Consider the following 268,713-nt stretch of genomic DNA (forward strand, 5'->3'; position numbering starts at 1 on the left):
GCAAAGCCCAGAAGGGGATGGGGGGAAGCAGCACTGAAGGAAATGGCTCTGGGGTGGGTCCCATAGGGCCACAGCTGTGTCCCTCACCATCTTCCTTCCCTCCCTCCCCTGGTGGGGCAGGAGGGGTCAGGGCTCAGAACAGCAATGTCCCTTGCCCCCAGCACTCCTCTCTGCTCTGACCTTGGAGGCAGTGGGATGTCAGTGCCTGGATCCCTCAAGGGTGGCCTCCACCCTTGTGCTCTTACGGGTCGCGTGGAGAGCAGGACTGCTGCAGGGAGAATATGGTCCCTGCTGCTGGATCTCTCCCCTGCCTCGTTGCAGAAGCCCCAGCCTTCTCCTGTCCCTGGAGGCATCCCACCCGCACAGCATCCCCAATGCCCAACACGGCGAGCAGGGTGGGTGAGTGTGGCATTTGTGTTTCAGGAGGTGATGATGATGCCCAGAGTGGCACTGGGACAGCAGAGGATTGGTGATGGAGGGGCAGACATGGAGGGAAGGGTCTCAGCTGTCACCACATCTGCCATTCACCCTGGCCCAACCTGAGGTGCCCAGAGATGTGCCATGCATGGAATCCCATGTGTCCCCTGTCTGTTGACACCTGTACATTAGGGTCATGAGTAGGGACTGGAGAGATCTGTGGCAAAGCCTCAGGGGTCTTGAAGGGGCTGTATGGCTGTGGTTTTATTTTCAGGACATGGGGACCCTACAGAGCTGGTGCTTTGGGGAAGCAGATCTGGATTTATCCCATTTATCCTGACTGTTACTTGCTGGTTGTTCACTTGCATTTTACAACTCCACTTCCATGGGGTCATCTTGCACCGTGAGCATCCTCTGGCCATACCCTCATAGTCAGTTCCCCTTGTGCAAAGAGCAGCTCCCAGCTTCAGACTGGGACTTGTTCTTCCCACTAAAGCCCAGCCAGTCCTCACGCCCATTTCTGCCCTCCAGCCTCCTGAGCACGAGCCTCCTCTCCCAGCCACCCTGCCCTGATCCACACACCCCAGCACCTCTCCTCACCCTCTCCAAACAGCAGTGTAGCCCCAAAGTCACCTGAGCCCAGGCACGCGCTGAACTAGCACCCAAAACGCAGATGCTGCCCCCGCAGTCTCACTCCCCCAGGATTGCCTACCGCACCACGGCCTCGTCTCGCTGGGCCTCTGTCACCTTTGGGTCCAGCGCTCAGAAAGGGCTGGTCTTGCTCCCGCTGACACGACTGGGAGCTCAGGACGTCCTGCAGGGTTTTGGAAATTAGCCCATCTCCTTCGCTGCCTAAACATCGCTCATGGGCTTGAAGGTGAAGCAGCTGCCTCGGGATTCAGCAGACTCTGTTAAAACCGGCCGATCAGCTCCCGGCAGGCGTGAGAAAGACTATGCAATTAGCCTGAGCATCCCGCAGAGCCGGCTGCGGGGGGTGCGAACAGCCCAGTTACGGCACGGTATCGGGGGGGGGGGCTCCGCGTCACGTGCCCGCTGGCCTGGGGACAGCCAGGACCCGGGAGCTGAGTGAAGCACCTCTGCAGATTGCTTTTCCCGGAGAACAACGTCTCCCTACTCCAGCTTCCTCCGTGTGAGCGCATTCCCAAGGACAGCCCCGTCACTCTGTGCCGTGGTGTGCAAACGTCTGCCACACGCAGCCCGTGCTGGCGGGGCTGCGGGGAGCGCAGAGCCCGCAGAGCAGCGCTGCATGCAAGCCCGGACCCTCGGGCATCCCGCTGGGATGGAGCTGATCCTGGGGAGGGAGAGCCAGAGGAAGCAGACGTGTGACCTTCCTCCCCGTTGCCAGTGACGGTCTGCACAGAGTTTGCTCCTGCTGCTGCCCGGCTCTGGCTGGCAGCAGTTAAGCAATTGCTGTTTCATTTTTTCAATGCATCCACCGCTGATCTTGCCAGTCCCTGCACTCCTGCCCTCTATTCAAGGAGAACCAAAAGGATGGTTTATCACCTGGATTTCTTGCTTAACTGTTGGGTTTTTTTCTTCTTTGAATGACTGCTGACTAGGACCACTTTTCGTTTCTGGAATTAGATATTCTCCCACATGCCCTGCAAACAAGCTGAGCTTTCCTCCAACTTTGCAAACAGAAAGACAGAGGCAAAGCAGGTGAACCACCAGGCCCATTGGTGTGGGGCTAGAAACGATGCAGAGTTGGTGCTGCTGTGGATTACAGAGGGGTGCGATGGCAGAGGAACAGCTCCCCTGGGAAAGGTGTTCTCCTAGCGTGAAGGTGCTTTACATCAGCATGGTTTATTCCTCTCCTCATGTGGGATCAAGCTCTCCACGTTCATTTTAGCTTCATGCATGGAGGATTGCTCCTAAGTCGAGTGGTGAGAGTAGAGGGGATCTAAGCCAGCATGTGGGGCCAAGGTGCAGAGACTTTGACTCTCTGTCCAAAAAATGCCAGAGGAGAAGTCACAGAGGCACAGCAAGAGCCATGGGGCTACTTGGTCACCCAGGACACACTGCTGCACCTCAAGGGGACACAGCCCCAGCACCAGCGGCAGGATCTTGCACATCCACGTGTCACTTGGGCTTGTCCTGCACTTCTCCGGCTGCCTCAAGAGAGCTGTGCTTTTAGAAAGGCTGCCTGAAAACCTTTGCGTGCCTCAGTTTCCCCAGGGAGTTAGTTGTCTGCCTTGCACAGAAAGTCTGGCAGGGTGGCAGCAAACAGTGGCTTGCCCCAGGCCAAGAGACACACACGTCTTCTCAGGAGGCTCTAGACCACAGCGCTTGCTTGCAAAACACTGCGAGGTGTGTGGGCTAGAAGGCGGCTACCAGGAACAAGAAACCCCCCAGCTACTCTCCATCCCCAGAGCATACAGGACAAAGCAGCTCCCTATGAAAAAGGCACAAAAAGGGCTGAAAATCCTGAAGACTCATCATGTTGTTCATATCCTGGGTCCCTTTGGCACACTGCATCCTGTAGCAGCAGGGACCTCCGACTCAGTTGCATGGACTGAGCCTTGCTGCCTGCCCCAGCAAAGCTCAGTTGGGTTTGCTTTGCACAGCCCTGCTGTCTGCAGCCCCCAGGCTGTTTTCTCGTGGGGACACCAAGCGCGGTGACCTCTCGCTGGGTGCAGGGGCCGTTATCAATAACAGGAAACGAACTTGTCAGGAGGGGCAGGAGGGAGAGAGAGACCCAGAAAGAAAGGAAGCGGTTAGAAAGTAGTCACTTCCATTTTTGCTGCGAGAGAGCCTGCGCCCACGCGCTGCTGGGCTCCAGGGTAGCGGTGCTGGCTTTCTGCAGGTTTATCTGGTCTGGGATCGGCACTGAGTTTTTCGTGAAGAGCACACAGATCCTCTCCTAGCCCGTGATAACAGCAAGAAAGAAGATAGTAAACCAGGGATGGTTAAAAATAGCCTGCTCTCAGCCAACGTCCGGTGCAGAAATAGGTGCAGCAAGTCAAACAGATGCTGAGTTTGTCACTCCACGGGGGCTAAGTTTCTTAACCTCGCTAAAAAAAGCCCATGCATGTGATGTTGACTGTACCATCTGGACCCAGCCCAGGCTGGACCTGTGGATGCAGCTACCTGGGGCCAAAGGGTCTTGCTGCTGCATGGCGCAGGCCAGGGAGGATGTGCCAGCAGCTTCTACGTGGAGTCTTGGAGGTGGGGATGAGCTGGGTTGTCTGAAAGACCAGTGGTACAGGGTGAAGCCAGCCCAAGAGCTTGGCTCCTCCAGTTCTCAGCTGCTGGCATGTCGGCTGCTGCTGCTGGACAGGAGGCATCTTTTCTCCATGCAGATACTTGCATAACTCACCCCAGTGGCCTCTTCCTCTTTTCTTGGGCAAACTGTAGAGCTGAGACCTGTCAGTTCTTTTACTGAGAGCTGTGTTTTCCAGAGCTTTCCATGCTGTTTTCCTGCATTCTATTGAAGTATCTTTTTAAGGTGGGAGAGCCCACAGAAAAGCCTTGCTACCCCCAGCAAATGTGAATCCACTGCTATTATACAGCACCCTGCAAGATCCCCCTTGAGCACAGAGAGAGATTCAGCTTCCTCACCCTGAATCCCACTGAGACAATCCTGTCTTAGCACAGGAGGGCATGTCCTACAAACAGGACATGCACCCAGGCAGCCAGGATCATGTGAGATACGTTGCATGTGCAAATGAGACAAATTCTCTAAATTCAAGTCCTCTATCCTGTAGTTTGGCACTAGGCTAGCCAAGCCTGGCTGATGCTGCACTAAAACACGTTGATCTGCTCCCAAAGGGAGGTTCTTGAGTTGCGGTGCACCTTGCAAGAGCCAGAGCCCTGTGGCAACAGCGGTAGGTCCCATCTCTCCAGCCATAGATGGGCCAAGGCAGCCAGAGGGCAGCAATGCAGAGACAACGGGGAACTGCACAGTGCGGCTCCTCCAGCATGCAGCCAGCCGCCCACCAGGCAGGGCCATGCGTGCGTGCGAGTACGTGGGCCTGTCTGCTCTTGAAAGCTGTTTTGGACGTGCTTTCTGGCCTCAGAAAATCAGGAAGCTGCCACGTTGGGCTGTGCACAGCTCCTGCTGAACGAGGCCTCCTGAGTCCCCTTAGTCTTGCTGCAGCTGTGCGACTGTAGATCTGAGCTGCAGGAGCTCACAGCACACAGGGTCTGTTTTATCCCGGCTCCAGGTATCAGAAATATTCCTGTTGGCTCCTTGTAGGGAAGCCGTGGTGCTGGCAGCCACAAATGTCCCATATCTGGAGGAAAAGCTAAGAAGCTGCAGGCTTGTTAGGTTTTTTTCTTCTGCTGTTGGGGCCAAGGGGTGTCCCCAGCTGTTCTGGGCGGGGGACACCTTTCCTGCCAGCAAGTGCAGGTAGCAGAGGATGGAGCCATGGGGCTTTCAGCACTGGAGGATAAATCAAGGCAGCAGCTGGTGGCACCAGAGCCCCTGATACAGCACAGGCATTGGGCTTTTTGCCTGTGAAAGCCTCGCCTTACCAGTGCCTGGATCAGCTGCAGCAGCAGACAGCAGACCTCTCCATCACCCAGGGCTGCCAAACACCCTTCCCCTGCTCCTGCCTGGCTTGGGCACAGGGGTCAAGCCACAGAGCTGGCATCAGGGCAGTGTTTGCAGTAACCCTGAATAAGTCACTGGGTCTGCCACCCCGTGGGAGAGCAGCACGTCACGGCTGTGGTGCCCGGTGGGCAGGTCACTGTGCAGTGGTCCAGCTTCTCCCCCATACCTCACCTCTGGTTTATGGGGGACATTGCGCCCTATTTACAAGGGCTGCTGGACTGCGTGTGCGTTTTGGGAAAGGGTGGGCCCCTCTATAATGCAGAGCCTGCATGTAGTGCTGGGGCCCAGGTCTGTTATATCAGGATAGGGCAGCAGGGACCTGTGCTGCTGGCGAGTGGGGGAGAGGATGGGGAAGCACTGGCTGAGCACCCATGGGGCTGTGGAGAGGGGTGCAAAGCCAGTGAGCTCTGCTTTCAGCTGGGGCAGGCCACCCCTGCCCTGCCATGCCACCAGCCAGCCTGGCACCATGACACCGCAGCAGATGATGTTCCGCTTGGTGAGCACCACCCCTGCCATCACCCCCTGCATCTCCACCTCTTCTCACAGCCCCCCAAGCAGCTCTGCCTGTCCCTCTTCTGTGGCTTTCCTGAGCTTCTCCCCAGATGTTAGAGTCATCAGCAAGGCCACCTCAGCTGGGCTTTGGGGTCACTCTACTTTGGGGAGCTGGAGTCCAGCCAGGGGGGAGCCTGCAGCGCTCAGATGCAGCAGCCTGCAGGCATGTGCTGGGCAGGGGCCCTGTTGCCTGCTCCTGCCAGGGAGGAGATGCTATGTGTTGGGCCACATCCTGCAGCGCTGGCTGGGTCTAGTCCCACGGGTGCTGACAGGAGCCCCCTGTGTCTGCCTGTCTCTCCACTCCTGCAGGGGCCTGGTTTATGTTTCTGTCACGGTCAGGGATGGCTGAGTGCGTAAGGATCCAGGATGGACCCTGCGGAGGTCCAGATGGATCCTGCCTTCCACAAGGAGCCAGCACTGATTCAAGCAGTGACAGCCACCCTGTGTGTCAGCATCCTCTCTGCCTGCCTCTTCTCCATGGGTCAGACAGTCCCCAGGGGCTGACACTTACAGGCTGGCTTTCAGGGCAGACTCTCTGCCAACAGCCTGTTTTTAGCAACGTTCAGCAAAGGAGGGGAAAGATGATGTTTGTCAACTGAGAAAATATCTGTGTGTTTCCCTGGAGACCTGGTGGGATGGTCCCACCACCCCTGCTTCTGGGACTGTCCAAGACAGAGAGGAGGTCAGTGACAGGCAGAGGAGGAAGCTGGGCAGGGGGCTCTGGGCTGGAGCAGAGGAGCGGCGATGGGTGGGCAGCACTGCCAGGCAGGGTGACCTTACCTGTGTGTGCAGCTGCAGACAGGATTTGGGGAAGAAAGGATGGACCCAAGGCTGGAACGGCACCAAAATTGTACAGGCCTCTGCTCAGGACCCCAATGCACAGTTGGGGAGCAGGGCCTGTCCTGGGAGGAGCAGGGGTGATGGAAATGGAGACATTTGCTCCACACTCCTGGGAAATATAGCAGTGGTGTGCCACAAGGCGTCCTGCCCTTGGTCCCTGCCTTCACCAGCATCCCACATGAACCACAGCACCAAGCCATTACTGCTCACAGCACAGCCCGTCAGAGCACCGCTGAGCCCAGGAGCTCTTGAGTGGGTGGCCATGCATGTGATGAGTTTGTCAGGTCATGGAAAGCTGACCATAAGAAGTACCAGCAAGTCTGTGTAAACAAGCGCTGTCCAGCCTGTTTTGACCTAGGTAAGACCACGCATTCATGGATGCTTTCAGCCCAGAGGGGAAGAGAACAATGCTGCCTCCTGCTGCAGGTCTCCAGTAAAGGTCGCAGCTGATCCTAGAGCCAATATTTCATGACCTCTTTCTCTGCCAGATGTCAAGCAGCAGGAACTTGACTCCCCAGTGAGGGTCTGCTGTGGGACCAGGCTCTGTGCAGACAAGTCCTCTGCCCCAGTGGTGCTGGAAGAGCTGCTTAGAAAACAGGAAACCACTTGACCAGGAAAGAGCAGTGAAACGTTCCCTTATTCTGCAATGTTTGTTTTTTTAGGCTCTCCCAGCCAAGCAGCTTAAGCTGAATGGCAGCCCAGCTGATCCCCCCGAGCCTTGGGGCAGTCCCTCCCGGACCCTGCAGCCAGCCCAACCCAGCCGCACCACCCATGGGAGAAGCAGGACAGCGTGGCTTCACAGCCCAGATGCCAAACTCACTGCTAATGACAGCCTAGGGAGGGATGAGGAGGGTCAGAAAAGCTTGATGCCGTTACCAGCCTGCTGCCTGCTCTCCCTCCCTTCCCTCCAGCAGCAGAGCACCTCTGCTTCCCAGTGTGCGGATGGTAAACTGAGGCAGGGCAGGTGTGTCCCAGCGCAGAGGTGAAAATAGCTTCTGCCAGTGCTTTGGGTAGGGACCAGCTCTCCAAGTGTGGCATCTGGGAAGGTCTCCAAGCCCCACAGACCCTCCATGTTCCTAAAACCTCAAACCAGGATGTTCAACTCCATGGACACACCATCGCAGACCCCCAGACAGGCAAGGCTGAGCTCTGTGTCACTCTATGAGACCCAATGAATGGTCACCCCATCCCAAGTCAAGAAGCAGAGTCTGTGGCTGAAGGGAAAGATGCTTCATGGGAATCTGGAGCAAAACTGTCAGCAAGCAACGGTGGAGGGTGCTGATCCTGCATCGCTATTCAACTGCCTCATCTCTGCTCAAGAATTGCAGCACCCGCCTGGTGAGGCCAAGCTTGTGCCAGCAAAGCCTTTAGCAATCCCCAGCCGCGAGACCCGCGCCCATGGCCGAGATGTGTCCCAAGAAGCAGCTTCGGCTGCAATGGGTGAATGCCACCTATGGCAGCACCCCAGAATGCAGCCAGGCTGCAGCTGTGCCAGCCCCAAACATGCATCAGCCTGGGGAGGGTGGTCTTGGGGTGGGCCTGCAGTTGAGCTGGCGGAATAGAGCTGGGGTGGGGGTCCCTCAGCTGCTCCTGTGAAGAAGCAGAGCTGCCTTCTTTTGGGGGCTGGACCCAGAAAGCAGCAGGCACAGCTGACAGCCAAAGAGACGGGCTTGTGTTGTGTTTGGCTCCGGGTGCTGCGGGAGATGCCAGGGAGAAGCCGAGGAGCTGCAGAAGCAGGCGCTGCCAAGGTTCAGCCATGCTGCGGGGAGGGGAGCACCCTTGGGTGCCATGCTGCAGCTCCCCAGCACCGCCGCTCTGCAAGGAGACCCAGAGGCAGAGGTTGATCCCTCTGCTGAAGGACCAGCTCTGCCCTTGCACAGCCCCATCCTGCACCTGTCCCCACGCCCGGGGACCCTCCAAAGCATCACAGCTACGGGGACACATGCGAAAAGCCTCAGCTGGCACAGCCTCCAGGGTCCCGTGCTTGCAGGGCAAGCTGGTTGGCAGCTCAGTACGGGGACGTTGGTGTAGCTGCAGGCAGCGGTCTGCTCGCAGGGGATGTGTGAGAGGGAAAGCAGCCAGGCAGCAAGATGGGACAATGCCCTGCCTTCGCCCTGAGCTGCCAGGCAGGCCTCCCGCCCAGGGGCATGGAGGATGGGCAGGCCTTGTGTTTACTCCTCCAAAAAAGAGACCTTCCTCCGGAAAACAAAACCTTTTGTGTGCAAATGCAGTTGTCTGGCAGGTTTGTTTTTATACAGGAAACTTTGAACCAGGGGCTGGGGCTGGTTTCATTTTGAGGTGAGTTTTTCAGTTCATGGTGGTATTTGGAAACTGAGCCACTTTCCAAATTTGGAGGCTGTGTTTTCACATAGCTGCTGAGCATGGCAGCAGTGCCCAGGGCTTTCTCCTCTCCCCGCCACGCAGACAGGCTGGTTTGGACTGAGCCAGCACCTCCTTCCCTCTCCCTTTTCTCTGCAGAGAGCTTTGCCCAGCCAAGGGCGGGGGGCAGGCAGGGGGGAGCCGCCAGCAGGGACGGGTGCCTGTAGTGGGAAGGCTAAACTCCCTGAGTGGCAGCTGAAATGTGTGTGACCCTCGTGGGACTGGAAAGGGTCAGATGTAGAAGTCCCCCCTCCATGTGCCGCACAGCGGATGCAGGAACCCGCTGCTCCCATGTGGGGCTAAGCCGGGCTAATCCTGCCAGCCTCTTGCGAGGGGACCAGAAACATGAGCTCCAGGCCTTGTTTTCAGCTAGGACTGCAGAAGACAGGAGTCCTCGCGCTCACTGCCGTTGCTCTTGCACCTCTTCTTGCCGCATCCATCAAGAAGGGAGAGTGGGTGCCTTGGGACGTGCTCCCATGGTCCCAGCTTTCCTCTGAACCCACTGGCAAGACCCTTCTCCTTGCCCCCAGGGACCAGCTAGCCACCTGCTCACCAGGGTGAGAAGTGCCATCCTGGACAAGCTCTTGGGATGCTCTGCACCTTCTGAGCCAACTCAATGGCTCCTCTCCATCTCCCCCTTGATGTGGGACTGAGAGGGACCAGGATGCTCTTACTCCGGGTTGGTGGCTGGTCTGATGGGGCTCAGAGCAGCAAAGCCTTTAGCAATCACAGCCCACAGACACCTTCAGGGCTGGAGTGTGAGTCTGGGTGTCTGCACTGGCTCCATCACAGCCTTGGGGCTCTCCCCATCTCCTTTGCAACAGCAGCATGAAGGGATGCTCGCCATCTCCACGGATCCCATCACAGGGTGCCCCCAGCACCCAGGCTGGCCTTGCAGCACGTGGTGCAAACCCAGGTGAGGTGCAGGGAGGCGTGAGCTGTGCCCAGCCTGCGGCACAGCACGCGCCTCCCGCCCTCCCTGGTGTGCAGACCCCTGCTGTCACAGGGCTGCAGGAGACATCTCCATCCAGTCGATCCCTCCTCCCTGGCATCCTGCAGCTGAGACGCTGGGCGAGCCCAGGCGGGCCTTCCCACAGGACCAGCCCAGACTTGAGCGTCAGGGCTGTACACAAGCAGGAGTAAACGGCAAGCAAGCGTGAGTGCGCCAAGTTGACACTGCATGCACCAGGCTCACGGGGACGGGCTGTGGACCACGCCGGGAATATCCACCAGGAGAGGTACCGGTCCCACTCCTTGCCCCACTTTCTCTTCCCAGTGGTGCGGGCGAAGCCGGGATGCATGTGGTGGGGAAAGGAGCGCGGACCCTCCTGTGCTCTGGCATGGTGCGGGCAAACTCCATCCCACAGCCCCGGGGCAGGCAGCAGGGGATGGGCAGCCTCCATGCCTGGCTGTGCCAGAAGCAGAGCTTGGCATTACGCAGCTGTGCCTGTGCAGGGGGGATCTCGTGCCCAGGCTCCGCAGCATGGTGAGGCATGGGTGGGCACCAGGAGATGCTTCATGGCTACTTCTTGGCTCCATGAACGTGGCATCCTGGCGGCACAGGGCACCTTTGCCCAGGGTGGGAGCAGAGCCCCGCAGGGCTCCGCGGGCTGTTGGCGATGGGGTGGGTGGTTTGGGGGCCATCCGGGTGCTGCCCTAGCGCTGCTTGCAGTAGCTGTGGGGCAGGCACTCTCCAGGCTGCTATCAGCCCTCCTTGCCTGGTGCCTCTTGCCCCAGCCAGAGGAAGGGGACTCCTGAGCCTGCTCAGCCCCAGGGACGGCACCCACACCCCGGAGGGGGGCAGAGCAGGTCTGCCCGGCTCTGCCGGCTTTGGGCGTGCTCTGAGTCACCCACAGCCCTGCTCTTCCCAGGTCTGCAGGTGCCTGGTTTGCACCCGCAGGCACCCTGGGCTTTGCTGCCAGGTTTCCAGCAGCAAGCGGGGGGAGCACAGAGCATCACCCAAGCACAGGCGTCACTCCTGCGACTCCTGGCCATCCTACAGCTTGGCCAGCACGGCTGTGCCTGCCCTGGGCACAGCTCTGCCCCGCAGAAGGGGTGAGATCCCTCACTGCCTGCCTGCCCTCCCCTCTGTGCAAAATGGGAAGAGCTCCAAGGTTTGAAAGCACAGGGCAGGAGGCAGGCAGCAGTGCTGGCAGGGCTCCATGTGGAAATGATTAAACACTTGCAAGGGGTTGAAGGAAGAGCATCCCAGTGCTCTAGGGTTTAGGGTTGGAGAACAGTGGCGTGTGAACCTTGTAAAGAGAGAGGTCCCAGAGGCACCTGCATCCTCTGCAGGCTCTGCCCCAGGAACAGCCTGTTCCCCTTGTTCCTCCCTCACAGCCCCAGGCAGCACTCAGCACCTCAGAGGTGGCAGAGGGGAGAAACCACGGCCTGGAGCAGTTCACAGTACTGGTGGGCACAAGGAGAGACAGGACTGGGGGGACAGGGACCAGAGGGATGTTGCTGCTGGGCCGAGGCAGGACAGGAGCCCCAGAGCTGCTCCCAGCCCAATCCCAGTGGCACCAGTGCCCCATATCATGGAGCCCCTGGACAACACATTGTCGCAGGATGTCAGGTTGGATGCAAGGGGTCCTGCCCAGGGAGGGGAGGCAGAGCTCCCACGGACACAGCAGGGCTGCATGTCCCGACATGGGTACAGGCTCCTCCGTGCAGTGACAGCATTGCTCGTGGCATAGTGCTGGGCCATGGCTGTGCCCTCTCTGGGTAGCAGGCTGAGTACCTCAGGGAGAGGCAGTGTCCTTACCCGCATGCTGTCCCCTTGCAGCAGTGTGCAGGGACCCTGCTGGGCTCTGCCCGTGCCCAGCCTTGGGAACATTGCCCACTGGCTGTCACCACGCACAGACCCTGTGACACTGGGGATGCTTGGGTGCTGCAGGCACGTACTCTGCTGCCCACTCTGCTCACCCTCACCCCAGTTGGTGCTTCCAGGGAGGTCCCCTACTTCCCTCCAGTGTGGAGGACCACGCTCAGGTCTGGGATATACCTCAGTGGGGACAAGCCCTGTGCCACCAGCTCCGTGCCCAGGGTACCTGGCGTAAGGGCCAGTGCATGTCGTACAAAGGCAAACTAGGGGTGGACTCTGCTCTGGTCTGAGGTTGGCACTGTCTAGGAGGACTGCCTGGAGCCTTTGCCAGACAGGGCCTTTGCCACTGCACTGTGGCTACTGTCCCTCAGCATAAGCAAGACCTGACACCACAATGATGGGCATGCTGTCAGAGGTCCACTTTCCCATCTCTGCTCCAGACTGGATGATCCCACTGGGGCCTGGGGCAAGAGCAATCTCCCAGCCTGAGGCTCTCCCCTTGCAGGAGGCAGTGGCTTGGCTTCACAGACCCTTTGGTCCCACCCCAGCTCTGGCCAGCATAACTTTCGAGTGTTCATGATCGGCAGGGCATCCCCCATCCCCCTGCTCCTTGTGGTAGCCTTTGCTGCTTCACGGAAAATGTGATGACTCGGCAGCCCCTGAGTTTCCAGGCCTGGTTCCAGCTGCTGGGTGGAGAAACCTTCTGCAGTTGTTTTTGGGTCTGGCACAACCAAAGGCTTCACTGTCGGGGGGACCAGAGGGGAGATCTGGCATCCCCAGCTGAAGGCAGGCTCTTTCTCTGTCCTTGCCTGTGGTGGCACAGTGTCAGTGGGGTGGCTGCGGGGAGGGCAGTGCTGGCATGTAATGAGCAGCTTCTTCTGTCCAGTATGGGAGGCTGCTGAGCCCTGCGGCGCCAGGGACAGGGCCTGGGTTTGGCTCCCACCAGCGCTTTGGGCTGTTTCCACTGCAGGCACAGCCCAAACTCCCTGTGCTGAGGCAGCACAACTGCCGGGTCCCCAGGTTTAAATCAGTGGGGCTGGTATGGACATGTCCTCATGGCCAGTGGGGTGCCAGCTCTGCATGCCCTGTGACAGGCCACCAGCAGCATGCAGAGGCTGGGAAAGCTGCTGGGACATCTCTGGGTGCATGCCCAGAGGTCAGTCCCATCCTGGTGGGCAGCAAGGCCTGGTGCTGAGGCTTCTCCCACAGCCCGTCCTCATGCTGGGTGGGGGGTCACCTCTCCTCCTGGATGGGGAGGTGCAGGGCAGTGGCACAGCATGGCAGGGGGCTCTGGGAGGTCAGAGGCACTGTGCTCCTGGAGTCCCTGCTAGGCTTCCCAGCCCAGAGACCAGGGAGGGCAGGACAGACCCTTTGGTCCCGGGGCAAGCCAATGCCTGGAGAAACTTCCTTGGTGGTGGAGTTGTACCCCCACGCAGGGCCGTGGCAGCAGAAGTTGTTTTCCAAGAAGCTCTTGAGATCCCACATCCCACCTGCCTCCCTTGCAACTCCATCCCCCTGAGGCGGGGTAACTGGAGATGGAGATGACCAGCTTTGCAGAGAGGCTGGTGGCAGGAGTGTTGGGGATGCAGGCAGGCAGGTGTAGCAAGTACGTGTGGGCTCAGCTGTTCCCCAGATGGGTAGGGCAGACTCAGCCCAGCTGGAGTTTCCCAGGACTCCAGTGAGTGGGTTTGTCCTCTTGCTGGCCTGGAGCTGCTCTTTGGTGTGCTTTGAAGCTGCAGGAGCCCCACCTTGACTCTGTAGCCTGGGAAAATCTCCTGTCTATCCCACTGCAGAGGACACTGCCTCCTGTCACCTGCCTCAGACACTGGGGGATGCAAAATCTCTTCCCAGGGATTTCTTTGTTAATCAAGGGTCCCTCCTGCCCCATCCCCCCAGATCACAATTCCCAGCCCACCAAGGCCCTCCATCCTAACCTCCTACCCCTGCTTCACCAGCCAGGGGCTCTTCCAGTTCAGCTCTGCCATCATCTGCCATGCTCCGGGGATCCCACATGGTCCCATCTGCCCTGGCCTCCCCTGCCTGCTCTGTCCCTGCCCCAGCCATCCTGACCCTCCAGGCTGCTCATGGCAGTGAACAGCCCCATACTCCCCATCCAACGTGGGGTCACGTCTCCCTGCGCTGCCATGGCAGGCCGCATTGCCTGACAGCCTGCACCCTGCCACGGACCCCCATGGGGACATCCACCAAAAGCCTCTTTGCAAATGCATTTGTGGACCAGCCAGCTGTAACCCCCCAGGTAAACCTGACAAGCCCTCACTGCAGCGGGGAGCTCCAGCCTCCTCCCAGCTAGCTGCAGCCACCCAGGTCTGGAAAGGGGCCTTTTAAAACAGTCCCCAGCCCACTGGAGATGGCAGCAGCCAGCCCCAAACCTTCCTCAGCCTCAGCTCGCGGAGGGGGTCTCCCTCCCCAGTTATCTGTGTCTGGAGGATGTCACCTCCAGTATCCATGAGCACCCACCTTTCACTCAGCTCCTGGGGGGACGGCCAGCCCCCGGTCATGCTGACATCTGGCAGCAGGGATGGGTGTCCTCAGCTGTCTGTGGCACTGGTTGAAGGGCCATCCCCATCACCCCAGGTGCTGGTGGACCTCAGTCGCAAGTGCTTATCAGGGGATCCCTAAAAGCCAGAGCTTTTACCCTGGGTCTCCATCACTTAGGCAGATACACCACTTGCATTTTTGACTTTCAGCCCGCCCTGGAGCTGCCAGTATTAAGGATTAAAAAGCTTGCCTGCACTGGAGCCAAGGCATTGCCTTCTGCTCCCACCCTGATCTCCATGTCCAGGGTGCAGGGGGAGGGCAGGTCTGGGGACAGAGTGACGTGAAGGGCCTCTGGTTGTTGAGCTCTGTCTCTGTGTTGGGGGCATGTCTAAGTCCGTAACAGAGGAGACGAAGGTGACAAATAAGCCTTCACTGCTGGGCTGAGCAGCAGAGCCAGGGCTCCTTTACCCTCAGCTCGCTCCAGGCAGAGGACTGGACCTCTGCAGAGACGTGACTGTGACCACGGACCAGGACTCCTGGCACCAGTCCCATTTGGCCAGGACCTGGGGAATTAACTGTCCCCCATGCAAAGGGAAGGGGACTCATGTGCTCCGTCCCCTTTCCCAGCTGGCCCCATCAGCCTGGGGGCTGTCAGGAGGTTTGGGGGACGGACCTGGAGTTGGAGATGGGTCCTAGACTAGGGCCCTTGTGTCCTCCTCTCTTCTCAATTACGTGCAGGGGCTAGGGCTTTCCCATGTCTTTGCCCAGGCACCGGGGGCTGATCTGTCTGTCACAGGTCCCACCTGACAAACCTGTGAGTTTTTGGGGGAGGGAATCTGTTGTCCTGGGGCCAGCTGGGAGATGTGTCCCACTGACAGCTCGGTAGCTCACAGCAATAAGCAGAGCTCAAATAGCCCCCCTTGGTGGCCATGCTGGCTACTGGGACAGACTCCCACGGCCACACAGGCTGCGCTGGCTTCCGGGATAGATGCATCACTGAACCTCTTCCAGCACTGTCCCAGATCTCCAGCACTGATGTGAAGCTAATGGCATCTCCGCTCTGAATCAGAGCTGGCATCCTGCCACGCATTGCACAGACACAGCACAGCACCACACAACGCATGGCCCTGCACACAGCTCAGGGGGTACAGCGTGCTCCCCATGGCAGCACCACAGAGTACAACTCCTACAACCCATAAGCAGACAGGGCACAGCTCAGACCCAGCCAACCCCTCAAATGGGCAAAGCACTGTCCAGGCATCTTTGCGCCTGTAGGATGCAGTGCACAGGAACCTCTCACAATATGTGCACTCACCCCCCAGCTCCGACCTGCCTGCCCCTGTGCCGTGGGCATCGCACAGGGGCACACATCTCCCTCCTCGCCCAGCGTGACCAAACCTCCCATTCCCCATCAGCACCCCGTGCAGAAATGCATTCATACAGAGCTAAAGGGTGCACGAACGTGCCGGGCACAAAGACAGCCGCAAGGTGCACAGCACCCCGGGTCCACACGCGTGCCAAGGCTTCCTCCCGCATCCAAGCCCAGCTGCCGGAGCCTGCGGTCCGCCCTTCCTCCCCTTGCTGGGGGCTGGTTTCGGCACTCCCTTCCAGCTCAGAGCCGCCATCTGTCCTGTCCTGTCTCCTCCCCTCTCCTCCCCTCTCGGCACCAACTCCCACAACTCTGCAGAACTCCTTCTGATGGCCAGACCGGGCTCCAGCCGTGCAGAGACCCAGCCACAGCGAGAGCCCCCCCTCCAAGCCCCCCGGCAAGCAGCTCTCTGGCCGCAGCACGCACACACAAGGACAGCTGCAGAGTCACCGCAGAGGGACACAGATCCGCGGGAACAATAGCAAATGCACACAGCGAGAGGCACACAAACACACTGGACTTCTCCCAGCCCGGAGGCGCGCTCTGCTCCTGCCCAAGTACAGCTGGCAGGGCTGATGTGCAACGCACTGGCATGCAACGCCGGTCCCCACTGATGTCATCCTGTCACCAGCGCCTGGAAAGCATGTGGGGACACAGCCCTTCGCTGCCATGGGAGAAGGGGCTGGCTGGGGACAGCCACTGCTAAGGAGCTACCCCCCCCCAACTTGTCATCCCTCTAATCTGCAGCCACCCTGGTCCCAATGAGACCACCGCTGCTGCTGCTGCTGCTGCTTGTCCTGTGGGTGCCGCGGCTCCTGGGAACCCTGGCAGAGGTAAGCCCTTGTCTCTTCAACCCCCCCGTTTGTCGATGCAGGCTCTTGGCTGCTGGCTCGCTGGCAGCAAGGGGCTTTGCATAGTCCTACCCCGCTGAGGAATGACGGCATATTTCTGGGCTGCCTCTCCAGCCATGCAGCTGCACCAAATTAGCGACGTTTGCAATTACAAGCTGGCTCTTTCCTCCACTTTCCCCCCCACCCCCCGCCATGTCCTCCCACCCCAGCGACTGGGATCAGAGCGTGTTACTGCTGCCATGGCTGCACAGCTCCTCGCCCCAGGAATCGGCTGGCTGCTCCTTCCAGGGGTCCGGAGCCCCTTTGCTCCCCTCCACGCATGCACTCCCTAAAGCACCGCAGTCGGTGGGGGAGCCAGCAATGAGTCAGCCAGCAGAGCCGAGGGGGAAATAACTAAAGAAAGATGATTGCTCCTCTGAGGCTTGTTGCGGGACAGGGAGTGGGCAGAGATATTTCCTTTAATGTGGAGGGAACTAGCCTCAACCTAAAGGAGGGCACACCCTGCTCGCGAGCAGACTGTGGGGAGACGGGTGTCCCACGAGCGTGCTCAGCACTCGCTGTGGTGTGGAGGGTGCTGGATGCTCTGGAGCTCTCAGGCCAAGCCTTCTCTTTGCAGCCTGTGGGGGATGGCAGCTGGACTGAGGTCTGGGGTCCCTCCATCCTCCCCCCATCATCGCGGGAAAGGCAGTGCCTGTAGAGGGAATGAGATTGCTAGGGCCTATCCAGAGCTTCCTCCCTCCCCAAATCTTCCCCTTGTGCCCTGGCTGTTTTGGTAGGATGTCTTCCCCTGTGGGCATGGCCCCATGTTGGTTTGCAGTCCCAGCAGCCATGCGAAAGGCCAGGGCAGCCCACAAGCTACGTCTGCTGAGTCTGTCTCCCTGCCTTGGCTAAGGAAGGGCGACATAAGCAGTGACGTGGGCTCTCCTGGGAAAAGGGGTCACAGTCCCCAGAGGGTCGCAGCCCCCAGATGCCATGGTGGGGTGGGACCTGTGCCTGGCCAGCCTGACCCCTGGCCTGGCACAGGACACCTCTCCCAGGTGTTGGTCTTAGCTCAGACCACTTCATCTTGCCCCTCTCTTACTTGACACCTTCAATCCCCCAGGGTGAGGGGTGCAACCGGACAGCACGGGCAGGGTTGGAGGGACAGGATGCACGCAGTGATACAGGTAAGTCAAAGCAGAGAGTTTCTCAGGCTGCAGAGGGTGGTCTTGATGCCCAGGAGCAGAGAGATGAGCAGATGTGCTGGGCCAGAACTCTTGGAGTTAAGAGTAGCTTTGTAAATACTCCACTTTAGACTTACTGCAGGCCGCAGATCATGGCCAGGGAAGGGGAGGGAGTCAGCCCCATCTCGTCCAGCAACCAGCCTTATGGGGGCAGTGTGAGAGACAGACAAGGCTCCAAGCTCTCTCCTTCCCACGAAGCATCAAGTGGGCTCAGCAGCAGCACAGCCATAGGTGCCCTGCACAGAGCCCCTGCAGGTGGCTGGGCAGGATCGTACTCCATGGGGCAGCCCCATGGCTGTGCTGAGCTGAATGGGGAGCAGCACAGCTGCATTCACGCTGCAGCCAGCAAGTGCTGCTGTGTGCTTGAAGCCAGTGCGGTGCCCGCATGGCGCTGGCCCATGCCAGTGAAAACTCTCCCAGATGATCTGCCGGCACCAGTCAGGACATGGGGTGTACCTGGATGTGGCTAGCTGTGATGTGGTTTGCGGAGCTTATCTATGGGTATGTCAGCAGTGTTGTGATCATGGGCCTCAGGGCTGGAGGATGCCTCTGGCCCATTTTAGATATTAGTACATTTGTACTGCAGAGGTGAAGATGATGATTGTCAAGTGACAGATGGAGGCAAGTGATGCAGTCTGTTGGAAACCTGAGAGAGGCAGACAAACATGGGTGGAGAACTCGTACCTTCATGAGATAAGAAAGAGCCCGCGGTGAAGAAACCATCCCTGTTTGAACTCCACGCAGGGCACAAGCCCGCTGGCTGTCTTCAGGAGGGGATTAGCCATACCCTGTGCTCCACGAGCTGCTGCCACTGGGTCTTTGCTGGGACAGCAAGAGGAGCCCAGGACAGCTGGCCCAGGGGTAGACACCTGACCCATGGGCACCCAACTACATTTGGATAACCCTTCCTGAGCAGTCTGTTCCTAAATCTGCTCTTGATGGCACTGAGAAGGCCTTTCCCAGATGTACTACCTGCTCCTCTTTTGTGTCCATTTAGCTTCCCCAATTCCCTTTGCGCTCATCTGCTGAGTGAAGCTCTTAGCATGACAGCAGGCTCCAAACAACAGCATTGCATGAAACAGAAGTTGCATGTAGTTCTGAAACTGTCCGGCTTTGTGGGAAGGCCGCACACAACACTTGAGCAGTCCAAAAGCTGCCCCTGCCCCTGGGGCTCACCTCACACTGCTTCCCTTTTGCTGTGCAGAGGCAGCCCCTGGGCAGACCTCTGGGGCAATAGCTGTGCTTGTTTAAAGCTTTCTTGCCATGCCAGATCACATGTAAGCCTGTTACAACATGTTGCACGTCATAAATTTTAAGTGCTAATTATTACACAAATGTCTTATTAGCACTAGAGCAGTTTTGGTGTTTCCCAAAGGCTGAAAGCAATAGAGAGCTCATGGTTCACAGCAAGGCTGGGGATGGCGAGTGCGTGACCATCTGCTGGTGGAGGCATGGGGAGGCAGAGAGAGAGCCTGCAAGGGTCACGTTGCCAGCTTGGTCCCAACAGACAGGCTCTGTCTGGCTCCTGTTTGTGTAGGTGGTTCCTGAGCAACTCTAAGGGCAGGGATTCAATAGCAGTTTTGGCCACTGACCCACCAATTAGGCCAAGCCCCGTATGCCACTTCCTTGTCCCCAGACACTCTTCATCTGGATGCCACAGCACCGGCCCTGCAGCCACAGCGTGCTGACCTGGCTGCTGCAGCAAGGCCAAGGCAGAGGCACACCTCAGCAGGGGGTTGTGCAAATCTGGCCCCACGTTTTCTCCACGTACGCAGTGTCCTGCTCTTCCCATGTCATCTCTGCACTGGGCAGGACAGTGGGGAATCAGTGCCTGGATCCCTCCAAAGCAGCCTTTACCCTCTCCTCTGTCAGAGCCCACACAGAGACAGAGACTATCGCAGGGAGCATAATGGCCCCACTGCCATATCCATCCTGCTCCCTCACTAGCCATTGTCTTCATCCTGCAAGGTGGACGCAGAGCCCTTCAACATCTTATTGGGGGCTCAAACCAACCAAGGTGGTGAGCAATGGATTATACCCAGCCAGGGCAACTTTTCTGCCATAAACCAAGGCTGGCTGGACAAAGCATGTGATGGCCTGAAGCCTCTGGTCTTTCTCCAATGGAGGAGATGCTTCATGCTTAGGAGCATCTCTTTCATGTGGTGCCTTTGACCCCAGTCCATGGGTGTTTCTGAACCTTCTTGTGTTTTCCAAAGGCTGTTCAGAGCCCTTGGGGTTGAGGGGGGTGACCAAAGTGGGGCAGTGCCCATGGTGGTGGTCTGTGCCAAAGTGTGCAGTGAGGGTGGGTGGGCTTGGGAGCCTGGCCCTGCAGACTGGCCACCCAGCAGCACCACAGCTCTCTGTTCAGGGTTTTGGCTTTGCCTCTGCAGGGACCCTCCTGAACCTCAGCGTGAGTGACCATGGCCGGTCAGACTCCCTCCTTCTGTCCTGGGATGAGCCAGAGGGGGGTGCTGAGGGATATTCGCTCGCCCTCTCCTCCCTGGGGTCAGGCACACCGCTGCAGAATGGATCTGCTGGACCCAACATCACCAGCTTCTGGTTCCACGGGCTGACCCCTGGCATGCGCTATGAGATTGAGGTGACAGCCACGCTTGCCTGCACGGAGACCACCAGCCAGACAGTCACAGCACAGACAAGTAAGGGGTTCCCCAGGGACTGCAGAGTCAAAGGGTCTCAGTGCTCCTACCAGTGGTCATCACACTGCTTTGGAGGGTGTGAAGTACAGGTCTGTGTGGAGTCCCATGAGTTCATGGGGAGGTCGGGCCTTTCCTCACTTCCACAGGTATTAGGATCCTTCCCTGGTCCCCAGACGTCATTCCCTCATCCATATGGAGGGAGGGTCCTGTACCTGCACCTTACATGGGCAGGGTTCACGTTGTACCTTCTCCTGGAATAATATAGCTAATGAAGGTCCAACCTATGATGTGGACTGCAGAGAGCCAAGGAGTGGAAAATGTCATGCCTGGAGGTCTAGAAAGAGCTACAAGGAAGTAGCATCTACTCCATGGTTTTGGTGCATCTCTCAATCACTGGTTCACCCACCCAGCCTTGCTCTATCCCATCCCTGGCTGATGCCTAGGATGGGGGAAGGGGGCAGGGCTGGTGAGCCCACAGCTCAGGTGAGGATGGAAGCCCTTGCCTGCATGTCTCCAGAAGATCCTTGAGTAAATCAGTGCAGGTGAAGGTGGAAAACCTAGAAAAGGAGAGTAGAGCTAGAGGGAGGGGTTTGGCCAGCAAAAGGGATGGTGTCAGACAATAGCGGTGCCTGCAGGGAGCAGGGGCTGGCACTCACAGAAAGGCAGGTGGCAGGACCCAGAGTCAGCAGGAACAGAGGACCTGGCAGCAGCTAAGCTCACAGCTAAGTGCTGATGGATTCACCTTTCTCAGCGTGCACATGGTGTGTTGTCCCTGACTGAACCTCCCTGCCCAGTTCAGAGTGACTGTGCAGAGACTGATCCAAAGGGGATGGTGCAGCCCACACAACCTGTGGGAGACTGGTGAGCTGGCAGGGAGGTGATGGCGCTGTGCTTGGGGGATTGGGTCCTGTGAGCTGGCTGGCAGGACCTCACCAGGTGAGGGCACTGTCCCACCAGCCCTTGAACAACCTGGCAGGTCAGGCATCCCCAGGCAACCAGCCAACACCATCTGTGCTATGTCCAATGCAGGTCCTTCACCCGTCCGCAACCTGAGCCTGAGCAGCAGCGGGAGCTCTGCCATGCTGCATGCCTCCTGGGCGCACGCCCACGGCCAGCGAGAGGGCTACCACCTTGCCCTCTACCACAGCGACTCCCAGACGCTAGTGAGAAATGCGTCCATCCTGCCAAACGCCTCCACGTTCCTGTTTGACGGGTTGCTGGCTGGCAGCGAGTACGCCTTGAAGGTCAGCACGCTGGCTGGATCCAGCCGGGCAAGCACAAGTATCCACCAGTGGACAGGTAGGGAGTGATGGGTATGCCTGGCCAAGAGGGAAGGGGTGGGAGAAAGGGTTTGGCAGGAGGGGTGCAGCACATATGCCGGCTGGGCTAGCAGATACAGGGAGGAGGTCTCCAGGCTCGGGATGGGGACTTTGTGTAGGATGGGGAACAGCTGCGAGTTTTTCACATCCCTGCTGTGAGCCCAGTGTGCTGGGCCAAGGGGAAAACCTCGCACCTCAGACCTGCTTTGCAGGACCCACAGCTTGGGTTTGTGTGCTCCGTGTCCCCATGGGAGAAGGGCAAGCTGGGGATCCTGGCAAAAGATCTTGGCTGGTGGGAGCTGCAGAAATGTTGCATTACCCAGGCTGCCACCCCCTCTGCCCTGGAGCCTGAAAGAGCGTGACAGTATGGAGGGACCTCAAGAGCCCCTCAGCCTGCGTGGGAAGGGACATGGGAGAGACATCCCTCAGCAGACCCCTGCCAGACCTTCACCCCCCCATGCCAGCACAGAGAGGAGCTGTGGGCATAGGAGACCCTGGGGAGAGAGGAGGGTCCAGGGACCCCCAGCCCCAGTGATGAACCTTGCTGCCTCCTGCTTTTCCCCTCAGCTCCCACCATCCCCACCCAGCTGAGGCTCAGCCCGGGCTCCAGCACCAGCCTCATTGCCTCCTGGATGGGTGCTGCGGGGGCTGCCTGGCTGCACCTTGCACTCCACAACCTCCTCACCCAGACGGTGACCACGACCCTGTCAGCCAGGAGGGGCCTCACCAGCTACACCTTCCAGCATCTCCACCCCGGCACCCAGTACTGGCTGGGGCTCAGCGCCACAGCTGGGCCCTACACCGTGGCTGGGCCCAATGCCACTGCTTGGACATGTGAGTATGATTGCCAGGGATGGGGGAGGACCTCGGTGGCCCTGGCTTTATCCCTGCCTCTGGTCCACCCTCTGAATCCAAAGGTCTCCTGCCAGAGCCCCGGGTGCAGAGGGCAATTATTCTGCTTGGACCTGGCCGAAAGCTGCTCTAGGACCCAGCTCTGGGGCACTGCGATAGTGGGGCCAGTGAGTCCCCTGGGCAGGTGAATTCCCAGTGCCAGCCTCATTCTCCCTGGGATGCACTGGGATCAGCCAGTGGCCTCTCCCTGAGGAGGAGATGGAAGGGCAGCAGTTCCCACTGGTGTTCATGCAGCTGGGGCCAGGCTCTCATGTGCCTCAGGGCTGTCCAAGGGCAGCAGAGAAAACAGGGGGCAAGGCGATAGCAGTTTAGCTGGTTTGAACTGGAGGTTTCTGTAGGGAAATGGATCTTTGGTCCTCTTTGATTGCTGTCAAGGCTATATTTTCATAGCTCCTGAGAACCTCATCCTGGTGGATGTCCCTAATATGCCAGGTGCTGTGCAAACACAGCCAAGGAAACCAGTCTCTGGCAGGTCAAGAAATTGAGGATAGGCCTCCCAGACCCCAGCTAGTTGCACCATTCAACCCAGCTGCCTCCACCTTCTGGCCTCAGGCTGACAAGGGCCATGAGAGAGGGTGACTTCCACCACCACGGTCGGGGTTTGCTGCCGACACTGCAAACAGTTCTGGCCCCGGACTTGCTCTCCCAGATGTTCCCAGGAAAACCAGGGGGAAATGGAGAGGGCAAGCCTAGCCTGGACAGAACGAGACTCATGCCGAATGCCAAGAAGGCGTTGGCCCTCTCTAGTGAGGAGCAACAAATTATGGAGGTGCCAAGCTGCAAAATCAGAGCTATTGTGGCTAGTGACTCATCCTGGCCTTGGGCAGAGACACTGGTCAGGTCTACGCTGCAAGGACCTGGGTGCCACCAGGTGACAAGTCTCCAGCTCTTTCCTGCTCTGCCTGCCAGTCTGGGAAGCTGGAGCCTGCTCACTGCTGACTCTGCAGCTGGGATTTTGGAAGACCTCCACACCCCCAGCTGGTTTGTTTCTGCTATGAAGTGAGTCTGACTCAATCTCTGCTGTTGCTGTCTGCGGCTCTGACCTACCCGACTGAACAGAAGTCCCCAGTGCCAGATGCACAAGCCAGGAGCGTCCAGCCAGGAGTTCGGTCCAGGCCAGTTCCTGGGAATATCAGCAAGCTCATGACAGCTCATGAATGGAGAGGAGGGGGACTTTTAGGAATTTCCCAGCAGGGCTGCCAGCTTTGTCTGGGCTCTGCTAGACCATGAATGGTTGTGCTAGGGAGTGGAGACAGCATGCTCCAAAAGGATGTCTAAGGCTGGATGTAACCCTGCAGATAAGGAAGCAGGGAATGAGGCTCAGGGGTGTATGGGGTACAGAACACCCCATAATCCTGACACACACAATCCTGTTCCCTTCCCTTCCAGACCCCCTGAGCCCTGGCAATGTGACCCTGAGCAGTGCAGAGGAGCAGAGCTCCTTGCAGGCTCGCTGGAGCGCCCCAGCGGGAGAGAGAGACTTCTACCTGGTGACACTGCAGGAGGGAGAGCATGGTGCTCCAACAAGGAACATTTCCGTCAGCGGAGACAACGGTCATGTCACCTTCCATGGGTTGAGCCCCGGGAAGCAATACTCTGTCCAGGTGACGGCGGTGGCTGGGCCTTACCAGGCATCAGCCCGCAGCACAGCAGCCTGGACACGTAAGCAGAAAGCCCGAGCATGTCCTTTTGAGGCCATTTCTGCTGCCTGATGGAGGGGCTGATGCCCAGAGGGAAGCTGGTGGGATGGTGAGGGGGTTTGCAGCAGGGGCAGAGATGGGTTTGTGCAGTGCAGTGGCAGCTGGTCTCAAGAGCAGGCTGTGGGTCAGAGCAGCAAAATCTGCTGCCCCACAGTTCCTCCTGAGGGTGAACTTGGAGGTCCTTGGCAGACTTGTGTCAGGTAGTGTCAGACACAAATCAAGACCAGATCCTACTCGGTAACCTTCAGACTCAGTGTTCAGCAGACTTCAGGACAGCTTCCCCTCCCTCTGCTCACAGCAGCTGGTTTGGTGGGTAGTGAAGCACCACCAGTCCCCCCCCCAGCACAGCATCTCCCTGTGCCCAGTCCCTCCTGAGTGACTTGCAGAGCCACAGTTGGTGCTGTCCCAGAGCTGCCACCCTGGAAAGGAAGGACAGGAGCCTTAAACAGTGGGCAGGCACTCACCCAGCCCATGGGTGCCCAGCAGTAAAAGACTCTCCCTGCATCCCTGACTGCCCATGTTTCGGGGGGGACCACTGCAGAGTGTTGTGGGAGCAATCTGGCTGATACACTGCCTTCCGCAGTAACATGTACAATTCCATCCTTGTCCCTTGCAGAGCCGCTAGCACCATCTGGTGTGAGTCTGTCCAGCCAGGGGAGCCCCTACAGCCTACTAGCCAGCTGGGAGGAGGCAATGGGAGAGGGCTATGTGCTGGGCCTCAGCCCCATGGAGCACCCCATGAAGAACAGCTCGTTGCTCAAAGGTGTCACCAACTTCACCTACGAGGGCCTCCGCCCTGGGACCCTTTACACCTTTGAGGTCAGCACTGTGGCTGGCCCCTACACATCCTCACCCCGGCGCATCACCAACTGGACATGTGAGTGCCACAGCCCTCACCGCAGCCACCCCTGGGGTTCCCACTGGATCTTGCCCATCCCCAAGATGTCATGCCTCAGAGCATGTGATAACATGGGTCTTCTGCAGCTTCATGCAATAAAAGGGCAAAAGGCTCGGGAGGAAAGCAGAGGCACTGCTGGATGTGTCTGACCCTGGTCTGTATCCCAATCACCCGACACAAGGGTCAGCAGAGCCCAGTGCCCTCCTCTTCCTCCCTCAGGCCACCCTCCTGTGGCACTGCTCGGGCTGCATCTGCCTTGAACCACCTCTCCACTGCTCTGGTCCAGACCATCCCACCCACCACATCCTCCAGCACCAGAGCAGTCCTCTCTTACCATGCCAGTTTGAACACTGGCTGGCCCAGTCTCTGCCAAACTGGTGTGTGAGTGTCAGCAGGGGTGACGGTGGCGTGCTCAGACCCTGTGGGTGGCCAGAGCACCTGGATGTGGGTTTTCCCAGGGAAGGGCCTCCAGCCCCAGCACATTTGGCACTGCACTTCTCCCAGGTGATCCCAGTCCAGGTGCAGCTGTGAATCTAGACCTTTCCTTTCCTAGATCCTTTGCCCCCGGAGCAGCTGACCCTCAGCAATCAGGGCCACAGCACCTCTCTGCAAGCCTCCTGGAGAGCAGCTCCCGCTGGCAGTACTGGCTACACAGGCACCCTCTGGGAAACCAAGTCCCAGGAGCGGGTCAGGAACATGACTGTGGGGACCAACTGGACGAATGTCACCTTTGAGGACCTGGTCCCCGGGCGACAGTATACACTGGAGATGGCTGCTATGGCTGGACCTTACAGATCCCCTGTGCGATCAGCCACAGACTGGACGTGTGAGTGTGATACCCCTACCTCAACTCAACTGCAGATTGCAACCGTGGCCTGCCAACAAGAGCAAAAAGCTCACGGCATGGAAACAAGGCAGAGTGTGGACCATGTATGGAGAGGTGGAGGAACTAGGGGCAGGGATGCATAGACAGACAAAGAGTGGAAGGCCAACCAGAGCCACATTCAGCCAGGTTGGAAGTAAAAGGGTCTTCAGTGCAGGAGAAACCCATCACTGAACAGAAAACATTTCTAAATGTCACCCAGCAGGAAAGGTGGGGACCCACCCTCATGTTTGTTGCGGAGCAGAAGCTCAGGCTGTTCCGGGGTTTGATATACCAGGGCTCATTTCTCACCTGAGCCCACCAGAGACAGGCAGTGGAGGGTCCCCAGGACAAGTGTGTGCAGGCACCCACTCCACGCTGTGGCAGGTCCACCACAACTGCCTCTCACTGCCTGGATGTCTCTTCTCTCTCAGACCCCCTGGCTCCAGCCGGCGTGACCCTGACCAACACCCGACGCCCGCTGGGACTCTCTGCCTTCTGGGACAAGGCTGCTGGTGATGTGGACCAGTTCCACCTCCAGCTCTACAGCAAGAGCCATCCAGCGCAGAGGAACATCTCAGTGGGGCCAAACACCCACAACTTTACGTTCCTGGGGCTGTCCCCTGGCATTCAGTACTTCCTGAAGGTGACCGTCCTTGCTGGCCCATACAGATCCTCATCACACTTTGCCACCGAGTGGACATGTGAGTGAGAAGTGTCCCCAGCCTCCTGCAGGGTTGGGGCATCCTGGCACTGCCTGCAAGACTGGCAGTGAAGTGGACATATCTGGGCAGAGGGAGGGCTCTGGTGAGACCTGCATGCTCCTTGCCTCTGGGAATTGGAGCACGTGTCATGAGTTAGGTGCTGTGTGCTGGCTTCTGGGCCCCAGAAGACCTTTTTCCCCAGCTCAGGCTTTCCACAGTCAAGCTGAACCTTCCACCTAGACCACTTGTGATCTCAAGGCCAGCCTGGGACTGGTGGGAGAGGGATGTGCAAGAGGAAGCACGGAGCCCATATGGGCTTGCTGCTTCCTGTCCATGGAGCAGAGCAGCCCACTGGGGAGCTGAGTGCTCTCTTCTCAGTACAGCACCTGCCTGCTAGCAGTGTCCTGGGGACACACACAGGCAACTTACATGTCCCTCAGGACAACAGGAGAGCTAGCAGTCAGCTGACACCACTTCTCCTTTAGTCCTGTGCAGGCTTAGAGGTGCAGGCTGTGTCCTGGCTTCTGCAGTTGCTTTCCTCCACCATCTCATGGATCTCCATGCTGTGTTTTCCCCTAGATCCACTGTCTCTGGCTAACGTGACTGTACAGCCTGGCCGGAGACCCCAGGAGCTACATGTGAGCTGGGTGGAGTCAGGCGGTGGCAGAGACCACTTGGTACAGCTCTCGGTGGCTGAGTCCCTGTCCATCATCAGGAATGTGTCCGTCCCCCGTGGAGTCACCCAGCTTGACCTGGAGGGGCTGGTGCCAGGGTCCCGATACCGTGTGGAGATAATTTCTCAGGCTGGGCCTCATCGCACCTCCTCTCAGACTGCCATTGGCTACACTGGTAGGAACGCAGCCTCTCTGCACCCATCCCCATCCCTGGTACCCAGCCTGGCTTTGACCTGGTGAGGGGCTGGGGACCAAGACGGAGGGGTCCTAGGGCTGTTCTGCAGGAGAGCTCTGATACCATGTCCCTGCAACCCCACTGGTGCCTGTCTCCTACTCAAGATGCTGGCTTTCTTTTTGGGACCCTCACTCATCCTGAGCCCAGCAGCTCAATGGGGCATGCTGTGAGCCTGCCCCAGCACTTTGGGACAAGGGGGGGTCTCAGGTCATGGTGATGATGCACCGTTATGACCTGACACACAGAGAGCAACTTTGATCTGGGAGCAACCCACTGCTCTCAGCAGTCTTTAGACAGCATGTTAGATGCTTACAGTCCTACAGCTCCCAGCTTCATTCCCAAACTAGAGTCAGTCCTGAGCATCCCAGGTTTGTCCCCTGTAACGCTGTTTCTCTCCTGCAGTCCCACTACCTCCTCTTTCCCTGTCGGCAAGCCCTGTCAGTACTGCCTGGGCTTTGACTGTGCACTGGGAGACTCCTCCTGGGCAGAGGGATAGGTACCTGCTCAGTGTGAACGAGGAGGGCTCTTCTGCACCAAAAAGGAACCTGGAAGCAGGGAAGGACAGCACCAATGTCACCCTGGCACAGCTGGAACCAGGAACTTGCTACCTTGTTGGAATCTGGGCAGTAGCCGGACCCTATCACTCTCTCCCCAAGAACATCACTGGCTGCACAGGTGAGCATCCATACCACCCACAGGTGATTTGGGTGGGACCACTGCAAGGAGATCCAGAATGGGATGGGGATCAATGTTGGCACCCAGGGAGAGGAGAGGAGGGCACCCTGGCCTGGTTTCTGGTGATGCTAGCCTGCAGTCATCTCTGGCCTCTTGCGGCCTTCTTGTATCACAAGGGCACAGAGTGCTTGCTGGCCAGTTGCTGCTGGCTGCCTGGGGAAAGCAAGACTCTTCCCCGGACATGGCTGCATGTTCAGAACTGGATCTTTTTCTCTCTGACTCATGTCTGTCTTTCCTCGCAGTTCCTGCTGCACCGACAAACCTGATCCTTACTAACCCAGGCAGCTCCTCAGAGCTTTTCATGTGCTGGAACAAGCCCCCCGGCAGGAGGGACCACTACCGCGTTATTCTGTATAGCCTCAGCAACCAGGGCAGGGATCGGGTCCAGACCTTGAGTCCAGATGCCCAGAACACCACCTGGACTCACTTGGAGGCAGGCACCAGGTTTGCTGTGCAGGTCACTGCTGTGAAAGGTTCATTTGAAGCCTCCTCCACCAATGTCACCCAATGGACATGTGAGTCTGGGCTCGGTTGGACATAGCACTGCACTGTGCCCCAGAGCCTCCATCTGAGCCTTGCAGAGCACCCACCGCTACCTTCCCCTTCCCAAACCATCCCCACTGTGCTCCTAGCTTCTACGTGGTTGTCCCACCTTTCTGTTCACTGTCCTCATTCCTTCCCTGACAGAGATCCAATCCTCCCTACCCACCTCAAAGGCTCTGGGTATCATCCCTGCCATGTGCAGCTGCAAACCCTTGGGATATTGCGCTTAGAGCCACGTGCACTGTCTGCCCATTTGTCCCCATCCTTCTCTCTGGGAGGATCTCTGGTGGCCAGCCTGCCCACCACCCAGTGGGAGCTGGAGGCTGGAGTCCAGTACTGCCAGAGCACGAGGGACCACTGGGCAGAGCAGCCGGCTCATGGCATTGAGCAGCAAGCAGTGGCACACAGGGGCTGACTGTCTCCCTGTTGCTTTCCAGATCCCTTGGCCCCTGCCAACCTCACCCTGAGCAGCCCCTCTGCATCTGCGCTGCAGGCCTCCTGGGCAGCAGTGGGGCAAGGAGCAGAAGGCTACGTAGTGGATGTGTATGACACAGCCTCCAGCAGTCGTGTTGGGCACACGGTACTGGGTGGGGATGCCAGGAGCCACATCTTCAGGAACCTGAACCCTGGCACCCGCTACAGTGTGGCAGTGAGGGCCACAGCTGGGCCCTTCCACACCAGTACCCCCAACCTCACCCACTGCACACGTGAGTATGATGCTCTCCTTGCAGCCCTGTGTCCCCCGCCAGATCTCCCCCTTCCGGGTTCAAATCAGAGGCTATACTGGTGCAGCCAGATCCTGTCTTCCTCTCCCACCCATGCAAGCGCCCAGTGCTCATGCCCTGCTGGATGCAGCATGGGGAGTCTGTGCATGACCCTGTGGCCTGGCCACCCATGTCCCCGGTAGCCATCCGCAGGCATGCACAGGCTCAGGCAGCACCAGGGAGGAGGCAGCTGCCACAGAGTCAAGGGCAAAGCCAGCCCTCAGGACCTTGCAGGGCTGACCCACCTCCTGCAGCACAGGCTTGATACAGATATGGAGCATCTCCTTTCCCTCAGTCCAGATGTGGCTCCTGGCAGTGACTTGTGTTTCCTCCCCAGGCCCGCTGCCCCCGGCTGCTGTGCACTGGCTGAGCATGGGGCATCCTGACAGGCTGAGCACATCCTGGGGAGCCGCAGCTGGGCAGCGAGATGGCTACACGCTGACGCTGTACCATGCACAGCTGGGCACCATAGCAGCTACAGCCTCACTCAGGAGAGACACCCACAACTTCACCTTCATGGGCCTGACCCCAGGATATGAGTACTCCCTGGAGGCCAGTGCCACAGCTGGACCATACCAGGCAGCAGCACCCAACATCAGTGGCTGGACACGTGAGTGCCTGGAGGAGTGTCCCCTGCAGAGGGGTGGGAGATGTTGCCCCACTGGGCGGTTCTGAGGAGGGCTGGGAGGTTTACAGGGGACCTGGTGCCTTTGGAGATATGCACACACACATTCACGGGTGCAACATGCAGCAGTTAGTGCAGGGGCACACTGTCACCCTCATGCACATGGATGTTCAATTGTAGACTTGCACAAGTACATGCTGATGACATGCAGGGTTGCCCAGCTGTGCCCATGTGGGGACATCCCCCTGCCCCTTCAGCCTGTGTACAGAAGCACTCCAGCCCTCACTGAGTCTCCTCCAGCGGTTAGAAAACACATTACCATAAAGGTTCATGAAATGAATCAGTATAGTACAAAACGCTAGTCCATAGTCCTCCCGGGAGAAGAGGTCTTTGCTCTGGAGATGGACTAGTCCAGCACTTCTCCCCACCCAGAAGGGTTTTAGGGCTGGACACAGTATTGATGCTGTGCCAGCTCTGCCCAAGCAGCTGCAGGCCAGCTGGGTGCTGGAGGACATGTGTTCATGCAGCAGTGGCAAAGGCACTCCAGTTGGGCTATGGGGATGAGGGTGACCTGGATGAAGAAGGGTTGTCATGTGGGGGACCACAAAGGGTGAGCAGTATTAAAGGTGAGGAGGGATGGGGACAGAAAAGAGAAAAGTGAGGAGGAGGAGTGTGCCAGAGGGGGTCTACGAGTCCCAGCCCTTAGGGAGCATCTGTCCTGCTGTAAAATGTCCCCTCAAGTGTCTGTTTCCTTCTGCATGGTCTCCAGTCCCTAACATTAGGTCTGGTAACTCCCCAGGCCCACTGCCCCCAGCTGCCGTGCGCTTGCTGAGCACGGGGCACCCTGACAGGCTGAGTGCGTCCTGGGGAGCAGCAGCCGGGGGCCGAGACGGCTATGCACTGACCCTGTACCACGCGCAGCTGGGCACTGTGGCAGCTACGACCTCACTTGGGAGAGACACCCACAACTTCACCTTTATGGGACTGGCCCCAGGAAGCAAGTATGTGCTAGAGGTGGTGTCCACGGCTGGGCCCTACCAGACACCTGCAGGGAATGTCAGCAACTGGACGTGTGAGTACCCTGTTTTGAAGATGATGCATGCCTTGCTGGGCAGTCACGAAAGCTCATGGCAAAGGACATGGCCCCAAGGACCTTCATGGCAGACCCCGAGCCCTGCCTGAACCGAAGGGCTTGTCAGTGCCATGGCACTGAGCAGAGCTCTGTCCATCCTCACCTTCAGCTCCACTAGCCTGGATTAGTTCAGCTGAAGCTCTGGGGGCTGTGCTTCAGAGGAGAGGCACGGAGGAGGGAGCAGGGGACAGGGGCATTCACTTCCCCCCCGCCGCCTCTAGCTGGCTGGGTGGTCCCTCCTCACCCATCTCGGTGTCTTGCTCCAGCTGGGACAGGGCTGTCTGCTCAGACAGGCACCACTTGAAGCTTGCAGAAGCCGCTTTTAGCTGCCTTTAGGCTGGTGGATGCAGCCATCCAGCCAAGACAAAGTGCTCTGTCCTGTATGGTGCATCCCTTCTGATGACACTGCCAAGATACCCAGGCAATGTCCTCAGACCCTTCACTGACATGTCTCCCATCCTGTCTCACCAGACCCCCTGGCACCCCGGAATGTGTACATGACAAACCAGGGGTATCCCAACAGGCTGAGCACATCCTGGAGAGCTGAACCCCAAGGACAAGACAGTTACAGGCTCCTCCTGTATCATTGGGGATCAGGTATTGTGGCAGCCAATGTATCTGTTGGGAAAGGCACCCGCAAATTCACCTTTTCTGGCCTGGCTCCAGGACACAAATACCTGCTGGAAGTGGTGTCCATGGCAGGGCCCTACGCAGCCTCCGCGGGGAACATCAGCGACTGGACAAGTAAGTGACAAGAGCTAGAGGTCCTTGCATCATGCATGAGGCTGAGGCTCAGCCTCACCCAGATGGGTAGGCTCAGCACCTGCGGTGATAAGGGGCAGGGACATGGCTAGAACTGCTGCCTGGAAGCTGTAGGTACCACCATAGCAATGAGAATATGGACTGTGCAACCCCCCCTGTGGAGGGGAGAGCAGGGCAAAACTGCTGTCCATTGGACAGTCTGGCAGCCATGGTTGCTGTTTCAGGAGGCAGACCTCCAGCTCGTGGCCCTGCTGTTCACACAAGCTGGCTCCTCCAGGCATGGGTGACTGCACAAGAGCAAGGGACCCCATGGCAGTAGTGTTGCTCTAGTAGAGGACACCCACTGCCTGGGAGACCACGAGGTCTTACAGCCAGGGGGGGACACCCCACCATCCCTGCTGCCTTTCTCCCAGGCACTCAGAAAATTCCTCGCATGGGGGATAAGGGGAGGCTGGGCTTTTTTTTTTTTTTAAAAAAGGAATGTGAAAATTGCAGATAAGCACAATAAGCCTTTTCATGTGCTTGTCCCCACAGTCCCTGCACTTTGCTTGGGGAATCCAGAGGTCTCTGCTCCCACACTCAGCCAGCCCCTGGCAGGGTGCTGGGAGTCATGTGCAGAGCCCTTCAGGCAGGTCTCTAATGAAACTTGCTAATTAGCAGATGGAAGAACCCATCTCCTCGTGCTCCTCACTCTGCATGTCCTCCAATTGCCATTTAAAGGTCATTTCTGGTAGTGGCAGTGAGCAGCTGCAGAAACGTTATCACTGAACGTATGAAGCTTCCTTGCATATTACCCATCTTCTACTTGTATGGAAGAGAGTACATGCATGCCAGTAACTCTCCCCTGGTGTGGTTTTCATTGTAGCCCCCTCAGTTCCCAAAAATCTCTCTGTGGTGGCTGAAGGGAACAACACGATGCTCATCTCCTGGGGCAGCGTCTCTGAAGAGCAGGACGAATGCCAGCTGTGGCTGCGGGATCCCAGGAACAGCACGCTGCCGTGGCGGCAGGCCCTTGGCAGAGGGCAAGTTCAGCACCTCCTCCAGGGGCTGATCCCAGGGAGGAACTACTCTGTCTCCTTGAGCTGCGTGGCTGGGCCCTACTGGAGCAGCACCAAACCCTTGGCAGTGCCAATGGGTGGGTACATGCTGCCGTAGGGATGGGGGGAGTGCAGGCTGGAAGGGGGAGAAACGCCTGGGTGGCCTCAAGACTGGATCAGCCCTTGGGTGTCAACAGAAGCATGGGAAGTCTTCATGATGGGATATAAGGAAAGCTAACAAGGTGACCCTCTGGTAGGCATCAGGTTCCTAAGCTAGCCCCATCACAGAGATTTCCCATCACCTTGTGGCCTGGTTACCTGTGAAGCAAAGTGGACTCTGCAGAGATCTCCATTGGTCTGCTTCTCCTGTAAGACATCTGCTCAGGCCCTGACCCATTAGCCTTGTCCTGTGGCCCTTCACACAGAAGTCTCCCAGATCACAGATGCCCAGCTCTGCTCCTCTCTCATTGACCTAGGGGCAGGCAGTAGAGGACCACAGTGGCTCTGGGCTGACGCATGGGCTGAGGCTGGGATTTCTCTGATCCAGTAAGTTCAGAGCCTGCCATATCTCCTTCGCAGAGCCAAACCCAGTGGAGGATGTGCAATGCCTACCAGAGTCAAGGAGCCTTTACTTGAACTGGACCAGCTCTCCTGGAGATGTGGAGGCTTATGAGGTGGTGGCAGAGAGACTCTCTGATGGACCTTCCACCTCCAAGTATGTCATGAGCATCCCTATGAGCGAGGCCAGTCTGGAGGGGCTGGGGCCAAACTCATCCTACCGAATCTTTGTGAGCACAGTGGGCATGAACACAATGAGGAGCCAGGCTGTGACTCTGCTCTGCAACACAACAGTGGAGGGTGAGCCCCTTTCTTTCCCACTACCTTGCCACAGACCCCAGGAGAAGACACCCAGTGTTGCTAATTACACCTGGGGACTCTTTCAGCTGCCTATGAGCCCCATGTGGTCCTGCACTGAACTGCAGTGGGTCAGGGCTCTGGGCCATGATGCTGGGACCAGTCACAGGCTGAGCAATGTGTGGTGGGTCTGTGGGAGCAGGGACACGCTAACAGGCTGTGCTTGCTGGTTCCTCTTCCAGCCCTGCCTCCACCCCTGCGAGCAGACATCTTCCAGGTGGAGGCCAGCTCCACGGTTATCATTTCATCTGACCTGTTCAGCGAGGAGAATGGCCAGATCGAGTATTACGGTGTCATTGCTACCACTAATGATTCATGTAAGTGCCCCTGCATATCTGATCTGCAGTGGCTGCCTGGAGGGCAGCAGGCCCCCTGGATGTCACTTTGGGACTACCACTGTCACCTTGTACATTCCCCTTCAGTGCTGAGGCCCACCCAGGAAATCATGTCCAGCACATGGTATGACCACTATTATGGGAAAGAGGACTCCTACCTGGCTGTGCTAATCCCCAATCCCTTCCATCCGAGCCCCAGGAGCTCCCCTGAAACCTGGCGAGTGTCAGTGGGAACAGAGGAGTGCGGCCAGTCCAGGGCAACATGCAACGGGAAGCTGAAAGCCAACGAACAGTACAGGTGAGAGATGTCCACAACCCTCCTGAGGGGAAGGCGCTGGAGGAGAAAAGGGACTGCACATGTCCCTGCAAGGTGCCAGCAGCTCCCTGGATATCACCTCACCCTCGTACTCCCCAGACCCCCAGCAGTGGACCCAACGGGTTGCTCCACCAAGCAGCGTTTGAGGGGTGCAAGAGCTGGCATACCAGAGAATATTAGACAGTGTAGGTGGGCAGGGAGAGGGAGAGCAGAAGTGAAAGCTGAGACTGACAAGGGCTGTATGTGTTGCCTTGGGAGCTAGGCAGTTGTCCACCTCCAGGGTAAGAACTAAAATGGATGCTGTTAATTGTAGGACTTTTGCATGTGACTCAGAGCCACATGCAGACTTAGTGCAAAAATTAAACTGATTTGGAAACTAGTTCAAGTGGTGCCTACACAAATGGGGGCTCAAAGGTTGAGGGTAGCGAACGCACAGGATGAGGTCCAAGTTCCCCATGAGACACACACACACACACCACTATATTCATAGATTTAGAGTCTTATTTGACAGTAGGTAGAATCCAGGAACATGAATGTACAAGCATACATATTTTGTTATAGGTTACCTTTAAAATAGTTGATGGTAAAACAGGTTTTCTACTGCAGACAAAGAATCATATCTTTAGTCAGTCCTCTGTTAATTTAGCAGCTCACAATTTCATCAAACAGGGACTGTATCCCCAGGCATTTCTCTGACAAAGGGATCCCCCAGAATCTGGAAGGTTGTCCCATTTCAGTTTAAAGGAACTTACAGCAAGGGTGGCTGACTAGTGATAGAAGTTGCTGAGAGTGTTGGGAAAAGAGAAAGAAAGACCGTGAGAGAGTGCGTGCATGAGAGAACTTCACTTTTCCCTATGAGTAAAGTGAGAATTATGTCTGCCCTTAAGTCTTGTGATGAGTAAAGTCAAGGTCCTTGATGTTGGGTTTGGACCTGCTGGCTCTCCTTCCTTTCTTCCTTACTGCTTCGCTCACTCTACTTTTGCTATGTGCAGACTCCATGCTTACATGAAGAACTTACATTGATTCTTGTAAAGTTGTTTTAGATTTACACGTTGCCAAACAGGGGCTCTTAAGCCGCTGTTTGGGGCAGCACTGGCAGAGAATAGAGATTGGTGCTAATGCTGGGCTGCATCAGGGGAGTGGGAAATGGCTGCTTGTCTTGGGGAAAAAAAGGGAATTTCTAGAAAGCCATTCCCTTGGAAATCCCACCCAGAGTAGGATCTTCAGAGGAAACAGCTCTTTGGGCTTTCCCTAGGTACTGTATTATCATGCCTGGCAGGAGAACTGCATTATGATCTGGCACGGGAGAGCCTCCAATTGATTCAGAAGGTTTGAGACTGCCCATCAAGCCCATCTATTCTTTATTGCTAATGGCTCCTGCCCAACTCGCCTTCAGGCATGGCAGGGCAAGCCTTACTGCTTAACCCTAGCAGCCTCAGATCTGGCCGCCTGCTCCAGCCAGGACAGCCTGGGCACAAGCTGGGTCTGCGTTAGCATTGGCTCAGCCCAAGGTCTGCCAACAGTCTTGAGTGGAGTTTAACAACAGCAGAAACACACCAGGATACCCCTCTACCCCCCAAATACTGTCCACCCAGTCTGAGGGCGTATTTGTGCCCACCCTGCTTCCCAGCTGCCATTTTCATTCCAACATTGACCTCCCACAGGGTAGCAGCTAATTCAGAGCCATCAGGCTGTCATTAGTCCACCTACCATGGTTCAATAACATGTACTTAACTGTCCAGTTACTCAGGACTAGAAAATCCTTTTGCACCTCTTCACAGCTTGGTTTAATTTTGGCTGCCCTAAACAACCTGTATCGTCAGTACACTGTGCTGCTTTCCTAGTTAGTCATTAGTAGTGTGGTGAAAAGCAGATACTGCTGACAGCCCATCTCCACTCTGAAAGCCAGCCCTTGTTTCCTATCTTTCAGTGAGTTATTTATCCACAAGCCCTTATCTCTCATGCCATGGTATCTGCAGGCTCAGTTTACAAAGAGGTTTTTGGTCTGGCAGCCAGGTCCAGGGTGCTGCCAGAGGGGACTCACGTGAGGCTCCACAACTTTGGCTGCTAAAATCCGAAGCTACGTTTGAAAGCCTTAGCTTGTATTTAGGGCAGAAGAAGACCTACCCTTCCAAGTTACCTGCTTAGAAGGAAGTCAGCTCTGCAGGGATCTGTGAGGCTTGGTGTGCACACTGCCAGGAGGAAGATGTAGGGCAGATCTCCACAGGGAGGAGGATGCACCAGCCACTTCTGTGTGCATAAGGAAGGGTCTGGGTCGCGGCTCAGCCCTCCCAGCTCAGGTGCCCCTGTTTCAAAAGTTACCTGGACTCAGCTCTTTCAAGTCAACCCAATTAATGGATTGACATGAACTAAGAGGGTGACTCAACCCAACTTGATTTTCCCTACTTACTGTTGTCTTTCCCTATTTGTGTTCTATAAGAGCAGAAACTTAACTTGTCTCTGCAAATAACTCTTCGGAGGACAGCTGTTTCCCATTTGTGCTTTCTGAACATTTTCTCATGTTTTCCCAAGGGCAACAAATTTGTGCAAGAGGCAGAAAAGGGAGGAAAGACCATTTTCACACATTCCCTAAACCCCTGCCAGAAAACCAACTTCTTCCAACACAGCATTTTAAAACAGAGGCAGCTGTCCTGTTCCCTTGGGTCTTCCTGCTGCTGGCTGCATGGGTGCTGTGCTCAGTTCAGATTGCCCCTGACGGCAGGACTCTGCTTTGCCCTAGGTTCAGCATCGCTGCCTTCACCAAATATGACCCAGTAGCCCCTGCAGTGACATTCACCATGTTCTCAGGTAAGATAGAGAATGCCATCTTCCCCACCTGGCTGCGTAGGTTAGAGATAATTAACAACCTGACAATGGCAAGCCAGAGGGAGATCATAGGCTGTAGCAAATATAATAAATACAGTAAATGCAACCATTTACTGACTTTTCTGTCCGTTCTATCTCTTTTTTATTTGAGCTGCTGGATCCGGTGCAGACACAACTCCACTATCAATGCCAATAATCACTGGAATCATTGTGGGATTTCTCTTGACACTTGCAGCTATTTTTGTTTTGGTCTACTGGAAACAGCTCAGAGCAAAGAGGTGAGGATGAGCCATCTTTTACCCAGGGGGTGCAGGCTGAGAAGCCCAACCTTCAGTGCCAAGCCAGGAGAAAGAGCAGTGGGAGGGTATAAAGAGAGATTTAGGCAAACTAGGACACCCACTAGTGGAGTTGTGCCTGGCAAGCACAGAAGCAAAAGGCAGAGGGGAGCTGCCCGTGTGCAATTAATTCACAGAACCCTACACATGTGCAAGACAGTGTGCCTGATGTGAGCTGTCTGCTCACAAGTACTCCATGAGCCAGCAGTACACAATATGCTCACAGCATCTGTCCCTGCACTGCAGGGAAGAGTAACATCTCCCATGCTTTGATTCTAGAACCAAGAAGAGCAGCCTGCCCCAGGAAATGGTGACCTACAGCTTGAGGTGAGTGCTGGATTCTTCCCTCTCTGCGTGTCCCCACTGCAGGTCCCAGAGTCTTTCACCTACTTCCTTTCTCTTGCTTTGACTCAGGGAAAATCCAACTCTGTCTCCTCTCCTTCAGTTATTTTTTAAATCTTAGGCTTTCCCATGTTCTGTATTTATTGCCCAGCTCCATTCCAAGTCAATGCATTGTCCACACCTCCTCTGTCCTCCTCCTGACTGGCCTGCCAGACCTCCCAATAACTAAGGCAAGTTTTCCTCTGGACTTCATTTCATGCAGGAACGTATGTCGGCCAATTCCCATACAGAACTTCAAGCAGTACTATGAGATGAAGACAGCAAGTGGTAACCATGCTTTTTTCCAGGAGTTTGAGGTGAGATGAGAGTCCTGCTAGAGATGAGACTTAATTTCCCCTCTAAGTAGCTCATGCCCCAGCTATTGGGTGGCTGGTATAGACTCCTCATCTCCAGGGACAGTAACCCATGTCTCTAGGAATCCAACCACCCTACTAAGCAATCTTGGAGGCCAAAGATTGGATGGACCAAGTGATCAGGCAATTCCTTTGCTCAAAACCTGTTTTGTTCAAGTTCTGGTAGAAACACATGTTGTCTGTGGTGTGAGGTGAACTAGCACTGTCCATAGCTGCTGGTGGACAAAGCTAAGGGCCCCAGGCCTGGACTGGAGGCGAAGATACTGAGTGGTGTTGCAATGAGATCCACCTTGACAGTGTTAAAAAAGAGCCTGCAGCCAAAAGGAAGGTCAAGGAGTAATCTCAGAGCTATAGGGCCAGGCTGTGAAATTCACCTCAGGCTACCTTCACTGGCTCCCACTGCCAACATCTGCAGGCTCTGAATCGTTCTGCTGCCAGCACCTTTGAAAGTCCCATAAGCAATTTCAAACCCTCCTCAGATCACCCTTCTCTGGCCCTCTGAGTGAGGACAGAGGCAGAAGCAGTGCAAGATATTTCTGTTTTCTCAGCACAAAATGCTCTGAGCTTCTTGGTAGATTTCTGATTTCTGAGAAGATTTTGTTCCCCAATACTTGTTCTTGGGCTTGTTTTCTTTTAAATACAAACAGTGCTGTTGGAAAAGGCACTGGGAAAAGACACCTACGGCTCAGAGTTCACAGGCCATGCTGAGGGAGGAGTAGAGCAGTTCCCTATGCATGGGTGACCCTCTTGAACCACCAGACAGAGCCGTTGGCCATGAGCAGGGAGCTGGGTTGGCCAGGAGCTCTCCAGAGAGACATTTGTGCTTATCTTCTCCCCTGTCCTACAGGAGCTGAAGGAAGTTGGGAAGGAGCAGCCGAAGGTGGAGGCTGAGCTACCAGCAAATGTCTCCAAGAACAGATATCCCCATGTGCTGCCCTGTAAGTGCTGTCTCCTCTCTCCTCCTTCCAGCATCCAGGGTGGGAGTTCACACTGCAATGCACAGGAACAGGCTCACCTTGCATCGCTGCAGGGTTCACAGTGCCTGGCTGCTCTCCTGGGAGAAGAAGGAGTCTTGAAATAGGCCTCAGTTTCCATTTTCATGCTGGACACTCAAGGCTTATGAGTTGAGCCAGGGCTGAGCCACCATCCTCCTCAGCTCCTCCAGGAGATTGCTGGGCAGGTGCTGGGTGAGCCCAGCTCAGGGGTGGGTCCCAGCTGGAGACCAAAGGGGGACCATGAGTGCCCCATGGCTTCTTTGATGAGCCTCATGATACCAGCTCTGCTTTCTTACCCCTCTGCTAACCCAGCTGGCTGGCAATGCTCACCTCTCCAGGGAGAAGGTGCCTGGCCAAGCACAGGGCCTCACTGCTAGCTGCATACATGGAGCTGCTGCGGCTTCTCCCAGTGAAGAGGACATGACTGTCTTGGTGAAGGGCTGCCTTGGGGGGTCATGTGTGTATGCTGTCTTTCAGATGATCACTCTCGGGTCAAGCTGAGGCAACTCGGGGAGGATCCACACTCAGACTATATCAATGCCAACTTCATGCCTGTGAGTGCCCACTTGCCTTCCCCACAGAGACATGGCCATGGGGCACCATCAGAGAAACTCTGCCTGGATTGAGATTTTGAGGGCTGGTGCCACTGCCACTGAAGCCACAGCTGGCACAGACTGGCAAGCAGTTGGGGGTCAGGCAGAGATGCATAGTTACCTTTAGCAGGGGTCGATGGAGATCGTCAGATGGCAAGTGCTGTGAATGCGGGGGTGTGAATGTGGGGAGACTGGCAAGGCTTTCTGCTTTCTTCTTGAGGACTATCCTCTTCCCATCATCTCCCAGCTTACTGCCCTGTCTGTCTGCCTGCTCTTTCTCCTTCTGGTCTGTGCAGCTGCATTTGAACAACCCTGGAGCTGTGCCCACATACCCCATCCGGGAGATTTTCCCAGGTAACAGGCACGGCACACAGCATGCACGCACGGGTGTGTGGATCCGCGGGGCATGTGTGTGTCAAAGGGGCAAAGGCAAAGAAGCAGCCTGAGACCTTGCATGATCACCCTACCTTCAGCAATGACTGGGGAGCACAAGAAAGACCCAGATCTGTCTTTCCCTGGTTAGGCTGAATGAGGAGCTGCTTGGAGGGAAATGGGGGGTGACATCTTTATTCCAAATATGTAGAGAGCACATGCTGGGCAGCACATGCTTCCTGTGAAATCAGCTGCTTCTGAGATCAGCTGCCTGGGAACTGTGCCCCCATGGGCTAAGGGCAACAGGCATTTCTACCTCTACCAAAAAAGCAGACCAGGCACTGAATCTGTCACAGGGCAGGATCCACCTGCCTCAGCAACTTGCCAACTCTTCCTGTCTGCCTCTTGCTCAGGGCTATACATCCCAGCAGGAGTTCATTGCCACCCAGGGGCCCCTGAAGAAAACAATAGAGGACTTCTGGAGGCTGGTGTGGGAGCAGAACGTCTGCAACATCATCATGCTGACAGTGTGCATGGAGAATGGGCGGGTAGGTTGGCACCACCAGGCTTCCATGTGCCAGGCTCAGCCAAGACTAGATCTGTCATGTGAGGTGAGCCTAGGGCTGGGTTTGTGCCCTCCACCAACCCCTGCTTGGATGTGGCTCCAGGGTGAGCACAGGCCACACAGCTTCCCCAACAGGCAGTGTGGGGGGAACAGAGGCTGATGTGTGCAGCTCAGCGTAAGCTTGGGGTAGGAAGGGACAGAAGTGGAGCTTAGCTGGAACCATGCCCATCACACTCAGATATTTCTGCAGCATCTGAAATTACACTTGCCTCTGGATGAGACACCTCACATGGACTGTTTCTCCAGTCTCCAGGGATGATGAGACCCACACAGGTCCTTTTCTCTGGAGGAGGCTGAGATCCAAACGAAGGGGAGGTGGAGGAGAGCCATGCAGAGCTCCCGGTGGGAAGGGGAAGCACCCCTGCCTGCTCCCCAAGACCTGCCCTGGCTCCCCGCACAGCTGCTGCTCTCCAGATGCTCCCAGGGAGCCGGGAGGTCACCCAGTGGGACCTGGGGCCTCACAGCCCTCACTGGGACCCTGTCCTGCCTGTGCTCTAGGTCCTCTGTGATCATTACTGGCCATCCGAATCTGCCCCAGTCTCCTACGGGCAGGTCCGGGTCCACCTGCTAACACAGAGCAGCTCCGAGGAGTGGACCATGCGCGAGTTCAAACTGTGGCATGTGAGTAAGGACCCAAGAGGACTCAGGGACCTGTCAAGGGCTGGGGGTTTGCATGGGATTCAGTGGCTTTTCCCCTTGGTGGTGGTGGCATAATTTCCTTTCCCTGCCATTAGTGGGGTTTAAAAAAGGCCCAGTCCCCTGAGGAGCAGTCTGTCACTTCAGACTTGGTAACACAGAAGTGTCCAACATGTATCACCCCTGCTGTCCACCCTTGCTCCCTCCTGTCCACGTCCCTGCACTGGGACACAGCCTGCAGCTTCAAGAGCATGTTCCCCAGCAGTCAAAGGCAGCTCTCCTCCCTACCACCTCCACGCGCCTCACTGTGGCAGGGGACTGTGGGGGAGGACAGAGGAGCAGGAGCCACCAGGCAGTGCAGCAGACCTGGCATTGGCTGTTCCCTGGAGATGAGCTGGGTGTCCCCAGGTCCCCAGGTGCTCCCAGGGCTGCGGGGTGCAAGCATGCCCCTGTCCTGGCGGGCTGAACACCCACCACCAACATCCCCCGGCAGGAGGGTCTCCGGGCAGAGCGGCATGTGGCCCACCTGCACTACACAGCGTGGCCTGACCACGGGATCCCTGAGTCCACTACTTCCATTATGACCTTCAGAGAGCTGGTCCGGGAGCACATCCAGAGCACCAAGGATGCAGGGCCGACCCTTGTGCACTGCAGGCAAGGCTCTGCTCTGGGGGATGGGAGGAGGGGATGATGGCAGAGGGTATGGGGGACAAGGGTCCTAGTCGTACACAGACTGGGAGGGGAAGCAGTGCCTGGGAAACACAGCAGGTCTGTAGAGAGTCTCCGGCTTGGGCATTGGGGATTACAGGTCTGCTTGTAGCCTGCCTGCCAGTCCCTGGGGATGGAGCAGCTGGAGGTGGTCAGCACCAACCCAGGGCAGTCTGAATGGCTCCTCAGCCCCATGCTGTGCTGGGACCAGTGCCCCAGCATTCAGCATCTGGGAGCCATGTCTAGCAGCAGGATGGGAGCCCATGGCTGTGGGATCAGGCAATGCTTAACCCTTGCTCTCTGTGCTCTCAGCACCGGGGTGGGCCGCACTGGCACCTTCATTGCCCTGGACCGGCTGCTGCAGCAGATGAAGCAGGAGAAAGTGGTAGACACATTTGGTGTTGTTTATGCCTTGCGGATGAACCGTTACCAGATGATTCAGACGCTGGTAAGACATCTACTCCCTCTTCCCCCAGGCCCCTTGCTCCATGGTGTAAAAGCTAGCAGGGCTGGGAGACAGATGAGCTGACTGGCCAGCCCCAGTACCCCCAGGCTGGTCCCCAACCTGACACTGTGTCATGGTGCCTCTCAAAGCAGCAGCTCAACTAGAGTGGAAATTGCTTGGCTGTGGGGGTCTCCAGCGGCTTCATGCCCTGCTAGACCCACAGCAGCAACATACAGTCTCAGAGCCCTCCCAGGAGGCTCAGAAACACCCCAGAGCACCTAGGAACAGGATCAGGCCCTTTTTGGGCATTTCTTAACCCACACCATGTCATTGGCCTGTGATGCTCCACAGCCCATCTAATATTTCCAGTACTCAGGGTTGGGACAAGGTGTCAGGACTACCCTTCAGGACAGACAGGCAGACCCAGTGCAGGGATCCAGGGGCCCTGAGTTTGAAGTAGCCAGGGCCTTTTGGGCATGAATGTAGGACACCCTCTGCCCACTAGGCAGTGTCTTACCCACCCTTCCGTGCTGTCTGCCTTTGCCTTCCAGTCCCAGTATATTTTCCTGCACAGCTGTATACTGGACAAGATCTTGGAGGAACCACTCCTGGGTTTATCAGGGACGGAGAGGTAAGGGCCTGCTATGTTTTGCCTGCCACTCTACCCACCCTGATCCACAGCCCCTTCAGGCGGCAAGCTGGGATCCTGACCCCAGCTTAGGCCTTGGCTCCAGGACAGAAGGACAGGGAAGCCCATCCAGCCGTCCCACCCAGTGTTTTGAGGGGGGCAGCTGAGGGCTGGTTGTTCCCTGCAGCATGGGGAGCCCAGCCCAGAGCTAGGTGTGAGTCACTGGGCACACTAGGAGGGCTTGGGGGACCACATCCTACTTTCCTCCAGTGCCAGTTTCCTGGGCTACGCCAATGCCAAAGAGCTGCAGAGCTGTCCTGGGGAAGGCATTTCACTCAGCCCCTGGCTTTCCAACCCACAGCGATACCCTAGAGATCGGTTCAAACTGGAGGGGCTCATGGCAGCTAGGTGGCCTTGGGATGTCCCTTCCAATGGAGTCCAAGGGGAGGAAGCAGGGTCAGGCTGGGCAAGGCTTTGCCCACCTACCTCCTTGTCTCTGAGGCTACATCTGGAGGTCATATATCTATCTTTATGGTCAAATTGTCTCCTCCTTCACGCAGAACAGGATGCCTTTGTCCATGCTGTATCTTAGGAAAGGGCCCTGGACTGTGCCGCACCTGAGACCTGCCTTTGTCTAGGAGAGAGCAGGTTGACACAGGCCAGAGCTGGGCTGGGGACCTGCAAGGGCCCCAGGATATGAAGGGTGAAGGTCTGCTCACAACCCTGTCTACCTGCTGCAGACACAGCCTGGATGCTTCTGAGTTTTCTCAACCTCATCCTTACCCCTGGCTTCTCTCCCCAGGTCCTGTCCCATCCCGCTGAAAAGCTTTGCTCAGCACTATGCCCAGAAGGCGGCCAAGTCCCATGTGGGCTTCCTGAGAGAGTACGAGGTGAGAGCTGTCCTGGGCAGGGCGCAGGGACTGCTGCCATGGCCATATGTGCTGGGGGGACCTGGGGAGTGATTGCACCTGGTCAGGCTGGGGGACACCCAATAAATGCCTCCTGAGTGGGTCCCATGCCCCAGTTTCCATGTGCCTGGCTGTCCTGGCAGTGTCCACTCTCCATGGCATTGCGTCCCCAGGCACATAGCTCCCTCATGCATCCTGCACTGATCAGGGTCAGTCCACGACCCACTCCTTCCCAGACCCCATGCAGGGTAGGGACCCACCTGAATACCATTCTCCTACAGAGAGATGCAGCCATCTCCTGACAGCACGGAGCAGACCTGGCAGCCCACCCACCCCCAGAGGTGGTCCCATAGAACCCCTGCTAAGGCTTTTGCATGTGCAGCTGTAACCTCCCCTCTGCTGAGGCCAGGTGTCCCCAGGAGTCCCCAGTTCCTCCTGCTCCTCCTGACCCTTCCCCACTCACTGGTTCTTCCACTCTTTCACTCTGGCAGACCCTCCTAGAGGTTGTCAAGGAGGAAGCCAGCTCTGCAACACCATCTTCAGGCAACCAGCAGACACAGCCCTCTTCTGGCATCCTCCCGTGTAAGTTCTGTGATGCCTTGCATCCTTTTCCTTCCTGTACCTGCGTGGAGCTAGGCTGGACCAGGGCTGGTGCTCCACAGTACAAGAATATATTTTGACACACTGCAGTGAGTCCACCAGAAGGCTACCAAGGTGTTTCGGGGGTGGAGCACATGATGTATGGGACTGAGATAGGTGGGTTTGTTCAGCCTGGAGGAGAGAAGGTGAAGGGGAGATCTTACTGCTATCTTCAACTACCTGCTGCGATGGCACAGAGAAAATGTAGAGTCTTCTCAGAGGTGCACCATGGAAGGGCAAGAGACAATGGGTATGATTTGGAAGGGTAATCCAACTCAGTGTAAGGAAAAATGCATTCCCATGAAGGTGGCCAAACACCGGAACAGGGGCCCAGAGCATCTGCAGGCTCTCCATCCTTGGAGATATGCAGCTCTCCATTGGCTAAGACACTGAGCAACCTGCACTACACGTATCTGCTTTGAGCAGGAGGTTGGGATAGAGACCTGTCTTTTGGGGACCAACATCCATGAGCTGCAGAAGAGCACTGCAGAGGGGAGCACCTTTGCAGACAAATGGTGAATGGGGGGTTGGATTTGTGTGGCTGTGCGGAGTCTGGCAGGTGGTCTGCAGGAGCTGTGTGAGCACAAGGCTGCCCTGGATCCCTCCACCTCCCACGTATTTTGCAGATGATCGCTCCAGAGTGAAATTTTCCCTGCTGGAACAGGGCCCTTTCTCAGGTCTCCTACAGGTGTGGCGTGTCCCGGTGAGTCATAACCCCAGCAGTAATGCCCACCCCTGTGCCAGGGTCCCACAGGCAGCAGGTGATGCTCCCCCTTCCTCACTGTGCCCCTGCTCCCTGCTGCCTGGTTCCTGCACTGCTCCACTGGTCACTGCTGCTGTGATCCTGTGTGGACAAGAGGGGACTGTGAAGACTGAGGATGCATCTTCCCTCACCTGCTCAGTTTGGGCTGTCCTCACTTCCCTTCTGCAGTGCTTTCTCTTCTCTCATTGCCTCCTGACCTGCTGAGCTTCCCTTCTTTTCTTGGCTTCTCCCGCAGCCACCTGGGCTGATGGGGTACCGGTGCCACCCTCTGCAGCAGAAGAGTGACATTCTCATTCCCCACACAGGGCTGCAGCTCCAGTAGGGAGTATCTGGCTGTCCAGGGGCCTGACAAGTTGACCATGGAGGACTTCTGGACCCTGGTGTGGGAACAGGACATTCACACCATCCTAACACTTCTCCCATGGCAGGAGAAGGGGGAGGTGAGGTGCCGTGCCTGCCTGTGCCATGGCAAAGCAGGGATCTGTTTAATGGAGTTGGAAGCTAGCATAGCTCTGAAACTTGAACTCTTTTCACTGCGTCCTGAAGCCTGGGTGCAGATCCAGCTTAGCTAAAGCTGAACCTTCCCTGTGTCAAAGTGCTCCCACAGCTTGTCGCAGGAGACAGGTTCTGTCTGCCCACCATGCAGTCCATGGCTCTGGACTCAGCTGGTACTCTTCAAGCTACATCTCCATGGCACCCAAGGACAGCAGTTCCTGCCTCTGACCAGCCGAGGTGGAGGGCATTTGCTGAGCAGATTCCCACTGCCAAGCAGCTGTGTTAACAGGGAAGCTGGCTGCAATCTGCTGTTGTTTCCAAAACTCCCCCAGGGTTTAGCTAGTGGAGGAACTGACATGGAGTGATGTTGGGCGTGCTCTCGGTCCAGCCCCATCACAGATCCCTAAGATGGTGACTGATCTGAAAGATGGCAACCATCAACATGAAGCCAAACTTGCTGTTGTGCACAGGTCCCAAGTGAGGCGTGCTGGCCCCTGGAAGGAGACTCTCTCTGCACAAAGATGCTGACCATCCAGTGTGGCACAGAGAAGCTTGTCTCTGGATGGAGGTGTATCCAGCTCAAAATGAAACACGTATGTGTTGATGGGGCTGGCCTGTCTCCCACTGCCTGGGATGTTCTTCACTGCTAGCTAACAGGTCTGTAGGGGCAAGGGCTGAAAGGTCCATGGAGATTTGTCTGAGCTGCAAGAGGAGAGCGTCAGCAGTCCACAAATGCAGGAGGGAATCTAGATTGCAACATCCAGAACATCTGCTGAGTGGACATAGGAGAGGCACAGGAGAGGCCTTGGAGGCTTCCCCCACCACTTGCTGATAGGTCTTTCTGACCTTTGAAAAAGCCCACACAGTTCTCAGTCTCCCTCTCAAGGGGCAGGTTGGGGTGCTGTGGGGAAGGAGAGCAGGTTGCCAGAGGCACCATACCCACTGTGTGGGTGATGGGCAATGCCCCAGCAGAGACTGCCTGGACAGCTTTACAGAAGCTAGCAGTTAGCTCAGGAAAGCACCTGACAACCTAAGGATTGGAGAGCTGGGACCTCTCTGCATCCAAACTCACCCATCCCTCCCCAACATGCATGTCAACTCTTTGTGTCTCACCAGGAGAAGAAAGCAAAGGAGAGGCAGGTACAACGGTTCCTATACACGCTCTGGAGCAGCAAGAAGCAGCCAGATGTCCAGAGCCTGGTGGAGCTCCTCACCGCTGTCAGACGGTGCCTGCCCCACCGGAAGAGAGCCAGTCCTCTCCTGCTGCACTGCAGGTACATCACATTACTGCTCCATACCTGGGCAGCCTCCCAGAGCTAGTACCCACCAGGCTGCACAGCGCCTTGGCATGGCCACCAGCCCTGTGCCCTCTCCACCAAGGACCGCAAGGTTTTGGGGCATGTTGAGAGTAGGTCCATGGGAGCCAGAGAGTCTCTGAGCTTGGGGGTCAGATGAAGCAGTGCTCTGCCAAGCATATGGGAGAAGGGAAGGCAAACAGGGCTGGGCCAGGGGCAAACATGGATGGAGCAGGCATTCCTGGGCTGAGGTGCCCAGGCTATCTTTGGGCTGACTGCTAGGATCCTGGGAGCAGCCCTGACGTCCTCATCTGCTTGCAGCCAGGGAGAGCTCACAGTCCCACAGGACCCAACGCAGCCGGCACATCAGCAGAGCTAGCTTGGGGGAGGGATGCACAGCTCAGCAGGGCAGAGTAGGCTGGATCTCCAGTCTCCTTCAATGGGCATTTTGGGGTCCCATCCTCCTGGTCAGCACAGGCCTCCTTGCCACCTCGACCAGTGCTCACGGTCCTCTGTCCCCACTGTACTCAGTTGCTGCATGTTTTCTCATGGTGCTTCTGACTTCTTGGGCTGGTGCCCACTTCCAAAGAGGTTCAGCTCAGCCTGGCCTGGCATCAATGACCCTTCCTTGTCCCTTGCAGTGGTGGTGTGAGCCAAATGGGGACGCTGATCTCCCTGGATTGCCTGTTGCACCAGATGAAAGCTGAGAGAATCGTGGATGTCTACGGGGTGACCCTCCAGATGACAAGAAGCTGCTGTCTCATGACCCCAACTCTGGTAGGTGGTAAGGAGGAAGGGTGGTGGGCCAGGTAGAACAGAACATTCAGGTTGAGCTGCCTGGAGCTGGCATCATGCTGCCCACTCCCCAGGTGCTATCTGCCACCTGGGAGCCCGTGCAGCCTATGGAGGGATTAATTCCGTGCTTCCTCCCCACCCTGCAGCTCTGCCAGCCACCGAGAGCTAAGGGCATTATCTTTTCCCAAGGAAGAGCTTTCTATCTCCTCAGTTCTGGAGTTCAAATAGGTTAAATTGCATGTGAGCTTATGATAAATGCAAGGCACTCTTCCCATTCTGCCCTGGAAAGCACGAAGCACTGATTTCATCCTACATGAGAAACCTGCCTTCTCACCAGCCTCTGGACATACCTGTCAGCCTGGGTACTCAGAATCTGCTGGATTTCCCCTTGCCTGGTGCCTTTCCCTGCCACATCGCCCACACCCAGAGCCTGCTCCCAGCCCCTGCCTGCTGCCAGAGCTGGGGCCGCCTGCAAGGGGGTCCGTGGGGGACACTGCCACGTTTGCAGCTGCCATGCAGCTGTGTGGGCAGTGGCACTGTCTGATGATGCCACAGCCATGCCCTGCCATGCTGTGCCAGCCCAGCTCACAGGCCTCCGACATGCCACTCCTGATGGGTGCTGGTGGCACAGATGCCCTCTGGACAGCACTTTCATTTGCTACAACCACTGAACGAGCTGATGCGGCATCCCTGGAAACCCTCCCCAGAGGGGACAGCAAATTGGGGCAGATCTCTCCAGGGCTTCCCAGCTGCAGAGCCGCCTGCAAGCAGCTAATCGCATTCTTAATTAATGTGAACCATACACATGGTGGGAGCCGGAGGAGGGCAAGGCATCCGCTGCCCCTGCTTCAGAGCTTCTTTGTATTTCAGCAGCGTTCTTGCCGAGCAGAGACACAATGTGCCCATAAAGGCACAGCAAGCACCGATCAAAAGCTGCTGCTGCGCTGAGGGGGGGCAGCAGAGGCAGCTGCCTCCCCACCTTGCCGCGAGCAGTGGTTGCTGTGATCCCAGCACAGCCAGTGAAGGACAGGCAGAGCTGCCCTCCAGCCCCACGCCATTGCCATGTGGCTGCCAGCCTCCTCCATCACTGGCTTGCCAAGGACCCCTTTATCTCTGGCAGGGGCATGCTGCTGTCATGCTGGGGGCATCAGCTGATTTGGGGGGGGGGTAGTAGCCAAACAAGGGGGAAGATGAACCTTTGAGGGATTGTCCATGGATAACCACAGGGTATTTAAGCACCCCCAGCTCCAGCACAGCACTTGTCTCTGGGGACGTGCTCTTGCATTTGGCCAGGCATTGAGTGTGCCTGGTCTGAAGTCTGTCCTGGGCTGTCACTCCAGATTTCACAATCAGGCCAGGCTCATTGAAAACATGCTCTGGTGACCTGAAACTGCAGCCATTGTGTGATCTGTGGCTTTCCCAGCCCTTCAGTGGGGCTAAACCCACCGCCGGCAGGGGAGGAGGCTCCTCGTGACTTGCAGCTTAGCCAGCGCATTAGTGAGCTGTTCAGAGGCCCCTCTGTCGAGTCCCTAATCCCCCCTTCCCGGCTACCATGGGATTTCGACCCACATCATTTGCAGGCTGGCCCTGCCCTCCAGCCTTGTGCATTGAGTACAACCTAATTTACCTTTCCAACATCTTGCCTTTCCTGGAGCCCTACCGTGGCGGTGGTCAGTCCTGGGTATTTTGTAGCCTAGCATCATTTTGGAGCAGCCTGGCATTTGAGCAGAACCTCATATCAAATTCACAGTGGACTTGAGACCTCTGGACCCACATTTGGTAATGATGGATCATTTTGGTGATCTTAAAAATAGAGAAATGATGCAACCGGACTAAAACCACCCAGATCTTTTTGTCTACCTCTTAGAGCTTGCAGAGATCTACCCTGATCCACTGTCAGCACTTGACTCAGGTACACTGAGACTACCACCAAGGGAAACTCCTGCTCCAGAAGTCTTCCCTCCTGGCCTCAGGTCACTGCCAGATCCTGTGCACTCCAGCAGGGCAGAGCTCTCACAGCTCGTTGCCCTGCAGCATCACTGGAGTTGCTCTTCGGTCTTGTTTTGAATGCAAACATCATGGCATGTCCTAAAGCCACTGGGGCACTTTGAGGAAGTTAGATGACATCTCAGATGGGGTTGTTCCTCTCATCCCCATCACGGGGATGGTGAAGCAGGAGGAAACAAATGTGGTGTAACTACAGCTCCAGGCCTGATTCTTCCTTTCTGGGCAACTCTGGTGACACAGGACAAACATGGACCACTTGGGACAGCAAATACTGCTCTGCCAGCAGACACAGTTAATTAGGACCTTTAAAAGCAAATTGCAGGGTTAGTCCTGCAACCAGGAGGTGTCTGTCAGAAACCTGACTCCAGACCCCCCTTGCTCTCTTGCAGGACCAGTACATGTTCCTGTACACCTGTATCCGGGACATCATCGCTCAGAAACAGCCCTAACACCACTCAGCACTTCCTGGCACTATCCTGACCTCCACCTCTGCAGGGTCCTGTCCCGAGCCAGGAGCTGGGGTGAGAGCACCATGGGGCTTCTGGCACAGAGTGAGCCCTGCAGCGAGAGGGGACTTACCCCGGCACTGTCACCAACGCGTCTCACACGGTGTTAGCAGTGACGTGGGTCTCCTGAACAGGTGGGCAGTGCTGTCCTGCCATGCACTGCTGTAGCCCCTGGGTGCAGACATGGCAAGGGGCTGGGCAGGATGCTCCCCTGCTTTGGCCATCTCCTGGGATTCCTGGTGCCTGGAAGGCTTGTTAACCCCATGGTGGTACGCAGCTCCAGCTGTGGGGACTCTGCGGTGCCCTTGCCCCTCAGCACAGAAGGGACAGCCCTGGGCTTGCTCCCGGACAGCCCTGGTGCCTGCAGGCTGCTGAGGTCTGACACGAGCACTGGGCACCGTGGTCTCCATGTGCCCATGGGCACTGGGCATGTTGAGGTCTCAGTCACCGCTCTGGGCAGAGCATGGTGGGAGATGGCTTGTATTGGCTGGTGGATCAGTCTTAGGTACAAACAATAAACAGCCCTAGGAAAGAGTGCTTGTAAGGGTGGGTTGGCTTTTGTGGGGTCTCAGCGATGCCGAGGCCTCCCCCTGCTGCAGCACAGCAGCTGTTCCTGAAAGGGCAACTGTGTCCCTAGCCATGGGCAGTGGATGGGGTGCCCTTGGGCACTGCAGATACTGCAGCCCATGGCACAGAGCAGCTTCTGCTCACTCTTATCTGCTTCTATTACTGAGGCAACACTTCTGCAGTAAGCCTCCAACCCACCCGCGGCTTACAAGGAAAAGACACATTTTTTGATGAAGTCTGGGCTTGAAGTTATGAACCTGCTGGCTCCCAAGAGCCAAGGACCAGGGCAAAGCCATGCGGTCCAGCTGACATGCTGGCTAGCAGCTGGCAGCCCTGTGGCTCACTGCAGAGCACTGGCTGCTGCTCTGGGAATTGGGTTGTCCATGCAGCCACATGTAGAGACACCGCTGCTCTGCAAGCAGGAATGGCCATGCACAAGCTGAAATTGCAAGTAGCAACTTGGTTCATTAAGCTCTAAGTGCAGGTCAGAAGGAAGAGTTTAAAAAAAGCAGATGATTGAATGAACATATTCCTGGGGTAGAAAAAACTGTATCTGGGAACCCGCTTACCCTCCTTCACGCCTTTAGGCAGCATGGGGTTATGGTACAGTCTCAAAGCAGCACCCCTGTCCCACTCTGGGCCCACACTCCTACCCACAATACCGTGTCCTACAGGACCTGCCTTGGAGGTGGGTGAGGAGACACAACAGCTATGATGAGGAGGTTCCAAAACCTACTGCAAGGAGTAGACAGCCCCAGGTGGGGGACTGAGTTGGCCACTCATCCTACTGCCCCTGTGTTTCCACTAACAGCTTCTCCCTCTTCCAAAACAAGGATCCTGCTGTCTGCACCCCAGAGTGGGACACCCAAGCATGGGCAACCATCAGCCATCCCAGCACTGGGATGATGCCTTAGTTGCAACTGGGTTTGATGCCCAGCATCTTTTCCCCCTTTCCCCAGATAATGTTTTCGTCTTCGGCAGTTGCTGTGCCCACCCACTGCCATCCCCACCACCCACCAGTGCAGTGCAGCTGCCAGCAATGTGTTCAGGCAGGGGTGGGAACCTGCCTGTTGTCCTTTGCCCTCACTGCCCATGCGTAGACACAGATAGTGGGCAGCTAGGTAGGAGCAGTCTCTCCACGCACACAATGTATCTTCCATACTGCAGGCAGGGCTTCTCTGCTGCTCAGTCCCCTCTGCCATCCTCTCCTTCCCTGCATTCCCTGCTCTGCTCCCAGCTCCAAGCTGCAGCACTCATGGGCTAAAGGAGACCAAGATGGTGCAGAGCTTTAGCCCTATAGAGGGCTGGTTTTCCCCCCACTGTTTCCCCCCACCCTGGGCACCCCGTGTGTGTGGTGCTGTCTTCACCACAGGTCAGAGTATCCTGAGTTGCCCATGACCACCCTCATCCACCCTGACCTGGATTGTCATGGATCCAGCTGCTGTTTGAAAATGTTTCCATGTGACTACATCTTTGTCCCAGGGTCACCCACCAGCACGATGTGACAGGTCACTCACTGCTCAGCCTGCACAAGTGACCACCGCACTGACTTGTAGTGTTTCTGCTTCTGGTTGGATGCCAACATACCAAGAGCTCTCCAGGAGGATGTGTGAATACTCTCAACATGGAAAAGGCCTGCAAAACTCAGTGGATATTCTTATGTGCACAAAAGGATTTATGATGTTGTCTTGGGAGGAGTCTGACACTTGCCCATATGCTCACAGGAAGCCTGGTGGCTTTATGACTTTCATGTAACCAGTAACTCCTAAACTATGCTTGTGCTGCAGGATAAGCGTCACAGCAAGGAAATGTTTGCTCCCAGTGACCCCCAGCCCAGTAGGCAGGATTGGTGGGTTCAAGCTGTTTGCTGCTTATGAGGTGTGTGCAGTTTGTAGCAGCAGCCACCTGCCATGTTCTTCTGGGGAACCACAGGAGAACACACCAGTGCATGCTGGAGGCCTGACAAGCAAGCTGCAAAATCAAATCTGGTCCAAAGAATGACGTGCCCGTTGTCTGTCCAGAGTTTTGAGCTGATAGGCTGGTGAGGTTTAGACCTGCCCAGCAGCACAGAATCTCACCAGTGTTGTGGGTTCTATCCCAAGAGCCCCCAAGAAGGAGCAGTCTCAAAGATCATGTGGCCTGCTGCCACATGCACACAGGCCCATCCTTCTTAGATCTCCACCAAAAACAACCCTGATGTCCAGCTTTCACCCTCCAGGTCCAGTCAGCCTTAAAAAGAGTTCCTGGGCTACAAGACAGTAGCCTTTCTGCAAGGACCTGCAAGTCCACTCTAACAAAGCCCTACAAGGACAGTGAAAGTGCTGATACTTCCACACCGGAGGCTGAATCCCATCCCCTTGTCAGGTCCACAGCTGACCTGCAAAGCACATGAAGGCAGAGGTCCCTGCACAGGAATGAGAGAGGGAGCTGCTGATGTAGGAAAAAGACTGGTGCTCATTCCCTCAAACAGGGGGGAGGTGAACCAGACGTGGATCCAACTCCAGCATCTCCTTGCTGGTGCTGTGGACATAGCCTGTGGCTCTCATTTGCTATGCATGGCCCTGAAACGCCAGATGCTGAGCACGGTTACAACTCTAAGGTGTGTGTAGATGTGAGCTTTAGCCTGGTGCCCAACAGGCTCTTGTTCAAAGTTTGCAGTCTCCACTGAACACCGACAAGCGTTCGTACCTGTATGTCCCAGCATGGTTTATAATGTGTAAAACACCTAATGCTTTTAGTCTCAGAGGATTTCAAGAACATCTGTGGAGCACCCTGACCTACAAAGTGGGGCCAATCACAGCGACAGTGAAGATGTGAAGGAGGAGCCATTGCCATGAGGTAGCAGGAGCCTTGTGAGGGGCACAGAAGCAGGATTACCAGAGGTTTTGCTTTCTAGAGCCTGGCAGCCAGTGTGTGGGGCTCGTACTTCTGGCTCCCTACCCTGGATGGGTGGTCACTGCCCCTTTGGCTGTGCATCACCCCACAGTAGCCTCGGGTTCTGCAGAGACAAGCCCTCCCTTGCTCTGCCAAGTGCAGCTACCCGGGTCTCCCAACAGCCTGGCCAGGACTGCATCCTCAGAAAGGGGCAGCTGCCAAGGATAAGGAGGGGAAGGAACCCCCAAACCTCTCTTTTCTATTTTTCTGCAATCAGATCTACCCTGTGGTTTTCAGAGTCATTATGCTTGGGGCTTTGCTCAAAGCCATATTCCCGATGGAGAGGGTCTGGGTCTGGCTGTACAGCTTATGGCACAGGAAAGAGGCCTCAGAATGGGACAGCATTCCCAGGGACTGCTTGTGGGCGCTTGCCTTTCGTGGAGAAGAGCAGGACAACATCCACATGAGACAACTTGGCCACCCCCCAGTTCACCCTTAGCTGATGGCAGCGACTGAGCAAGATGGGGAGTGAGTTCTGCTGGCACCTGCCCCACACCACCTCTTGTCCCAACTGGGCTCATCACTGTTCAGCACATCACTGTCCATCTGCCTTGCCAGGTGGGCTGCTGCACCAGATCTTTCTACAGCCTCTTGGGAAAGTGCTTATGGGTCTCCTGTGTGTCCATGCACAGAGATGGCAGTCCCAGCATGGGGCACAGCTACACACAGCCAGAGAGGTCTGATGCATGGACCCAGGGCTTGTGGCACAGAGTTGCAAGGGGTGCTGGCTCCGAGTCGTAAGGAAGCAAGCGAAAGCCATGGTGGGGGAGGCATGTTGCTGTCTGCAGAGCTTCCAGAAGTCCAGGAGCAAGTGATCCCACAGCCCTCACATCTGGCTAGCACAACACAACAGTGTTTCCAGCAGAGCCAGCAGGCAAGGTGAACCTGCAGACATCTGCAGCTAAAGCACAGCTGCTCTGGCAGGTATGACAGAACCTTCTCATCAATTGGACAGGCATGGGACAGGGATATGTCACACAAACTGGCTGATGGGTTTCACCCAGTGAGTTCAGTATGGCTGCGTCTGTGGCACAGCCCGCTGCTCCACATTTCACGTCCTGTCTAACAGGAGGCTGACTTGGTGATGATGATGAATTTACAACCTCCCACCCACTGCTGCAGTGGAGTCTGGAGCCACAGATGCTTACAGAGGGTGTCGTGGGAGCTGCGGTTTGGATGAATAATTTTCCAGCCCTGCAGCTCAGAGCCACGAAACCCAGAGGGGGAGAGAGAGACAACAAAACAGTAAAACAAAACAAACCTCCAGCTTGGGCCGCCCGGCGAGTTCTAGAGTTGTTGCCATGTTGTTCTTCATATTTAGCCTGCTCCAGTCTGGCAGCATCCAGCCACCACCCTCCTCCATCAGTCCCCATGCAGAGGTCAAGACCCTGGAGATGAGCAGGACCATGTCCATTTGGACCCCATTTCCCACCCCCCCTACCCCCACTTCTGTGGCTGCCAGAGCAGGGGCAGACTGGGTTAGCATTGCCAAGTGACAAGAGAGCAGGTATACCCAACCCTCGGATCTTCTGGGGACCCACAGCCATGGGAGCCTGCTGGTGACTGCCAGAGCAGCACAGCTCCTTGATTCCACAGCTGCTCCATTCACCGGTGCTGAACCTCTGCCCTAGGCTCTCCCCTCTCCCCTGCTCCCTCCAGGGCACAGAGAGTCTAGCAGATGCCACATCTTTGCACAACACAGTAACAGGGCATTGCTCCCACCACAGGGAGCCCATGGCACCCTGCCACATCCCAAGCTGGACACCTCTGTGATATTAGGTGCCTGGCACCAGGCTGTGGCTGCCCCAGCTGTAGCCATTGTGTGGGGATGCCCATTGCTCACTGCCTCTTCCACCTGAGCTGTACCAGCACCACGAGCAGCAGGATTGCAGCCTATTCCTCCCCAGGATCTCCAGCATCGTCTCTCATCAGCTACTGCTGTCAGCCACCTCCTGGTGAGCAGAAGTGCTGGGGCCAGACAGACTCAAGGTAGGTCTGAACTAGAAGGGGAATTCCTCCTGGGACAGCCAAGCAGGACCAGAGCCGAAGTTCCCTCTTCAGCACCCTGCTCTTGCATGTGCTAGGCTTGCCATGGCTTTGGGTCCCTGACGCATTTGATGCAGGCACTCCAGAAAGGAAGGCCTTCAAGCATGTAGGACACTGAACCAGGGTTCTGGTCCACCTAACAGGTCTTCTACCTAGCTCTGCACATCTGTCCCTCCTCTGCAGGGCATGGAGCCACCAGGCTGCCCCATGGCTTTTTGCAAGCAGCACCTCCCAGAGCAAGGAGTTGAAGTGCATCTGAGGCTTGTGCTGTTCTGTGCCCTGGGCATCAGGGAGGAACTATCCTTCTCTGTGTGACTTCATTGGCATCAGCCCTTCCTGCTCTTAGGGAGCATGGACATCTCCAGTCCCCGTCCTTCCCCTGCCCCAGTCAGGCAGCTGGAGCAGCATGCTGGGCACTGGGACTTTCTGCTTGTTTGCAAGTGTTTGCATTTACATTTTGGAAAGCCTCTGGGAGCCCTTGCTGGGCCCAGACTCACCCACAGCCTGACTGTGGTATTTCAGCCTTTGGATGGCCCCGATGGGAGCAGGGGCACTGGGAACATTCCTCTGGCCTTTGCCCCTGCACCCGACCTCGAATGGCTCCCCGGGGTATGCCCCGGGCTTACAGACACATGTGAAGCACCAGACTCTTGGCTCCTGCTGCATTCAGCCCACCCCTACTGGTTTGGGCCGCATCCTGCTCTCCCCAGAACCTGAAGGACTAGCTTCAGGAGGAGCCAGGGATGGTAAGAAAGTCTGGAGGGCTTATCTTATGGAGAGATCATGTCCCAGGAGTGAGTGTCACCTCCACAGAGGTGTCATAGATGAGGTGGATGAGTGCATGCCCTGGCAGACACAGGCCAGTCCTAGTGTTGCCTATTTTTCTCTGGTGTCCCTGTGTTTTGTGAGACTGCCTGGGGGTCTCTGCATCTCCTCCTTCCCCTGCAAGCCCTTCTGGAGGGACTGCCTCTCTGTTGTCCTCTCCAGTGTGCAGCACAGTGGGGTCTCGGTTCCTGCCGTGACCTTGGCAGTGAAAAACAGACAGAGTCCTCCTGGTCTGCAGTAGGGACTGGTTGTCCTTGGAGATCAACAGCCAAACTGGGATTCTACCGTGGTGATCCTGAACCATCTAAAATCTGGAAGGGAATAAAAAGAGGGCACAAACAGTTGCCCCATGGGCGCAGGGCAGAAGACTCGTGGGTTTGTTCCAGGGCCCCAGGTCTGGCATGTGCTGAGGACAGAAATAAACAGCCTCCAGCCCTTTGACTCGGCTAGCACAACCTGTCTTCCAGCTTGGGAAGGTCCCTGGCTGGATGTCCAGGGCATTGGCAGCACCCTGGGAGGAGAGCCAGCACCACATTGCCCATCACCTCCCTCCGCTTTTCAGGAAGAGCATTGCTGAGTGACGAGGTCAAAGCCCAGCAAGTTGTCCTGTCTGGGCCCACAGAGTCATTTTGGCTCTGTGAGAGAGGACATCAGTACCTGTTGTGTTTAGCTGCATCTCTGCCCCAGATATACCTCCACAACAACTTTGTTAGCTTTTAAACTCCAACAGCCCTAAAAAGCCTTGCCAGCCACAGTCCACAGCCCAAAGCTTGTTTGGCATTTAATTTCTGGTCCACAGAGAGGATCTGGCCAGCACTGGTACCTGGAGTCCCAGCTCTTCTCAGGTCCAAGCCTGAGATCCAGAGCCAGACCACCTCAAGCATGTTGTGCTGGCATGAGTAATGCAGCCCTTTCCCACCACCCCTGCCTCTTCTGTGCCCCTGATGAGCAGAGGCAGTAACTGTGCTTGCAGTTGCTCACACAAGCTGGACCTTGTTCCCCACTTACTTAGACTGTACTCTAAATTTTCCCAAGTTTTTTTTTTTTTTTCCTGCTTTTAGCAAGCTGTAGGAAGACCTGTTAGCCATGCAGTGTGGAGGCAGCAGGAGAAATATCACCTAGGATGTCACCTGCCGCCCAGATGTACCACATGCTAAGGCATCACGCTCAGCCACAAACCCCCGGTGTTTGACCCCAGAATCTCAGCTCCATCCTTTAAAAGCAGGGCTCTGTGAACAGGGGATGCAGCAGAGCATGTCGAGGGGCCTGGCTGGTGCAGCTGCAGCAGGTGAGCAGCTCAGGTGAGCAGGTAGTGCTGCTCAGCTTGCTGTGGAGCAGTGCTCTTCTCATCGCCCCAAACCGCAGCCTGCCACTAGAGGACAACACACAAACACGTGTGAGCCTTGCAGGAAAACATCCCCTGGCCTTAACAGGAATGAGCTGGATCTGGAGCTCCCAGTGCCTTTAATAAGGGCACAGTGCAGCCCGCACTACTCACAGCAAACTGCAATTTCAGTGAGAGCTGGCTGAAAAGTGACACTTCCACCCCAGAGGGACTTATGCAGAAATTCCAGGTTTACCATAGAAACATCAAAGCTCTCTGGTCCAAACTACTTGATGTCCAGACTCTTGGTTTTGCCAGGAGCCGGCGACATCCTGGAATAAGTGAACACCCTGAATATTAACATTTATTATCAGGTCTCAAAGAAATGAGACATGGAAATAAAACACCACGGCCAAGCTGGAATAAAAAGCAAACAGAAAAGTCAAAGCAAACAGAAAAGTCAAAGCAAAGTGAGGCACACAGAGCACAGCCCTCCAACTTCAGGCTGTGTTGCTCCAAAAACAATGTGAAAAATATCATTGCAGTCAATGTCTTCCTGAGGAAATGGCTCTATTTCAGCAGAATAGCAGTTTTCAATAGGAATCTCTTCAGTGTGATTTTTTTTTAAGAGCTCTATTAATAGTGTGCTCAGCCAGAGCTCTGGATCCTCAAGGAGAATTCACTGAGCAAGAAATTGTCAGGAGCTTACAATGCGGTCGGTGTCTGGCTGCTTAGGCTGGAGAGAGAGGGACGGGGAAATCGTAGATAAAAGCTGCTGTTGCAGCCAGGAGCAGAGTGATAGGCCTGACACTTTCTCCAGATTCACACCAAATTCCTGGCTGCTGTTGGAGCAAATCCAGCCATTTCAGGACATGCTAAAGCCCCATGTCAGAGCTGGAGGTGAATTTTGTCAAGGATCAACCCTCTCTCCAAGGAGGGCTTCCTGTGTCCCCACCAAGCAGTGTTTTACATTTGGAGCTGTCAAAACACATTGCAAACATTTAATTAATGACATCTCCAGAATTGTTCATGATGGAAGGAGCTTAATTCCAGTTAAATCAGTTCCTGCTCCTAGACCAAAATCCTTGTTCCTCTGCACTCGGTGACAAAGTTTCCAGACTTCGGGGTTTCAGTCCTGAAACTGCAGGATCTGAATGGACTTTGCAAATGAAATAGTTTCAGATCCTGCATCACCCGGGCCAGGAGCCCTCAGCCATAGTCTGTGCATCCGTCCTGAACTCTGAGCTCAAACTTGAGACATTTTTTTGGAGGAGATAGGAGAGTTTTTTCGCTCTGACTCAAAGGCCTCAAGGCACCCCAGCCTGGCGTTAGCTGGAGCTTTTTAAGTCTCCCACTTTGCAGGCTCACCTTCCTGACCCCAGATAACTCTCCTACCTCTTTTGACCTGAGATAACAGGGGTATCAATTAGGAAACTCTTTTGCCAGAAGGAAAAGCACATTCAGAGGAAATGGGACTGTGAAAACCATCTCCCAGTCTGTGCTTCAGCCATGCAGCATCTTACCATGGTATGGCCACAGACAGAAGGGTGACTTCGTGGGTGCACTTTGCAGCCACCCAAACCTGGGCCCTTCTTTCTCTGCCCCATTCATTTCCTCCAGCCATGGCTGAAGGGGAGGCAGAGGGACGAACACACTGGATCTGATGGGAGTCCAGATCCAGCTAAAGTCAAGTGGTCAGCTGTCATTCTTCAGTGTGAGAGACCTGTGTTCAGCTGCCGTCCCCGTTACAGACAAGGTGCATTGCGCTGTAGAGAGAGAAGCAGCATGGTTCAAGCTGTGGGGCCAGAATCAGCCCCTATCACTGAACCCACTGCCATGGGAGGACAGCCATCACCCCAGCCAGGGGCATCACAGTGATCCTGAACAGCCAGTGGCTGCAATCAGGAGGAAGGGGCAGAGAGGCCACACAGAGCTGGCCTTTGCAGCCTTCTCCCACTGCAGATCCAGCACCCTTTTTGAAGCAGGTGCATCTGCTGCCCCAGAATGCAGTAGCTCCTTGACACCCAAGCAGCAAGAAATCCTATTCTGATGTACATCCCACATGTTTCAGGACACCCCGAGGCCCTCAGCTGGGCTGGTACAGGCAGTACCCCCCTGCTAAGCCAGATCTGTTCCCTTCTGCATGATGGAGCTCCAGGTGACGTGGCTTCAAACCCTCACTCAGCAGACGATTCCTCTACTTTGACCTCTGACCACTTTACCCAAGGTTAGAAAGAGCTCTTGGAGCAAACCAGCCACCTGCTCCTGGCATCAATGCCATGCAGATCCTGCAAATGCAGCTCACACATGCACCCGACCTTGATCTGGGCAAAACTATAGCAAGCAGCGCAGCTGCAAGAGCACCATGTCCCACTGTCTTGGAGAGCTCTCTGGAGAGGTCCCCCACCAAGCTCAGCACCATGACACTGCTGTTCTATGCCCCTGCATCTCCCACCCAGCCCCTGCCCCATGCATGGGGATAGTAACAGGACTGCTCATGAGTGGGGTCGGACCACAGGACAGACAGACCTACAGCCCTGGGCATGGTCGCTCCCAGCAAACAGCTCATTGTGAGCTCCTCACTCCCTTCTCCCCAGCTGCACCCTGACTTTCCAGTTGCAGCTAGGTTTAGCAGCCAGCACAGACACACAGAGTCCTTTATCTGGGGTTATATTTCAGCGTCCCAAAGTCTGGAGCCCTTGAAGTGCTGGTTGGGTACTCCTGCCTCCCTACTTATACTCCTCTGCCCTGCCAGAGCCAGCTTTGCCTTCCCCTGCCCTGCTACCTCACAAAAACATTGTTACAAAACAAGCACAGGTCCCGGAGCTATGAACAGGTCTTTATTTGTTGAGGTTTCTTTTTTTTTTTTTTTTTCCCCTTTCTTCCCTTTGAATGAAATTCCTGCCAGCTCTAAGAGAGAGAGAAAGGGAAAGAGTAGAAAGTTTAACTCCTCCCATTGGAGTGTCTCACGCCCCTGCCCAGCCCTTGAAACCCAATAACCAAGATCATTCAACAATGCCTTCCCTTCCCTGGCTGCATCCTTACGACACTCCGACCTGCAGGAGATACCCTGCCCGCTGCGTGCAAGGCGGCGGGATCGCTCCCCTCCATCCAGCTGAGCCCTGGGGTCGGAGCAAGCCGGCAGCCCCTCGCACAGTCCCTGCGGCTGCAGCCACCGTGAGGATGGACAAGCTCTTCTTCTGGGGCATTCTTCTGGCCTCCTCTGCCCGGTTCCAGGTGGTGCCTGCGGAGCAAGGTGCTGCGCCCTCATGCCCTCCCCAGTGCCACTGCGAAGAGGATGGCATCATGCTCTCAGTGGATTGCTCTGAGCTGGGGCTTTCGGAGGTCCCTGCCAACCTGAGCCCCCTAACAGCTTACCTGTAAGTACAGCCCTTGTGGTTTCTTTTGTAACACTTTCTCTGGACCCCTTCGTCAGCTTCAGCTTTCCTCCAGCTTGGAAGTTTGTGCCACATTTTCCTGAAATTAAATTTCATCTGGAAATTAGAAACAAACCAAAACAACAACAGAAAAGGCAGCTATTACTCCAGGACCTGCCAAGCTAAGCCAGCTCCCCCTCCTCCCTGCGCCCCTCTGCAAACGCTGTTTATATTGCGATGTTATGCATGCTTTGCTTCTTGATTACAGTGGATCAGAGGAGCTGATTTGCTGGGTAGATTCTGATTGTCTGAGAACATAATGGAGTATTTATACTGAGCAATTAGTGCAAACTGCTCTGGGATCCTTCTGTCAAACATTTCAATAGCTGTGATAAGTCATGGCTTTTGGGTTGAGCTGGCCACCAGCAGTGTCCAAGCAGTCTCTTTAAAATGAATATTGAAGTCTTTTAAGAGGTGGGGGGGGGGGGGTTAGTAGGTTGTTTTTTCTTTTTTTTTATTTTATTTTATTTTAAAATTCTTAATTACCTGAATGTTTCCCATCCTTTCTGGTATTAATACCCCAAAGGGTTAAACTACCACAGGGACTGGTGGGTTCATTCCTAGCCCCAGAGATGGTCTCAGTGGTGCCATCTGACTAGTGATGACTGAGGATGCCCCAAGGGTGAGCAAGGGACTCTATGGAAGGATCTCAGGGTTTGACCAGGAGAGGAAACACCTCTCTCAGGGAGACAAGCTGGCCCTGGCATGCTCTGGGGAAGATGCTTGGTCTGTTTATTCACAGAAAGTGCTGCAGCCACCAACTTCAGCTGTGCAGCAGAGAGGCTGGTTAAGGACCTTAGCTTTCCCAGCTAGGGATGCAGCTAAGGTGCTGCCTAGGGAAGCCATGTGTACCACAATCGTTGAGGACAACTGGTAGCCCCCAGGCAGTGCTGGGGACGTTCTTTTTGTGCTCATCATGCTGAGAGGAGGCTTGTGTCCGGGGGTGGCATACAGACTGTGCTGCTGGTTTTCTGGTGTTCTGGATGGTCCTGAGATGCAGTTACTCAACTGTTAAAGCTAAGCACCCTAACCCATTCAGGAAGGACTTTGCAAAGCCAGGTTGAAGCTGCCACAGCTGGATAAGAGCTTCTCTGCTCATCCTGCTTGCCTGAGGAGCACATTGCTTTGGCTTGTGCCAACCACTGAATGGCCAGAGCTGTATTGGGTTAGCTGAGAAAGAATTATGACAGGAAAGGACAATTTTCACTGGAAGGTGTGAAAGATGAGAGAAATGTGTAACGCAAGCTGTACTTCCCTGGAGAGGGAACCACAGAGTACTTGTCACACAAGGTGTGTCCTGTATAGAGCTATCTCCTCTGTACGTACCCTGGCATTCAGTTTGGAGCCAGCTGCCTATGAGTGAAGAGTCACTACAGCCCTTGAGCATGTCTTGATGGAGGTGGTTAAAAACACATGGGCTGCAAGCATGGGAGGCTGTAGAGCTTTGCAGCACTGATGCTATTGCAAGGACTCGTGGCAGCCCTGTCAGGCACCCACTCCACCTTTGCAGTCATCACAAGACGGGGCACCTGTGGCTCCAGATCTGCAGAGAACATGCTGCCCCTCATCGCTACAGAGATGTCCCTTGGGCTGGGAGATGCAGAGAGCTCCACTGCGTGAACCAAGGGATATCTCGATATTAAACGGTTCTCATTGCCACATTTACCCTGTCCATGATGGTCGGAGCAGGGACACGGAGCCCTGGGCTACAGATCCCTTGTGCGTGGACCCCAGTGGGCGGGTGCTTAAGGATGCTGTCAGCCTGCTGCGGCAGGCGACTCCGCAGCTGCTTCTGGCAGAGGTCTGGCTTTCACTGGCGCTAGGTCTTCGGGACAGCCCTGCAGTAGCCACCGCTTTGGGAGCGTGTCCAGTCCTTTGGCCACGGCTCCGTTCTCTCCCGTGGGCCGCTACACCGGCCGGCTTCACTCACACGGTGGCGCCAATGGCAGCCCTTTGCCGGAGAGGCACCGGCAGTGCCACCTCCCCAGCCCATCACCGTGCGGGAAAAGCCAGGCTGGAGGGACCCTTCGGGTGGAAATCCGCGGGGTCGAGCCAGGGGGGTGTTGGAGGGTCCAGAGTTTTCCTCCTCCCCTTAGGGCTGGACCTATTTGGGGAAAGACAGCACATTTGCTGCCTATCCGTTAAACAGTACTGGTGAATTAACAAATAAGATGTAACGGAGGTAGGAAGGCAGGATGAACTGGGAATTATTGGAGGAGGACTGGAGAGCTGGGTTTTCTCCCTGTTTCTGTCACTACCTTCTTGGGCTACCTTCAGCAAGTCAAGTAAGGTTAGTTTCTCAGTTATATAGCTATACATGCAGTCACGGCTGTTTTTTCAAAGCGAATCAGCACAAATTTTGTAGAAAGTATGGACATTCAAGAGAGATCTAAGCTCTTCATGTAAATTCAGGCTTTAAATCCACATTGAGGTATGTAAAGAAATGCCTAGATTTTTTTTTTTGAGCTGCAAGTACTGAGAAGCAAACCCTGTAATGGCAATGAGGAGCATGGAGCTGAAGGGCAGCTGCTCCCAAAATTTTCCAGCTCCTTTGCTCCATGCCCTGTCTTCTAAGCAAATTACTGGTATCCTTTCTGTAAAGAGCAGGACTCCCTCAGGTGCAAAATAAAGGATCCTCGTAATAACCTCTGATTAGACACTGCCTCACCACTAATGAGCTCGCATTCATGCCCCATCCTGACAATGCTGTGCCTCTGCCATGCCTGTCTCTCTCCAAGAACCCTGTCCTTGCTCACTCTCGCACCTCCATTAACTTGAACCTGATCCCACCCATCCAAAACCTAGCTTTTCCAATGGAGGCATCACTGGTGAGCTTGCAGCTGTGGTCAGGGAGATGGAAGAGAAGCAAGTCACCTCTTCCCAGGGGCACCTCTCCAGTAGGCACTTAGACACGCTGGTGTCTCGTTGGCAGCCCTGCAGAGAAGCCAGGCAGCCAGCTCAGCTGGGGGTTGTCCATGTTAGGTGACAGGTCCCTGCTGTCTGCATTGCTCCTGCAGGCAGCCAGAACTTGATCAGGGCTCATGCTGGCTCTAACAGCCCATTTCTCTGGAGCAGCACAGACCATCCTGCCTGGCTTATCACACGGGGGCTGGCAAAGAACTTCTTAGTGCGTGACATATTTGGGGGGGGGGGTGAACTGTCTCTTAGCCTGGCCTTAGAGTCCAGCCATGAAATACTAAAGGTCAGCACACCCTCTCCTATTCAGCTACATCCAGAGACCCTAGGGCCTGTATCAACCCGAAAGAGTTGAGCTGTTCAGAGAGCAGATTCAACCTCTGGCTGATATGCCAGTAAGTCCTGACAGCAGTGTGTCAAATATCATGTCTCTGTCTTCCATGGCCAGCATCATAGGTATGTGAGTTGCTTTTGGGGCTGGCAACAGAGATGGGCTGGAGCTGATGGGGGCTCTCTAGAGAGGACAGCAGCAAGCTGAGAGTGCAAAAGGAGACTGGAGCTGCAAAGGGGAAGGTTCCTGTGCAGCAGAGAGGAGACTGCACAAAGGGGCATGGAGAAGAACGGGAAAATGGGAAGAGCTGCTTGGTACTCAGAGTATTAGCTTAGCTTCGATCCCTGGCACCACTGCAAACCCTGAGTGTGACCTGGTTGAGCAACCCCAGCTCAGATTTCCTGGGCTATGGAAGTGCCACATTATATGGGCTGGGTGAGTTCAGTCCCTGGCTGTCCCCATGCTTGTCACCCGCTGCCTGAGCACTGGGAACAGGGCTGTGGTTGGGTGCAGGTGCTCAGTGCAGCCCTCTGCCCCAGGACGGCATCCTGACCCCCATCTGCACCCCTGCATCTGGCTACCAGCCCCTGGCAAGGGGGACTGGGGGCGAAAGGATACTCTCAATTTGCTGAGGCTGCTCCTGTTTCACCAAAAAAAAAATGACACCATGTTGCTGGTGCCTGCCAGGTCCCTCCTAGCGACATGCTGGCCTGTCCAACCATAGCTAGCAGGAAATAGGGGTCAAAGAAGACTCAGCATAGGACACCCTCAGTAGTACCCACAGATGGAAAGGTGACAGCAGTAACATCATGGTCATGCATTCAGGTCAGCTGTGCAGACAGCACACACACCCCCTGGCCAACCTGCACACGTATAGGTTGGAAATTATACAACTCACAGTGCCTTATCCCCAGTCTGGACTTAGGGGACATGGGGAGGATCTGGAAGGATTGCCCAGAATCATAAAATATCTTAGGCAGGAAGACACCTCTGGAGGTCTCTGATCTACACCCCTGCTCAAAACAGGTCCAGCTTGTGAAGTTGGTCAGGACCTTGTCCAGTAGGGTTTTGAGTATCTCTAAGATTCCCTCACCCTTTTCCCATTTTTTACCATCCTCATAGGAATTGTTTTTCTTAATATCTGATTGCAATTTCCCCTATTCCAGTTTGTGCCCATTACCTCTCATCCTTCCCCTGCACAACTCCAAGAAGAGTTTGGTTCTGTCTTCTCTACACCCTCCCAGTCAGTAGTTAAAGACAGCAATAACATTCCTCCATTTCTCCTTCTCTTGTGAAGACTGATCAAACCTACTTGTATGAGCAGTGCATAGGGCACGGGTGGAGTGGAGAGTATTGCGATGTGAGAGAGGGGAGCACGCAGGGTAATGGGAATACTGCAGTGGAAGCCCCATGCACACCGTGCAGTGAAGCCAGGCAGCCACTGCACAGCTCACTGCATGCAATGCTGTTGCTCTGGCCCGGAAAGCCAGAAAAGACCCGGGGCACAAGACAGGTGGTGAGGTTGTCAGGCTGTTGCTGTGACAGCAGGATTTGGGGGAAGAAAAAGCAGCAGAGAGTCTGGCTGCTCCCAGATATCACCAGGCCTCTCAGGAGGCTGCCCAGACACAAAGCTTCTCATTCCCCACACCGTTTCCATTGAGGTGAATGGGATCAGGAGCTCTCAGGGCTGTTCTCACCTTGCAGAGACATTTTGAGCCATTGCCTGGAATTTAGCATCCCACTGGGAGTCTGGGGGCCCCACATCACCCATGTTGTCCTCTGAGCTACCTTCTGGGTTCAGGTGCCACACAGACCCGTGACAGGGATCCGCAGGAGGCAGGAATACTCTGACATGAAGCTGGGCAGACACTTCCCTGGTCACACAATGCTGCATCCAGTGCAGGGAAAGAGGGAGTGGCAGATGCCTCTTTCTTGATATTTGCATTTTCTAAGCACTCACAAGACTCTGGGTAGGTGAGGCAGCAGGGTTTGAAGGCTGATTACAGACCCGCAGCTGACACCTGAAGCAAGACAAGCAGCAAAAGGCAGCTCCCCTCAGCCCAAACCCCTTCCTAATTGTCTGCCCCCGAGGCTTGCCCCTCTGCAGCCCCCACCTTGGGAAAAAGGAGGACAGGCCCCACCACAGCCCCCCTAAGATGGGAAGCACCCCAAGACCTGCCAGAGGAGATGGGGCACTAGTAGAGGGACAGGACTGGTGGCTGACCTGTAGGAGCCTGAGCAGACATTGCAGCTGTGGGGAGGGGTGCTGGGGTTGAAGGGATGGCAGGGCTTGCAGGGAGCTGACAAGGAGACGGGATGTCCTGCAGGGATGACAGGGACCTCTGTGTCCCTTTGGGTATTAGGTGACAGTCACACAACCTGGGGCGACAGAGGGAGCAGCCAAAAATGCAGAGAGCACAAAATCCCAATGCAAGATGTAAATTAAGTCCTTCTTGGGGGCATCCCTGCTCTCCTGCCCCAGGTAATTTTGCAAAGATTAGTGAGTCACCATCCTGTGGCTGATGCTTGCCCAGTGCCAGGGCCCATCCACAGACTCTTCCTCATGCCATGGTCACCACAGGAGCCCCGACATTGCACCAGGACCCATCCAAACACACCACCAAAGTGCAGACTCACCCCAAAGAATTCCTAGACCCTTCCACTTCTCAAGTCACGATAGAGCACAGGATTTCCAAAGCCCCCCCCAGGTCCTGGTGGCCAGACTGGTGCACTAAGGGATGGCTCTCTGCTTGATCTTCTTCCCTGCTGGAAGACTAATGGGAAATGCCACTCCTGCCCTGTACAGCCAGAAGTCCACTGTCTCCTCCTTGGAAATGCCCAGCATGCCTGGGAGAATGGCAGCCGTAACAGGACCAAGGGGAAATGTTTATGAGCTTGGGGTCCCAGATGTGGGAGATAAGGCTGGTGAGAGGCATTAGAAGAGCTGGGTTCTGACACACACTCTGCAGTGGGTTCATGGGTTTATGTTCACCATTTAACAGCTTTGAGGCACTTTTTTTTTTTTCACCCCTAAAACATCAGAGATAACAAGAGTTTCCCACCTTCAGGGATTTGGTTTCCTCCAAAGGGGTCCTCTACAAAAATCACCCGCAGAGCCTGCTGACTCCGTACAGGCACTCCTCGAGGACATAGGCATGTTCTGCATCCTTATAGCATCCTTGCCAGCAGGACTTCAAGGGGACTTTAAGGTCAGGCTGCCTGGGTTCAACTCCAATTACCCAGCAGCCCAATTACCACCTCAGGGTCTCCTGTGGCTGACAGTGGCTTTTTGCTGGCATGTTGCAATGAAGATCCCATGGGGGAGTGTCTCCAAGCATTAATGATTGCTGACACTTTGGGATACCCAAGTAGGCTGGGCCAAACCAAGATCTGCCAGAGTTCCAGGTATCAGGGAGAGCTGCTGGTAATGAGTCTGACACTGATTCTGGCTGGTGTTTCCCTTCTGGAGAAGGCAAATGAAAGCTAATCAGAAGCAGTATAATTCCTGCCCCTGTGCTCCCCAGCCTATAAAGAGGAGAAAACCAAACTGAGCAGATTTGGGATCAGGCACAGCTTGGGAGTGGGTTGTGAGAGAAACTGAAAAGCAACCTGGAAAAGCCACAGCTACTAAGCATGTGCTTACAAATGGCCTTTTGTATCCCCTAGGCATTGTGTAACTCTCAACCCAGCCAACAGCTGAAATTTCCCAGTCCCTTGGCCCACAGCACTGCTCAGAGTGCTGCTGGTTTAGCAGTCAGAGAGCAGAGGACCTTCATCCCTGCATTACTGTCATGAGACTGATGCTGCAGATGCTGCATGGTGGTGTGCCTGGGCTTGAGGCTCAGGGCAGAGCAGCGGGAACACGCTGAATCCCCCAGGTAGCAGACAAAGTAGCAGTGAGGGAGCCAGTGTCCTGGGTGGATTGGTGGTGTACAGAGCAAAGCCAGAATTGCAGGACTATTAATAGTGAGGTCAGTCCTAGAGCTGCCTGAAGAGCTCATTTGGTGGGATGATTTTCCAAGCAATACCTCATTTCATTGAACAGGAAAAGCTTAATGATAATGTATCAGTGTTCATGGGACTGTGAATGAGAGAAATGTAGTAAGAAGTTGAATCAAGAGAGATTATTTCAATGTTTTCACTTCATAGTGGCTTTTTAAAAAAAAGTTTTCATTTACATATTTTCACCTGCTGGTGTTACGTTTACCTGTAGGCAATTTAATATTCACATTGCAGGACTCCTAAACTATCAAAGCAAAGCATCTTGATATTTCTAAAGGAAAATATATTGATTTTTTTTTGTTCTATACTAAATATTAACATGTTGGCTCTTTGTTCTGTGTTCAAGGGAAAGGAAATGTTGAAGTTGCTGAATTTGCAATGAGGTGAAACTTTCAGGTTCATGACAGCTCTTCCTATCTCCTCCTGCCTCATCATGTCCCAGCCCCTTCTCTGCCATGAGCTCTGCTCCCCTTTACCTCTGTATATCATGAGCTAGAAATGCTTTGGGTCCAGCAGTGTTTTGCTTTACTTGGCTGCTGCTATCCCAGTGTGAGTACTGTTGGGATTCACGGGATGCTGTGCTCCCTGGAGAGCGGCTTGTCCACAAAAAAGGGTTGCAGCCCCCAAGTGTTTCCAGCTATGACAGGCAGTGCTGAGGGTGATGAGGCAGAGGGCTGTGGCTTTAGTACCACAGGTCATGGCTGAGACCTTCCCAAGATTTCCATTCACAAGGGAAGAGGCATCCTTTGCAGGGCTGTTCAGAAGTGGCAGCAGGGTGTTTGGGGCACTGGATGTGAGCAGATGTCCACTTCTTGGTGGGGCACTGTCTGAGTAGGGCTGCAGGATCTGCCCCATCCCAAAGCCAACAACTGGTGCCCAGGTCTTTCTGCAGGAGAGGGAGCAGCCAGACCTTTACTGCACTTGCTTCACAGCTGGCAGCGAGCGCTGCGTTCCCTGGCAAGAAGGAAGCAGGTGTACAGACAAGGAGCGTGGTGGGGAAGGCAGCGCAGCAGAGTGGTTAGAGCAAATGTGCACGGGATGGGGCTGTGCTCCGGGGTGGATAGCCACAGGTGACTGCCAGCAAGCCTCCTCCTTCCTTCACTCTGCAAACTGCAACCAGGGCAGCTTGGCTGGGACTGGAGGAGATCAGTCCCTCCTGCTCATGCTTTGAGGGATGCCCCACTCCTTGTCCCATCTGTCAGAGTGAGCGAGGCTGGGTGGCAACAGGCACACCATGTCCGCATGCTCCCTTCCAGCTGGCACCACCATGCAGGGAGCCTCCGTGGGAGGGAGGTGCTGCTCACCCACCACATGCTCTGGACTTCAGCCACAGCAGGCTGGTCCTCGCTCACATCCAACCTTGCCGTGCCTCTCCACCATGCCTGACAGCACCGGCCGCAGCACAGCCCGGCTTTCTGCAACATCGTGCACTTCCACTGCAAACACCTTCCTCCATCCTCCCCCCTCTCCTCCCTGCCCACCCCCCAGGCTAAGTAATATGCCACAGCCTCCCCTCTCTCCCTCCCTTCCTTGAAAAATAAGCTCATAAATCTGCCTAGGGCAATGAAAACACTGAGCTCATGGCCCTTAGATCTGTGCGGGAAGAGCTCTAGCTGGCGATTAAAGGAGTTTAGGGTTTTCTTTGAAAAGCTCTTTGATTCTGGCAGAGGGTCTGGTGCCAAAAGGCAGCAATGGAGCTGCAAATGCCTCTCCCGCTCTGCACCTGCCTGGGTCAGGGAGCAGCAAGACGGTGGAGGAGGGAAAGGGAAGCGCTGCGCTTCCCAGCTCTCTGCAATGGGGATTGAGGGACCTCCATCACCCCCTTTCAGGGGTGGGGAGCACCCTCCGCCAACAGCAGGGCAGTGGGTGCTGCTGCCTTTGAGCCCAGACACTTCAGCTGGGGTGCCAAAATGCCTCCACTGCTGTGGAACAAGCTGCTCCCCCAGGTCCTTCTTTGGAGGAGCTGGGCTGGGTCTCAGCGAGCCAGCCACCCATGGGACAGACGGACACTCCTCCTCTTGGCTGCTCTGAGACAGCTCAGAAGGCATCTGACATGGGCCAGGCTCCTTGGGGACCCTGAAATGGGAACATGAGCCACCTCCATGCACCACAGGGAAATAGCTCTGGTTAGGGAAAGGGACACCAAGGGCAGCCCGATGCTGAGCTCCCTGCAGGCAGCACAGGGTCCTGCCTGGGTGCCAGGGAGCCAGGGGAGGCTGTGGGGAGCCAGAGAGGAGCGGGGGCCAGGCCAGGGATCACCACAGCAGTGCTCTGAAAAGCAGTGGGAAGGGATAGGGGAGGACTGTCAGGGCTGGGAGGAGCCTGAGGTCTTGGAGAAGGACTTGAGTTTGATAGGAGCTGAAGAGATGTCAGAAATAGTCTTTACAAAGAAGAGCAGGAGCAAGCACAAACATCTCGTGTTGCAGCCAAGACAAAACAGAGCCAGGCTCCAACCCAAGTGGAGGCAGGAGCTGTGCCAATGGTGGGGAGCAAGGGGAGGACACAGTGAAGTTCAGGTAGTGCCTCTAGTCTTGCAGAGATATGTCAAGGATTGAAGAAGGGGCAATGGAAAACCACACCCAGATCCACCAGCAGAGGCTTTGCTGACAGTGATGAAGGAGGGCAGCTCTCCAGTCTCCTCCCCTCCATGGGATGACAGAGTCTCCCAAGGTATCAGCAGCCCTCCATCTCCCTTTGCTTTGTTTGCAGTCCTTCCTGTAGCTGTTTAAACCTCTTTGAAGGATTTGGAAATGAAAAGCAGCCCCCATGGGAGTGGAGCAAGTCAGACACACCTGTAAGGGTAGGACCCGCTCAAGGGACCTGCTGTCTCTTCTTGTGAGCAGCCACAGGTCCTACTACAAAGCGACCCCAGGGAGACAGGATAGTTTCCAGCACTGAACATCCCCATGGGGCTCCAATTAGTAATATTCCCCTTCATTCAAAGGGAACGTGAAGCCTGAGCACCGTGCGTCATCCCATCAGGGCTGTGTGTGCTACGGTGGGAACTGCAGGGGTGGAAGGGGAGCAGAAACATGGTCTCCTCTGCAGGTAGGGGGTGGGATGGCAGGGGGTGCATGCATGAAGGGCTGTTGGGAGGATGCCCCACACACGTGTTGAAAGGTTTTGTGACATGACACTGAGCCCTGCAGACCACCAGCCTTTGGGACATTCCCCATGCCCGGTGCCACCTACTAGAACCGGCAATGCCTTGTGCATGGAGCAATGAGTTGAGCCAAGTCCACAGTGGCTGCTGGCAGTGTGACAGTGTGGCCAAGCACCAGGGATCTCAGGGACTTGCAGGATTTGAAGGCACAAGTCACCTTCCCAAGAAGGTTATCTGGTGTAGGGATGACTCTGGGTGTAATTGCATCCTGCAACGTCAAGAGAATACCCAATTCTGGGCATTTCTTAACCTTAGTAAAGCAAATTTTCATCTTGGCATGCATGAAATGGGCAGGAAAGGCATTTGCACTTTTAAACAGAAATTCATCTTCTATCTTTCCCAGAGAACACAAGAAGAAATTCTGGTTGCAGGGAACAATATCTGCAGTTTTGCTTCTCCCCTGTTTCTGCAGCTGCACACCTGGCAGTGTCCCCAGCGGTTTCCCAGTACCTGGGAGCTGAGAAAGGCAATAGCTGTGTGAACATTTTGTTGACTTCCCAGGCAGCACTCTGAGTTAGTCTGACTACGGACATGAAAACAGTGCTTCTGCTGCTGCTCAGTCAGCATGTCCCAAGGGAAGAATGAGGTGCTGTGGTGGGTTGACCCTGGCTGGATGCCGGGTGCCCACCAAAGCTGCTCTATCACTCCCCCTCCTCAGCTGGACAGGAGAGAGAAAATATAACAAAAGGCTTGTGGGTCGAGATAAGGACAGGGAGAGATCATTCAACAATTACCGTCACAGGCAAAACAGACTCAACTTGGGGAAATTAGTTCAATTTATTACCAATCAAATCAGAGTAGGATAATGAGAAATAAAACCTAAATCTTAAAACACCTTCCCCCCACCCTTCCCTTCTATCCTGGGCTTAACTTTACTCCTGATTTCTCTACCTTCTTCCATGCAGTGGCACAGGGGGACGGGGAATGGGTGTTGTGGTCAGTTCATCACATGTTGTCTCTGCCGCTCCTTCCTCTTCAGGGGCAGGACTCCTCACACTCTTCCCCTGCTCCCCTGTGTGGTCCCTCCCATGGGAGACAGTTCTCCACGAGCTGCTCCAGAGTGGGTCCCTTCCATAGGCTGCAGTCTTTCAGGAGCACACTGCTCCAGCGTGGGTCCCCATGGGGTCACAAGTCCTGCCAGAAAACCTGCTCCAGCGTGGGCTCCTCTCTCCACGGGGCCGCAGGTCCTGCCAGGAGCCTGCTCCAGCACGGGCTTCCCATGGGGTCACAGCCGCCTTCGGGCATCTACCTGCTCCAGCGTGGGGTCCTCCACGGGCTGCAGGTGGATATCTGCTCCACTGTGGACCTCCCTGGGCTGCAGCAGGACAGCCTGCCTCACCATGGTCTTCACCACGGGCTGCAGGGGAATCTCTGCTCTGGTGCCTGGAGCACCTCCTCCCCCTTCTTCTGCACTGACCTGGGTGTCTGTGGAGTTGTTTCTCTCACATATTCTCACTCCTTTCTTCGGCTGCAAGTGTGTAAGATTCCCCCCCCCCCCCCGCCAAAGCCACCCCTGTAACCCTCCTCACTACCAAAACCTTGCCACACAAACCAAATACAGGTGCAGAGTCACATAGCTGCACTGTAAGGCTTTCTTCTCCCTGTACATAGGGGCATGGGAGTTGTCATATTATCCCAAGCTGTTGTCCCAAGCTCTTGTCCCAGATATTGTCCCGAGGCTCTGTCCCAAGAATGGAGGTCGCCTGCCTGAGCAGCATGTGCCCCAGGTACCAAAGGACAGAGACATACCTTTAGGGTCAGGTGTGTTCTATTTGCAGAACCAAAGGTATCACAACCAAGACACGACCTTGATTATAGGTGCAGGTAAGACTTCTATTGTTGCACTAATTTTCTGTGGCAATGAGTTCCACAGATTAACGAGGTGCCTGTTGCACAGAGCAGTTTTACATGTGCTCTGGCAATAGCATGCGGGGCTTTACTCAGCACAGGGGCAGTCTTGCTATATATGCTGACCTTAACATCTCTTCAGCTCAGGGCCAAAACAGCAGGTTCTTGTGCTGCAGGTTGTGTTTGCAGCTGCAGCCCTGCACAGGGAAGTGCCTGTTGGTTAAGGTATTGTTGCGCTTTCATGTGGTGTAAGACAGCGCAAGATTTATTAGTGACAAAAGCACAAATGTTAGAAGCCTTGATTTATTGCAGAAAGGGGAAAGGAAACATGTTGCAGCCCATGCTGGTTAGCGTGATGTGTCTGAGATGAGGTAGCACATGCTGTGAAAACTGCCCTGCTCCTCCATGAGGTGCTCTGGCTCATCTCGTGATACCATGAGGTAGACCCACTCCTTTTCCAGAGGATGACTTTCCACTGACCATCTTGCAGATGCTTTGAGGAAAGGGCTTCTCCTAGATGGAGGGACACAAAGACTCAGACTTTTGGGAACAGACAGGTGCCCCATGAGCTTTTGGCTCCCTTGTATTGTACAGAAGACTGGAGCGTAGCACAAGAAACCTAGACTGTTTTCTAGGTCTGTCCCAGCCTTATGGTTTACCCCAAGCAAGTCGTCTCCTCTTCCTGTGCCTCAGTCTCCCCACCTTTAAAGCACTACTAAAAACCCCTTCTCTAATGCGCTTTGAGATCAGCTGATTAAAACAGTGCTATAGAAGAGTTGTTGGGCACTGTCAGCACTTTTCAGTCACATGCCTGGACCTCTTGAGCTAAAATACCTTTTAAAAGTTTATTAAAAAATTCTTGAGCTTTACATTTGTTCAGCCACAACATGAAAAAAAAGCAATACTAAACACTCAGATTTGTAGCCTGCCTTTCATGTCCACTGACCTCATCACTCCTTGCTTACGGATGCAGCCACAAGTCAGTGCAGCTACTGAAATACTCCCCTGAAGTCACATCCAGCAGCTGTTTAAAAGCTCGTGGGCAGCACTGGTGAACTCCGTAGAGGAAATGAACCCATCTGGTAAACTGCAGCTTGGCCAGAGATTCTGTAAACCCCAATTCTTTAATTTAATCTGTTTTCTATAGGAAGCTACCTTGCTTTTAGCATATTTCTTCTTCAGTGTATAGGGGTAAATAACAGCTATTTCAGCTCTTTGGCTAAACCGAAAAAAGGAGGGGAAAGATTGGCTTGGGTTAAACAAATAGATTTTTTTTTCAGGTTTCCCATGCAATTAAAACTAAACCAAACCAAAACAAACCATGTTTGCTCTGGGTATCCCTGAAACATTTTGCTTTGACCCAAAAAAGAATACTCTGTTTCATTTTCTAGTTATATGAAAATCTTTAAACCCTTTAAAAAAAAATCTTACAATGAAATGTTCCACTATCTCCCCCCTTCTTTTTTCAGTGGAGCATAATTTTTCTGTGAATTTACTTTTGACCTAAATGCTGTGGGTTCTGCCTGACCTGGAAAGTCACCCAGCTGAGCTTGTGCCATCACTTGTTTTTCCTTTCAACACCATTTCCATCTTTTCACCTCCCACTGTACAGACTCATGGGAGTCTGTACCCTGGACTCAGGGTCTCATGGGAGCATCATCCTCATCCCAGGGCTGCGCTGACTTTCCAGGGAGACTAGAAAGTGGCTGGGAGAGGGGAGGAAAGAATCCATGAAGGTTCCTTTTGGCTTCAGCGAGCTCCTCTGGCTCTTCTAACAATCTCTGGCTACTGCCAAGACACCTTCGAAACATCTTTGAAACATCTCCATCATGTTGGGCACTGTGACTGGGCTGGAGGGGAAATCCACATTCCCTTTGAAGTCTGGATACTTGAGCAGTCTTAGAATTATAGGGCTGTAATATACAGGAATGTGTGGGGCTGTAATTGTGACTTAGATCCTTGGATGAAAGGTGCTATGTACATACAAAAGGTATTATTATTATTATTGCTATTATTATTGCTATTATTATTACTATTATTATTATTATAGGGCTGCAATATGTGGATTGGAGATGAAAGTAGCACCAAAAGATCCTGAAATATGAGATGTGTCTTAAGGAAATTTCAGCTTGGAATTAGGTTTTGTCTAGATGGGGAAGCAGAGCTGGCTGGCTCCCCTGTGCTGACAGCTCTGGGGCTTTTATGGAAGAAGTCCTGTATACAGGCATGAATCCCAAATACAAGTTGCTCTGACTCTCAGAAGGGTGTCTCCAGGAGGAGATATTCCAGAGCAGTTTTTGCAGAAAAAATGACATCAGACATCAGACATTTTCACCATTCTTTCTGAGACACTCTGATTGCTGCTAGGCAGACTGTAGCCGTCACAAAATAAGTCCCTGGCACTTGAGCCATCCAGTATGAGAAGTACAGGAACTGGTGACTCTTAGCCGGGCTTAGAGGCTGGGGTGGAAACTGGAGCAAACTCCTAGTGTTGCTGAGCAGCAGAGAGCTCATGTGCACATTGATCCTCCTGCACTCCAGCAGAGATGGGGCCAGATCCAGCATCCTGAGCTCATCGTCCTCTTTCCAACCATCAATCACATCTCTCCCCGAGCAGCCTGGAAGCAGAGCACAAAGGAAGACAGGGATCAGCTTTGATCCTTCATAGGGTCTGTGGCTCTGCACAGCCTTTGCCATCAGCCTCAAGTTGTTTCTCCTGCCCTATTCTGCACTCACATCTCATTAACAACGGGGAACTTAAGTGAAGCCAGGCACTGAAGTGGGGCTCCCCACAACAGCATCCATGGTGATTTTCTCCTGTGTCACAGGCTCTGCAAAGCATCAGGATTCACCCTAGCATGCAGCTCCAGCTGCCTCTCCTGAGGAAGGTGGGGGGACGGATTTAATCTACTCTGATTTCCATCAGGTTTGAAAGCCCAAGGAAAATCAGCTTGAGTTTTTCCACTGACTTCAAGGATTTGGGGAAAAGGCCTTGGCTCTCATGCTTCAGGGGCTATCACCTATAAGAGTGCAGAGGCAGGTCTGCACTCAGCTGGTCTTGCTGAAGAGCTGAACCAGAGGCACAGGAGGCAGGTGGGAATGGGAAGGACTGTTTCACTAGAACTGGACCCCTCCCTGAAGGAGGCTTCCTCCTTTCCGGGGTAGCAGTTCTGGCTCTAGCTGGGACAGGCTAGATCTGATGTGGCACTGGCATCTAGCTGATGAGCTCCAGCGGGAACCAAACCTTCCCTGTTGGACTTGGTCCCTGGAGCACTGATGCACCCAGAGACTCCTTTCAAGCATCCAGGCCTCCATTCTTCTGCAGTGTTGCATGAACCAGTAGACAGCCTCATGCTCTAGCATTTCAACTGTGGCTGTGAGATGGGATGGTGAATAATTCTATCTGCAAGGCTAGTGTACACACAGGCTCTTTCACAGCCTCTTTCTTGCTGTTTCTGTGGCAGCACTTCAATGCCCAGCACGATGTGCAGCAGGGCAGCTTCTTCCTGACAGACTTTTCCCATAAGGGTGTGGAACAACTGCCGGAGATGGATGTGCAAGAAATAGCTGCTTGGTGGTAGCCGGTTACAGCACTTCTGCAAAGGAGCTTCCTTCTCACCTGATGCTGTTTCTGGCAGGTACCTTTTTGTACCCCCACAAGGAATGGTTCATAAAGCCTTAGTTTAAAACCCTCACAAGGAATGGTTCATAAAGCCTTAGTGTTATAACTATGCCTGGTTGCCTTGGAAGGAGCAGAGGAGGATCTGGAGTGCCAGCCAGAGCCACTTTGAGTCCAGAATCAGCTCAAGAGCATTAGAAAAAACATCTTTCTCAAGAGATGTCCAGAAGCTTATGCTAGATGCTACATTCACATCAAACCAGACCTCATCTGCAGAGCAGATGCTGCTTGGAGAGCAGAGCCTTGACACTGGGACTTGGCACAGCCATGTAGCTGAGCATTGTTAAGCAAAACTCTCCACTGAGTAAAGACAGGCAGATTTTCAACAGCCCTGAACTACCAGAGGTGCCCCTGGAGCAAGGGATCATCCGAGGCATCCGAATATCCAGACATAAAAATATTTCCCCTGATAAGATGCGTGCCAAAAATCTTTGAAAGGGCTGTAAACCACAGGTGTGTCTAGTGAGTGGCCTGAGCCAGTTGCTGTGTCCCAGTCTGGCAAACAGGAGGAGCCCTGGGGACCGCTCTGTGCATCCCTGGGCAGGTCTCTGCTGAGCTCTGTGAATGCCTGGCTCTGGGACTCAGGTTTCCCCGTGTCATAGGCTGTTGTGCTCCTTCTTCCTCAACTCCTTTTCCTGTCAGTTTGCCCAGTGGCCAAAGCTTTCTGACCAAGACATCCCACGCATGCTGGCTTCCTGGGAATTTTTCTATTCTTCTGGTCAAATATTGCCTCTGCCTTGTTACTCCCTGTGCCTTGTGAAATCAGGCATGCAGAAGCAGGAGCAGGGCATCTACCTGAACCACAGGGGCCACAGAGCAAAGGCTGGCTTACATCGGGTGTGATGAGTCAGGTCCATCCACAGCAGTTTGTCCATTGCTAAACTCCCACAAGTGAGGTCTGACTCCTTAGCAGGAGAGTTCAGCTCCCCAGCCCTGCCCTGCTCTTTCCCAATTGTACTGATAAGTGGAGATTTTCCCCCAGCAGAGTCAGGAGCAATGGTGACTCACCACCACTTCAGTGTGAACCATGCAGCCAGGCACTCCAGCAGCAATGTGTGCTGGAGACAGGAAGACTCTTGTTACCCACTTGACAGCAGAAGAAAGGCTTTTCTTGGTGCGCGGGGACCACCCACCGGAGAGTGAGACAAGGCAAGAGCCGTCACGCTCATGCTCTAATGTCTTGTGGCTTCCTGGTGACACCATAGAGTCTGCTGCAGTTAATGGAAACCTGCTAGTTACTCAGGGTAGCAGAGATCACTCTGAGATGAGCCAACTCTTGGCATCTTTGAAACACAGCCTGTCCCACCAGAGGAGCTCCCAACCCCCTGCCAGGCCATTTGCTGGGCTTGGCTGGAGAGCACCTCAGCCCAAATCCCTGCAGGCATCTTGTTGCCCTTAGAAGGCAGCAAGCATGGTGAGGAATGCAGCTGGTATTCATCTCTTACCTTGGGCTGTGAGTTTCAGCCAAGAAGCCAAGCTGCTACAAACAGCATGCAGAAGCTCTCCTCTGGTGTCGTAAATGCTCGGACACTCTTCATCCATAAATCATACACTGTCTTGGGACGCAGGGCTTGGATGCTTTCTAGCCACAGACACCCAGGCTTTTCTGGTTTACGGTAGGAAGGATGCTGGCAGGATCAGTAGTTCCCCAGGAAAGGGTTCAGAAATGAACAGATTGTATCACTCACTCCAGCACTGGTACCACAAGGGAAGTCTGCCTGCATGGACTGTGTCAATAGAAGGAAAGACCAACAGAATCCTGTCCGCCTTGTGTCCCCATAACCAAGATGGATCCCTTGGATTGGCTCCTCTGTTTCTGCTGGCTGAGATTTCATGGCTGCTGTCTTCAAAATTTCCTCATGAAAAGGCCAGCAGTCTAAAAGGCATTTTTCAAAAGCTTTCAGCCATAATGCTTCATTTTGGGAAGTCTTTGGTCTGAACACAGATAATTTTCATCCAAAAATGGCTGAAAACCACCAGCAGTTTTCAATTCCGATAAAAACGCTATGCTCCATTTGACAGTGTCAACAACTGTTGGATTTTTGCTCCTTGTTCATTACAGTTTCCTGCAAGAGGAAACAAATGTCTCCAGGCAGCAATCCCCTGGGATCCCAACAGTTTATCCATCTCTCTCACCCAACACAGTGCCTTCTCCAGGGACCATTTCTGTTACCTCCAAAGAGATGCAGAATGCTGCCTCTGGCCCAGGGGTCTGGGTTGTGTGTGGATGGGAATATTATTTATTGAGCTGGCTGACTGATGGCTTGCTCCACAATAAGATTCAGCTCAAAAAGGAAGGATAAACCACAACTCAGAATGGTGCCATAAAATAATATAATAAAGCCATGGCTGGGAGAGAGTAACAAGTTAGGTGGGAAACTCAAGTGTTTTGAGGCAGTAATGGAGCCCACATCTATCTGTGAGACTGTAGGAGCAGAAAATATTGCCTGATGAAGCAGATGGGGAGCAGAGTCTCTCCCTCTGACTATGTTCTGCGTTCTTTCTTTGCAGGCAGCCCAGGATTAGGGACTTAAGAGCAGGCTGATAAGGTTGTCCCAAAAGGAAGGCAGACCAGGTTGATTGAGTGGCTGCTCAAGGGTCATTTTGCTACAGTCCAAGAAAAAGAAGAGATGGTATGGTCTAGGACTTCTCAGAAGAGGCGATCAGAAAACAGTATAACACAGTTCTCATTCTGGCTGCAGTGTTGCCATCCAGAGAAAAGTGCAAGAGACTGGATGAGTTGCAATAAACATAAGGACTGACTGTGCATTGCCCCAGAGAGCTTCCCTGCATGACAGTTTATGGGGGTTGATCCCAACCAGCAGCTCAGTACCCACCCAGCCGCTTGCTCACTTCCCGCAGTGGAACGGGGGAGAGAATCAGAAGAACAAAAGTGAGAAACCTCATTGGCCAAGATAAAGACAGTTTAATAGGTAAAGCAAAACTGGATGTGCAAGCAAAGCAAAACATGGAAATCACTCACTATTTCCCATTGGCAGGCAGGTGCTGAGCCATTCCCAGGAAAGCAGGGCTTCACCACATGTAATGGTTACTTGGGAAGACAAATGTCATAATGATGAATGTCCCCCATTCCTCTGCCTTTCCCCATAGCTTTTATTGCTGAACATGATGTCATATGGTATGGCTTATCCTTTTGATCAGTTCAGATCAGCTGTCCTGGCTGTGTTCCCTCCCAACTTCTTGCATGCCCCCAGCCTACTCCTAGGGGTGAGCAGAGTGGGAAAAAGATGCTGTGCAAGCACTCTTCAGCAATAACCAGAACACTGGTGTGTTATCAACATAGTCACAGATCCAAAACACAGCACCCTATGGCCTGCTATGAAGAAACTTAAGTCCATCCCAGCCAGAACCAGTTCACACCTCCAGTGATTTGCCAGAATCCAGCATCTACCTGCTTGTACTTCTCTCTGGCAGGTTTTAACAGGCTGGTGTGGAGGTCAAGGCTCTGTTCCCAGATCCTGTTATCACTGTATGAATTCATGGCCACAGTCATATTAAAATAATCCTTTATTTAATCCCATTGCTGGTCTTGATTCTCTAGATCATGGTGTAGACCATTGTCGCTGTTGTGGGCAGGATTGCGCTAAATCTTGATAAATCAAACCAATTCTGATAAATCAATCCAATTTATTCACTTCATATCCAGTTATTTCTGTAATGTTGTTCATCAGTTGTGTGACCTCCTCCCTGACCATATTACTCACAACTTTTTGGAGGCAGGAAGGTAACATTTATATCCTGTAGCTCGGGTCCCACAGTCTTTCCCACAGTCCCACACAACTGGTTACAGCACAAGCCTTCTAGGGCAGGACCCATCTGTACCATGATTTTTCTAAAGGTCCAGATAATAATTAATGGCTAGTTATCTCATTCTTCTGCCTGGCAGATGTGAGGGAATGTCTGGGAAGTTTTGTGTCTGAGATCAGAGTTGGTGACATCAGGAGGTTTCAAAGGTGCCTTGGGCTGTCCTAGCTGCTCCTGTTCTCTATCACAGTTTGAACTTTCACCAAACTCACCGGGTTCATGATTAGACCTAGAAGGGCTTTTTGTTATCCTATGACTTCAAGTTATCTTGGCAGGGGTGTGATCTGTCCTAGCTGCAGGACTGCAATTCTGCTTAGCACATGAGGGAGTCCTATGGCTGTACTGGAGGAGCTTTGCTATCCTGTTACCCATTATTTCTTTCACAATCCTGCTTGTTTCAAAGTTGACAATTCCTTCTTGGCTAGTCCAGGTCTTGGATAAGCCACAGACCTCCAGGGCTGTGACCACTGGTCTCCGTAGACTGAAGCAGAGCTCCAGGTTGCTTTGTTGTGAGATTAAGACATTCAGGAGAGAGCGCACTGGCAGATATGTTGCTATACACCCAAGCCATGCATCATCAAGCAGGCCTGAGAGGAGACCTGTCTTTGCCCTGGAGTAGCACTGACATTCCTATTTTAGGCACTGGAGGTGCCCCAAAGCTCAAGGAGATACAGACTGCAAATTTTCAGAGCAGCTAAGGTCAGCCTTGTCATAGCGGGGTCTGATGGAGGATCAGACCATGACAGCCATATGTGGCAGGTCACCTCGAGAGCCACAAGCTGTCTGCCAGAAGCCCGTCGCCAGAGGAGAATCAGAGCTTGGCAAAGGTCCTGCACTGTAGAGCTGTTAGACATGCCAGGCACATTCACAGCCCACTCGGGGAACAGAGACTGGGGAAGACAACTGCTCAGCATCCTCCTCAAATGCAGATCCCAAGCTGTTGGGAAAGGAGCCTCCATGGAGGTCAGGGCTGAGTGACAGCCACAGGAGTCTTTACCTTGTGAGGCAACTGTGGCGAATGTAGCAGGAGCTCATGGGGAGAGAAGGTACAGGGAACAGCAGGGTGCCCTCTCTCCTTGTCTCAGACAGCTGGGTGGTACCTGTAGTAATGGAGGTGCTGCATGCCTGACATTTAACCTTCCCTTGGCCAGGTGCTACCTGGGACTTCCCCACTTCACATCCAGCAGGTGTGAACAGAGCTCTGTCTGCCCTGTGGACTTTGGACTGGTGGGGCTGGAGAAGGTGTAGCCCTCATCAGCCTGGAGCCTGCCATGGTGCTCACCTCCCCTTTGCTGGCCTTCTCCATGCCAGGGAAGGTGTTTCACTGTGCACATTGAATTCCTTAAATGGTGCCCACCACACATTACCTGGGAAAGGGCTGTTTCCTGCAGATGGATCCTGGCAGCACCGGGCTCTCAGATATTGTCATCTTGGGATACTGCCGGCTTTTAGCTGTTGCTCATGCTAGTGCAACTTGTCTGGACAGGGCAGATGATAACTTTGGTGCATGAGCAGAGGGAGTGCCACTGAGTCACTCACAGGGCATCTGATTTCCAGACGTGGCCCACGCACTTCACTACCTTTCTTCCAGGAGACAGGGCCACAGGTGCTGGGGTCATCCCTTCATCGATCCATATCTAAAAAGGGAGGGAACAGGGCTGGCACTCAGGGCTTTCCACTGGAGCAGCATCCACTGCCAGCAGGCAAAGCTTCCCACATCCTGCAGCTGTCAGGGAGCTGGGAGCAAAAGTGGCTGGTGGGGGGTCCTCTCTCCTTTATGTGGAGCAACACCTGGGTCAGTTCCCTACCTGGAGCTGTGGGGAGGAGAGAGTCAACAGCAGGAGCAGCCTGATCCTGCAGTAGGGAGGGCCCTTGGCAGGTCTCTCCAGCTCAGAGCCCCTGCAGGTCCCCTCTTGCTGGCTGTACTTGGTGCCAGTGCCCCTCAAGCACTGGGCAGAGGATGGCCAGGACTCTGGAGACCCAGACCAGATGCATGTGGCATTACACATATGAGGGGACACTGCCACAGCCCCAGGAAGGAGGTCCCAGTCCCTTCTCTTGGTCAGGGTATGGATTAGGCACAGACTACCTCGCACTGGGGTCCTGCCTCCCGCCCCTGTTCTGCCCCCCCTTGCTGTCCCACACTTGCCCTCTAGCAGGACCAAGGAAGGAGAAGGGTGGGAGCCTCATCTGCTGCTCAAGCCACCAGCACGGAGAAGGGCTGAGTAAAAGCAGCACTGAGCACTTGGGCATTGGTCCTGCATATGGCAGCCAGAGGTGGGAGGTTTGCACAAGCTCTGCTTATGATTTCCCAATCTGGGAGAGCATCCGGGAACATTGGGCTTGCCCATAGAACTTGGCCATTGCCAGGGTAAACCCCCACAGTTTAAAAACTCCTTGTAGTTAATGAACCTTCCCATTAAGTGTCACAATGGAACAATTCATTATTACTGATGTGTGCAGGCTCTGCATTCCGCTGGCTCCGCTGCCTGCTACAAGAGACTGATCTAAATAGATGAACCTGTCTCATCTGCATTGTCTTTGGTGATTTACTAATTCCAGGTACTGTTCTCCAACTCTTTGGCATTTACCTGCTTCTTAATCCTCCACATCCACCAGCTTCCAGGTACTGCAGCCAAGTGGATTTGCACTGGATCACATTTGTCAAAAAAAAAAAAAGCAAATTAGAAACACTCTGCTTGAGGGCCACTTCACTGTTCACACCACAGCAACCAGCAGGGATGTCAAAACACGAGCTTTCAAACTTCCACCAAGTGTGAGCAGTAAAACTGATTTCTGCTCTTAAAAGCTTCTGTTTTCCCCCCCAAATTCGCAGTGACTTAATGCTCTCTGTGAGCTTCCTCAGTATAAATCATGTCTCTTGCATCCATCTGGGAGCAAGTTCCCAGAGTGGCACCACTGTGAATCTGTGGGATGGAGGTAAGCACTGTCCCAGTGTCAGCGCTTGCAGAGATGGACAGACCTGGGTAAGCTGGTGGATGCCACAGTCCCGCAGGTCTGGAGCAGGGTTTGCCAGAGGGAAGGCAGAACAACAACCTGTGACCATAGCAGAGAGCTGTGTCCCAGGAATAGCTTTCTTTCCTCTACCTGGAGGGCACCATGCCCGGGACAGAGCAAGGTCATCTATTGACAGTGTGCATCCGGTGGAAAGGGAATTCTGCTCTCATGCCATTCTGCACCCATCCCACACAGAGCTGGGACTTGGCTGTCTGGCTTGCTCTCTGGTAAGAGAGGTGCAAGCCCTGGAAACCACAGATGTAGTGGGCTAGTCCAGCACGGAGACTAGAGACCTGTCAACTACAGGGACCATGGTACTTTGGCAGCCTCAAGATTGGGTGGATCTCCTTTAGCACTGTGTTCCCATCTCATTCCCTGTCTCATCCAGATTTATCTTGGAGACAACAGAATGAGTCATCGCTGTGATTTCCTCAGTGGACTGTGATTGTGTCAGGGCTACTCCCCAGGTGTGATTTTAGCTGTACGACTTATCTTTTTCACTTATGTTACACTCATTCTGACTATAGAACATGGCTCCCTGGTTAACACACTTGCTCAGGGCAGATGACTACTCCATGATTTTATTAAGTCTATCTATGTGCAGGAGTTCATGGCCCCCACAGAGGAGGCCTGGTGCCTGTCCTCTGAAAGGCATGGCTAAGCACCGGCTTTGCAAGCAGAGACTGGCAGCTAGCAGTTCACCTTCCTCATTTCCAACTGTTTTAAATGTCTCTGGTCTGTTCATCTTTACAAGAAGCTGGAAAGGGAAAAAAATGTACAAGAACCCACCTGACACTCTCAGACCGTGTTTAGTCTCCACTGTCAGGGCTCAGTAGGGTTCAAGACTCTCCACCGAAGCAACCACTGAAACCGGAACAAAATGGAAACAGTACTTTTTCCAGAAAGAAATAAGGTCTATGGGATAGGAAAAGGCTGGATTAGTGCTCAAAGCAGGAAGCATTAAGGGATGCATAGGCAGAGTTTTGAGGAGCTGTTCAGAGCTGAGTATAGGAAGCTTTCAGGATGGTTATACAAGCATCTCATTATTTATCACATATGTATAACATTATTGGAGAGGTGTTCCCCAGGACATGAAGCCTCCATAGAAACACCATACCTATCTATCTGCCATGGCGTGGCCTAGATTTCTCAGTGTCTGCTGGATGAAGGACTTCCATGAGATTTTGAGTGGCTCTCCAGGAGTTCTCCTATGTGGATAACTGCCAAACCAAAGAAATGCTCTCTATGCATTTCCTCAGAATCCAGTATTTCTTGGATTTGACACTTCAGAGGGTCACCAACCTGCATTAGAGGGAAGGGAGTGCTTTCTCAAATGTCTTTTCATGGGGATTCATGAAACAGTGGAATAACTCAAAGCAGCAAAGGTGTAATTTATTGGGTTGATCTGAGCAGAAATTGTGAAAGGCTCCCCACAAAAACAACAGTTGAATTTTTAGATGGGAGTGAAGTTTGTAGGTGTTTTGTCTAGACTGTGTCTCCTTTTGATGGAGTTGGAGACTCCCAACAATGAAAATCTGGCTGAGCTTTAAAGACTTCCTTTGATTTTTCCAGAAGGGACTGTAATCCCAGTGCACAGTCTGGCCTAGCTGAGAAATCTGGTCCCTTGTAATTTTGTGCAACTGGGAGTGAAATTATTGATAGACCTCAACCTGTCAGTCCAGACAGCTGTACAGATAAATGAATGGAGGAAAGCTATGGAAATTGTGCAAGCAGGATAAAATATACCCGGTCATCCAGACAGTACAAGCCTAACCATCATCCCAGAGTTTAGTTTATTTTCTTTATTTACCCATTACCTTAAAGTGAATATGCAACAGTGAATAACTCTTTTGTTCCCAATAGGATAAGAAGTTCTTACCAAACATGGATGAAATCTGAGGTTTTCAGTCAGAAATCACAGTAAGCAGCAAGTCTACAAGTTAAGAAAAGCTGAGCTGCTTCCTTAATAGTAGGAGGGTAGGTGCAGGGTAGAAGGTGTATTGTCTTAATTAAGCTCCTTAATAAGGCAAAAAAAGCTGTTCTGATTCCCTGGAGGTAGGAAATGTAAGCTTACATCAAAAATGTAAGCTAAAGAAAGAGCTTGTGCAATTAAAGATGCAGGGGCATCGCTATTTTTACAGCCTTGATGTATTTGCAGGATTCAGCATATATAATACACTCCCGGGTGTCCCCAGGCATGGTAGGCCAGTCAAAAAGAACATGGTGAGAAGCTTATAATCCCTGAACAACCTACAGTGTCAGAAACATGGCTTGCTCAGACCTTGCACCAAACAGCCCCTTATGGGCTTACAGCTGTCTCCTAGCCAGAGTAAGAAATCTCATGTTTGCATGTTGCGTGGGTGCCTTGCTTTGGTTGAAAACTATCAGCCATGAATAGGCAAAATCATCTTTAGGGTGGCTGAGGGACCTAAACAGGTTACACTGGCAAACTCCAGGTGGTTTAAAACTGATCTCCAGGACTGCAGACCAGAGCTGGTTAGCTTGTGCTTTTAATACAAAGCCTGCTTTCCCCATCTTCCCATCAGGCCAAAATGCAAGATAGTGAAATGAAAGATGATAATCAGGAAACAAAGTGGGTTAGCAGCGGTTGAGTCTTGCACTCACAGTGCTTTAGCCTCCTCAGTGTTCCCATTCCAGCTGGGCAGGAGTGGCTCTGCTGCAGGTAGCTCATCAATAGCAGCTAATTCTCTTGAATTCAACTAATGTCAGTCACTAAAAATAGCTTGTATAGGGAGGAAGCTGTAGTTGAAAGGTCTTTAACTGAGCTACCACTACTCCTCCAGCACAATGAAAAACATCTGCTTTAACAATGAACTGATGGGAAGGGTCTGTGTGTATTATGAATGGGACAATTATAAAAACCTGTTTAAAACTATCACATATTTCCTCAACAGCCAGGGTGTGATTTACCTCCACCTAAAATGCATATCTAAAACAGGCCGTAGGAATCGCACAGTAAAAGGACTTGTTTCTCTTCATGGGACTATGAAGGGAATCTAAAGTCTAGCTCAGACATAGACATGTGCATTGCAGGCTTCTGAACCGAGGTGGTGAGATTCAAACGTCCCCTTCTTTAATAAGTCCAGGAATGGGAAGATCATTTGGTGAAGTCTTTAATTAATTGGTGATAAAAGCTAATGAAGCTAAGAAAGCACTGAAACCTAGTAACTGTCTTTGGTGTGGCCAAGTCTATGATTTCTCAGAGTTCATTTCCATTGCCTCTGGGAAGGTGAAGCAGCCCAGGAATTCAATGGAAGACCTTTCAGAATTTCACCTCTCTAATTTGGCATATGAGTTTGTGACAACTCAAATACTCTGGGACTGATTTTACAAGCTGCTCAGGTTGGTTCATGCCCTGTGAAAAAAATAATGCTGTTGTCCAAGAGTATTATTATAAAGGAATCCAGTAAATCTCTAAAAACATAATTAAAAATTTTGCAAGTTAACTGCAGCATTAGATAGGCCAAAGGGCATGACCAAATACTCAGATTGTCTGTCTCTGGTCCAAAAGACCATTTTCGTTTTAAGTTCTGAGGATTCTCTTGCCGAACTTCAGATGTCTCTGAGTTGTAGTTTTGTAAAGACATTCTCTGCAATCTAATTTTCAAGATCAAGAGTAATGGATGTCTTTTCTCAGAACTGTCTTACCTGATTTCCAAAACCTTGATGTACGATGGAAATAAGCCATCCTACTCACAAACAAAAAGAATGTGAGGACACCTGTGATGAAGCTGAGGGATGTACAAACCCTCTGGGTGGCTTTCAGAGGTGTTCTCCAAGTGCTTCCATGCTGGCTCTGACAAGGGATAAAGGAACTCAGATCTGGCTCCCAGGGCCAGTGTGGTCATCTGCCCAAAGGGAGGGTGGAGGGGAGCAGCTTTGTGTCTCCATAGCCAAGTATTGTATTTGCGTAACAAGTCCTTGTTTTCTCACTCACGCAAGGCTAGTGTAGTGTCAATGACCTTTCCTCCTGAGATCATGGCTGGGATGACACTACTTCTGATGACACATTGATGGAGACAAAAATCAGCAATGAATAACGTTATCTCTTCATTCAAAAGGGTTGAAGATTGTGCAAAGAGAGCCAGTCCCTCATCCCCCCTCACATAATTGGAAAAAGGGATGAGTGAGCCAAACAAAATTTAATAGCTAATTCCTTTTGCAGTGTAACAGCAGCCACTAATAATAATATAAACTATTTCCAACACACGAGAAGCAGGCAATCTGACAGGCCAAAAGGTGGCAGAGGTGGGAAGAGCTGCTCAAACGCAGGCTGATCACCATAAAATTAAATAATTATCTTTTTTTCCCTAAGAACAGGCTGTGGGTGCTTCTCTCAAAGCCATTTTTCATGTGGACAAATTTGAGAACAAATGGATAAGATGAATAACAAAAATTGTCAGAACCAGATGATACTCTCACAGCTTCTAAAGGCATCCAAATTTGAGACTACTGACCTACTGACCATCCTGCTTAGGCCCATTGTTTAAACCAGTTCTGCTGCCCAAAAAATGCAAGAGGACAAATGCAACACCAACTTTTGAAAAGTCTTCAGGGACTATCCAGAGAATCACAGACCCTTAAGCCCATCAGATGGAGTGAAGCTAGAAGTAAGGAACAGAATTAGTGGATAAAATGATAAGGGGTAGATAGAGTAAGAGATAAAAGAGGAGGTTCTGAGAAGAGGAAACCATTCATTGAAGCTGCCAACAGGCATCTGGTCCAAGAGAAATTAGTTCTTGAGTTTCCAGAAAGTCTCCAAGATAAGCCCCCATCAAACTCTCTTAAAGAAATTCAGTTGATATAGACTGATGACTGGTTAGGAGAAAGGAAATGAAAGAAGGCTCAGTAGGCATTTTCAGAGCAGAAGTCGGGGGAACCAAGGACTGGGAGAGTATCACAGGAACCTGTGCCTCTGCCAGATGAGAGAGCTTTACCAGGAGAACAAAACAGGCAAAATTTGTTTTTGAGAAAGCCAGGGACAAACTAATACTTGTGTGCACACACCAGTGGGCTGCATGGATGTTATGACCATATGAGAAAGAGTTCATGGAGTGAACAGTGCATGCAGATTGATGAAGGTGTCAGCTTGGTCCTCAAGGCGATCAAAAAGGCAATTGTTTGTTAGGCAGTATTCAGGAATGGGAGGGAAGCAGCACCAGATCTAGCCTCTCAAACTATCTGGTAGGTCCACTGAAGTCAAAAGGGATGACCAGAGGTTGGGACTACCTTCCTTCCAAACTGCAATGAAATACATAGTCTCACAGGTTCAGGATCCAGATCTTAGAAAAAAGACAGCAAGAGAAAGAGAAAGCAGATCTGTAAAACCCATGAATCAGTTCTTTGCACTGGTCTTGAATCCCTGCTTCTCTTGGTTACTCCAGCAGGTCCTGCTTTACTGCCCCAGCCAGTTTCACATGCTTGGGAAAGCAAGCATGACTTGGGAGCTTAGGAAAATGTTCATTTTGCAAGGCTTTTCCTCCTGCCTCTGCTCAGAGCAGTTCCCACGCTGTGAGGCACTTTTGTGGAAAAATTCAACTTCAGAAAGGGTTTTCAAGCCTGTTGTGGGTGCAATGTGCTCTCACTATGTGGGAACTGCTAGTGAAATGATTATAAAACCATGGTCACTGACCCCATCATGAAAATGACAGAGTAGATATGTCAAATTCTACTACCACTTCCCTGACTCTTCTTGTCTTGCCAAAATAACAATAACTTCACAGGAACCATGTCTCCTTCTTCCCCTTCCAGCCAGGGCCAGAGAGACCCAGGTGCCTCTGAAGGATCTCCATCTAGGTCAGTTTTTAAGTGCTCAGTATATTTGGTGCTGGGGTGCTCAAAAGCTGAGCCATTGTGTTGACAGGTACTGCTGGTGCTGCTTTCTTATGAAACCCAGACTGTGCTGAGGTGCCTACAAGGAAACTAAACTCTTCTGAAAATCTGGCTCCAAAACAAGCAGCTCCTGGCATGGTTTTCCTAGGCGAGTGCCGCACACTGCGCAGAAGCTGCTCAATGGGAGAGGGAAGTTTCTTGTTTAGGGGTTTTTTTTAATGGAAAAATGTGTTTTGTCCTCAAATTGAATATTTCCTTCAGAACATAGTAATGTTTGCCAGAAAGTCTCAAGTTTCCACTGGGAAAGTTGAATCATGATGAATTGACTGGCATCCTCCAATGCTCAGTCAAAGCACTTGGCTGGGTCAAACAAAACCATATTTGACTTCACAGTGACATTGAACTGTATAATGGGAGGCACCTGCTTGGACCTGTAGCTTAGATAATCCTGCTAACAGTTTTCCTAATTGGACCCCCAGGGTGACTGTGATGTGATAAAGACACTGATGCTGGAAATTAGTTTTCCATGTGGAAAACAGATATTTAAGGAAAGCAAATCTTGTATCTCAAGCTTTGCTTTTGTTCTGAAAAATATATTGCAAATATTTCAGGCAGCCTTTATCAGGTTAGCTGGCCTTTCACCAGGTCCTTTCTGATTCCTGGCTGGTGGTCTTTGTAGGTAGAGATGGACAAACTGTAGGAAACAAGAAAAAAAATCCTAGAAGAAAATACTCCAACTGTTCTCATAAGTTGAAAAACAGGAGCATTTGTTCTCAGTTGAAGACAATGTTTTGTCTAAACCAATTTCAAGCAATTCAATCTATTTAACTGTGTCAGTTTAGACGAAGAATAATGTATTCCAAGGGACTTTGTGAAAACAGAGCATTTTAATATTCTCAGAGTTTTGAGCCTTTGCCTCCACAAATAATTGGAAAACCTGATGCCGATTTGCCAAGTCTTGCATTGTCATTCCATGAGCATATTTGGCAAAGCAGATGTTAGTCAAAAACCTATTTGCCATCTCTGCAGTAAGTTCATTGCTTTGTTCCATTTTCTGCTGCCTGAGTACCCCAGCACAGCAAAAAGTGAGCAGAGCAGGAGGCATTGACTGCCTAGCACAGCCAACAGGCTGAACCCTTTTCACTGCTGCAGGATAGAGACAGTCTGGGTAACTTGCCACAGATTTGCCATGTCTTAGGATATCTGTTCAGATTTTAACACAGAGTAACTCCTCAGCAGCAAACCAAGGGTGACATTTTCATTTTGTTCCTCCTTAGACTTTTTTTGTCTATATCAAAAGCCGGCTGTGCAACCCAACATCAATAACAGTTGCCTCTGGTGACAAGTGGTGGATACCAAGAGGTGCTCTGGCCAGGACAATGGTGCTTTTGCAGGGCCCTGCATGGGTGGGCATGGACAGAGCTTGAAGCTCAACAGCGAACATGGGAAAAGCTGCGGCATTTTTTTCTAGTGAGTGTAAGTAGAAAAACAAAGTCCTGGTTTCGTATGGGGAATGCAGTCTGTAAGCTGCCCAGCAGATGCTCCTCTCCAACCATGGAGAGAAGGGCAGCCAGCTGTGCAGATGGGGGGAGTGTGAACATGGGGACAAGTTTGGAGAGGGAGATAAGAAGATAGTACACACATGAGCTGGCATTAGAGCAGAAATTGGGAATAGGACGGTGTGGGCTGAGAGCAGAAGCAGCTGTGGACTAAGCTGTGGTGCCAGCTGCAGGCATGCAAGGCCATCGTGCAAGCACCAGCAGGAAGGGGAGCTACTTTCTGCCTCTGCCTGCTGGAGCCTCTCTCTTCAGAGCGGCTGCAGGGAGCATCACTCCATGTATAACAGATCTTGGCTTGGTGTTTTCTTCTCCTCTGCTGTCAAGAGGATTTACAGCTTGTGGTAGGGAAGGCAGCAATATTAATAGTGCAGAAAGGGAGCGGAGTCCTTTGAAGACATGAACTGAACGGAAGGATAGTCTGGCATGGCTGGGACCCGCACCCTGCAGCCAAGCCCTTACAGCCTTCTTCAGCCCCAGCCGGGACACCAGCCTAAAACCCTGCAGCACCAGGGGCTGCTGCTTTCAGAGGAAAGGTAGTTTCTGCTGAAACCACTGCACAGGCTGCCCTGGCCAAGGGCAGGAAAACTTGTGGTCAGAGTCAAGGAGGCTTCCCAGCTGATGTACACTTGCTGGAGGTGATTGGGCAGCATACAGTGACGTGCTCTCACCATAGCATTTTGCTAATTGGTTGGGTTTGTGATTCAGCTCCCAGGTCTTTGCACATGGTAAAGCTTAGTTTTCCTTGTTTTCCAGGGGTCTCAAGGGCCTAGTGAAGGGAAGAGACCATCTGAGTGTCCCATGGAGAGCCAGTGGCACAGCTGGAATCCAAACCTCCCTCTCTAGTGCCAGCTCTTCCCAGCCCACCTGCTTGTGCAGTATATGTAGACACATATATCGCAGCTGATGTAGGCACACCCTCCATGTGGTAGGACATGGCCATTGGGCTGCACATGGGCATCTCTAAGAGCTGCCTGACCCTTGCCTGTGGCAGCAGGGAAGGAAGTGGTGCTTTTCTTAGGGCTCTTCATTTAACAGGGAAAAAGCAAACAGTGCAAATTCTGAGCACCAAGCACAGGAATGTTTGCATTCATGTTGGTCCTAAGAAGCTCCCTGGCTTTCAGAAATATTACTTGCAGCATGTCTGAAGGATGGCAGGCTGGTGAGGAGGCAAGGGGGAGATATGTCAGATATCAAAGACTGGCTGGGTGGCCTCTGTTGAGGCCTAGGTGTTGAAGTCCCACATCCCATCCTCACCAGGCATTAGGAATTGCAAGCGATTGTCTCCATGAAGCCAAATACCAGTGTCCCAGGTCACTTTTTGGAAGATAGATAGGTTGGCAAGGAACTGGACAGGTGTTGATTATGGGAGCAGAGAAGGCAGCACATGTGTGACTAATGGTGATGTCAAACCTTTACACTTCTTAGAGCTTGTAGCTCCTGGAATCACACAAAGTGAGGGTCTTTCCTTTGAAAAAGGCATTTCCAAGGCCCCTAAAGGTTCAAAATTCAGAAGGCAAATAAAAGAAACCCAATATTTTTCATTGTTAACCCTTTTGCCCAAGCAAGTTGACAATATCCAGAGTCATGAAGGGCTGGTTTTGTTAGGATGAAAAGTAAATTATAGGAGTTGGGTGTATTCTTGATGTAATCTCATTTATTTACCAAGAACACACGCTGGGGCCTGTTCCCCTGTGCACTGCAGAACAAACACGACCAGCCTTGCTCAGAAATCCCACACCTGCCCCTCCATGCCCAGGAAGCCCTGTCTCCTATCACTGAGCAGCTTCTCCCAGACCAAGCTCCATCACTTGCAGCCTGACTCCAGGACCTGATGATACTGCAAATCCTGCACCCACATAGCTTTCGGTCTGAGGTTCCTCTGTGGGAGTGGGTAGCAACTATCAGGATGATGCTTTTTATATCTGGTTGTTAAAATCAGGTTGATTTTTGGAGACTGGATGGATGTGTTTGGAACCTACATTACAGCCATGCTGGAAGGGAACTGGAGTGCCCTGAGGTGGTTGCCTTGAAAATCTGATGTCTCCTTAAGATAAATTAATATTTGCATCATTCTGCAAGCATATGGGCCATTTGAAGGCAGGAGATGGACATCTCTGGTGTCGAAAGCAAGACTGGAATTGCTTGCACTATTGTGACAGGAATGCACTGATGCAGGTAGATATAACAAGGAGGTAGAAATACACTATCTGATGGAGCAGGGAAACCCAGAACTGCCAGGCATCCAAGTATTATTGGGATATTAAGTTAGTAGAGCTATTCCAGAATTTTTCAGAGGTTGAACAGGCAGATTGGCACCAGAAATCTCAGTATTGTAGTCTCAGGGCGATTCAGGGCTCATCGTGCCTAGTGCCTTGTGGCTTTCCTTTGCATTTCCAAGCAGAAGTCCCCTTAAAAATGGTGCCCAGGCACCAGGACCCGTGACAGCTGTGAGCAAAGGTGGTCACTCCCTGCAGCATGCCCTGCTCCAGGACAATGTATAAAGACATTACCCTGTGATCACTCACAGCCCCCAAGCATGTCACACTGCGATTCCTCCCATGTGCCTTCTGCACGGTGGGCACCATTCTGCGTGCTCTTGTTGGAGTTAGGAGTTATCTGTAGCACAGTGCTGAGTAACTGTGTTCAGGATATTCTTTCCTTCTTCCATGCTGTGCTGCTTCTGTTTGAGACATATAAACCTGCTAAATAATGGGATTAACCTTGTAAAAGAGCTTTGCAACAACATTCATACATGGCTGGGACTGCACCTCCCACCAGCCTGTGCAGTAGTTTGTGCCCTTTCCCTGTCCTGCCACCACCTCAGCTCTAGGACAGCTGTGAGGCATGTCCCATGACGGCAGAGCTCAGCTCCCCACAGCAGGGATTGTGTCTGCAAGCAGGGACCAGAGCAGGCACAAGGCTGCAGTTCTCCAACAGAGACAAGGTTTCAAAAATTTCCGCTGACAGCTGACAGCCCATGTCTCTGCTGTCCTCTGGGCATGACACTGGTTTCCATGCGAGAAGCTCAGTCGCTGCTCAGGGGTCACGATGCTTGGATTGCCTAATACTGCTGCCAGATCCTCATCTCCAGCCCAGGCTGCACTTCGCATTTCAAGCATTGAGAAGCGTAGAGAAGTTCCTGCTGCAATGAGCGGTGCCAGATGGGGATACCCACCTCTGTGCCCCTCTTCTGCTGGGGCACTGACAAATGGAGAGGTTGTTGGCACAATCCCAGCCCCACTTCATAAAAACCATCCGCCAAAGGCAGCTTGACGCAGCCCTGCCGACTGCCAGAAGCAGTGTGGGGACCAATCAGAGGATGCTGCAGGATGGCTGACCTTTGGTTTGTGTCAGTGAGGAACAGCTCAAGATAATGAACGGGGACAGCTGGCTCAGAAGAGGACATCTGCACAGCACCTGTGGAGTCTGCTAACGAGAGTGAAGTCTCCCTTCCTCTGTCAGCCATCATCCATCATTCCCCACAATAGTCTGGGTTAGCACATCACTTTGTGGCTGTGATGGTGGTTTCAGATTCCCCCCCACAATGTTCAACAGATCAGTGGGTCATGGGAGTTTTGCCAGCTCTAAGGCATAATGTAGAAGACGACTTTGTCTCTCTGTGCCTCAGTCTATTGGAGCAATGAAAGGCTACTGATCCCAAAATGCAGGGGACAAATTACATAGTCACTGATTTTCTCCAGAAACGTTTTGCACAATTGAACTGCACAAGATAAAAGCAAGACCAAACTGCAGTTAAACAGGACTGGTGGACCAGCGTGAGCTATGGGGGGATGCTGCTTGTCTCAGTGTCACCCAGAGATGCCTCCTTCTGCCCTACAGGCAAAGCAAGAACCACAGGGACCTGGAGCAAGGCAGGCCATGGCTCTGAAGACGGTTTATGCAGGATCAGGCTGCCAGCAACCATTCCAACCATGATAAGGTGTCTGCCCATACCCCAAGGAGCATGGCCACATCCTGAGTGGGAAGGCAGTGAAACCCAAAGTATTCCCTAGATTACCCACACAAATGCCTCAATCTCTGTGTCCAAGGTCAGCTCCACTCAAACAGGGCAGAGGAGTCATCTGAGGCTGAACATGCAGCCAGAGCCTTTCTGTGTCTCCACAGAGCAGCATTCAGCTCCTCTCTGCTGCTCTTTTCTCTGCTGCCCTGCTGGGCTACAGGTGAAAACCCCTCTAGCCCAGGCTGTACAAAAAGTGCCTGCTAACATCACTTGGTAAGTTACTTACCTGTCCCAGAGGAAACAGAAAAAAAGGTGTCACAATACTGCAGCGGGGCTGCAAAGGACAAGAGGTGCCTGCTGCAGCCAACAGGCTGTCAAAAGCGTGGAGCAGAGAAAAGAATGCAGCAAAGTTGGGAGACAAATCAGAGAAGCATACTGTGCTGTCCTGGCATCGGTGGATTGCTTTGCAACTGCTTCATAGTCCTGTGTCCAGCCTCCACCTCTTGCACACAGAGCGGCTCTTTGGGGCATGCTGCAGGGGATATGCCCTGTCACATCACCTGTCCAGAGCTCCGCAGCAGCTGCTTTCCTCCTCCCCTGCACTCAGCCCTCAAAGCACTTGATATGCATCTGGTGGTCATCAGAGCAGATCTGGTAGAACAGCAGCTGCAGGAAGAGGTGGTGGTCAGGTATCAGCCAGATGGGATGCCGTCCAGCACCAGGACTGCCAACAAGCCTGATGTCTGCTTCTTGCTTGCTTATCCTCAGTCTTCTCATGATCTGCACAACTCTGGGCTCTCTCTCTTGTCTCATCAGAGCTTGCATTTTACTTTAAGGAGATCCTTCTTTTTCATTGTCTTCTTTCTCCTACTTTCAGTAATTTTGTCTAGCAAGATGGTGATTGGGAGTCTGGCTATAACTTGGCTTGAGAGAGAGAGAGAGAGGACTGCAGATGGAGGGACTAAAACTGTAAAGCGGTTCAGTTTCATCAGTTCACAGGTGCAGATCCTAGTTCTTCCAGACTACTGAAAAAGCCTCAGAAAGCAGACATTACTGCAGCTGCTTCTCATTTCTTGCACAGATATTGTGCAGGATACAGCAGGCAAACAGTGTACTGTCAATTAACCGTGGACTGGATTCATATTTGATCCCCCAGGACCTTGGTCTTTCCCGGGAAGAGCAGTGCCTTGGGCTGTCTAAAGGAAGGGTGAGGCTGCTCATATCTGGCTCCAGCAATTCAGATGAAGGCACCTGCCGTGGTTTAACCCCAGTTGGCAACTAAGCACCACGCAGCCGCACACTCACTTCCCCCCCCCCAGTGGGATGGGGGAGAAAATCGGGAAAAGAAGTAAAACTTGTGGGTTGAGATAAGAACGGTTTAATAGAACAGAAAAGAAGAAACTAATAATGATAATGATAACACTAATAAAATGACAATATTAATAATAAGAGGATTAGAATATACAAGTGATGCACAATGTAATTGCTCACCACCCGCCGATCGATGCCCAGTCAGTGCCTTAGAGGTGATCCCCCTGCCCCCACTCCCCCCAGTTTATATACTAGATGTGACACCACATGGTATGGAATACCCCATTGGCCACTTTGGGTGAGCTGCCCTGGCTGTGTCCCCTCCCAACTTCTTGTGCCCCTCCAGCTTTCTTGCTGGCTGGGCATCAGAAGCTGAAAAATCCTTGACTTTAGACTAAACATTACTTAGCAACAACTGAAAACATCAGCGTTATCAACATTCTTCTCATACCTAACACAAAAACATAGCACTGTACCAGCTACTAGGAAGACAATTAACTCTATCCCAGCTGAAACCAGGACGGCACCAAGCAGCAAGGCTGAGAGGGCACCTCCTTTGACATCCGTTGAACCCTAGTCAACCAGGAAACATGCAGGCTTCATGCCCTACTCAGGACCATCAGGACTGATGGCAATAATGCAGAGACATTGTTCTCCAACAAACAGCCTGGATCTTGGTAGCACAGGATATTTTCCTTCTGATGAAGAGCAGTGCCTGGCAGTGCAGAGGGGCAGCAGAAGAAACCCAGAGGTGCTCACCATGCTGATCTACCAGCACTCAGTGGCTGTTTGCCACTCTGCTCCCAGAAGACTAGGGGAAGAAAGCTTTAGGGTGCATGGACAGGATTTGGGCAATGCTGTAGGCAGCAATCCCCTTGAGGCCAGCAGCACCCCTCTCTGAAAACCTCCACACAGAGGGGCCCCAGTCCTCCCCAGCAAGACCCTGACCAGCATCCAGCCTGAATACACCTGCACCAGGCAGGCAAGGCTGGATGCCTCTGCAAGCCAGACACCCACACATCGGACCAGCCTCTTGGAGTTCTCCCCACCCTGCTCTCCTTGGCCCTTTCCCTGCTTTATTCTTCCATCTTTTAATACATCGGATGTTACTCAAGCCCACTGATTGTTCTCCCTTTTGTGCTGGGGCAGACAGACAGGCTCCCCAGACAATAGGCAGGCTTCACCAATGACTGGGAAAGAGAGGTGGAAGATTTACTGCCATGAGGTAATTGGCTGGAGGAATTTGAACTTTCTTTGCTTCAGGAACTGCCTCCATTGTCCTGCCTTGTCAGCAAAGCAGAGATAGGGAGGGTCCCAAGCATGGTGTGCTTGTGACAGGAAAGATTTGCCTTCTGAGCGCCAGCTCCATTCACAGACCCAAGCCAGAACCTGAATCCTTGGGCTGTGACTGTTTTCTGCCTCTGGGTGCAGCTTACCCCACCTGCTTTGACACTTCTTTTGCCAGATTTCTCAACCATGTCTGGTTGGTGACCCCCCTCCCCCTTGTTCAGGGCATAAAAATGTCCCAACCCTTTTTCATTTACCCCAACAGTAAGAATAAAAACATCTCCCTGATGCCTTTGATAGTGCATTAGAACATGGACAGGCAGCATCACAACCAGATCATACAAGTGCATGGGTGCATGGCAAGGCCAGCAGAAAGTCAGTGCAAAAGGTGAGGTCTTGTGGGCTGTGTGGGGGTGAGAAGGTATCCATTTTCAGCTGGAAGAAACACTTTTGCAACTTGCAACTGCCCGCATGGCATTTTTGCAATCAATTCTTGATGTGGGTGTAGCAGGCACGGATCAGTAAATGCTGCACTAGCCGTGCTGACACTTCATCATCCTTTTTGCTGTGAAAGGTGATTTTGTTGGGATCCACAATAACTTCAGGCTGCCACATTGCTTAGAGTCTTGACTGCTCCATGCAGGTGCTACGTCTTTAGTAAATGGTTGGTTTAACCTAATATGGGTCCACTGGTTGCAGCTGCACAACTTCGTCACATCCTCTCTTGATGGCTCTGGGTTGCTGAGTGTTCCAGCTATCTGAGATTATGTCCTTGGACATGCTTAGGTCATTGTGTAAGTGAGCTGGTTAGAAAACTAACAAGAAGCTTCAAGATTACCTGTTTTGGGGGGGTCTTTTAGCACACTCTGTGCACAGACATTGCCAACAGGCTCAGGTGGAGACAGCCAGGTAGACTATCTGGGCAGCGGCCCACTCCCTATGCTCCATGGACTTTGCTTCTCCTACCCCAGCCCAGAGACAGGGTGGGAGCATCAGGGTGGGGAACATGCTGGGGACATGCATAACCCCAACCTTAGTCTATGCACCCCAAAATCTCTGGTACCTGGGTGGTGGGGGAAGGCCAACAGACAGAGTCCATGTCCCAGAGTCATGCCATGGCCTCCCATACCCCTTGGAGATAACAGTGGGAGTTGTCCAGTAATATCCTACCTCTGCACTTAACATCAGTCTTGTGGTTTTCTGCCCTAGTACCAGCAAGAAGACCAGTGTTTCTCAGTTTTTGTAAAGTCCTAGATACAGGGCTTAAATTATACCCCCAAAAAGCTATTTTAAGTTTTATTTATGCTTCTGCATTATTTCAAATTGGGGGGGGGGGGGTGTCACTTTTCCTGACTCCCTCCCCCTATGGGAGGTCAGCCATTGGTACTCAGACAGGGCAATAGCTGGGGTGGCCTGTGAATCCCACCCCAGAGCCCGTTCTGCTTCCTTGAGTAAGGTGATATTTCCCTTCTCACTCTGTCCAAATCCATCCGCCTACACAGAAAAAAGGGAAGGCAGGAACATCTGCAGGAGCAATTTTTTTTGAGATTTCCTTTACTCAAAGGCTTATGAGGAAGGCAAAACATTTAACGCTGGCCTGGGCACCAGCAGAGGCTCATCCATTCCCATAGCTCTGGCATCAAAGCCTTGTCTAACAGGGCCCAAGGTAGGGATCCAATTTCTAGAGCCAAGTGGTCAAGTCAGCTGCCTCCACACTGTGAGGACAGGGCTGGGGGTGCACCAGCCCCCTTCGTGCCCTTCCCTGCCTCGCATGCTGGGTGGCCAGCACCAGGCTACAGAGTGTTAGCGTTGGCCATCACCTTGCATAAGCCAACACTACAGGCTTGATGCAGACAGCATATTGCAGCCCATCACAGCCAGTTCTCAAAAACCCATCACGGACACCCATGCCAGGACAGCCCCACTGCAAGGTCATGTTGTCTGCCCTCCCACCACAGCACTGGGAGCATGTGGTCTCAGCTGGTCTTTTAATTCTCAGTCCAACACACTGGCATTGCAGCACAGGGAGCTGGGGAGCATGGGAGAGGGCTGGGGCAGGAGAGGAGCAAGATCCTCTCTCAGGCCCCAGTGTTTCTGCCAATCCACCCAGATATTTGGGCACAAGACATTGAAGAGGCTGGCCATCTCTGATCAACACCAGTATAATGTTTCCCAAGAAACAGAAGAGGGCAATTTTGTACACTTCTTTCCCAGCTGAGATAGTTAATAGTTGGCCATGCCACAAAGCAGAATAGTTTAAACTATTTTTGGGACAGGTTGAATACAATAGAAAACCAAACTTCTGTTCCATAAAAGCACCTGCCAAGCCCAACTCTAAATATAAATCATCTGCAGTGCCAGACCATCCCAAGCTAGTCCTGCTCTGGAGTGAATTATTGCCTTCCGTTCCTGCTTGAGTGCATTAAATGTATTCAGCCTTGTCATGACGTGATTGTTCCTTCTCTGACTTGTTTTGGCACAATGCACACCGTCTCCAAGATGAGTGAGCTGAAAAGCAAAGCCTGGACTCTGTCTCATTACTAAGCAGGTGCTAGGTTATGACATGATTTTCTCATCTCGAGGCAGCCGCTCTGCAGATGTTGTATTATTGGTGTTTGCAATTTTCAGGGCCTTACTTAAGTTTCTTTGAAAATCCCAGCCTGCACAGGTAGTCCTCTATCTCAACAACAGCTTTTCACAGTCAGTCATGACTAAAGTAGTGCCACAAACCAGATTAAAAAAACAAATTGCAAACCTTAAGGGAGGTTCTGCTGCCCCATCATTGCAATGGGCTGCTTCCCTCTGGGCAGGGCAGGCAATTAGGAGCATCCTGTATCCTTGCGATACACCTCCCTGCTGGTGAACAAGCCTTCACAACGTAACAGGGCACCTGCATCCGTGATAAAATGCACAGGCACGGGGTTGTTATTCCCCTACAACTCTTTTCCCCCTTCTCTCATGTCTCAGTCATTCTGCTCAGAGGAGGACCCTGCTGACCTGTCTGCTGGGGTCCAAAGCATATGAAAGACAAGAGAGACAACTTGGAGGTCTCTCTGCCAGCTCTGGGCTGAACACAACCATTGCTGTTTGTTTGGCCAAAGATTTGCCAAAGTCTTTTGGGGCTGGATGCAGTTCCCCACACAGGGGCTTTAAGTGCAATCTGAGATAGCCTGTGGTATCTCAGATGTCCCTGTGGTGGGCAGATACAACACAAGACACATGGGAGATCCCTAGCGTGGTGGCTGGAAGTGAAGGTGAATGCCAGGGTGCCGCAGGGTCCCTGTTTAGATGGCTGTGGGTCAGTGCAGACAAGGTCCTAGTTGGCTAGATGAAGCAGCTGCTGTTTGGATCCTGCCCTGGTGGGGGGCTGAGCCTGGACAGCCAGACCCTACCTAATTCTTCACAGTACAGCAGTGCTGGCAGCTGGACCCCAGCTTTGAAAGCACAGGTGAAAATCTGAGGATAACACACAGCTAAAACAGTGGTTTTCTCTGGCAGTTGTCAAATGACAGAATTCAACACTTCTGCCCGCTGCCAGCACCCCAGCTCCAACATCCTTCAGCTTTTTAGGGTTCTCTGCTGCAGAGCAGAGGGGACAGGCACACGATTCCTAATGCTAGCATGACCTGACAGCAGCAAATGCTGGGCACCCACGGCCTCAGATGGGGCAAAGCCTGAGGATGCAAAGGACACTCCCTTCCCCAACACTGCTGGTGCCTGTGTAGGGTGAGCACTTGCTGTACTGGGCAAGTGTTGTGCTCACTGCACCCAGGTGATTAGTGCCTATGAAAAAAACCTACAGTGAGGACCAGCCCAATGCTTCACATCTAGATTTGTAGCTGGATTAAGAGATTTTTAACCCATTTCAAATCCAACCCAGGCAGCATGGGAGTTGTGTCCTTGTTGGGGGAGCTGATGCCCAAATAATATGAGTCATATGGGCCAAAAAGAAAAGCTGTAGCTTGTTCTGCTTGAAAATAGTGATAGCCAAGGAAAGGTAGAGTGCTGACACTAAATAAGCACTCTGGTGTCAGGGCTTGGTTTCCCAGCTGATCCCAGCTCCCCTCATGTTGCTGCTCTCCAGGGGCAAGCCCAAGCTCAGGTTCACAGGGTGGCTCTGAAAGCAGCACTTGTAAGAGCAGGGCAGTGATGCTTGAGGAGAAACTTTGCCTCACAGCATACCACAAGCCAAATGGGAACATTCAGAGCAGCCCACCTTCTCAAATCTATCCGCCAGCATTGCAACACAGCTGGCACCAGAGCTGGCTAAAGCAGTGTCGCCAGAGACACCAGAACTGAGCCTTCCACCCATTTCAGGCATGAGAACACAGCCTTGGCTCTTTCGGTTGTTTATGACACTGAATTGTCTTTGCTGGTTGGTCGTGGTGGCTGGGAGTGTTTAGAAAGTGCCATTTAAACACAGGCTTCCACATCACAGTCTTTCCAAACCAAACATGGGAAGGGCCAGCACTTGAGTGTTTCTGGGGACTGTTTCTCAAGACAGAGCACTGACTCCCTTGGTCCCTCCTGCCAGCTCCCAGGTTGACACGGCTCCTAGCCTTTGAGCAGCAGTTCAGAGACAAGGAGGCTATGTTCATCACTGCTGTGTCTGGTTGCAGGTTGAGACTGGTATTTCTCACATTCTCCATGGCTTGTCACAAGTTCATGCATATGCCTCACATGCACTCCATGCTTACAGCCCTACCAAGTTCTTTGTAGCGGGCCAGACTCTGCAGGGACCTGAGCTGCAATCCTGACCACCCCACAGCAAAGCACTTACAAGGGTAGTGGGAATCTACACAGGTGCAAGCAGTGCTTAAAGCAAAACAAGGTACAAAGGCTCTTTTGGGAGAGCTGAGTCTGGAAAACAGCTTGGCTGGCTTCAACAGACCATGGCAGCCATTGTGGTAAACATGATCTTGGGCACAGGGGGAGTTCAGGGTTGGCTGCAGCATGACGGTGCGAGGATGCTGGTGTAGGGCAAGGTGCTGCACGCAACCAAGATGGAGATGGGGCTTCTCACCTCTTGGCCAGGCTGTGCTAACAGGAGAGCCTCTGTCCCCAACACAACCTTCCTTGGATAAATCCCACTTGGGACCTTGACTTTTGGAGATCTGCATGCTTTGTCTTCACAGAGCTTTCTAACAAGTATTAGAGAAGCACTCCCTCTCCATGAGGTCAAGGATTTGGGCATAAAGCCATCGGCTTGCATCTGGCACATTAAGTGCTCATTTTCCTCTGACCTAAGATCTTTTTTCACCTTCTGTATAGAAGAAATCTGTTATCACTGGAGCTAACAGTCTGCTCTGAGGAATCACAGGCAGGAAGGCACAGGCTTCTCATCGACGTTTCTCCTATTATTTCTGGCCAGCAAACCTTTTGTGCTTTTCCAGGAACTTTAGAGGATCGGTCCAGAAGTGCCAAATTAGGTACAAGCCTCTATACCTGAGTAACTGGATTCCTGTTCTTTGCGAGAATGATGCACACACAGCTGCAGCACTGACATTTGGCAAGTCCAAGAGGTCACATGCAAGGGGAGGAAGCCCATGTAAAAGTCTCTGAATGCCAAGCCTTACTCCCTCTGCCAGCTCTTTGTTTGTGCATTGGTCTCTCCCTGATACTTGAACCACCTCTCTGTCCTAGCACATGGGTTTTCAGATCGGGGCCCTGGAGATAACACAGATGGCTTCAAAGCAGTGTGCCAGTGAAATACAGAAACTCATCATCTTTCCATCAGGGGGAGATGGGGAACAGCTGTTCAGGCAATGTCTTCTGTGTCTAAACACAGTGAAGCACCAAGACCAGGTTTCCCACAGTGGTAGTGCCTAGCACCCTGCAGGGTCCCATGCTGGTAGCTTGCTCGTGAGCAGCAAAAGGATCTGCTTATGATGTGCAGGAAAACCAGGTTTTTCTCTGAGAAACAGTTTCCTAGAGCAAAAACTGCTCTTCATCAAATGCAAAAGTTTCCAGGCAACACGCAGATGTCATCAAAATTTTTGAATGAAAACATATTGGAGACATTTGAATCTGAAGTGAAGGATTTTGTTTCAATTGGGGTTTCATTTTACCTCTGATTTTTTCAAATTCAGCCTCAGGTTAATATGTGCAGGTGCTGTCTGTCATTAAATATTGCATTGTCATGGCTTGGCTTTTAGTGAATGAAATGTTTTGATGTCAGCATAAAGCATTTCAATCAGCCATTCTGACATTTTCAACTAAAAAATATATCAGAATTTGTCTCCTGTAAAATATTTCCAAATTTTGCCTGCTTCTTCCAGTTAGTGACAGACACAAACTCCACAGAGATTCAGTAGTGCATTTCCTCCAACCCGCTAGTTCACGTGTACTGCTTTATTTGCTAGTCTAAGGACTTTGGGATCAGATTCTGCCCCATACATGAGCTGGTGTAACGCCCTCAACATATGAGTTGCAGGGGAAGAGGCAGCCTGGCCCAGTGCTCTTCCAGTAGTGCCTTGCCCCAGTTTTTCCCCAGCTCAGCAGCTTTTGCCCCCAGCTCAGGCAGAACTCACACACCATCTGTGACCATACAGTCTGCCAGATCCTTTCTATGATTCTTGCCAGCCAGAGAGCTAACAGAAGTAACCACGTGTTGCCAGATCCTCTCAATGTGAAAGAAACCAGCAGGTTTACATACAGTTCCGGTCAATTACAGGCTATCAGTTTCCTGCCCGCCAGGATGGGTTCTGCCATCTCCTTTCAGTGGGTGTGAAAGTAAATGGAGTGGGGCTGGAGACGATTGGCATCAGCGGTCAGGGATTCCTCAACAACCCTGGACGGGGGTGGGGTCAGAAGTTGGCAGTAAAGGGAGGATGAGTGCAATGAAGAGAAACAGGACAGAGGTGGCTGCTCTGGCCCAGATGTGCAGGGGTATCTCATGTGCAGAAATTAACTGTGGGCACCTTAGAAAGAGTCCAGCAGGGCTTTCAGCTCTCAAGCAGAGGTGGAATTCAGTATTCAGAGAGCTTTTTTCCCCTAATTCAAATACTGCCTCTCCTTAGACTTCCAGCTGATATCTGGGGCCAAACGCACTTTGTGCAGACCTTGTGCAATCAACGGAAGGATGTGAATAACAGTGGTCGCATGTGCCCCTGATATGCAGTTGGAAGCATGTCTATGGCGTGTGTGTGCAGAACACACTAGCTTCACCTCAGCCTGCTCCTAAAAGGAGAACCAGAGCTTGCAGCAAGTGCTCTGAATCAGGCCTGGGTACCAAGCTGGTAGTCTGAAAGCCAGTCCCCGTCAAGGACATACTCATGAAGCACTTGGGCCACGGGAGTTTCCACCCATACTGTCCCAAAAGGAAAGCTGGCCAGCTGAAAGCTGGCATCTAGTACAGCCAGGCTGTCGCTGTCGGGTGTTTGCTCATGTGAATTCACCGAGAGCCACTGGGAGCAACAAGATGACTTGCAAGAACCTCTTTTTCTGCATTCTTCAACCTGGTTTGTCCCCCATGCCCCAGGTCCTAGGCATGGTTTAGGCACCCGTGAGCCAGATGTGGCATTAGAAAAATCACCCTGAATAGTCACAGGTAGATTTATCCTCCATTAATCTGTCTTGTATCTTTGTCTTTTGCCTTTATAGGGGGACTCTACAAAATTCTTTACCAGCAATTTGTAGCTAAAAAGTACATCCTCCTAGTGCATCAAACCAGCATCATCTTCTTTGTCACACCTCTCCTCACACATTACTTTGCCAAACAGAGGATTTCTGGTATCTTCACCTGTACACCAACTCAGTTCCTTAGACCCTGTTCCCTCTATGATCCATCTGCTCCTTCAGTGTCTGCTTTTTTGGTACAGTCCAACAAGCCATGCTTTCTAGGTGGATTATTTACTCTTCCAGGAATATCTCCGAAGCAATTCACTTCTGTTCCCAGCATGTGGGTTCCAACAGGGGTTCAACCATTGTGTTCCCACCACTTCCTTCCACGTTAGTGCAAGTGGCACGGGAGGGCTGCAAAGCCCTTTACTGCCCTGAAGAAAAAACAGTGTTGTGCACACTGCACAAACTGCCCACAGAGGTCTTCTTGGAGGTGCTGGGCAGGAGCCTGGAGCAGGCAGAGCAGACTGTAATAAACAAGCTTCCTTCTCAGGCACTGCAGTTTGCAGAACAGCTCCAGTCTGCTGGCAAGTGCCTCTACTATAGAGTTTCTGGCTCCTTAGAACAGCCTTGTGGCTTACAACTAACCTTGTCTTGCCTTGACCTGCTTTCTACCCTTCTGCATTGCTCTTTCTGGGACACAGCACCATGCCCCCCAACCAGGCCTTGGGCGAGTGTGGCTAGTGTCCCAGAGCAGAGCTGGGTAAGAGTTTCTCAACACATTTGTTTTCATAAATATCCTGCCTTAATCAAAGCAGAAGATGCCAACTTGAAAACACAATATTTCTATGACTCAGTTGATTTCAAGGACATTTGCGTGGGGAATGTGACGGATGCACCAATTGTATTTGTTTGCTGTTTACTGCTCATTATCTCTTTCAAAAGGCTTTGGCTGGGCAGCAAAGAGGAAGATGCTCCTGGGTTTACCTTTCCCTGGTAGCTGTTCTGGGTGTTAAGAGGACACCTACTCCAGCAGGGTGAGAGGTTTCATTTGCCATGAGAGTGACTAGGTCTGTTCCCGAAGAGCCCAGTGTGTGGGGAGCCAGAATCCAGCAGAGACCTGGATAAGGGCGGGGAACAAACCCACACTCAGGACATAAGGGAATGTGAGGCTCTTTCCAGGATCTAGTGGAGACCATTTAGTTGCTAAAAGTCAGGACATTGCTGGGCTGGGGCTGCTCCAAAGGACACAGTGGGCAGAAAGGACATTTGCTTGCAATCTCATTTTTCTTGCTTTAAAAAAAATGTTCCTTGCTCTCATTCATGCCCCAATATTTCTTTTTAGTTTAGAGGTTCTTTTGGTTTTGATGTGCTCACACTAAGGAAAAAGTTCATGTTGACCCAGTTCCAACACTGGCCAGCTCTGAATCCCATTATGTGAATCAAAAAACATAAAAAGAGTTTTAAAGAGGCTGAGAAGTCCTGCTTGGACACTTCCAGGGTAGAAAGTATTTTTCTTTTCAAATTATTTTTGCTTTAGAATGTCCTTTCTGGGATGATTACTTTTAATGTCAAAACTGGAGAGGAAAAAAAAAAAAAAAACCAACACATTTCTTATTATTTTGATCAACCCAAACCAATTCTTTCTGGACTTCTGTTTCATGGGAATCACCAAAAACATGAACTTGCAGAATGGTATCAGAAATGAAAAATATGGTCCTTGCCCAACATCCAATCCAAAGCAGCCTGCTGCACTGACTGGTCTGTCTGGAAGGTGAAAGCAGAGGAGCTGGGAGGAGGCTCCATCAGCCTCCCCCTCAGTTTGGTGTATGAGACTCCCCTGCTCCAGTTGAAGCAGCTCTGTGCTAATGGGCACTGGAAGCACCAGGGCACTTGTACACCTGTAGGCCAGAAGATGTCAATGCCCATCATGCACATAAGAGCTATATCCAGCAAGACAAGCCATCTTCTCCCTGCCCTGTCACAGCACAAGTGCTTTCCCCTTTTATCACCATGCAGACTTTCCACTGGCAACTAAGAAAGTTGCAGCCAGGAGACGGAGCCCATGAGAAAAACCTCTAGGACCACACTCAGCAAGATTCACATTTTGCCTTTTGGGAAAAAATGCCCTCATGTTCTGATCCAAGTTTCATCTCTGCCCCATAGCACGGTGGCTTCTGGAGGCAGCTCCTTGCTGCTTCTCAGACATGTCTCCTCCATGTGGCTGCAGCCTATTCTGCCAAGTAATCTGCCCTTCTCCCTACCCTTGGTTGTGTACCCCACACCTTCCTTTCTCCTCTGCTGTCAAGGCAGAGCCCTTCCCCGGCAGACCCTGTGGGCCCTGGGATGAGGTGATATTCACTGACAGCCTTGTCCTGGCAGAGGGTTTCTAAAAGTTATTTCTTGTTCTCACATGAACCATTCCCAGGAGCAGAAATGCATTACTCCTCTGCTCAGCCCCTTTCTGCTCTCCTGCATGGAGGGCACGTAACATGGTGCAGAGACAGGGCAGCTACAGGAGGAGCTGAAAGTGGAGTAGCCAGAGCGGCATGAGAGTTGTGCTTGCTGTAGGTCACTGCTATTCACTGCACAGACCAGACTTCTGAAGACCTGCTGGTGCAGGGATGGGCTTAATCTCACCCTGGCAAAACTGGCCTTGGCTGAGTCTTTATTATTGAAACATTGTGGAGATCTTGGATAGGGCCTACACATGGGGGATGATCTAAGATGACTGATATATTTTCAAACATGGAGAGGTGGGAGTAGAAACACGTTCCGCTCTTGCCTATTGCAGTGATATGGAATTGAAGCAGGGCTGGTGCCTCCAGATATGGTGTAATGCAAATGAGCTCTTACTGCTTTGATCTCTTTATCTTCCCTTTCTCCTTTTCTTTATGGAGACTAACTTTAGTGTAGTTTTCAACCTGCAGGCTTTTAGGAAAAATTTCAGCTGGTTCTATGGCTTCAAGTACTATTCTATCTTCAGCCCCAGCTTTACCCCGAGCAATTCAGGCGTTTTGTGGTGACCTCGGAGATTTCAAGATAAAGAGGAAAGGAGATAACAGGAACCTTTATGAATCACTCTAGTATAATCTGAAGAATTTCTAAAACTATCATTTATTGCCTTTGGGCTTCTTTTCTAAAGGTGGTGTAATTGTGCGTTTTTTACTGGATGCTAATGAGAGTGGCCAGAAGATAGGTAGAGACATTGCTCATCTCTTAGTGATTTCAGAGAGACAAGAGTGTTTCATGCCTTGCAAGAACAGATCTAGTGTTGGACCTTTCCAGGATAAGGATGGGAATTTTGGTCTGGTTTGTAGAGTTTCCCCAGAAATCAGACTGCTGGACTGGGAGACCTTAATGCTATAATTGTGCAATTAATTAATCAAGAGGATACCAGGTCATTAGCTTCTCCCCACAATCATAAAAATTTCTGCTTAACTGCCTGAGTGTAAGGAAGGTCTTTTTTATGGTCCAGGAATCCATGTGTTCAGCATCAATGCTGAGGAGAGCTAGCTTGAGTCTGTGCTGGGAAGAGAGCACATTAATATCCTGAACATCTTGAAAAATGCGAAGATATTCGTGTAGTGGAGCAATTTAGGGCTTGAGAAGACAGTCAGCATTTGGGATTCTTGGTAGCTTCCTGTAGGCTCAAAACCTGAGGACAGCAGTCAGATATGTTCTTTGGGGTGACCCTGTCTCCTTACAAAAGAGGAGCACAAGGTCCATTTCCCTAAATACTGAAAAACCTGTCCAGTGGCTTGGGCAATGTCTGTCATCCCTTCCAGCTGTTGCCACATGCATGGGATTTCACTGAGGTATGAAAGACACCAGAAGACCATAGAGTACCCTGCTGCTGACTCCCTGAAGGTCTGCCCCTTGAAGCACACTGTGAGCTTACAGAAACCTTGTAGATCAAAGATCTGCTTGAAGGCAGCTACTTCCCCCGGCTCTCATGGCAGGAGGACACAGGGTTCTCATCATGCTGAGTGACAGAGGGACCCGTGGAGAGCACCTCAGGAGACTGAAGTTAGTGACCAGACTTTCTGCCCCTTTGGAGTACAGAGAGAGATGGCTGGGCAATGTCTTCTCTCATGCACAGCTAGGAGCTGCTCTGTCTGTAGGAAATCTCCTAGTCCTGTGGTGGCTTCCAGGAGAGCAATACCTCTCTACCAGTCATGTGCACTTTGCAGATCTTGAGCCAGATGCACATCTGGCTCTGAAGGCTATGTGCGTGTCCTCAGCCAAAACTGTATCACTGCAGCTTTCACCTTCAGACCCTCCTGACTGAGCAGACATAATCTCATTGTGTTACTCTAGTGTGGCTTTAGGTCTGTTGACTTCTGCTTGTGTTAATTCACATTAGAGTGCATCTCTGGGGAAACACTTTGCTTATGGTCTGGGAAGAGGTATAACAGGAGCTTCAGGGGTGATGGGCAGGGTTCATCTCACCCCAGTTTTGTGGGCAGCTTTTAGACACTTTGAGTTTGTGTGAGACACATCAATCTGCTGTCCCTAGAGGTAAGTCCTGGGGGTATTGCTCAGGCCTATCTTGGGCAAGTATCTCAGGGTACCCTTCATGCAGACCCACATATTGTAGCATAAAAAAACTTCCCTTTTGGCCTAAGAGCATGCACTTCTACAAGGTCCCACAGGTGCCTTCACCAGAGCTGAGTTGCTGGGACTGTGCTGCTCCCCACAGGGACATTCATAGCTCCATGTTTCAGAGCACCAGCACCACAGCCTGCATCCCACCTGTCTGAGCAATTATGCCAAAGATAAATTCTTTTGATCTTTAAAGCTCATATCATCCCTGAACTAAAACACTGTGGTAACCATCTCATAGCGCTGGTAGAGAGCATGGCAGACAGTCCTACTGGGATACCCAAAGCATGCTGTGTGTCACATCATTTTTTGGTAAGGAAGATCAGCTAATCAGTGAATAATCAAAGGTTGTTCATGAAAGAAGGCGACATCAAAGCAAATAATTTAAGGAACCCCTCGAGGGCCAGAGGAGTTGTAAGGTCTGAGGCTGAATCACATGAGCTCAGTTTCCATGAACTGTGTCTCAGTTTTCCTGCAGGTACAAGTTAGAAATGCTTACGATAAATGTTTAGAATTAGTTGGGGAAGGGGGGGATGTTAAATCACACTAATTACAGCCATGATGGCTTTGGTGCAGTGCCATTTGAAAGCATAGGTAATTCCAACACCTAATGCAAGAGGCCTTAAAAGACATTGCTTCATGGATAAATGGGGTGATACCAGAACAGAGTTTCAGTTCTGGGAGTAGTAGAATAGTTTGCTTTACTGTCAGCATTTCAGACCACAGCCATGCAAAATGATTTGACAGGGAAAGGTTTCCTGCTTTTATTTGGTAGCTTGCAGAGAGGACAGACAGGCCAGTCACTGGGAAAAGAGGAACACAGGAGCTCTGGGACAGGAGACGGATGGCTTGTCCCAGTGCAGTGTGGTCTCATGAACTCAAAGGCAAGAATCTGGACAGTTCCTCTGCTGGTCCTACACTGCAAGCCTGGGTGAAGCTGTAGCACCCCATTTCCTCTCCTACCTTTCCAATTTCTTTTAGAGTTTAAGAGACTTTGGGATTTGAATTATGTTCTTTGTGCATTTCTATAATGCCTTCTATAGTACGGTCCCCATCTTTGTAGTGGTTTCCCAGTGCAAATTACAATAGCCGTGCTTAGATATGAGTGACCCAACACTTGTTTGACTCCACTGGATGCTAACCAATCAAAAGAGAGAGCTATTTTGGAATGTCAAAGTCAGTGACAGTGCTGAGAAAGGTCAGAGGAGTCCCTAATCCATTTAGTCCATGAATTCCTAATCCTTCTGCCAGATGTTGCTGAAAAAAAAAAAATCCAACAAGGTTCAAATACCATGGGTTCCTTTCAAAATTAACTAAATGTGGCTGGCTGAAGTAACCACCCCCAAACACTTGAAGAGATAAATAGCTTCTCTGATTACTCTGACAGGAAGCATTTCCACTCTTGCATGCAGTCGGAACATACATAACACAAGGAACCTTACTAAAAGGAAAAGCATGAGGCTTAGGAAAACACAGCAACAAGTCAACAACATCTTTACGTGAGTAATAAGTCAAATATTTACTCCCACAACACTTCAGGCAAGAATCCTGTGCCTCAGCTTTCACACAAGCATGGACAGTCTGTGGAGAAACATCTCGTACTTTTGTGGCTAGCAAAATCACTGGGTCCAGGACTGTGCTCAGGAAGTTCATTTCCAGACCTTGGAGGAACTTGTTCTTCCTTCACACCATCTGTCCTTGCACCATCCCCTCCATGCTGTCCTTATACCATGGGTAGTCCAGGAACTCCACCACACCGAGCCAGGTGCTCTAGGGGAGCTGGTGCGGGGCCCCTATGGGATATCACGCTGCAGAGTTGATGGTAGAGCTGAGTCATTGGCACCATATTTGCCCCGCTGTTCATTAGCTAGCACACCACTACCAGGGTTTGCACTATGGGCCTCCCCTTTTCAGTATTGTGAGTGTAGCTGTGTTGCGCTCAAGTCCTGCAGGACTGCAAACCACCACAGCACCCAAACACCCAAAACATCAGTGAGTTTTAAATAAAATTACCCGAAATGTTCCCCATGCAATAGCCTTGGAAATCAGGCCTGGATTTTTCTTTACTGCCTCAAGAGATGGTGGGAGAGAGCCCCTTCCCTCAGACCTGTCCATGGCCAGGAGCCCCAGGGGTGCAAGAGGGTGAGAGGGAGGGGAGTGGGGCATTTAAAGAAAAGCCATGTGAGGTGGAGCTGTAAGGATGTCAGAGTGATGGGGTAATGGTATTTCTTCTCTGGCTTTTGGAAGATTTCTTCAGAAACCAGTGTATTTTGTTCCTCTTCAGGATATGGATCAAGGGGGAGGAAAGAAGGGGTCAAAACATCTTTCACCTCCCCATTGCCACCAGCCACATACTGCCGTGATGCTGAGGGTCTGCATATCCCTGCAACCCCTGTTCACCCAAGGCTACGGGACAGGTGGCTGTCCCCATCATGCCCAGGAAAGGACTGGGCACCCAAAATGCAGTTCAATGAGGTTTGAGAAGCATCTCCTGCAGTGAGCAAGGAGTATTCCCTACACTGCCAGCAGAAGGCAACTTAAGGAATATACCTCAGAGTTTCAAGGAGATCTTGGATGTTTCAGATCTGTGTTTTGTTTCATAGCCTTTCATTTTACGTTATTTTTCGTTATTTTTACATTGTTTCACAACATGTCAAAACATCAGACTGATTCATTACAACATAAACAGGAGACACTTTGATGTAGGGAAAAAAGATGTTTTAATGGGTGCTAAGTAGCAACTGCCCTTAGGGATTTAAAAATAAAAATAGAAGCGGCACAAAATAATATTTTAACCCTTCTATTGTATCCTGGGATCATCCAAATATAGAATGCAGTGTTGCACACAGAACAATGCAGACTATAACTTTATTTTTTTATTCATTCTGAAAACAGAATTTTGAATTCTCATAGGTCTTTTGGGGATTTTTCCACCACTTCTTTGGAGAGGAGAAAGTTATATATTAAAAAAAAAAAAAAACCAACAAACTTTGCCAGGAGTATCTTCAAATAGGGCTCATGAAACTGCACAGTTTTGTCAGAGGACATATCTCCAGAGAAACTGTAAAGGCAGGCTTTAGACATTCCCTAGGTGTAACTTACCTCCACTGATGTCAAATAGATCTGGTCAGAAAGCGGTGAAGTTTTTTGTGGAAAATGGTGCAAAATGAAGAATGCTACACCCCCAAACTTTCTAAGCCTTTTTACTAGCAGAACTTGGGAATTTTCTGACTGAAGAATACAAAGGAATTTCAGTAATTTTTTTCAACAAACCTATTTTCCACTGAAGCAATTTCCTACCCAGAGCCCAAAGCCAGCCTGTGATGCTCCAGGGCATTTGTTACGTGACCTGCAGTCTCACATCTTGAGTCTGCTGCCATCTGCACAGCACAGCATCATTTTAACTGAGATCCTGCATACAAGGTGCCTTTTGTATGGCTGGGTTGTGCTGCAGGAATTTTCTGCTTCATGCTTCAGTCCTTGTCCTTGGCACAAGCCTCCTTGCTCCATTCATTTGTCCAACACCAATTCCCACTGACACTGCGGGGGGGGGGGGGGGGGGGAGGGAGCACATCCTTCCTTATGCTCACAAGTCTGTGAGATTCACAGGAGGAAAGAGTAAAGTAAAATGCCTTCATTTTTATGTTCTGCCTCCCTATTTTCACATTACAAGAGAAACACCTGTCTGCCTCTGCCACTTAGTCTAAGCAGTCTGAAGGAGCCAAGCGGTGTCCTGTCTATACACAATGACCAAAAATACCCCCTTCTGCCTCACATGAGTCTACCCAGTGCCTCAGATGACATTTGACTAAGATTGCTTTGTGCAGTAGGGTATATGTCCTGTCCATTCCCATTGGTTTTAACCATGCCAGCTTTTAATTCAGCCTCATCTTTCCTCATAGTTGTAAAAATCGATGCTCACTTGCAGTCACCTGGACACAGCTTGCTCTAGACTTGCATCACAAGCACAGTTTTCTTCACGTGCAGCTACTCATGAGGCAGGGTGGCAGCTATCAAGTATCAGACCTCCTGAAGAGCCTCGGAGCCCAGAAGCATCCTTGTTTTTTCCAACTACCATCTTGTCTAATGCACCATTTGCTGCAGACTTTGTTACTCTCATATCCTAAGATGATGACAAATCTGTAGTGGGCAGCTCACAGTGACTCGGTAATGTGCCAAAGGCTTAAGACTTAGCACACCCCCTGAACCCCTTGGGTCATGGCACAGTCTCTTCTGGGAGGGTCTCTCAGACCCTAAGCAGACAGGACATGAGCCTCTAGCTGGAGATGGCAAAGGCTGAGACAAGCACAATCAGACAGATTCCTCCCACCCCCTAAACTCAGAGTTTGTCACCCACAGAGCCAACCTCCGTCCCTCATTCCTGGCATGTTCTCTAGGTTTTCCTGCTTAGAGCAGGCCTGCCCAATAGGATGTACACCTTCTTCCATGGCTCGCTCTCTCCTCAAAAGCAGCTGTCTATCCATGTACTGGAAAAGCTCCCTGTGGTGGCTGGCATGACCAGTGGTCACAGAAAGATACTTCTGGGCCCAAGGACATACTGTCCTATTCCAGCATCACCGGGCTTCCTGTTCACTCTCCAAAAATTGTGAGACACTAATACTGCTTGTGCTGCTAGGAAATGTCCTAACTTGCTCCATAACCTGGAGAAGCTCAGGCAGACCACCCTGAAGGAGCAAGTGTCTCTCTGGTTACTCCTCTCCATCCGTTTGCAGGCAGAGCCTGGGCTGTGTTAAGATGCTAATGCTGAAATGTCATTTGCAGGGACTTCTCATATTCCCTCTTAGGAGAGAGGGGACACAGAGCCTGGGGTTTATTCTGTGCAAACCACAGTGTGACTGATCAGAAACTTCTGTCTTTCTCCCCCACTAGAGATCTGAGCATGAACAACATTAGCCAGCTGCAGCCCAGCACTCTCCGTCACCTGCGCTTCCTGGAGGAGCTGTAAGTATGGAGCAGCCACACCGGGCAGAGCATGGTCGCAGGAGGGGATGGGACACGACACTGGACAGGATGCCTGCGGCTCTGGTAGCAATCCCCAGTGTTGTCACTGCAGCTACAGGCTGAGATGGAAGGAGGCTGCATGCTGGGAGAGGGTTTGTTTGCTACTCTAGCTTAGGGGTTTGACTGAGGTCATTACCTTTAGGCTGAGATGGTGCATGTGTCAAAAGCCAAAATAAAAGAGTACCCAACCCGTTATGCAAAAATCAACACTGTATCCTGGAGCAGAGCCAGCAAACGGGGAGCTTCATTCACCCTTCTGCATACAGGGTCCCCCTCACAGGCTCCTGCAGTCCAGAGACACATTGCCGTTCAGGTGGCAATAAGCCTGGGCAATTGAAGTCTGAAAAATTTGCCCCAGAGGCTGAGGTGTCCCATCATGCACCAATGTGTACTGCAGTCTGAGCAGGCACACTCAGACACAGCAGCAATCACAATCCCCAGGGACTGGCATGTGGCTGTGTGTCAGTGAAGGAGTGGCCGCACTTCTGAAAGTGTGAAAGTTAACCACCAGCATTATAAACCACTGGAATCCCTTGGGAGCCCCAAAAATGGGAGCCGGGGGGGGGGGGGGGGGGGGGGGGGGCAGAATATTGAAGTTGGCCATTTCTACATGGTAAATTGTACCTGTATGGTCTTATTCCACTTGACCATGAGAAATACCTCCAGGTGTTATTCTCATGCTGTTGCTCCTTTCAACACAATAGCTTCTGTTGGAAAACACAGTTTCTTCAAAACACTATTATTACGTTGCATGAAATACTAATATTAATGCTGCATTTGATGTATGTGTTGTACTTACTGTATATATAACACTTGCTACCGCTTAATCTGTCTAAATGAAAAATTTTGACTTTACTGTATCAGTTCTTGCAGCCACCACCATACATGATATTGACATTTCAAAAATGGTATTTTCCAAAATGTGAGAATTTCCTACAGAATAGGTGTTTGCACTACCCTGAAAGGACACATTTTCATCTCCCAGATGTACTAGCCCACATGTTCTGCAGTGGAGCAACCCTGAATCATCAGCATCCAGTACTACAGTGTAATTCCAGTGATGTGCACAGGTTGTGGTGCTGACCAGCCTAACACCTTACTGACATGAGCCTCTGCACTGTGTGACAGTGTGCTGCACTCAGGCACCACTGTCATGAGCAGAGTCCTGTCTGTGCATTCAGAAAAGAGTTTGCAGATGAGTGTACATACTGATGTGGACACACATATGCAAAGAAAAACTTACTTCTCTGAACATTCAGTCTTGACTAGAGACCAGACAAGATACCAATGATGTTCATTATTCCCATAACAGGTCAAATCTCACAATTATCAAATCATACTATAGGTTTTTAACTTCAAATTGTCTTCCAACTTGTCTTCATATGTCTGTAGTTTCTATTCATTAGACTTGCAAGGACCCCAGCTACCCAAACTGCCCTCCCCGTTAGGCATTTACAGACTGAGCTGGACTATTTTTTATCCTTCTTTAGCTTTGGAGCTTGAGCTACCCAAGACCTTGCATCCATCTTGCAGCCTTTCTCTTTCCATTTTGTCAACATCTGCATTGAAGTGTGGACACCCAAAGCATTCACGGGGGGTAATACAGCTTTTCACACACAGAGGCCATACTCTGTTGTATACAATTAACAGTTGTCTTGCTGCAAGCAATTGTGTTCTGATTACGTCATGTACAAACAGAACAGTCTCAACCAGCAATGAATAAATATTCATAGGCTCCAAAAGAGCCAGCTTCCCACAGCCAAAAATAATTATGAATGAAACAGATGAAGAGGAAAAATTTAAACAGGAAAATTTGAAAAATAATTGGAAGTTGTTAGAGAACATTTTACTAGAGGTTCAAAATGCCACAAGTCCTCATTCGGAAAGCAAAGGTGTTTTGACTAGGAAAAACCATCACAGTTAGGAGAAGAAATGGAAAATGCAGCATTATATATCTATGCATACCCAAGTTCCTGCCTGAATTTGATAGCAATAAGACAGTAATCTTATTTATGGAAATCAAGTAATTTATATGAAATCCAATAAGGAAGGATTTTTATATATTATCAGGAATTAAAAGTGATTCTTTCAACAACAACATCTAGACAGAGACAGTGTGTACATTATTCATAGGGCTGTCATTGACCAGTAATGCAATTTGCCTGGCATTTCCCCTGCTCTTTTCACTTACATCTTTACCAAACTTTCATCCCAAAACTTTACATCAGGACCACAACATTCAGAATGGGATCACCCTCTGTGCCAGGACGTGCACAAGAATCAAGCAAACAAATCCTGCCTATTTACACATCCTCAATAGAAGTTTGTTCAGGTTTCACAGCTCAAATCTCTGCAGATTTCATCTACCCAGAACATAGTCCCTTGGGTCTACTGGGGTGACATGTAGCGCAGGAGACCAAGCCTTCTGTCTACTTTTCCATGGAAGAACTGCCCATGCTGGGGCATGCTAAGTGTGTGAAGACCTGCTGAGCAATGAGGGACAATCCAGGTATCTCAGTGTTAGTGCCTCCTGGGAAGGAGGAAGACCTGCCCGTGCACCTGACTGACCTCCAGGCAGAGAAGGGCTGACAAGGAAGAAGACTCTGCTACAGCCCATCCTTGCTGCAAGTGCCTGTCTTCAGTTAGATGGAAACCTTTCAGCAGGTTTCTCCAGGGATTTTGGGTGATCTTACAGCCTCAGCCTGCCTCATATGCTATGTTCCCTGTTACATCCTTGATAAACTGGGTGAGTAACAGGCTGGAGCAACTGCAGACAAAACCTGCAAAATTCAATTCAAGGTGAACCAAAAGTGATGTCCTGGGGCTTTGGTCAACCCCAAAAAGTTCTTTTAACCTGGGAGAGAAAAGTACGTTTCATTTTCACTTTAATTCTTAACCTTTACTCTTTTACTTTGGGTCAAACTTGAAAAGAAAATGGTATTTCAAATGGTATTTGCTATATTGCAAAGATGCCTTAAAAAAGATGCTTGAACATTCTGAAAAAAATCACAGGTTCCTCAGCCAAAAATATTTGCCAAATTCAACACAGATTTTCAAATCTCCTTTTGAGATCCCCTGGAAACTCTTATATTTTAGGGACATTTTTACCCTGGTCTAATGTTCAGAAACATCCCAGAAACTCCTGACACGCCTGGCCCTTCAACGCATGTGTCTGTGATCTGTAACCCTCATCTTCTCTGACAGTCAGAGAAAGTCCATGTTCCTCTGACTCCTCCATGAGCTCCTCATAGTTCCCCTCTCCTGCTCTGCTGCTGCCAATCTTTTCTCTTGTTAGATCTAGTCCCAGTAGTCCAGAGTCACAGCAACTTGGAGGAAAGCTGGTGTTCCACACCTTTTACAAGTCCTTCTCTTTCTGTGACTCTATTTTATCACCATCTCAGGCTCCTCATGAAGGTGAAGTTTCATGAAAGTCAGAGATCAGGACTCAAGGCTCAGCTTGTGCATGGTGCTGGGGTTCAACTAAGGAGCAGGAATAATAGAAAGGGGAAAGAAAGCTGCAAAAATGGGTAGATTAAGCACATGTGTCCCATGGACACTGAGGACAAATGTGCCTTGTTGCACATCCTTCAGGCTACTGTGGAGCACTGTAAATCTGGGTTGCTGGACCCACCTGAGCCCTGAGTATGTTAGTCCTCTGCACACAGCCATGCCAGGTGGCGGGCATGTGAAGAACAAGTGAGAGCAGGATGGCACGTGAGGGTCTTGAGGACAGCGAAGCAATCACCCAAGCCACCCCATGATGTCCAGCCCGGCTGTGTCCCACAGGACATTTCTGCGTTAGCTCATCTCCCCTCTGGAGACCAAACGGCTGTGTCCCACAAGGGATGAGAGGCAATGCTGGGGTTAGGGCACGGATGAGGGCACCAGGACTGCTCCAGCTCAAACTGCTCACTCACTGTGTGGTCTTGGTAGAGTGATTTTTCCCTGCCAGTGCCTCTGTTTACCCATCCATTCAGTGACGAGAATGGGCCTCTCAGGTGTGCCGGGACCTGTTAGTCATTAGTTTTTACTGTGAGCTGCTCAGGAAGGTGTTGTGGATGCAATTAGCACTCAATGCTCGGAGGCTGCCAAGAGGCCAGATTCTCCAGTCTCAGCCGGCTTTGAAGAGGCAACATCACCGAGGTCTCCTCCGTGACAGCTCTCCATCAGTCTGCACTCTCCTCTGTCTGCACTTACCGTTCCTTTCCTCCAGAGAAAACCTCCAGTGATAGAGGTGTTCAGACCTGGGCCTCACACAGGCAGGGAGCAGCCTGCAGTTTAGTGTGTCTCCTCTTTGTTTCTTTCTTTTTTTTCTTCTTTTCTTTCTTTCTCTCTTTTTGGCAGCATGAAGATTGTTTAAAGTTGCTAATAAATTCCAGTTAATGAAGCCTGAAAAGCCAGAGCTGGGAGCCAAGAGAAACAAGAGCAATCAGTACAGAAGGAATAGAAAGAGGATCTTGAAAGCCAGCCTGGGAATAATAACATGTTGAAATGTGTTCGCCGGCAAGGGCTTTGTTACCGCACTTTGAATCCAAACACGAGCGCTTGGTGCCAAGAAGAGAAACTGCAGCCAAAGGCAGGTGTTCATTGCCATTCACCTCTTGCTTCGGGGCACAGCGGCAAGATCAGACCCCTTCCCAGCCACTGGCTCTTTCACCTGCCTCTTCTCAGGCCCTGAGGGCAGTAGGACTCAGCATCACGGGGATTGCCGTGCCTCTGCATCGATGCAGGCATAGCAGGCTCAGGACCCACACCGTGGCATCCCCTTGCAGGCTGTTCCCTTTCCCAGGCAGCTCTTGCAACTCAAGGGACTGGAGGCCAAGAAACAGCATAAAAGCAAACCAAAATAAAATGCAAGCGTGTATGCTGGGAATGTGAACACAGCAGCCTTCTTTTTCTTCCCTGCACCAGGGAAGAAACCCCCTTCTCACTCCTCTTCCTATGCGGATGCAAGGACTGGTGAAGCCATCATGGGTTATGGAGCACCAGCACTGCTGCAGTGTGCCCCTGCCTGGTGTTGGAACACCCACGACCACCCACTTCAGCTCCCAGACATCTGAAACATCCATCTTTGGGGGTATTGTCCAGCACAGGCACAACTCCAAGGCAGTCTCATTCTTGTAAGAGGCAGCACTGCAGTAATGCTGGCTTTGGGGCATGACTCCTTCTGGAGTGACAGCTCTGCTGTGTAAGGGGCTGCTGACATTTCTGGGCAATGTTCAAGTGTGCTGGCACCATGGTGAAAAGCCTTTCCAGGAGCAGTGCAGTAACATGTCTGGAGTAGGGTACTCCTAGGAGAGCAGCTTTGGTGGGTTTTCATGTCATAGCAGACTGCAGAGGTCTCTGGTAGAGAGACAAACACTTGTAGGGCCATGACCTTGCTTTGCCGTGCTGAGATTTGGAGGCAGCATAACTGCTCCCTTGGTAGCCACCTTGCTTGACACAGCTCTCCATTTCCAGATGGCTGTAGGTGAGGACCTGCAGCTCCTCTGAATGCTTAGACACCGTGGTCCCCCCAGGATGCTGCCTAGCTCCTGTGTCTGAGAAGGCACCAGGATGCAACTTGTTAACAACAAGTGGACTAGCCCTGGTTCATCCAGGGCTTTCTGTCCTCCTGGTTGACATTGGTCCTTGGCAGAGGACAGCACTGGTTGTCAATTCAGTGGGTAGGCAAAAGCACAGAGAGAGTTAAAAGATAATTCCTCTGATGAAGTCTTCCAAAGGTCATTCCTTTGCAATCTGGCATGGCGTAGAGGCAGACGTTGGCTAAGGTGCAGGTGGGAACAGAAGAGAAGGGCTTCTAAGGGGTTCTCCATCATGAACATTGAAAAATGAAGCCAAGTTATTGCAGGGGACGAAATCAAATTCAAAATGTTGTGAAAATTTAGAGATTTCAGTTCTTTTTCTACTCCATTTAGGCTAGGGATAGTGTTTAGCAAATGAAAAATCCTTGCAAGTGAGGATAGCTGGCCCCAATTTTCCTGAAAACTGCCTTCCAAATGACTAACTTTGTTCTGGGGCACCCCAAGTGGGGCACCCAGAGTAGAGTCAAAAATCAAAACTGCTCTGAAGGTTTGGAGGAAGCAAATCTCCCCTGAAAACCTTGACAGTTTATAATATAAGGGGGTGGAGTGAAGGCATTCAGTGTCCTGTATTGGGTTGTTCATTAAGGAGTTGTGTCTTATTAAATCTTACTTGGCAAATGAATCCAAACTAGCTTGCATATGAACATTCGTGTGGGTTGAAAACTGGCTTGAGGACCATAAACAAAAGAAATGAATGCCATCAATCTATCGAGTTGGAACAGGCATTCGGTGGGGGTACAGAGAGCAGAGTTAGAAACAGACCTGCATAGTCTCCTCCTCAGGGATGGAATAAGGCAGTAAAGACCACGTTAGAGACACCTCCAGGTGATACCAGACTAGGACCAGCTGCAGATTCCTGTGTGGGAAGGAAGAGTCCAAGCCTGGCTCTTTTCTAAAATGTACCATGTTTTCACTTGCATGACTTAATTGGCTTCATTCCTGTTTTGCACCAGCACAAGAACAAACTCAAGCATTACATGGGGCTCTTGGTCCCCTGTGCGCCCAGGGGATGGCACAGTCTTGGCATGATGACACTGTTCAGACAGGAGCACAGGCAGCTTATCTGGGCACAGATTCTGCCTTGACAGTGTTAGTGCTTGAGAAATGAACCAGAGCAGGAGATCAAAGGGGGAGGCTGACATGCTCAATAAAGATCTGGCAAGGGGAAAATTCCACTGGGATATGGACACACATGTTTGTCCTGTCCTGCCAATGGGCAATGTTCCTGCCTCCTAATGTGAATGATAAGAGCATCATTGTGTTGCCTGAGCACATGACATGAGCGATCATGCCCAACAAACAGCCTTTGGGCGTGCCATGGAAGTTGTATCATGACCAAGAAGCCCAAGATACAGAAGGGGGTGGGATCCTGTGGTAACTGAACTGCAGCAGCCATGAGGTGGTAAACCATGAGTTTGTTCCAACTTGGAGTGTATTGGGAATGTAGATCAAAGCCTGGAGGAAAGTTCCCAGAAATCATGGGAGTGGGTAAGGGGCGGGGGCAGCAGAATCTAAAATCCAGCGAACACGCAAGCCTTCCAAAGCAAGCCAGACAACTCCAGCTTCCACCCTCCCCTTCCACCTGCCCCTTCTCTCCCTCTTCCATTGGTCACTTTGAATCCAGAGCTTTCCCTTTCTCCCAACCCTATCTCAAGGTGTAAGCTCCAGGACGGCAGGGCATACAGCTGAATCAAGTCTGCCTATCCTAAAAAGAGACCTGAGCAGGTCTGGAGCAGAGCTTGTGTGCTGTGGACCAGACTTTCACCCCTGCAAGAGCAGCTCTACTTCCCGCTGTGTGCTTAGGGCACAAGGGAATGCTACCACTCAGTCCTTATTGGTGGGGTTATTTGCTTCAGTCTTCTCCACAGAAGGAGCAAATTAAGAGCTGTCTCAGGGGAAGTCACACTGGAAGCATCACTTCAATGTTATTGTTGCCTTTTAAATAGAAAGGAAGGGATCGTTTCAGTGGATTTCCTGTGGGATCTGGCTTCTGGAGATCTATTCCATGGGTGCCTGTCTGCCACGCTGGGAGACTTCTGGAGAGTTTGAGTAAGAGGAACAAAGGGAACCAAGCACTAGGGAGATTGCCAAGTGACCATGGACAGAGGAAGGGACACACAGAGGGAGTCTTTCATGTCTTGGGTCTCTTACGTGAACTGGCACAGGAGCTAACAACATGGAAGCAGGCATCTCTTCCCAGTGGCCACTCCCCCTGCTGGACAGGACACCCCAAAAGACCTACCCATTCCTGACCTAGTCTCAGAGAGATGGGACAGCCATGCTCCCTTGCCTGGACACCTGCCTACCACTCACAGCATCATGCAGCTCCTGTTCTGGGAGGTATAGCAAACTTCCAAAGCCCACACCTCCAGACTCTGTGTGCACGTCCCAGCCATGTACCTCTAGGAAAGCAAAACCTCAGCCTGTGTGCACAAACACAGACATCTCCCACTTCCCAGTCTCTGCATGCATACAAGTAAGCAGAGCCCATCTTGGACCCAAAAGGCACTGGCAATTGCCTTGGGAGGTGGATTGAGTGAAGTGGTTGTGGCTGGTGCCTCTGCTTGTGCCCGCTCCTTGGCTCAGCATGGAGCTCTATACCTTGGGGAGAGCAGCTGAGCTGCCCTGGCAGTGGGGAGGAGGTAGAGAGAGAAGAGCCAGAGGCCAGAGGTGAGCCAGGGACACAGAACAGTCTCAGTGTAGCAGGGCCAAGGACAGAAGCAGCAGCAACAGGGAGGCATGGCTGCCTTTCCTGGGCTGGGCGATGCTTTGTGCCTCTAAATTTACCCAGAGATAGTGCCCTGTGAAACCAGGGCATCTCCTGCAGAGTTGTTTTTCCCCTTATGTTCTGTTTTGCCCATGGTGCTGAGATGCCACAAACTGGATCAGCACATGTCCCACCATCACACAGGGCTCCCTGCCACCCTGTTCTGAGGCCAGGAGCCCCAGCCTGGGCTCCATCCAAGCTCCACACTCCTCTCCTGCTAATCCTGGAGGTCCCAGATCCATTTAGGGACCTGGCAAACACTCAAACACACCCAAGAAAGTGAACATAAAGGTGCAGAGCTGCTAGGAAACAAGGAGAGGCACATTTAACCGTGAATACATGTAGACTGCTGCCAGCGAAGGCATGGGGGCAGACAGGAGTTCCGGGGAGGTGAGAACAGACAGCCCCCCGCAGAGCAAGTGCAGCCTGGTAGGACGGATGCTGGGAGCAGGCTGAAGATGCCGTGCGGGAACACCTCCCCTCCAGGCGAGCACTCCAGTCTCCTGGACAACACTCCCTCCCATGTGGAAATCAGCAATCAAAAGGAGCAATTACCCCAAATCACAGCCCCCAAGTGACAAATAGCCCAGCCTGCCAGGCAGCTTGCATACTGCAGAGAGGCAGGTTACAACCTGCTCACACACATTAAAGAGACGACCCTATACTGTTTGTGCTGTCAGAGGCCCTAATTATGGGAGCAATTTTCTCTAGATTCCAGAGAGGAGACACAGGGAGGAAGAGAGCTTGGGCACCCGCACATGTCTGCTCTGCCACTGCTGAGTGTGGCTCCCCAAAACAGCTCAGATCCTCTCCATGACCTTTGCAGAGTCCTCACTGCAAGGCACTCTGCTTCCAGCCTGGATTACACTGCTCATCCTCGACACCTGTCTCCTTCACTGACAAAACGTTTAAAAAGAAATGAGCTTTTTCACTGCTAAAAGAATACAACAAGCTTGCCAGCATCTGTGCCCAACCTCTTGGGCCTGGTTTGGACTTTCTGAGAGAGTGAAGATGAGCCTGGTCACAAATGATGTTTGCTGTCTCCTTTTGGGAGATGCAATATTCCACTCCAAATAAGTGAACAACAAGTTTCTTACCCTGTGACTATGGAGAAGTCCAGCCTTGACCTCTGTTTGACCACTTGGGGATCAGAAAGTAAAGCACAAATGCAGTAGTAACTTGGGGTCTTAATCAGGTTGTTGAACCTGCCTCATGATTTCTGGCTGATGGCCACTGGGACTTGGTCCATGTTTGTCCTCATGGGAGAAACAGGAGGAGAAGAAGATTCTTCTTAGCTCAAGCCTAGACTCAAAAGTCCTGGATTTTACTCCTGGGTCCACCACAGGCTCCCACTGTGGTCTCTCAGGACCGCTGTCCTCATCAGTGAAAGTCATGGTAACAGTGATGTAGTTTCCAATGTCAGTGAAAAATCCAAATACTTGTTAATGCCCCAGCCTGCTCTGGGCCTTGCTAAAATTTGAGTGCTCTGATCAGATGGTGCTGCACAATGGTAAATCCCACAGGTTTCCTTGGATAAATTCTTTCAGCCAGTTCTGAATATTGTCCCGTGTTCTTTGCTCTGTGTCCCCAATGGTTCCATTTTCCTTTGTGACGCTGCTCTTCACTTTGTATTCCTCTGCCACCCGTTCACAATCATCTTCATTCATCAGCCTTCCCAGGCTGCATTATCCCTATCCTCATCTTCCCTCTTATGATTTTCTCCATCCACAACTTGTCCAAGAACCACTTTTGACTTTTCTGTCCTGGTTTTGGAAACCATACTTAGATGAGCTGGCTCTACTGTGGCACCTACATCGTACTCCCCATCTTCAGCCCCTTCCCCAGTCTCCCCTCACAGCAGTAATACCAAACTCTTGTGTGTTGAAGGAGCTGGACCTTAGCTGTGATCACACAGGTCAAAGCAGGGCTGGGAAAAAGAGAGTGGAAGCAAATAAAGTGGCATCGAGCTTTGATGGACAGGACAAAGGAGAACCTGCAGCATGCAGAAACAGGCTGCATGCAGACAAAGGGGACAGATAAGGGTCCATGATTTAGGGATAGTCCTCCCAGGACCATGCATGAGCAGAAGGTAGCTCTCTCCCTGCTCCACCCTCACTGCCAGGCATCTGGTGTATAGCAGGGTCTGTAGGTTGGTCAGTGCCCTGGAGCAGAGGTCCCTCTCACAGGCAGCCTGTGCTGTAATTTCTGTGCAGTGGGGTCCTCTGTGGGTATCCAGGGAATGACTTGAGCCATGAGCTGTCACTGGATGCTGAAAACACTGGATTCAGGTCTGGCAGGAGTAATAAGCTATTATTTTCTTTGCCTGTTCCCCAAGCTGTAAGAGGGGATGATATGCAAAAGTTGCCCAAGCGCACAACTATGGCTCAGCTTGCAGGTGTTGCAGCCTTCTCCCCAAGGGGACTGTGGCAAGATGCATGAATTGTTAAGCCTCTGCAGACAAGGGACTGTCATTACAAGGATGTTGACACATTACTGGCTTTTCTTTTCGCTGCAGACGCCTCTCTGGAAACCAGATCTCCAGGATCCCAGGGGAAGCTTTCTCTGGCCTCTACAGCCTGAAGATTCTGTAAGTAGCTCTCTCCCCTCTGCAGAGACACCACTGTGCCCACCTCCACCAGCCCCTCGGCACTGGCCATGCATGGGGACTTGCAGCCATCCAGAGGGGGGTGCAAAGTTACAAGGCGGTGTGGTGTCAGTTGTTAAACCCACACTGGCTAACATGCCCCTTGGTGAATGGGGAGCTGTGTCCCACCCCAAGCACCACCCTCCCCCCTGCACTGCTTCCTCACTTCTGCTACAGCAAGCCGTGAGCAGGTCACCTCCAGGGCACAGCCCTCCATGCTGTGTGAAAACACACCACAGGAGAATCTGCAGAGGTTCACATTTTGCGTACAACTCAGCAAATGCCCTAACGTGGTGTCCCCCAGATGTGGTGTCCAGACCCCAAGCTGGCTCCCATCTGCTCTGTTGCAGTCTTGGGGCTGGGTTGGAGCAACCCAAAGGTCCAGTTATCTGCACTCTGGCAGGTGCCGTGGAAAGCTCCTGTGCTCTGCCCAGCTCAGCTGCCTCTTTGCAACCAGCCTGCTCCTGCTGCAAACTTCTGCATGGCCCAGGAGGCTTCTGCAAGGCTCTGGAGTGATCTGCCCTTAGGAAGCGTGTGATCCTTGGAGGGTCTGACTTCAGCCTGAGCCCAGCCTGCCCACAGGGGTGATGGGGACATGTGCAGATGGATACAGGAGCATTGCAGCCATCAGGCCATGCCTGGGAGCTGGCAGCCCTGGTAAATGAAGGCCTCCTTGTCATTGTGGGCAGGCCACCCACCTCTGCCTGTCCAGTGGGGAAGGTCTAAGTGACAAAGGTTACCAGCAAGTTCCTCCCCAGAGTATTTTCCTATGGGCCAGGGTGTCTCACTGCCCGTGCAGTCACACCACTTTTTGCACCCATGTGACAGTCCTGCAGGGTCTGTGCAGGATATTGAGGTGGGAGTCCCTTTTTCCCTTTCAGGAACCATCTTAAAAATATCCTGCAATAAACATTTCATCCCCAAGGGGATGTTTTGAACTCAGCCACAATGTGAAATTGTTGTAGCTGGTCCAGTTTATACAGAGCAAGCAGGTACAAACCTGCTCCCAGGATTAGAGAGTATAGGGCTGTTTACTACGTCTTCTGAAGATGTAAAGTATGAATCCTGCCCTAAATCTCAGGGCTTAAAGATTTATCCATCCCCTGCATTAGGCAACAAATCAAAGGAACTGAAGAAAAACCACAGCTCTCCCACCCAATTTCAACAAGAGGAACTTTCTACTCTGGGAACGCGGGAGCTTTTAAAGCTGCTTTTGATCAATTTCTATTTGTGTCAGGCCCGGGGAACTACTGATGCAGAGTACAACAGCAATGCCTCCCTTCCAGAGCCAGCACAACTCCCCATGGGTCGCAGTAAGGAAAGGAGCATGCTCCCTCTGCCCCGCTACCTGCATGCCAACTGGCTTATGGACACCCGGCATGCTCCACCATGGGGCAGTACCAGGAGGGACACATTCATGAGTGACCCCATTGTAAGGAGAGGCTTGAAGGATCAGAGCATTTCCAGCTGGGAAATGGTTGCATGGAGAAACTTGCTCCAGGCTGTCTTGTGAGAGCTGAAGTTGGTGTCCTCGTGCTTCAGGACAACCTGCCTTGCTCTCAGCCAGCCTGTGCCCAGTGACACAGGGTGGCACTTGGGCTGTCATACCAACCCCTATGGCTACAGGCTTGCCTTAAATTTACTCTAATACCCCAACCTATCCCATGGAGGTATGCAGAGGACTAGCCCAGCTCCAAGGCCAGGGAAGGAAGGGTTGATGCTCACAGTGGCTAGCCCATCCAGGCCCTGCCATGGGCCTCTTATTTAAAGAAGTTCCTACTTCCTAAAAGCAGCGGCACTGCCAGCCCTTATGTTACTGTGAGCATTTCACTTTCCAAAGACTCTGATGCTTTCTTGGCTTTCTTGCAGGGGTATATTCGGCTGTCATATGCTCTTGCTATAGGAGATGCTCTGATTGCTTTCTATAATGATCCCGTGGGCTCCATGGGAGTGAGGTCATTGGTGGATGCAGTTGCAGGTCCCTGCGCCCTCCAGGAGCAGCAATCATTCACCCTCATCTATTTCTCTGTCACCGTGAGAGTGAGGCCAGCAGTGAGGGACATGGAAAAGATAGGCTGGTCCCTGGGAATCTGCTGGAACAGGACTAGAAATTTTGCCAGGACAGACCTTAGGAGCATCAAGCTTAATCACATTGGAAGGGCTCTTGGTGAAGATGGGGACTCTCACTGATTTCTTCTACTGAAAAAAGACTGAGAAAAAGCAGAAGGTTCTGAAGAAGGCAGGTGAAGGCCATGATGTGTTTCCTTCAGGTTGTGATTCAGGTCCTTCAGGTCACTGCAGCAGTAACCTGGCTGGGGCTGGTGACTCCACAGCAGCTCAGCAGGATCTGCTCCATCTCCCCAGGGACTGGGGGGAACAAGTGTCCTTCCTGGCACTGGCTTGCTGAAGAGTCATGGGCCACTCTACATCCCCTCTGACCTCCTCAGGACAGGAGTGTGAGTGCAGGGTGCCTTCCACAGCAGCACCACAACCTTATTGGCAGCCCAATAAAATCACCAAAACTTCCTGTAGGGAAAGATGATATTATTGCCATTTTACTGGCTGGAAAAACCAAGGCAAGAACCGAGCTTGGAAGCAGGGTGTCCCTTCCCAGCCCATTGCAGAGCACCTTGCGCCTTCCCTCAGAGTCTGGTTGTGGTCAGGGGTGGAGAGCAGAGCCTGGGAAGAGACCATGGGGCTGGCTCATCAAGCTCCTTTTGCCCTGGGAGTGACCAAAAATCCTTGCCCTTCTGCCAAACATGTCACAGTTCCCTCTTCCCTCACTGCGTTTCTCCACCCCCATCCAAGCCTGCTGAGGACAAGATCTCACTGGCTGCTGCAAGATCTCCATGCGACCTGGAACTTACTTTGAAACTGAGAAGAGCAACTTCAACCCAAAAGACTGTAGGAGGCATCTGGAGTTAATGGGGAACTGCAGTGATTTATAGGATACTGTCATTATGGATACTATGGATACTACACAAATATGGGGGATGGTAACCAGCTGTAAATTGGTGTAAACTGGTGTGCCTCATGTAGCATACAGAAGTGTGCTGGGTAACTGGGGAGCATCAGTTTGGCCCAGTTACATCCATGTCCCATGGGGCTGCCATGAAGCTACACTGTACAGACCACTGCGTTTCATAGTGACACAAGCTGCTCACCACACTGCTCCCCATCCAGATCAGATCCTTGCTCCCTTTGGATTAGTAACCACTCCCGCAGTCATGTGCTTTCCTCTGCACTTTAATCTCCACCAAAAAAACACAGATCTTGAAGGAGGTATCTGGAGAGGGAATCTGAAGAGCCCATGAGGCAGAAAAGATCAGAGAAATGCTGGGATGTCAGGTATTAAAAGACAGGATCAGGGAGGAAAGTCCTGTCTCCTCACTTTGGACAGAGGCAAAGCACTGAGTTTATATTTAACCATTCTGACTCTGTTGAAAATCAAGACAAAAGAGGACCCAGGGAGGGCAAGTCACCCTTCAGGCTATACACTGAGCTTCCCTTGGGGTGCTGGGCTCTGACATCCAGCAAAGGCTACAAGACAGGCTGCTGGGCTGGATACCAAACTGCATCCAGACACAGGCTGTGATGCTTCTGCACCTCTTGATGCTGGGCAGGCTTTGGCCAGGCCATGCTGTCCCATCTGGGCCCTGCCCTGCAGGACATGGGGCAGCAGGAGAGCAGCCAGAGGACAGTGGGCAGAAGGATGAGGAAATGCCAGATCCTCACCTGTGGGGAAACTAGAAATTACAGGGGTGGCAGAGGAATGTAATTGGGATAATTTGGTCTAGAAGAAAAAAGGCTCAGGAGGCAGCGTGGGAATGTCAGGCACGGAGATGTGCAGGGTGCTCACACACCACTCCTCACCGGTGGGGCAGGGCAGGGCTGGGCGTGTTTGAAGTGGCTCCCTCTGCCCGTGGCCTCCTCTTGCATCTCCTGCGCAAAACTGGTCCATGGGCAGCACAAATGGTCTCAGGTGTCCTGGTGCACTCAAGGGGCAATCCGAGCCTCAGACACTCTGGCAGTCTCGGATCCCTGCTCCACTGACTCCTAATTTTCCTCTAATCACTCTGTTGTGCCCCACTCCCTCCATCCTGCCGTTCTCAAAATGCTTCCCCTCTTCACCCTCCTGGGTGATCTTCTCACCACGTGCTCTGTGTGGACACGGGCCAAGTACAGGGACCACAGAGCACCATGAGCTTCCTTGCTGATGCACCCAGAGCCCATTCTCTCAAGGTGCATGGTGCAAGGCTGGTGGGGCCCCTGAGAGGAGCATGACCCACAGAGGGTCGTGTGGCTGGTGTGAACTGTGCTCTGGCAAGTCCGTGATCATTGCCCCTGGTTCTCCTTCCATGCTTGTGGAAGGGGAATGTAAGCCCCAGTGATCAATCTCATGGGTGTTCTCTGCAGCCCACTGGGATGGGGAAGCTCATCCAGACAGACAGCTGTCATGCAAGGACCAACCCAACTTCTGGGGCTCCTGGTCCTGCATATGGGTTTGTTTCCATAGCCAAGGTGTGCTGGAGGGATAAGACACTGCGTCCTGCAGCCCAGAGAACTAGAAAAACAAATTGCTTTATTTAAAAACAGTGAGAAGGATCAGGGGTCTGGTGATGAACTAAAGGAACAATGAGTCAGCTGAGGTTACCTGGAGAGGTGAATGAGGATGGACATAAATGTTTAAGGACAAGCAGCTGCTGCAATAAGGAAGGAAATACATATTCTCCATATCTGAAGACAGGACTAGCAGGTTTTGGAGCAGATGGCACCAGGGATATTTCAGGACAGATTGCATCTACAGATGTGGATGCTCTGTCACAGGTTGGCTGAGGTTTGACAGGTGACAGGCATGGCTGGTGTTGGGAATGGTTGCCCCAAATATGACCAGCTGAAGCCCATAGGTATTCAGGAGCTGACTCACAGCAGGATCAGAGATCTTACCTCTGATGACAGGGATGTCTCCCAAGGACACAGGCTGGTAGCTGGGGATGGTAACAATTTTCATAATTTAATTTTAATGTGCTAGGGCCTTAGAGCTAATTGCGGTCATGTGCATGTCCACAAGTGAAGTCTCACATGCATCTCGGGCTGTCAAGGGGCCTGGTGCTTTCCCGGTCTTTTCAGAGAATTAGTTTATGTTTAAAAAAGGATGGGAAACACCCTGGGAATTCCTCCACAAACCTGCCTGTGCAGATGGTCCTCTCCCTGCCCTCGGAGTGAATCCCAGAGCTACTGGAAGCAGGACCAGATTCTTGGCTCTGCCTCCTCCGGCTGCTTCACTGTACAAAAACCACCTGGAAAGTGGCCATGAAGATAGGCCTGTGCAGAAACTATGCGGGGGTACACCCAGGGAAGCAGGTGTGGGGAGACTTGGAAGAGAGCAACTGAAGAGCAAAACTGCCCCACTACCAACAAAACATCATGACACAGGGGAATATGCTGAGATCTTCATGCATCAAGCCTTGAGCCAGCCCCCAACCAAAGGCAAGGCAAGGCAAGATGTGGCCTCCTTGGCTCCCCTCAGATGAGTGCAGGCTGACCCTGATGGATGCTCAGCAGTGGTAGCTGGTGCTCTGAGGTCTTCCCAACTGATGGGTACATCCCTTTGCAAAAAGATTTGCAAGTGCACGTCTCCCAGGGGCTCTGCTCTGCAGCATGGCCAACCCACGCCCTCCCCACAGAGGCTGATGCTCCATGCTTCAGTGCCAAGATCATTAGAAACCAGCTCCATAGGCTGGTTTGTCTCCTCTGCCAAGGTCCTTCCCTTGCAAAATTAACTACTTAGTCCATGATGTCCCAGCCTTGGAGCTTTCCAGGGTGGCAGAATATGCTGTTTAATCACAGTCTCTGGAAAACTGGAAACTTCCCCATCCTTCCAGACCTCCTCATGAGCTGCCTGGATGCCCCTCACCTCCAAGTGCCCTGGCTGGAGCTTCATCAGCCAGGAAGCATCCATCCCAGCTGGCCATGTGGCTGAGCTTGTGCTGCCATGGCTTCACACCACATCCCACCCTCCCACATGTATCCCTGATCAAATTCTCTGCCGCACAAGTGGGATTGCCAGGCCTCTTACTTTCCTGGCTGAACATGCTGCAGCAGCAGCAGCGCTTAGTAGACAAGAAGGAATCCCACACCAAACTCCGCAGGGAAAGACTCCAAGTACAACCACAACCTGAGCCTGCCTCACCCCAAAAATGTGGAGGGCAAAATGCCTGGGTGCATCCTCTTGGCTGCAGACCCTGCACTCACAGCAGCCAGCTGGGGTGGCCCACCCCGCTGCTCCGTTCCTCAACAAGCTTCAACCAGTCTGCCTGAGTGTGCAGACCCAGCGCTGCCCACATTCTGCCTGCACAGACAGTGGCGTGAGTGCTGCCCAGCACCTGCCTGCACAAGCGTGTTGACCCAGTGCTGCCTGCAGCCACTCCCACCCACATACTGCTCCAGTGCTGCCCATGGCTGGTCTCCATCAACAGGTAGGTTGGAGTGAGCCTGGCAAGAGTGGCCTTGCTCTGCACATGCCACATCTCCTGGCCAGACGGACCCTACCCAATGGCCACCCCCACTGGTCCCTCCTTCTCTTCTCCCCCTGAGCTGCAATCACAGCACCTCATGTGGTCCAGGACAGGCACTGACTAGCCTGGCTTGTGAACACACATCAAAAAACATCACCAAAAAAGCCATGTTGCCCCAGGGTGGCAGGCTTGCAGGTGGCTTGGGACACTTCAGGAATCCTCAGACAGACCCTACCTCTTTGACAACCCCTAGCCTGTGCAGAACAGAAATGGCTTTGAGACAAAGGGAATGGTGTGGCACATCCACGAGACGCTCCCATGGGGAGGGAAGAGGAACGTGCAGAGGTTGGAATGTCTTTAATCCCCATGCACAGGCTCCAGGCACAGTTGCCTCAAGCAATAACAGCCCTTTGACTGTGCTGGCTGAGTCACTTCAGCCTCCCAAGATGGGGACATTTTAACATGCACAGGCCTGTACCTCTGAGGGCTGTAAGTCTGCTGAGACTGTCTTGTGCAAGGATCCTGGTGTGATGGGACCTGATCCCAGCATTTTTCTGGTCGTTCAGGCGTGGTCTCTACCAACAAACAATCCTCCTACTTCTGAAAATAAAACATGACCTCTGAAGAGTTGTGACTTATGAGGGTTCCAGTCAGACTGCTGTGGATAGCAGGTTGTGTGTCCATGTCTGCCAGTGTCCGCAAGATCCAATATGGTCACCTGAACAGTGCCAACCCAAGGTGACAGTGCACTATCCAGACCTGGTTTTGAGCACTTGCTGGCGTGAATCTTCTTTGCTTGTCATGTTCACCAATGTCCTCAGCTTGTCCAGAAGGCCTGGTGCTGCATTTGAAGTGGCTCATCAACCAGTGCAGACCTGTAGGACTTTACTCATTGTGGTGGGTTGACCCTGGCTGGATGCCAGGTGCCCACCAAAGCCATTCTATCACTCCCCCTCCTCAGCTGGACAGGGGAGAGAAAATATAACAAAGAGCTTGTGGGTCGAGATAAGGACAGGAGAGATCACTCACCAATTACTGTCACAGGCAAAACAGACTCAGCTTGGGGAAAATTAACTCAATTTATTACAAATCAACCAGAGTAGGGTAATGAGAAATAAAACCAAATCTCAGAACACCTTCCCTCCACCCTTCCCTTCTTCCCGGGCACAACTTCACTCCTGAATTCTCTACCAACTCCCCCCCAGCGGCACAGGGGGACAGGGAATGTGGTTTACGGTCAGTTCATCACAAGTTATTTTCTGCCGCTTCATCCTCCTCAGGGGGAGGACTCATCACACTCTTCCCCTGCTCCAGCGTGGGGTCCCTCCCACGGGAGACAGTCCTCCATGAACTTCTCCAACATGGGTACTTCCCACGGGCTGCAGTTCTTCACAAACTGCTCCAGCATGGGTCCTTTCCACGGCGTGCAGTCCTTCAGGAGCACACTGCTCCAGCATGGGTCCCCCATGGGGTCACAAGTCCTGCCAGAAAACCTGCTCCGTGGGCTCCTCTCTCCACAGATCCGCAGGTCCTGCCAGGAGCCTGCTCCAGTGCGGGGTTCCCATGGGGTCACAGCCTCCTTCAGGAACCCACCTGCTCCAGCGTGGGGTCCTCCATGGGCTGCAGGTGGATATCTGCTCCACTGTGGACCTCCATGGGCAGCAGGGGGACAGCCTGCCTCACCATGGTCTTCACCATCACGGGCTGCGGGGGAATCTCTGCTCCGGTGCCTGGAGCATCTCCTCCCCCTCCTTCTTCACTGACCTTGGTGTCCACAGGGTTGTTTCTCTTACATGTTCTCACTCCTCTCTCCGGCTGCCGTTTCTGTCTGTCCCAACTTTTTTTTTCCTTCTTAAAAATGTTATCACAGAGGTGTTACCACTATCGCTGATTGGCTCGGCCTTGGCCGGCGGCGGGTCCGTCTCAGAGCTGGCTGGTATTGGCTCTGTCGGACACAGGGGAAGCTTCCAGCAGCTTCTTACAGAAGCCACCCCTGTAACCCCCCCCGCTACCAAAACCTTGCCACACAAAGCCAATGCACTCATTGATACAGCTGCTAGAAGACAGAAAATTGCACTTAGCAGTTGAGAAAATGCACCAGTCAGAGTGGGCATAGGGCTGGATAGGTGGTGAGATTGCTCCATGGGCAGAAGTCAAGCGCTTACTAAGGGTGTCTCCAGGCTGCGGTGAAGCAGCAGCTTGCAATAGGAAAGCTAATGAAGTCCAGGAATTTTGTTTGAATTGGAGCCAGGAGCTGATGGAGAGGCAGGAGCAAAGACAGATGCCAGTGGAGAAAGGCTGAAGCCAGTGTGATCTGGGATCTCAGGGTTGCTGTGATCTTGTGGACTGAGGTCCCAGTTCACAGACCATGTCTGTGCCTCAGTTGGTCATCCTGTGGTGTACCTAGGATCCTGATGCAGATCCCTGCACCATCCTCCATGCACACACCCTGCAATGCAGCTTCCTTTCCTGGGGGAGCATGAATGCAGGGAGGGGACAGGGCATGCCCAAAGCTTTCAGGGACATGAAGTGAAGAGATGACTGGTTTTCAGAGTTGTTCCCTCTTTGCAATGCTGTTCACATAAGTCATACAGTGACCCCTTAATGCAGAATGTATCGGCCATCCTTGGACCTGGCCTGGAGCCCAGGACTCCCACTGTGGGTGATCTCCTCAGTGAACTACAGCATTGGCCTTTTGCATCTCATAGAAGACCAGCATCCCAAAAGGGGAAATGCCACCACTTAGAGAGGGACCCTGTGACACTGTCACAGCTCTCCAGGTGCCCTGCTGTCCTCTGAACCCTTTTGGCATCCTCCTTTTGTAGTGGCACCTGGGCACCCCAGTACAGAGCAGCCCCAGATGCTACAGTAAGGAGATGCACTCCTGCTAGTGTGTAGAGACTTCCTTGACATCATCCCCCAGGTTTTGGTACAATTATTCGAGCTCTTGCCAAAATCATGCTATATGTTGTTGTTGCAAGAGCCTTTTATGAAAAAAATTAATATGCAGGAATGGTTTAACATGACATGTAAGGATTGACTGCAGGGACCAGGGGCCTGACTGGGGTTGTCCTTAAAACCATACTGTAAGAAAAGCCATCCTGGGACACCCAGTGGTAGATGCAGCATGTCTTTTCCTGCTCAACCTGAGCTCCCAGTGAGAAGAGCTGGGGCTTTCCTAAGCTTGAGGCTGAATGAATAACTTCTTGTTTAATACCAGGGTGGCCCTGTCCCTATAAAATTATCTAACCCTGTCTGGAACGATTTTTTGGCCTCTCTGTATCATGGTCTGATGATGACTTATTGGAGTAATTACATGCCATGTGAAGAAGCATTGCTTCTTGTCCCAGTCTCAGCATCTGAAAACTTCTCTAGCTGCCCTGCTGTTGTGAAAAACAGCACTGTCCAGCACTCCAGTGGTTTCAGAGGTCTCTGAAGCATCTTTCATAAATATCATTTGTCTGTGCCAAAATGGCTTCATTTTGGAATCAGCCCATGCTGATGGTGGTCTGGAAAGTCTCTCAGTCTGTGTTACTGGTTGGAGGAGGGACTTGTAATAGATGGGAGGCAGCAGGATCCAGCAGTAGTATGACAATGGGATTTGCTTTAATATTGACTCCAGATATTTCCACTGATCAACTCAGAACACTGAGCTCAGATTTCATAGAGCCACTGAGATCCAATTGGTGTCCCAGCAAAACTCCAACAGTGCTTCCTAAAGCCCCACTCTGTATGACTCCTTATTCAGCTGTGCATCTTCTTGATTTTCAACTGACCTGAATTGTTGTACTTCTTCACTAGGCTGCAGGACGCAGTGTCTTATCCCTCCAGCACACCTTGGCTATGGAAACAAACCCATATGCAGGACCAGGAGCCCCAGAAGTTGGGTTGGTCCTTGCATGACAGCTGTCTGTCTGGATGAGCTTCCCCATCCCAGTGGGCTGCAGAGAGCACCCATGAGATTGATCACTGGGGCTTACATTCCCCTTCCACAAGCATGGAAGGAGAACCAGGGGCAATGATCACGGACTTGCCAGAGCACAGTTCACACCAGCCACACGACCCTCTGTGGGTCATGCTCCTCTCAGGGGCCCCACCAGCCTTGCACCATGCACCTTGAGAGAATGGGCTCTGGGTGCATCAGCAAGGAAGCTCATGGTGCTCTGTGGTCCCTGTACTTGGCCCGTGTCCACACAGAGCACGTGGTGAGAAGATCACCCAGGAGGGTGAAGAGGGGAAGCATTTTGAGAACGGCAGGATGGAGGGAGTGGGGCACAACAGAGTGATTAGAGGAAAATTAGGAGTCAGTGGAGCAGGGATCCGAGACTGCCAGAGTGTCTGAGGCTCGGATTGCCCCTTGAGTGCACCAGGACACCTGAGACCATTTGTGCTGCCCATGGACCAGTTTTGCGCAGGAGATGCAAGAGGAGGCCACGGGCAGAGGGAGCCACTTCAAACACGCCCAGCCCTGCCCTGCCCCACCGGTGAGGAGTGGTGTGTGAGCACCCTGCACATCTCCGTGCCTGACATTCCCACGCTGCCTCCTGAGCCTTTTTTCTTCTAGACCAAATTATCCCAATTACATTCCTCTGCCACCCCTGTAATTTCTAGTTTCCCCACAGGTGAGGATCTGGCATTTCCTCATCCTTCTGCCCACTGTCCTCTGGCTGCTCTCCTGCTGCCCCATGTCCTGCAGGGCAGGGCCCAGATGGGACAGCATGGCCTGGCCAAAGCCTGCCCAGCATCAAGAGGAGCAAAGGGATCAGAGCTAGTGTCCTGCTCCTCACACCCCTATGTAGCCACCCCCAAAGTGTCTCTGCACCCTCCCAAGAGCAAGTCTGTCTTGTCTTGGGTCTCCAGGTATCCCCACCAGCCCCAGGCAGTTTTGGCAGGGCTGCAAGCCTATTCCCAGTTGTATTTGCACAGCTGCTTATCCCTGTCCATCCACGGAGCCTTTCTCTTGGTCTCCCTGCAGCAACCTGCATTTTCCAGCCGCTCTCCCACACTAGTTGATCTCTGCACACCTCTTCGTATGTGCATGGTGCCTTGTGCAGCCCCGTGTTGTCAGCAGAGGTAACAACCTTCCCCTCCCAGCTATCATCTGGGTCCTTAGCAATAATGCTGAGTGTCATCTCCAGGAGAGATGCTGTAGACCCTTAAGCATGTTCTTCATTGGAGAGGGAACCATTTATTAATTTGAGTATGGCCCCTCTGCTGCCTTTTCATACCACATCAAATGTGTCTTCTCTCCTGCATTGCATGCCAGCATTTAACATCTTACTAAAGTAAAGCTAAAGTCATGGTAGATGATGTCTATGCTTTCTTCTCCATTCTCATGGGCTTTTACCCTGTATAGAAAAAAACTAGATTGCTTTTACACAACCCATTTTTCACTAGACACTACTGACAGTTGCTTGTTTCCCTACTTTTTCTTCTGTGTACATCCAAATAATTTGATAGTAAGTCCCCATTTTCTTCCAGAAATTGAAGAGGTTGGTGGCCTATAGCTTCCCTTTTTTAAAGATTGTCTCTACAATTGTCTTTTTCAACTTTCCTTTCATGACAGACTTCTGAATCCTCTGCAGTAAAGCTAGCAGTCACAGCAATGGCAAAGTTTCTTACTTGCATCAGTACTCTTTGGGCTGCCCCTCACTGCTAAGGCCATGCTCTGTCCCTTTGACACAGTCCACAGGCTAGTTTCCATAGACTCTGCAGAGGTAACCACCACTGGCACACACTGGGAGAAGGATGTCTTATACAAGTATAAATACAGGACAGCTCAGCTGAAAGCACTGGTATTATCCTGGACTAACAGACGCAAGTGTGCAGTGGAGAGACCCCTTTACGGTCACATCCTCCCAGTGGATCCCCCATTGCAGCACCAAAGTCACCCCTGGGACCCTCTGCTGCAGGATCCTGGGCCAGCCTGGACTGCAGCTCACCTGCCAGCTGCCTGCAAGCTTGCTTAAGAGCCCTGGGTGACCAACATGGTGCTTTCCAACCCTTCTAGCTTTCCAACATGAGTCCAGGACAGCTTCAGAAACAAGCAGCAGCAAACACCATTTTATGTCAGGCTTTTTTTTTTTTTCTTTTAACAAAGTTTTCTTTTTTCTAATTATAGGATGTTGCAGAACAATCAGCTGAGTCGCATCCCTGCAGAGGCACTGAGAGATCTTCCAAACCTCCAGTCTCTGTAAGTCATTAAAAGTCAATGCTTCAAGCTGCACAGTCCCTTGGGGGCCCCAGGCTTCCCAGCATTTGAGTCATTAGTTCCTTTGTCAAGGATGTTCTGTCCCTTCTTCCTTTTCTTTTCCAATTAAAGCAAAGATTACTGTCACTTAGCATAGAAGGGAGGGGAGGGCAGTTTTCAAGGAAGGAACACTGTCTTGGTAAAGGATGTTGAAATTACAGCTCCCCATGTGTTTGGTGTGATGAAAAGGCCACCAGTGCCAATGCATATTTCAAGGAACACTGGAAAATATCCACCCAGAAGGGGCTCCATCCTCTCCACTGCCAACCACAGTGAGGAAGGGACCTGCTAGGGAGCACAGAGGACACTCTGGTCTGTCAACATGCGAGTCGGGCTGTTTTACCCAGATAGAGGGTAGTTACATCAGGGTAGAAATGCTTTGAAACACTTCTATTGATTCAGCCATGAGAAGAAGCTGAGGCTGCGATTGTGCTTTTCCTTTTAAAGTAACTATATCCGCAGTAGATTTGTGCTACTGTATCCACTAAAAATCACACGTCACTGAAATATTTGCAGTTTTCCTGAGTGTGGACACACTTGCAATCAGACCCTGGTAGTGCCACTGAATTTAGGGAAGCTCTGTTTGGTAATCGCCCAACTGGTGTAAGCAGCACTGCCAAAGCTTGTAAGAGCATTCTGAACTGGGCTGAACCACTCAAAAACTAACTTTATCCCTAACCCTTAACTTCAGTACTAGTCTCACTGTGTGTTTTGTCATAGAAATGCTGGCTGGAAGCAGTTCCTGGAGGCTTCCAGGCCGGCCTTCTGCTTGGAGCAGGACTGTCACCAATACTAGGTGGAGCAGTTGCAGCTTTGTCTGTCCAAGCCTTGAAAGCCTCCCATCATGGAGATTCCCCCCTCACTGGTGACCTGGCCTGGGGCTGTTCTTCGTGGGGAAGAAGCTTTTCCTCAAGTCCAACCTAAAATTCCTGGAGCACAATTTGTGGTCATTACTCTTTGTTTGATCCCTTGGAACTACCCAGAAGAGCTTGGCTCCACCATCTTTAGTTGTGGGTCACTAGCAGATCTCCTCTTAGCCTCTTCTCTGCTAGGTGAAACCAACCCAGCTCCTTCCACCTCTGCTCGTTGGGGCAAGTGCTCTGGGACCCTGACTCAGTTGCCAGCCCTCCACTGGACCCATCTGGTTCCTCTTCATCCTTCTTACACTGGGCAGCCCAAAACTGGGCACAGTTCTCCCTGTGTGGCCCTCCCAGCACCAAGTAGGAGTTTCTGTAAATATTAATTTAAATATTAATTTACAGTGGGGGTGTTGGCTGTGCAGGATATGAACACTCTTTCTGCCAGGAGAGATTTGAAACATTTGTTGCTGAAACACCATTGGCACATGGCTGTGGCTGTTATTACAATGTGTTGACATCACCACCAGTGCCAGAGTCAAGACCTCCCAGTCCAGCGATTTGGAGATTAGATTGTTTTCCAGGTGAATTCCCTTTCAAGGGAAATTTGACATGGAAGGTCACTGCAGTGGGGTTGCCCCAGGAATGCCCCTTTCCCCCCTCAGCCTGTCTCTCCTATGCCCCTGAAAGTGTGTGACAACCAGTGCCACCAGAGCCCATGGTTGGATAGACCCAACCTTTGCTTCTGAAGGTTCAACTGCCTGCACACACCATGGCTGCTCGGGCCACCTGGCCTAGGGCACACACCACTGATGGGTGGCCACCTCAGCTAGAGCTGAGGTGTCCGCACACTCCATCCCCTCAGCCAACAGCCCCCCCCCAAAATACCACATGGCACATGAGAAATGCAAAATGGTCCAAGCAGCTGCTCACAGCACTTTTGGGCTTCATTGAAGGCTCAGGGTGGGAGGATGGTTTATCTTGAATCAACACAGAGGTACCTGCTCTTAGTGCACTTCGAGGCCACCTCATCCAGTGTGGGCCCCCCAAGTGTCTCCAAAGTTGGGTGAGGAGGGAGAGCTTGGGCCAGCTGGGATCTTGTGTTCTTCCTGCAGAAACTGAACAGTAAGAGCAAATGTTAGGAAGAAACAAGCTTCTTCAGACAACCAGAGGGAGACTAGGCTTGGAATAAAATCAGAGGGCTGAGAATCAGGGCATGTCTGGTTAGGACATGCCTAATGCCTGTCATATTAGGACTGGTTTCAAGAGCCACAGCAGCAGTGGCAAGATATTTCTGTTGCCAGTTGTGTCCCATTTGCCCCCAGAGCATGCTGCCCCAGCCAGCAGGATCCCATCCAGGGTCTGAGGTGACTGAGCAGGGAACTCCTGCCTTTCCCCAGCAGCCTTGGCCCTTTGGTCCAACCTGTCTGGGCTGTTACTCCCCTCAAAGCTGCCCTCAGCCCCTCACCCCTGGTAGTTCAGGCAGGTCTTTCTTCCTAGCAGTGCACAAGCACCCATGCCCAGTCTCTCTGGGCTCCTTCACGCCTCCTCTCCTCACCATTCATTTTTAGGATACTTGTCCTCAACCCCCCCGGACCAGGGCCACCTCTTCTGAGCCTTCCCCAGCTCCACCTCTGTGGCTCAGGTTCCCTTCCCAGCCTCTCACTGGACCCAAATTCCTGTCCCAGACACAAACTGTGCACAGGAGGGACTGAGCCAGTGGCCTCCCACTCCTGTCTCTTTCTTAAAAAAAGAAAAAAACCTGTTAGACATGACAAGACTTGGGTTCAGGGTGGGAGTGGGGGCAACAACTTCTGACCTGCAGGATGGCTCTATCCAATGCTCTCGACTACACCAGCCAGACCCACAGCTTATCCACCAGCCACCAGGCATGGTGAGAGTAAATAAGTTCAAAGGAAGGCTCCTGCTGAGAAAAAAAACATTTAATGGGATGGAGCTTAAAGTGCCCCTCCAGCCGAGGGAGCCTGGATACCTGTTCTTATGGTCACAGACTGCCCAGGGCTTCTGGACCATCTTTACACAGATGACTGTTTAAACAAACACCCTTTTTGGGAGGCGCAGCTTTGAGAACCAGCAAAGTATCAGAAAATAAGAGACGTGCATTGGGAAAACAGCACAATACCTTGTGGCAGATCTGCTGTTGGCAACACCTCTCCCCCTGACTCAGACAGGTATCCTGCTCGCCAAGTCAGAAAGGTGGGACGTGCTGCGGTTGGGCTGGATCTTCTTCATCACATCTCACCTGATCAGAGAAACTGGAAAGGGATTAGCTAAGCCACAGGCAGTAAATTAGTGGGAATTGGTAGACACAGCAAAACTGTGGGGCAAGATGCTGTGGATCTTTCCCCATTAGGATAATAACACCTGCATATAGCCATCTCTAGCTGCACACTCAGAAGTGATTTCTGGAGACTTCACTCACTGTCAGTGCTTGCACTGCTTTGGCAAGAATGACATGAGCATGGGAAGGCAAAGTGATCTTCCCTAGGGCAACAGCAAAGTCAGGAGTAGGACCTAGGTGTCCTGGCTCCACTTGCCACATTAAGGTGTTTCCATGCCTCATTCAAGACTCTGCAATGGCACGCTTGGTATGTATAACCAGCAGTCATCAGGAGAGGAAGTATTTAGGATAGACTGTGTGAAAGATGAAAAGCTCCCAGGAGAGAGGTTTCTGTAACGAAAAGCAAGTGGCAAAACAGTAGTATCTTCTGTAGGTCTCACATCAGTGAACCCACCTCACCCATCCTCTTCTTTCTGTGCTTACGAGAATTCAGGGTAAAGCCATAAAAGATCAGTCAGGTCCCCTAGAGTCGCTTTTCCATGCTGTGCCTGTAAGGGTAGGTCCAACTCTTCAAAATGGGGGGGGATGGAGGGGCAGTCACTGGAAGCAAAAGTTTCAGAAGTGTCCCACGCAATGGAGACCTCTTCCCTGTCTGAGCTACCTGGTTAAAGGATTGGCAGAAGGTACCTCTCAGAAAGACTCTGATCGCAGATCACCAACAGGCTGCAGTAAAACCTGCCCTCAGTACGGAGAGTACAGGAGGTAGTTATTCTCCAAGATAGTTATTCTCCAAGATAGTTATTCTCCACAGACAGTTATTCTCCAAGGACAGGCACAAGCCAGCTGCACCTCACATTAGCGCTGCACCTCACATTAGCACTGCACCAACCCCTGTCTGTGCTTCTAGCTTGGCCACTTGAAAGTGTGGAGGGCACATGCAGAAAAAGATGATGATTTGCACTTTCTCCTCTTTATAAAGAAACTGTACAACAAAGAATCCTTAGGCACGGTGAAGGCCCAAGAACCATGTCTGATAACTAAGCCCAGCATGGCTATGAGGCACAGCCCTGCTCTGGGCGGATGGGGACATTTCTGAAGACACAGTGTGTGTTACGAGATTGTACCACTGCTGTGTCTCACACTGGTGAAAGCATGACCTGCTTTCATCCTGGGTCTCCATCCTGTGCTGCTCCCCCAAGGGAGAAGCCAGTGCTTGCAGAGTCTTGCAATTCTCCTTCTAGCTCATGTTTAGAAATGCTCTTCTGTAGCCACCTTTTCCTCTGTTCTCCTATCAAACAGGAAAATGATCCATAAAAATAAATGAGACCTGATTTAAAAAACAGGAGTGGCACAGTGTGGACAGTCACTATGTCTTAAGGCAGATACAGAGCTAAGATGCTCTACTTGGTTTTCACTGGTGCTGCCATGACTTCTCCAAATGTAGTTACTAACCTCAGGCCAAGAGCCTCCAGTACAGGTCTGCATTAGAAAGTTTCTTTTTTTTCCCTCTTTTTCAAATCCTGAGTCATTTTCCACAAGTTTATGAGACTCTTGTGTATTCGTTGCCAAAAAATTAGCCAGCCTGGAACACCCATAGGTCACCCAGAGTATGGTTTCCAAGCATTACTGGTCAGGCTATCTGAGACGCAGTGTACTCGTGTTGCCCAGAGACTATTTTTTTTCCATTCAGAAGAGGAAGTGGCTTTATGGCACACCATGACAGTTCATCAGTTACCAGACTTGTACGGCACTTCATGGAGTATTAACTATCTGCTTTGCAGGTTGGCAACAGATGCTGTGCAGGCAGGACAGCTGAAAAGGGGGGTGAAAATGGGAGCGAACAGGAGTGGGGTGGAACAGACAGCTGTATTAGACAGAAAGGAATTGTGTGCTGGTTATTTTCTTGCTCTTTCAGATATTTGCATTTGATGTCCACGTTTGTCATTCTGGGATTCAGGCAGGATTTGAAGGGAAAGTATGTATCTCTTATGGACAAGCTGGCACAGGAGAGGAAAAACAGACTTTTCGATACACAAGGCTTTTCTCAGGTTTACAACAGAAGCAGCCAAACTAAGTGGAAGCTGAGAACAATTGTTTTGAGCATAGCTCTACCAGTAGGACTTACCAGGCAATTCAAGGGATGAGGTGGCCAAACAAGTAAAACAGAAAGGCATGCTTCTAGCCACTGTGGGACAGAGAGAGGTTGGTATCTACTGCCTGCACAGCACCAAGTTAGAGCTGAAAGGTAGCAAAAACCTGATGTGTCAGTGGAGTCTCTGAAACAGGAGAGAGAAAAATAATGTTTAATAAACTCCAGCTGTCTCCAAAGGTAGCAGCTGTCTTGCCTTTTGAGCATTCAGAGAGGATGCCCACTGAGATAGGACACATGCACCCAAGCCTTGGTAGCACTTGGAATTGAACTGCTGGGTCCCTTTGCTGCACTGCTGGGGTCCAAGCTGGGGTCCCAGGCATGAGGCATGTTCAGACCTGTATTGAAGTCCCTCTGCTTGCTGGCTGAGAGTGCCGGACAGTGCAGGCAGCCAGATGCTCCTCAGGCTCCACAAGATGCATGCTGTGAGGTCATGGTACCAGCTAGGAAGTTTGCAGCAAGTTTGGGAGTCTCTAACAGCAGGACATCAACTTGTACATACATGGTCAAGGAGACGAAAGTCCAGGCAGAAAGAAACTCCAATAAACATTGTCACTCAGAGAGCAGAAGGAAAGTTATTCCTCCTTTTTATTGGGGGATGCTGCACAGAGAAGTAGGATTCTCCTGTCCAGAATGATCAGAGAGTCCACGGCACAGTCAGGGCATGAACTCTACTCCCCAGAGTACCTTGCCCCCAGGAAACCTTGTTCCACATTGGAGCTCTCTTGCTTTGCACATGCACCCTGCATGCCTTCCCACACAGGTTTTTTTTGTGGCAGCCTGAACAAAAGACTCCACCTCCAGGGAGAGGAAGCAGCAGCTCTCTGTTAACATGGCCTGGGTCCTGCCCTCACATCTGTCTCTAGAAGACCAGAAACAAGGCAGGAGAAACACTGGCCAGTTGTCACAAAGAACATGCTTACACTGCTCTCCTGGGGCCCTCTCCCTGCTCTTCCCTTCTGACCTGGCTAGGATGAGGATCTGTCTTCAGGCAAGGAGCTTTCTCAAAGCTGCCAGCCCAGGAGCTTCAGGTGTGCAGGATTTTCCATGGGAGGTGTGGTGTCACCTGCAAAAGATGTGTTGTAGTGCAGGAACCAGCAATGGGAGGACACTAATTTTAACTAACCTAGATGAGGCATACTGGCTTTTAGGAAACCTAAGTTACTGAAGTTCCAGTCCTTCACAGGAAAGACAGCATGCCAAAAAACTGACTTTGGATTCAGGCAAGTTTGGGTGAGGTGAGAGGGTCAAGGTGTTCCCCTGTGGATGCTCTCCAAGAGGCTGTTCCTATTGCCCTGTGTGATCCCTCCATACCTTTTATAACCAAGGAAGATGCAGTCCTGAGTTTTGGCAAATAATATTTCAAACACACTAACAGGGCTTCCTCCTGCAAACTCTAACACAGGTGCTGGGAAGACTGGCAAACCAGGTGGACGTTTCCAGTCATTCAACATAACTCCATGACAAGGGCATTTGTAGGCCTAGGACAACCATTCCCGATCACTTCATGTGCTGATCCAAAGCTTGGCTGCTCCAGGTTGGCTTACTGCATATCACCGAGTATCACTGATCAGGGACTTCATGTGGTCTGGGCCACTCCTCCTCCAGAGGGAGATATCCACTATGGGGGGTCAGCATTTCCCAACCAGAGGTGTTCATGATTCACTCTGCCCCATGGATATCAGCCAGCCTGAGGAGGCAAGTGTCAAATCTACCCAAATATCCCCATCCACATCAGACACACCTGTCCTTACAAACACCCCTCATCACAGGTCTTCTGAAGCTGCAGCCATGCCTGTGGGGCCAGAATGAGACCTGCCCTGCTCCCTGTCAGCTACAGGATGTGGAGGCATCATTGCCTGGAGCCCAAGCTGTCAGGAAGGAGACCTTGGCGGGGATCACTAAATGAATACAAAGAGGAATTTGGATTTCAAAAGAAGAGAATACAAAGCTCTGGAGACTGAGCCTCCTACCAAGTGTGAGGGAGCTGCTTCCCAGCAGGCTTGCTTTATCTGGGAAGCATGTTGGGAAGCCCAGTGGGGAGGATTAGAAAGAACACGCACACCTGATGGCAATGCTCTGAGCCCTGCAAGGGGTGCCAAGGCTTTGCGTAATGCTCTGATCCAGTTGTGATCCCCTGGCAGAGTATCTGGTTACCAGTGGTTTATAGGTGCAGTAACAACATACCATGTGTATTCTGGAAGAGTCGTGTGTCAGTCTAATTAACGACTTTGTGGTTTGTGAGCACTTAACTAAAGCAGATGGGCACTGTGTCTGTTCCTCTGCCAGGCAGAAGGAGTCCAAGGTATTTCAAAGTGAGCAGGTGCTATAAATTATAATTACCAGGCTTGCAGAGGTAGAGAAAGCAAAGAGAAAAGAAACCTGATGGATTAAGAGATCAAGATAAACTCTTGGGTTTTCTTTTTCAAGTACTTATGGAAAGTGAGGAGAATGGCTGGCTCTTTCTGGAGTTTCTCGCAGATCAGCACTTTGGGAAGGTGCTTAGCGTGTGTCTGGCTCCTCTGGGTGGGTGTTGCCTACAGCAGTTTGGAGGGGGAAGGACAGATTAGTGCCAGCCAGAAGAATATCAGAGCTTTTCCAGTATGGGTGGCTATATGGTGTCCTCAGGACAGTCATCACAGCTTCTCCCACCTGGCTTTGAGGCCAGAGGCTCCAGGAGGATAAGATTTCTAAGTGGCCCAGTGCAGCTTTCCCAAAGTTACCACTGTAGTTCAGGTCCACAGTACCAGCCTGTGCTTTCAGCATGGTGATCTGATTTCTAGCCTATGGCCATGAATCCAAGAGCTCTGCATTTCCTTGGGGTTCCCTCCTCCAGACTGGGGAGGAACTGCACTAATAGCTAATTGCTGGGATTTTGGGAGACTTTGGGCATCCCTAGGACAGTAGCAGGTTTTCTGACTCAGTAAGACACAGCAGCATAGGCACAAAGCTTCTGGAGTCAGCATCCATTCATTTATCTCCTGCCCCATGGTAGCTCATTTCTCCTCCCACAGAGACTTGTGGCTGCGTGTCACTTCATGTGGACCCCAGACCCCAAGCGTGTGGACATAGGAGGCACAGAGATGCTGACACACATAAAGTCATCTAACCCCCGGTGGGCCATCAGCAGTGTGGAAGGCTCCAGCTGAGCTCATCTCCATATGTCTGAGCAGCACCCTTTAGTCAAGAAAGAGAACTAGATGCACTGGGGGAGAAACTCATCTCCTGGGAAGCAGGCACCTGCCTTCATAGATGGATCACTCAGAGCAGTGCCTGGTCCTCTCCATTCACAGCTGGAGAGGGACACACAGTTCAAAAGGAGACATCTGAGTACAGTTGAGATGACTTCTAGCTGTGATACCGACCTGTGCATCAAACTTGATGTCCTCAGTAAGTCCTTGGTACCTGGAGCATGGCATGTGGATCAGGGAGTTAACCACAGCTCTAGCCCATCCCCTGGCCTGCATGTGCAGGGGGTTGTCCAGAAACATCTAAACATCTGGTAACCCTGCTCCAGAGGAAAGAGAGCATGTAAATCATAGTCCATCAATACCAAAATTTGGGATAAGCGGGAACTAGAAGTCTGGTGTCTTGGCTAAAGGTCTGAAAAGCCCATTCAGCCCAATAAAGTAATTTTCAGATATTTCTGCATCGTCCAAGTGATCAGCAACAGTCAAGGCCTTGGACTAGCCTTGACCGTGGGATTTCCCCACAGCTGTTGCTGCCCCAGCAGCCTCCAGCACACTAAGCCCATACCTCACTTCATCCTTGCATTTGCAAGCACAGAAACCCATTGTGGCACATGAGACTTGGAGAATGGTTCCCAGCTACTTTTCGACAAATCTCCCCATTGCATTCACCTCCTCCTCTGCCATCAGTCTCTCCTATCTCTCAGTCATGCCCCACACCCTGCTCTGCGATATTCCCTTTCCCCAATAGCAGCTGCAGCGCTTGCCTTCATGAGGAGTGAAGCCTCAAGATTCTGCACTGTGAGGTCAGGGTCTTCTTGCCTCCTTTCCACAATGCACTTTAAGTCTTCTCTTGTCTCTCTGGCAAGATGCACCATAATGCTAGCAAATACTGTCTTCAGTCCTTGTGGGCAGTTTGTTAGCCCTGTATCCCAAAAGGATTGACTCTTTTGCTGTTGGGCTTGATGGTGTGTTTGCTAAAGCAAAGGGGCCCAGGAGAAAAACCTGTGGCCTTGTCTCCATCTGTCTTCTGTCTCTTGGCAATTCCTCCTGCATGCAGCATGTCAGGGAAGCAACTGCAGATAAGCAAGAGACCTTCCCTCCATGTCAGCATGTGTCAGTCACCTAGAGCAAACCGTTTCCTGCTACCTGGTGGCTAATGCACCCAGTACACAGTTAGCCATTACCACTGCAACAATACACAGGTGGTGGGCAACAGCCCAATAGGTCCCATTCCCTGGGATCCTGTCCTTGCTCTCATTTTAGTTCTTCTTTCTCCGTCATAGTCTTTGTTCGCTGCATCCCTCTGAAATATTTGCAGGATTCGCTTGGCACTCTGCCACAAATCTGTTGTTCCCACAGTCTCCCTAAGGAGGACTCCAGTCCCATCAACACTAGTTCTGCTAATGTCATCTTCCCATTTCAGATGCTTATATGACAGCAGTGTCTGTCCTTTACATCTGTCCTGCAGAAGGATTCAATGCCTTCATGATCTGACAGGATGTAACCTGTAGGACAAACAGTGTCATATACATTGTTCTTAAAAATATTGCAAGCATTTTCATGTTTTCTACAAATATCATTTCCCATTATGTTCTGATTTCACTCCAGCTTTACTTGACTCATAATCTCTGAGTGCTAAATCAGCCTGACATATACACTCCTTGCATACAGGTTAATTTTACCTCCAACTAAAATAATCCAGTTCCTCCAACTGTCAGAGGTTTGCCACTTCTCTGACAACTTTAGCAGGAACCTTTTGGAGTCTTATGGAAATGCAATAAAGACTACTTCATCCCCTGTCCCTCAAGGCAGGTAGTTATTTTTATACATATGGCCGGAGATTAAAATGCGAAGAATGACTTATAGCAATTTGAGAACATGTGGACTTTGATGTAGACAAAGGAGGAAAGCTCTTCCCACCTGATCAGATTCTCACAAGCATATAAATTCTTATGACAGAAGGAAGAAAAAAATTACTTTGGAATCAGCATGGCCTGAAGAGCTCAGTCAATTCATTCCTCATTTCACTTCTTTGATCTATTTGAGATTTGACATTTTGCTGTTAACAGCAATATTCTTCTCTGTAAATCACATGTGATGTAGTAAGGTTTAAGAAAGGTGTTGTTTCCATTGGGTGTTTAGAGGATAAAAGCTATGGGAAAAACAGAAATCTATAAAGTCAACATAACATAGCAGTGACTTACAATCTGTTGGCATAGAAGCTGTCTTGTGGCAAGACCACCTCGGTCCTGTAACATGACTTATTGGCTACAGGGTCTTTCTGGAGCACAATGAAAAAAGAGGTCACGGAAGAGCAGTGAGGTAGTTCTTAATGGCGAATCTGAAGATGGACTGAAACAAAGTAACCACAAGTACTTTTGGTACTTGGTGGTTGCTGCTACTGAGAGCACAGGACCTTGAATTTCACCCGTTATATATACACCACTTTGCAGCAGAAAGCATGCCTGTGACAGGAAAAAGAGCCCAGAAAAAGTGTCACAGTGCAGGCAGCATGCTAAAGAAGTTCATTCCACTCTAGAGGACACTTGCTGCTCAAAACCTTCCTGCCCCATCTCTGAAATCCCCTCTTTTCCCTGAGACACCTCTTCTTAGCAGACAGCTCTGGAGAGGAGCACAGCTAAGACAGTGGAGTTTTGTCCCCATTCTTGTTTTCAGAAGTCTGGTCTCCATTTTGGCATTGCAAGTGTTTAATGGTATTTCTACAAAGAAGAAATCTAGGAGGGGCAAAGAGCAGATATCTACCACATCCAAGTGAACACTACAGTCAGGCGTGCCGCACATCTGGATGTACTGCAGGTAACTTTCATGCAGTGATGTAGCCATGGTGTGGTGACTCCTTGCTGAAGTTTGACTGCTGTTAGTATTCTTCACTGGCTGTAGGGAAGCAGGAGACTCTCTGGCTCCATGTGCCATGATCCTTCCTCCCAGGTGTAGTGTGCACAATCTGAGATTCACCTGAAAACGGCAAGGTGGCCCCTGTAGCTTGTGTAGTTGAGCCAGTGCACAGGCAGTGAGGAAATGTTACAGTTGTGTTTTCTTTCTTTGGATACAGGTGGGCTGATGTCCCTGGAAGGGACTGAGGCTCTCCTCCTCTATGGCCACATCTCGTAATTTGGTTCAGGGATGATAAGCCAAATTCAGAGGAATTACTGCTTTTTGGCATAGAGTTTGAGCAGACAAGATTTTTCTGATTCTGTGTACCACAGGCTGTCATCCAACCTGCCGCTCGCTAGCTCTTTTCTCCACTTCACCCAATCTGAGCTGTCACTGAAGACCTGTGCTTGTGACCAGGATCAGCAGCAATAGCTTGGCAATATCAGACCAGGTTTGAGGAGAAAAAGGTGCATTAAAATACAAATCCAGTTCAACATTCAGATTTTGGAGTTGTTCCTCTGCTTACACTGGCCTGATCCAAATCCCTGGTCTGGGTCCAAGAGTATCCCAGACTAGGAAACGAACTGTGTCACTGGACCTTATTTCTTATTCCAGCAGCTTTCTCTGCCATTCAGCTTGTCTCCCCATATTGTTTATGGAGTGTTCCCCAGTACCTTTGAAGAGCACTAGCATTTTTACTGCAATGACGAACAATAATACATTTTCAAAAGCCATTGGCAAATCCACTTGGCAGAAAATGCATCACCTTCTTTTATAGGGGCAAAAACCGTGGCTTGGTCACTGTGCCCTTGGTAAGACCCAACAAGCAGCTTCACTGCCTTCCCTTTGCAGCCCTCAAAGAACAGCAGCGGGATCAGCCACACTGGCATTTGGTATTACAGTAGAGTAGCCTGGGCCAGGTATGTAGTTGGGAAGTCAAGTGGCTGGGACCAGGAGGCTGGTGTCTTCATGCCTCTGCTATGACTGGAGTGCTAGATCCTTCCCTCATGGTGGGAAATCCTAAGATACCACCAGGAAGGAAGTAAAATTCTTCTGAGTCATCCTCCATGGCCTCGCTACACAACCTTCCTTCCCTTCAGGTAAGCTTCTGATGTGCTCACGTCTCCCTCAGGCGGACCAGGTGGATTGGTCTCCTCTGACCGTAGCCATCTAGATATTACTCATCTCAGCTAGTCAGCAGTGGAAAATGATCAGCATCTCCAGAGGGTGAATCATCCCTGTTATCTCAGAGCCCTGTCTAGCGAGGGATGAATCACTCTTTGGAGGATTCTCGTTTTCTCTTCTGGATATGGAAAGACCCTATAATTGGTTTCAAGTTCTGTGTGAATAAGGCTGGGTGAGATGTGTTTTTACTAACCTTGGAGAGCAAAAAAATGCCCCTCTCCTCACCCCCCACTTTTAGCTGACAAAACCAGATCACCGAGCTAACACACATCATCAGAGCATGGGTACCAAAGCAGAGCTGAGCATCTCTCCTCCCCCATGGCCCCGTGCACATGACCCAGCACACACTTGAGTAGCCCTCAGAGAAACCTATCAGAGGAGATCGTCTTGCCCAAAATGCAAGTGCAAGGAGCAGCTTACCCATTAACCAGAGAGGAATTTCTCTGCACTCCAGAGCTGGAGGGATTTGAATTTGTAACCACTGTTCTGGGGGCAAGCCAGAAATGAGAAAGGCTTCTGACATGAGTACCGGGTACATCACAGACGTGTTTTTTTCCTGTCAGTAGGAGGAACTTAGCTGGTCAGATTAGAGCCTTCTCTGCTTAGGAGTAAAAGAGCATGAAATGCAATGTGGTTATCCCACTACAATGACCTCAAAAGCTTTTTTGAGAGGAAGATTTAGAGACAACACACAAGCTGTTGACTGTATCATCCTCAAGGAACAGTTCTCTTTAGCAGTGCCCCAATAAATCCCTGCCTCCATTTATCCTTCATCCATTACTCCCTGGCTTTGAGCAATGAGACGTTGTGAAGTTTATGTAAAGGAAATGTCCATATGGCTCATGCTTGTGAGTGTCCATAATGTGAAGGATTCCTGGATTAATGTCCCAGGAAGATGAGAGTGTTGTGTTGTTTATCAGACTAACAGCTAAAAGTTTAGTGAACTTCAGTCACTGTAACATTTTACTGTGTGGCAGAACAGGCAAATAATACAGAAAAATAGGTGTCTGCATAAATTGCTATCTCCTCCCAAGAATGGTGTCAGCAGATATAGACACTCTACCCCTGACTGCATCAGATGCCTTACCTGTGTACACAGTGTGTAAAAAGCAGCAGTTTCATCTCTTTACAGCTTTTGAAATTCTTTCCTGGAATGTGTAGAGAGTAGGCTCTTCAGCTCCCTGTGATCTTGAGTTGGGCCATCATGTTCATGATAATCACCTGAGTCAGTTCCCCTCTTGAGACTTCACTTTCTAATTTTCCCATTCATTGAGCTTGTGGCTGGCAATACTTGGAAGGGGTTGATGATGAGTGACACCCTTGCCATGCCCCAGGACCTCCGGGATCACTGGTTGTGCTTCCAAGAGAAGAGGTCACAGCACAGGTTGGGTGGCTTGAACTGTATTTTTCTAGCAGCTTGGCAGAGGTTATACCTACATAGCTATGCCCATCAGGTACTGTAGTCACCTCCAAACTTTTCTGTATTGACTGCTAGCAATCCAGCATGGCAACTAGGAGCTCCATTTGGATAAACATTCAAGGGGTCATTCACCAAGCTGAAACTGGTGGTCACTTGTCTATCTATATTTTTCCTACCTTTCTCTGCCCACACTGCAATGACTGCAGTACCCATGTTTCAATAAGCAAATGTCCCTCTGAAAAACACAGAAATTTAATTCCACCTTCACACCCCTCTCATATGCACTGTCAGTTCCCATCTCAGGCTGTAATAGCTTTCAGGAAGAGGCACATGCTATCTTGACTGCCCTGCCAGTGCCTAGAATATTGTAGACACTAAAGAAATAATAATCACAGCTCACATCCACAATCCACACACACACACTCTTGCATATGAGTCATATAGTAAGTTTCAATGTGTTTCCCATTGACCTTTATTATGGGGACTCATGAACCTTAACTCACTCGCTTATACACATAAGTATCCAGGGCATGCTGCATTTCCCTAGTGACGACTCAATAGAGAAGATGGACAATGTGTCCCAGATGTTACATACAGTAGAAACAACCACATAGCAGAGAAGATGGGTCCCAGATGTTACGTACAGTAGATGTGTCAGTGCAAGAGGAAGATGGGTCCCAGATGTTACATGCATTGAATGTGTGAGCACTCCTGATGAACCACAGACAAGCTTCAGGTAAACTGGAGGTAGGAAGGCAAGCAAGAAATGAACAACGTGTTTAAACTGGCACCCATCTATGCAGCATTTAGTCCTCTGTGCAAGACATATTAGTCTGCTCTCATCTTTAACTCTCTGCCTCTTTCATAACCCTGTGGACTTCAAGAAGTTCCTCCCATAGCAAGGTAGGTGGGAGCACGGTCAATCTAGTGAGCCTCAGGGATGAAAAGTACAGAACTGTCTCACCTTATGAGGTAAGGCATAGGAATCACTAGCTGTGTCAGTAGGATAAACACCAAGTTAATTCTTAGCCAAGTGATGTGATGCGCATGAGCAAAATTTTAGGAGCAGCAGGAGCCAGCCCTGTGCATGACAGGTCCTATGAGACATGGTATCTTTGGCAGTAGGAGCTCAGTGTCATGATCTGTGCATGACAGGTCCTATGAGACATGGTATCTTTGGCAGTAGGAGCTCAGTGTCATGATCTGTGAGGTCCCTGCTAGCCCAGGCTGTAGATGGTCCAGATGGTCCAAGCAATCTGTCTCCTAACAGCCATCTGCAGTGCTAACCGCTCTTGAAGGGAAGCAGCTCCCTTCACAGCCCCTTGCAGTACAGGGCAAAGCTACTGTTCCCTTTGTACAGAGGAAGGAGGAGGCAAAGAAAAGCCAAGCAGCTTGCCCAGGGTCACACTGAGCCCATGGCAGAACAGGGGCACTGGACAGCTAGCTCCAAATCCCAGCCAAGCAGACTATACCCTGTTTTCATGACTCAGTGTTACACCTTAAAAGCAGCCCCAGCTGCCAGAAAGAGCAGAAGAGCTTTCCAGTACCCTGCAGCTCTGGTGTGGCTCAAAAACTACTGTGTCTAGCCCATGGAGGATTGCCTCAGCCAGAGAGGGGCCAGGGGACAGTCCCATAGACCCCTGTGTTGGCTCTGGAGGGCTGCCATGCTGTTTAAAACAGCCTGGTAACTTGTGGAGGGACCAAGCCCAGAGGGCCTGAGGCCCTGGTGACGTGGAGAGCTGTTGTGCACTCCTCTCCAGGACAACATCTGGCCAGCTGTGGGTCACACGTGTTTAATGAGAAGTGACACACCACATGCATGACCATCAAGGCTCAAGGCTCTCAGCAAAGGCCAATGCTTCTCCCCATATATATATGAGACTATAGCTCAATAGTCTATGAGCTATAAGGATGAGGGTTATTTAATTTCTGAAACAAAGGTGGCTGCATTGGAAGGTCAAGGGGGATCCTGTGGCTGCTCACCCAACACAAGGAGGCACTCAAACACACCAGGGTACAGTCCAGCACTTCAACAGGAGGAAGCCCCCATCCAAGTGTCCATCAAAACAAAATAGCAATGATTGCCTGAGTCAACCACCACAGACTGGACATCTGGAGCCCTATCTCCATGTCAGCTCATGAGTGGAGAGTGGATGGAGCAAGGCAGACATGAACCCAGCTGTGACACCCCCGCAGGTCCCCACTGCCAGACAGGGACGTTGTGATGCATCTGGTCTGGCCCTGGTCCCAATGCATTCAAGGTGTGAGCTGGCTCTTATGTCCCAGTACATGCTTGGCCCTGGGGATCTCTCAGGGTGTCATGAACTGTCCAGAGCCTCTCTCCCCAAAGAGCAGTGTGTCCTGTACCTTTTGTCCCCAAGAGCTGCTCTCCCTTCTCTTTTCCAGCTAGCTTGTGTGCTTGAGAAACACTGTGTTTCCCAGCAAATATGCAGGACCCACCCTGTTTGGGGGGCCTTTGAGCCACTCTGTTTAGCCTCTGGCTGCTTTCTATACCTTCTCCATTTTCCTGTGCCTGGCACCATGGGCAAGGGGGGCAATGCCAGGCACCCAGGGAGAGGGTTGGTCGGGGAGTCGGTGCACCGGTGGAGTGCAGCTGCCCAACTGCCAGCAGTTTCTATAGCTGCACAGAGATTTTGGCAATCCTTCCTGCACGGTTCTGACCTGAGGGGTTTTGGAGGTGTCTGCAACTGGGGATAACAAAGCCCTCTTGTCTGTACCAAAGGCACTTTGTGTGGAGTCTATGTATTGCTCTGATTTCATTTCCTGAGCATCCCTCATGGAGGGCGTCCCAGAGGTACATGTCCCATTAAGTCAGGAGTGAAGATTCATTGCAGTCCAAATGGAGCCCTGCAAATTTTTCCACTAGGTCCTGTTCCACAGCCAACTGGGAACATGTTTGCATCTTGAACCTTCATTCACTGCCTGGGATGGTTTTCACAAGAGTTTTTAGCCTGGAAATAGAGCTAGGGAACTCCTGCAAGTCTTGCTTGAGGGCTGTGAGCTCTTCTGTGGCGGGGCAGAGAGCCCAGGTGTTGGAGCAGGCCTACAAGGCAATGTTTTACATATTCAATAATGTGTCATTCATAGAATCATAAAATAGTTTGGGTTGGAAGGGACCTTTAAAGGTCATGTAGCCCAACTCCCCTGCAATGAGCAGGGACATCTTCAGCTAGATCAGGTTGCTCAGAGCCCCGTCCAACCTGACCTTGAATGTTTCCAGGGATGGGGCATCTGCCACTGCTCTGGGCAACCTGTTCCAGTGTTTCACCACCCTCGTTGTAAAAAAATTTATTCCTTATATCTATTCTGAATCTACCCTCCTTTAGTTTAAAACCAGTACCCCTTGTCCTATTGCTACAGACCCTACTAAAACTTCTGTCCCCATCTTTCTTATAAGCCCCCTTTAAGTACTGAAAGGCTGCAGTAAGGTGTCCCCAGAGCCTTCTGTTCTCCAGGCTGAACAACCCCAACTCTCTCAGCCTTTCCTCACAGGAGAGGTGTTCCAGCCCTCTGATCATTTTTGTGGCCTCCTCTGGACCCGCTCCAACAGGTCCGTTCTCCCACTGTAACTGCAGTGTGTTATGACCACAAGGACATGATAGGCAGAGCAGAAACTGAACCCAGTTTCCCACCTTCCAGGTTAGCACTGCAGTCACTGGCTGCCTTTCTCCTATTTGGTATCAGCTGATGGAAGAAGCCCTTGCTTCTCCCCTGGGTTATTTGGGCAGGCTCAGGGACTCAGAACGTCCTGCCTCTGCATGTCGGGGCCCCATCAGGTGCTGCGCCTGGCAGAAAGAGCAGCACACATAGAGCTGGCTTGCAGGGGAGTGTGGCAGAGAGTGGAACAGAGTGCCTTCACGTAGGGTGTTTTGCAGGGCTCTGGAGCCATCCTCCCTTGCTGCTCTTTCAGCTCCTTGCACGGCGAGTTCCCGGGGAGCTCACAAGCCAGGTACTGACTCAGTGTGTCTGGGAGTTTTGCCTGAGAAAGGAGCTGAGGTGTTGGCCACAGTCATTAGTAAGTTATCAGAGAAGTTTAGCTGCAGTGACATCATCTCCTTCTTATGTTACTACAAGGAACTTAGATCCTATTATGGGATAGGAGGTAACTCAATCGAGCCTTTCAAGATAAACTCAGACAGGAAGAGAGACATGATTGCCTGAAGGCACCAATTAGACATTTCTGGTGAGATCAGCTCTGTTCAGCCGACACACATGCACACTGGGGCCAGGGAAGACAGCAAGCACCTCACTCCCCGAGAAAGGGGTGGTCTCAGAGAGGGGTGGGCAACCAGCTCTTCCTCCCACTGCTGCCAGGTCAGTCCTCACTCCTTTGAGGGTCGCAGCTCTCTCTCCAGACCGTCCTTTCTTTATGCCTATATTCTGCTGTTGACAGATAAGATGCAGAGGAGCTCCCCAGTTTGGAAAGAGAACAGCCCAGCCTGGTACCACCCCATGCTGCATATGATCTTTCATGGCAAGTTTTCTCCCACTTTACCAAGGGAAATAATAGCCCAATATATTGCAAAAAATACTGGGAGGATGGATTTGAGTTTGAGGTCCCACTGTCCTGTTGTGACTGGGCTGTGAGCAGTTGAGGAACATCACAGAGTCTATAATGCAGACTGGTTACTGCACATAGTTTGTCTAAGGCATCCCAACAGCCAGCTATTATTGGCTCTACTGTGTGCAAGGAAGGAAGAACAGCAGCAAAAGTCAGGATATTTCCTGACAGCATGGCATTGTGCATTTTTATTGGTTTCCAGGCTGCAGCTCCTCCTGTAAATGCTCCACAGCCAGAAGGAACTGGAAAGATATTGGCAAAGTTGCTTCTGCCAGCCATAGCCTCAGATTTGCACTACATCTGTTAGGAAACAGAGAGACTGTTTCTGGTTATCCACTTCTGCACACTTCTGCCAGTCATGTTACAGACAGTAGGATGCATGTGCTTACAGATGTCTAGGAAATGCACTTGTACATCCCCTGAAATGTTCTGGAAGCAGTTCTTGGAACAAGACAGTTCTTAGAAACCGCTGGGTCTGTAGCACAGGAAAACAAAGATCTCAGATTATAGCTCGACCTGTCAGAATCAATACAAAACCTATGACATGCTCGCTGCACTGGCAACTGCACATAGCCACCACCACCTGGACCTGCTGAATGGCTGCACTGATTGCATTGGGTTATCTTCTGCACACTGGGAAAGAGGAATCTCCCACTCTTGACCTTTTCTCATTAGAAAAGGACTTCCCTACCTGCTTGGTTCCTTCTAGGAATGTTTTTGATCCTAGCATCATCTCCGGACTGTTCCTGGCAAGAAGGCAGGCAATTCCTCCTCAAGCCTTTATCAAATATAGACAATGCTCAAAGCAATGAAGTGGTTCTTCAAAGGCATGCTGGGCTCTTAACCCTGCACCCACACAAAGCCTACCTGACACTGCCCTGCCCAAGGAAAGACTTCCCCTTCCCACCCCACACAGGTTCCTTTGGCTCCCCAGAGCTGCCACTGGCTACAAAAGCAGCAAAGGCACCAGCTGATGGGGCTCAGACATACTTGCATTTGGTGCTGACCTGCTCCTCTCACCATGGCTCAACACAGCTGTGAACATCTGCTCAGGGAACAAAGATGACATAGGCAATGCCTCAGACCAAAAGCCAAGGGACTTTTGATGTTCTTCCCAGGCAGCTCCCTCTCTCCCCATCCCTGTAGTCCCCAAAACAGAAAATGGAGTAAAATCTGAGGTGATTCCAGGCACTTTTAGGACTTTTGACTAAGCGTCATGTTGAGGTCATATAAATGCCCCATAACTATCAGCAGTAGATGCAGATCTACAGCCAGAAGCTGAGACTTTCAGGCAGCTGGTGATTTTCATATGCTGTTGTTCTCGAATGTCCCACTTAAAATCAGCTCCTTTTGCCTGCAACAGACAGGACAATGCTCTGCAGTGCCTTGCTTGAGCCTGTGAGGTCACTTGGAAATCTTGTCCATGCAGAGATCTGGCGACCACTGTGTGTCATCCGCTCTCCAGACCTACAGCACTCCTTGACAGCAGGCATGAGATGAAGTCCCACTTCTAAGCCATGCAGCAGCTCCATGAAAAAAGGCATCTTCCTCTGCAAGCAACAAATGGGTTAATGCTTGCAAGGAAAACCGAGTGATTTGGTGAAATAAAGATTAAAACATCTCCGTGGAAGGTGAGGAGCCAGCCCCAGCCTGCGCTGTCCCATTTACCCACTAATCGGCCCAATTATCTTACGTATAAATCATAACACAAAACACTTACAGAGCCAGAGTCACACACTGAAGAAAGGAGAGAACTGTTGGGTTGGTTTTTGTTTAGTATAATTGATATAATTACTAACAACTCTGTGCCAAGAACTTCAGCTTTTCTCCTTCCAGAAGAGAGTGGAGAGCTGTCTGAAAGCCATAGCAATTAGTAATCCCCACATGCACAGCTTTTATTAGAAAGAATGCACCTCTATTCCAGAAAGAGCCAGCAGCTCCCTGAGGAGCAATTAAACTACCCAAAGATCTTTTGGTACCAGGAACACAGCCATCACTTAGTCCATGTTCCCTGTTCCCTTGTCAATGCTGCAAAGGCACATAAGGAATCCTGCCCGTCATGCTGCGTGTGAAATGCCTTCACCTGGACACTTCCTTGTTCCTAATTTTAACTTCACTAGCTCCAGGTAGGTGTATCTTGCTGTGCTGTGGTCCAAGCAGGCTGCTGTTTCTACAGTTGCTCAGCCCCTTATCCAGCTCATTGCAACCAGCACAAAGTCTCCCTTTCACTCCACTGATGAATCTGGCTGGGGTCTGATTTTCACACTCTGGAGCAGATTAAGGCATCTGTTACGTGGCTGGAGCTCACCAACACTCCCCAAGCATGCTGCTCTCCAGATAGTGTCTCATGGACAGTGGCCACACTCGTCACAACACATCATGTTGCCACCAGGCAGCCCCTGCGGAGGTGAGGAAACAGAAGACTTGGGGTTCATTTGAGTCTTGCAGAGGTGACCTCTCATTGACAGCAGGGTATGGAGACATGGAGCAGAGCCTGGCTTGGAGCTGCAGCAAGTCCAAAGCTAATGGCCATCCAGGAGTGTTAACAAACTCCTTAGATGAATCTCAGTTATTGCCCCTGTACTAACCGTAGGGATCCACAAAGACAAGAAGTTGTCCGAGTACCTCAAAAAATCCACCAAGGACCCATGCTACCTCACTGGCACTTCTCTCACACCTATGGACCATGGATGTAAAAAAGTGCCTTTCCTGAGCATATGTTAAATAGCCATGGAGCAAATCCATCAACATTAATGGTTTTACCAACACCTGGGGCACTGTCACACTGAAGCCAAACTCCTTGTGGCTCACATCTGTGGCTTCACCCAGGAGTTCATGACCAAAGTGGGACATAAAGCTAGACCACCTCACTCCCTTGCCAGGAACCATCCCTGTCTGGACAGCTCAGCCTGGTGTACCAGCCCTTGGCTCTATTTTAGTGTCTCCATTTCTGAAAGCTTAATTTGGTTTTGAAAAATGATAACTATTCTCAGTGGATATTTTCATTGTCTGTTCTTTAATTAATTAAACTTGAAACAGAGCATTCACTTTAAAACAATTTTCAGTAAACATATAGGGATTTGGATGAAAGAATGTCTCTGAGAAAAGTAAACAGTACTTCTTTTTTTAAAAATAAAACACAATTATGATGCCAAAAACTAACAGAATTCTTATGCTGAAGAAGGAACGGAAAAATTAAGCAAAGATCAACTTTTCCCACACAAGTTTTAATTTTGGTCAGAAAGTTCTTGTTTGTCCCAAAACATTTTGATGAAAATTTTCAAATAGAGTCTTTAATTGTACCCTGAGCTGCTGCAGGGTTTGCTTTTCTGCTCTTCATTCTTTGGATTTGTCTTCTCAGGAAGATGAATGATGCTATGCTCTGATTTATTTGTAGTCTTGGTGACAGGAGGTAAATTGAGGCAGAACTTGCAACATGTCCACCCTCTTCAAGAGGAAAATATACACTGTCTTGTGCCAGCTCTCTGAGCAAAGATGCAAACCCTATGGCAACTGAGCTGAGCTTTGGGTGTGATGTGCTTTTGTCATTGATCAATCAATAGAGCTAGCTGAAAAACTCTCAGCTGAACAGCCTTGCGTCAGAAAATGCCACTTTGCAGCAATACAAATGTATTGCAATTTAGAAAAATACATTGATGTGGCAAAATGGTAGTAATGAAATAGTTATTTAATCCACCTTGGGGTATCATTTGAGCTGACGTTTTGTCAAGACTTGTACACTGCATTTAAAGGACAGTTGTCTGAGAGAGATCTCAGGAAGGTTTGGTTGTACTTCTCGACCAGGTACAAATCTCTAGCTTTGTCCATCCAGGTCAGATCAGCCAGTGCAGGAAACGCTTCTCTCTGTGGCATAGGAAAAGATCTGTTTCCCAGGATTATCTGAGAATTTCACCCAGGAAATACCACCCCTACCCCACTGCACAGACCACAGCTTCCACCTGGCGTTTTCCCTGCTCTGTGCACATGATGGGGCATCTGGTCTCCTCCACCAGACTAGAAGTTTATTGCTGGGTGCTGGGAAGTGTGTTATGAACTAGGAAATGTTGTCTGTGCTCTTTGGACAAGGGTCTGGTGCTGAGTGGGGAACAGTGTCTGGGGGTTTGTTCTGGTATCCAACTTTCATCAAAAATATTACCTTATGCAGTCAAAAATACTAATATCTATACCACATTCCTTTATGGAGGATTGTTGATTTGAGGGCTGGGCTGTGACAGTTCTGTTAACTTCCTTCTCTCATGCTTTGATAAGAGACAAAGTGCTTTCTCTTTGCAATTCAAATTCAGAGATCTTTCCTTTAGATAGCTTGGAAAAATAAAATAAGCTCTGTTGGCCGTGGATGGAAATCAGAATTTGTTTTCTCCTTGGTATAATTGGTTCCTGGTGTTTCATCCAAATTTGAAGTGTTTTCCTCTTATATTTTGATTTTTAAATCTACAGATAACATATTGTATCCTGCTCACCACTGTTGAAATAAGAGATCTTTAAGAGAGATGATTCCCAAACCTAGTTTTTTAACTTCTTTTTTTCATAATAAGCTTAATATTTTTTGGCTTCTCATTCTATTTCGGAACAAAAACAAGTCTTAAAAATTAAAGTTTCTCACCAAATTAAACCTCAAATTCAACTACCTTAAGGTTCCCATGATGATATGAAAAAAAAAGCATTTGGCAAATCAAGGAGGAAGAAAGGCCTGAACATGTGTGATACAGAGAGCACAGGATTAATTCTTGCGCCATGACATATGGTCTGACTAGTTTATGGTGCTTTTGCAGGTAGCTCTGGCTGTTCAGATCAAATACAGGACCCCAAGCAGGGCTGCCACATATTTTGCATTTCCAGACAAATCCTTTTCTTCTGGAATGGGGCTTTGGCCACACGGTTTGGCTGTCCTGCACATCCTGCAGCAGTGGGTCTAAGCGGGCTGTGGGGTAACGCAAATAGGGCTGTGCCTCTGCAGATCAGCTCAGGCAGATCCACGGCAAGCCCAGCCCCAGGGGATGCAGCTTTGATGCTCATTTTTAAGGGGGGTGCCTGCAAGCCACAGCTGGCCATCTGGTGGGTCCATGTGAAAGGACTTAGCCCAATCACTTTGTTTAAGAAGCTGCCATCAGTTGGCAGCACTAAATGGCCATCAAGAAGGGATCATCCTTGGCCGCGGTCAAACATCTCCAAGCACAGGCAGGAGGAGCCTTGCACCAAGACCTCCTTATGCTAATCACTATTTACAGCCTAATCCAATCTCCCTGGCCATCAATCCATCCCACCTCGACATCAAAACTCCCTTTGCATAACACTGCAGCACATAAAGCAATGCTAGATCTGTCTCTCACTTATCCCCACCCTGTTTCTTTCCCACTCAGACGCCTGGATGCAAACCTTATCTCTGTGGTGCCCGAGAAGAGCTTTGAGGGGCTGCTCTCCTTGCGTCACCTGTGGCTGGATGATAATGCCCTGACGGAGATCCCTGTCCAAGCTCTGAACCACCTGCCAGCGCTGCAAGCCATGACCCTGGCTCTCAACCAGATTTGGCACATCCCCGATTATGCCTTCCAGAACCTCAGCAGCCTCGTGGTGCTGTAAGCCTTCTCCGCTTGTTATTGCCTCGCAGCCATGGCAATCCTCCGGCTGGGACAAGGTGCTGACTGTGTCTAGCAAATGAGGTCTGCCTCCCATGGGAAGACCTGGTGGCCGCTCCCCAGGAGCAGCTTTTTGCTGCAGGGGTGGCAGGCAGAGGTTTTGTTCACAAGAGTCAAGGAATCCCCACCGTTTGATATAAAATGCTAAAATTGCCTCCTTTGATTTTTTTGCATATTTTCCCCACTTTTCACTGAAGAGCCAGAAAGCTCCCTGATATCATTCAAAAAATGCCCTGCATTTAAAAAAAAAATCAGTATCTGGAAACAAAAAGCAGATTATTTTCCCTGAAGATTAAAGCAATAAAAAGCTTCTAATTTCTATTTCCCCCTCCATCCCTGTGTTAAAACTACAGGAATTTCTATCAACATGAAAAAAAAATTGCAACAACTTGCAGTCAGGACAAAAGGCAAATTTTTTTTTCTTGGAAAACGTGCCAAGAAAACTTTTTGACCAAATATGATTTTGAACAAAAGGTCTAACCTCAACACCTTGTCCAAGCCTGTGTGTGCTTTTTTGCATGACTGTGTTATATATGCAGATCAAATATTCTTTGCAGCAATCACAACCCCCTGGTGCATGTTGTTGTCCAGTTCACATCATAAACATTTTACTGACAATGTAGAGAACAGTGCTGCTCTCAGAAGATGCCTGGGTCAGGAGGGAAACATTTAGTCCATGGGCAGTGAGACACACTAAAACACTCTGCAGCCTGTAATCAGAAAGCAAACGTCTTTGGCAGTTACGTCAGAAGGTGCATCCTTTCTATCAACAGAGGCTTGTATATTATGTAGCTTTTAAATGGAAGTTTACATGTGCAAATTAGCTAGTCATTACATTTTTGGTGTTGATTAGCAAGTTCAGGTGTGATTGCCAACTACTTTAGAGCTCCTGTATCTGCATGAAATGCTACCTTTTAGTTTGGTAATATGTATTGATACCAGGGTATTAAGTAACCTCAGCATGTGGTGACTTAGTGAAAGTTTAGCAATTATTTTGCTTTCAAAATTTAAAGTGTTTACTGAAGCCATCTAGCACAGAAAGTGCTTGGACATAGCACAGTCCAGAGTTTTATTAAGCACCAACTTCAGCTGTTTAGACAAAGCATAAAGGCTTATTTAGGAGAAATGCTAAAAGCAACTTGAGAAATGTCAAATAAGTAGTTTTCACCCACAATAGTGCTCATTCTGCAAGGCATCGCATGACCATCATAATGCAACCACTTCATTCAGCTTTAATAGCTAGCACGGCGGGTGAGCTGACATTTGGGGTTTTATTTCAGTCTCAAAAGCACGCTGCTTTCATTCTGGCTTATCCCATACTTTGGGTGAGAAGCAACTCCTTAATTAAACAGGCAAGCTCAAGAAATAAAAGTCATTGACCATTAGGTCACAAGGGAGAGAATAACGTCCCACCACAGACAACTGGAAGGGAACATATGTGTGATCCTGCCAGGCACTGTGGGACACGATGCTAAATTTTTGTGGGATCACAAGTGTTTGGCAGAACTGGCCCCATAAATCTCTCCCATGCTTCCATGCATACCCTTGTCAGCACACAGCCAGTGGAAAGTCACCCAGCATCCTTCCTGCACCCCTACCAAGGATGTTTCCCTGCTTCAGACTCACCCACCAAGCTGAGAAGCAAACAATCCCAAAAGCCAGCTGAGCTAGGCAGTAAAGTTTTGGAGGAGACTTTCCCTACCAGGATGCAGATGACACATATGTGCATTCCTCTGCAAGTATCTGAATTTGCACATAGAGGGAGAGGAGCTGGCTGCTACCATAAACATCAGGAAACTTCTAGCCTAAGAGGAATTAAAATGAGCACCTGGGGGAGGAGAGCCAAGGGCAAACGTGGAGGAGCACAGGGGAATCTCTCGTATACAGCCTGATTAATACTCATGGACACAGCTGACCACAGCTGAGGGCATGACCTTCCCAGGTGCAGAGATGTGCTTTTCCTCCTCCACACACCTTGGGCCTTTGGGAGAGATGTGGGTGATCATCCTGCACTAACACAAAGCACCAACATCAGAATATACAAGCCTCAATCTGGAATAAGTTAAGGGATTCAGTCTTTGCTAATAAATTACACCTCTGTTGAGGAATTCCCTGATCTTATTCCCATCTATTGCTGCTGCAGGTTTCTAACTAGGGCTGCAGGGTGTTCAGTAAGCAGAGCCTCATGTAAATCACTCATCGTAAAATCTATGAGTCTTGGTAATTGGCACCATCCTTTCCCCAGCTTTGATAACAAGGACTTCATGTTGGCACTGTGCTGCTGATGGCAGAAGGGAGATGGCTTATTTGATCAGGGTGGCTCATGGGAATAGGATACTGAAGATGTTACCTCCAAGTCTGATCTATTCAGGAATGTGTCTTGGCATCTACAAGCAGAAATAGTCCTGAATATTTTTCAGTTAATGATTTAGATGAAGAAAAGGGTTTTTTACAAAAAGCATCTTCTTTCTTGGGCATAAAGATTTTTCATTTAGAAGCGAGCATCTGAAACCCCCATGCTGCTGTGCTGACAGTCTGATAAAGTGCATGACAGCAGTTCTTATTCGTGTCCCTCATCTCTGTTGGCTGAAATCAGCAGAAAGCCAACTCTCAAACCAGGAGTCGCAGCACCTCTTTCAGCCCCTGTCCCCAGAGGGATCCACTAGTCCTGCAGTAAAATCTCACATGGACTAATTTGGGACCATAGCCAGGAATTCCCCCAGTGCTGCAAATGTGCCCTTGCTGCCACATCTCTGCAATGGGCTACAGTTCCCCTCTTTCCTGGTGTCACCAAAGGAGCTGTGAGCACTCTCAGCAGAGATACTAGGATGTGGTTGGGACACAGAGTCAGAGTGACCTCTCCTAAACCGGCCAAGCAGTAGAGAGGTTTGTTCTGCAGCCCTGTAATGACGGACCTGGCTAGAGAAAGTCTTTGGGTAGTTGTACTTTCATCACATGGCAGGGAATCCCTTAAGTTAGAGCAAATTAGGTCAAAACCCAGATCGTTCTCTGTTTGGGTCCACAGGGAGCCTTAGCTGCTGGAAACCCCACTGACTCAAACATTCCTGCAATGCTGAACATCCCACTGTCAAAAGGACTCAGCATATGCTGCCTCACATGCAGTGATATTGGAGCCAGAGAGTTAACTTGGCCCCATAAAGCAAAAAAAAATGTCCATTCTTCTTATCTGGCCCTGACCCTTGTCTGCCTGCACACAAGTCCTTCGAAAACAAGGATTCTGGGAAAGTTGTTTTCATGCTGCTACCAGTTAGTTTTGCTTAATGCCCTCTAATTCTTGCACTCTACCTCTACCTCCTCTGTGCTATCTCTGTATTCGTTACTGTCTGTCATACCCTTCCCTCATTGTGGGTTTTCCAGTCCCCATCCAGTTAGCTGTTTTGCAATCAGAATTTAGTCTACATATCACACTTGTTTGTTCCTCCACACCTTTGAGATGGAGAGACCCGAACCGCATGCTGTAGCAAAGACAAAAATTAATGCCAGTTTATACAATGGCATAATGCTGTTCTGTAGCCCATTTTCTCTTTTCTAGTCATCTCTATCATTTAATTTGCTTTTTGACAGCTACTAAACACCAAGACCTCCTTCCTGTAGATATTTAAAAGCCTGTTACTGCATATGCTCATGTACTACTAGCTTCCCCCCACCTCTGCAGCATTCATGCAACCTGAATTTCAGCTGATATTTTAGTCGAGGACAAGCCACTCACCTGCAAGTGCTTCCCTCCTAGGTCACCCAGCAAGACCTTCCAGCTGAATGTGTTGAGATCTGAAGACTGTAAATGAAGGCTATTTAGTAGAATTTCTCTTTTTTACAATTTTTATCATGTAAGGACATGATGCAGCTCTCTCTCTAACAGCATGGCTTAGTGACTAGGGGAGAAAACTAGTTTCCAAGGCTCCTGGGTTCCCATCCCCATTTTGGTCCTTGTTCTGATGTTACTCTGGCCAAAACTTTTAAAAGGGCCCACTGATTTTCAGTGCCCTCCCTGCCTGGGAGCAAATGTCAAACACCTCATCCCTGCTTTCCAGGGGAGCTGAGCGCCAGTAGTTTCAGCTGACATCTGTGGGACTTGGAGCTCCCCAGCACGCCAAACGCCAGTCTGTTAGATCAGTGTCAGGATGAACCTGTGCATCTCTACCTTCACCTGTACAAGGGAGTTAACAAGTCCCTCTCTGAGAAGTTCTTGGGAACCTCAGTGTTGGTGGGGAGTGCCAGGCATGTGCAATTCATTATTACTAAGAACAATATTGCCTGGAACATCTGGGTCCCATTCATCGGCCTTTTAATTTGCAGAAGTGCCTTGTGCCTTTTCCCTCTGAGGACTGAGCATGCTGCATTGGCAAAAGTGAGTTTCCTTCTTCGGCACTTGAGGAAGAAGCAAATAGCACTCCAACGCACCCCTGACAATGGCACTCCTGATCAAGCTTTATTCTTCACCAGACAAGTCTCATGCTGGTCCTTCACTGCCGGAAATAATCCATGGGAATTTGTACCATTTATGATTTAGGTTTCTCTACTTATCCATGGCCAAGTTGAGGAAAAGGACAATTTTGCCACAATAGAGCTAGAAATTCATCATGGCAATGGTCCAGTGGGAGAATTCATATCATGTCAGATTTGAACTTAATTCAAATCATCTAATGCAAATAACTGATGGAAAATGTTTGCGTTTGTCCTTTTTGAGAAGAAAAAGTGAAGTCATTAGAAATGAAAGCGATGGAGAATCCACCACTTCTCTTTGTAGTTTGTTCCAGTGGTTAATCATCCTTAGTGTTAACAAAAAAAAAAAAAAAAGCTCATATTTCCCATTTGAATTTTCTTTGGCTTTGACTTCAGACATTTGTTCTTATTATTCTTTTCTCCACTAAATCACAGAACCATTTTAGTACCCATTTTCTAACCAGGAAGAATCCTATACATTATGCTGCACTCATCCCCTTGATCTTATTTTTAATAAGCTAAACGGATTGAGTTCTCTAAGCCTCCATCCTAGTTTTTTCCAGCCCTTGGATCATTTTTATTGCTCTTCTTTGCACCCGTTCCAAATTATCAACATCCAGTTAACAATGTGGGTACAAGAAATACATTTAGTCTTCCAGAGCCAGTTTCACCAGTGCATGATACAGATGTAATATAATTTCCCTTTCCTTACAGTCTACTCACTTGTTCATCTGGACAAGGACCTTTACTGAACCAGCATTTAGCACATTAGCTCAACCTGCTTTCCCTTGTGTGTAAGACAAATGATGGAGGTGCCCTGTCCCCTTGGAGGCAGCATTTCCAGACTTGGACCTCGCAGTGCTAATGCCTGTGTTGGCCTGTCTCTCATTGCAGTACAAGACTGTTCTCCAGGATCTTTTAATACACTGGGAAAATATACAGAAAAGGGAGTGAAATGAAAATTAAACAAATTCTACTAGGAGTGCTGTAGGGATGATTTGGAAAAATCTCATTTATGCCCAATTTGTGATAAGAAATTGTTGGCAAGGACAGAAAATCTTCCTTCTAGAAATTGTTGTGCTTTTTTTTTTTTTTTGTGGGGCACAAATGAATCTTGTAGGATTGTTTTTTTTCTGGTGTGCTTCTCATCACCTGAGACACCAACCAAGATGAAGTGTCTCTCCCTAGCCTGTCTCGGGGATTGTGGCCATTTGGTACTCTGCAGTCACTGGAATTTATGCTGCCTTTCAGTAAGTAGCTAGCCTGTCTCATGACATGTGGTAGCACTTGCGCTGCTGCAGGAGCACATGGGGCAAATTGTCTGCCATCCTGCCAGAGGTCAGTTGTGAAAATTGCTTTTGCAAAGAGACCACTGTTTTCTAATGGAGGTGCATAACTGAAAAACAGTCTACATGCCAGCCCACAAAAAAGCAATGACTGTCCTGCTCCTTCCTGGGCAAAGCTACTGTCATGGATGATTGCCCGAAACCAGCCTCATTCCATGGTACTGACCTGCAAAGGGGGATACACAGATCTCAAATCTCATTGATCTTACTGAGGACAGTGGTGGATACTAGCTCCAGTAGCAAGGGCTTAAAGAATTCTCATGGTTTTGCATCACAAGAGGATTGTTTATAGCCTAGAACCAAGTATCTTGAGCTGCTATCAAACCAGCTGTAATTTACAGGGCAGAATATAACGTCGTGTGGGCTGAGCTCAAATTGACAAACACTGGAGGTGTTGCAATTCCACTTGTTAAAATTTGTTTACCTGGGTAGAAAAAAAAGGAAAGATAGAAGAAAGGAATGCCTTTTCAAGTGTTTACCTTTCCAGCTCTCTTGTTTCTATTATTGCTGCGTGGTTGGGTAACAACTCTAGAGTTCAGCTTGGACAGCAAATTTTTTTATACCTCTCTTTTTGGTTGCTCATAATTTTGTCACCAAGAACATCCTTCTGATGATTTTCATTACTCTGCCTCCAAACAAAGCACTTTAGAACCAAATATAAACAGAGCAGGTGATTGCTTTTCTGTTCTGTCTCCGTGCTTGAGTGATAGTAGTCAGCTGCTCAGCATGTCTGAGCTTAGACAAGGTGTCCTGTTGTACCACCCCAAAAAAATCTCCAAGGAGCTCACATCTTTCCCAGCACTCAGTGGTTCCTTTCTCTCCATACTGTCCCCTTGCAGGAGACAGAGCTATGGGGCAAGGGGTTCCTGTGGTACCTTTTGCTGCAATTGCAGAGCACCTCCAGATCCAAACCCTCGATTTGCCAAATGCAGTATCCAGTGCTCAAAGGGACCCGAAGTTGTTGACACCATCTTGCACTGGAAGTGCCAAGTGAAGTAACAGCAATATGATCTGAAGCTATCCCATAACATTTGATAGAGGAAACCACCTGGACTTGAACTTCTTTTCTTGTGATGAAGAGAAATTTCTCCTGTAAGATTCTGGTCTTGATCTCAGCTTCTTTTCTCCCCTAAGAGTCACAATCAAACCAAGTTTTCTTCCAGCCAACGTCCTTTTCTTTTTTCCCATTTGCTCAAAGGAGCAAACATATTTTATCACACATCTTTCCCCTCCCTCTGGAATGTTTGTATGTCGTCATCCCAATGACAAACATCCATCTTGGGCTGGTTTCTGTTTTGCAAGCCCCTACCAAACTGCCCTAGAGCCTGGCTGTTCCTCCACTCCCAGCTCCCTCCTGTTTTACCCTAGAATATTTGGCAGTGGGAGCTGCCTGTGCTCAGCCAAACAGCTCACACTTGAATCCAGGTGGAGTGAGAGATTTTTCAAGCCAAGACAGATTTAGATCAAGCAGCAAATAATGCAAAAGTCATTGATCCACTTGCCAATGTGGAGTCTCCCCCAGGCTCTTGGAAGGAGGCAGCAGTGTTGGACAAAGGCTGGTGCGTCCCTGAGTGTGGGCAAGGGAGAAAAGGACCCCAAAGGCAAGTGGTGTGGCAGCAGATTAACCACGTGGCACTCTGTGTTAAAGGAGAACCTGGACTGTAAAATGAACTGATGAGGAAACCTACCCTGACAGAGAGCAAAGAGGGTATCCTGCCACAGAGGACTTTACCTCCTTGGTGGGCATTTCTCCTCACAGACCATCCCAGTGCAAGCATGGACATCACTAACATGCTTAACCACAGGCTGGTAGAAGTGCAGGCTGGGCAGCAGTGGGTTGTCTTCTCCTGTTTTCCAGCAGACTTTCCTCAGGCTGCTCCAAGGTGTCTCTATATAGACTTCAAGGTGCCCTCGAGTGGGATTTCAGAGGGAGATGCACTGTGAGCCATGTGGCTCCCACCAGCTCTAAAGGAAGCCAGATGGCAAAAACACCCAGGTGTGCGCACACACACAGAGTCTCTGGCTATCGGAGAAGAAGAATCCAGGAATTAATGTCTTGGGTTTGCCAAAAAACTGAGACATGGGAGTAAGTTCTCTGTAGAACCCAGCAGATGGACTCCAGAGGAACTCATCACCTATGGAGCTTCCAAGGCAAAAATACCCCAGGTGGCTTTGCAACCCAGGTGGCCCCCAACACATGGCTCTCCAGCACCAGCATTAAGGCTGGGAGATCCAGAGCCCTTAAGCACTAGATATTCGTGGCATGTAGCACCAGGATGAAGGGTCACGGGGAAAAAAATACTGCCTTAGTGTAGAGAATGTGCATCAGCCTGTCGCATGGCCCCTACACTTCAGCCAGAAACTCTGAAGCATTAAACTGAAGACAACTTTCATTGCAATCAAACTGGAGCTAATCCAGGAACTGGCAGCATTTTCATTTTTTTGCAAGCAAAGATAATAAACTGTGACTAACAGGATGATTTTGAACTCAAAGCCTTCTTGCTGCTACTAAGGCTCTGAGGGGTCCAAATATGACTGTGCCCTTAGCACCTAGTACCCATGAATGACTGTTGAAGCCACATGGCACTTTGTCAGGTTGGGCCCAGTGTAAGGTGAGATCTAGGGTGTTTCTTGAAGTTTCTTGCTTAAGCGTGTTCATCCAAAGTCACCCAGCAACTGTGAAAGTGGAGGTCTCAGGGAAACTCCTACGTCAGCCTGGATTTCCTGGGAGAAATGGGAGCTCTGTAGCTGCTCTGCAAGCACTATTGCACCTAGCATATGTCTCATGTGGCAAGAGAGGACCTTATAACACCCCTCATCATCCCAGCCCAGGCTGTGCTCAGCTTGCAGGATGCCCCTTGGGCCATCACTCAGACTGGCAGGAAAAGGTCAGTTTGCACCTCCACTGACCATCTCTGTTTTGTCCACAGGCACCTGCACAACAACCGGATCCAAAGCCTGGGAGCCAATGGCTTTGATGGACTGCAGAGCTTGGAAACCCTGTGAGTCACCTGTTTTCTTCTGTGTCCTAAAGACCTCGTGTGTGTTCAACCCCTCCAGCACAGCCTGCAGGAAAGGGCTGGTGTCTCTGGGTCAGCCCCACTGCACATTCACTCATCACCATGCTCTGAGGGCAGCAGCAGGGCTGGCTCCAAGCACAAGCCCAGGTCATGATGCTTCCTGGGGTGGTGGCAGACTGGACTTTCTTCCTGAGTCTGTGCAAGCTGGTCTGGCTGTGCTGCTGCTGCAGAGGGGTCTGTTCATGTGGGTAGAGTGGCTGAGAGGGAGCTCTGAGGCCCTGGACACAAGTCTAGTTCTGGTGCAATCCAGAGAGCTTGCATGCATGCTCTGCTCAGAGAGTGTCCCCACCTCCTCACCACATGCATGTGGTCCCAAAGCCTCCTAACCACCTGACTCCACCAAAATGAAGGCCTGGCTTGAGTTCAAGGCTGGTAAAATCCTCCGGGATCTGTGGAATATCTCTCTTCGAGGTGGTCTCATGTCACCTGGCATCACCCATAGCCAGGTGACTTAATCTTGTACCATGTCCTTGGCATGGCTGGGTGGGCAATCTGACAGGAGATCTCAGGGGAAGATGGGAAGCAGGAATTAACTCTCCTCCAGGACACACATTCATTAGCAGCAGATGGGTCACCCTGAACTCAGAGATACTTAAATTTGACAGTTTTGCCTTGCACACACCGCACCTTTGACGACAGTGTGAAATTGCTTGGGTCTCATGCCGTGCATTGGCCTAGGAGGAAACATAAAAAAGCAAGCAAATGAATAAAATATCTGAAAGAGTGGAAGAGGTGCCTGTTGCCTTCAGTTGTGCAGAAACAAGTCCCTCCATGCAGGCCTTGGGATCAGAGTCAGGCCCTCACTCCTTGCCAGGGAGAAATAGGGGGTCTGAGTCATGGCAAAAAGAGGTGACGCTTCCCACCATTCAAGTGCCACTCAAGGAGACAAGGCCCTTCTGTGCCCAGCATGGTGCCAGCAGCAGCGATTGGGCGAGAGTGGAAGCAGCAGACAAGCCCTTGGTCCCTAGACACACTCCTCACAGGCAGGACGATGACACACATTGTCTCTTACTTTCAGACTGGCACATCCTGGGGCCACCCAGAAGGGCTCAGCTGGGGAGAGGTTGAACCATGCCAGGGATGATGCAGGAAGGGAGGCTGCTGGATGGTCTCCTCTGGCGACCCATGGGTCTCCCCCATCATTGTGCCAGCTTGGCTTTCTCCCCAGTCATTTCTGGTGGGTGAGGGCAGAGTTGTGGCATCCAGGCAGCACAAAGGCAGGCAAGTTGCAGGAAGGAGTGGAGGACTTGCTGATGGAAGAAAACCCTGTTTGGTCTATAACCCAGGCAGACCATGCAGCAACATCACAGCCTACATCAGGGCAACCTTATTCTGTAGCCAAGGTGGTTAAAGTCACCCTGCTGCCCTTCCCGAGCAGGATGGAGCTGCAGAGAAGAAGCTGACCCCTTATTTACTGGGGGAAAGACTAAAGAGTTTCTATTGCCCTGGGAGATAATTTAGTTTCCACAGACACTTGTGCTGAAAGCTCATTTTCCCTCTCTTCCCCTCTGCTCCTGCTCTAGCACTTTCTTTGTCTTTTGTTACCCATCTGAAATGCCACGCAGCATTCAGGGGAGCTCAGCATCTCCCTGTCTTGCTCTCAATCCCGGCAGGGACAGGACTGCATAGCACCGCGGGGATGGGGCTCTCTGCAGGGCTGTAGCAGTGGAAGTCCTGTCCCTGCTGACCAGGCAGCCCTGGGAGTACTTGACCTCCAGGGATTGTCCCCTTGGAGCAGGGCTCTGCCTGACTACTGCCTATGGCCAGGCTCTGATGGCCCGGACTTGTGTATGTGAGTATCCCCCATCCTCCACGAGCTGCCTGCAGCTGCAAGGACAGTGCTGTGGGTGAGATCTCCAGACTATCCTCCACATCTGATCACACTGAAGGAGTGTCCTCAAGAGAAAGTGAGCTGGTTTTTGCTCCTCTTGTCCTGAGCATCTAATTCTCACCTCCAGGCCAGCAAGTATTTCAAGTCACTGATCTTTGAGGAATGCATTGTTCCTCAAGTGGAGCCATCCCCCTCGTGTTAATCTCCAGCACTCATCTGCCCTGCTGACCAAAGCTGGCCAAGCTTTGTGGCAAAAAACAGCCAAGCTTTTGGCTGCAACAGCCCAGCCAAACTGCTAGACCTGCATCTACCTACCACTTCTCAGCTCCTGTGCATGTGGAGACTATTACAGTCTCCGCACATACCCTTTAACTCAAATTATGATTACATTCTGTTGACAGCACTTAACACATTTTCTTGGCTTGTGAAGACCAAACTGTGCTCTCAGTTACCCCGTGGGCGTTACCTCCTGGAAGGCAGCAGGATGGTAAGAGTTCGTGAAGACAGAAACCAGGGTTCCTAAAATAAGGATTTGTGGCCAGATGCTGGTTATAAGCCAGGCACAATAGCTGAAGAACTGTAGAAGTTGAGCGGAAAAAAATTGTTTCGGGTTTTCAGAAAAGCCTAGGAAGTTTTAGGTGCAGAAACCTCTGTTCCCCTAAGGGAAATGTTTCTTCTCATATTCAGCTAGACAGGGAAACTTCTATTTTTATCCAATGCAGCCAAAACTTTAAGAGAACAGCACCCACTGCTCCATGCAGGTCTCAGCTGTGCAAGCTGCCTATGCACAACCACACCAGACACCTACCCCAGGTCCTATCATTTCTGCCAAAACGGATCACAGTGGAGCATCTCTGTTCTTGGTGAGGGCTTGGCCCTGATATTTTAGGAGGACAGAAAATCTAGAAAGAGGTAAGGTGAAGCCAGATGAATGACTTCATGTTTCCCCTGCGTTGACCTGCAGCTACTGTGCAGAAGTCAGCTCTGCCAGGTACAGAGCAAGAGCAGCTCTGTGTTTTCCATGCTGATGAGGGGGCAGGTAGATGTACAACACCCGCCAGGTCTCAACCAGTCAAACACCAGCATGTAGCTGGAGAAAGCAGCTCCAAGAGAATTTTCTCTGTCAGGGCAAGATCTGGCTGTTCACCAGCCCTCACAGCCTCCTCTTCCTGGGAAGGAAACCTGGGCAGGCAAGCTGGAAGCAAGTTAGAGCCACTCTGGCCAGATTCCCAATAGGGTTTCGAAATAGTCATGAAACCTAGTGAGATTCCTTCACCAGTTCCCATAAGCCTGAGAGATGACACAAAGCAGCCCTGCAGGGCTGTGGGAAGAAACCCCAAGCATGGCTGAGCCATGAAACCGGGTATTAGATGGTCGAAGTGGGTGATACTTGGCATTTTTTAGCCCTCTCCCAAAGACACAGAGTAAATAAGAATGTAAATGTCCTTATGTGACACATCCTTCCTGTAGCCCCTTTGGGTAATGGACTGGATCCTTTAAATAAGTTGTAAGCTCAGGGAGTGCCTGTAGGACATGCAGAGCAGAGCCACCTGGGCACAGAGACTTTAAATACCAAGGAAAGGGCAACCATAACCCATAGGCATCTCCAGAGGGGAAGACCTATGGCCAAGGGGAGCGTTTGGACCACAGCAAATGGCCTGGTGCAGTGGGGTGGGGGAATCTGGAGAGGGCTTTGGGTGAGGAGTGGGGCAGTGAAACAAAGGAGAAAAGAAAAGTTGAGGGGAAGCACCATCTCTTGCAAGAAGTAGGAGCAAGGCATGCCAAAAGCTGAGACTCCAGCCACACTGCTCTTCACATCCCTTTGCTGTTCCTGCTTTGCCTTGTAAAAACTGCCCTGTAGTATATTGCTCTTTAGGCCATTTAATGTGTGCTGTAAGACATCGGGCAGCATAACCAGCTTCCTGCCATTTGGATGGAAGGATATTAACTTTTACATTTCCTGATTATGTTGTACTTAATTTCTCGATCTTTAACAATGCAGGAAGAAGGGGAGGGGGATTAGGTTATACCTGTTCTGTAGCATAAGCCTGGTAGTAGGGATGTTTATGGAAAAGTTGATGTAAAGAGAAGTCAACTGCAGCCAGGAGCATTGCTGCAATGACAGAGATTGATTCTTGGAAACATTCAGACCTTGTACTTGTGGCTGGGGGCATGGTGCTAGGGAGACAGAGCTGTGTTTTCAGAGGAGCAACAAGGAAAAAATGCCATCCAAAGGCTTGCATGGTGCTAATATAGGAGCCAAGTTCCCCACTGCTGTATGAGGACAGTATTTCTCATAGGGGGATCCCTGTGACATGAATTTCCACAGTGACACTGGTCTTGTGTCAAGGTTTCCTCCTTACCTCCTTTGCCTGGAAAGCTGACCAGTATCCTAAGGTCCTTGAGCTTTGCAGTCAGTCTGAATGCAATCTAAAGGCTGATGAATAATTGCCTAACGCCTTGTAGTGCTTGACTTTGATCTCATTAAGTAGGCTGAACTTAGCCCTCTGCTTCCCTGGAATATAAATGTTTCCTGGATCAGACTTGAAGGGGAAGGTGAACGCATGAAGTCTCTCCAGACGGCCAAGCCCCAGGTCACTGCTCTCTGCAGGGTGAAGGGATGGAAGGGGTAGGTGACCTGAAACTATGCAGGCAAATATATGTACAGAGAGGTGTGTGGGTGTGGGTGTGTATAGCGCTTCACAGATAGCCATGGGAAGGGCATCTAACCATGGAAGCTGAATTTCCGAGCTGGCCCCCAAGTTCTAGCTCTAAACATTAGCACACATAAACTATGATTTAGCATTTCCCAGCTTAACTGCTGTTAGGGAACCGTCAGCCTTGCCAGTGTCCCCATGGCAAAGCAGGGCAGACCCCAGACAGCAAGCGGAGAGTGCACCTGAAGGGGTGGAGAGGTTCCTGCAGGGATCTTCCCATGTTTTCCACCAAAACAGTAGGACCTCACTGAAAACATCCTTAGGCTGGGAGCTCCGCTTTGAAGAAAAGGAGAAAGTGTTTTTTCTCCCATCAGGACTGTTTTGCCCAAGCAGGGAGAGAAGGTATTGTGGCCCTGAGTGCCAGCTGCCACACACATGGTGAGGAAACCCACCAAGGCAAGTCCTTGGGGCTTCTGATAGGGGTTAGAAAGGTGACAGCAGCGGCTCCGGCAGGTCTGCACTCTCAAGGGGCTCTCCGGTGTGGATGGGCTGGCAGTGCCGAGCAGCACCCTGGCGTGGGTACATGCAGGGTCCCCTATGTATCCATGGTACAAAAGCTACCACGTATCCCCCAACATGTGCCCAGGGCTCGATTTTGAGCTGCTGAAGCAAAGGTAGAGATGCAAAACTAAGAGCTATGGCTCTCCCAGTGGTCCTGTCCATAGACATGGCCGAGTCCCCTACATACGTGGAACATGGGCTGAACTGAAAACAGGGGCCAGGGTGCCTCCCTAACCTGGCACATGCAACCAGACAGAACCTTGATGTTGGCAGAGAGCAAAAACATGTCTCCCCACCCCACAGCAGGGCTAAGGTGGCTCCCAGGGCAGAGGCAGGGATGGGAAAAGAACGACTGCTCCCCAGGACCAGCCCCCAGTGCTGAAGGCCTCCAGGCTACAGCCAAAATAGCAATGATCTGCCCAAAAAGTGCTGCTCCTCTGATTGTTCAGGCATCTCCGGCCCATCTCTGACACGGACGTGATGGGGAAGCAGTTCAGAGAGGTCCCGCGGCCCTCACCCATCCCCTCCGCCTGAGATGACCCCTGCTGCTTCCTATCTTTCTGACTTCTCCCTCCCCATCCACATCCCTGCCAGCTGCTCTGCTCATCAGACAAAGGAGATAAATCACTTGGAAAGAGCAAATCTCCATTCATTTAAAAACCTTTTAATTTATTTTTAAAAAATAGCACTAATAAATTAAAAACGTCTCCCAGAAGGGCTGAATCCAAAACCCTCTGGCTCCAGGCGTTTTATCTGCCTAACCTTGCCTCACAGGAAATGCCCTTACCACAGGCTTTTGCAGCACGCTGCCCTATTATCCGGGTAATTAGTCGAGTCTGTAAATGCAGAGCAGAGCTGGAACCTACCAACTCCTCCGGAGAGTTGGATTTTCTATGGGAGAAAAAAAAAAAAAGAAAATTAATATAAAGTGCACCTCGGGCAATGAAGGCAGGAAGAAGGAAATGGGAAATATCTCCACCACAGCTCATACAAGGGTTGTTTAACCCTTTTAGGGCCAGGCAGGCTTTGCTGTTCTGGAAAACTGTCTGCCAAGTGCTGCCTTGCTCCTCAAGTGGCATTTGTCTCCATCAGCATGTTTAATTTGAAACCTTTTGTGCAGTCTCTTGATGCTAATCCCAGGCTGTGCAGTTCCCAAAGTAGCTGATGGGTTTGACTCCTCCAAGGATGTCCTGTTTGCTTCGCTGAGCTGCTCTGTTACTTCCTCAGCATCCTGATGCTCCAGCCCTGCTGTGTGTCAGCATGGGTCCCCAGGCAGCTCATCAGAGGCAGCTTGGCTCTACCAGAGGAGGGAGGGGACTTCAGCAGAGGCTTGGGTACCAGATTGATGGGATGGAGAAAGGAAAGGGGCAGGTGGCTTTTTGGAAGGAGGGACCACAGCTCAGGGCCTGGTTACATTGGTCCCTGTGCCTGGTCCAAGAACAGAGCTATAAAGTTCATTGCCTGCTCTGATTGTCATGTAAATGGAAGGTGACTTTTCCAAACAGAGAAAGCCACCTGTAAAACTGAATTGGCAAATGCACAAAGCACTGTCTGGGAGCATGGGGACCAGACACTTCACTCCTGTGGTTTCCTTGGGCCAACTGGTCCCAGTTTGCTGCATCTTCTCTCCCAAAAGCAGAAGCCTGGACTGCCACAAATGTGTCCTCACTGATGCAGCTTAGACTCTGAACCAGTTGGGTACCTTCTAACTAGGCTCTGAGCTTTGGCTGAACAGGAGCCCATGCAGACATGATATTTTGCAAGATTATAAAGAAAAGAGACAGAAAGTGAATGCAGTTCAGGTGAAAAGGTAGTTCTGGAGCCACTGCATTTTACTATGAGTTATGGCTCCGTTGTAAGGTTCACCTCCATCACAGGACTCTGCCTATTCTTCCTTTGCCCACCAAACCCTCACACCACCCCTCTTGTGCACTGCCAGCTCTCCAGGCTGGCTCCCCCCTCCCTGGAGCCACTGAACTTGCAGTGACAGACAGCAGTGGGTCTCCCCAGATGTCCAACCCCTGGGTCTCCAGACATGCTTGCTGTGACCTGTCAGGGGTCCCCAACTCCTCTAGCTCCTTGGGCTTCATTTTGCTCAAAGCCTTCCCCTGGGACATGGACCCTTTCACTGAGCAGCTGAGCAAGAGCAGTTGCCCGAGCCAGAGAGAAGCCTCTGCCTCCAGAAACGTGTGAGAGTGAATTGATTGCCTGTGAAAAGGAGGAACAGACACTGCAGGCAGCAGAAATGGCAGTAGAGGCAAGCTGTGGGCATGTTTTCACTGTGGATATGCTGATGCACAGAAGCTCTGCCCCCACCCCATGCACCCTCCTTCCAGCAGCAGCATGCTGCAGCGATCAGGGGCTGATCACCAGCAATTTGTGCACCTTGGGGTGTAGGTAGTGGTCCCCAGCTTCCTTCCCACAGTTTGGAAATTCTCTGCTGTAGATCAGACTTCCTTGAGCCTGCCTTCTTCCCCTGCCTGGCAAAGTGCAGCAGCCTTCTCCGTGCCTCCCCTGCCTGAGTCATCAGCTCCATGGTTATTGTCTGTGCATCCCAGCGACCGAGGTCCCCGCTGCTCCGCTTTGCGGTCAGCTCCTTTTGTGTCTTGTAAATGATATGTGCATGGCAGCGCCTGTGCTCCCAGGACCCCCCACGAGATCCCATTCTCAAAGGCTTATTTCAACCTTGTTAAATAAATCAAATGGAATTGAAAACATATTTAATCTGGTACCTTCGTCAGTTAGAGAACAGACAGAAATACTGGTTGGAACAGACACATTCTGGGCACTGCTGCTTTTTTTAAATGGAGAACAGAGCTGTGCGAGGAAGGATTGGTGGCTGCAGGCATACAAGGCATGACCTACAGACAGGTCCCCCCCACCCCAGCAATAGACCTTTCAGTGCCACATAAACCCTGTAAAATGGTGCAGCACGGTGTAAGTGAGAGGCTGGGATGTTTCCAGGCCAGGCTGTCAGAATGAATCCTTGTAGAGGTTGCTGCTTGTTCCTGGCAGAAATCAGGTACCATTAGTACCTGACAACCTTCCCACGGTGTGGAGGCCCATCTCTACTCCTTTGGGACACCCACGAACTCTGTCACACTCCATCACAGCCTGGCTTCTCCTTATAATTTGCCAAAAATGGGCCTTTCTAGGACATGATTAGTTTCCCAAATAAAACCACTGAACCTGGCAGATGAATCCCACGATAGGTCATTTCTCTCTCCTGCGCATACTTGAGCATCCCCCTCTTGCATGTCTCTGTTTAGGGGATGGGCGCACAGCTTCAGGCTGGCTGCAGTCAGACACATGCTCTGGGTCCTTTTGCATCCCCCTTCCCTCCTTTCACTTATTACAGGCACTTGCTGCATCTCATCATCCAGATCGTGCTGGGGAAGGGCACACACTCACCGCACATGGTAGTTGCTACCAGGAGAGCAGGGTTTATGCAGATGCTACACAACAGAAATATGGCACCTAATGGTACAGCTACTTTTCATACTCCAGACTAATCAGGCAGCAATTCCCAGCTCAAGCTCAACCACAAGCCACGACCTTGATATAAGGCATCTGGGTAAAGCTGTCTGGCCGGTGCCAGGCAAGAGGTCAAACTACATGGTCACAACGGCCCCCTTGGGCTTTCAGACTACCAGTTAAATCCTTTCCAGTGTTTGATTTGGCCACAGTAACCATCATGACTAGCAGCAGCAGTAATTACATTTACTGGCAGCTGGATTAGATGCCAGCACAGGACAGGTGGAAATGCAAGTCCTTATCAGAGGCTGCACAAAGTGTCCCCCCAGGATAACATCTTAAACTACACTGGGACTGAAATAGTCAGCAAATGTCCCATCTCCAGCTTCTAATCTTACTGCATCTTCAGGTTTATTAGCTGCAAATTTGTGGTGTTTTGTGGCTTATGGAAGAATTTATAGTACTATATAATTTTTTTTGGCTTCCTGTGTGGAACCACTAATAGTCCCTAACAGGCAGAAAATTGACCTGAGACTCTTTCCCCTCCTTCTCTCCTTTTGGCCCAACTGAAGATATTAATAGTTCCAGGCTGTATGTTGTCAGCTTCAAATCACCCTGGCAGTTAAAGCCCAAAATAACTGTGCCTTTGATGTCAATTTACTTTTATTTCTAAATAAACAACAGGGTTGGTTAAGATCTTCCAAATATGAAGCTATAGGCTCACTCTAGAAATAACAACAATGGAAAGCCAGCCAGTTCATTGTGTCTTGGGCAGACCGGGTGACCTTTAAGAGGTTTTCATTTTAAATAGAAGAACAGACAAGGCTCCTTTCAACATCCCACTGTGATGCCTGGAGCTGGTAACTTGGAGCCCAACTAAGGAAAGTGATTTTTTATAGTCATTTCTCTCGCACATCATATCTGAACCCCTCGGCTGGGTGATTTTGCTTCCAAAAGCCCTTGATAATGTCCAAAATTCTCTTCCTTATGCCATGCCCATTATTTCTTTTTTTGTTATGAAGCTTCCCTATTGTTTTGGCATAACCTCGGCCATGATGTGTTGGCATCCTTCCACCAGGTAATGCTGGCATTGGGTCCACTTTCCCAGGTGTGCCAAAAAGGGCACAACCCCACAGCTGGAAGGCTCCAGAGGCAGCATGTAAAGCCTTGGGGCAGACCCCAGAGCTGGAGCAGCTGAGACCGCAGCAGTGCCAGGTCCAGTTCCCTTGGAACAAGAGGCCTCCCTGGCCAGTCCCACGGCCACCCCATCCCATGTGCCAGAGTAGTGCAGTGGGGATAGTGTCACCTGGCGGCAAGTTTGGCTTTTTGCAGCTTTCCTCACATCATCCCAAAGCTGGAAGCAGTGGGAAAGTATCAGAGCGTGGAGCTGGGACCAGCAAAGCATTGCCCAAGCACCTCAGATAAGGCAGAGAGGGAAAGGGGACACTTAGAGGAGTTTTCTATGGCACGCCTATTTTCTATATCCACCCAGCCCGTGGAAAGGCTTTGTAAATGGTGTACATTTCACTGCCATGCTCGGTGGAGGAAATTTTGTTGCCACTGAAGTCAAAACACAAAATCCTCCCCGACCCACCGAGCCCAGACTCCATCCCATCTGCCTTGACCTTATGCCAGGAAGGAAACTCCGGTGACCCACAAATGGGCACACAGGCTGGGCCAAATTCATCATGGGAGAGCAGGTGGAGACAAGCAATGTGTGGGATGGATGTAGCCCTGCTGATATCAGACATCTGTGGAAAGACCTGAGGACTGAATTTCACTAAATGAGCAGAAACTTCCCCACTGCCACGAACATCCACAGCCTCCCCTGCGGTGAAGGTTGGAGGCTGTTTCTGGGTCATTGCTTGAACCAGAGCCCAACTCAAGTTCTGGGAAGGAAGAAGAGAGAGAGAAGCACCCTTGTGTCCTGGTTTGGGTCTGGGCTTTGGGGAGAGCTGCCCCACTGCAGGGAAGAGATGACACCTGGGGACCATCTCAGGTACTGGCTTCTTCCAGTCTCCTCCAACCAGATGAATCCCCCCCAAAATCGGCAGGGCTTGGCACAGGGCAGCACTGGAGGCAAGTCTGGGTGGTGTGAGCAGCACACAGATCAAGAGCAGTTGGCTGCAAGCATCGCTCAGGGGAGCTGTTAACGAGCACAATTGGGTTTGTCTTCCTGGAGGGAGGCTCACCTCGCTGAAAACCAGGAAGCGAGCACGGGCACATTGTCTCTCCTGAACAGACTGGGGTTGCTGGCAGCCAGGCTGGAGCAGCATGACTACACCTGGTTGCATTTCCACTTTCCAACAAGCCCAGCATATGCCAGCATTCAGAGATGGCTTTTTTACCCAGAGGGAGCTGCTGAACACAATGCTCTTTGTATCTGTCAAGTGCAGGGGGGAGGGAGGCACCAAGATGCTGCCAGGGCTGGGAAAGGTGTGTGTTCTCTCAGGAAGAACTGGTCCTGTACATACTTGCACACACACGGAGGTACAAACAAAATGTTCATATGCTGATGAAAGACCAGCCTGCCTGGAAGAGACATGGGCTGGAAAGGAAACGCGTTTTTAGAGAAAGACAGGAGCAAATGTTACAGCACACTGAATTATTCCTTGTAAATAATATTGGTTACAGATCTAAGATCCCTTTTTCTGTTAGTGAATCACAGGTGAGCCAAGCCTCCTCTCTGTTGGGCAATATTTTCCATCTGTCGGCTGCTCACAGGCACGTCGGGTATCACTGGGGAGAAACTCAACTCCACGCCATAGGACAAAGCTTCCCCCAGCATTGGTGACATGATGGCAGTCAGCTGAGTGTCATCTGGGGACAGGGCTCACCATGCCTGTCCTCCAGGGTCAGACCCTTGGCGTCACACAGGCTCATCTCAGCCCCTCTGTGGCACAAGGGAGGGAAGCGGTGCAGGCAGACACCCAGCCTTGAGTGACCTCTGCAGCTTCCTGCACTGCTGTGAAACCTCATTATAACCTTGGAAAGTCACTGCAGGGTGAGACTTTTAAAGGTATTAAGTACCTTATGCGCAGATAGAGATTTGGGACTGTCAGTCAACTTAGGCTGCTAATGCCCTCTGATTTCATTCAATGCAGTGATCTGAAGCTTAATTGGATTTGACTGATGCTTTCAAAATGCCCAGCAGTGTCCTGTCTGCACTTCTAATCGCTCGCTCTCTTTGGAAATCCACCCCTGTGCCTCCCTGAGCTTTGGTGAAGGGATGTGCATTGTAAAACTCCTGCCCTGTCTTCCCCCCCCCCCCCATATAATGTGAGGCACTCAGCCGTGACAGTGATGGACGCCTGACAGGTACCATTGACAGAAACTGGCTAAGAACATCCAAGCAGCTGATAATGAGCTACATGTGCCTTGCAAAGAGTGAGGTTTATGAGCAGTCATGTGTTGGACTATTCATTCTTAAACAGATCATTTTGGGCTCAAGCAGAGAAGACTGAGAAAAATCACTGATCTGCTTGGACCCAGATGAGAACTGCATGTGTCAGAGCAAGCTCTTTTGTAGATGCAGACCTCTCGTATCTAACAGATGTGAGCTGGTGTGAGGAGAGGATGCATCGCTCCCGTTTCACTCCTGAGCCCTGGGGATGCACACAGCAGCTTCACATGTGCTGGGACTCTGCTGCTGCATTGCAGGTCGGACATGGTGGGGAGGCAGAGCTTGTGATCTTGTCACCAGCCCTGTGCTCCTCTCCTGCTGATTGCAAGCACTGGCAATTGTTAGACTATGTGAACCCTTTCCAGACCTTGAAAGGTACGTCCTACAGAAGCAGGATTTGTTTGCTCAAACCCATACACATAGTGCAGGCAGCCAGACTCCCTCTGTAAGTGGAGGAGAGAAAACAGCCCTCAGTGTGAGGAGATAAACCCTGCCATAGCAGGACCTGCCACATCCCCTGGGCTGCAAAGGGAATCTACTAACAAGGTCTGTTATGGAACTTGTCATGGCTACACAAGACAAAATCCACCCAAGACAACCTCATTCAGCATTTTTCTTCTGGTTTTGTTGCCTATCTTGTAATTGCCTGGTAAGTATTCCCTAGGACATAAGTCATATAAGCCTGGAGTCCTGGAAGGCGCAAGGGAAGCCCAATTTGGAGAGACTCTCTGGGTTGATTTACTGTGTAAATACCTACAGGGCAAAGCTGAGACGGTGCTGTAGAGTAATTCCCAAGCAGGGACACTGGTAAAGGAGAAGGCTATGTAAGAGAGAGAGGGGCCAAGAGAGATCATAACGTAATTACCATGCCTGGGCCCAGAGGATGAGAATTACAAGGTAATTGGGCAGCAACTCATTGCTGTGTAAATGCATGGTTATTTCTGTTCCATAAACCACAATCCAGGTTACATGGTAATTACTTTAAGGTCCATTAAGTGTAATTATACAGTAATCTCCAGGAGCCAGTAATTACCCTCATGTTCTAAAGTATCTACCACTTAAAACTCAGTGAGTTTCATGCAGGTAGGAAGCAGTCGCATGGTTTTCAGACTTCAGTGTCTTGGTCTGTGGGATGGCCAGGATGGGGTCAAATGTTACCATTTCAGCTGGAACTGCCTTTCAAAGGAAACTGTTGAGCATGCTAGAGGAGGAGTGCTACATATCTAAAACCCAGCCAGTCTCCATGGGTCCCCTCCAGTCAACAGCAGGATCAGTACCTTCAGTGGGCTGTTCCTCCCAGGCTGCCAGCAGTGCCTGCCAGCAGTGCCCCATAGCTCAAATAAATCCTTTTCCGGACACACCAGCCCATCCTTGGAGAACAAATACAGCCCACAAGGTTTCATTCAGGCTCAGATGTCTCTTTCGGTTGCCAAGTCAGGGCAGGTAAACTCTACACTTGTCGTTATGACCAACATATTATATTTTACTTAATTCATTATACTGCAAATTAAACTTAATGCTCAGCAGTGCCAATACTTCTTTGCACATTACTTCCACCTTTGGCTCACAGTTTCCAATGTGGGGTTCACCCCAACCATCAGAAAAAGTCCTAGGCCTTCCCATAGCCCCCTCTTCCCACTGGTCCCAGTCACAGCATGTCCCAGCGGCAGGGACATCCAGCATCCCCAGGAGAAGCACCAAGGGAATGGTTCCCCTGATCTCCTCTGCACCGCAGGGTGAGGGGGCACATAGAAGCCCTTTCGTGGGGCCCACACAACTGAAGGTGCTCTTGTGTTTCTTGTCCTTCATAAAATCCCATTTTGACCTGGAAAGGCAGTAAAAAATGACTCTCAGCCAAAGCCCCTGGGGGTGAGTTCCTGGGAGAGGGGGATGGAGCACTCTAGAGATGTGAAGCAGCAGCACAGTCCAGCGCCGGGCACGGAGGGACTTGGGGAGGAAGCAGTCCAGACAGCAGCAGCCATGGCTGGGACTGGCTCTCGCCTGACAGTGCTCCTAGCAGGCAATATTCCTGCTGCAGGAACGTGTCAGATTTTGTTTCCAGGCAGTGGCTGGATCAACATGGTAGGAAAAACCTGTCTCCCATGCTTAACAACTAAGTTTCCATGCCTTCAAAGCACAGATACACTCGGTTAAGTTCCTACAGCAATGTTAATGAATGTTTTTCCCTTCTCTGTCTTTCAGAGATCTGAACTACAATGAGCTGTTGGAATTCCCTGGGGCTATCAGGACGCTGGGCCGACTGCAGGAGCTGTGAGATTTTCTATTTATTCCTTTTCAAAAGCATTCCCCGACAGAGAGTGACCAATAAAGCATTGCGTGTGCTCTGACTTGAGGACAGCACTCAATCCAAGCCTCTCTTTTGTCTTTCCCAGCCCTCTCCGCTATGCACATACAAGCAGTTTATCCCCTCAATTTCCATCAGCTCTAATCACGTCACCATCAGCCTCTGCACCACGGCTGGTGGAGGGGAGTGGGAGATCCCCCATCAGCCTTGGAGGAGGTTCCTCCTGCAGCTCTTCATTCTCCTGTGGCATCTGAGGGACTCAAAGTCCATCTGATCTCCAGCTACTTCTAATGTCCATTCCCCAGCTTGGGATCACAACCATGGAGTTACCTGTGTTACTGTGAGGCCATGGCTTCTGCAGGCCCTGTGCCACCTCCTCTGATGTGCAGAAACTGTTTGATCTCCCTTAGGACAAATTTATAATAGGGAATTACAAAAGTTTATGACCATTTTAGTGGCTAGCTCTCTGTCCTCTAACTGGTCAGCCTGGGAGACACTAAAAATGGGAAACCATCCCACTTAACATCCATGAAGCTAGAAGCCCCAAGATGGGGTTAAGTCAAGTTGATGTGGATCCACGGTTCCTGTGGATCCTAAGACTGTGTCACAGTGGTGACAGGCTGGGGTGGGACAAAAGCAGATGCTTTGGTGCTTCTGGAAGGCTTGGAGTAAAAATCTGACACTACTTTCTTTTACTAGAAGAATTCTCAGGAGATTTCTCTGATCAGACCAGATATCATCATTACTCTGACATTCAAAATAAGATCCTTAATCCACTTTGAGATGGCTTTTGAAATGTCCATCACTAAATAAAAGGCAAATTTCAAACAGCCATCCAACTAATCACTCACGGACTCCTCTAGGATTAAACCTGGGCATCACCCAGAGCCTGGTCTTGGTCCTGGACACAGGATACAGGAGATCAGACTGTGGCCACAGAGCTCTATTCTGCTGCAAAATTTTGCTGATAGCAATTTTCAAGCTTAACCAAAAATATCACAGCTAGCTCTACAAGTACTTTAAAGTCACATGGGCCAATAATTCATGACAGGCTGCACTCTGGTTAACAGGTCTGGACATATAATGGAGACCATCCATAAAAATTGTAATTCCTGGACGGTATAAAATAAGTGTATTTTGTTTGCTCCTGTTTCCTGACCTGTAAATTGTTAACCCTTAAGTTCTTGTGTTCTTGGTGGGTTCAGTGGAGTGACATATGGAGCACCAAATTATACACAGAGTAAATACAGCAGAATGAGGGCTTTGTCCTGCCAAAGGACAGACCTTGTTCACTTATTGGGATGATGCTACAGCTGGAACAGAGTGCACATCTATTTTATGCGTGTTTTGAAAGTGCTCTGCCTTTAAAAGTGTTGAGGAAAGAAGGTGTCTCCAAGCCTTCCTCATCCATTAATATCAAGATATTTGTTTCTCCCAACAGCGGTTTTCATAACAACAACATCAAAGCTATTCCAGAGAATGCATTTGTTGGGAATCCCCTTCTCCAAACAATGTAAGAAAATTAAACAATGTTTCCTAAATCCTGAATTTTCCTAAATCCTAAATTTCCTGATGTCTTTGGTTGGGATTTCTGACAGTTGTCAGCATGACTGCAATTTGACATTTGTTGTATATGGGCCAACACAAGCTGAAATTAGCTCCTTCTCAGCTACGCCTCAGGTTTTTTGCCATGGGTTCTCCTTTCCCCACAGCTGAACTTCACTGCGGTACAGGGTGATAACAATGAAGGAACAATATATGGGTGGTCTGCATGGAAATCTTGCTGTGCATAACAGGATTTTCTAAGCCCTGGTTGACATCTGCCTGTGTTTATTCCTTGTCCTTAGAAAAGCTGCTAGGCAGCTACAGCAGTAGCTATATGTGTTGTGGAGCTGGCACACCAGATCATTGTGTGTCTACTCAGACCCATGGATACAAAGTTCTGCAGATAAATACACTCAGTTGTCAGCTCATTTCTCTTCTGACCCAGACACAGGTAGACATTTTTGGACCGTTCTTCCCTGAAACACACTGATATTGGAAACCATGGCAAGTAACAAAAGCTCTGCTTGGCCAGTCTGGGACTTAAGTTACAGAAATACCAACATCTGGAAAGCCATGGTGACACTGGGTGAAAACAGTCACTGCTCCAGTCAAAACAAACTAGCCTCATCCCCATCTTCCTTGGGCACCATCCTTGGAGTGACGTGGGGGTGGGACACATCCAGAATACTCATGTCTCCATTGGATCTGCCCATCTAAAGTCTTTCACAGTCTGTGGAGGGAAAGTGCTTCTTGTAGGAGGTGATTCAACTCCTAAAGCTGGTTGGATCCAAGAAGAGTTCACTTCTCTCCACTGACTGTGACAAGTAGGAAAGATGCTGGTGCTGTGGATATGTAAGATCAGAGGAGGTGTCATCAAGTGCAAGGTGTTTCCCAGCAGGGCTACAGCACTATAGCAGGGTTGAAGGAGGGCTTTGCATCTTTCTAGCCTGCCTGGTTCAGCAGGACCCTAAAGGGCCCTTTCAGAGCAGCAGGAGACCTCAGTTGTACCCATGTTCAGCCAAAACAGGCTAGTGGGAGAGCCTGGGGTTATCTGGAAAACAAGGATTTCTCACAGGATAGCCAGCACCTCCTACATAGCTTACTACTAGTTGCTCCAATGCTCTTAACCTGTAATAGCATCTTCTCTTCATGCACAGCAGAATCTGACCAGTTACTCATTTCCTTTGCAGCCATTTTTATGACAATCCCATCCAGTTTGTTGGACAGTCTGCTTTCCAGTACTTGCCAAAGCTCCACACTCTGTAAGTTCACCAAGCACATCCTCAGAGAGGTAACATCCAAGGTCCAAACCCTGTGAGCTGGACACCTTGGTGGCCTTATCCCTTCCTCTTTTCTAGAGCCCTTGTGCAAGAGATGATCATGGTACCACTCTTCTAGCCAGTCCCAATGGCAGTGAGCCAAGGAGTAGACAGTGCAGGTGTTTTCTGCTGAGGAAGAATAATTTCGAGAAGGGAATTTTGGAGGGAGAAATTTATTCCCCCTGCCCACCCAGCTGACAGGCACTGGAGTCTTCTAGGGTATCCAGAGCTGCATCAGCACCAGCAAAGACCACACTCACAAGTGCCACAACTTTTGCTGCATGCTGCTCAAGCAAACCCTGCACTGTTGTGTAGTTGCCCAAACACAAGGACACTGAAGACATCTGCCTTCCTCCACAAGGTGGAGAAGCAGAGGAACACATGTCCCATAACACAGACACCATGGCACAAATAATCTTACTGGGCAGCCATCAGTGACAAGCTTCCTTCACATGTTGGCCCTAAGCATGCTCCAGGGCCACCACCATGTGGTGGGCACCATCTGGACCACAACAGCTGCTCCACGTTGGCTGGCCTGGACTGGCTGTTTTTTCAGCTAACCTGTTGTGGCACAGCACTAAATACTGAGGCAGAGGCAACCTCAAAAATCTCTGTTTATAAGCCTCACCCAGCCTTTCGCTGCAGGAACACACACTCAGGCAAATAAAATAAATCCTTCAAATACTCATGCATTCTTCAGCTCCAGATGCATAGACTTTGTGAGGCTTGGGTGGGATGCCTGCTTACATTCCCCATGGTAATTGTTTGGGATTTTTTATTTAATTTGGGTAGAGATCATGCCAAGAATGTCAGTGGTTGGGGGAGGGTCAGAGCTTGCCAAGCCTCCTTGCATAGAAATGCCCAACTCTGGCTCACTGTGTCTGCGCTGCTTGAGATGTCTGCTCCACCACCCAGCTGGCAGTGGCACGCTGATGACAGGGGCACCTTTGGATCTGGGCCTCTGATCACCCCATTTAGGTGTGAGGAAGCAGATTTGCCACCATGGCTGATGGGTCTGGGACCTTGGGCAGCTGTACTTGCTTCTGTGTTCTCTGTCCATCTCACTTCACCCTCATTTCTCTGCAGGTCGCTCAATGGTGCAACGGACATCAGAGAATTCCCAGACCTTAAAGGCACCACCAGCCTAGAAGTTTTGTGAGTGGCAACTCTCTCCCTTTTACCCTGCTATTTGTGCTCTTCCTCCTTCAAGGCGGTCCAGGCTGTTTCAGCGAGGACAACTTTCACAGTGCTGTGCAGTTGGTTGTCTTCAGCCCTGCCTCTCCCTGGTCACTCACCTCTCTGCTTCGTTTCACCCCTGTGGCTCCTGAAAGCAGCTTTCCTCTCCGTGAGTTGCTCTCTCGGTACTGTTGAGTGTACTCCAATCTTTTTTTGATTTTTGTTTTTCTTCCTTTCCTTCTGCATCTGTGAAGGAATGAGCCTTTGGGTGCAGTGCTTCAGTGTGGTCTGCTGAGACCCAGTGTCTCTGCCCATCCTGGGACCAGCACTGGTAGTGCAGTGCAGGAAACATCTGCTCTATTTGCTACATATCTGCCACCCAGGCTGGGGGCTCCTGGAACCCGTCTGGTCCCATCCTCACACCACCAGACCCAGGAAAGCAGGAGCCTGGAGGACATGCTGTCTCTGGCCACCCACTGTTCTCCTTTCTAGGGTACTGGTCCACACACTGTGCCCAAACTGGGAGCACAGCTGAGCACTCCAGCCCAGTACTGTGACATGCCCTGTCTCAAGGACCCAGGGACACACCATCCATCCCCCATACATGGGTTTCTGAGGCAGTCATGGCTCCAGGCAGATCACCAGTCTGGACAATGGGGAACTGACAGAGCATGCCACAGATGGCACTGCCACCTGCCCTCGACGTGGCCAAGGACAGCAGTGAATTCAGTACTCAGCAACATCCCAGAATTTCTTATAGGCACATTCGTCTTTACCAGGTCCAGCAGCAGTGCCCATTTCAACGTCAGTTTTTGTTTCTTTCTAGGTATATCATTATCCCATTGATATTGTCTCTCCTGCCACCATCTGGGACCAGTAGCTGGGCTTGCAGGTCACAGTCTGGGTGCTGGCTCTCAGTAACACCGTTTCTTCTCTCTCCGCCACTCCTCTAGGACCTTGACCCGGGCAGGCATCCGTTTACTCCCCAGAGGGATGTGCCAGCAGCTGCCCAGCCTCCGAGTCCTGTGAGTAACATTTCTTTGTCCTTCCTGGTCTTTAGAAAAGTGCCATCAGAAACTGGGCTTTCTTCTTGTCTAGCTCAGGGAAGGGACCAGCTATGGAAGACCATCCTGTGGTTCTTGTTCCCATTATCTTTTCCATGCAGAAAACACCACCTTCTTAGGCACTACCTTGAGCTCTGCATGTTCTTGAACTTGCTTGCTTCATCCCAGCGTGATGCTCCGGACTCAGGGCTGCAAGCAATAAGGCATATCCACATTTGCCTCCTCCTTGCTCTGCACCAGTGGGAACTGTCTGCCCCATGCAAGGAGGGTAGAGAGGGTGCAAAGTGTGGTGGGTAGGAATGGCAGCAGCATTTCAGAGCTCCTACATATACAAAGCACAAAAGCCAGGGGTAAATCACATTTCACACAATGCTCTGCCCCAGTGTTGGCTTACTGCAGTTGGAGCTCCAGCAAGTGCCATCATCTGGAGGAACAATCCTGTTCACACTCCAGGAGGGGACAGGCCTGACCTGATGGGGACCTGCAAGGCCACATGGCCAGGACCCCTCACATGGTGCAGCAGTGGCAGGTCAGGGTTTTTCTCAGAGTCTCTAAGTTGCTTTGGCTCTACCTGCTTGACAAGGCACTGAATGATGCTGACTGGGGGGGGGTTGTGGTTTTTTCTTTAACTTGGTACCTGATGAAATCAGCATCTTGGAAAGACTCTTGCATCTTCTCAGGAATCACACCCTTCATTCCAGAGATCCCCAACCTTGTCTGCAGTCAAAGACATCCTCAGGAAATGAGTCATGAGCCAGATTTATACAAGTTTGCAGCCTTAGGGCAAGCAGGAGGCTTGCCTCTCATCAGTCTTTATACAAGCAAGCTGAAAATGAAAACAAGTTTGTTCCAGGAAAGCAACAGGAGTGAGTTCTTGATCACAGAAATTGGAAACAAAACAAGAACGTAAAAATAAAAGGACACAATTTGTAGCTTAGCAGATCACAGCATTTTGGCTCCAGCTGTCCCTGTAGGGAAGATCTCTCATCTTTAGACATCTGGACCAATTCAATGGACATCTTGCCACCGAAGTGTAGCCTTTGGAATGGCCCAGGCTGTAGGGTCCCAAGTGCTCTGTACATGTTTGCAAGTTATCAGACTGTAAAACTTGACAGCAGAGCCTGTTCTTCATGCCTGCCCCCTCCTTGTGAAAGAGTTTTATTGGGACACCCGACCTTGTTCCTTGTTCCTCTTTCCCAGTTAATTTTACTGACATTAATTGCATTGCTTTCAGAGTTTGGAGAGAGGGTATGTGGGCCAATGTTTGTGCATGTTTACATGTCTCTTGCCTTTGAAATGCATTGACCTTCTGTCCCCAGAGATATAGTGATTGTTCTCACTTCTTTCCCCCACTTTGCCAGCCCCTTGGCAGTTCGTCAGGTTGCCATTATGACTGTGACACATCTGAACACAGATGATACAGTTAATGCCACATTTCTGGCCTCCAGCTGCTCACATCATGCTGCAGATTTTCTGCAGAGATCTTGCACGGGAGCTGTAAGAGCCACCACAGGGGCATGAGGCTTGTGGCCGTGCTGCGATGCTGGTCTGTGCATGGGCACTGACCCCAGCACACTCAGGCAGGGCAGCGTTGCCGAGCTTGAGCTTGGCGTCAACCTGACATCATCCTGCTGCTTTTTTCCAGAGCTTCTGTGGCTCAGGGCACAGATTTGTCTCTCCTGTCAAGCAGAAATAGCTGAAGCTTCCCTGAGCAGAGCTAAAGTCCCTTGATGCCACCAGTACCTTCATCCTGATGTGTCCTCAACACAGTTTCAGTGACTGAGGCTGCTCTGCTGGTACATACTGGGCTGCATCTGGTTACCCTCTCTCTGGAGGAACCAGAAATAAATCCTGGGGCTGCATTCTCCTTCCATCACCATCTAGCTAAGGCACCACCCTGTCAAGCCCAGTGGATTGACACAGAGACCAGGGAAAAGTGACTGACACCATAGCTCTTTCTCCATACTGGGTGATAGTCTCCAGAGCCATGCCCAAAACTTTTGCTTGCTTTTTCCTCCCTTGTCCTCCCCGCCATGGAAAACTGGTGGAGAGGGGGTTGGCAAAACAAAATAAATAATTGAAATGTTTTAGCAGCAACTTATTGGCAGAAAGATGGAAACTGTGTTTGGAAAGTTGGCAGAGAGGCCACATACACAACTTTTTACCCTGGGGCAAATTCCCTCAAACAGCCACAAATCCAGCCTTTGCTGGTGAGGGAAAAAGATGATTTTAAGCATTACTCCTTACCCAGCCCATTTCAGTTTTAATAAATTCACATTTATTTGTGCCAGGATAGGTTTTCCTCTGACTACCAAGTCACACTGCCTTGGATGCTGACATGCCACTGGGCTATGAAGCAGTGGGAACAGGAGTTTCCTGGGAATTGCTTTCAAGTGGCAGCACTTGAAAGAATGGGGACCAGAGATTTTCACAGTCTGTAAAGTCCTGTACCAAATCCCTGCCTGTGCCACAACCCCTTCCCTAACCCTGGGGAGGAGGCAGGAAAGGCTGAATGGAGAGCAGGAGATGGGCAGTTGGGTTTGCTGTGCCAGCAAGGAGGCAAGGCAGCTGGCTGGCTGCTCTGCTGGCCAAAACCTCCCCAGGCTCTGCAAGCACATCTGCAGCTTTTGTGAGCTCCCCCATCCACAACAGCAGGATGGGAGCTCTGGCACAAATACCTCTCTGCTTTGCCCACAGAAAAGCAAGGCTGTGCATGGCAGAATTTGGCATGGATGCATTTCACAGCTGACTTGGGGCTGGGGAGAAAAAGCCCACCCCAGCTGTAGAAGCAGCTCCATCAGTCTGCAGCTTGTGCCAGAGGAAGCTGGGGTGGGGCCGGATGAGTAGGTAAACCACCGAGCAATCCTTGCCTTGCACAAAGATGCTCAGAGCAAGGGTCAGGTGTGTGCAGAGTGGAGATCCCCCTTGCCTGGGGTTACTGCTCTCCGCAGCTGTGCAAAATGGAAGTCAGGTCATCCCCCTCTCCAGCAATATCTGCTTTCCAAGGGAGGGGTCAGGGGCACTCACTTTTGATCTCCTAACATTTCTGTGCTGGTTCTTTCCCTGCAGAGAACTGTCATACAACCAAATTGAAGATCTGCCCAGTTTCCACCGGTGTCAGCGACTGGAGGAGCTGTGAGTAAAGAGATGCCCTTACTTGCGCCATGCTCTGGGGAAAAGGGGCCGATTCGGGAATAGAGGCAGCTCCCAAACACAAAAGTCAACCTTCACCAAGCACTGGGAAAGCTGAGCTTTATAACTCACTATTATTTGGACTGTAAGTGGACCAGAGCACCACGCTTTGCCCCTGTGCAAATACAGAATAAAAATACATCCCCTGTGCATAGGAGCTTAATTCACTCAGGTCTTTTCGGAGGTCCCAGCCACAGCAAACACAAGTAGGATGTGGCAGCACTGAATTTTACTTCACTAATTCAAGTCCCAATATGAGCTAATCTAGAATGGGGTTTATCTCTACTATAAATACCTTCTGCTTCAAGGAGTGGTCTCATCCCCTGGGCACAAAGCAGCTCTTATCCACACTGCTCAGGGCTAGCCACTCTGTGGAGAAGATTGATGCTTTCCTCATTTAGTACTTGCATTGGGTCTTCTCTGGACCCTGGGAGGCAACTCTGTTGCTCTGAAACAGAGTTATTCACATTCAGTTCAAGGTGTCTGGAGATCTGGCCCTACATTTCAAATCTAACAGAAGTTCTTGGCCTTTTTGAGAAAAAAAAAAAAAAATAGACTCCATGATTTTTTATAGAATTCTGAAACCTGGAAGAGTAGATGTGTGGGAGCAGCATCCCCACAAAAATAAACCGGAGAGGTTGTCCCTGCTCTCTGGACCACCCCAGCCTGGGCGGCCAGACCATTTCATTGAGCCTTAGCAAAACCACACATTGGGACACTGAAATCACATGAAAACGAGAGTTACATAGCCTGTGCTGTCTCTTCAGGAGCTCTGAGGACAAAGTTAGAGCTGGATGTATTTTAGCTAAAGTACCACCAGGAAAATGTTTAAAAAAATAGAAAAGACATCAAAAAAGGGACAAACTTTCAGAATTCCAAAACTGTAGTTTCACTCATTGTGCCTAAATTGCTTCTTACAGTATTTTATAATATGCCAAATTCAGACTTATCATTAACATAAAAGCACAGTAAATCCCTCTTTCAGACTACTTAAGTCAGACAGACTGTGTCTTATATTAACATTTTCTTACAAAATGAGTATTTGGTCCCTTAAGCCCAAAGTTATCATCCTGTAAGCCCCACCCCCACCAGGCATCAGCATTCCTGCTGGGAAATACGTTGGAAACAAGTCTGGTGGTGCATGGTGGTGCAGCCTGGCATGCAAACAACTTATGTGTGCCAGTTCCTCTGCTGTAACTGCCAATGTGCAGGTTTTTACCTGCAACACACAGGTGGTCCTCACAGCTAAACATCCTTGACTTATTTTTCACTAGATTGCTCCAATATCCCTTCTTCCCAAGCTCCAGCTTTCCCACTCAGTGCTCTTCTACCTGAGACCCCCAAATTTGTGCACAGAGCTTCCCATGGCCCTTCCTTGAAATCTTAACTAGATGTACAAGGAATGCCTTCTTGGCTACATGGAGCGTTGAGAAACCAGCAGTAGAGCAGATATGAGAGCCTCAAGCCCCTGCCTCTGAAACATGAACGTGGGGCCAAGTGGAGATATTACAGCCATCAGGTGCAGGTCCTTGTGTGAGATGAGTCAAGATCATTTCTGAGTCTGAAAGCAGGTTAGCTACACAACAAACACCCAAGGGAGCTGTTGTAAGTAGAGCACTAGTCTGTGGCTGTCTCCCCTTGCAGAAGGTCACACATGGGGAGACCACGTCTGCAGGTCTGGGAATTCATGATGGGCATTTTGCAGAATTTTAAAAAATATTCACCGTTGTTCCACACTAGGGAAAAGAAAACTGAAAAACTTAATGTTTCCCACAAAGTTGATGCTTGGATCAAGATGTCTCTCGAGAGGTGTAGGGAGTGCATAGGTCAGTCAGCAAACACCATGTGAGCCCTTACCCTGCCCCCTCCCCTGCTCTGAGGAGTGCAGGAGACTGCTGGAAGGGAGATGTGCAGGGGCTGAGGCACTTCATGAAAATACATGTGCAGGATGTGGACGGTGGGTTCAGCAAGACATCAGGATTTTTCTTCATAAAAAGCTGAGATGCCTTCAGCCCTCAAACCCCCTTCATCATCACCAAGGCAAAAGGCAGCACCATGTAGTCCTTCCCAAAGGGTCACACAGAGCTGTTTGCTGACTCACTGGCTCCAAGCTCTCCTCTTTTGCTCTGGACGAAGCAGTCTGAAGGCTTAGGGTGGAGCAGAGTGGGAAACCAGCATGGCTTTGGAGATAATGCGGCACCTTTGACCACTGCACATCAATGGCACTTTACTGTGCCATGATGGCATCAAAAGGAGAGGCTGGCTGAGCGCTGGAGCTGCCCATAGGAGAGAATGGCTTTGAGCTGTTCTGTTGCTCATCCTGTTTACCCCTTGAAGTTAGAGCAGGCCTCCCAAGCACAAATGACAACTTCCACTGTGACAGTTTGCATCTGCTGCCATGGGACAAAGATCCCTACAAAGTACGAATGCTGCCTTCAGGTATTTTCTCAAACCAGTTTCTGTTTTGTCAGTGGTCTCCAGCACAACAGGATCCATGAAATCAGAGCAGACACCTTTGTGCAGCTGATGGCCCTGCGCTCCATGTAAGTATTGTCTGGCGGGGGAACGACTGGGCTTTTTGCTGGGGGAAGGGGAACTGTGAGCACCCAGGCAGGCCGATGTGGAGTTTCCCAACCCCACCGCCTCTGCCTCTGCTGGGAGGCTTTACCATCTAGTCCCTCTTCCACTTCCCCTTACAAAAGAACAGGGCACAAACCTTCCCTCTGGCTTCCTTTCTGCATGTAGACAACCGCTGTAAATAAACTCATTACCTGCCAGCCTTCCTGCCCACATATGCGGACACTCCACACCACACTCTCTAACCACATGCTGCAACCTGTATGTTGCACAGCACATGTTACTGAGACCTGCCTCCTAAACACCCATGCAGACACAGACTCATGGCAGGGATTTACCATGGTGTGCATGAGCTCTAGCACCCCTTTCCCTACACATGCTAATCCTTGGCCATGCACTCCTGGAACACCCGGCAGAACATCCCATTTGATTTGGGACTGCCTCCCCACAACTCAAAAGCATATGTTGGATGTATTAAGTGCACACAAGCATGCACATATCATACATGCATAGTGACCGTGCAGTAGACAGCCCACTTAAGTGCTTGGCACCTTTGAGAAGCTAGTAAGGCTCCGCAGGGCCTGATTCTGCCTGTGACACTTGGGAAGAGCCCTCGAAGTGCTGATGGTCTTTGTTTACGGTTGTTTTAGGAAGTGAACTGAATTGCATAAAAGCTTTTTCCTATGGTGCAGCAATTTGAGTGTCATTTAATAGGCCAGCATTCCTAGAGATCCCATGAGTGTCATGTACATGATGTTTATAACTGCGCAGGAGCACTCACGTATTACATGTAACACTACAGACAAGCATGCAAATATGAGCATGCTACTGCCACACTATAGTCACACAAACATACAGCTGAGCGTGCAAGCTCCATCATTTGCCTTTGGGTATGTTCTGGGTCCCTGTGGAAAGGATTCATCTCACGCAGCTTCAGCCTTTTGCAGTGTGACGCACATATCTGGGCACTTGGCTCCCTTCAGAGCTGGTATGATAGATATATGTAGGAGACTGCTCGTGTAGTCAGCCTTAGGAGAAGAAAAGCTTCCTGATATGCTGGTTCCTCTCTGCTGATAACAGAGGGAGTTGAGCCCTCTAGCTCAGATGGAAGCAGAGCTTATGGAGGAGCCTCAGTGAATCCAAGCCAACTGTACATGACAGGAGACACTCTAAGATGACCTTGGTTCACTTTCCACACAGGCCCTGACCCTATCTGCCCTTGCCTGGGCACCCAGCACTGTGACCACATCAGGGATGCTCTGGCACTAAGGCATAACCTGTCTACTGCTCTGAGGTTTAGCATGTTAACATAAAATCCCCAAATTTACAGAAATGAACCCAGAAAGGATCCTTTCCCATTGGTCTCAGTGGAGGAGCTCCTGCAAGGCAAACTCTTGTGCTCTCTGTTAGAAACCACCCATATATAGACCCAAACATATTTATCTCCAGGGAGCTGCAATGAGACAGAACTTGCTGCTGACCAAGGGGCTACATATCCCACATTTTCTTGCATCCAACCCCTTGACCAGGCCGGTGTCAGAAGCTTCACTGCCCTGCTCTGCACCCCTCTTACTGGCATGTCCTTGCCTTGCAGAGACCTGAGCTGGAATTACATCCAGTTTATTCACCCTGAAGCCTTTGTGACCCTGCACTCTCTCACCAAGCTGTAAGTTGCAGTGATATTTCTTTCAGAGTGGGCCATGGAGACCAGGTATCTGAGGACCTCAGACTGACTCACCAAGCTACCAGGACACCTGGCATTTAGATATCAGAAGGCTGCAGTGCTGAGGTGCATGTCTCAGCACTGACGTGGGCAGACCAAATCCCAAGGCTTCCTATCAATATTAAAGGGATGATGAAAGCCCAGAAGAGGCCATTTTCAAGATGCTCTCACCCTGAACACTTAAACCTCCACTTTCTGATGCTTTCATACGTACCTTAGTTGCCTTTATGAAAGATCAGCATGATAGACCATTTCAACAAGAGTCATTGCAAATCATCTTTGCTGGTTCTGGAGGGGCCCCAGTCCTCAGCCCCCTCACTAAGACTCTTGGGTATTTTATGGGCTGGGAGTTGCAGTCATACCTGACCTATTATGGGGGAAGTGGTGGGGGAAGAGATGCATGGGGCAGATATGTGCACAGGGAGGTAGATACTACCCAGAGCTTTCAGCGTGGGCATTAACCCTTGCCCCTCATTTTCCCCAGGGATTGCAGTATCAATCCATTTATCTCTAGAGGATATTGGTCCCCATGCAGCACCCAGCCCCATTTCAGCATCACATTTGAGGGAGCAATCAAGGCAGGCAGCCTCTGCTTGGCTGAGATAGCACTAGCAGCAAAACACTGAGCGCAGTCTCCCTCTCTGCTTTCCCTTCATCAGGGACTTGACTGATAACCAGCTGGTCACGCTGCCTCTGGATGGTTTGGGTGGACTGACGCATCTGAAGCTCCAAGGCAACCCGGCTCTCTCTGAGCCCTTCGCCAAGGACAGCTTCCCCAAAATGAGGTACTGGTGGTGGTGGCTCTTTCACTTCTGGCACTCAGCACAGCCCGTATTTGCTTACAGCAATCAGCCTTCTGCTTTCGTTGTTTATCTCACGCTTTCCTCCATCCTTTTAGGCCAATGGGTTGAGGAAGCTTCATCTGCTGCTAGCATGCCTCGTCTTTTAAAGTCTTCCACAGGAGAGTGGTGATGCACTCCCGGGCCTGCCACCCCCACCCCAAACACACACACAAGTGGAAAGCACGGAGTGGGCCCAGCTCAGGGCTCCTCTCAATGGAAAACATTCCCAGAAGCCAGTCCTAGCTAATGACATCCAGCTTTCCTTCAGTAAACTCTGTTTGTGTGGCCGTGTCTTGTCTGCTATGGATTAATGAGGAGCCTGAAGGGGTCAAACTGAGCAAGATGAGGCTGCAAAAGGCTTGGAGCACAGTATCACGCTGCAGGCTCTGGCTCTCCTGACCCTCCCTTAGTGGTGGATCTCCAGCATGGCACCTGCCCTCAGGCTGAGGTGCCCACGGCCCAGATGACTTAAATTCCCCTGAGGTGAAGCCATCTTTTGCTTGGGTTTCCCAGCTAGTTCCCTTGGAGCCAAGGATGCATGAGCTGATGCTCCCACTCATCCAGTACGGGTTCCCAAATGCTGGAGCTTCTCAAATTTAGACACCTGCAACTGTGCTGGAGTCACAGGCCACTGCGCCACCACTGGGCTTAATAGCTCAGGTCTGATGAAAAGTGCGGAGCTCTCACTTCAATCTGCCTCAGCAATGGTGCCTGCAGGGCTTTCTCTTCCAACTTTTTTCACTCATCATGGCTGGGATCTGTTGCATGACTGGTTTCCAAATGGCAGGGGATCCCAGAAGTTTCTGGAGGGCTTTCCACACCCAAGATGGCAGTCCCTTGTGCAGAGTGGGTCAAGTTCAGCACTTCCAGGGGTGTTTCTCCTCTAAACTAATTCCATTGACATCTGTGGAGCTGGTTTGGATTTGTACCAGAGAGACTGAGTCTGCAGGAGTGGTTCATTGAACCACGCCAGGCAATGTACCCATTAACATTTCCTAAATTTGGGGGTACTGCCATTAAGTAGTCTTATTTTGGGGGCATATGTCTGGAGGCAGCATCTAAGAACAGTTCTTAGCCATCCTGGGAGGACCTGTACCTCCCTACCACCTTTCAATAAGAGGCTTTAATTTGGAGCTTATAACAGGAAGCAAGCTTGTATACAGAGTTTCCATAGCCTCCCAGGGCTCAGCCAGAAATGTTTGGGAACTTAAAACAAAAGCATATTTTTAGAATATAGAGTTTCGTTGTATTTACTGATCTTGTCAGAAGACCTTAATTGTCTGGAAAACCTGAGGTTCCTTTGCCCTCATCAGCAGTCTTTCTGACTTCGAGCAAAGAAACAGGAGTCTGCTGTCTTTGAAGAAAACGCAGCTGCTGACTGATAGCCTCGTATTTCATGCAGACGATGTTCAGCTGCAGTTTAATTAACCTTGTAATATATGCTATAATTAACAACTAACAAGTCTACTTTCAAGTAGAAATCAGACATACTAAAATAACTTGCTACACTTGAGAGACCTTAGATTTTCCTGCCTGAGCTGGCAGGGGTGAGCCACACTCATGGAACTGGAGTTTGGAGGTGCCTCTCTGACCTTCAGAAACTAGCAAGGGGGACCTTACACTTGCTCAAGCTCTCAGGAAGTTACTCACCTTGAACAAAAGAATGGATGCCCAGAAAAAAAGTCCTTGGGTAAAAAAATGAAGACTCCACGTGCACGTGGCATATTGCCAGAGGGCATGGGAAAGAGAAGCTAATTCAGTCCAGAGAGAACTGCAGAAAGTTTTTAGGAATTATCCAGGAACTTTGGTGCAGTTTCCAAACCTGCTGTTTGACAACATTCTATTGACAGACAGTGTCTTAAGTGCCAAAAGTGGGGCAGTGCAGAGACATCGTGGGGTGACTTGGGTCCACACTCTGTCCTACACGCAGTCTTTCACCAGAGCAAAGTCCTGCTCCAACATAACCATCACCTGACAGACTGGCTTTTGTCACATATCGAAATTAAGCAAAAAGTGCAAAGCAATGGAGAGTCAGGTCATGGAAGCAATGCACCTCAAAGTTCTGCTTTCCCCCTTTGCAGAGTCCTCGAGGTACCTTACGCCTACCAGTGCTGTGCCTATGGAAGCTGCAGCAGCTTCTTCAAGATGTCCAGCCAATGGCAGGCAGAAGACATGAGCCCTGAGGAGGAGGATCCCCACAAGAGGACCATGGAATTGTTTCCAGGTCATGCTGATAATCACTGTAAGTAAACTGGGCTGAATGGTGATCAATCCATGGGCAGGGCCATGCTGCGAGCTAGGATGCAATCCTGCATTTGCAGGAGTGGTCCCACTGCTAGCCATGGAGTTACCCCTGCCTCAGGGAAGGCAGACTGATCCTTCTCCAGCTCTAGTGGCCAGTTGTTGTGAATGGGCTTCAGTTAGTGTCACTGCATTGGAGAGAGCTGATCTGGCACATCCAAACCTTCACAATCTAACAGAAAGATCTGGCAGTCCTCAACAGCACGGACGTCTTTGCTAATTTGGCCTTGCTAACTATAGAGGGAGACTACCCAAGCTACTGAAAGGTGGCTGAGGTTACATGGGACAGCTTCTGGGCTTGGTCATTAGACTTCTGGGCAGTACAGAGCCTTTGGCAGGACCCTAGGATTAATCTGAATAAGAGAAGGAACTCAAAGAACTGGAATGTGCAGCTGGCTGGAGAGAGAGACCTATGTCTGTGCTACTTTTGTGCACATACCCTGATGCTACAGCAAAGGTCAGGGTTAGGTATGAACAAAAGGACACGTTTGGGAAATATGATGAGCTCAGCACAGGGGCTAGCCTGTGCAGGGCAGAAGTGGCTCCACAGTTAAAGATAAGCAGCGCTTTCTGTTCAAGAGTCAATTTATTCTGTGCTCTAAGTCACTTCTGCAAAGACCTCCATGAAATCTATTGCACAAGGCCAGCAGAGGAGTGTGCAAAGCACACCACCTGCACCCACAGACTCACAGCACAACAGCAGCTCCAAGCGGAAAGTTGGTGTGATCCCTTTGCAAGAGAATCTCAGAATAATGTGAAGAAAAGCATGAGCCCCTTTGCTTCCTCTGTAACTGCTGGAGAGTGGAAATAGCATTTCAGGACACAGCTTGGATGCTGCCTTTGTTTATATGTTTGCCCTGTAGGCAAAACCACATCATGCTGTGTGCCTGTAGGAGATGGGGAGAGGGCTTGAGTCCCTGGGGAGCGCTTGACTCACCTGCTCCCAGGAGCACCGTGCACCCAGCCATAACCAGGGGCTCTGCAGGATCTCCTCCTGCATCCTAAGCAGGCAGGACTAGATCTGGAGACAGATATTGACCCAGAGCAGTTGGGTTCTCTGTGTTACAGCAGTGATGGGAGGCAGGATGACCCAGACACTTTATGACACAGCCAGTGAGTGAGTCACAAGCCCTGCATCCCTGCTCCTGCCATCTGCCCTGCCCTGATCCTTCACAGACTAAGAATAAGCTTTAGCAATGTGTAAAGTCCAGCCAGAGGCTAACAAGTATGATTCCTACCAGCATGATGTGGCTCCTGGAAGCATGGTAGACTTGGTGGTTACACTGGGCAGACAGTACAAAGGAGCCATATGTTACGGTCATTGCTGCAGGAATTTCTTCTTGGTTGGGTCAGTTTTTCCATCATTAATACAGCCCATACTTTAATGGTCCTTGTGCATATAGTTGGGGCGTTTGCCCAGCAAATTACAGCATCTGTGAAAAGACCTGGTTTGCGGCCAGGGCCCATAGTACTGCTTACAGACCTGCTTTTGCTGGGCACCAAAGTGTTTGATGTCTCAAACAATATTCTCTCCTGGCCCTGTCAGCAGACCGCTACCTACTAAAGACTCCCAGGCCTCCAAGACAGTCTCAGCCTCATGAATTATATGTGTATTGATAATATATTGGGACCAGAGGGGAATACTGACTGATTCTAAGATGTGCCAGATGAGACTATTAGCAGCTCATAAAGGCTCACATTTTCAGATCTTAAGCACTGGGTTTGTCTTGAAATATCAAACCACAGAGGTGCAAATGTGAAACGCACAAGAACATCCTTCCTTACTGTGTGCGGCTTTTGCAGATGACTCTCCTTATAATTCAGCAATGCATGGTCTAGTCTTGACAATGAGGGTTTTGTGATATTGCTATTTTACTTAATTAATTGTTGCTTTATTTCTGTCCCCAGTGCTTCCTTTCTGATGGCCACCAGTGGTATTTAGCTGTGTTATATGAATCTTGTAACACTTCCTCATTAAAGAGGAAAAGAGCTCCTAAACATTCCTTCCATGCAAGAGATAAAGTGACTTCATTAAAAGAAAATAACTCAGGGATCTGTCCCTGCAGTGTACAGCCAGGCTCATCAGGGTGCTTGCATGCTGTGGAAGAACTTGTGAGAGGGATGGGGCATGCTTCCAGATAGCCATGTCCTCTCAGCCTTGCATAGTGCTTCCAACAAGGCACTGAGGAGCCCTTTACAAACAAGTCCGCAGAACCTCACAGCCAGGTGGTGAAAGGCGACTTGTCCCAGGCAGCCATGTAGGGGTGAGAAATGGGCCCCTGGTGGCACAGCCCTGCTCCAGCAGCCAGGCAATGCTGCCTCCCGCAGTGTGTTCCACTCCTGCATCCAGCATCCATCCCTCAGCCAAGCCCAGCACCCAAGAGACGGTCTGACTCCAGCCACAATGTGCACATGGTGCCATGCACCCCAGGGCCAGCCCAGCTCTTTCCCATCCTCCCAGGGCCCCCGATGACCAGGAACCCCCCAGACATCACCCAAGTGTGTCCATTCACATCTGAGTAACAGCCACCCAAAGCCCAAAGGAGTGTAGTTAGTGCATGTCTCATCACTCTGTCACCTTGTCACAACAGATATTTAAGGTCCTGTGCCCAAAATTTTTGGTGCTTGGGATATGCCTCTTTGGATTATAGTTGGTGGAATTTAGCAGATACCCCTTGCTCCAAGCCTGTCCCATGTGGCTGGGCAGCACCTCAAATACGGCTCAGGGGCTTGTCATACAGGACATCCACCCAACATTCTCCAGCAGCTCGCTCCTTCCACCCTCCCGAAACTGGCTGCAGAAGGAGAACAGGCAAAGTGCAAGTACTACCATTGCCATGGGGCACTTCCATCACAGTGCCAGCACTCCCCTTCAGGCCCACTGGTTGAGGATAGAAAGGGATGTATTTACTTACAAACATATGTTGGCAATAATGGAACAAAGCTATAGAAAGCAAGAAAAGAACACACTTGTATGGTTATCCTTGACAATAGGACACTGCTTTACCCAGTCCAACATCTCCATTAGCTTGTAAAGCTGACTAATTACCTTTTGCAACCATCCAGCAAACCCTGGAGGGTCCTTAGAGCTACACTTTTCCTGCTTCTGTCATTCAAGAAGGCTACTCGAGTCCTGCAAAAAGCACCTGCCCAGGCCCCTTGCAGCCACCCATGCCCTAACTCTGACAGAGAGAGCAATTATCTGCAAACCCCACGTGGGGACTCCTCTGGCTAAGGCAGGCAGTACTAAAGGGGAAGAATCATCCAGCCCACTGTTTTTTGTTCTACCCTTTCTCCAGCATTTCTCCTCCTCTTCCTCTGACTTCAGTGTTGGTACAGCTATCTGGGAACAATTTTTCATGGAAAGGGCACTACTAGCAAAGTGGGTTTTTTCCATAAGGCCTCAGAAAGTGGAGGCACCTTAGCAAAATTCAAATAAATAAGAGCTACTTCAAAAACAATGTAGTCTGCCTTGCTAGAACACAACAGCCATTTTCTTTTCTCTACAGTTCGCAGGCTGGGAGAAGTACTGATTTCCAGCAGAGAGGTACATTTTCTGCTTTGAATCCCACTGTGCTGCCAAGGATTGCTTTGCAATTCACGGCTAGCTCAGTAGTCCAGGCAAAACAAAAGATCTCTCCTTCACTTCATGCAAATGTTTAACCTATGCTTAAAAACAGCCTTTGTGCATTCTGGCCCTTTGAAGAGAAAAGCGGGGAGGGGGGGCAGATTACACTTTAACATTACCATGGGTTGAGTGGCAGGGGGGCACAGAAAGTGCAAGTCTCCGCATTGATTTGAGTATCATGACTGCACATCACAGCCTCCACACTGTGGATGGAAAAGACACTGGAGATTTATAAGACTATAAAATACAAGGAGGAAATATTTTTCCATCCCACTGTGAGTGTTTTCTTGCCAGACTCCAAAGCAGCAGTAATATTTCAACTCTTATACAGACAGATTTAAAAAATGGCATTTTTTTCCAAAGCTCACTGAAGCCGAGAAAGCCACAATGCTTGTCAGGAGGCACTAAAGATAGCACGTTATTTGTCATCATTCTTTAATCAATTAATCCCAGTCATATTTTCAAACACAGGCAGGGAGCAGACCTCATGAGAGGCATCATTTCTAAACAGATTAGGCAACTAAATGCCACTTAGCTTAGCCATATCTTCAGCATTGTGGAAACTTGCCTTCCTGGCCAGTGTCTGAGCTGCCAGGTGCACACCTGGGCACCAGCATCAGTCCATATCATCCAAGGGAGAGTTCATCCCACAGCCACAGATCCAGCTCCCTGGCTATTAGGCTGCAGCAAGAAAAAAACACGTCCTTTCCCCTTCCTCCTGCCCACAGAAAACCCTCCAAAGATCTCCACTGGGAGCACAAGGCTGTGCTGGTGCCATGGGTGGGGATGGTGCAGTGGGACAGCAGCTGTCCTCACTGTGTCCCAGTGCTGTGAATCAGAGGTAGTTTGAGAAGACGAATAAGGAACAGAGCAGAAAAGCATGTCTTGGATTAGATTAACAGGATGCCATTCTCCTTGGTGATGAACTACACCTACAGGCCATCAAAAACACAGCTGAGCTCTCAGCCCCATTCTCTTCCAGCAGCTTCTCCTTCAGCCAGGGAGTATCTGCCTGACCCTCAGAGAGCCCAAGCCTGGCTCAGGGTGCAGCTGCCAGCATGATGGGGATGCTGGCCCAGCAGGCTGGGCTCTGAGGGCAGTGCAGTCTGGTTGCATAAACCCCACAGATCCAAAGCCTGCAGGCATGGACAATCAGTCTGTCTTTAAGCAAATTCAGGAATGGGAATGTCCAGGGTTAAAAACAGGGCACCACAGTCTCAAGAAATCATAGGACATAAAATAAAGCAATAAATGTGGGGTTCTCTTGTGTTTTTGCTTCTGAGCCTTTTGGTGGTGGTGGTTGCTGACAAACAAGTTGTGCGGCAAGTAGAGGCTAATGGCTCTCTTTGAACAAAGCTCCAAAGTCCTTGTTGATGGACTAACGTTGGACAAAGCCTGCCCAGAAAGCTTAGAAGATGCATTTGAAGGCTTTGTTTTCTATAACCACATAGGCTAGAGTATTTCTTTATTTTTAATAAAGCATGCTGGGGAGGAGGGATTTGCAGTCACACAACTCTGGGATCTGGGGCTCTTACACTTCAAATGTTGGGAGTAACCTAAAAACAGGGGGGTTGGCCACATTGCAACCTACCAATGTTTACAAGACCTTCTCCCTCTACAGCAGTGACTGCAGGAGACAAACTGGACACCAGCAGCTACTTTGAACTTGTGGGCTGGGAACTGGCTGGGGAGGTCTGGGTTGAGGACAGGCAGTGGGAAAAGCTTCTGGCCCAGTTAGCCCTGATGGCCCTGCTTGTTCTTCTCTGAGCACCGTTTCTCATTGTTTTCTCCCCAGATGACCTAGATGCAGATGACCTCCAGCTGGACCTTGAGGAATCAAAGTTGCACCCCACTATTCAGTGCACGCCAAGCCCCGGTGAGCAGCCAGGGAAACCCTTTGAACACAGCTGGGATCCTTTGAGCTTCCCTAAATCCCCAGGATCCCACAACCCTTCCTGCAGTGTCTCATAGATGTGCACATCAGAAGCCTAAATGGTTGGGCTTTGGCCAAACTGGGGACAAGTGAGGAGTTCCTTCTCCCACTCGGAGGTAGCTGCCCTCCTATGAGGAGAGGACAAGGTCATGGTATCCCTGACCAGGAATCCCAGGTATCAACAGCTCCTCCATCCACCAACCTGCCCACAGTCAGACTCTGTCTTTCAAGAAGTTCCTGTTCCCTTGCAAGACTTAGACTTTGCTTTGTCCCAGCCAGCCCAGAATACTGCACAAGACCTTGTCCTTGATCTCCTGATCATACTTGCGGCACTGCAAAATGCAGGGGTACTTTACTCTGTCTCCTGAGAAAGGGAGAGAATTGAGGTGCTGGACTGCACCCAGCCACTTTCTCCTTACTTCCATCAACAACATGCCAGTGGGCACAGGCTGGCTGGGACATGAGGAAGCTGCCTTCTGATTTTGTCCCCATTCACAGCTCAGTGGTATGTTACACAAGCACAACTGGAGGCTGGAGAGGCCTGGCTCCATCCAGGCTGCTGTGGGACACTGGCAAGGATGGAGTTTTCACCAGCTGTCCCACTGAGTTTGCTGCAAAAGAGACAAGAAGGAAGAAGATTTTAGCAGAGGGCATGCCCTGCTGCCTGGGTACAGAGGTGCTGGCTCTCTGAAGAAAGCCAGCCGAAGACCTCCACGCTCTTTGAGCTGAACAAGATTTCTCAATGTCCTTTAACATCTTTTGTTCTCAACCGCCTAAAACTTGGCCTGTCCTGTTTCTGTTTTTGCTGAGCTCCCACCCTGAGCCCCTCACTGTAACATCCATATCCCTCCCACATGCAACTCTGTCTCATTGCACTGTCTCTGCTCCGTCTCTTCTTTTCCCTTTGGCAAACAGCATCCACCACCAGTCCCCTTTTTACCCCTCCATGACCTTCCCTTATTCACTCCTCTTTCTCCCCATATCCATCCTCCACCATTCTTTCTCCTGACATCCTCCCACATTCTCCTTGCTCAGGCCCCTCTGTCCCTTCCCTGCCACCCCAGCTCCCTCCAGCTCTTCCTTGAACCTGTTATCTCTTCCTCCTGCTCTAACACTTCATCTCATCTTGGCCATCCCCTCTGTGCAGAGGTCATTCATACAGAAACAGTAAGACACCACTTAGCCAAGGTCTTGAGTAGAAGGGCAGAGGTTGGCAACGTCAGAGCAGGATGCAGCATCCTGCCATCTCTCGCACGTCTCCACACCACTAACTCCAAGATCCCAGGGCGTATGTGAGAAGAAGCAGCTAACGGCAGAGTGGCCCAAATGCCAAGCTGGCACCAGGAGTGTTAGTGGGTCTGGAATCCCACAGAAATGTGGTTCATTGTGGTCATGAGCTCTTTTGGGCAAAGGCCTACCTGGAGCTCAGACTCTGCCCCATTGAACAGTGTAGGGCAGGTGGCACAGGAGAGCAAAAAGGCTTCGCCATACATACAGTCATGGGGTGGCAATGCCAGCCCCCAACCTGTTTACATTTTAGGAGCTCTGATAAGTTTGCCATTTCTCACATTTCCCATATGACCTCTCCCTGTACCTCATTTCTGCCCTAGACAAGATCTGAGGAGATGCCCGAGGCACCCCAGTGTGGGCACAGGAGCGCAGGGACAGAGCCAAGAGGCAGCTGCAGAAGAGGGCAGACAAAGTTGTATGCTCCTTTCCAGCCCTCAGCATTCAAGGGGCTGGTGGGGTCAGGAGAGGGCTAGGACCTGGCCACTGCTCTGAGCAGCACCACTAGAGCGAAACGGTATATTCTGGGTATAACTTCGGGGTTTGTTTTCTTCCAGGTCCCTTCAAGCCTTGCGATCATTTGTTTGAAAGCTGGATCATCCGCCTGGGAGTCTGGGTCATCGTTCTGGTCTCGGTGCTCTGCAATGGGCTGGTCATTCTGGCTGTCTTTGCCTCTCCCAGCTACCTCTCTCCGGTTAAGTTCATTATCGGCTCCATAGCTGGAGCCAACATGCTGACCGGTGTTTCCTGCAGTATGCTGGCTCTCGTTGACGCCCTGACCTACAGCCAGTTTGCCAAATATGGCGCCAGGTGGGAGACCGGTGCAGGCTGCAGGGTGACGGGATTCCTGTCGGTCTTTGCCTCTGAGGCTGCCATCTTTCTGCTGACGTTGGCTGCCGTGCAGTGCAGCATTTCAGTCTCCTGTGTGCGGGGCTATGGAAAGTCACCCTTCTTAGGCAAGGTCAAGACTGCTGCCTTTTGCTGCCTGTTGCTGTCTTCCGTGGCTGCCGTTCTGCCCCTCTTCTCCATTGGGGAATATGGAGCATCCCCTCTCTGCCTCCCGTATCCCATCCCAGATGGGAAACCCACCACCCTGGGCTTCACTGTGGCCTTGGTGATGACAAACATGCTCTGCTTCCTGACTATCACAGGCACCTACATCCGACTCTACTGCAACCTGCTGAAGGGGGAGTTCAGTGCTCTCTGGGACTGTGCCATGGTCAAGCATGTGGCCTGGCTGATCTTCACCAACTGCCTCCTCTACTGCCCAGTGGCCTTCCTCACTTTCTCCTCCATGCTCAACCTCTTCCTCATCACCCCAGAGGTCATCAAATCCGTCCTCCTTGTGGTCCTGCCCCTGCCCGCCTGCCTAAACCCCTTGCTCTACCTGCTCTTCAACCCCCACTTCAGAGATGACCTCCGCCTGCTGAGGCAGAAGGGCCAGGACAAGGGGAGCTACCCCCAGTCCTGCGGGGTCGATGACATGGAGAAAAGCTCCTATGACTCCACCCAGGCTCTGGTGAGCTTCTCCGACATAGACCACATATTTGAGACACCTGATTCCCTGGGAGTGCACCCCATTCTTGACAGCTACAGCTTCCCCTCCATGACACTCATCCCCTGCCAGCAAAGGGTGGGCACCAGGGGGAAGGAGAGGGGCTTCTCTGAGCATTGTCCCTGCCTCAATGACAGTGAGGTGCTGATCACTTCAGAGAGCCGAGATCCAGCCAGCAGCAGCCTCCGGATAACCTTCTTTCCCTCCCCACCCACGCCACCTTATACGTCTCACTTATAAACCTCCTCTGAGTAGCCGTGCCAAACAGCCCCACACCACACACTGAGGGCCAGCCCCGGCGCTGGGTGGCCAGCAAGGTGACAGCAGGCTGCTCCATGTAAAGTACCAGTACAACCCGTTTACCCTTACCCCCCATCATATCTGCCTGGGCAACAGGCACCGCTCTGCCAGCTGCCACATGCCTGGAAGGGCTCTGACTGAGCTCCAGATACTCAGGGCTGGACATGGGAGGAGATGATAAACCCCTTGCGCAAGTGTTTCTCCTACTAGGGACTGCCTTGGAGAGAGCCCCACCAGCTCAGGAGATGGGCCAGGGAGACCCTCCTCATCATCATCCTGCAGCATCGCAAGCCAGGAAGAGCCTGCAGCAAAGCCAAGCATGTCTTCTCAAGGCAGAGACGTCTTAGCAAGCAAAAGCCATTGGTCTGTGGCAGGAACACATGGAAATGGCCAACTGCAATGACATGGCCACCTATAGGGACCTCAGGCCTTGTCCTCGAGGGTCCTCCACAGGTCCTACAGACCCCTGGAAACAGGCTTGTGTCTGCCCCACGCCATCGACTGGAAGAGCAGAAGTGGGTTAAAAGCAGTGTATCCATGTGTGCACCTGAGGTTTGGACCACCTCTGTTTTGGGAGGCTCTGCTTCGCCCGCTGGAAGCCTCATGGGTTGGGCAGGACCCCCACTTTCAGCAGATACCAGGAGCTGGGGATGCTTAGGCCCTCTTTCAATCTGACCCACAGCGTCCAACAAGGCGTCTCTGAACCCCAAGGCAGCCAAATCCAAACACCTCCCTGGAGAAACCTATGTGCTTTGCCTGAGGTCACTCAGCAGCACCTGGCCAAGGCACGCAAGGGAACACCGGGCTGCCTCCACCCTCATCGCTCTCTCCACCTTCACACGCTGCAGCACACCTGGGGCACTCCTGTCTGTACTCACCTGGCTCCTGGTCAGGCGCAGTGAAAATGGGGTCTGGCTCCCTCACTGCCCCCAAACCTCACTCCTGGAAGAGGCTGTTGGTTCTTGGGTACATGTCCCCCATACAGAATAGCCATACTGGGGGTTGCATTTGCCCTCCCCTATTTTAAGGGCAGCTTGTATAGAAGGAGGGAACAGAAATCAGCCTTGTGGGATGATGGTATCAGGAGGACACAGGCCACTTGGAACAGTCTCAGATTTGCCCCCTGCAGCTCAGGGATCTCCCAAATCCATCCTCTCCATCACAAACCCTCCCACTGCCACCCAACGCAGCAGGGAGCCCCGCAGTCAGAGCTCAGGCCCTGGGCAAAGCTTTGGTTCTGCTGACATTACTGCAGCTGTGTATCATTGATTCTTGTGAGATAATAAATGAGCCCTGTTGCTGATCAGTGGCTGGCTTCTGTCCTCTTGCATGTGAAAAGCACCTTGTTGGTTCATTCAGCGCCTGACTGCCTGCCTCTCCCAGCCAAGCTGGGCTGCTGTAGCTTGGATATTGTCTGTATTGCCTGAGTGAGGACTGGGAAATTGCATTGTGTCCACGTGAGCAGGCACCATCCTCCCCACCCCTCTTCTTCAGAGGGAAGAGCCAAACCGCCTGCCTTTATGCAGCAGAATTACACCATCAGTGTCCCTCACCAGACCCCATGGATCAGACCCACCTGGTTGCATCCTGTGATCTGCTGCTCAGCTGTCTGGGTTCATGAGCAGGAAAGAGTCTGCTGCATAAATGTTTAAGGACATCACATAACAGAGCCTCTCATGCAAAGACAGACTCCCCAGCCAGAGCCTAGCTCTGCTTCCCTTCTCTGCACGAGCCCTGTAGTCTTATCTCAAGAAGAAAAACTTGAGATATCAGCAGGAAATCAGAGGAATGAGATCCAAAGATTAGAGAAGAGGACGGGAACCCCAAATATAGTGACAAAATCCAAAGCTCTGCTATGCAGTTCAGGTGGGAACTATAAAAAATGTGCCCTGTTGTGATACTTGAATCCTGATCCAGACTTCTGATATCCTACAGATGCTCAAAGTCAGTTCTCATGCTTCGCTTATTAAAAACACTGAGCCATTTTCTTCCATTTCCTTAGGGCTGCTAATGTGCACGTGACTGGGAAAGACTCATACCTAGTTTGATTTGCAGAAATAAAATGCTCCTTCAGAAGTGGGATTATACAGCCCCAGCATAAATCCAAATTCCCCAGCATGTATCCTAACTCCATAAGGAAATCCCTAATTATAAGACACCCCAAAATAAACCGCACTGACATTGACACAATGAGCATCACTACAAGTCACAGATTAACTGCAATGCTCTCTTGCCTGAAATCCCCCACGCTGCACTGCTGCCGGGAGTATTCGTGCCACACTAGCATGCATTAAGTTAACCAAATGAACAGCTGACAGACAGCTATCCCCAAGGGATGGAGCACATGAGCTCTCCACGGGCACTGGGCCATCAGGGAACAGTCACACAACATCATAGTAGCAGAAGCTAAGTAGTACTTGGGACAACAAAAGCAGGATGTTGCATGGTCAGTGTAGCAGAAACTGAGTCCCCAGTTGTCCCAGCTGGTAGATAGGGTTCCCAAAATGCATGGATGTTATGCACACTTCCTACACACATGTCAGTGTGCGTGGACAGGTTGCCATGGCTGGAGAGACTGTGCTGTAGAGCCAACAGCTTCCAACCTGCATGCCCCTTATACAGTCTCAGACTAGCTGGGCACATCCCACTGTGATGTTGTCATAGGTGCCTCAGGTGGTGACCACCATGGGGTGGACCAACTAGTAAAAAGCGGTACAGACATCCTTCATAGTACTGAACACAGAGGAACAGGTGAGTCTGAGTTCAAGACTGGTAGGCGTCTGGCACAGCCAGCTTTCCAGGGCTCATGCTTATCACCTCTGGAGCTGGCTGAAGAGGAGGAAGAGCATCTGAGAGTGCCCAACCCAGGAAGAGCCTGCAATAATGACAGGACTGATGCAGGCACAGGCACTGTCCTTCCCAAGACCAATAACATTTCCCCAGGAAGCTGTGGAAAACTCCACTGCGGGGCTGGGTAAAAGCCCTCTGGAGTGTGTGGGCCCCATGTAGTCAATGTGGGACTTCCCACCCCCTCTTCTTATAGATGAAGCAATGGCCAGCAGCCCTGCTGGTCTTGTCTGTGGCCCAGCACAGCACAGCCCAGCACGGCCAAACTGAGCCCTACAGCACCTCGCTCCATCTCTCAGGGCCTCCACAGTAGATGCTGCCTATGTATATCCTGACCATTATGCCCTGCTCACCCACAATCCCCACTCCACCCTGTCTTCCACCTCACTTGTGTCTTCAGGCACACACCTGGAGCATGTCTCCTGGGAGGGGGGACATTGCCTATGTCAAGGACAGGCTGCAGGGCACCTCTGGGGAAGGAGGGACTGAGAGAGCACCAGGCCATCCCAGAGGGCTTTGAGCCCAGAAAGCAGACACACTGTAAAGCACAGAAGCACTCCATTGCTGTTCAGCATGGAACCTTTTCCCATCAAGGGCTTGTAAGCTGCCTCCAGGGAAGCTCTGGTGAAACAGTTGCCCCTTAAAGCCAGTACCCATCTCATGGCTACCCAGGAACTGTCTACCCCAAAGAGAACGAAGCTACTGGATACAGATCCTGTGCGATGCACCAGCCAGCACCCTCTTTTCTACTCTACAGAGCCAGCTCTCATCAGGCTCAGAGCCCTTCCTCACAGTACTTCTGCACAGGCCAGTCTCCTTGCTTAACCGGGTACAAGCTTGTCATGGAGCAGGGATGAGACCTGTTCCCTCTGCTTCCTCGGGGCTACGAGGGGACCCTCAGAGCCCATTCAGAGTAAATACACCCTGAAGCCCTCTCTGAGCTGTGGTCTTTGCAAGATTAAAGAGGAAAGGAGGAAGTATAAACACAGAGCATGTTCTGTCCTGACCCACAGAGGTGCCTGAGAAACAGTGAGAGCTTATGGATCTGCAGAGGTGCAGGAATCAGAAACCAGCATCCTCCCCTCTGCTATTGCAGGCCATAAATCCAGAGTATGAACTCTCTGGCAAATGCTCATTAAAGTGCCTTTCATCACATCTCTAACAGGGTACATACGGCTTTCCACCCTACCAAACACTAAATTCAATAATTATTAAAAGCAAAAGTAAAAGCAATCCTACACCACACCATCTCCCTTCTTAGCAGCTGGTTTGGCCCTTACTGGTGCCAGGCTGACCACCTTCAGGTAGCTCAGCCCTCTGCCAGTCTTTAGGTAATGGAGGGTAAACCCTGCTGCTCCACGGGCAGCACAACCAGCCTGGATTACCCAGTCCCACAGGCAATCAGGAGTCAGCTTGGACTATGTAAACCACTGCTGGTCAACCAACAGAGGTGTGAAATTACTTCAGCAAGCCCAGAACAGAGGGAAGTTCTTGCTTCCCATTCTCCACCAGCAAGAACTCATGAGGCTGCTCTTCTGCCTCCTGGACTAAGCTTTGGCAGTGAGATACTACGCTGTCTGGATACCTCCCTTCTGGATGATCCTCTTCAAGGCCACCAAATGTTAGCATGGGCCTCACAACAGCAACCAGAGGTCCTTGAGGCATCATGAGCTCTCTTCATTGGAGTCAGGGCTCCCCTGGATTCCAGCCTTTGGAAGGGGATGTACGCAACTAAGGGAGTGAGAGAGAAGTTTAAGTCTGTGCCCCCTCCCTGTAGCACGATTGCTCCTGGTTGGAAGAGGTCTGGCTGCCAAAGAGCCCCAGACAGAAGCCAGTGAGTTGCACCTCATGGTTGGACAAGTGGAGCTGGACTGTGAATCCCAACACAATAAGGCTAGAGTTCTGTCAGTGTGATAGAGTGGGTTGGCAGTCCCCCCCACTCAGCTGGTGGTCCTGGGTCCCCTCTGACACACCAGAGGTTTCCAGGAGCTGATGGTGGCACACTTTGCAGGCACTGCCTGCAACAGCCTGAGTAAGCAAGAGGGCACAGAAGTGGTGGGACACGTTGAAGGGAGGAGGACAAGGCCACACTGCCTTGTGGGCTACATTTTGGCTGATGTGGCGTATTCCAGGCAGAGGCCCTCTGGGTAGCTGGATGACATGCAGAGCTGCTCTGGAAGCCATTGTCAGGGCTGGGCACCTTTGAGGTTTCCCCTGCACGTCAGCAAGGCACTGTCAGGACAGCCTCAAGGGGAGACACAGCATGTTTCAGGGAGGATTTTGGCCCTGAGGGACCCGGAAGCATTGTCTAACAGGACAATGTAGACACAGTTTGTAGGCACCCTCAGATGTCAATTTTTCACTTGTCCAGCCCTCATGGCTGTAGATGTGCAACTCTCCTGAAACAAAGCCAGTGAAGCAAGCGCCCTATGGTATTATTTTTATAATCTCATTGTTTTTTCCACCAGCGTTGTAATTTCTGGAAGCCTGGGCCATTATTCAGGACACTTGGGATGGCAGCACTGCCATGGTCACGGGAATGCAAACGGTGAGAAGCAAGCTCTGCATGGGATTGCAATATCTGGTACTAGCCTCCTTGGAGGCCAAAGGAAAACAGACACGTTTTGGAGAATGCAAGCCCATCTTCGAGACTGAGATAGACCACACATCAGGTCTGGCAGCTGACCTCAGCAGTTTCTGGTTATACCCTGAGCTACCAAAGCGTTAATACCTTTTCCCTACTCTCCAGTGACACAAAACCATATTCACATTTTCAGACAATCTCTTCCAAACATGCCCCGAGAACCATTACTGTTCAAGACCTGATTGGGAACTTCCAGGCTATCTCATTCACACAGAGTTTGCTAGTTTGAGCTCCTGGAAGCAAACCTGAGGCATTTCATCTCAACTTTTTGTCTGTGAATATTTTGTTAGCTGTAATTCCTGCTGGGATCTTTCCCCTGCCATCCAGACCCAACATTTCTCCACATGAACACTGTGCTCCCAGCCCTGAATCCCCACACACCTCTTCCTTCCATCACAGACCCCAGGAAGGGGATGCTGGCTGGTGTAGGCACAGACAGTCCAGAGCAGGAGCATCAAGAGGACCAAACATATTGGCTTTTGTCCTCAAAGTGAAAGACATTGTGATCTTCAATCTCCACTGGCCATGGTGTAGGTTTTCCTTGTATCTATCTGCTGCATTCTATGGTCTCTGTCAGGGTTTCAGGATGGAACAGCAAAAGATGGGCAGACTGGCACAGAAAAAGGTGAGATGTGATGGATGACCTCACAGACGACTCTCAGCTACAAAAGACCTACAAAACGTTTCCACCTTCAGATCAGAAGCTACGAAAGGTTTGACCCCAAACGGAGCAGGGAGCCAGGGAAGAGCATGGAGCAACCACCTCGTGGCATCCTGGGCTGCCAAGGAAATGGTATAGCACACTTCACTCCTTCTCTGCTGGGTAAAGACCACACTGCTTTCAGGCAGCAGAGAGCTGGCTGTCCTATGCGCTTAGAGCCTTCAGACATGAGTCTGGTAACTGTGTTCCCAGGAATGCAGTCAAAGCCACAGATCTGTCTGAAATCTACCTTGCTTCCAGCTGTATGCTTCCCATACCCAGAGGAGGGAGAGGCTCCACTTCAAAAGGTGATAGGCAGGAACATGGTGCAGAGGAGACAGGCTTGCAAGGGATTGAAGATTTAACAGCTTGTTCTGATTCCTCTGGCCAGCACACTCTGCCACTGCTATGCTGGGAAGTATTCTGCTGGGAAGCAGAAGTATTCTGGTAGATTTCTTAAACCTTGGATGAAAGCAAAGTATGTGCAAAATCTCTCCAACTATGTTTCAAGGTATACCAGAAAACTCGAGATTCTTGCTCATTGTCTTCTCTTCAGATGTATCTAGGATGTCATTGTACAAACAACTGCCAAGCTGACCCTTGGGAAAAATCACAGGAAAAGCTGAGTTCCCAATGTGAAAAGCCAACCTGGAAAAAAAGAAAAAAGCTCCAGCTTTCTGAATGCCTCAAAACTGGAGTAACTTCCTTGCAATTAGTGAGGAAGAAGAATCCCGCTCAAATACTGGCCAGTCATAAACTGAGTCAAACACCTTGACCTCTTCTGTGGCACCTCCCCTGAGACCCGCAGGGCTTAAAAAATTAAGGCTTGGCTGGGGCAGAGGATCATTAAGTAATGGCCACTATCTCCTATCCTAAAGGGCTCCCAGGGGACAGATATCAACAATGCACAGGTGCTTAAAGATGCAGAAAGACATGTTTTTCTGAAGCACTTCAGTATTTACTTATGATTGAAAACAAACATCTAGGATTTGTATAACTGATAGAAAGGCCTCAATGTGGAGTGAATGATGGAGGGAGTTGGGGAATGCTGCAACTGGCTCTCTTCTTTCCCTGATATTCACTGGGATATGCCCTTTCTGCAGCTCCACAGGGAATCAAGCACCAGTCCCCACTTGGGACTGAGGTTTCTTTTGTCCACTCAAGACAGTAGGTGTGTATGTAAGAATGCAGACAGCACCCTAATACTAGAACTACTCCAGCTAGGGCACTCTGCCCTTTAAATACTGGATGCAAGTGGATGCAGCTCCTGCTGCATCCACATTCAGGACACGGAGCAAGTAGTATGTCCCTGCACATGAATGAGCTAACCAGCTTCCCCAGGTCAGAGTCACAGAGCTCTTGAAATGCTCTTGAAATGCTGGTCACTTGATGGGATTTAGGAGTAAGTGCATCTCTGACAGTTCCCACCTCTCAGCCTTCATCTGGTTCTCAGGCACAACGAGGATGCAGAGACTGCATTGCATTAGCTACCTGTGGCAAGTATTGCTCAGAAGCAGCAGATGATGTCTTGTTCCCTCCAGAAGTGATGAACAGCAGTTCAAGTGCTTCCTTGAACAGCCTGAAGGGAAGAGCAAAGCACCGATCTCTTGACTGGCTGGCCCAGCAAGAGCCAAGACTATATGCTGTGCTGAACTGCAAGCTAGGGCAGCATTTTTATTCTCCTTTCTCAGCTTCCAGTGCCATAAACTATTTGTGATAGTAAATCTATCTGAGTGATACTAATTAGCATGCCTTACACTTCTCCTCCATTGCATCCCATCACAAGAGGGTATCTGTATTCAAATCCACCCAGAAGTTTTTGTATGAATTTGTCTTTCTTTGCCAAGTACTTCCAAATCATCATCTCTACTCCCTCTCTAAACTCCAGATAAGCTTATTCTGCCGGCTCAAAGACTACCTGCCATTTGTCTTCTCCTAAATTTTAATAATATCACAATTAAATATCACGCTTTTTTTACATTAGTTGTTCTAGTGGTGGGTAAGAACGTATCGACATAGTCTGCTTTTAAAGATAAAGTATTTATATCATTCTTATCACTTATTCTTAAGAATAATTCCACACTGTTCCAAATCTACACCAAGAATAATCACAAAATCACAGAATTGGAATCATTGAAGTTGGAAGGGACCTCTCAAGATCACCTAGTCCAACCTGCCGCCTAGTCAAGCAGGGTCAGTTACAGCAGGTTGCCCAGGACTGCATCTGGTCAGGTTTTGAATAACTCCATGGATGGGGAGACTCAACAATCCCTTTGGACAATCTATTCCAGTGTTTGACCAGCCTCATGGGTGGTTTTTTATGTTCAGATGGAATTTTCTGTGCTTCAAATTGTGCCCATCATCTCTTGTCCTGTCACTGGGCACCAGTGAGAAGAGTCTGACTCTTCTTCATTCCCTCCCTTCCGGTATTTATACACATTGACAAGATCCCCCTTAGCCTTCTGTTCTCTAGGCTAAACATCCCAGCTCTCTGAGCTTCTTTTCATATGAGAAATGCTCCAGGCCTTTAATAACCTTTGTGGCCCTTCACCAGACTCTCTCCAGTAAGTTCATGCCTTTCTTGTACTGGGCAATCCAGAAATGGACACAATACACCAGATGTGCCCTCACCAGTGCTGAGTAGAGGGGAAGGATCACCTCCCTCCATCTGCTGGCAAGGCTTTTCCAAATGCAGCCGAGGATGCTAGTGGCCTTCCTTCCCACAAGGGTGCATTGCTGGTTCATGGTCAGCTGCTTGTCTGCCCAGAAGCCCAGGCCCTTCTCTGCAGAGCTGCTTCCCAGCCAGTCAGCCTCCAGCTTGTACTGATTCGTGGCATTATTTCTCTTCCTACATACACCTATGCATGGTCAAGAAAAGACTCTACATGGGTGGTCTGTCTTTCTATACTCTGTAAATGCTATTGTATGTATATTTGATTTCAGACATGCACACACACAAATATTCAATAACATGAATATGTGCACTTTACTCATTTCTATATAAAAACACCTTGCCTCACCCCAAAGTCCTGCAACTACCATCCTAAACTGTCTTGTGCATCATCCTGAGAAAGGAAGAAAATTATTCTCTGCTGCAGTGTGTAGAGCTGGGCTTATTCACAGAGCAGTAACCAAGCCTTCTCAGCACAGAACAAAGGGGATTAGGGATTTCTCTACAGCATCCAACACTGTCTGTTAGAGAGAGGACACAAAGCTGCATTAGCATGGCAATCTTATCTCTCATCTTTCCAGAGCTGTGGTTCTCACCTCCCAGGTAAACCCATGGCATGTGTTTTTCTTTTTCCAAAATGTTGGACTTTTTCTGGCATCCACAGCAGCTCAACAAGCACAGTTCCACTTGCCATGGCTGGTATCTCAGCACTGTGAAGTATCAAAATCCAATGATGGCAATCATCTCATTTACAAGTATGCATTAATATGTAACAGGAGCTATACTGGTGGAATTTCAATGTTAGGAAACCGTAAGAAACAGGAATAGAATGGCTTACTTTAAATTTAAATCCTGTCCTGATTCACTTGATATCATTTTGCCCATAGCCCTCATCCCTTTTTTTTCTTTGAGACATAAGAAAGCCATTGATACTCTTGCATTCAGTGTCCAAAGTCAGACCTGATATTTATGGAGGAGCATGTGACAAGCTGAGGAACGTGTAAAGCTTCAGTTAACAGGTGAAAGATGCCAGTTCTGCCATGAGAACACTAAAAATAACCAAGTCTATGGCAAGAAGTCTCCTTGTAGGCTCTTCTGGAACTTAATAGCAAGCAATTAAGACATTTGCTCAACGTGCTGAAATAATCTTCTTTGGATTTACAACTTCATTATTGATTGCACAGTGTGGCAATGGCTGCATAAAGGCTGGGACGCAGCAGTGTTCTTCATGTATATCTTGTGGTGAATGTTACCTATGTTGAACTACTGCTAATATCATATAATGTCATAACTCCAAGAAGGGAAACAAGGCATGCTCTAGACAAGCATATTGGTATCCAAAACATGGAGAGTAATGGGACATCTTTTCCCCATAAAAAATCAAACATGCTCTTTCATTACTCATTGCAGTTTCTATCCCCCCAAAAAATAAAAGGGCAGAAATGCCAGGCTGCCAAAGTACTTCCTTTGACACTATTAAGCAACTGCTCATTCATTTGTGACTATCATCACAAATGGACTGCGACAATCAGGACTTTTCAAAGTCTTCTGAAATAAAATAAAATATAAAATAAAAAGCAAGACCCACCAGGGGACATGGGAGACACATTCTTCACAAGGAATAAAGCACTGTGTTTGAAGGTAATGACTAACATCACATCAAAGACAACAACCTAAAACCAGAAGGGATTGGCCAACCAGTCAGCATCACACATAAATATTATAAGATCTATTTCTTTAAACCGATTAGCTGATTTTCCTGAAGTGTAAATCAAGCTGACAGCAAAGCCATCTACAAACTAAACACACATTTTCCCCTCTTCCTGATGACAGCATTTTCTTTGCTTGGGGAGAGACTGGATTCTTTGAGGTATTGTCTCCCTTCCTTATCCAGCAGCCTGGGATAGCCTTAGAGACAAAGAAAATTTCTAGCCTGTAGGACATGACCCATGGTCCTGATTCTCCCATTTTCCAGCTCAGGGACATCCTTATGCATCACGGCATGCTCCCAGCGTGCATGTCCAGGTTTTCCTATCACATTGCAGAGGGACAGGAGGGAAGCAGGGGGAGATGGATGCACAGTCGGTCTCATCCTAACATAGCAGTTGACCAGAAATATCAGGGGGGCCTGTTGTTTGCATATAACCAAGCATACTTTTTAAAACTTATTACTATAACTTTCCCAGCCAACATGTAGGAGTGAGGGAAGGGCCAGAAACTTTGTGAGTAGAGCCAAAAACTAGCTCCTCCTCTCAAAAACATCATCCTACATCCCTGTTTACACTGCGGTGTCTGGGAAGAACTGATCCTGAACTGCTGCCAGTCTAGGGTTAAAACTCAGCAGTTGCTCCACACCACCTAGGAACTGTTCGAGGTTAATTCTGAACAACAACAACAACAACAAAGAAGGCTAGTTTCATTATGGATGATGTCCTCAACCAGGGCAAGAAAGGAGGATGGAGCCAGATGAGTTGTTTTGGTGGCAATGCTAACTTTTCCTAACATCAGCTGTTCAGGAAGCTACAGGCTTCAGGAACACAGCTAAAGTTACCCTAATCCTCAAGGAAAAAGCAGATGTGAAGTTGGGTCCAAATTTGCCATTGAGGTTAAAGGGGTGCTGAAAAGGAGTCCTTGCTCCTACACAGTGCTTCACAGCCAGGCTCCTCCTCTCCTTTGCTTTGCTAACCCACAATAATGGAGCCAGTTAAAAAACAGAAAAACAATTGCACCAAAAATTCTGCAGTTGTTTTACTCCAAGCCCTCAGGAAAAAAGCCTTTTATGCTTTTAATTTTTTGTTTTTCTCCTGCATTTTTTGCCAATTGAATCAATCATTTAAAATAACTGGATTGTTTTCCTCTCCCATCTCCTCCAACCCACCTCTCCTCTTCTTTCTTCTCCCACTCTCACATTTAGATCTTTATTTTTCCTCTCTCAATTTTTTTTTAAACTTCTGGTTTGGAAAAGTTACATGGCCGGAGTTTCACATTTCCTTTTGCCACCACACTGAAGACATTTGAGGAACATAGTGAAGTGAATTTCACCCGGGATACACACATGTTCAGTTACATTAGGGGCAAAGGGAAAAAAGCCAAGAAGGCAAAGCAGTTTCCACAGCTTGGCTGGCCTTTCTCTGCCTTGCTGTGACTGGCTGGTTGTTCAAATCCTTCACTCACTCCCATCTCTCTACCTTCACTTCGCTGCACCACTTCTTCTCTTCCTGTTTCATCTCAATCTTGTTTCTGTTAACCAATTCCTGCTACATACACTTCTTTATCACCCCATGCAAAATAAAATAAATTACAAGAAAACAGAAATAAAACTGTGCTGCAGATCTGAAGATACCAGGTGTAAGTAAAGTGAGCAAAGCTCTGAAGAGTCCAATATTCTCTTTTGACAAATGCTTGTAAATAAGGAACATCCCAGAGCCCCTGAGGCTTGCGGCGGACAAGGGTCTGATGTGACTGTGAAGTCTGTCCTGCCAGAGCCTGTCTGAGACAGAAGCATTAGTGGAATAGGCTGAGGAGATCCAAGCCGTAAGGGCAGACAGGCTGAGGCCCTGCATGCTTTGCAGAGAGCACGAGCAATGATGGGGAATGCTGACAAGGCTGCATCTTGGCCAATGTGAAGAGAACCTCCAGTTCCCAGGGGACATGCCTGTCAAACAGAGGCTGAGATGGTCCTGTCACTTGCAGTGCTGACTGTTCCTGTGGCTGAAGTAGAGCAATGTCCTTTGGCTTTTACTCCCATCACATAATGGACAGCAGGAGCCCTCATCTGTCCTCCAGACCTCAACTGAACCATTGCATTGAGGTTGGGATTTTTGGAGAGCCCCTTCTCCCGCAGGTTTATCTGAAAATCCCAGTCTTCAAAGAACAGCGAAACACAAAGGCGAGAAGCCACACTCAGACATCAGCACATGCTGCACCACTGCTTTCTTCATGCTCCCAAATGAACATGAAACAGCAGAAATATTTTGCATCAGAGAAGGTGTACTGCGCAGACAGTTGGCAATCATCTCCTAATCTCCCTTATCTGCAGACAGCCTACAAATACCTTTAGCAGTCACTATCAGGAGAGGGGAGCAGAAAGCAAAGCTACAGAAGTCTGAAGAGGTACCTCGTAGGAAGAGGTGTTTGAGAAGCAGACCTCGTGAGGTCTGTGTTCCAGATCACAAGTAACAGATGCTAAATCCTGCCCCCAGGTCACTCACAGAATCTTACCTCCCTCTACACAGCAGCTCTAGCAGGAGGTATTTCCATCTCTAACTTAACTAAAGCCTCTGACTTACCTCCCCCAAATGCCTGCAGTTGGCTTCTGAGATTTCACATCATCAGACATCTTTTTGCCAGTACTTAGCAGCAGCTTCCTCTGCCTGAAATATCTGGTGTGCCATTGTCTCAGCTGTGATCAGGAGTAAAGACACATCCTCAAAGCCCCTTTTCCTCCTTCATAGCAGTCCTTAATGACTGCTGTTAACAAAGCCTTGGGGAGTTTATAGTGAAGTGAATTGTATCAACCAAGTGAAAAAGAGGAAAAAATCAGCATATAAAGTTCTTCATCCTAAACTGATGGTTTGTGTTCCAAACACTGTGTCCAGGGAACCAACCCTCATCTCTTACTGCCTCCCACATGCTTAAAAGTAAGGCAGAAATTACAGCTGATTCACCATGTGCGTACCATAGGGTGAGATGCAATTCACCTTCCAGAAACAAATCCTTCCAAGCTGAAAATGCCCTTTTTCACATGACATTTTTGCTTCAGTGAAAACTCCTAAAGGGAAAAAAAAAATAATAAATCCTACCAGAGGTTAGAGCTCAATCAGAAACAGGGAAAGAAGAGATTAAATAATGGCTGCTGAGCTGGATGAGATTCATTTTACCAGACTTAGTGAGTCTGGGCAATTTCAGTGTGGGCTGGAGAGTTTCCAGATTTGAAAGGGAAAGAGAAAAAAAAAAAAAATTGGACCTCAGCTAACTCAAGGTACCCAGGTAGCTCCTGCTGGGTGCACACACTCTTCCCAGCAAGCTTGGTGCAACTACTCTCTGCCTTCTCCAGTGTGCTTCTGCCTCTCCCCAACCAGAAAACCCTCAAACTGCACCACAGGTGCACTGCTAGTCAAGTCCTGTGCCCCAGATTGTCCATCCCATCAGCAGAAATATTTCTTGCATCCAGCACAGTTGATGAGACTGCAAAGCATATTGCATGACCCTTTCCAGATTACACTGCCATCCTTTATGGATCCCTTCGAAGTTTAGGGCCACAGTGATACCCATGAGTGCAGGTAACTTTCAAGGTGACAGTAACCTTTCTGGACGGAGACTGAGCCTCCTACAGCTTTTCTCACTACCTTGCATCAGACAGGAGAGGTTCAGACCTGCAGGCCAACCCCACGAGCAAGGCAGCCATTAAGGACAGACATGTTCAACCTGTCTGGCAAAGCTTTGTGGGGCCTCGCATGCACATATACATGTGATGGACCTTGATGACTTAAAAAAAAAGAAAATAAATTCCATTACATTTCTGGCAGTCCATAATACTGGGAAACTTTCATTCTCTGGTGAGTTCATTTTTCCTCTTCAGCATGATCTCTTATTTACCAGAACTTCAGGGACACAAATTATGACTTACAGAAACATAGCTTCATAAAACTTTACAGAGCATTATGGCAGCAATCTTTCCTGCATAAAAGGCCTCCTATCCATTTCCCACCCCAACAACCACATCACTCAAAGCACATCAACAGCCCCATTGCATTATTACAGTAAAAAGAAAAAGCCTTATGGCTCTCATATTTAAACCTATGCTAGAGATAGGTGGGTATTACCTTTTTATTCTAGAGGAAACAGGTGTCCAAAATGCAATATCAACAGAGAAGTCTTTACAGAAAAACTCTGCAGGTATCTAGGCAAGATTCTCAAAGCATTAGCTTTTTCACTAGTGTATAGGCATGGAGACATCTGCCTTTTCAGTTTTCCTTCACTGCCATCTAGGCTTTTTGGTTAATGAACAAATAAAATGTGAAATGACATAGTTCCGTATGCCCTGGACCTTGTTGTCTAACATCAAAACACAGAGTGGTTTAGAAATAACATTGTAAAGCATTCTGAGTTGCAAAACACAGCTAAAGGAAGTTTCACCTTGGTCTGGTGAACTACATAAAGATTCTGGAGCACTATCCCTACACAAAAAAGTCTGTAAGCAAAACATGAAGACATGTTAGTAAACACAACACCACCAAACAGAAAATCCCTTAATGTCAATTTATGATTTTGAAATAATTTATACTATTCCAGACATGTTATAACAGCAACCAACCTGTCCACAAGATCTTGGAGAGTTTCTGGACAAAGAAAGCTTAAATATAAAAACCTCCTATAATATAACATACAAAAATTAAAAATAAATGCTGGAGCTTTTATGGTCTTCAATAGGATGTTTAGATTAAACTAGAATTCAGCCCTGTATGCAGACAGATGAAAGAAACCTAAAATAATTTTGGTCAGACCAGGCCTCTGGAAGGCTCCAGTCTAACTCCATACACAAAGCAGGACTAACCCCAAAACAAGATTAGGTTGCTCAGCATCTTATCTCATTTAAGTTCTGAGACCCACCAAGGATGAGGATCGTACCAGCTACCTGGTACCTGTCCCAGGGCTGCACCACTCAAATGGGGAAAAACTTTGCAGCAGAATTTCCCTTGCTGAAATTTGTGTCCACAACATCTTGCCTTTTCAATGTGCACCTCTGACATGGCCACACATTAGCTAGCTGCAGACAGCAAGATCTCCCCTTCGCCTTCTCTCCTCCAAGCTGAAACCCAGCTCTATCAGCCTCTCCTCATGTGTCCTGTGCTTCAGCCCCTGACCACCTCATCTGGACTCTCCAATATGTCTATGTCTTTCTTATGCTGGGGGACCTCAAAATGGACACAGTACTTCAGATGTGACCTCCTAGGTACCAAACAGAGATGAACAAACACTTCCCTCCACATGCTAGCTGCACTTTTACGAATGCAGCCCAGTATGTGGTTGACCTTCATTGCAGCAGCATTGCTACAAGTATGTACGGGAAACTGCGTCAGAAACCTTGCAAAAGCCCGGGGAAATAGCAACCACTGATCCTCCATCCACACAGCCAGTCATCTCGCTGTGGAAGGTAATTGGGAAGATTTACCTTTAGTAAAGCCACACTGACTGTTACCTTGTTGTCCTTTTTGTGCCTTCATGTCCTTGGACATGGTTTCAAGGAGGATCTCCTCCAAAAGTTTCCCAGGGACTGAGGTGAGGCTGACTGGTCTGTCATTTCCCGGATCTTCCTTCTTGCCCTTTTTGAAGACGGGTGTGACACTTGCCTTTTCCATGGCAGTCGTCAGGATCCTTCCCCAGCTGCCAAGAGTTTTGAAAAATGATGTAGAATGGCCTTGCAATGACATCACCCAGCTCCCTCAGTGCCCTCAGGTACAGCCAGTCTGGTCTCACAGGGTCAGGTATGTGCAGATTCCTTAAATGACCTATAATTTTATCTTCTTCTAACATACCTCTCTCTCCTGAACTCTGCCACTAGGCATGGAGACCAGGGAGGCCATGCTAGTGAAGCCTGGGGCCTTTTCTATGCCCTTTGTCAATAGGACATCCAACCCATTCAGCAGTGGGCCAACGTTTCCTAACTCCACCCCTGCACATTAAAGCAAATTTTCTATGTTCCTTCTGGGCAGCCTAACCCTGCTTTCACTTTCTGTGTGCTGCTTTTTTTTTTTTTATTTGAGCTTAGTCATGAGTTCCCTGTTCATCCATGCTGGCCTCCTGCCATGTTTGCTTGACTCCCTGCAGACCATGCTGGGCCTTTCTTCTGTTTGGGGAGGTTATCCCTGAAAATTTAGCAGCTTTCTTGGGTGGCTTTGCCCTCTGAGGACAGCCTCGATTGCAATCTCACCTAACCCCTGAATATGCCAAAGTCCAGTTTCCTGGTGTCAGAGTTGTTACTCTGCTGCTTGCCTTCCTCACTTCTCTCAAATCCACCAAGTTGTGATTCCAGCAGCCAAAGCTGCCATCAACCATCATATCCCCAAATAGTTCTTCCTTATGCATAACTAGCAGATCCACCACCTCCCCTAGCTGGCCTGCCCACCGCTTTCATCAAAAATGAAATGACCATTAGGCCTCATGGTGAGGCTTTTTCTGCTTTTTTCCCCTCATCTGCTGACCTATGAAATCCCTGTCTGAAGCCTCACAAAATCATGGCACCTCTGCATCAACTGCACTGGGGCCCCCATCATACTGGCTAACCCTAATACCAGAAGAATGAAACTCAGTTGTGGGGGAAGAGGGCCAAAAAGCTAATTCTTTTCTGTGTGTCCTCCCATCTGGGGACAGACACCTCCTGGGCAGCATGCACCAGACCCCTCCAAGGAGTGCTGGCCAAGCTGGGGATGTTCTGTGCACTACCACCACTCTGGTCCTCTTGTTTTAGCCTTTTAGATACACCGTCGTCCTTCTCTTTTCATTACTTGTCCCATGTAATCACTTGGACTCCTGAGCCTGGTACTCCAGCCCTGCCCACCAGCAAGGGACATGCAAGGGAAAGAGTACAGATTACACACGTGTGATGGCATTCTAAGGAAGAGATAAAGTCTGAAGGTTCTGTGTGAAAGTGAAGGTCTTGATTTGGGTGAAAACCCACTCTATAAAGACGAAGGCAAGAGAGAGGCAGAGACGCATTGGGTCCCACCGTCACTTCCTCACAAGCCATTAAGGGCATGCTCTCCACTCAGCGCCCAGCCACCAGTAGTGCAGATGTGAGTAGATGTCCCCTAAGGTACAATTGCGCGGTCATTGGGAGCAAAGTCAGGTAAAATGCATTACAAAACAGGAACAGGCGTTAAATGTATGGCAGAAAGTGAAAAGATACTGGTTCCAGTGGCAGCAGCTCCAGTGCACGCTATGACAGCCAGCACATGGGCTCCTCTGTGAGCAGCAAGAGCACCGTGTCAAGCCCTAGGCACAGGAACAGTTTCCAGATCCTGTGCCCACAAGTACTGCTTGGTGCTGTTGGGGGATCACCTCTCCCTCGTGGCGCGCAGACTTTCTACGGCTGGTGGCTGGGAATTCAACCTTGGGGAACAGGTCAGGGATGCAGGACTCTCCCAGCACACCCTGCTAAACAGCAGAAAGGACATGCTTCCACAGCCATCCCACTTAGTGGATGGAATAGCTTGTGTGCCATACATGCTCCCATGTACAGATGTCAAAAAAGCGACGCTTCCTTTGACATTTCAGATCCAGACTGGAAAAAGTGCTGAGTAACCTTGTATTGGACACAATATGACAATACTCAAATATTGCCCTGCCTGGATGGCTGGTAAGCTAAGAGGGACCACTAGCTCCTGCTTGGGTGCTTCAGAAGAAATACCAGGGGTATTTCCAGCCACTGCCACATACACGCACACATATGCACGGAATTACATAGTTCTTACAATGCTGATGCTGGGAAGATCCTTTCTTTGCAGAGCTGCCAGAGCAGACTTGGAGCTACTCTGCCCTCGCGTGGTGGTTGGACATTTCTGCAGTAATGCATCTTGCTGCATCTTTATGGCTATCTGGATCATCACATCCTTATAACTTACCACTATATCACCCTTATCAACGTCTGTAGAAGATGCTGTACTCATTTGCACATGGGCTCCCGGACCATTCTGAAAGTACCTGACAGATCACGTCCAACAAACATCTAAATCACACCCCAGAGACACATGCCGTTTTGAAGATGAACATAAGATGTCATAGGATGCTTTTTAAGGTGCTTCTCAGAACACACGTGTGAGACATTTCTTACAATATTCCTGAAGACACTCCCCAATGCTGGAACCTTGATATCCAAAAGTCATTTTAAATTGTCTCAAAGACCTCACCTAACGGACAGAGCCAAAAAGAATTTGAAAAATCATCCAAAGCCCCAGCCCAGGAACCATTCTGTGACTCCTCTGAAAGCTGGAAAAAATTCTAAACTACAGGTCCAGCACACCAGAACCACAGCCAAAGGCAATTTTGAAAATGTATAGATCTAAGGCCCCACCAAAGCAATTTATCAAATGTCTCAGTGATCCCATCGAACAGAACAGACGTTTAGAAAATGACCATAAGGCATTACTGATGAAACAATTGTGAAAATCATCAAGGCAGTTGTGAAGCTGCCCTAGAGTCAAACCATATGGATTTACTGCAAACATGTTGGTGATTCTAAAATTGCCCCAAATAACACCACATAGAAGCCATTTTGGAAGTGATCTGTAATGTCAAAGCATAGCCATAAACACCCCATTAAAAGGACCATAAAAAAAAACAACCAAAAAATCCCACAAAGCATCCAGTATTAAAAATCTTTTGTGTGATTTTTGGAAGCATTCTCATGGGGGCCTTTTGGAGGGATTTATACAATGATCCCTCAATTTTTTATGGTCCTATTTACAATGGCTCCTTTGTGGGGATTTGGGCTTACTCTTGATAGCTCCTTGGCAGTATTTTTGGTCTCTTCAGTGTGTTTTCACAATAGCTCCATGATGGAGGTGGGGTATTTTTACAAGAGGCATTTCATAGATCTTTTGAGACAGTTTACATAATGGTTATGTAATGGTGTGTTGGGGGAGGATCAGAGATTTGATTTAAACTGAGTGATGTTGGATTTGCAACTATTTTCCCTGTTAAGTCTATATTCATTGGACCACAGCCCCCATTTTTTGCCATGAAGAGCAAAGAGAAGACAGTCATAATTACAGGATTTCCACTGCTGACTCCAGTTGCAGGGGAAGGGCTAGAACAGCCATATTGCAGACAGCGGAAGGTAACACCACCCTGCAGTTCACAGAGGAAAAAAATTTAATCTGCTGTGAATCTTCCCATGCTCATAGACTGCAGCAATCCCAAACTGATCATCTGTCATGGTCCATCAGTGACCAGGCCAACACTGACTCCTTGCCACCTATCAGTCCCCTGCAGAAAAAAATGTCAGCAAAGGAAGATGAGTGGGGTAGCCCTAGAAGAAAGACAGCCATGATGGGTCAGGTGCAACTTCTCTTGGAGATGCACCTGATCATGACCCAGCCAAGGCCCTCCATGTGATCCATCTTGTTGCTGAACTGAAACTCTAGCCAGTCTTGCATGATTGCTCCTTCTAAAAGGAGAAGTGTCCCTGACATGAGCCTTGCCCAGAATTGTTGCTTCTCTGACTACAGAAGGCAAAGCTCTGAGATGACAGTGTGGGGATCTCTGCTCAGTCAGGGGACATGCATCCTTCTGTCTCCTTCTCTGGGCTGCATACAGTGACCATCACCTCCAACAGCACATCTGCCCTAGACTGACTCATGTTTCCTTGCCCTCTACCCTCCCTGTTCATGCTAGCAGTGCCCGCACACACACGACCACTCCTCCCAGACCTGAGCATGTCCTTATGGATGTTTGAAAAGCTCAGATCATGGAAATCATCCCAGCCTTGACAAAGGCCTTATGTCTGGCTAGGAGGAGAGCTCCTGTTTGACTTCCAAGTCTAAAGCACCAATGACTTTTAAGGCCCATGCTTGAGGTACTTCCTTACCCCCTCTAAGGCTGTCCTGGCTGTACATTTATGAAATATCACCAGAGGCTCATTGGAAGTCTCCCTTCCACAGATTTCACATAGCAGTCATGAAAAGACATGCTGCCCCAGAAGGACAGCTGCAGTCTTGTTACTAACCTGAGTTGTTTTTTTATTATTATTATTATTTATATTTGCATTGCCCTCAGGTGTATCCAGCCTGGCCAATATCCAGGGAAGTGACCTTGTGCTGCTGTACCAGATGGCTCCCAGCATTCTTCACAGCTCCAGCGAGACTATTCCAGACATGAGAAACAGTGACAAAATTGCTTCCTTGCAAAGAAGAAAAGCAGAGTGGGGTCGTCATGTTTTCTTCACAGACTTTTGTAGAGGCATATTGAAACAGAGAAAGCATAAAAGGAAGAGTGGAAGGTATTGTGGAATATTTTGGGAGAGCTACAGGTGAACATGGGCCATAACAGTGACAGTCACAACCCTGCTACCTCTTGAGGACAGAGCACAGCCTGGTTCCCTTTTCCACCACTCCCCTGACAGCGAGCCTGAGTTTCTCACCCAGGGATCCAGTTGGCTTGCTCCACAGTAAAGCCAGATTGTAAATCAACATGTAAAAACTGGAGGATCAAAGAGTCTGGGTTCTTCCATGATCACAGCCACAATAATCTTGCCCATCCCAAACTGGTAAACCACTGCTGAAGAAGAATCTGGAGCGGCCTGCTTCTGCTCCAGGCTTGAAGGAGGGTTTGAGTGCCCAAACACTAGCCTGTTTTTCCAGGAATGTCAGTTGCTCTGATATAAGAAATCACCTCTTCCTGCAAACTTTGCCTTGTTTTCAACTGAGGAACATCCATCAGGCTGCTGGGCTGGAGAAGAATAAAGATATTTCTTAACCTAGGGCTTGTAACAAGAGCTGAAATGCAGTAACTGACTTTTTCTCCTAGAAACAGCAGCACAAGAATTGAAAACAGACTTGCAGGTCCTCAGATGAGCAGCTCAATGCAATGCCTAGCTGAAGCCAGTAGGCACTTTGAGTGCTGCAGTCTTTGAGTGCCTCTAGCTGGTAGAGGATTACCCTCTCTAGAATAAACATCTTCTAGAGGATGTTCCCAAATCTGGTGGTGGCTTTTGTCAGTTTTGACCTAAGTGACTCACAGCCAACCCAGTTCCAACCTTTCTTCCTCTGCCTTCCCCAAACCATTCCTCCTCCCATAACAACAAAACAATTCTGTGTGCCCAGCACGCATGACAAATTTGTCCAATGTGGGACCAAATGTATGAGAGTCCAGAAAAAAAATGGAAGCTCTTAAGAACAAAAATGCTGCATTTTGGTTGTTTTTGTTGGGGTTTTTTTGAAGATATGGTATGCAAAACTGGAGAGGGTGTGGGGAATCAAAAGACTGTTTAACATAAAATATTTTCTCTGAGAATAAACAATGAAAGACATCAGCCTAATGTTTAACAGTACATTAGCTCTGTTGTGTTTAAGCCTCCAGAAGACTTTTTATAACTTAAGAAGTATTTCAAATAAGATCGGTTTGTTCACAAATCAAAACTGGTTTGTAATCACTTTGCCTGTACTTAGGCTAAAGCTCTTACTGATCTGTCCTGGGCGCATCTATTTTGTCTCTCTGGAGTTCTTGCACATCTTTACTCCTCTGAGACCACAGACTAGTGCCTGCAACTCACACTGACACTGCGAGCTTTTGGGGTATATGAAGGCAGACAAGTCTGGCATGGCTCTGTCCTATCTGTGTTTGATGCACTCTCAGCTCTTCCAAAATCCATTGATCTGTTCCCTGAAATCCTTGTGCCTCCCTATGATACAGTTATCCTCGTCTCAGCCACATCAGTCTTTTTCCCAAAATACACAGCCAATTGTGGAAGTGTTGCATTTCTCAGATTACTATGATGGACAATGACAGCTCTGAAAACTTTTATCACTGTGATGTACATGACAGTAAGGAAGGGACAGGAGAGATTTCAACCATGATCCACAAGAAAGAGTAAATGCAAAGTGTCTCAGGCTGGGAATTTGGGCTCTGCAATGTTGATCCCAAGTGAAATGGCCTGACTTGCCTTTCTAAGGAGAAAGGCTGAGTACATTTGAGAGAAGAAGGGCTGGAGTACAGCCTGAGATGCTGGGCTTCATGGAGATCTCGTCTCAGTGTACTTAGCCTACGTGACCTGGAGACACAGTCTCTGTATACTAATTCTGGGGCAAACTACATTTGATTTGCAGCATGAGTGGCAGCGTAACAGCAGCTTTCCAAGCACGGCTTGTGCAGGAGAAATTGAGCTAGGAAATATTGCAGCTGTGGTGAGCCAAGCCAGTGCATCTGCTGGGTAACTGCTTCCTTGATATCCTAGCACAGGGATGGGAGAACACCTCAGTCACTGTGAGGGCTGTTCAGGCCATTCTGCAGGGTAGTCCTGGGGGCAGGAGGAGCCAGGCCCTGGCTGGCCTGAACAGGTCTGCCGCACTTGACATGCACTGGCATCTACCCCAAAAGTCTTGCCACGCAGACCACCAACACAACTTCAGTGTCAAGCCCCATTCCACCACATCCCAACTGCCTCTTCAAATATACCACAATACAGGCATCTCCTCCCACTTACTGGGCTGGCACTGTCCCGGCAGCAAGAGGTCTCCAAGTTTGAGCCAGCCTGAGGGAGCAACCCAAAAGGAAGCCTATGGATAAGGTTCTCCCAAGTTTCTCCCTCATACTGTACTAGCTGGGACTTTTTATGCAATCCCAGAGGACACTCCAAGGATAGGACAACAAGTCCTATCAAGTCAAGTCAAGGAGTTTAGCGCTGTGGACATTAACATAGATTCAAAGCACAGTTTAGATCTGGAGGTCTCTGGTCCCACCCCACTCAAAGCAGAGGCAACACCAAAATTACATTAGGTTGCTCAGGGCCTTATCCAAGTACATTGTGGGTATCTTTGAGAGCATGGTGCGTTCTTACAGTGTGTTCTAGATATAGCATCACCATTGTGTGGTTGAACCACACTCTCACACACAGGGATGACATGTTCATTTTCCAAGCCTCTGCTCTACAAATATTAGCTTATTCTGAACCAGTGTTACTGTGGTAAGTTTATTTGTCCATTATTTCTGAGCCCTATGATGTACCTTGCTCTTGTTTACAAATCTACAAAGTTGACGGGGTTTATTTTTTCTGTTTTAATTCCTTTTTCTTATTTTAAAATACTTATTTAAAAGGAAAATATATATGAAGAACATTAATGTGGAGAGCAACTCAATATATCTGTCAACATTCAAAAACTAGGAATGTGTACCTATTTCATAAACATACAGTATAACAGTACTTTCTGTGTGATGTTTTTCATCCTTTGTGGTATAAGTTTAATTTCAATACGCAATTTTTACTGTGGCTACCTTAGTTTTCCCCGGATGTAAAAGAACATCTTGAAAAAAAAATAAAGGGAGTCATAGATTTTTTTAAACAGATCTTCAATACTGCCAGAGATTTCATATATATCCTTGGAAAATCAGCACGAGGTGGATGCAGAGACTGATTTGATGCGTCTGTTGGGAAATGAGGAGCACGTAGTGTGAAGGTAAGCACTGTGCAGGCATATGCTGTCTTTTTACCTCCATTACTCCAGGCTGCATCTCTCATGGACTGGTGGTCTGTTCTGACACTCTGGTCAAACATCTTTCTTGATTTTAAGCTCCAAGAGGACCGCATGATGATGTAGTCTGACACAAAGTTTCACTTACTGGTACCTGCCTCCAGCACATTAATTTCTGCTTGAACTGGATCTAGAGAAAGAGATGCTGCATGATGATTTAAAGATCCTACACGGCAGAGCACCTGCCAGTTCTGAAGGTAGTGGTTAACTGCCCTCCTGGCTAAACACTGATTTCTCATCTCCGGCTGCTGGATCTTGCCAATCCTTTGCTTGCTAGATTAGTACAACTAAGGTCTAACAATCCTCCAAACTCTTGTTCCACATGCAGCCTCAAAACAGACTGATCCTACCTCTCTGAGGAGGAAGTTTCTGAATTAATGATCAGCCTCCAGGCCAGGATAACATCTTAACCTCCATGTACAGATTTCTTAACTCAGAATTTGTTCTACGTGTAGCTGAGAATTTATCTCAAGTCACTAACAATGACTCTATACCGACTACCTGACTATACATATAGCTTCAGGTTTTAAATTCATCCCCAGCCACCTGGCAGGATGGAAACGAGCTTGAGGGCGGGGGGGGGGGGGGGGGGGGGGGGAGCGGAGGCGGCAGCCACCAAGAGCTCAGGGTTGTCAGCTGGAGGCAATCTGCCGGAGATGTTCAGTTGTGTGTGTGGGAAGAGCTCAAAAATAGCACTCGTTTAAAAAAACTGGGATTTTAAAGCATTCTTCTGGGGCCTCACTCCTGGTTTGGCTCTGGCCAGGCCAATTCCAGGGTGTTCACCCTCGAGGAGTGACAAAACGGGAAGGCAGAGCGTGGCCCGTGTCCGGCACTCTGTGAGGGATCTGCCCATGCCTCCAGGCCCACACCCCACACCCCACACCCCGCCAAGACAAGGGTCAATTAAACTGTAACATTTCACTCCAACCTCCCCAGAGCTGAGCGAGCCCAAGCCGCTCCCGCTGCTGCGGGCCCGGGCACCCGCCCCGCCGGGGTCCCGCTCGGCACCGCTTCCTCCCGCTTCTGTGCGGGACCGCTCAGCCGGCCCCGGGCCCCGGGCCCCGGGCCCCGGTCGCGGAGGCGGCGGGAGGGACGCGGGGCCGGGGCGGGCCGGGGCGGCGGCAGGAGCGCGTTGCCCGGCAACCGCGAGGCACCCAGGGGCGGGGTCGCGCGGCGCCGCGGCGCAATGACGCCATCGGAGCTGCGCCGCGCGGGGAGAGGGAGGGGGGGGGAGGGAGGCGAGGTGTGCGGGCTGGGACCTCTCCCCGCGGCGGTGAGTGCGGCCGGGCCGCCCCGAGCGGGCGGCGACGCGTTTCGGTGGGGAGGCCGCGCCGCGGGGGTCGCGGGGCGGGCTGCGGCCGCCGGCGCGGCGGCGAGCCGGGCGGGGGAGGGGAGGGGAAGGGAAGGGAGGGGAGGGGAGGGGAGGGGCGGCGCGGCGCGGCGGGCGGGCGCCCCCTGGCGGCGCGGCGGGCGGGCCGTGACATGTGGCCGTGCTGGCTGTGCCCGCAGGTGCCGGGCGCCATGGCCCCCCCCAAGGACATCATGACCAACTCGCACGCCAAGTCCATCCTCAACGCCATGAACGCCCTGCGGAAGAGCAACACGCTCTGCGACGTCACCCTCCGCGTGGAGCACAAGGACTTCCCGGCCCACCGCATCGTCCTGGCCGCCTGCAGCGACTACTTCTGCGCCATGTTCACCAGCGAGGTCGGTGCGCCCCGAGACCGCGGGCTGCCGCCGGCCCTGGGTGCTCCGCGGGTGGCGGAGGCAGGGCCGCCCAGTGCTCGGGCTGCTCTCCGTCAAGCTGCTCGGCAGCCGGGCCTGGATCCCCTCGTGGGGGCCCGGGATCCCCCCGTGGTGGCCCTGGAGCCCTCTGGATCCCCCCGTGGTGGCCCTGGGTCTCTCTGCATCCCCTCGTGGTGGCCCAGGATCCCCTCCTGGGGGCCCTGGAGCCCTCTGGTTCCTCTCCTGGGGGCCCTGGAGCCCCTCGTGGTGATTCTAGGTCTCCTCATGGTGGCCCCAGAGCCCTTTATCATGGCGTGGTGGGAGTTACCAGCTGCAGTTGGGACCGTGGTCCTGAATCATTGTCTGCTGCGTGACCAACCTGTGCACCAGAGAGCTGCTGGGCTGAGCCGGCAAACTGGAAGGCTCTGATCCATTTACTGATTTGTCTAGTGGTGGTTTATGGTCTTCGTGCTTCCAGGCATCTTTCTTGCAGAGGGTACCAGCCCTACCTAGGGCAAAGCTGAGTGAGCTATGGTGTGCGCCTTAGAGCAGGTGGTGAATTAAGGCAGCCCTTTAAAACTGAAACGGAGGTATTTAACTCATGTTCTGGTCTCTCTTTCGCACTGGCTGATCAGCTGGTACATGTTGGGTTGTGCTGTTGCTCTTGCGGAGAGGATGTAACCTCTAGCACTGGGCTTGGGGGTGAGACTATAAGCCTCAGTTGCTGCACACGGCAAATCTCGCTTGTGAGGACCTTTGCTCTCACAGTACTTACTGTATTGACTCGCACTACCTGCATGCTATTTTTCGGAATCACTGAGAGGTAATATTTGAGCTAAAGCTAGCACTCATTCGTATTGTTAAATATGAGATGCTTTGCCTGGCTTTGTCTTTTAGAAGTTTGAATCAATCTTTGTGGCTTTTTCTTACAGAAGATGCTTTCCTTATTCTAGCAGCTTCCCCATTAGCAGGGAGAAAAATTGCTAAGTAGCTCAAAGGTCCTAAAGACCTCCCTGCTAGCCCAGCAGTCCTTGCAGGAGAGAATAATTTTCTTCATTGTTTTATCCGGCAATGAACACTGTTGGCAGAGCTGTGTGTGTGCCTACTTCTTTCAGTGCTTGTGTAGAGTGAGCAGATGTCTTAGTTTTCATAGTCTTGTGCAAAACCACCAAAAAAGAGACATATGTAGACTGACCACATACCGATATATTTTCTGTCCATGTCTTCATGAAATTTGTAAATTTGTCAGGTTTATGCTCTTTCTCTGCATAAAGGAAATTTAATTAAAAAAAAAATACACAAAGCAAATTCAGTCCCTGGAGGCTGAAGTTCTCTGTTTATCAATAGCTTCAAGGTGCACAGCAGTGTAGCAGACTGTCTCTGCTTCTTTGTGTTTGTCTCTATGTTCCTGTCAATGCTTTTGACTTCCTGGACTTTATCTAGGCAGTCTACAGAGATCTGATCACTCTGTGTGCTACAGAACGTTCTTTGTGGCTGCTAACAAAGGCTGAGGATTGGTATACTTTGGATCTAAGCTGAGACCGTCTCTCCTTCCTTCTTTATACTCTCATTTTAACTGTAACATTGTAGTGACCTTAATTCATAGATGTAATTCTTCCTAGAAAAATAAGTGTCCAGTGTCCAGTGGGCATGATTGCTCGATCTCTCACGCTCCCAAATTGCCGCTGCTTTAAGGGTTTTACTTCTTTTGCTTAGTTTGTATTTCTTCCAAATTTGCTTTTTCATATGGAAACCCCAAAATGACAAACCTGCCAAGTGGTACACACAATTACCGAGTGTTTGTGAGAGCGTTCTTTCCAGGAAATGACAGCTTGGTAAGCCTCAAAGTGGACCTGCTTCCTATGTGTGTCAATGGCAAGTATGTTGGTGAGTGTAGTGGGACAGCATTTGGTCGCTCTCCAAACACTTGTGGGTACAGAGTGTTTTGGCCATGGCTGTAACTTGAGGGAACTCAAAATGCTGTATTGCGTAATGGACCAGCAGTCTCTGCAAGGGCTTCCTTTGCATTTCATCGCTCACCTCCTGTGAATCTGGGGACTACTTGGCTAGCTGTAATGCATGGCTTTTGTCAGATGTGGGCTACACAAGGCTTTGTTCAGAACTGATCCCTGGCTTATGTCCACTGTCACTCATGATGATACATCTGTGCATGGCCAGTGTAGCACTGAAACTGTCATAAGAAATTATCATCATCAAGAACTGTGTTTGCCAATCCATGCATCTCTGGTTTCCTTCCTTCTCTCACTTCTGACTTTAACATTTACTTTAAAAAGTTCTCAATCTTACTTAGTATTAATTTCTTCCCATTTTCTGTTCCCATTTTCCAGAATGAGAGAAGCCACTGATCACCTGTTGAACCCCTGGCTTTTGACAACACTTTTCTCTACCCCTGTGCTGAGTAGTGTGGGAAAACTGAAAAGCCCATCAGTTTTACCTACAGGGTTCTTCCTTGTAGTGAAAATTGAAGAGCAGTTTTAGTAAATGCTCCCCTGGATCCTAGTTCTGTACTGGCATTTCTGTCTTTGTTTGGACAAGTTAGCATAATTCGGGATGTGTTAAGAGCTGATTGTTGGCTCCACCTCAGAAAGAAACTAGTCTGCCTTCTCTTGAAGAGTATGTTCTAGAAATTGAGGGTGTTTTTTTCCCCTAGAACTTGGAGAAATATTCTTATTCTGAAAATAAACAACTTCTGTTTCCAAGTTCTTACAAGGTCATCTTCACTGTACTGTAAACGCCTTCCAGGATGCAGTGAGCCACGTATTAGCACTGTCATGCCAGCATTTCTTTTCCCCTATAGGTGAGAAGAAATTGAAGGGGTTTATTGCAATATACTTTTGCGTATCTGCATTAGTGAAGGCAAAACCAAGAAGTGGCCTTAGATAAGAAAGTGGTTCCAAAATTTTAGGCCTATTCTCCTGCAGAGTGAGTTGCATGATTTATGGATGGAATGGGAGACATCAACATTATGTTTCACAACAGAGCCATGAACTGCAGCCCTTGCCTTAAGGCTTTCAGCAACGTAGGCATCCTGGGGTAAAACTTCTGCTGTCTCCAAGTCACTCACCTTAATTGTGGGAATGTGTTTTCCTGGATGCTGCAGTTGATTTCTGGATCTGTACTGCTGCATGCTTTTTATGATGTGTTAAGAAATGTGCTTGTATTAGGGAGTATCAATCCCTTACGGCTTTACTGCCTGCTGGTTAGCAGAACTCTGATATTAAACAACAAAGGGAGAAACTAATCTGAAATTCTAACAGCCGAGGTGTAGAGAGATGTCTCATACCACTAAACACCTACAAAAGGAAAGCTGCTTGTACTGTTTTGATTAGCATTGTATGACCATAATTTTGCATTGCTTCTGAGTCCAAATACGTGGATGTATTGATAAAAGAGGGACTCTCTCTGTCCCAACAGCACAGCGCTAAGCACTCTATACAGTTCTCTAACACTGCATATGCAGTCTGGAGCTACAGCTCAGAGTCTTCGTGGGATGTTCAGAATCAAGTTGTCTCCACTCTGATATCCTTCTTTAAGGTATGATGCTAGGATCCCAAGTTATTCTGCATCACATACATTGTGTACCTGAAATATTTTCTTCCTTCCAAGCAATCTTAGCACGTGAGCAAACTGTGAGACAAATAACAACCAAGTAGTGGAGTGTAGCAGAAGTACAAGGAAAGCAGGAGGTGATTGTCTCTATAGTATTAGTGTTGTCCCCATGGTTTGTGTTTTGATCAGCAGTATAAAGAGAGTATGTGCATGGCTGATTATTGAATATTGGTTGTGGGGACAGGAGCTTCTTTACCAGCTCCAGGCTGATCTGTGAAGAACAGATGTCTACAGCTTCTACCTGATGCAGTGTAATACATTACCAGGAGGTCTGGTGCCCTTGTAATCTCCTGTCTATAGATGTTTGTAACTTTCTATCCTCTTTCTTCTAAGTATGTATGGTCTACATCTCCATTTGCTTGTTGGAATCATGTGAGCATCTTGTCTGATCAGTTCTGACCTTTGGTGACATCTGTGTCCTTTATCTGTTGTACCAAACAGCTTAGTCTTGTTTTGGAAATGTTTTGTCTAGCCCAAGTTAGGAGCTCATTTTGGCTTCTAAATGCAATGCATGGCCTGTCATACAGCAGGTCAGACACGGTAATTTGCTGTTCCTTTCTGACTCTGGATGCCATAAAGTTCGTTCACTGTGTCAACAGACTTGAATGGCCTCTTCCCTCAAATTACTTTGAGTATCACCATTACCTCCTGTGTTTCTCTTCTCTACAGTGAAGCATATCTCTTTGCATCATAGAAATGGCTCAGTCTTAGCAGAGACATTTCTTTTCCCTTCTGCTGCTGTGTCATCAAATGCCTCTGCGGGAATATCCTTGACTGCTCTTATTTTCTCTACTGCTGTATTACCTCCTTTTTCCCCAACTGTGGCAGATTCTAAGCCAAGTGATCATGCTTCCTGTTCACTGAGTCTCTGCTCAATCTGTCTGTAACCAACTTCAGGCTCATTCTTGGCAAGAAAAGTCAATGGCTTTCATCTGAATTGTGCTTGCACTGATACTGACTACTTCTTCAAAAGTCATGGGAAAAAAGGTTGGTTTTGCAGCGTGCTGCATGGAGACAGCCTTCTGCTGAGGTCCATTCATGCTGACGAGCTTGCAGCTATGTGCAGGGTGTGATTAGTGAGTCCACCTGCTAGCCCATTGTTCATGAATCATCAGATGCTGTGCCAGCAGCTTCGTGATGGATGCACTGAACCACAAAGCTGATGCTTTGTGAAATATAATCTCAGTTTTATACCTATAGAGGTGCAAATTTGGTGGATTTGCAGAATTTACTGTTCCCAAAGATTGACTGTTGAGAGGGTAACATTCCTTGGAAAAAAAAATTACGCCAAAATTATGTATCTTGGAGGTGATAAAATGGTCAGGGAACAAAGTCAGGATTGTATAAGTACCATTACTGTATGTACTATCATTTTCTTTTCAAATGTTTAAGCTAAACCTACTTTTAACCTTTAACTCTGAACTTTCTGGCCTATAAATAGTTATCCTTTTTAGGAACCTTTACCATAAGCTTGCAGAATGGATCAGGAATTGACCAGTTAGGAATGAGTTTGATTTGGTTTGATTTTAGAGTGGAGTGGTGAGGTGGGGACTCCATGTACACTGCAGTGTGTCGTACACATCCAGCCCAGGGAGGAATCCCCCTGGACTGTTCCTTGTAGTAAAGATTGGAGTTACTGCATGGAGGAGGGAGTTTAGTTGCCTTGCACAAATGACACATGTAATTTCTGCTATCTCTAATCTCAGCTTGCTTGTTTTACAATGCAGTTTGACTGTTCTCCTGATCCCTAATGAACTTTGTCTCTTTTACTCACCCTGTAAGTGAATTCTGTAGGGAAATTCCCTCCTTCCCTTATTCTTTCAGTGAGCACAAGAAGAGAAGGGACAAATCTCTGTTGAAACCTCTCGTGACAGATAACATTTTAAAAAACTGCTGACCGTTGTTGGCCATTACTGAAAAATAAACCTTTGTCTCCCTTCTAATTTACAGCTCTCAGAGAAAGATAAACCCTATGTAGATATCCAGGGACTGACAGCCTCCACCATGGAAATCCTGCTAGACTTTGTATATACAGAAACTGTTCACGTGACAGTAGAAAATGTCCAAGAATTGCTCCCAGCGGCATGTCTGCTTCAGCTGAAAGGTAATTGCCAAGTATCAGCACAAATTGCACGATTGGTGCTGTTTAGAGATTTGGTTTGTCTGACCTTCTGTAAATGAAAGACAGATTGTGGGAGGCATGATATTTGTAAGTACTTATGTCAAACTTCTTCTGTTGTCTTGTGCGCTCTGGTCTTATTGGTAGAGGAACTGACTTGGGTGGAAAAAAGATGATAAAACAGGTTATTGTTCCATGTTTTGGGCTACTGTATTTCTGCATGAGAATTCCCAAGAGGAATTGTGGGCTGTATAGCACATAAACATTACAGCTCAGTCAACTTATAATAATAAGCAAATCCTACATGTCATTTGACCTGCCATCACAGCATGTCTGGGTTGTTAACAAACTGGTTGATGTCATTGCACGTTCACCTATGGAGCTATCCCAGGCAATTATCCCAAATCCCAGGCAACTATCAAAAAGACATTGGAGAAAACCTAGAAATCTGGTATGTCCACTAGCATATACATTTTTTGTTTATAATCCATGAAGCTGCGTACAACTCACATTTGAGTCTTTTCCTAGTATATCAGACTTATTTAGTTTTTGCGTTTAAATAGAATAGCCAGAGATCAAAACAGCCCAAACACGTGGTCTACTGCTTAGTGTTTTCACGTCCCTCCGAAGAAATACTTGCATGTGTGTGTTTCTGTAGTATTTTTAAGCTTATTATTTGAGTTGGATTTTCATTATTGTTTAGAACTTTCTTTTCTGAAGCCCTTTCCAAAGCAGTGGATTGATAGTAAGCATGCAGTGCTCATTCACCCCTCCAATTTTCCGTAGGTGTGAAACAAGCTTGCTGTGAGTTTCTAGAAAGCCAGCTGGATCCATCAAATTGTTTGGGCATTCGGGATTTTGCTGAGACACACAATTGTGTTGATCTAATGCAAGCTGCAGAGGTCTTCAGCCAGAAACATTTTCCAGAGGTGGTTCAGCATGAAGAGTTTATCCTCTTAAATCAAGAAGAGGTTGAAAAGCTCATCAAGTGTGATGAAATTCAGGTAAAACCTGAAAAGTACCGTTACTGTGCAAAGCATTGAAGTAAAACATTGAAACCAGTCAGAAATCAGTCCATACTTCTAGGGTGGACTTCTCACACAGTTTCTGAATTTGAAATTTAATTTCCAGGAAGCTGCTTCTAATTTTTTAGCCATGTAATCTGAAATTGATCAGTAACATGTAGCTTCTGTGTAAGAATTTGTTGTCACACAAGTGTTTCTTGCAAGTAAGACAATCGCAGTTAGTTACCTCTGCAGAGTTCTTGTTCCCTTGTCTCCTCCTTTCCCTGGAGGAGATTTCAGAGGTTACAAAGACAAGTTGTCTCAATGCTTACATTTCAGAAATATCCCCAAGACTTTAACTTCTATTTGTAGACCTTTGCATGCTACTCAGCAGCACAAAGAATGCATATGTCATCCCAGGCATTTGGGTGTCCTCTACTTCTACAAGCAACAGAATGCATGATGGTGCAGGGTAGTCTGACTCTTCAGGGAGTTATATGCAGATTGAGTTCCCTTAAGGTTGGTTTCTGGAGGATTTACTATTTGGCTGGAACGCGTCAAATAATTTTTTCCATGACATTCTATGAATAAGTTGAACATTCCTTGGTAATGGGGAGGGGACTTGATTTTTTTTATTGAGATGGACTTTGTTGAGAGTTGATGTTTGCTTCAGTTCTAAAAGAAGTGATTGAAGCAATCGCTATTCAGAGTTCACAGTAACTCTTAGAATGCACTCTTCGAAGCAAACCAATGTAAGTGATATCTTTGGTGGAATTCCTGAAAAGCCAATACAGGGGTAGCCAGGGGAGAATTCTTGATGTATGCCTTGAAAGTCTGCCTTGAAAGTGGCCTTCAGCCAAGCTGACATCCTGTTGTTAATAAGTCTGCTTGAGAAAGAGTATGCAAGATAGCAGTGAAAGACCCTGGCACAGTCTGAGATCAGCACTGGAGAAGGGCTGAGTGTATTCGGTGTTTAACAAGCCGCAGCTTTAATGCTGTGAGGGTTTGAGCTCATGTGGGTTGTGGTGAGTACTGTCATAATGCTTCTGGACAGCGAAGAGGAAATAATGAGGAACTTGAGAGTGACCCAGCCAAACTAATCAGATGATCCACACAGGCAAAGTAAAATTCATTGTGGATTGGAAGGACTGATTCAGGCCTTGCAGACACACAGCAAGGTGTGCGTTCATTGTAATACCTTAAGAGGGTGAAGGGAGCAAATCTAGGTGTTGCTGTGCCAGTGCAGAGGTTGTGTCCTGTACTAGAGGCTACTGAGGGAGCACCCTCAGAAAATCCCCTGGCTGTTAGAGAAGTATAATGGCAGGTCCTCACTGTGATGCTGTGTTTAGTGTTACTCATCATTTATCAGAAAACAGAAATGATTTCACGAACAACAAAAATATTAAATATATCAGAGGACAGTCAGTTCGGGAGGGAATAAAACGATGTGGGACTATTGCATTTAAGGAGGAGGTGGGGAAAATTGGAAACAATAAAGTACTCTGCTCTCCTTTTGTGAGCTTGGCTTGTCCTTTCCCTGTAATTCAAATAAAAAGAGGCCATTTCAAGTTATACTGTAACAAATATAAATCAATGGCTTGGAAGAATTGCCTTACGTAATTAACCTCTGTGGCTCCTGCTTTAGAACATTCTGCAACAGACAGCTTCAAACTGAACTTCAAAGTGGACCAGTCATATATCGGTGGGAAGGCTCAATCCTCATATTACAGTATCTACTTTTATCTTCACATTTAATAACAGTTGACAGACCTCATGATAATAAATTCATGTCTGATTTGCTTTTACATTGGATGATCTGAAGATGTGCAAAAAGAAAACCGAGCCTAAATAATATATTACAGAGCTTTTTACAGTTCTTTCACTTTTGGTAATCATAGGTGTCCAAAGCACCTGAGGTTCTCTAGAGGTATCAGACATAAATGGTTTAATCAGTGTGATCTCTGGAAGTGGTATAAGTACCAGCATGTGCTGGTCCTAAATGGAGAGAGAAATAAACTAGTCAACAAATAAATTAAACAGTAGAAATAAACAGTAATATTCACACCCTGAGGTTCTCCACTCTGAAATCCAGTTGTTTATGGTTTCTTAAATGTGGACTGAAATAAAAAAAACCTTAAATGTACCTGGTATGGCTCAAGTGTTAAAGGGGCAGTGCGTGGGCAGGGGGCTGCAGGGGGTTAAGCGAGACACTGCTCCATAAAAAGGAAACGCGATTCTGATCATCTTTATGATGGTACTTTGCATTTTGCAGGTCCGCTGAGAAGTTGGGGGAGCTGCCTTGCTAGTTACTGCCTGTCACTGCGCTCTCTCACCAGTGGTGACTCCCAGCTTCTGGCTCTGCTGTGTACCATAAAGCTCACTTTTCTGGCACTCGTACTGCCAGTTGTTGATCTCAGCTCTAAGGCAAAAACAAATGCCGTTTTAAGGGAAAAAAAAAAAAGAGGGGATTTCATAGTGCTTGTAAATACTGCTCCTGGGAATTTCCGTAACAGACTCTTACTTGAAATGTCCTGCTCTCTTGCTAGCTGCAAAGCAGTGTCAACAGCCTGGAAGTTGTCTGTTCCATGGCAGTAGCTGAAATATTATCCTGTAGTCTGATCAGTGTGTGCTTCCTCTTTCCAGGTGGACTCCGAAGAGCCAGTTTTTGAGGCAGTTATAAACTGGGTGAAGCACTCAAAAAAAGAAAGGGAAGCATCGCTGCCAGAACTGCTGCAGTACGTGCGCATGCCGCTTCTCACCCCCCGCTACATCACAGACGTCATCGACACCGAGGTATCAGCAGCCTGGGCCCATGGACACAGAACAGCTGGGAGCCAGTATCTGTGTGTGGTTGCCATGTTCCCTAGTTAAACTCCTACTGTCCTAGCAGAACATGTAAAAGCTGCTTTCTCTGCTGATGTTTTTTGATGCTGACACTATGGAGTTGTCCCTGTTCAGCAGGAGTGCCCGCTGTTTTACTCAGAAGTAGTTTGCTGTGCCAGCAGTTACAGCATCCTGCTTTTCAGCTGGAAGGGTGCCCCAGCCAGAGCAATTAGTTGTCTCCTCTGATATATGTAGCACCTTTCTGTTGTCATCCATTATAGTTTCTAACAAGTGCTTTCTGCCTTTCATTCATAAGCGCCAGCAGGTCTCCTTCACTAGGCTGAAGGCTGCTGGCATGCGATCCTAGGGAGGAAATGGCTCCTCAGAAGTTTAGGTGCAGATGGCAAGCATGTACCTTTGAATGAGAAGGACAGCAGCTGTGTAGGTGCCGGGCCAACACAGGGCTAAGAGCCGTATCTAATACTGCTTCTTTGTGTGGCTGGGGTGTTGCAGAGGCAAACCAAAACGTGGATGATGATAAGTGATAATTAAGCTTTTGCAGTGGAAGTTTAATTCCAAACAAGAAGTGATGCTGACCCCATGAAAGGTTTGACAGGAAGGCACAGAGAAATTCAAACCAGCGTTCTGGTTTGATAGTGGTGTGAGATAATCAGTGGTTACTAACCCTTGTCACCTGACAGGTGCTGAATAACATTCTTCTCTACATAGAGAAATGGCTGATTTAGCAACATTCATCTCTAATGTGATACAACTGCTTTTTAGGGATGTTCTTAAATAAGGGCAGCTAACAGGCAGTTAAGCTGTGCCAGAACTAAAATGTGTTTAGTCAGATTGTTATGGTCCATTTTAAACTGAAATTGAAACTAACGTGAAAGGGACTGGTACCAAAACAATTAGATCTGTTCCAAAACCAGCCTACCATGGTGTGTAGACAGGGCCTCAGCTTTCTTACTGCACAGAATGGCCTCTCCAGTCTGGGAGTGACACACAATGGTGGGACATCATCATCTCGGCATGGAGAGTAGAGTGTTGGCCCTGCATGGCATCATCTCTGAACACCCTGGCCTTCTTGCACAAGCACCAAGAACTTGTAAAAATAAATCTTAACTTATTGCAGCAGCATATAGCGCCAAATGCCCAAAAGGGAACTGAACGCGAACATTCAGGGGAGGTTGGTCCAGGCCCTCAGTCAGGGAGGGGAATTACACAGCATTATGCAAAGAGAAGATGAGGCTGTCTTTGGGCTGCGGGGCCCCCCCACTTATTTTAAAGAAGACCTTACTACTTCAAGCTAATAGATCCAGCTAAACTGCTTCATTGTGCTGTGCTCCTTGTTTCTTCTTTGATGGCAGGTGCATGCTGAGAGTTGATTACGTGGGGCAGATCCAGCCAAACTGATTTCAAGTGTAGTTTCACTGCCAGTCCCCCTTCTCAGCCATACTTCTGCTGGCTTAAATGTAGCAGAAGTGGCTTTTCCTTAGTTTTCCAATATAGTTACTTTCATTGTGGAACCTGCAGTGCCAGACTTTGTGTGAGAATTGAGCCATATCTTTTCAGCTGCAGTCCAGTCTTAAATTGTCTTTGCATTTCTTTGCGTGCAGTATTTGCACCATGACGCTACTAGCCACAGCCTGCACACAAGGCATTTTTATGCTGTCTGAACTGACGAGAGTTGGCTTTAGGACAGTTCTTATGAGGGATCTTAAAATACACTGCATGCACCAGTGACTCATGTTTTTCCTCAGCCTTTTATACGATGCAGTCTGCAGTGCAGAGACCTCGTAGATGAAGCTAAGAAATTTCATCTTCGGCCTGAGCTCCGGAGTCAGATGCAAGGACCCAGGACAAGAGCACGTCTAGGTGAGCAGCAGAGGAAGGGACACTGAGAAGGTCTGGGGCGTTGGCAGGTATTGTATTATACACCATGTCTAGTGCCTTGTAGTTGCACTGAAGTGCTTCACAGCAGTAACGTGTCAATCCACAGTCCCCAGTGGTACAGGAAAGGGACTAGAGCAAAGGACAGAGGTATGTTTTTTTTCAGAGCACAATTGCTTAGTGGCAATGTGGAGGCTAGTTGGTTGCCTTTAATCCCAGGCCTCTGCTGTAACCATAAAACCAGTTTTCTGAGTTGTTGGTGCCTCCAGATATGTTTGTCTCAGCATGCAGCTGCCCATGAAGTGTGGGAAGAGTTTCTTCCTGTCTAAAAAGGCAGGTATCAGTGTCGGAAACAAAAAGCCATGAGGTGAGAGACAGCTGTGTTGCAGCGAAGGCAAGTTTTCAGCAGGGAATCTCAGAGGGGAAGGCACAAGGAGGGAGATGGAGAGGTCCCTCTTTCCTTTCAGATGTACTTTTTTTTTTATTTTTTTCCTAGTCTTATTAAAGCAAATAAATGATGATTTCTTCCTCTATTTCAGTAACTCCTGCCAAGCACAGTCACTGAATGGTTAGGAAAATGCTTGGTTTAGGGGCATAAGCACTTGAGAGCAACATAAACAGTAGGAATGACCTGCAGAAGAAGGAAAACTATTTTAATGGCTTCTTTATGACTATGGCTGTTCCTCACATGACACCCCCTCTCTTATCTTCAGACTCACTCTCTCAGGACTGTCTCTGCCATGCCTTTATCCCGGGCACACTCACAGGGCACTGCCATCAGTGCCAGCATTGACTCCTTTTCCTGCAAGCAAACCTACCTGCATGTTCTCTGGTGCTGCTGCTTTTGTAGTGGAGAGGGACCCTGAAAAACCCTTTGTGGCCATTTCCTGTTATTGACAGTGTTTTAGGGGACAGAAAAAAGTTCAACCACTAGAGGAGGAGAGTAAATTAGGTTTGTCAGAGAGACACATTGATTAAACTTTTTTGGCCTGAAGGGAATGTTATTATGATGTGGTTTGACCTCCAGCATAGTCCAGGCCACAGCGTGTCTCCTGGTTTTGTGGGAACATCCTACATTGGTTTCAATGACATGCAGTTCAGCTCAACCTGTCATTTTAGAAAGACACGTTTCACTTTGTTCTTAGTTGAAACGCTTCACCTGGTAAAGGAGACATCACAAAACTGTTTTATTGTTTAATTGTACAGGATAAAACTGTGCACCTTATTGCTAAGGTCCATTTTCTGGATTCAGCCCTACCTTTTTTAATTGATTCAATACCATCTGCTGTCAGCAATGCTCTTATCATGTGTCACTTAAACTGTGATCAAGTTGTGTATTAACTTTTTATGGGATAAACTGAAATGATTGCACTTTTAGCTATTAGACTGGACAGGAAGCTTTCCAAGTTGTTGTTGGAGCTCTTTTGTGAATCCTTCCCAGGTTTTTTTTTCATTATTATTCTTCATCTGAGGTGGCAGATATTTTGCTTTGTGACAGACAGGGTCTTGTTAAATCTTTGTTGCTTGGTGTTCAGTCCTTCTGCAATGAAAAGCTGGACAGTTCTGAACTCTAGTAAAACTTCCTGTTACGGAAAGGGCCCAAGGGATCCAGAGGATGCTCATCTGTTTTTAAAACCATGATAGAAGCCTACCTTCAAGGTAATCATTACAAGAGAAGTTAAAACTCTCCAGGTCACAAGTGTTATTTAACTGTCAGGGAGAAAATAAGAAAAGTTCAGGGACCATCTCAGAGAAAAGAAAGTAGAGGGAAGGCAACTTTGAAATAAAATACATATAAATGTATTTTATCATTTATGAAACAAATGAAATAAAATACATATAAATGTACATATAAAATACATACTGGGAAAATATTTCATTAATTTTTCAGGCTTCAGTCAGCCTGACTTGTTTCTCGGTGAAGTGGTGAACAAAGGTGCCATCTGGTCTGGATGTCACTTGCAAATGAGGGGAGAAGGCCTTGTTTTGTGAGGAGGCTGCAAGAAAGCAACCATCCTCCTTCAGCTTTCATGGGGTGGCAAGAGGTTTGGGAAAAAATCATGGAAAGAATATGAAAGAAGGTATAAATGAGCCAACTTCAGCACCTAACTTAGCCAGCTTGTCTTCTCAAAGTGCCTCTAATATTAGGAGGAACAGCTGTCCAGCAGACAGCTCCTAACACCTGAGTTAGTCTTACTGCCGTGCACCCTGGAAGGGTTTCTCTCTCTTCTTCCCCACTGTGGATAGAGGGAGTCCAAATGCCTGTAGCCAGGTTAGGTGCCTGCTTCACAGTAGTGATGAAAACAGGGATTTAGAGGCAGCTTGTTGCACCAAGGAAGGCTCTGTGTTTCTTCGAGTGTTTCCCTTGAGGTGACCCTTTGGTTGTGAAGGGATTGACTTGACTTTGCTCTCCCTTTTTTCTCTAGGAGCTAATGAAGTCCTGCTTGTGATTGGCGGCTTTGGCAGCCAGCAGTCACCTATTGATGTTGTGGAGAAATATGACCCAAAGACTCAGGAGTGGAGTTTCTTGCCAGTAAGGAACCATTTTTGACCACCACTGGGTTGAACAGGCTGTGATCAAACACTGATCCTGTAGCATCAGCTATATAACATTCCTCTTTGGGCTATCCTTTGCATTCTGCTTAGAATTTCTGACAGAAATTCTTCAGAGTTGCAAAGATTTACATAGTGAATGCTGAAACTGCTTCACATTTGCAGATTTGCTGAGTAAGCTTTGTATAAGAGGTGGTTGTCATATTTCTAATCAGATGAGCCTACAGAGACCCACATCTTTTTTGTGGGAGTGAGAGCTATCATGTTTCTTATTGAAGTGGTGTTAAGCTTTAAGGGTAGTGATGATAATTGAAATGTCAATAGGAATAGTATAATCAGTCCTGCTTTCAGGCAGACTGCATGATCTCTCTGGTTTCATTGTTTCTGAGCATAACGGGAGATAGTAAGGAAGAGAGAATTCCTGCACTGAGGACTATTTCTACCCAAATTTAAAATCAGCTTTATCTGTGTGAAATGGTGGAGAACTGCCACTTTAATATCGCTAATCACAGAAGACCCAGTATCACCTGGTGTCCCAAAATTCTGTTCTTTTTTGGATGCTAAAAGCTTCAGGTATTTTCATCAAATATTCTGAGTCTCCACATTTTCCCATTAACAGTCTCTGCAGGGAGCCAGTGGGAGGCACGCAAACATCTGAGATGCATCAAAGATTCAGTAGCAGCATAAGATAAATGACGTTTAGTGCAAAGAGACCTGGCCATGAGAAGAGAGCATGGCAGAGACAGAGTACAGGCAGAGGAAGGCAGACGCAGTCATTAAGGCTGTATCTTTAAATCCATAGTGCTGTTTGCCTCTGTCGTAGTGGGGCACTTTCCAAAAGAGCAGCAAAAGAGGATGGAAGAACAGCAGTTGGTCTCCATGCATCATTGTTATTTCCTCTCCTTGACCTTTTTGGTTTTCTTACTGTTTTAGAGCATTACCCGTAAGAGGCGTTACGTTGCTACAGTGTCCCTGCATGATCGGATCTATGTGATTGGGGGGTATGATGGTCGCTCTCGTCTCAGCTCAGTGGAGTGCTTGGATTATACATCAGATGAGGATGGTATCTGGTACTCCGTGGCTCCGATGAACGTACGGCGAGGCCTGGCAGGAGCCACGACCCTTGGAGGTATGTCCTGGTCACTATACTGGCAGGGTAGTACAGCCTGTTCCGTTCTCGTCCTGAAATGCCCTGAGCTGGTGTGTGCCGAGTGGGATGGCTCCGAGGGAGGAGGTGAGTCTGAAATTCTGCCTTCTCGTCATTTGGATGTATAAGTGGAAAACTTGCCCACATATTTTGAGAGGAGCTCTGCCTCCGCTTCATTTTTATGGCATGTGTCTGTGCATCAAGGGAAAGGAACGCTATGAGGGATTATGGAGTGGGAAGCTCTCGGGGTGGTGACAGTGTCGCATATTACTGAGCACAGGACACCAAGTACAGCAGTAACCATCCAGCACTGGAGAGAGGCTGAAACTGGAGCATGTGCAGAGAAGGATTGTTAGGACAGACTTGGAAGAAGAAGGCTACTTTACTGAGCAAACCAGAACACTTCAGCTTGCTTATGCTGGCAAAGCAAAGGCCAAGAGGAGATATGATTGTTCTCTCTGAGTATAAGTTGGCACGAGAAGGAAATGGGCAATATAAGAATTGAATAACAACAAATGGTTATAAACAGGTCAGGGAAAAGTTGGTGTGGAAAGGAGAGGAAGTTTTCTAGCCACTAAAATAGCAGTCGCTCTAATGAATATTCTGTGCTTTAATGCTTATATTAGAATATCTTCTTAATAATTAATATTGGTTAAGTCTTATTAAGTGTTATTTAGATTGTTAATAATCTATTATAATGAAAATTCTGTTAAAAATGCATCTGCTTTGAAGATGACAGATTTGTGAAAACATTGCATGAATTAGGTTCTCCAGTATAAGGGACTGATCTTGGTGATCCAGACATGTCTTTTGGATCTTCTTTCCTTTTGCTACCTGTGTGTTTACTACCTTGTAAGCATTTATTTGTGGGAGGTGCTGACATGATGCTAGTGATAGGCAGGGTTTGACAGGGTTTCAGTAGGTTCTGCAGCATGGAAAAAATAACTGGGGCATGTGTGTTCCCTTTCATCTATCAGCAAGAAGCAGATTTAAGGGTCAGATGGGTTTTGTATGTTTTGTTTGTTGGCTCTGTGTGCAGGCTAATGCAGTGAGCTCAGGTGAGGAGGCTGGGTTTGTCTTGGCTCCGAATGTGCCAAGATCCATAGTTTTTACTGTATTTTGCAGTCCGTGCTGTAGTTTTGCTCCATCTGTGAGGGCCTTCTTGCTCCATGTGCATGCTTGATACATCACTCACTGAGTCCAACCTCTGTCTGACATTGCAGACATGATCTATGTTTCCGGTGGGTTTGATGGAAGCCGACGTCACACCAGTATGGAACGATACGACCCTAACATTGATCAGTGGAGTATGCTGGGAGACATGCAGACAGCGCGGGAAGGAGCGGGGCTTGTTGTAGCTAATGGAGTTATCTACTGCCTCGGTAGGTATCCTTAGGACTTCTAGGCATTCTGCAAATACTTGCTTTTTACAGAAATGACAGCGCAGATGCTGTCTGTGGGAAGCACCAGTTATGTCACGTCCAGGTAGAAGAGAAGGTTTAACTTCACTGCACTGGGCACTGCCCCGCTCTGTTGGCAAATGCAGCCTGTTCTCACTGTTACCATCGCAATGGCTTATACTGGAGTTGCCATATAGCTACAGTAAATGCTGTCAGAAGCAAATTGGACACAATCAGCCAACATTTGAGGGATGCCTGAAGTGCGGGGGATAAGCAGTGCCAGCTGAGGTTTGCATGGACTGGGCAGTGGCTAAAATGCCCTACAGATGAAGCAGATAGCCACAGGACAGAGGGTCCATCTGCTCCACACAAAGCAACGTTGGCTGTAGTGCTCCAGAACTGTATGCTGAGCCATATGTTTTCCAGCTCCTCTCCATAGCACTCATTTCATTTTCAGAGACCCACACCAGCTGTGAATACAGTGAGAGTGCTAGAGGGCAAATCACTCTGAAGACTTCAGTAAGCTTGTTCTGTAGATACACCTTCTGGGCCTTAGAAAAGGCAGGCCCAGTGCTGTACCCACATTTGTTGCAGTCCTGTTCCTGTGGAGTCACAGATACTGGATGCTGGTTTATGGGTTTCACTTCCCTTTCCCAAATTCCTCTTCCTCACACTGTCCCCTGAGGCAGATGCTCCTTTGCTGAAGCTGCACAATGAGATTTCTTGGTATCCTCTTGTGAAACAGCTCCATGTAGCCTCCTAGCGTCAGCTGGCAGCTGTGGGCTGCAGCACACAGACCCTGAGCCAGCGCCAGGTCTGGAAGCTGTACATCTGCTTTAGTGGGATGGCATCGGCATGCTCAGAGGCAGCTTTGGGCAGTGTGGTGCTAACCTGGTTGTACTGGTTTGGAGAGGTGATGCTCTCTCCCAGCACGGCCCTGTGCAGTGCAGGGGCAGAGCTCGCTCTGACCTGGCTCCGGCCTGGCCTTGCAAGCTGCAGGGATCCTCTTTGTTCTGCCAGCCCCAGCATGCTGTGAGTTGTGCTGATTGCAGTGCAACACTGTGCTAAGGATGAACCAGGCGTGTTATTGCTCTCTATGCAGAAAACATTTTCCAGAAGTCAGACCCATTGTTTGCTCCTGTATTTTGTTTCAGGTGGCTATGATGGGCTGAACATACTGAATTCTGTAGAGAGGTATGATCCCCACACTGGACACTGGACAAATGTCACCCCAATGGCCACTAAGCGCTCAGGTAAGAGCCCACAGTGCCTTGAGGTCAAAATGTTTTGTGCTGCACTGAGGAAGCAGTCACTTCTGGTTTGTTCTGCTGCCCTGGAGGACGTTGACTCACCCCAGTGGGTGGTTTGACTTTGAGAAGGGATGATTTTAGGATATGCTGACTTAACTCCCCAAGAGAAAGATTAATTTTCACATGCCTGATGTCTCTATCCCCTGCTAAGATGTGTATAGAGGAATATGGGGGGGTTATAGGTTACAGGGTGGGAGAGGAAGTCTTGTGTGACTTCCATAACTAGGAACAGCACACGGCTTGGAGAAAAGTTAGCAAGGAACGAACTACAGACCATAGTGCAAGACAAGGGGACAGTTTGCTACGTTGGTGCTCGTCAGCTGCACAGGACACGGCAAAGGCAGGAGTGCTCTGGCAGGCTAGTCCTTCACCTCCTCTCTGCTTTGTGAAATGCTGAGCCGCAGCTCCTGGGGCAGCAGTAATGCAGAGAGCAGCACTGCCAGAGCAGTGTCACTCTGCAACAGTCTTATGCTAATTACTTGAAACATGGTGCAGTCACACATGAATTACCTGCCACTAACTCTTATTTTGTCTTTCCTGCTTGGCATTCTATCTGAGCTTTAAGTTTGGCAGCTGTATCTAGGAGAAAAATATAGTTTAAATGCTACTTTTGGAATAACTTTCTGTCTCAGCTCTCCTTCATTTCTCAAGGAGTTCTTGTGGAGCTCGTGCAGCTCCTGTGTGCTCAAGTGTGGGCCCTCTGCTACCACACTGTGCCTCAGGCCACCCAGACCTTCACGGCCATGCTAGCGAGCAGCCATGGCCTTGCTCAGCCATGTGTGGATGGGTGGGATGCTCAGTGCCTCCACAGCTTTGTGGTTCTCAATGATGTAGTTCTGCTGTGCTTACAGGCTCTCTTCCAAAACCATTTTGAAGTTGCTTTTTCTCCAGTTCTTTCAATAAATGCCCTTTACAATTAGCCTGGGCAGCATTGTTTCTGTTCGTTGTCTGCTGCAGTGTTCTGGTTTAGGGACAAGTGCTGGTTACTCAATTAAAACTGGTCTCTGTTCTAAACACATTTAAGCTTTCTTGTTCTTGCAGTGGCATTCACCAAAACCCCAAGCTTTAAATACTTACTCCTGTGACAGGGCTATTCCTGTTAAGTGTGGGTTGGAAAGTATTTCCCATATGCCAAGAATGGATTTGATTTAGAACTTGGTTACTTTCCACATCTGGGAAGACCCCCCATTCAAGCACGAGAGAAAATCTGTGGGTTTTCCTATGTCGGAGGCAACATGCAAGACCTATCCACGGATCTCTAGAAAGCTTAAGGATGAGACAGCTTTCCCCCAGGGGTCTGTTGTGTGCACCAGAGAAGATGGCTTTGGGCAAGACCAAAAGCAAAGAGTTTGAGGGGAAAACCTTTTATAAGAAGGGTTTCCCAGGTCCATGCTAGCTTCCCACAAGACTTGGAGGCTTTTGGTAGCAGTGCCTCAGCCCGCAGAGCAGGTTCCTCAGTGCCAGAAGTGAGCAGGAACATTGTGAGGCTCTTGACCCCGGCACTGGCTCAGCCAGGTTCCTTCCTTAGTGCTGTGACCTGGAGCACCGAGATCTGAAACAGGGCTGTGCCCAAGAACTTTTTTTGGCCCACGTTTTTGTGCTGCTGCTTTGTGGTACTAACACCCCTAACTACTAGTAGCTTAGATACCAGTTGCACTTGCAACCTCCATCCTGGTATCAGTTCCAGTCCATCCATCCTGGTGACCTTGGACCCTGTAGGATTTATTTTGCCCCAAGGCTTTGACACTCTTTCTAGAGTTGTCTGCATGCAGGTCTTTGAATTCCAAGAAAGACCAGGACTAAAAGTAATCTTGCCTTTACTCACAGAGGTTGTCTCCTCCTTGTTTCTCTTCATCTCTTAGGACAAATTCTGGAGGTAGGCCACCCCTCAGAAGCCACGGCCATATTGCATTGCTAGACCCGACTTCCCTGATTAGGCCTTGGTCTGGTCTCTCTTCTCAGCCAAAGTCTTCCTCACTGAAGCCATCAGAGAGCCCACTGGGGCAGCCTGGCCACTCCCAGCTGTTTTGGTGCTCTCAGCAAGGACAGACAGTGAAAGTGAGGTTGCATTTAGTGGAACAGAAAGTCTCTTATACCCTGTTTGTAGAAGAAACAGATCGGTGCCCAAGAGCTGCAGGGTAGCTGGCTTGTTTCCTTTGGGATATTCATCAGTGCAATGTGTTGATGGTAACAGCCTGGCAGGGTTTACTCTGCTCTTGAGATGCAGCTCGAAACAGCAACAGCTGTCAGCAAGAGCACCTAAGGCCATTAAGTGCATTGTTATCTTACTGCCTTCTTTGGTGCTTTACCTGAAGGGGGCTGCAGATGAGGAACAGAGGCTGGCAGGGGTTTATTTTCTGCTGTTGTCATAAATTCCCAGTTGGGCCAACTGCATTACTGACTGCTTTTACTGCGTCAGGTGAACAGATGCTTCGGCCACTTATGCCTCTGTGACTGTGCAATGGACACCAGTTTTCATTTCCTTGTCTCCCAGAGGAGCAACGTCAAAGAAATCCCTTCTCCAGCTTCACATGGAGCAGCGTCATTCTCCTTGCTACAGCCAGGGGCTGGGTGACACCAGGGAGCCAGAAACACCAGAGAAACCTGTCTCCGTGTTGACAGAGTCCCAGCCAGCAACCTGCCAGCAGAGCAAGCCTTGTGCTGGTCTGTTCAGGGAGTCGGGGTGTCTTTCAGCCAAGGTGAACATCTCATGTTGCTAGTGCTGCCCTGGCTGCAGTGTTGCTCAGTCCCCCTTATGCCAGAGATTCAGCAGCATTTGGTACAGTTACAGTTTTTCATGTATCGTATTGGAGACAACAACAACAGAAGGCACTGGGTTATGACAGCTCTTTTGTGGGAGATGTAAGAAAACATCCTCTGAAGAGAGAGGAACTGACCTAGTTCAGGCTTGTAACAGCGAGCCCCAGGCATGGTGCTGACAGCGTCACTCATGGGTGTAACTGTGCCATCTTCTCTCTCTCCAGGGGCTGGAGTGGCTCTGCTGAATGACCATATTTATGTAGTTGGTGGGTTCGATGGGACAGCACATCTCTCCTCCGTGGAAGCCTATAATATTCGCACTGATTCCTGGACAACTGTAACAAGCATGACAACTCCCCGCTGCTATGTGGGGGCCACCGTGCTGCGGGGAAGACTGTATGCAATCGCTGGGTAAGTGGCTGCCCTGGGCTGCAGAGGGAGATGCCCTGCGTATCTGTTTGCTGGAACAAGCGAGTTGAGGTGACGCAGCCTGCTGCCCTGTTTCAGGTGGCCTCTCCTCACATTTACATTTCAAGCTTTATGAGAGGAGAGAGCCCACAGAGTCACTGTGCCCAAGCTAAATAGGCAGCATGATGGTCCAGGGCCAAGACAGGCAGGAGAGTGGCAGCAGACAGCAAAAGGGAACCTAATGCAGTGGTTTCATTTCAGTCCATTCCTGCTGTATGCAGCTGTCCAGCCTCCCAGGAAGGGCTCTGAACGCTTCAACCTCTTCAGCAGCATCCCTCACCTGTAACTTTCTCTCCTTCCAGATACGATGGCAACTCACTGCTGAGCAGCATTGAGTGCTATGATCCCATCATTGACAACTGGGAAGTGGTAACCTCCCTGGGGATGCAGCGCTGTGACGCTGGAGTCTGCGTCCTTCGGGAGAAGTGATCTGGAGGGAACTTACAAGGAACATCCTAAAAAGTCTCGGCTGGAGGAAGAGTCCCAAGTGATTTGCAGTGACTGTTCTTGAGAGTTGTGGATGCTGTGGAAATAGGCACCAGAACAGCAGCTTTCTGTGCTGCTTTTGACTTGAGCATGTGCATAAACGTGTTATCTCAGCAGTCATTTGAAATCGGGGGCTCTGTGTGAAGCTGGAGAAAGGTGGTGAAGTAGGTCAGGAGAAGCTGCATTCTCTGCTGTTCCTGTGGCTAAGTCTATCGGCAGAGCAGAGATGGCCCCAGCCTTGGTGACAGCCAGCCTGGTGAACGCTTCTAAGGACATGTACATACACAACTGGGTGGTCTCTTCAGCCACTGCAGGACCACATGGGTCCTCTGGCCACGTGGATGTGTGAGGGTGAATCCAGCTGCTCTTATGTTCCAGCTTCAAATCATCTTGTACATACTGAATGTTGAAACATGCTCCTCAAGTGCACATCAGTGCAGAGCCAAATTGAGTGAGCATGTGTAAGAGGGTCCTGCACTGTAGCTGTGTCTGCAGGTTCCTCACAGGTCTGCACACAAAAGGAGTCGCAGATTAAAGCTGTCAACTACTGAGACCCAAAAGCCTGAGGCTTGCAGGGGGCAGAGTGCAGGAGGAAAAGCTCATTGCCTGGTGTAGAAGCAGGTCTGCAGCAGTTGTGCTCAGCAAGGTTCATCACATCATATTTCCCTCAAAAAGCTTGACAGATCCAGCTACAAAGCGCTGTTTTCTGGCAGCGGGAGCCTTGCTGTGAGGCGGCAGTGCCTTTGCTCCCACTCCTGTGGGGAGGTCAACCTTGTAAAGGCTGAGGCCCTGAAAGTAGGGACGCAATTCCTACTGTCCCTGTAGATCTTGCTGGTGAGCGACTGGGGTTTCTCCCTGGACAAACCTCTGTCCAGCACACCCACATCAGCCTTTCAGTCAAGTTCATTGTGTTGATTTTCCTTTTAGCTAGGATTTTTCTGCTTCCAGGGCCAATTTGGAGTGACACCCATGATTCTGTTTTGCCCTTTGTTCTCAGCTCTTTATTATCCTGCCTTGTAACTCCACATCTTCTTACACTAGCTATCCTTCACCTGCCCCACAAACCCCAAGTGAGAGCTTCATCACTGGCTCACTAGAGCACTCTCTCCTCGGCATGTCTCCTGCCTTGCTCTGTTTCTGGGAGCATGGGCTCTCCTCTGCCATCAGCTTGGCCCCTGCAGTGCCTGGGCTCTGTGTAGTGCTGCTCGTTGAGCTTACTGCTGACTCCTTGCTTGGGGGACAGGGTGGGATCAGGGATGTGGTAGCATGACTTAATTATGCACTTTCAGCCAATGCTCTGACTTTCTGCGTTTGTTTCTATCACACAAGTGTTCTGTGGTTTTGTTTCCTATGTTTATTTTTTAATGAAAATATAAAGAATAAAATATTTCCTGAGCCAGTGGGAATTTAGCTTCTGTTCTCTACCTTCAAGACATCTGTCTGACTACTGTGTGGAGGATATGTACAAACACCGTGTTAAACCAGGCAGCCACCATCAGCTGTGCCTCTGCCCTGCAGCTTCAGTGTGGTAGTAAAAACCAACTGCTCCGTCTGTTGAGATCCATGGCACAAAAACCTATCGGGCCTGGAGGACTTGCTAACTGGGGGTAAATTTCTTGCAAGATCTGCTTGAGAAGACTGTGGCAGCAGAGATGAGGAAAAGGCTGTGATAATACTGTTATAATAGAGCCCACAGTTGCAAAAAATAACAGCTCCTTTGTCCACCATGGAAATGTGGGATGAATGGAGCCCAGTATTAATTCATCTGTCAATGGTGAAGCTACAAAATACACCTTCTGCTGATTTCAAGGCAAACTGCAGCATCCTGCCCCAGCAGCCTTTGATGACTGAATGCCCTCCCCACTGCCTGATCCCCTAGTAAACACCTCACCCGTTATTCTAGATTTTAAATAGCCTCTCCTGACACATCTCCCTCAGGATGAATTTCTCTGTCACTCTTTAGCCAGCGAGAAGTAAGGAAGGAACCAAACAGGTAAAAGGCTACATTTGGGAGAGTGCAGTATTCACAAGCACTCACTGATTTCATATGTGGATCTGTCATACCCTGTGTACCTCTGACACCTGCACAGGGAGACAAACACATGGAGGGGGAGTTTCCAGGCTCCAGTACTGAACCTGGAGCTGTCAGTAGCTCCTCTCCCTTCCCTGACCAGCCCTGCTCTCCTGCAAAGGCCTCAGGTGGGATTCAGCTCCAGAAGTGACTAGTGCTGAAAAAAACCATGTTGGGTGTGTGGTTCTGCTGAAGCTCAGCAGACTGAAGTGCCAGCATTGGAAGTGGGTCACAGCAGGACATGAGATGCCATTACCGCCTTTCTGGGACAAGATGTACTGAAGGGTTTGAAGGGGAACTGGCATTTCCAGCTAGATAATGAACAATATAAATCTTCCAAATGGTCTGCATCTGTGCATAGCTGGAGATGAGAAAACTTACAGACTACTGTTGAAGGTAAAACAAAGGGTCAAAATGTTCTGCTTGGAAAGAAGCTGGTATTGATTCTCACAGACTAGTAAGAGTGAAGCTCTGCTCCATGAATAATCTAGGAGAAAATGCTAAAATGCAGAATTTTTGACACCAGACAGCTCACACCCAAGAACGTTATGAATTGGCTAAAGACCCCTTTGTGTTGGTAGGTTTTTCTCTCTCTCTTGAGAAGTTCCAGAGGACTGTAACAAAGACAAGCCCCACACCAGCAACCAGCCCTGAACAACCGGCCCAGCTCAGCACGGCCTTGCCCGGCAGCAGTTGTGGACTACAGGCTGGGAGGCGGCAGTGTAGTGTTGTGCCACTCAACAGGGTTTTTATGGACAATGGATCTTGCCAGGAAAGCTTCATCACAAGTTAATTTGACTAGCAGGTGGTATCAAGGTAAGTGTTGATGCAACACTGTTAGCTTTTGACTTGCAACCTGCAAGGACTTCACCCAGGCCAGGCAGAGGGCTTACTTTCCTCTACCCACCACATCTGACCAGGATCTTGCTCCTTACTGATTGTGTTACCATCTAAATTAGTATGTGCACACTTAATACAATCAAGCTGAAGCCCTACAAACGTGTTACTTCATGGCATGCTACAATCAGATCAGGGAGGCAAGGGCCTCCTCCACTGGAACCTCCTGCACACAGCAAATGTGTGGGCAGGAGCAGTGCTTCCCTTGGCTGGTCACAGGAGGCAGGAGAAGTGACCCCTTGGGAGGCTCTGAAGTTCTGGAGGGGGATAAGTGAAACCAACTCTCACTGCTCAGGTGCCTTTGAGGCAGCATGGCCTGCCTGGCTCTCAGGACACAGTGCCATGCCTGAGCAGGGGAGGAGCCAGGGTTCCTGAGCACATCACTCTGGGTCGTTTTTGTAAAAGTGGTGTTTGCACTTACACAAGAAGAAATCACAGAATCGAAGAATAATTGTGGTTGGGAGAGGCAATCTGGTGGTCTGTAGTCCTGCTCAGAATAGATCCAGTTTGGATCACATTTCTCAGGACCTTGTTCCATTGAGTAGAGAGAATCTCCAAGCACAGGGATCCTGTGATTTCTCTGACCCCGAGTTGCTCTGGCTGCAGAGATCTGAATGCCTGTCACCAGTTGCTGTTGGGCACCGTCTGTTTCTGCAGGAAACTCCTGCACTGTGGTAGTAGGGAACTGCTGAACTGCAGGAAACCCCCTCTCTGGTGCCACAGGCACCAAACCCCACGGAAGGAGGACACATCTCAGATGAGGGAGGATGCAGAAACTTGACAGCACAACTTCTTCTACAGATAAACCTGCTGCCTGTGCCTGGTGTTTCACAGTAGCAGAGGAAAGATGAACAAAGTTGCTCAGGGTTGGAATTGGAGACAGCAGAACTGAGGATGTGTAGAAAAGTCCTCTTTGCTCCCTGCAGCGTTGCAGCACAGCCCAGCCAACCCTCTCTGTCACCCCTCTTTAGGGGAAGTCACTGTACCATAGCGAGGACAGGACCAAGTCTCAGCCCCTTCAGCTCACCCGAGCTGTGGCCGAGTCACACAGCTGTGCCAGTCGCTGCTGAACCGCTGCGGGTGCAGAGTCCCCACCTCAGCGCGGTTCCTCAGTGAACAGAGACATGCTGGCTCCTGCTCAGCCACCAGCCAATTTTTTTGCCTTTTGGGCAAATCAAGACCTTTCTGCAGTTGGTTTGTGTGACTGGCTTTTGAGCAGCAGGTGCCCCAGTGCTGCTTGCAGTGGGTGTTGCTGAGCTTCACATCCCCCCCCATTGCATCCACTCCCCTCTCAGCTCTGTGAGCCCCGCTCTGGCTCCCTTGCACGCACCCAGAGATGGCTTAGGAGCTCTGATGCCCCATGCCCTGTTTCTGCCTTACAAACACCGACCTGATTCACAGGACTCTGGGGTTTTTGTCTACCAGCCACACCCACCTTCCAGCTCGTGGCAGGGAGCAGAGCTGGATGACAATGTGGCATTCAAGACTACAATGGCCCAGGCTGGAGCCTGAAGTGAGCAGCTGGATTGCTGATGAAATCCTCTATATTTATTTAGTACCTCGAACATCAGTTCCCATTTCTGGCATCTCCTGAGAGTTTTTGGGAACAGCCAGTTGGGAGACAGCGAGGTAGCAGGAGGATGGTGCATATTTACAGTAAACGGTCAGGAAAAAGCAAGAATCGGTGCTCTTCTGGGATCTGTTTTACCCCCTAAAGAAGCAGTGGCTACAATCAACAGGCCCGTTTCAGTCTTGCCAACAGTGGGCTGCTAGCCGCAGGTCCCACGATCAGCACAAAGCCACAGCGCCTGAAAGATGCTCAGTGAAGAGCAAGCCCAACAGAGTCACTTGGGCCCCAGGACCTCATCTCAAGCACTGCTGCCTGTAAGCACCAACACAGCCTCCTGCTTTTCCCAGGCTCTTCAGGGTCAGGCTGAATTCTGCTTTCCTCTCTGGAAAACATTTTGCTCCAAATGTCAGCACCTTGCCCCTTTCAGTGCACTCTTCCCCTATCCTTCCCTGTTTTTGAGGGGGTTCTCTCTGTGCCAAGCAGCTAAGTGAGCTGCCGTGCGTGCAGCCCAGGCTCTCAGAAATGCTGATGCAATCGCTACATGCAAAATACGCGCAGCAGCTTTGCAGGGAGACAATTTCCCTTTGTCCGGCATCAGCTGAGCTCTGCTTTCTCCGAACAGAAGCCCAGCGCCTCCAGACTCCCACGCCCGGGAAGCGACTGTCCCCGAGGGGCCCCGCAGGCAGGCGGGCGGGCAAGCAGGCAGGCTGCTGCCGCCAGCTGTTCACGACCGGCTTGTGACACGGCCCGGTTTCACGCAGGGCTCCTCACGCCGCACTGGCGCTCGGCTCGTGCTGCCCTCCCATCCGCACAGCGGGGACGGCAGGGTCTGTCAGGCCCCCGCCCCGGCCTCCGCAGCGGCTCACGGCGGGGCCGAGCCGCGGGGCACCCCCACAGCCACCGCAGTCACCTCCGACACCGGAGGCCCGGCAGGAGCTCAGGGGCCAGCGAGACCTCGCTGCTTCACAGCGCGGCGGCTGCGCGCGGGCTGCCCGCGCCCAGGGCTCCCCGCCCGCCGGCACCGGCGCAGCGGCGGCCGCCCAGACCCGCCTCCCCCACGGGCGCCCCGCCTCCTCAGCCTCGCGCGTGCCCGCGGCGGCGCCTGACGTCACAGCCCTGACCCCGCCCCTCGGGCGGCGGCGGCGGCGGCACCCAGCGCGCCTGCGCGGCCATGGCGGCGGCCTGCGCCGAGATGGAGCCGGCGGCGGCGCCCCCTCCCTCTCCGCCTCCCGCCGCCGCCGCCGTGGCGGGTTCGGCCGAGCTGGTGTGCGCGCAAGGCCGGAACCTGAAGGCGGTGCTGTGCCAGCGCTGCGGGTCCCGGGTGCTGCTGCCCGGCGCCGCCACCTTCGCCCGCCGTGAGGTACCGGGACGCGGGGGGAAGGGAGCGAGCCGAGGGAGGCGGCGGGAAGGCGGGAGGGAGAGGCGCCCCCCGCGGGCGGGGCGGGGCGCGGCGCGGGCGCCCCCTGCGGGCGGGGCGGTGACGCTGTGTCTCCCGCAGCTCCTCCTGCCCGCCATGAGGAAGAAGGCGGCGGCGGCGGCGGCGGGCGGCGGCGGGGACCTGCTGCGGGAGCACTGGCTGGTGCGCGACATGTTCTCCTTCGAGAACGTGGGCTTCACCCGCGACGTGGGCAATGTCAAGTTCCTGGTGTGCGCCGACTGCGAGGCGGGGCCCATCGGCTGGCACTGCCTCGACGACAAGGACAGCTTCTACGTGGCGCTGGAGCGCGTGGCCCACGAGTGACACCGGCGCTGCCGCCGGGGACGGGGGCCGTGGCCCTGGGCACCTGCCTGGGGAGCCGGGCTCAGCCGCCGGGCACCCCGCCTGCCCTGCCGCCGGGCTGCCCCGTGGCCTGACAGCAACGGACTGAGCCAAGGCCCAGCGAAGTGACGGTGGCTCGGCCACCCCACAGCCTCGCCGGTTGGCAGCCCGCAGCCTGGCTGCCCTGTACCTGACTGACCACGGCCTGCCTACCCCACGGCTTGACTGACCTACACCCGGCTGGTCGCCCCACAGCCCGGATCCACTGACTGAGCAGCACCAGGAAGCACAGCGCTGGCACAGCCAGCTCCTCACCTGAGCCCACGTGGGAAGGATGTCGTTGGTGGGAGGGTTCCCTGTGACCTGCAGGGACAGCTCACCGTGACAGTTTTGCCAAATAGCTTGATCTGCCACCGTCTGGCTGCTCTCTGTCACTTCTTCTGTCTGTGGCAGCTGTTTTTCAAACATGCTGAGACATCCTTCAGGCTGATCAGTTTGTGACACAGCCATGTAACTGTGGGTGCTGGCACAAGGGCAAGGGGAGGACAGGACTGCTGCACTGAATCATCGTGGCAGCTTAAATTGTCTGAACTACAGCCAAAGCAGTTACAGGGTTTAAGGCTGTATCTTCTGTTGATTTTCAGAGGAAACATTCCCTGCCCCAAACCCTAACATTTAGGTTCTCTAAAACCTCATCCTACCTGACAACTGTACCCCATTAAGAGCATATGGCACCCAACGTGTGTGTAAGGCATTTTAGCTAACATTGTATGCAGTTTTATTAACTGAGTACTTGGAAATAAGATACAGGTGGAGTCTGCAGACAGCATAGGCTGATAGAGTGGCAAATAAAGAAAATGTGCAAGATCACAGTATTTCTAGGCAGCAAGAATGAAGAGTCCAACCAGAAAAGGATTTGAATCATTGGACAAGCAGTGTCCAGTGACTGCCTGTCTCAGTGCTGAAGAATGTCAAAACAGCCGTGTGTGTATTAAACAGAGAAGTCAGGAAGGAATTTCTCATCTGTAAAAGCAGCTGGTAGGAGCACTGCTGGGATATTGTGTCCAGTTTTGGTCTCTGCCTTTTAAAAGATGGGCACAAAGATGATCGAAAATTGAAGGAGGCTGCAGCAGCCATGGTTCTCACTGTATTTATCTTTTGGTAATTGTGGTCCAGTTTGCATTCTCCATTTGCAAACCCCTGTATGAATAATACAGCAAGATTGGTTGCATTTAAAGATTAGCAGTGTTGCTGCCACAAGGCTGTTGTTCCTCAACTAAAACATTTTTGCTGGCAGGAGTCTGTAAGGCAGGCATAGCCGCAAGTAGATTTTCCAGAAAGGCATCCTGACAGCTGGTGAGGGAGAAACAAGTCCTTTCTTCTTCCAGTGCTTGAGCACCTGCACTTTTAAGATTCGGAGACTCTGCCTTAATGTAGAACATGGGGCTGCTCTATCAGAAACCTCTGCTGTGGGCAGTCAAGATCTATTAATGGGAGAGGGAGAGGCGTAACTCTGTATTCTGGTGATTAAGGCTCTCACTTGGGTAGGAAGTGAGTCTTGTGCTGTGTCCTTGCTAAATGTTTCGGGTGCACACTTGACATGAAAACTGTGCTGCTTTCCTCCTGCCCTTCTTGTCTTTTAGCCCTAAGACCAGTAACTGAACAGGTTCATCAAGGGAGTGTACCTAGCAGCACAGGAGAGCTTCATTTGGGTTCTGTACAGGCACAATGAAATAGTGGGATCATGTCACTTTAATTTCACGCTTTCACTTAGATTGCTGTCTATTAGGGAATGTGTTTTGACTTGTAATACCTAGATTATAGTCCATGTTACTAAAATATGTGCTGCGCAATAGTTTCATTTTGAAGACACCACTGTGCAGAACAGGCTTGTGGATATCAGCTTGATTAATGCTGAGTAAATGACACTTCTCAAAAATTGGTACATGTGGATTCTTGATATTGGGGAGTAGTCGGTGGGTGGCACAGGGGCGGAGCTGAGGTGATGGTGGCAGCTTTTCCCAGTCAGTAGAACGCTTCTTGGAGAGATGTGAGACCTCGGGTCAAAGGCCTTCTTCACATCACTACGGCAGCGATTTGAATGCCGTGCAGTGTTGCTCATGGTGGTGAATAATGAAAACTCCTCCTGCTCTTCAGTGTGAGAGGAGAGATGTGCTGAATGGATATATCCTCCACGGGATCAGATGTGCTGACTCTTAAATGTAAAGTAGGATCACACAGACTGTGGAAGTGCCAAGAAGAAATGTACAGTCTGTTGGGAATTCACGGGCGGAAACTTTTGTACCATGAGATCTTGGGATCTTTCGGCCTCAGGTAGGATCTTGGCTTCCTGCAGCTTGGAGAAGCCATGAGAGACACCCTTGAAGTCCCAAGTAGCACAGACAGGGACCTGGTGCCGGTGAAGGGGCAGCCATGCAGTAGAGCTCTGCAGTTTGACTGCTGGTGCTCAGGAGCCCATCACCTGGGCTAACTCATATCCCGAGAGGTGATGTGAGAATTAAGAGGGGAGGGAGGGGAAATTGGTGAAGAGGAAAATGGCATCAGTCCCTGGAATATGAGCCCAGGCAGTTCCACTGTGATGTTAATCGAGCATTGGAGAAAGAATGTCTGCAGTCAGCAAACCTCATCTTAAGGGGAAGGTCTCCTGTGTTTATGCAACAGACAGCAACATCAGATTTGGGAGCATCTAATGAAGTATTGAACAGTTTTTGTGTTAATGAGAGCAAATAAAAATTTGGATAGTCTCACAAATAAACATAATCTTTTCACTGCTTTTTATCTAGCATGTTGAAAAACACTTTTCCAGTTGCCTGCAGGAACTTCTAGGAAAAGAAGGATAGACAAGAGCCAGCCTTCAGGTTTGGGAAGCGCTTACGTAAGACCTGTTAACGCTCATCTTACAGCCCATCTTTCTTTATCATCAACAACAAGACAGGGCAGAAACCCTTATTTCCATGTGCAGGTCGCTTTAAAATTAATTTGAAAATGGATTCTTCTACATAAGTAGCTGCATAGACTTTACTTGGAAGACCCATTCCGTGTTAAGCTGTAGCACTGCCAAGAGAGGGAATAGTAACAAACCTGCACCCCTTGCGCTGGGCCATCCCACCAGTGAGGTGGGTGAGGACTGTGCACAGCAGGACACAAAACCTCCAGGCCTTTGGGATTTGCCTTTGTGCTGCTTTTGGGTGGGGACAAATAATAACAATTTTGTCTAATTGCTTCCCAATCTGGATTTAAGGCATGCCTGTTTGTATTGGTTAGGTTTTTATATACCATAAATATAAATGTTTTTAGGATGGTTAAAAACAGATCTTGTTCCACCCTGACTCGTGTAATTGAGGCTGGTTC

At 50.2% G+C, this 268,713-nt stretch overlaps 4 protein-coding genes and 1 long non-coding RNA gene across 12 annotated transcripts; 4 read left to right on the forward strand and 1 right to left on the reverse strand.

The window, feature by feature from the left end:
• The first annotated feature begins 15,142 nt into the window (after window positions 1–15,142).
• LOC128154527 (receptor-type tyrosine-protein phosphatase V-like) lies at window positions 15,143–51,515 on the forward strand. Of its 5 annotated transcripts, XM_052815300.1 has the most exons (39): window positions 15,326–16,286; window positions 17,407–17,470; window positions 19,918–20,184; window positions 21,214–21,483; window positions 22,071–22,337; window positions 23,805–24,077; window positions 24,732–24,992; window positions 25,567–25,839; window positions 26,310–26,579; window positions 27,159–27,428; window positions 27,891–28,163; window positions 28,466–28,738; window positions 29,204–29,473; window positions 29,868–30,140; window positions 30,955–31,227; window positions 31,759–32,031; window positions 32,915–33,184; window positions 33,666–33,944; window positions 34,184–34,318; window positions 34,424–34,634; window positions 37,393–37,460; window positions 37,630–37,756; window positions 38,093–38,140; window positions 38,418–38,511; window positions 39,416–39,506; window positions 40,041–40,117; window positions 40,942–41,076; window positions 41,652–41,774; window positions 42,283–42,443; window positions 42,810–42,945; window positions 43,494–43,573; window positions 44,373–44,460; window positions 44,970–45,060; window positions 45,744–45,820; window positions 46,186–46,320; window positions 46,846–46,968; window positions 47,492–47,649; window positions 48,312–48,447; window positions 50,862–51,515. In XM_052815300.1, the coding sequence occupies exons 1-39, from the start codon at window positions 16,215–16,217 to the stop codon at window positions 50,919–50,921; spliced, it is 6,825 nt and encodes a 2,274-aa protein (XP_052671260.1). In that variant the 5' UTR covers window positions 15,326–16,214; the 3' UTR covers window positions 50,922–51,515. The 5 variants fall into 5 exon arrangements, 4 of the variants coding, with proteins under 4 accessions (XP_052671263.1, XP_052671261.1, XP_052671260.1 ...); XM_052815302.1 differs by lacking the exon at window positions 17,407–17,470 and having other exon boundaries at window positions 15,414–16,286; XM_052815301.1 differs by lacking the exons at window positions 48,312–48,447; window positions 50,862–51,515 and having other exon boundaries at window positions 15,159–16,286; window positions 46,846–47,032; window positions 47,492–47,596.
• Window positions 51,516–61,193: 9,678 nt separating this feature from the next.
• On the forward strand, window positions 61,194–212,904 carry LGR6 (leucine rich repeat containing G protein-coupled receptor 6). The gene is made up of 18 exons (XM_052815412.1): window positions 61,194–62,054; window positions 115,920–115,991; window positions 126,919–126,990; window positions 139,687–139,758; window positions 163,778–163,993; window positions 172,794–172,865; window positions 187,072–187,140; window positions 188,616–188,687; window positions 189,910–189,981; window positions 191,125–191,193; window positions 192,168–192,239; window positions 195,348–195,413; window positions 197,942–198,013; window positions 199,642–199,713; window positions 200,430–200,555; window positions 202,694–202,854; window positions 208,337–208,417; window positions 210,319–212,904. Exons 1-18 carry the CDS (start codon window positions 61,567–61,569, stop codon window positions 211,554–211,556), a joined length of 3,162 nt encoding a protein of 1,053 aa, XP_052671372.1. The 5' UTR covers window positions 61,194–61,566; the 3' UTR covers window positions 211,557–212,904.
• On the reverse strand, window positions 118,891–228,136 carry LOC128154582 (uncharacterized). 4 transcript variants are annotated; one of them, XR_008239379.1, is made up of 5 exons: window positions 227,680–228,136; window positions 148,489–148,631; window positions 142,492–142,596; window positions 141,674–141,790; window positions 118,891–120,862 (listed from the first exon to the last, which is right to left on the reverse strand). It is a non-coding gene; the product is annotated as an uncharacterized LOC128154582 (long non-coding RNA). The 4 variants fall into 4 exon arrangements; XR_008239380.1 differs by having other exon boundaries at window positions 142,492–142,599; XR_008239382.1 differs by lacking the exon at window positions 227,680–228,136 and adding an exon at window positions 225,157–225,492.
• Window positions 228,137–236,909: 8,773 nt separating this feature from the next.
• On the forward strand, window positions 236,910–260,450 carry KLHL12 (kelch like family member 12). Its single transcript, XM_052815279.1, has 12 exons — window positions 236,910–236,996; window positions 237,233–237,430; window positions 243,029–243,182; window positions 243,984–244,201; window positions 246,845–246,994; window positions 248,791–248,905; window positions 251,347–251,453; window positions 252,407–252,602; window positions 253,844–254,002; window positions 255,175–255,273; window positions 258,315–258,501; window positions 258,861–260,450. Exons 1-12 carry the CDS (start codon window positions 236,910–236,912, stop codon window positions 258,985–258,987), a joined length of 1,797 nt encoding a protein of 598 aa, XP_052671239.1. The 3' UTR covers window positions 258,988–260,450.
• Window positions 260,451–264,699: 4,249 nt separating this feature from the next.
• On the forward strand, window positions 264,700–266,144 carry RABIF (RAB interacting factor). Its single transcript, XM_052815588.1, has 2 exons — window positions 264,700–264,942; window positions 265,081–266,144. The coding sequence occupies exons 1-2, from the start codon at window positions 264,754–264,756 to the stop codon at window positions 265,321–265,323; spliced, it is 432 nt and encodes a 143-aa protein (XP_052671548.1). The 5' UTR covers window positions 264,700–264,753; the 3' UTR covers window positions 265,324–266,144.
• Window positions 266,145–268,713: the final 2,569 nt, after the last annotated feature.

Source organism: Harpia harpyja, chromosome 19 (assembly GCF_026419915.1).
Source record: "Harpia harpyja isolate bHarHar1 chromosome 19, bHarHar1 primary haplotype, whole genome shotgun sequence".
NCBI lineage: Eukaryota > Metazoa > Chordata > Aves > Accipitriformes > Accipitridae > Harpia > Harpia harpyja.

Coding starts and splice junctions, on each gene's coding strand:
- LOC128154527 (XM_052815300.1), top strand. CDS start 16,215: ATGAGACCACCGCTGCTGCTGCTGCTGCTGCTTGTCCTGTGGGTGCCG. Junction 31,228..31,758: donor GAATGTCAGCAACTGGACGT/GTGAGTACCCTG, acceptor CTGTCTCACCAG/ACCCCCTGGCACCCCGGAAT. Junction 32,032..32,914: donor GAACATCAGCGACTGGACAA/GTAAGTGACAAG, acceptor TTTTCATTGTAG/CCCCCTCAGTTCCCAAAAAT.
- LGR6 (XM_052815412.1), top strand. CDS start 61,567: ATGAAATTCCTGCCAGCTCTAAGAGAGAGAGAAAGGGAAAGAGTAGAA. Junction 62,055..115,919: donor AGCCCCCTAACAGCTTACCT/GTAAGTACAGCC, acceptor CTCCCCCACTAG/AGATCTGAGCATGAACAACA. Junction 187,141..188,615: donor CTGGGCCGACTGCAGGAGCT/GTGAGATTTTCT, acceptor TTCTCCCAACAG/CGGTTTTCATAACAACAACA.
- KLHL12 (XM_052815279.1), top strand. CDS start 236,910: ATGACGCCATCGGAGCTGCGCCGCGCGGGGAGAGGGAGGGGGGGGGAG. Junction 254,003..255,174: donor TGGAGTTATCTACTGCCTCG/GTAGGTATCCTT, acceptor ATTTTGTTTCAG/GTGGCTATGATGGGCTGAAC. Junction 258,502..258,860: donor AGACTGTATGCAATCGCTGG/GTAAGTGGCTGC, acceptor CTCTCCTTCCAG/ATACGATGGCAACTCACTGC.
- RABIF (XM_052815588.1), top strand. CDS start 264,754: ATGGCGGCGGCCTGCGCCGAGATGGAGCCGGCGGCGGCGCCCCCTCCC. Junction 264,943..265,080: donor CCACCTTCGCCCGCCGTGAG/GTACCGGGACGC, acceptor TGTCTCCCGCAG/CTCCTCCTGCCCGCCATGAG.